The sequence below is a fragment of the Panthera tigris genome, chromosome X (assembly GCF_018350195.1).
Source record: "Panthera tigris isolate Pti1 chromosome X, P.tigris_Pti1_mat1.1, whole genome shotgun sequence".
NCBI classification, from domain to species: domain Eukaryota; kingdom Metazoa; phylum Chordata; class Mammalia; order Carnivora; family Felidae; genus Panthera; species Panthera tigris.
The window spans coordinates 10,921,837-11,187,422 of NC_056677.1; the positions used below are offsets into that span (position 1 = coordinate 10,921,837).

The 265,586-nt window shown below is 40.2% G+C and overlaps 1 protein-coding gene across 2 annotated transcripts; it reads left to right on the top strand.

Moving 5' to 3' along the window:
* The first annotated feature begins 65,074 nt into the window (after window positions 1-65,074).
* Window positions 65,075-235,267, top strand: GLRA2 (glycine receptor alpha 2). Of its 2 annotated transcripts, none has more exons than XM_007090072.3 (9): window positions 65,075-65,142; window positions 67,315-67,448; window positions 108,058-108,125; window positions 115,719-115,942; window positions 134,234-134,316; window positions 137,217-137,354; window positions 138,960-139,174; window positions 199,483-199,632; window positions 234,989-235,267. In XM_007090072.3, exons 1-9 carry the CDS (start codon window positions 65,075-65,077, stop codon window positions 235,265-235,267), a joined length of 1,359 nt encoding a protein of 452 aa, XP_007090134.1. The 2 variants fall into 2 exon arrangements, with proteins under 2 accessions (XP_007090134.1, XP_007090135.1); XM_007090073.3 differs by lacking the exon at window positions 108,058-108,125 and adding an exon at window positions 108,221-108,288.
* Window positions 235,268-265,586: the final 30,319 nt, after the last annotated feature.

Genomic DNA, 265,586 nt, shown 5'->3' on the forward strand with positions numbered 1-265,586 from the left:
TGAGGGCTACTGACCCAGAAGATCCCTTGCTCTTACTTTATAGTAAATAGGTTTCCCCCCACCAAGTCCCAGAGATTACTCAGATCCACATTCCAAGGTGGGTTGAGCCCCACAGCCCTCTAAAAATTCTGACTTGGAAATCACCCTTTCTTCCATTGTCTCTCAGCTGCCTCCTGCTTCTCCATCTTTTCCCCTTCTGCCTTCTATGTACCCTGCTGTATTCCTGTACAAGCACTCTTGCTCTGGTCTTTAAGGCACTGCTAAATAAAATTCAAGAAGTTAGCCATCTCACTATGGAGACAGACATGCGCATAATCAAAGCATGGTCAGAATGATATAAGTCCTAGTAATGATCAAGGGTGGAGATAAATGCCAGCAGAATCCAGGGGAAAGATTATTTTGTTGCAGCTGGGAGGATAGGAGAAGGTGTTACAGAAGAGATAGGACTTGATCAGAGCTTTGGAGGGTGAGAAGCATTTTAATAGAATGAGAAATGGGGGAATTAGTGTTTTGACATATACTTGAAGTGACGTGTAGAGTTGTCTGCTTAGAGGTAAAACTGCAGGTACAGCCACTGGAATTACGGCTTTTCCCAACTTGTAGCATTATCTGTTTTAGCCTGGATTCGTTCTGATTTGCTTCAGCCTCCTTTTGTCTAGAATTTTCTCTCCTCATCTCGTAAATATACTGAATTTTCTCCTTCATGGGATTAGTGTCTTATAAACTAGTTGGAGCAGGCACGTTTGTAGCTAATGGAGACAATTTGAGAGTTAATAGCCTGGGCAAAGCGTAAATAGTTAAGATCATATGGAGGCAATTTTGCCTTGGTCTTAGTCCAGTAACTCATCATGGCAGGTTTATACATCTATGGGTCTGGGTGATGACTTGAGGAGTTTGACTGGAGAGGGGAGTGGGTGGTTAAGAAACGTTTTTAATTTCCAAAAGAAGGGAAAGAGTCCAGAGGAAACACACATGCATTACTGATCTTGTTTTACTTAGATTTAGAATGTCATGATGGATTACAGTGATTCTCGAGAAGGGAAGATTTTGCCCCCAAAGGGGACCCCCAACTATATCTGAAGACATTTTTGGTTGTCACAATGGAGTGGGGGGAGCTACCGGCATCTAGTAGATAGAGGTCAGGGATGTGGCTAAACATCCTACCATGCATAGGACAGCTCTCCCCCCAACAGCAAAGAATTATCCAATCCAAAATGTCAATAGTGCTGAGGTTGAGAAGCCGTGGATTAAAAGTACATTCACCACCTATCAGATTGGCTGAAATAAAATATAGTGACACACCAAGCACTGGCAAGGACGTGGAGAAGCCAAACAGAATCACGCGTGCACTGCTGGTGGGTAGGTATAATGGTATAGCCACTCAAGAAAACAGTTTGGTAGTTTCCTATAAAACCAAACCCGCAATCACCATGACCCAGCAATTGCACTCGTGGGCATTTAATCAAGCAAAATGGAAATTTATGTTCCCACAAAAACTAGTGCACAAATATTCAAAACAGCTCTATTCATAATAACCCCAAACCGGAAACAACACAGATGTCCTTCCATGAGTGAATGAGAAAAACCAACTCTGCTACATCCATAACACAGAATATTCCTCAGCAGTAAAAACAAGAGACTACTGATACATGCAACTTGGATGAATCTCCTGAGAATTATGCTGAGTGAAAAAAGCAAACCCTGAAAGGTTACATACTGTATGATTCCATTTATGTAACATTCTTGACATGAAGGAATTATAGAAATGGAAAACAGATTAGTGGCTGCTAGGGGTTAAGGACAGGGGAGCGGGGGAGCAGGTAGGAGGTAGGTGTGCTTTTAAAAGGGCAATACAGAGGGTTTTGTGATGGAACTGTTCAGGATCTTGGCTGTAGTGGTGGATAGGCACCACGTGATGAACTTTCTCTTTCTAGTGCGTGTGCGCATGTGCTTATGTGTGTGTGCGTGCATGCACACACACACACACACAAGTACAAGTAAAACTAGGGAAATCTAAAGCTGGGTGGACTGTATCAATGTCAATATCCTCATTGTACTACACTTTTGCAAGATGTTATTATTGAATGAAATTCAGTAAAATGTACCTACACACTATCTTTGTATTATTTCCTACAAGTGCATTTGATATCATGATCTGAAAATAAAAAGTTGAACAAAGAGCTAATTTAGGTCCACAGACTTTGAGAACATTAATGGTTTATCTTGCACCATCTTTCAGTAGATCATAACTTTTTCTTTTTTGTGTGCAGGTCTATTGTGATTTTTGTCTTTCCTCCAATTGGGTATGAGGCTTCAAGGTAAGACAAAGTCTACTCACCCTTACTGATAATTTGCCAATGTCACTAGATATGAAGATTATAGTGATCCCCATCCACCTGACCACTGTCCCTCCTAACTACACATGTTTCACTAGGCTAAGAAACATAGCCTGCGCCATCAATACAACACTTGAAATAAGGCCATCCTTTAATAAACTGGAACTCATCTCCAATATACTATGATTCACAGAGCTAAGAGGAATAATTTAAAACATAAGCTCATCAGAGATTATAAATATAAAGGAGTGACATTTAAAGAATACTGACATTTTCAAAACAGCTCTTTCATTCCAAGTTTTATTTATTCAACATTCTTAATTAATATGTTTCTAATTAGAACTCCATAGATATTACCCATGTAAATGTTGAGGCTAATGTGTTTGTTCTTGTGTTAACTCGCCTGCTAAGAATCTGGCTTTGTTCCTTCTGTTCAGGATGAACAGTGATTTGCCAAACCAGTTCCATGTTGCAGCGATGCTGATAGCTTTCCTTGTAAATCAGAGCCACTATCGTATCTCTAGTACTAATGAGAATTCAGAATGACAGATCAAAGACATAAAACCTGCTTTGTAAAATGAAGGATACTGCTATTTCTGAGACTGTGGAAGGCAGAAAGCAATAGGTGAGGGTGAGGTTAGGTCTTTGAACTCCCTTCTGTTTGATTTATTTGACAAATAGAAGACAATCATAGTCTACATCTTAGGACGAGATAGAACCAGTGTCAGCATGATTTTAGAGAAATATCTGGAAAATCACATAGGACGATGATATTGTGTGCCTATAAAGAGTGAAAGAGACTTTCTGTTGAGTTACTGAGCAATATGGTAATTTAAGAAATTATCCTGCAAAAGTTTTTGAGGATAAAATCGGAATAATTAAGGCTCAAAAATGCACTGTGTGACTAAATGTGATGTCTGTTTTGGGGTGCCTGGCTGGCTTAGTCGGTGCAGCATGTGACTTCAGCTCAGGTCATGATCTCCCAGTATGTGAGTTTGAGCCCCGCGTCAGACTCTCTGCTGTCAGTGAGGAGCCCACTTCGGATCCTCTGTCTGCCCCTCTCCCACTTGTGCTGTCTCTCTCAAAAATAAATAAACCTTTATTAAAAAAATACCACACACAAAAATAAATGTGATGTCTATTTTTACCAATGTTTTTGACAACCGAATGTTTCTTACTGCCCAGGAAGATGTTGAAAAGTCATTTGATAGGAATCATTGTCTTGATTTTGTTTAAAAAAATTTTTTTTAATATTTATTTATTTTTGAGAGAGATACAGAGAGCGAGCAGGGGAGGGGCAGAGAGAGAGGGAGACACAGAATCTGAAGCAGGCTCCAGGCTCTGAGCTGTCAGCACAGAGCCCCACTTGGGGCTTGAACTCAGGAACCGCAAAATCATGACCTGAGCTGAAGTCAGACGCTTAACCGACAGAGCCACCCAGGCACCCCTGTCTTGATTATATTTTTAATGAAAATGTCTCTATTTTACTATTTAGTAAGAAGTTTGCTCTTGGTCCTTGATAAAGTTAAAGACACACTTGTTTTTTTTTTTTTTTTTGAGAGAGTGAGCGAGCGAGAGCATGTGTGTGCAAATGGGGGAGGGGCAGAGAGAGAGGGAGAGAGAAAATCCCAACTAGGCTCTGCACTGTCAGTGCAGAGCCCAATGAGGGGCTCAAACTCACGGACAGTGAGATTAAGCCAAAGTGAAGAGTCGGACACTTAAGCGACACTTGGGGCACCACGAGCCCCAAGACACACGTGTTTTCACCAGTTATTAATAGTTTTATCATGAATTTCTGTTTAATTTTAGCACAGAAACCTATTAAGAGGTTATGTGGCTTTTTCCTCTTTAATCGCGTAAATTGTTTCCTGATGTTGAGTTACGCTTGTATTTCTTATATGTGGTATATTATTCTTTTAAAATCCACTTAATATTCAGTTTGCTAATATTTGCAGTATATTCATAAGTGAGATTGGTCAATAATTTTCTTATCTAAATAGCATGTCCTTATCTGATTAGCACAGCAGAGTTAGCTTAGTCTCTCAGAACTAAGTTGGGACTTTTATCTTTTCTTTAGCTTTGGAATAGTTTAAATTGAACAGTATTATCTTTTCCTTAAAGATAGCATAGTTCTGCTACACAGAACTACAAGGTCATAATGGCTTTTGTGGGGGAAGGGAGAATTTTGACAATTAAAAAAAAATTCTTTTACAGTCTGTCTTTTTAATTCTATTTGGCTCAGATTTAATAATTTTTACTTTCTTTGAAAAATGTCCCAGTCATGTATATTTTCAAAGAAATTGGCATATAACTGTAATTCTCTTGCATGATGTTCAATGCCTCAGGCAAAGCATAATTTGAAAAGACTTAACTGTACCAGCTATCGTATCAAAAAAAAAATCTGGATTTAGGAAGACTGATATCCTGTCCTAGGTGTGGGGAAAATTAGGTCCCAGTCTCTCAAGGATCCTCTAGTTTCAATAAGGCTTGCTTTAAACATAGTGAGAACTGGCAGCTTCCTGCGTGACGTGTATCAAAGGGGGACCAAGAGCCTCTTTGTCCCCACTACTACTTCTTGGCCACAATAATGAGAAATTCCACCACTTAACTGCTTCTTTAGGTTAGACTTTGGAGGCCCCAGATAAAGCAAAAATATGCTCTATTGAAGGAGTGGCAGATTCTTCATTTTACCTGATCACAAGTTTGTGCAGCACTAACAGATCCCTGGACATCCTGCTTGGATGTCTACCCCTAGGTTTCAGATTCAAATACACGTGGACCCAAGTGCTTGCCCCTGAAAAAATATTATTAATGCTTATTGCTTGATTCCAATCTTTATATTCGAGATGTTATTCCGTGCCAGGCAACCTACACCTAATTTCTGCCTCAAATTTGCTTGCCTGTGTGATTCTGGATGTTTAATCCTGGATTGTGATCTTTGGTTAACTAAGACATCATCCCTCAGAAGGAAAAATCATAATCGGCACACTAGACGCAGACTTGAGGGTGCACGGATGTCCACTGACCACAGATGAGCAAACCAAAAGTTAATTAACAATTAAGTAATTAACAGCCAAATAACACGGCCATCAACCTGCATGGAACCAACAGCTTGGAAACTTAGTTATTCATTACCCGGGAAATCCGCATTGACTAAGATGCAACTTCAAGGCTTCTTGGCACCCATCTACTTCTTTATTATAAATGGAGAGGATGGTTAGGACTGCCTAATAGTATACCTAATGAAACTAAGAAGTTGTTGTTTCTTAATTCTAAAAATGGAGTCTGGGGATCCCACTACATAGGGTATATAGCTAAGAGTTCGTAGGCTGAAATTCAGCTCACCATGTTGCATTGTCTCCATCTGCTCTAAGATTGAGCATAATAAATATTGATCCCTTTACCTCACAGGGATTTTTTTCACGATGTAATGAGCTGCTTGTGTAAAGCTCCTTAGAGAAAGCTACTGTTAAGATACAGCACTTCAAAATGGTTGGAAAAAGAAATCGATCACGGCCTTATCAAATAAGATTAGTAGACAGTCACATACACCACCTCTTAGTAGCTTGAGGAAAATCACACTTTTTTTTTTTTTTGGTTTTGTTTAAATCAAGGAAGCATTAAAGACTTGATTCCCCTTTCCCTATTAGTCCCCAGAAGATAGCTGCAGGGAAATCACAAAGTGGAAATGCCCGGATAGAATAAAGCCAGGGACTGATTACATCTCTGCTGTGCATGCTAATGCCTCACCCAGGATGGTTCTACATGGGGAAATGAGAGGGTTGCATTTATTCCATCCACACCCCTCTATAGCTCTGATTGATGCTGAGCTGTGCTGCCCAGCTTCAGCTGTCAGTTCCTAGAGGGAAAGAAGGCTGCCTGTTAGCTTACTTTCTATCAAAGTCACATTGACTAAAATAGTCACGTGGGCTATATTTTGATGTTCTCTTTCAAGTGGTTCAGAAAGTAGCCAGGTTTGTTTCTTTTTTTTTTTTAATTTTTTTTTAACGTCTATTTATTTTTGAGACAGAGAAAGACAGAGCATGAACGGGGGAGGGTCAGAGAGAGAGGGAGACACAGAATCGGAAGCAGGCTCCAGGCTCTGAGCCATCAGCCCAGAGCCCGACGCGGGGCTCGAACTCATGGACCGTGAGATCGTGACCTGAGCTGAAGTTGGACGCTTAACCGACTGAGCCACCCAGGTGCCCCGCCAGGTTTGTTTCTATTTCACAAAATTAAAAAAAGCTCACACACCAAAGACATTAGCTTTGGTGTATATTTCAGAACAAAATAGAGTGTTTAAATGCAGAAGGAGTAGGCAAATAAATAGAATTCTTTCCAGCTTCTGCCCCACAAATTAAATCCTTGCTTCGTAACATACCCTAGACCAGTGTATTTTTTTACTTTAAAGTGCACACAACCTCATGAGGATATGTTAAAATGCAGAGTATGGGGGCATCTGGGTGGCTCAGTCCATTAAGAATCTGACTTCGGCTCAGGTCATGATCTCACGGTTTGTGAGTTCGATCCCTGCTTTGGGCTCTGTGCTGACAGCTCGGAGCCTGGAGCCTGCTTCGGATTCTGTGTCTCTGTCTCTGTCTGCCCTTCCCCCCCCCCCCCCCCGCACTCTCTCTCTCTCTCTCAAAAGTAAATATTTAAAAAATTAAAAAAAAATAAAAATAAAAAATAAATTTAAAAATGCAGAGTATGACTCAGCAGACCCTGGGTGGGACCTGAGATTCCGCATTTCTAAGCAATTATCATAGTGATGGCCAGACTGCTAGTCCACAGACCACAGTATGAGGAGTGGAACTATATTGTCACACAGAGGTGCTATTTTACCATTTTTTAAAAGTATTTATTTATTCTGAAAGAGAGAAAGAGACAGAGAGAGACAGAGGGAGAGAGAGCTGGGGAGGGGCAGAGAGAGAGGGAGAGAGAGAATCCCAAGCAGGCTCTGCGATGTCAGTGCAGAGTCTGGTGTGGGACTCGATCCCACAACTGTGAGATCATGACCTGAGCCGAGATCAACTGTCGGGCACTTAACCCGGCACCCTTATTTTTTTTAATGTCTTAGAATATAAGAAAAAAAGAAGAAATAAAGGAAAAAGAGAACGTAACCAGGCAATGAAGGAACTATGAGAAGGCCTCAATTTTCAGACAATAAGTGAACAAGCAATAATGTGCCATTAAGCAGAAGCCTTGAAATTGGAGGTGTGGTGATGTGAGGGCCCTGCGTTTTGAGTCAGTTAAGCTGTGCACTATAAAAAAAAAAACTAGGACTCATGGATATAAGCAGCAACTGTTCTGAACATGTATTCCATTTCAGTTCTCAGATGGATAGAGATTTTCACTCTCTCATGATTCCTCAGGTAATGAGAAAAAAGTCCTGAAGTGTGACATAAATGGCCATCAGGAGGCATTAGCGTTCAAAGACAAAAAAAAAAAAAATCCTTTACTTCAAGGTTATTGAAGGGGAAAGGAGCATTTCAAATTAGCAGGTATGGGAAGAGCAAACGGTGAGGCAGAATTTTCCTTCTTAAGTGGGTCAGGTGATGAACTATTCAAGTCTTTATAATCATGCAAATGTTCTAAGGCATGAGGGTGTAGCACAGTGTTCGGTGGACTTGAATCTTGCAGGAAAATGTCAGAAGGAATCTTCCCTGCTCTGCTTCCTTGAGGTGAGGAAAGGACTGGTGGATGGACTATGTGAGGAGAAATTAGCACCTCTTCGTCTTTTATTAATGGTGTTGAACTTGGGTGTAATAAAAATGAGCACTAGGCAGGGAGTCAGAATATCTGAGTTGGACCTTGGACAACAGCTCTCTGAATAAGTTTTCTTGTTGAGAGGATTAATCTAGAGTAGCATTTTCCAGAGTGTTCCAGAATGTTCATTGGAGTTATCTAGAAAATTGCTATCTGTGGTTGAAGGAGGTTGGCAGATAATGGGTTATACACACCTAAGTATCTTTCATTAGAGGCAATCTTGAGTTCTTTATGTGGAGCCTCTGAATATGGAGAGCAGTATTTTCCAAACTTACTTCATTGTGAAACCCTTTTTGCAAGAACTGTCTCAAAAGATTAATGTTCCATGGAACTTACTCTGGGAAATGTAGATGCCTTTTAAGGCTACTTTCACTTTAAGCACAGTATCATCTAAATACCAAAGTTAAATCAAGACTATCCACAAATCTACCTACTTAAAAAACTTAAAATAAAAAACAAATGAAGTTAATACTATTTTTAATTTCTTGCTCTTTTAGTTGGATAAAATGTTTTTAAAAATAAACTCTTGATCTAATTTCAAAGTCAATGCACTTTTAGTGTAGAATTTGATTTCAAAAATAGAAAAGAGCACAAAATTTACATTTATTAAGAGAGCCACAACCGTTAATATTTTCATGGAGATCCTCCTAGAATTCAAAGTATTTCCTAAATTAACTATTATTTTTATCGTTAAGTCAAATTTTTAATCTCCCATTTAGCAGGTCTCATATTCCAGTTTGCATATGGCCCATTTTTTATAAGGGCCTTCAAACATAAAATTTTTCTGATACAAGATGGAATATTGAAGCTTAAAAATATTCTAAAATGAAAGAAAGTAAATTCTGCAAAGCAGAAAATTAGCTTCATCAGTGTGGAGGTTCCTCAGAAAATTAAAAATAGACCTACCCTATGACCCAGCAATAGCACTGCTAGGAATTTATCCAAGGGATACAGGAGTACTGATGCATAGGGGCACTTGTACCCCAATGTTTATAGCAGCACTTTCAACAATAGCCAAATTATGGAAAGAGCAGAAATGTCCATCAACTGATGAATGGATAAAGAAATTGTGGTTTATATACACAATGGAATACTACGTGGCAATGAGAAAGAATGAAATCTGGCCTTTTGTAGCAACGTGGATGGAACTGGAGAGTGTGATGCTAAGTGAAATAAGCCATACAGAGAAAGACAGATACCATATGGTTTCACTCTTATGTGGATCCTGAGAAACTTAACAGGAACCCATGGGGGAGGGGAAGGAAAAAAAAAAAAAAGAGGTTAGAGTGGGAGAGAGCCAAAGCATAAGACTCTTAAAAACTGAGAACAAACTGAGGGTTGATGGGGGGTGGGAGGGAGAGGAGGGAGGGTGATGGGTATTGAGGAGGGCACCTTTTGGGATGAGCACTGGGTGTTGTATGGAAACCAATTTGACAATAAATTTCATATATTAAAAAAAAGATAATAAAAAAATAAAAAATAAATAAATAAAATTATAGTTGCAAAAAAAAAAAGAAAATTAGCTTCATTTTACAGTCAGGTAAATTATTCTTATTATAATGTTCTAAGGCTGAATTCTTGTTATTCCGGAATATTTCCCAACAGTGGCATATCATTTATTTGTATATTTATGCCCTACCTTATTATAAACATAATTTATGACGACTCTCTAAGTGTCTTTAAACTGACTCCAAGAATTAAAATCCATTGGCTCTAAGATATTGCAAACCCATAGCATCTTAAATATCTCAGGGTAGGAGATGATGACCTTCATTTCCTAGGTTCATCAGAATAGCAGAATTAATCATAATACCTGAATAATAGTTTTCACAATGCGTGCTTTTATTGAAAAGGCTAGAACAAATTCTGGGAGATTTTGTTTATAACTCTGCCTATAAAGATGAGGGATACACAAAATGACCCCTGGGGCGGCCTTCCAACTTGTTATGATTCCTTCCATTAGAAAAACAAGTTTTTCAAATAAGAAATAATGGTGATTCTTGTCCCCTTAAAATGTGTTTTTCACCCATAAAATTGTGCAGTCAGTGTTTTCTGAGGAGCTTACCTTACAAAGTCACATTATTGATATTTAAGGGGAAAATCACAGGTTTTTTTTCCGGATGGAGAGGAGTTTTATTGACTTTCTATGGTTAAGGGACAACAAGAAGGTTGTATAATGCCAGTCTTCCTTTGCCAACTGCAGGTATTTTGACTGTACACGTCAAAGTATATTTTCCCTTAGTACTCTTCAAAAAAATAACAATGAATCTAAGAATTAGAGATAGTAATAGTTCAGATGGGTTGCCATCGGCTGAGAACCCCAGATGGCTTAAGGATGAATGATCAGGCTCTCATCCTCAGAATTTTTATTTTTAATAATTGATGACGAGTATATATTCCTGCCACTGTTCTCCACTTAATTACTTTTCTTTTTGATCAAGCACATTAATGAAAAGAGACCTAATAAATCATGTGCGCAAACAGTAAAGCACTTAATTAACATGTGTTTCCCTGATTGATGGTGATAGAAAAGCACCGTAGTGCTGGGTAGGCTCACAAGGGCACCTTCAACCGATATGGTATCTTGAACAAACATGAGGCTGAGAGCATAACACATGAACTCTATTCTCATTTAAGAACTAGCCATGACAACCACAGATCACAATGTTGTTACAATCCTCTTTCTCCTGTTTGGCTGAGAGGCTCTGTGTTCCCGGCTTGGGGGCTGTAAACACTACGTGGGAAACATAAGCCGACAAATGCTAGGGTAGACTATTTCTAATACTAACAGCCAGCATTTATTGAATACTGACTGTGTTCCGGGGCCTCTGCTGTGTGTTTTAAAAGACTGTCTTACTTACCTCTTCAACAATGCGCTTGGCTAGTGATCATTACTATCTTCACTTTATAAGGAAAAACCTGATACATATACGTGGTAAGCCAAAGCGGGGCACCCGGGTGGCTCAGTCGGTTAAGCGTCCGACTTCGGCTCACGTCATGATCTGGCAGTCCGTGGGTTCGAGCCCCGTGTCCGGCTCTGTGCTGACAGCTCAGAGCCTGGTGCCTGCTTCGGACTCTGTGTCTCCCTCTCTCTCTGCCCCTCCCTCACTTGTGCCCTGTCTCTATCTTTCAAAAATAAATAAATGTTAAAAAAATTAAAAAAAAAAAAAAAGATGGTAAGCCACAGTCCAAACTGCTCAGCCAATAGGTAAGGTCATCCGGTCAGCTTTACCCCATAGCCCCATTTGATTGGCTGGAAGATGTTTTCCCATGTGTTTCTAGCTAATTTGAAATTCTGTGGGAGAACCACAAATTACTACAGGTATCTCCAGAATGGGATGGCCAGAAAACAAACAAGGCTTGAGATACTGGGTTTCATACACACACGCTGAAAAAGTAGATCATACTGCATGATTAAAACACGGTAACCTCTTAATTTCAGTTGTGTGTAATGTGGTTTTGCTGCTTTAATATGGCCTTTTGTAGCAACGCGGATGGAACTGGAGAGTATTATGCTAAGTGAAGTAAGTCCTACAGAGAAAGACAGATACCATATGTTTTCACTCTTATGTGGATCCTGAGAAACTTGACAGAAGACCATGGGGGAGGGGAAGGAAAAAAAAGTTAGGGAGGGAGCCAAATCATAAGAGACTGAAAAACTGAGACTAAACTGGGGGTTGATGGGGGGTGGGAGGGAGGGGAAAGTGGGTGATGGGCATGGTGGAGGGCACCTGTGGGGATGAGCACTGGGTGTTGTATGGAAACCAATTTGACAATCAGTTTCATAAAAAAATAAAAAAATAAAATGAGAAGCAACGGACGCCAATAAATAAATCCCTCTTCTCTCTACCTCCCTCAGGAGCGGACAGGGCCTACCTCACTTTAACCAGAGGTTTCCCCAGGATGGATGAACAAATCAGCTTCACCATTTAAACAGGTTGCCTATGTTCCCAAATCACCTTCCAGCTCTGCAATCGAGTGTGCCGATGGCTGAACAACACTTCCCATCCCCTTCTGAGGATCCCGGGCTGGCCAGTCTGTTGCCGAAAGATTTTCACGAACACCTTCATCATCCCCTGCTCCCAGATCCTTCCCCAGAATATTGGGGATGGTAGGATACAGAAACCTTTCACAATCCCGCATAGCATCTCTTATGAACGGTCGCTAGGTACATCTGGGTAAATGAGACAAGTAAGCATGGTTCTGAACTCACAGACATGCAGATGAGGAAAGGGACTGATTCATTCTCTGTGCCATCACACCTCAAACTTGAGGACCTCTGGCCACGTGCAGTGTTTGTATGTCAGGGGAGACGAAGGGAGGGTTAATATCTCAGTTCTGCTAAGTACTCACATACGAGAAGGCAGAGAGCGGAGACCCAGCAGCTGAAGTGAACCAGGGGATCACAGAGGAAACTCAGGACCCAGAACATTTCCTTTGGACCAGAGAGCATCAGGTGTTCCCTAGAGTCAGAAAAAAATAAGTTCTAATAGACGAAAGGACCAGAGAAGAAATTTTTAAAAGAATGGAGGGAAATTAGCACAGAGATTAGTGTAGAGAATTATTCCTCCCTGCCTGACCCTTTCCTTGCCAAGAGACTCCACAGCAACAATTGGAAGATTTTTTCTTCCCCATGGGAACACACATTTAATTTCATTATAAAACCAAGGAGGGGGCACCTGGGTGGCTCAGTCAGTTAAGCGTCCGACTTTGGCTCAGGTCATGATCTTGTGGTTGGTGAGTTTGAGCCCTGCGGCAGGCTCTGTGCTGACAGCTTGGAGTCTGGAGCCTGCTTCAGATTCTGTGTCCCCCTCTCTCTCTGCCCCTCCCCTGCTTGTGCTCTGTTTCTGTCTCTCAAAAATAAATAAATATTAAAAAAAAAACCGTTAAAATCAAGGGAAAGGAAAGATCGACCTTACATATGGAGTGCGAAGTACTTCTGTGTAAAGGACAGTCTGGTTTAAAAAGAAAAACAATTGAGCAACAGCTCCCCATGACTTGTTCTATAGGTATAAAGTTTCAGTTACACAAGATGAGTAAGTTCTAGAGATCTGCTGTGCAACATGGTACCTATAGTTAACACAGTGTTATGCACTTAAGAATATCTTAAGACGGTACATCTCCCATTAAGTGTTCTTACCACATATACATAGGTATACCCATATGTCCGAACTTACCAAACTGTATACGTTAAACATGTATATTTGTTTTGTGTATCAATTATACCTCAATAAAGCTCTCAAAAAAAAAAAAGAAAAGAAATCCAAGTCATCTTCTAATGAATTGAGATGCTTACAAAGTAAGATTCTATTACTTCAGTGGGTTTTTTTTTTTTTTTTTTTTTTGGAAAGGTAGTGAGGACGAAGATCCCTTTAGGAATCTGATGAAGTTTGTGAACCCTCTCCAAAGATAAAAGCACATACATTCAGACACATGAATTGTTGCATGTAATCCCGGTGCCATACATCCCAGCTGTGACCTGTCCATGGAGCCCATTAAAGAACACCAGCGCTGCCGACTGTTCTCGGTGTTGTTTCTGGTTTCTTCCCTTCCCCAATAGGTATACAAGGTGCTGCCCTTGTGCTGTGGGCATCTCTGTGTCTTGTCAGCTTCTATGTACCCAATTCATCTTTCATTCCACAGTGGTCCACTCCCGCTTCAGAATGACAAACCAGCCTGCTTGGACTTCATTTCTGCACACGGGGAGCTGTGCGGGGATACAATTTTCCTTTTTCCATGATCAGTACAGGTATCTGTTACTGTCATGAAAGGAAACTCTTTCAGATTCTAAGAGGAAAAGGAAAACTTTCCAAATGGAAGAAAATATGGAAGAGAGATTGCAATGTCTTCCGTTCACATTTGATGGCATGATAAGAAGTAGAGAGTGGGGGGAACTGGTCACTGGACCTTGTCTGGCCATTTCCTGCTGCTCTGTCACGTAGGAGCACATTTGAAGAATGGTTTTGCACAAGATCCAGATTGGTAATGGAATACTGAAAGAATTTTATCTTCTCAGTATGAATGTTTTCCTTAATAAAAATGGCCCAAAGCCATCCTTAGACCTAAGAGGCTGTGTGTGTACAATGACTACCACAATTACAACAGTCAATTGGGAATTTGGGTGATGCTATACAATTCATTATGCATTGACTACGATCTTATCATTAGATCACCCCAGCTCACCAGGGTCTTCTCAAGTCATTTCGGTCTCTCACGTATGGTCAGATAATCAAATCCACCCACTCTACAAGCCTGAGATTTGTTGGTGGCTGTAGTGTGGCCTGAGGTACATTGTACCTCATGCTGCCTTGTGTAATGGTACAGCTTGAGCCCGACAGATTGTTGGGCTTGGGGGGCTTGAGTCAACACTGAACTCCAACCAGAGAGCTTACTAAGTGTCTCATTAGCCTTCATTACATACCCAAATATGTCAAACCTTAGTGGCTTAAAACAATAACCTTTTTTTTTTTTTTTTTTTTGCTTATGATTACCATAGGCTGACAATCTGGGTTGGGCTCAGCTGGTTGGTTCTTCTAAGTTTGACTAATCTCGGCTAGCTTGCTTTTTCATCTGTGGCCAGCTGATGGGCAGGCTAGAGCTGGTTGCTTTAGGATGGCCTCAGCTGGGCTGGCTGGGATGACTGAGACACTTTACAGACTCCCATCAACTATCGGGCTAGCCCAGTCTTGTATGCATGGTAATAAAGGTTACTGAGAGCAGCATGAGGACAAACCTCAAAGTAGAAGCCCTTTCCAAATCTCTCCTTGCATCATGTTTGCTGATGTCTCATTGGCCAAATCAAGTCTTAACAACAGTCCAGAATTAGTGTGGGAGTGCAGTACAAAAGAGTACAGATAAGAGAGAAGAACTTATGGCCCTTGTGATAATCTACAACACCGAGCTATGGCGCTGGCTTGCACCTACATTAGCGTGGAGGAAGGGGCAACTATTTCTAGATGTGTCTTTAGGTTTTGTCTTTTCCTAATTCATTTGCTCAGAGTGAGCACCTCTTTTGACAATTAAAAAAGGTACCATATATGCTAGCAGAGGCTCTAGATTGCTCCAATATATGTTCTGTTTGACTAACTAGATGTACATGGCAAATAATATCCCCAGGGATATTTCACCCTTTTCCTTTTTTGCAGACTTTCCAAACCAGGCAGGCTCAATCATAAAGACTGTCTCTTAAAATTCTGTATGTCTTTCACATCTCCAAAGGCAAGGGAATTAAAAGCAAAAATGAACTATTGGGACCTCATCAAGATAAAAGCCTTCTGCACTGCAAAGGAAACAATCAACAAAACTAAAAGGCAATAGGCAGAATGGGAAAAGATATTTGCAAATGACATATTGGATAAAGGGCTAGTATCCAAAATCTATAAAGAACTCATAGGGGCGCCTGGGTGGCTCAGTTGGTTAAGCACCCGACTTCGGCTCAGGTCATGATCTCACGGTTTGTAAGTTGGAGCCCCACGTCCGGCTCTGTGCTGACAGCTCAGAGCCTGGAGCCTGCTTTGGATCTGTGTCTCCCTCTCTCTGCCCTGTTCATGCCCTGTCTGTCTCTCAAAAATAAATAAACATTAAAAAAAATTTAAAAAATAAAGAACTCACCAAATTCCACACCTGAAAAACAAATAATCCAGTGAAGAAATGGGCAGAAGACATGAATAGACACTTTTCTAAAGAAGACATCCAGATGGCCAACAGGCACATGAAAAGATGCTCAACATCACTCCTCATCAGGAAAATACAAATTAAAACCACACTGAGATACCACCTCATGCTGGTCAGAGTGGCTAAAATGAACAAATCAGGAGACTATAGATGTTGGCGAGGATGTGGAGAAACGGGAACCCTCTTCCACTTTTTGTGGGAATGCAAACTGGTGCAGCCGCTCTGGAAAGCAGTGTGGAGGTTCCTCAAAAAATTAAAAATAGATCTATCCTATGACCCAGCAATAGCACTGCTAGGAATTGACCCAAGGGACAAATGAGTGTTGATGCAAGGGGCACTTGTACCCCAATGTTTATAGCAGCACTTGCAACAATAGCCAAATTGTGGATAGAGCCTAAATGTCCATCAACTGATGAAGAAATTGTGGTTTATATACACAATGGAGTACTACGTGGCAATGAGAAAGAATGAAATCTGGCCTTTTGTAGCAACGTGGATGGAACTGGAGAGTGTGATGCTAAGTGAAATAAGCCATACAGAGAAAGACAGATACCATATGGTTTCACTCTTATGTGGATCCTGAGAAACTTAACAGAAACCCATGGGGGAGGGGAAGGAAAAAAAAAAAAAAAGAGGTTAGAGTGGGAGAGAGCCAAAGCATAAGAGACTCTTAAATACTGAGAACAAACTGAGGGTGGATGGAGGGTGGGGGAGAGGGGAAAGTGGGTGATGGGCATTGAGGAGGGCACCTGTTGGGATGAGCACTGGGTGCTGTATGGAAGCCAATTCGACAATACATTACATTTAATAAAAAATATTTTTTTGTATGTCTTTAAGGGAAGGATACATGTCCACTTCAATGTTATAAACTCCACAGTCTTTAGCTTAGCCTTAATTTGGGCTCAAAAATATTTAATCTGAATTGTGAAATTTTTAGCATTAATGTCAGTTACAATATGTGCCCTACACACGGGGTACTCAAACTGGGTCTGCCGACCACCTGCATCCGGATCACCTGCAGCACCTGTTAACATGCAGATTCCTGGGCCCCACCTCAGGAATCTCTGCTTGGGGCCTGGAAATTTGTCTTTAACACACCTGCCTACTGCCTATGTACATGAACACTTAAGAATCGCTGTCTCAGACAAGTGGAATTTACGATGTTTGACCTCTATACAAGGTAATAAATAATTTTTACATTCTAATTCCACACACACATACATTTATATACACAGAGACAGATGACTGAAAAAAAGATTTTGAGGTGAAAATACCCTAAGTACAATAGATCTTTTCTAATCTAAGTTTCCTAAATGCTGATCAGTGACTCAGATATATTTCATAACCCAATAATGTGTGATGAGCTGCCTTTTGAAAAATGCAGCTCTAGGGAATATGCCCAGAGTACATTTATTTGAACATTTTTGTTTCTTCTCCCATGTATACATAGCAAATGTATAATGCTCTTTTTCTACATTTAATAGATGCCTCTTGGGGCACCTGGGTGGCTCAGTTAAGCGGCTGACTTCAGCTCAGGTCACGATCTCACGGTTCGTGGGTTCGAGCCCCGCTGACAGCTCAGAGCCTGGAGCCTGATTTGGATTCTGTTTCCTTCTCTCTCTGCCCCTCTCCTGCTCTCTCTCTCTCTCTCTCTCTCTCTCTCTCTCTCTAAAAAATAAACATAAAAAAAAATAAATGCCTCTTAGTATCCATTCCCCTGTACCAGTGGTTCTCAAATTTGGGCATGCATCAGCATCACTTTGTGTACTCTCAAATCCCAACTTTCTGAGCCCCACCCGAAGAGTTTCCGATTCAACAAGACTTAGGAGAAGCCAAAAATGTGCATTTCTAACAACTTTCCAGACTGATCCTTCTCAAGGGACCAACTTTGAGAACCACTGCCCTATATATTCCAGTCTCTTCTATTTGCTCTGCAAACCGTTAAGAAATCCCCAAGTTTCCCGACTGATTTTTATTACCATTTTCTAACTGCACGTGCACCATTTCTTGATTGTTTTTTTTTTATTACAGCTTTCCAGCTACATTTGCTTCAGCTGCTTTCCTCTCACTCAGACTTAGCTTGCATTGGGTAATGAACATATTGAGTTCAGCTGGCATTTCCCTAAAGCCTGCCAAATGCACTCCAACCATTGTCTTGCTGGCATGTCTCCTGACCATGATTCGAAGCTGTTCTTTTCATTCCCCTGTTTCTTCAGAATGCACTAAGGTGGCTCAAGTCCCAGGCTAGTGGTGCTGTTTGTTCTGTAAAGTTAGATTACTGTTGTCTCCAAGATAGCAGATCAGCCCCTCGAGGATGTCATTCTGATGTTATTCATCATTTCTTCCTCCAAGGGCCTGCTAGGTCTCAGTCTGAGTCTACTGGCCTGTGTTTATTATTGTGCCTCATGCTATTGGAAATTCACCACCACAAGCGCAGGGTGAAACATTTTTGGAAATTTTATATGTTTGGCGGGAAGTGGACAAAACAGCAAGTTATTCGAGTGCCTTCTCTCCTCTCAGTGCATAAATGTGGCTTTTGTTCTAGCCATTCTATCGAGTTTGTTTTGGCCATGAAAAAAGAAGGGGGATGCAGACAAGTCTAGATCTCCCCCTCCCCAATTCTGTATTGCCCATGGTAAGAATGGACCAGCTTTGAATGTTTTAATATGGGGGTAGGGGACTCATTCCTCTCCAAGAACCCTGCCTTCTGACCCCACTGTAGGCAACCGTCCTCTCTTGGTATGATAAGCTGATTAACGCCCATGTCATGAATGCTTCAAGGGAAAGATATTTGGGAATCTGATGTCATCACGTGTTTTCCCTCCCTCACTTGTCACCCAGAGAGTCTTCAGGGCCAGAATGGTGCTATGGTACTAACCAGTGACCCGAACACCTCCCTGTAAAATTCCCAAGGTAAAAATTCTCTCTCCTGTATCCTGTGATCTATTTATCTGGGGAGTGGGCTTTGAGCAGATTTTAACTTCTTTTCTTAGAAAAATTTGGACCCTGTGCCCAGGTCTGTCTGAGGCCCATTTCCATTAAAGGTAGGATGACTTTGCATCTAAGTCAAAATACAAATCATGTTATTTTCCTGGATTCTGTCCTATGTGCTTCTTCCTTTAATTCTAATTTGCATCCTTTCTCTGTACTAAACCATAACAACAAGTGTAAAAAATGACAAATCATGGTCTTTAATTTTCAAAAAAGACGTCTAACCTTTCCATAGTCATCTGAAAGGAAAGGCAAATGGGTCTCATTTCATTTGACAAAATGCATACATGTCACATATGCACTGGAAAGCTTATTTTTGAAATGATATGCAGCTTTGGCCAAAATCATGCTTGGGAAGGATGTTCTAGATTGCGCACCAGTCATTCTAGGATCTCTCACTTGTAGTCTTGTGCTAAGTGATAGATCCCCTAATAGTAAGGCATTCAGGGATATCTTGGCTGCAGCAGAATCCTTCTTCAGGACCCACCCAAAAGGCAAGAGCAGTCCCTCTGGCAACCATTTTCTGTGATATGGCCTTGGCTTCCTATGCACAGTTGATTGCCCCAGACTTGAATGTGTGACCTAGACCGTACAAAATAGAGGACCTTCTCTGAACATTTGGAATTAGGACTGATATTCCAGGTTCCATCGGGACTGCTTATTTAAAAGGAAGCAATATAAACCCATGAGTGGTGGTGTGATCCTGTTTTTTTACCATGTCGATTGCAGAGCAGAGAGGCCCAGAAGGAGGAGAGAGAGACAGAAATTTAGAGAAGAAGAGAAAGAAATGAAGGCGACTTATAGAGTGACACAGAGATAGAAATGGAAGAGTGCAGTTGGGATTCTAAGCCCTCATTCTCATCTATTCACAAGGCCTTGGGGATCTATGTTAATACATCTTAATGATAAGACGTGACTTTTTTGCTTCTACTAGTTTGGGTCCCTTGAGTCCATTTCTGTTATATGCAGTCAAAGGAGTTGTAAATAGGACTAATTCTTTCTCTGAACTACTGTCTAATGTTATCTCTCAGCTTATATCAGAATCTTTACGTAAAAGACGTGTGAATGTTACTTCTGAGCACATATAATGTTACATTTTCTCCATGAAAATGTTTAACTCCTTGGAAGTCATCTGACACGTGTTTTTGAGCACCTGCTACGTGGCCAACTTCATAAGACCTGGTTGTTAACAACATGGCAATTTCTCCTATTAGGTGGTGAGAGTTTTATAATCGATAATGTTTCCCTAATTATCTTGGCTTCTAGAAAACTCCTAGCTAAATTTACATGCCAGTTATGGTGACTCTTTCATTATTTTATTACTGTTAAGCTTCTAGTCTTACTTTCTTTCTATGATTCCTGACCACAGTTCAAATTCCTCGGTTCACATGTTTGTGCATTTTTACTTTCAGTTGGCTCCAATGCTTTGGTGAGAAGGTGGGGCACAGAGTATTTGGAATTCATACGCATGAAATTTGGTTCTGTTTGGGTCGGTCCTTGGAATGGAGAGGGTATTAACTCAGGTATAGAGTCATGAGATGGCCATGTTTACTGCCATATGGATGAGGGAGGAGAGAGTACCAGTTGAGACAGAGAAAGAGAGAGAGAGAGAGAACAAGAGTGAGAGAAGACAGAAGTAGGCATGCAGGAAAACAAAGAGGCCAAGTGGAGAATGGAGAGCTAAACTGGGCTTGCGACATTCACGTTTATTCTTTCATTTATCCTCCAAAGACTTATTGGGTAAGCTTAGAAGGAAGCATGCATGCTAAGTGCTGAATTTCAGAGACAGAGTTTCATCTTTGTTTTTACATCATTACCAAGGGATCACCTTTTAAAACCTTCTTTGACTGAATCGGGTTTAATATCGCCGATCCTGGATGTTTTTTTCTTTTTCCAGACTCGTTTGCAACGGGCCTTCTGGCTTTATTTCTGATCTATATTGTAGGAATCCACTTTTCACCCAGTGGCCTAATCAATGCCCTGGTTGGCCTCTCCCAGTCTTCACTAAGCCTGAGGTATTTCCCGCACACCCCAAAGCCAGGAATAAGTCAGTATCAGGCCTGCACCCGATGGTTTATCTCACTGAGGTCAATGACGAGTCACGAGACAGAGATGAGGACTGGATATTGGCAGTGGCAATGGCATGCAAGCTAGCAATTTAGAGTGAAAATCCAGCTGCCCATCCCTCCAGCTCTTTCACATTTTAACAATGGATGTTTGCTGGCTGGGGACGTGAGGCCTGTGCAGAAAGAAAGACTGGAAGATAGAAAATCACCCAATCTCCATGACTAAAATTAGAGCTTTGTTCTCTTCACGAGATACTCTGATATGTTGATCTGGAGAGATTTTCCTTCACTGTGTGAATGTAAATGAATTCCGTGAAATGCACAAAATACACTTATTATTTCAGAGCCTGAAGAGTGATTACAATGTATAACAAAACAACAACAACAACAACAACAACACACACACACACACACACACACATACACACTCTTAGGGATGGAATTTTCTTCTAATTCAATGAAATTTGGTCCTATTTAGAAGTAATGTTTTAGCCCACTCTCACATCTAAGGATGCAACATAAATATTGCTTTGGAAAGCTGAAGGGAAAAACAATCAACTAAATGTTTCTATTTTATAGAATTGGATACAATTAAAATGCTTATATGACACATAATAGCAAACAGGACTAACCATTGGGTTTAATTATGCATTGTAGATTTTTTTAGAATGTGCTTTAACTCCTAACTGGCATTCTAAAATCTGAAAGTCAACTTCCTGTGATAGCAAATGGAAGGAATTCCAGAATTCGAAGAAGCCTTTCTTGATGTCTTATCAGTGATCACAAAGAACACAGATGCTCAGTGAACAGAATTATGCATTGATTTGGGTAAGGAATGCCTTGCAGTGTGCCTGGCTACAGTCGGCTCTGTATCGGGAGTAGGTGTATGTATAGTATGTGTAAGGAATTAGGCGAGATATTTCACTTCTAGGCAACATCATCCCACTATTTCTTTCATCTCTGGGAAAGCTCTAATCCATCCACAAGAATGTTCAGAATCACGTTCTGCAAATTCTCATGTCTGGGCCATGCAGGGTGGGGCTGCAGAGTGAGGGGTAGAGGAACTTTCATCTAAACCAAAATCCTCTCACCAAATTTGGTTCATACCAACTCTGGTCACAGCGCAATTGCCAGAAGTTTCCTTTCAAACGTTCTTGGAAACACTCAGCGGGATGGTAAAGACAATACATGGAAAAGGCAGTACTGGACCACAGAAGAGCTCATTGATAAAGGGATGTCTCTAATTATAAATATTATATTCATAAGTATAAAACCCAGAACATCTCAGCCAAGCATCCTAAAATTTAAGGTTCTAATACTGAGCATGCCAACAGCAGAGAGGGTTTTTTTTTTTTTTTTATCACCACCACCACCATCATCATCATCTCTATCATCATTCTCATCGGGCATTTTTCTTGTAACGTGCCAGGCAGAGAGTTAAGCATTTTCCTCTAATAGGTAATTTAATCCTCATACATACCCTACAAGGGAGATATATAATATTTCTCCTTTTACAGGGGAACAAACTAAGTCTTAGAGCAGCTAAATATATAGCACCAAAGTCCAAATTCTGCTATCCAGCCATTTATTTGCCAGTAGAGAGACAGCAATCCTAAGTGCTCGCGATTTGGTATTCTTTTTTAAGATCACACGTTTAAAGTCTGAAGCATGCAATAAACGTTTGCTAGACTGAAGGACGACCATCTTCCCATGTGAAGCATGAAAGAGATCTGAACGTGAGTTAAAGATCCCCTTGCCATTACCTGACTACTCAGGAAGCAGCTATTTTCATGTTATCATGACTTCTGCTTTCCAAACATGTAAAGTGGTGCACAGACACACCAGGGCACAAGAGAAAAAGCTCTCTCTTTTCACCCACGCTTTGTTACTACAGAAAGCAGCACAGCCGATTTTCCCATCTAGACATCAAAATGGCAGAACAACACGGAGGTTGTGACACAGATTCTGGAGCAGAATCTGGATTCTTCCAGATCCTGGCTGTTCCACTTGCTACCTGTGTGACTCGAGGAAGTCACTTAATGTGACTCTACCTCAATTTAATTGTCTACAAAATGGGGATAAAAATATCCTCCTTCATAGGGTTCTAGTAAAGATTAAATGTGATCCTACAGGTAACACACTCAGAACTATGCGATAAATGTTAACTTGTGTTATTACCTGACTATGGTGTTCATCACCTATTCACTACTAAACTGTCCCCTAGAGGTGATCATTGGGCTTTTGCTGTCTCTACAATGATTGGCGTCTAACTCCGTCTCCCCATGATATCAAACTCCTTAGTGGTGGGTGCCCGCTTCCAGTTGCCCAGCGCAATTGCCTTTTTACGTGTAAGAACTCCATATTGCCTTACTGCATTACAAAAGTATGGGTGACAGAAAAGACCTTTTATTTTATACCGTCGTCTATCTTTATGCTACTTTTACAAATTTCAAAAGCTGGAGTCATGACAGTATAAAAATAGCTGCTATACTTGACTAATGAAGCAGATGTTAAAGTATCTTCAAATCACATTAAAGCATCTCTTACATGGCTTGCATTACCTAAAAGGAAGGGTTTTGCTTCGGCCCAGGCAATGTTTGCTGCTGGTTTGTGCCTTGAAGTTTCTTTTTTTATCTTAGAAAGAACACCAAGTCAAGAACACTTAATGTTCCTGACCTTGTATAAGCAATTAACCCAACTGGATATATAGTCGAATTTGGGCATAAGCTTATGAGTCCTTAGGGATACGAGTGAAGTTAGGTAAGGAAGCAGAGTGGCACAGAGAGATGCAGTTTTTGGCCAAATGTTTTGATTAATCATCCATTATAAACCCAAGAAAGGAGAAAGAATAATTTCCTTAGCAACCACACAGATTAATTTGGTGTTGCTAATGTTAACCTGAAAAACAAGTGCCTGGTACTATCTTTGCGCACTGAGATGTATGGAGAGACACTGTGTCACGTTGATGATGGGGCCTGTCATCCCTGGAAGTCACATGGTCAATAAGGTCATATCAAGCCATCCATCGAAAAGGGCTGATGGAATTAAAACAGCATTTGGAAAGTATTTCACTGGTCAGCAGCAGCAGAAAATAATGGTCCTCTCGGTAAATACCTAAGCTTTCTTCCAAAGGGCTCAAAGGTTCTATTTATACTCAGATAACATAGAAATCTCAAAGCTCTCTACTGTAAACATTCACCCCCAGGCTCAAGCTAAAATAACACTTGGTCTTAAAAAAATTTGTGCTCTTGGAAGCCACATCGCTATAGCTACTCTTGTTTACTCTGATTATTCCTTAAGATGGGCAACACTGTTGGTACCTATCAGTTACCTACGAATCAAGCCTTATAGACATCGCTCTTTCTTTTTTTAAATTTTCTTTAATGTTTATTTTTGAGAGAGAGAGGCAGAGAGACAGAGCATGAGGAGGGGAGGGGCAGAGAGAGGGAGACACAGAATCCAAAGCAGGCTCCAGGCTCCAAGCTGGCAGCACAGAGCCCGACGCAGGGCTCGAACTCACGAACAGTGAGATCACGACCTGAGCCGAAGTCGGACGCTTAACTGACGGAGCCACCCAGGTGCCCCCAGACATCACTCTTTCGTCTCCACTATGTTACCAAGCAAGTATCACCCGGGGTCACCACTTGAGTATGAGGGTATCCCTAACTTTGAGGAACTATAGTATATTACAACATGAACTTGGTTGTCCTGTATATACATGCCCCATGAAGGAGAGAGAGGGACGATTTATTAAACACATAGACGTACCATGTTGCAAGCCAGTACTAAGCACTATGTATGTATGTGTACTTTACATAGATTTCACATAGGTGATATGTACATTACATACGTACTGTAAACTACATAATCTATCATTACAGTTGCTCAGTCAAAACTCTTGATGTATCATTCTTGATACCTCTTCTCTTCTGATGCCTCTCTTCTCTTACTCCTCACAATGGATTCGCAAGGAAATGTTATCAGCCTTATCTTCATAAGATACCTGCAATCTGATCACATGTCACCACCTCTACTGCCACTGCTCTGGTCCCATCTGCCACCTTCTCTCACCCGGATTGTTGCACTGGCTTTATAACTGGTCTCCCTGCTTCCACTCTTGCCTCACAAAAGCCTATTCCAATTAAGCTCCAGAGTGATCCTTTGACAACATAAGGTGGGTCAGGTTGCTCCTCTGCTGAGAACCTTCCAATAGCTTCCAGCTCACTCCATGATCTGTCCCACCTAGTACCTCTTGGACTTCATTTCCTGCTCATCTGCATGCCTCATTCTGTTTTGAGTTTTATGTAAATAGAAGCACAGATTAGTTATTTTTGTGTGTCTGCTCCTTTCTTTCAACATTACAGTATTTAAGAGATAGTGGTATTGTCCCAGAGCTAGACAAACAGACTAATAGCACAAAAGGGAAGGTCTGCAGTTGTGCCCACATGTACATGAGAGATGAAAAGATACATGAAAAAATTAAGAGATAAAGATACATGAAAAGACAGGGACCAGAATTGGCCCACATGCACAAGAGTTGGCATGGGAGATTGGTGAGTAAATAACCCACCTATTCAACAACTAACACTGGAATGAATAGTTACTGCTATGGAAAGAAATGAACTTGTATCTCCATTTTCTATCACAAACAAAATCAATTATAGGTAGATACAAGACTCAAAGGCAAAGAGAAAACTAAAACTTAAAAAAGAAAATACAGGTGAAAAGCATCACAACTTCCGGGAGGGGAGGATTTCTTTAAAAAGGTGACAAATAGGGGCGCCTGGGTGGCTCAGTCGGTTAAGCGCCTGACTTTGGCTCAGGTCATGATCTCACAGTTGGTGAGTTTGAGCCCCTCATCGGGCTCTGTGCTGACAGCTCAGAGCCTGGAGCCTGCTTCATATTCTGGGTCTCCCTCTCTCTCTGCCCCTCCCCTGCTTGCACTCTGTCTCTCCCTCTCTCTCTCAAAAATAAATTAAAAACATTAAAAAAAATTGGGGTGCCTGGGTGGCTCAGTCAGTTTTACGTGTCTCCTCCCTGCTCCTCCCCCTGTCATGTTCGCGTGCACTCTCTCTCTCAAAAATAAACGTTAAAATAATTTAAAAATTTTTTTAATTAAAAAAAATAAAAAGGTGACAAAGGCACAAGCAAAGGAAATACATGTTAAATTTAAGTACATTATAATTAAGAATTCATGTTCAATAAATAGACCATAAATGGTAAGAGACAAGCCACAACTAGGGAGAAGGGATTTGTAGTACACATGACTGGCAAGGGATTAATATCCAGAATATAAAAGAAAAGCCCACAAATCAATGAAAAAAAGAAAAAAACAAACAGGCATTTCAAAAGAAAGGATATATGAATAAAAATCTCCCTGATCCCATCAATAATCTGGGGATGCTAATTAAGAATGCAATGAGATGGTATTTTATGCCTATTAGATAAACAAAAACTAAAATATCTGACACAGATGATTATTGCTAGAATGTGAAGAACCAAACACTTCTTGAGCTATTAGTGAGTGAGTATATAAATTGGTCCCACCACTTTGGAAAACAACTTCTCATTACCTTGTAAACTAGAAATATGTGTACTCTTATTACCCAGCAGTTTGACTCCCAGGTGTGCTTCCCAGGCCTGTACTCTAGAGAGACTGTTTTTTTTAAGACTTTATTTTTAAGCAATCTCTACACCCAACATGGGACTCAAACCCACAACCCCAAGTCAAAAGTCGCACGCTCCACCATCGGAGCCATCCAGGCACCTCCTAGAGAGACTCTTTCTTATCTGACCCTAGAAATATGTGAAAAATATTCTAAGTACAGTGTAATAGCAAGAAAATAGAAACAACACTATTACCATTGACTGCAGAACGGATGAAAAAAACTATAGTATATTAATACACTGGAGCAGGGCACAAAACAACACCTATCTGTACTTCCATTTAAATAAAATGTGTTAGACTATATAAGCGATGAATCACGGGAACCTACCCCACATTGTACACGCTGTATGTGAGCCAACTTGACAAAAAAATGTATTAAAAAATAAATAATCCCTTGGGTAAATTCCTAGCAGGGCTATTGCTGGGTCATAGGGTAGATCTATTTTTAATTTTTTGAGGAACCTCCACACTGTTTTCCAGAGCGGCTGCACCAGTTTGCATTCCCACCAACAGTGCAAGAGGGTTCCCGTTTCTCCACAACCTCACCACCATCTATAGTCTCCTGATTTGTTCATTTCAGCCACTCTGACTGGCATGAGGTGATATCTCAGTGTGTACCCCAATTTTTATAGCAGCGCTTTCAACAATAACCAAATTATGGAAAAAGCCTAAATGTCCATCAATTGATGAATGGATAAATAAGTTGTAGTTTATATACACAATGGAATACTACTTGGCAATGAGAAAGAATGAAATATGGCCCTTTGTAGCAACGTGGATGGAACTGGAAAGTGTTATGCTAAGTGAAATAAGTCATATAGAGAAAGACAGATACCATATGTTTTCACTCTTATGTGGATCCTGAGAAACTTGACAGAAGACCATGGGGGAGGGGAAGGAAAAAAAAGTTAGGGAGGGAGCCAAATCATAAGAGACTGAAAAACTGAGACTAAACTGGGGGTTGATGGGGGGTGGGAGGGCGGGGAGGGTGGGTGATGGGCATTGAGGAGGGCACTTGTTGGGATGAGCACTGGGTGTTGTATGGAAACCAACTTGATAATCAGTTTCATAAAAAAATAAATAAATAAAAATAAATAAATAAAAAGTGTTAGCATATTAACAAGAGCAGTGAAAATGAAATATATGTGTCAATAATGGGTGACTGCTAAATCTAATGCTGAGTAAAAAAGCAAGCCACTGAAAAATGCACACCGTATAATTCTGCTCATAAAATGTCCCAAAACATGTGAAGTGAAATAAAATTTTGTTTAGAAATGCCTAAAATTCTGATAAAAACATATAGCCAAATAAAGGAATGATGAAGACAAAATTCAGGATAGTAGTTACCTCTGGGGAGGGTGTGCTACAAAAGGGTTGAGGCAGGGGCACTTGGGGAACTTCAGAGGTTTGGGTAATGTTCTCTTTCTTAGGAAGGGCTGGAGGGTGCATCGATTATTTGATTATTATTTAAACCATATATTCTATATACTCTTTTATGCCTATAATATATTTAATAAAAATATAGTACCCATGAGTTCTAGAACTGTGCTTTCCAATATGATAGTCCTTAGACACGTGTGACTATTTGAAATAAAATTATTTAAAATTAAATAAGATTAAACATTCAATTCCTCAGTCACACTGTCACGGTTCAAAAGCTCAATAACCATATGTGACTGCTGGCTACCATATTGGATATTGCAGATTATTGGCCAGCACTGTTCTAGAACATTTTTATCTCCTTAGTGTTAGATACTGTTTTTATCCACTTTTTATAAAATCAGGCAATTCATTGGCTTTCTGCAGAAAAAAAAAATCTCTATAATTCTGTCAATAACAGCAGTAGGAGATGAAGGAAAGATTTACTTCCTATGGATTCTGTTGAACCTCTTGGTTAAAGAAAATTCCATTAACAAATTTGTCAGACTTCATATTCCAGTTCACTTAACTCATCAAATGGCAGCATGAGCTTGATTACTATTCTGCTTCAGGAAGTCAAAGACAGTTTCCATGCAGCTTCTTGTACCAACAAGGTCGTGAGCAGAATTTCATCTGCCAAAAAATTTCATTGTGTGAAGATTTCCAAAGCCATATATCCTCCAAGATAGAATTCATAAGTGGAAAATGGTCTTCTAGAATGAGAGCCATAGGTACTATAGAGAAAAGAGATCTTTGCGTTCTTCCCACCTGTTTTCTAGAGCCTCCCCAAAGCAGGTGTTGCTAATCTGTGTGGTTCAGATTCTGGTATTCTAGTGTGTGTTTCACCCTGTGCATTAGGAGGGTCAAATACATGGGTGTATTCCTGTTTCCCTTGCCTTCGTGGGGCAGAATCTGGCCTTGGGGTCTGGGCGTCCTTCCCTTCTTTTCTATCTCCCCCACACTTGGATGTTCTAAATCCTGGCCTCAAATTCCTAATACAGTTTCTGTAAGGGTGGTAAAGTCTTGAAAGTGGGGTTTGGAATTAGGGGAGGGAAGAACACTTCCTCTGCACTTGGGTCTAAGCCATGGATTCTTATCTAGTTGCCTAGAAAGTTCTGTATTGGAGTATTAGGCACAAGCTCCCTGGGGGGGGTGGGGAGGGGAGATGCTTTTCTTCCCTTGCCATTGTCCACTGTGGGCACAGTGACTTTGGGGACTTCAAGGAGAAGGGAGGGGCCGAACCAAAATCAGATTCAGTGACACTTTATCCTTTGCTCAAAATTCCATTTAATGGCACTTGAAGCCCCAAAGTCAGCCCCAGAGATCCTAGGTGAGGATACTTGTGATTCAGAGTTGAATGCAGAGTTAGAAGAGTAGCGGTCATGAGCCTGCTAGCAGCCCACAGCCCTCCTTAAACAGGGGTTTGTCTCACCTTGGGGGTGGTCATCATCCCATCCACACCAGGTGTGCTACGGCAGGAGGCATCGAGTTTCCCTCTGTCCTCACTCAGGGCACTTAGAACGTGTCTGTCCATCCTGGCAAAGTCACATCTGAAAGCCACGGATGTTTGCCTGGTCTGCAGTCCTGAATCCCTAAAGAGAAGAGCCATCTTTAAAAACACCATTTTAACAGCTAAACATTACTTGTAAAGAAAACTCCTTTCATCTGGTTGCTCTACTAACACAGTTTGTTGACCCCAAAACAACGAGTGCCCCTAAATTCATCACAGATATTCACAGCAGTAACAAGAATTATCCCCAAACAATTCCCCTTTTACCAAAGTAATCATAATTCAGACTCAGCAAAGAGGTCGACTCCCTTCTGTTTTACTAATAAGTCTAGGTTTGTTTTCTTTCCCCCATTATTTCTTTTGTATTTATTCATTCATTTGTTTATTTGATAACATTCATTGTCTAAGTCACTGGTTTCAAATCTGTGCATTGTGGCCACTCAGGAATTCTAGGTGTTATGCGAAGGGACCCTTTGTTCCCACTGCGCACCAAGAACTGGCTGCATAATGAATACAAATAGGTCTTCCTATATATGGACTATCTTTTTTCAAATGTCTGCAGGTGTTGCCATTAACAAAATACAAAATCGTTTAAAACTGTTTCTGAAACGATAGTCATTTTTTTGGCCCTGGTATAAAACACTTTTCTCAACCAACGGATCCTAGAAACGTAGGTAAAGTTATATGATGATCTGGAGATGTTTCTGATTGTATAAAGAGGTCTTCGAACTCCCGGTGTTGGGAAATTCTGGTCTAAGTCACGCAGAGTTGCGTTCTCTGTCACTGCGAATGAACATCTGCCAACAGACTACGTCAGGATATTGCAGGAGCAGAACCTGGGACGGATACCTGGGATGTTAACAAAGGAAAATGAATAAACTCCTCTTTTTGAAACATCCTAAAATACTGCTATTCTTTCCAAACATAAGGAAATAATAGCACCGAGAGGGAGCATGGATGAAAATTCCAGGGATCCCAGGCATCTAGCCATCCAGTCTCACCCAAGCATTCCGTTGTCCTGCTCCTGTCTTTCTGGGTGTTCCTGGATGGAGGCAGTGCCCAGTTAACCCCTTAGCACCCTCACCTTTCAAACAACCCTCTGCTTCTTTTCAGGCTGTCCATCTGCCTGGGATTCAAGCTGTAGGAAGACAGGTAGCCAACGACGATTCCCGCAAGGCCCACATGCGCTATGCGCCAGGTACCTCTGCAGTTCTGGTTAAATAGCCAACGTTAGCTTCTCTTCAATCAGGTGCAGTTGGAGTCTGGGGGGCAGCGCAGGGACAAAAACCGGTGATGCACTTGGGCTCCCAGGCCCAGGCTCCACAGATACGATGTGATGACTAAGTCACTTCTGGTGAAGTTTTCCACAAATTCATTGGAAAAGTAGTTAAAAGTATTAGGTGATATGTATCTTTTGCTGAAAGTATGAACAGCAGGGACACACAATTGTCCTAAAATAAATTCCTTTTGTGTAACAATCGCCTTTAGCTCAGTTCCGTGTCCACACTTTGTACCTCGGAATTTGGCTCATCAGCTTGCAAAATGCACATTCTGGCTAATAACTGGGAGCAGAAGGGGTGAATCAGAGAATATTCATGACTGGATAAAACAAAGAGACCATGAAAAGCCTGTGCCCCTGATGCTAAATCAGTAGTATCAGCTTCCCGTGGAAAACAACATACCTCGATAAGCGGTGGGGAGACTGTAGAGAAGTGGAAGGAGAGTGTGGAGGGAAAGAATCAAACGTCATCACCGTCCATTGCCTCCATCGGTTCTGGTGGACATTTTATAAGGCCAGTTTACATGCTTCCAAATTGGCATAATGATGGCCAGCTTCAGCACAAGGCACACACTCTGCACATAATAAGTACCCGATAAATATTTATTAACAGCATCTGACCAATTGGAGACCAATTTAGAAGACTGCTTCTGTCCTCTCTGCCGGTTTTCCTCTACTTGATTTCAGCTCTCAGAATTCCTTTAATGAGGTTCGAGACCAAGATTATAGTCGGAAATACTATAAAACCTGCATGTTTTGCCCTGGTATTATGCTCAGAAAACACTATCTTTCCTGGGGGAATACACCACAAATAGCTTTGCCTGTTTCTTCCTCAGGTTTTCTGAACATTCGTTTTTAAAACATTAATTGTAAGAAAAATTAAAAACTGCCCTCATTTAAAAATTACTTTATTGCGCGCATTTCCTCTGGAGGTTCAACAATAGGGCTGTAGTTTTACCTACGGTTCATAATAATATTTTACCAGCTGTGCTTGTAAAAGGAGGGCCACACACTCTCCTGGAAGCAGGCGATCTTGTTCAGTGCTATCACTGGAGCCATTTTAGTTCTTCCTTGTTTAGGTTTGGGGAAGTTGGGTCCTAAAAGACTAATAAATCAACACTCGGTACAACTCTGAAAATATTGGGAGAGGCATCTCATTTCCTCTTCCCAACTTCTAGTATAAATTCCTAATTGGTGGTTCTTAAACTTTCGAATGCGTAAGAATCCCTTGGAAAGCGTGTTAAGGTACAGATTCCTGCGCCCACCCCCAGAGCTCTGGTTTAGACTAAGGGGTCGCCTGAGCATCGGAATTTCTAACAAGCTCCCAAGTGACTCTCAGGCTGCCGGTCTGCAGGCCACACTTTGGAGGAGCACTATTCTAATGACCTGGATGAGTTAATGAAGCCATTTAAAATGCCCAGAAATAGGATGTGTTGAGACCGGCTCCAGTTTGACAAATATGTTGTCATAGCTGATCACCATGACTCATGCCTTCCAGTTCTGTTGTTAAGGCAGCCTAAGAAGTGTGTGTATGTTAGGGGTAGCCTGGGTCTCTACTTTGGGAACTCCTGGGTCAAATGACATTTGAGGTCATTCCAGTAAACCTGTGGAAAAGGGAGAGAGTCCCCAAGCAGATCCACTTACCTTCTATGACAGTTTCAAACGCCAGAGCCCAAGGGCAATGGGTGAACCTGTCTCCTTGGGAAAGCGAAATGGGTGGACAGAAAACAAACCACACAAGTTCTTCTGCACACTTGAATTTTGTAGGAGCTTCTCATGCAGAATAGCAGGCTCTTAACAAACCAGGAGGCATGGTTCAAAGGAGAAGTGGTGTCCTTGAGTGTCGTCGAGATGCTTTCGTATCTTCTGAGGGATATACTAAAAATCAGTCCAAAGGTATTGAGTCTTCCTCTGTCTGGCTTATTTCACTTAGCATAATATCCCCTAAGTCTATCCGTGTTATCACAGATAGCAAGATTTTATTCTTTTTATGACCAAGTAACAGTCCATTATGTATCACATCTTCTTTATCCATTCATCCATCGATGGACACTTAGGCTGCTTCCATGTCTTGGCTATTATAAATAGTACTGCTATGAACATCGGGGTGCATATATCTTTCTGAATTACTGTTTTTGTTGCCTTCAGTTTTTTTGAGGAACCTCCATACTGTTTTCCACAGTGGCCGCACCAATTTACATTCCCACAAACAGTACACGAAGGTTCCCTTTTCTCCACATCCTGGTCAACACTTGTTATCTCTCGCCTTTTTGATATTAGCTATTCTGACAGGTGTGAGGTGATATCTCACCGTGATTTTGATGTGCATTTCCCTGATGATTAGAGATATCGAGCATCTTTTCATACCATATGATTTCACTTTCATGTGGAATCTAATAAACAAAATAAGCGAACAACCACAACAACAACAACAACAAAAAAGAGAGAAACAGGCTTATAAGTGCCAAGAACAAACTGGTGGTTGCCAAAGGGGAGGGTGCTGGAATACAGGCAAAATGGGTGAAGGGGATCAAGGGGTACCCACTCAGAGTTATAAAATAAATAAGTCATAAGGCTGAAAAATACAACATAGGGAATATAGTCAATAATATTGTAATACACGAATAGTGAGCAGTTTGTAATGTATAGGATGTTGAATCACTGTGTTGTACACCTGAAACTAATTTTTTTAATGTTTTTTTTATTGTTGAGAGAGAGAGACAGAGTGCGAGCAGGGCAGGGGCAGAGAGAGAGGGAGACACAGAATTCGAAACAGGGTCCAGGCTCTGAGATGTCAAAACAGAGCCCAACATGGGGCTCGAACCCATGAAACATGAGATCATGACCTGAGCCAAAGTCAGACACTTAACTGACTGAGCCACCCAGGTGCCCCTGAAACTAATTTAATATTATATGTCAATAATACTTCAATGAAAAATTTTAAATGTTGAAAAAAAAAAGGTATTGAGGACTAAACACCCTGGACACAACATGTAAAGTAACTGGACACAGCATGTAAAGTAACTGTCTAAGGTATGTCAACATCCTTAGTCGCCAGGGAAATGTAAATTAAAACTCCAATAAGATATCACCACACAGCTATGAGAACGGCTTCTACGGTAACCTGACAACACCACATGCTGGTGAGGGTGCTGAGCAAATGGAGCTCTCGTACATTCCTGATGAGAACTCAAAATGGGCCAGTCATTCTGGAAAACAGTTAAGCAGTTGAAGGTAAACAAAACACCAAATACATGAACATTCCTAAGTGATCATCCGAGAGACGTGAAAACTTAACGTTCGTACACAAAGCCATCCGTGAAGGTGTACAGAAGCCTTAGAGTGAAAAGAATGCCTTTCAGCAGGTGAAGGAATGAACCAATTGTGATCCACACGATGGAATGCTGCTAATAATGGAAAGGAATAAACTAAGTCTAAACGAACAACATAGATGAATCCCAAATACATTGTGCCAAATGAGAGAAACCTGTCCAAAAGAGGTTGCATCCTGCCTAATTGACTTGTAAGACATTTAGAGAAAGTAAAATTATGGCGTAATTAGTGGTTTGTCGGGGAAAAAGGTGGGCAACGGGTTGACCAGAAAGGAGCAGCAGGCGGGGATTTGGGGGGACTTTTGCAGTGTAATCCAGAGGGTGGTGGTGGTTACGTGACTCCGTGCATTTGTCGAAACTCACAGAACTGTACACCAAGACAAAAGGGAATTTTGCTGTATGTAAACTGAAAAACATATGAAATAAAAACAGTACCTGCTCAGGCTGCACAGACACATACTCTAAGACACACCCATTCTACTTTTTCCTTTATGTCTGAAAGAAATGCACCTGTTTGTTCACTAAAACACACGCATGAAAACGCAGGAATACTATTCTCAATAGTCCAATTCTAAAAACTACTGAAATGTCCGTCATAATAGAACGGATAAATAAAGTGTGCTATGTAAGAGACTCTTAAAAACTGAGAACAAACTGAGGGTTGATGGGGGGTGGGAGGGAGGGGAGGGTGGGTGATGGGTATTGAGGAGGGCACCTTTTGGGATGAGCACTGGGTGTTGTATGGAAACCAATTTCACAATAAATTTCATATATTGAAAAAAAAATAAAGTGTGCTATGTCAATACAATGGGATGTGCATGGGAAGTAGTAAATTGCAACTACACAGAATAATGCAGTCTCCTCTCATAAACATAATGTTTAATTTTAAGAAGCCAAATATAAAAGTGTATGCACGAGATGATTTCACTTATATGAAATTCAAAAGCAGGCAGAAACTAATTAAGGTGTTAGAAGTCAGGGTAGCATTTACCCTTGGTGGTCCGATGACTGAGAGGGGAAAGAGAGGCCCCGCTGGGGTGTTGGTAATGTTCTATTTTTGATCTGGGTGCTGTTGAGAGGGGTGTGTTCTGTTTTGGAAAATTTATTGGACTGTAACCTTATGCAACTTTAGCACGCTTTATGTATGTTATACTTCCACATGGATTTTTTTTCCTGGGGACTCAGTTTTGTAAAGGGGCTCCTGCCTCAAAAATAACTGCAACCATTGTGTTGCACAACAAAGAGCAGATCTTGAATGGCATGAGGTTGGTGGGTTGACCAGTAAACTTTTTGCTGGATTTTTTTTTTTCTAAATTGAATGGAGTCCATCTTGTTCTAGTTAAAGAAGCTGGCGGGCATGTGACATTTCCCACCCCTCGCCACATTTGAGAAAGCTGTTCTATGTTTTTCCATGACTGTATGGTTTCCCAGGACTCAGCACGCTCACTGCTAAAGCCGGGAAAGTCCTGGGCAAACCAGATCAGAAGTGGAAGAGACACCCCCCGTTCCCCATCCTGCTTCTTTTTAGAAAAGAGCAAATCTTCAGAGTCATGTGTCATTGGAGTCATTGCCCTTTGGAAATCACCTGTCCCCACAGAAGCACCCAGATGGGTTTCACGGGGAAACAGAATGGAATTTCCTACAGTTCCTATATTTGAAGAAAACGACTGCGGGTCAGGGCAGCATTTAGAAATTCCCAGTGTTCCAAGGGCGAGGGCCATCATAGCACCTGGCCTTTAATCAAACCTCTGTGTGATCCCTCCTTTCATCTTCTGTGCTCGGCGCAGGGACCTGGTTTCCCGTGTCACCTCAGCTGGCTGCAGTTTCAAGAGCGGTTTCAGGACAAGTGATTAACTGAGTTTCTTTCAAAGTCCTTGCTGGTGGATCAGCTTTAGCCAAGGCAATCATGTGTCTCCATACAGTGAGTTCCCTAGTGCCCAGACACAAGGCACAAATGGCACAGTAGCCCTGGAGAATTTTCAGTGTAAGATGGTTTCTCTCTCTAGGGTTGTAGCTTTTGATGTTTTTCTTTTATACTTGGTGAACACCACTTAAAAATATTCGGTGTAAGATAATCAAAACTTGTCCCCTTAAGAAAGGACCAAGGCATGCTTCCATTTTTTTTTTAATAGGAGGTATCTTTGCCTTATTTAATAATCATGCTTTTTGCACTTGTGATTAACAAATGGGCTCAGCATGGAGGAACAGACCAAGTGACTGGGTTCTCCAAACGCTACAGAAGCTTACAGTGCAGGCCCTTTTGCTTTTTAACGTGGTATTAATTGTCCGCCAAAGGAACACATCTACACGTCTATTTTTAGTGGATAATACAGAGTCCTACTCTAGCTTCTAGAAAAGCTACCATGATTGGTATGAGAATTAGAAAAGGGGAAGGGAGAGAGAAGAGACAGCGAGAGCGAGAGCAAGGAAATGTTATTGATAACAAGTTTATGGAACACAGAGTACTTATGAAATTTCTGATTATATATGTGTATATATATATATACACATATATAGTATATATATATATATATATATATACACACATAGAGAGAGAGACAGAGACAGAGAGACAGAGAGACAGAGAGAGAAAATGAGAGAGATGTAAATATATGACCATATATGTCTATCTGTATATTTACACCTCTATTATCCTTACAATGTATACATGATATATACATATGTGTGTACATATATCCTTATTTAATCCTCTCAACAACCTTTGAGTGTGTTATCTGCTTTATAGAGAGAATCTAAGATTGAGAGAGATGAAGCAGTTTGTCTTAAGTACGCACAGAAAACAGAAGAGAAAGGAATTGAATCTCGTTCTGCTCGAGGCCTGGTGCTACCCAGGGGCTTCATGACCACTGTTGGCCGGGGAAATAAAACAGTCTGTTTTTACAAAGGAGGACTCGAGCTGGGGGTTTTCAGGATAATTTTGTTTCAGATCACCCAAGAGAACTATGAAAAAAAACATTTTAAAGGCAGAAGTTTGTGAGCCTTTAGGTGCACAGCTATGACGAATCCCGTGTGTCTGGGGAAGAGGAAATAAAGCAGCACGAGGTAAATGCAAGGTCTGCATAGGGCAATTGTCAGGGGGAGAAATGGATGCTCAGGTTGCAGGGGAGAGAGACGTTCTTGAGCCCTAGATGAGGCATGTTGTCTCAGGTGACCCCAAATTCTACCTCAGCATCAAGGGAGGTGACTGAAACCCAAATGAAGCCATTTTTATAATCTGTTCATGGTTCCATACACCTTGTGCCCTGAGTCTCAACTCCTTGAGGTGACAGACTTCTCTAAGTAAGATGAGCCAAATTAGTGCTGAGTAAATCCCACATATGTGGATTCACCTCAGACGTCATAGCTCGGATTGTTTGTGAACACTCTGATACGTTTTTCCTCCATTTCCAATGCATTTGTCATTACTCTCTGTCCTTGAAATAATTGTATAAACACAGTTATCTCAGCTGTAAGGCAAGCAGAGAGACTGACATTACTATATTTGCTTATAATCTTGGAAATCGGTGATTTAGCCGGTCCTGCTTTCCAACATTGTCTTCATGGTAGCACCAAATTATCATTAATCCAGTGTATTTCCCATGTGCATTTATTCTGAGGAATTCAAACTGTTTTCTGGAGAGAGAGAGTAAAAACTAGGGAGAGGGGCAGAAGGGGGGGCAGAAAGGGGGAGGGAGAGAGAGAGAGAGAGATTGAGGACTTCATCCAAGGCTCCATGCTCAATGCAGAGCCCATCACGGGCCTCAGTCCCACGACCCTGAGATCATGATCTGAGCCGAAATCAAGAGTCAGACGCTTAGCTGACCGCACCCCCCAGGGCGCCCTGTTTTCTGGATTCATGATTAATCCTCACAATAAGCGCCAGAGGGATGCGCTGGCACATGTCAGGCCCATTTTACAGATAGAGGATTTGAGCGGCTTAATAAAAGACATGCCATTCACACCCTCAAAGGAATTAGACTCCAGCTCAGCCGTGACCCTGGACCTGCTGGTTCCCAGCTATTGCTTTCCTTATTAAGGAACGTGGCTTCTCTAGCTTCTACTCTGGTGCTGGTCTTCTGCTTGTTACTAGGCAACTTGACTATCACAGCCTGGGTGCAAAACACCAGAGCATCAAAGTCCTAGAAAAATGAGGCAAATCTTCTCACTGTATGCATGTGAAGTATAGCCGAGCATCACGCCATTCCAGCCAGCGTTAAACAGGGCAAAACAAAAAGCTTTGAAGGGCGACCAAACACTATGCGTCTGATGGATTGGGTTAATTTTAGGCAGATAATTATTATAGGTGTCTTAGAGCACAGAAGAGGAAAATAAAGCACAGCTGCTTGCTCTACAGAGCTCAGAGCCCAAGGCACTCAAATAAATACTTGTACCACATGGAAAGATGATGTAAGGGGGATGATGAGGGGTCAAGACAGAAGAGAGAAATCATCGGATAACCAGGGCGACTTGATCTTAGCTTCTCTGAGCTAAGTAGTAGCATGGTGATTTCAAAACAGGAAAGCAAAAAGGTGAAGGCAGAGAGGGCAAATTACCCCAGCTACTTATTTCTGAAACATACAAAAGGATTCCTCATATGAGTTAGGGAAGGAGAACGGGCTCTGTGCAGTTGTTTATAATTCCCAGGGCGCGGGTCCACGTGGGCCTGGGTATGTGCAATGGGTTCTGTTCTTGAGGACAGAGAAGGGTGTGAGATGTGGTCCCTGGCTTTGCAAACAAGAACAGAGCCGCATGCCTCCCGCACAGCCCTCAGATGGAGTGAGGGAGGCAGGCTGGGCCTCCAACTTCCAACCAGGCCTGAGATGTGTTCTGGGAGCATTTTCATTCCATTCTGTTTAATGGGGGGGGGGGGCATTTTGGCCAGACCTAAAAAGTAAGAAGTTCAAGTTTTCTTCGTTTTTAAAAGCGTCGCTACTATTACTAACAATTGTGTGGGGTCAATCGATCCCTGAGATATAGTCCACACCCTGCCCCGCATGCTCCCTTCCCTCACCTGCCATCAACCTTACAGCTAGGCAGAACTCTGTCAAAATGAGTCCCTTCAGAACCCTCTGATTCCATGTGGTTCCGCTCAGGTAGGCGGTCTTACCCAGCAATATCATCCTGATGGGCCAAGGGATTACAGGTCAAGTATAGCTCTAATGTCAACACTAGCCAACAGCTTATGCTCTCTCAGGGAAGAAGGTGCTGCTGTTTTCATTTCTTCAGAGTTGTAGCTAATGCAATAAGCCTTGAAAAGAATTTCTGTAAATATTGGAAGAAGGTCATATTATCCTGATTTGCACATGATATGATGCTTTCTTAGAAAACCTAATAGGTGCAATTAAAAAGTAAATTACTGGATCACAAGTAAAATAGTTTAGTGACGTACCAGTTACCAGGAAAAATACTTTAAAAATCCATTCATTTACTAGTAGAAACCAGACAGAAATGGAACCGTGGGGGGAAATATTAGTAATGGAGACAAAAACTACAAAATAGGAAAAAATTTAACAAAAAAGTATAAGATTTGAGAGATATACATTTTACCGAGGGACATAAAACACGACCCAAATAAATGTAGAGACATATCATGCTCCTAGATAGAAAGTCTTAATGTAATAAATATGTTAATCAATTTCAACTAAATAAATTGCACGTAATTTCCATCAGAAACACAACAGACTTTCTTTTTAAATAGAAAACAATGGCTTAAGAAAATATAAGAAAGCAGAGTATGCAAAGTTGCCAAGAATGGTTTTGAAAAGCTGGAAAATAAGGAGAGATTTATCCTCTCTGCTATTAAAATTAAAAACTATTGTGTTCCAGAATCTTCGTCGCAGCGTCTGCTTCTGGGGAACCCACTATGACACAGTTATGATCGGTCTGTCACTCAACCGCATTTTAATGGGGATGTCAGAATTCAATTACAACAGTGAGCTTTTTATACAGATAAAGGAATATAAAAAGGAAGTGGGTTTAAGGTTTTTAAAGCTGCACATTATGGCCAGTTAGGTCTCAGGTGGGCTATGGATCCAGAAAGCAGTCCTCCTGATCCCTTTCCCATTGTCTCATGCCTTTCAGGTTTGCTATTAAAACATTTGCCTTCGTGACCTGGTCCTCTTCCTTGGCTGGATCATTTGGCTTGCTTCTCATCCAGCATGACTCCTCCCTGTCTTACTTGTAATTCTGTTACTTGGCGCCCCTCCCAGTGCTTTGTTCTGGCTTGGCCACCTTTATGCTCCACTTGGCTTTGGCCCAAGATCCAGCATTTTTCTCCCTCGCTCCATCCTTGTAGGCAGTTCCAGAATTCCAGATTTAGTCACAGCCTCATTTGCAATTGTACTACTCGCTCCTTGAAGAGCACCGTATCCAGTGGACTATGAGAAGTGGCTACCCTCCGAATGATTTAGAGTCCGGGGCCAGGCATTGAGACTGTAGTTGTATTAGTTTGCGAGGGCTGCCATAACAAAGGACCACAGCCCAAGTGGCTTACACAACAGAAATCCATTTCCATACAGTTCTGAAAGCCAGAAGGCTAAGATCAAGGTGTTAGCACGGTTGGCTTCTCCTGAGGGCCTCTGTTCTCGACTTGTAGACAGTCATCTCCTTCCCGTGTCTTCACACTGTCTTTCCTTTGTGCACGTCAGTGTCCTGATCTCCTCTTCTTATAAGGACACAAGTCATTCTGGACTACGGCCAACCCTAATGATCTCATTCAACTTTAATTACCTCTTTAAAAACCCTGTCTCCAATACACTCACGTTCTGAGGTACTGTGGGGGATGACTTCACCATACGAATTTTGTGGGGGCACAATTCAGCTCACAACAATGGTCAAATACCTGGGTTCAAATATGTATTCACCTCATTGTAGCTGAGAGACTTTGAGCAACTTCTTTCACTTCTTTGGGCTTCCGTAAAATGAAGAAAGTAAGTGTCTGCCTCATAGGACTGGTGTGAGGATTAAAGAAAATAATACATGTAAAGTGCCTGATTCACAGTAAGCACTCAGTAAAAGTTAGCTGTTTTTGGTTTCTTTGAGGCCCCAACACCAACACTGAATTCAACGCAAATGCACATACAATTTTGCAGACATAAAAACATGCAAATGTGAGGTTTTTATTCAGTTGCTTATTTGCCCAACAAGTATTTGTTGAGCACATACACTGTATAGTCGATACTCATTATTTGCAGTAGGGATGTTCTATAAGGGTCACCGTGAACACTGAATTAGCGAATATTGAAACATTGCTCCTAGGGAAAACACAGGGTTAGGCTTCTGAGAGTCTCTGACCACAACATTTTTGCTAACTAACCAATACATAACTTAGTCTTATGTATATTTCGGTTTCAATGTATATTGTTGGTTCCTTAATATTGGCCTCATTGACAACCTCATTATAACTCATGCCTGAACAAAGCTTACCTAACCCATGCATTTTCTCCATAAAGCACATCGCCACCTTCTTGTATTTGGCAACACTAGACAGCGCCTCAGCATTATACTTGGAGGCCATTGTAAATTTCGAAATCACCAATGAAAAGCACAAAAAATGTAAGAAGGTGGTGCTAAGTCGGCTGGGAAATGTACGCTTGTTTATAGTGTGAGAGCTAAAAACAAGTAGGTGAAACTCTGTCTTATTTAACCTCAGCTGGAAGCATGCATGTGCTTTGGGAGACTAAAAATTTTTTGGTGCCTTTCACATGCCCACAAATGACCATGAGAGTTCTGTGGGTATTGATTTGGGGGTGACAAATCAATGTTAGTGAATTTCCAAACATGGAACCTGCAAACAATGAGGATTAACTGTAGGTCAGGCTCTGTATTAGGTTCTAGGGCACACTTCAAGAACAAGGCAGATTCTTCAGTGATACTTACGGTATAGCAGGGGACAGAATGTTAGGGTGACTCAAAGTCTTTGCAGGAATGTTCAGATTCTTTGACTCCTCTGGGAAGGAAGAGGATTCTAAGCATCTGCCTCCCGAAGGAGCTCTACCATCACTGTATTTGCTGAATGATGAGTATCTCTTCCCAGAGGGTGCCATAATCAGGGTAAGACCTTACTGAGGTCCAAGCTGAGTTATGTAGTGTGTCACCATTTCCTTGTGTGTCCTGTGTCCCCAGGAAATGCTCGTACTTGACTGACATGGGATTTACATTCTCCCTCTGACTCAAACAGTTCCTGGCTGCAACACTTTCCCTCTCCAGTGTGGCTGTGACTCACCTCCTTTTGGTGCTCTCTGCAATGCCAACAGCCCACATTCTGCAAGGAGGCAGCATGGGGGGCAGTGGACACATCTCTGATCTGGGATTCACATGGCCTTGTTCTACTCCCCACTCTGCCTCTGAGCTTTAAAACAGGGATTCTAGACTTTGGCTGTGTATGAGAATCACCTGGAGTGGGGGTTAAAAAAACATCAAAGCCAGGTTCCATCTCTGGCCAATCAGATGGGCTCTGGAGGTGGGGCACAGGGAGCCCTATTATCTAAAGCTCCCAGATGGATTTCATGTGCAGCCAAGGTGGAGAACCACTACTTTGATTGCCCTGAGCTCACTTTCCTCATCTGTAGAAAAAGGTATCAGTATCTGAAGAGTCCCAAGATAACATGCTCTGAGCTACAATCCTAAATTCTATTTCAAAATTACCAGGGTACTTCCCTGTCCAGTCCTTCTTCCACTGATGTACCTACTATAGGAAAGATGTTGACTAACAGAATTTCTTTCCCATAGCATGTTTACAACATCATTGATGTCTGTCCCCCCATTTGTAAGTTTGGAAGGAAGTAAAGTGATTTTTCCCCTCCAAACAAACCAAAACCAAAAGAGACAAAAATATAACTCACTATTTACTAAATGGAAAGAAAAGCACCATAATCTTTCACATGCTGGCTGAACTTGAATCCTCCATGGCATGAATTTCACTGCCATCTCATGTCTGTAATCACATCCCTTGAGCACTTAGGTCTGAGTGCCTTCGCTGCAGCTGGAGAGAGCAGGACATACACAGGGTTTAACCAACCCATTTTTTTTTTCTGTTTGTTTTTGAAAAAGAACATGTCTGGAACTCTGGAAAATAGTTCAGATCAGAATCTACGAAGTAAGCCTAGAATAGATTTGAGTGGGCAGATGAGCAGAGCAGAGGCCACAAGGCTCTCCCCACAGGCCAAATGCTGAGTGAAGTAACAGGAACACTTTGGCAGAGTTCTCCTCAAATGAGACACTAAAATTCCACGCTTGAGTTCCTTAACAAAACCCTCCTTGGATGATAGGCAGCAAATCTTCTGAAGGTAAAACTAAGTGGTAAGAACAATTTAGATATACTGATCAGCAGTGGTCTAAAGATACCCTTTCTAGCTGTTGGGAAAATTGAGTTTTAAAAAGTTATTCCCTGCTAATTTGATAGGTCTGGATACTCAGTTCATAGACTGCATGGAAGACAAGACATACAGTTGACCTCCACCAACCCAAAGGTGATGCTTTTCAAAACTGTCAGCAGTGAGGAGAAAAGATGACAGAAAGAAACTCTGACAAAAATCTGAATTTTGGGTCTAGGAACTTCCAGAAGTTTGGCAGGACTGAGCTGAAAAGTCGCCAGCAGTTATTACAATTCACATGGAGGGCAAGTGACACTCAGTGAAAACAACTACATGTGATCGGATCTCAGAAGGGGAAAAAGGAGGGGTAGATGGAGTGTGCTGTCCATGGTGGAAAAAAAAACCCAAACAGAAAGAATGCTTCTACGCAGGTATGAATTGGAAACCATGGCATCATCTCAAAGATCAGGCTCCAAAGGTTGAAGGACTCTGAGAATCTAAAGTGACACAGAAGGTTACTCAGGATCCCAGCAACAAAGAGTGGTTAGTAAGGAAAGATCTGGAGATTAGGGCTTCCTTATTGAGTGACCAACTGTCCTGGTTGGTGTGGGACTCTCAAAATTCTGCACCCAGGGCAACCTCTCAGACCTGGGAAAACAGAGATGGCAGGTTACCCTATGGCTATATAATCCGGAGCCAAGACCAGACATTTTTCTGAGTAAGAGGAGGCTTATACTAAAGATTACAAAAAGATACAGCTTATTGAGGGAAAATGTCAGAGAAGGGCTAGGGAATCAAGAATGCTCCTCATAGCCACCATACCTAGCCATGGGATCTTCTAAATGTCCTTTCATCACTTGAGACTTCAGTTTCTTTGTGTACGAAATGATCTGCTATTAGAGCAATGACTTTCAATCATTTTTATTTTCCCCTTTGAAAAGCAGCAGACTCCTTTCTTCAAATGAAATCTTACCCAGAAAGGAATACATACACGAGATAAAGCAGAGCCACTGGGTTGAAGGCAGGTCGGGAGACCTATAATCCTAACCACTCTGCTGTACACTCAAGCTTCCCCCACTCTGTGCCCAGGCAGCCTCTGAGGCATCTGCACCAAACCTATACAGCTCTTAAGAACAGACTTTTAAAACCACCAGCTGGATGATCTTCAAGTTCTCTCTGGGTCAGAAATCCCATGATGCCTTGGCCATCTGCAACATTATCACTGTTCTTCAGAACTGGATTAGCTGCCCCTATTTTCAGAGTCCTGGCCTCAATATCTCTCCCTCTCTCCAACACACATACTACTCAGAACACAGTGAGGGGACCAGTGTGGTTGGGCTTCGCTTATCCTCAAAGTCAAAAGGATGCAGTGGAAACATACTGAAATGATCATGCCTGGGTTGTGGGTGACTGATTTCTGGTAGTGTGTGCATGTATATGTGTTTCTATGCATTTTCTACAATTTGGATGTAATACTTACTTGATCTTGAGCCAAACCCAGGGGCTTGGACATTATTTGGCCTCGTTGACTCCATTTGACCTACCACTCCCCCTGTTCAGAGACTCTTTCTCTTGGCTCCTCCCCTTTGCCTTGCATCCCTGCTTTGACACTGCACTTTTTTCCAGTTTCTCCTATATAATTTTCCACCTTGCATTTATTCCTCCTACTTTAGCTTCCAGTGTGAATTTCTACCATTAGCTTTAATGCCTGTTGCTCCCAGGGGACAGTTGACCCAGCCCTAAGGTGCCACACTGTTTCCTGTGCATCTCCCTAGGAGCTAATTCCCTGGCTAAGTCTTCTCTCCCTGAACATAGCTTAGTAATCATCCTGTGTCCAACTCCTGGCCTTGGTGTGTGTGTGGGGGGATCTACTCCCAGTTCTGTTGACCTCACAGGATGTGCTTTCTTATGAAGAGAATGTTGTGATAAAGAGGAGACAAGTCCTTTAATTTGATGACCCTGGATGGTCTCATAGTCATTTGGTCTCCCTCAAGATAAAGACCCTCCAACTGAGCCTGAAACTATGACAAAGGATGTGTTCCTCCCTTTACCATGTATGGCAAAGCTTTATGGATAGATATTAATGACCCTATCACCTTAAAAGGATCAGGACCACTGAGTTATAGTGAGACCCAGACAGTACATCAGAAGGTGATGGAAGAATCAGGTGACTGCTGTTAATAAAGAACATCTTTGGTTGCTTTAGGAAAAAGGAATGCTTAATCAAAGCAAAACCCTTTATTCCAGTTTTTTATTGGGGTAGTTGCTTACAAGGAACACTCCATGGGGCAGCAGCCAACCCAGTTTCAACCATTCCTATCTTCAATTACCTAGTACCTGACTTGTGCCTGACCTGGTTCTCCTGGTTTTTTGCTTTCAGCATTAATTTATGACCTCGGACTATCAGATCTGATTCTTCCTGATGTCATTCTTCTGTCAATAACCTTGCACATTACAAACTATCCAACCTTGCTACTTACTGCTCCTTAAGAAAAGATGGTGGTGGATAAATGTGAGTCAGGTAGAAACATTCCACCACTGATTTATTTCGTGACTTTCAGCTGATTACCTGAACTCTCTCAACCTCATTTTTTCATCTGCAAAACAAGAAAGGATTGCCTCATAGGACTGTTGTAAAGACTAAATTATGACATTTGTAAAATATTTGGCATAATATCTCCCCCTTAAAAGGTAATGACTATTGGAACAGGGCTACTCAGAGTATGCTTCATGGCCAATGCTAATTGTTCAATACTGGTCTATGATGAAGAAAAAAAAAGGTACAGAAATTGAGAGTTACCATTTAGAAAATTTTAGACTGGTAATTTTCTTAAAACAACAACAACAACAACAACAACAACAACAACAACAACAAACTAGTCCTTTCCCAAAGATAGTTAGAGAAGCACTGCTATAAATGCAATGAGCCCTAGTTGGGAAATGTCTGATGTACAGTTTAGCATGTAAGAAATATTACACGAGCTCTCCCTTTTCTGCTGGCCAATTACCTTTGGTTTTGTTAATCCTTGAAAGTTCTCCAATCACATCATCACATTCATGAAAGACCTCCTTCCCTTTTCTGCTCATCTGTTGGTGTCTGTTAAGGAAACACAAATTAACGTTAACATTTGTTCAAAACATAACTCAGAAAATCTGTTTCAAAAGCATGCAGGACGCATTCCAAAACCAACTGGCATTTCTGATTTGTTACCCGTGCCATTTCCCAAAGCTGTCAGTGGATAATTAAAAGTCAGAGGGGAAATTTCATTCTTTTCATGTTAAGGTATAGTGGCTATAGTAGAAAGAAAACATTAACATTTTCAGGGGAGGAGGGGAAGAGCGCTTCATTAAATCGAAAGAAAACAATCAATTCTGGGCGTATGCTGTGGTCACTTTATCCATTAGCTTCAGGACAAGAGCGGCATTTGGAGCAGTCTTTTCAAGGCATTGGCACCAGGCCATTCCTGAAGCACACAGTCATTATGGAGACATTTAATTAGTGCATTTTGCATGATTGCCTATGGACACAGGAGGGGCAATGTGGCATCTAGCCCTTTTAGGGTCAATTGATGGCTGGAGAGAAGGCCAGCCTACAAAGTCATGATAAATTCTATGAGGTTAGGAAGTTCATATTACTTCCATTTTTAACATCTCACATGCCCAGAATGGGGCCTGGAACACAGTAGACACTCAAAATAATATTTGCTGAATGAATAAATGACTTCGAAGTCACCCAAATTAGAATACCTCTAGAAACCTTGCTCCATCGCTGGTTCAGTCCAGCATGCCTGGTCCCAGTAAATGATGAACCAGAATTCAAACACAGAGCTGTCCAACTCCAGAGTTCAATGCGCATTCTACTACAGCATGTTGCAGAGATGACACCAGAAACAAATGCCATGCCCTGCATAACTGGGGTGGCTCCAGAATGCCCAATCTGGGCCACCCCCTCCCCAGACTCCATGGGGTGGAGTTACCCCTCACTTCTCTCATGCTTCTCTAAAGACAGACACAGATGGTGCCTCTTAAGCTTACTACCAGGAAAATAAAATTGGACTCTTCTCCTGTGGGCAAATAAGTCCTCCCTCTCTCTATCATCATCTGCGGAATGTGTTCTGGCCATGTCTTAAAGAACCCAAGCTGGCCTTGGGGGTACAAAAAGAGACATTGCTGTAATAGACTGAAGTATAAAGCCAAAATGGAATCTGACTCTAAAAATCCATTCCAGTCTAATCTTTATCTTTCTTGAACCAACAGCCTTGGGTATTATATGACCCCTGAGCCTCCTTCACTTGATTTTTTTAATACAATAAAACAACTAACAATAGTGTTTAGTTTAAGTAAATGTGATAGCACTTTCCAAGTAAATTGACCTCCTTTCTTTCATCAGCCAAAACAATTTTAAGATGAGCTTTGTATTGTGCCCTGAAGGATGCAAAATTCATACTATTATATTCAGAGAGCAAAGAACTTTCAGACTCATAAACTCAGAGTCCTTTGATTTGTCATCAATGATCTAATTTAGTGGCTTTATACAGGAGGGCTTGGGACTTAAAGGGTTATAAGAATTGGATCCAGGAGAAATATAGGGATGAAAGCATTGGTTAAAATGGAAAGTAAATAAGGAAGGCTCAAAAGGAGGAGAAGCAAATCAAGAAATAATGAATTTAAAATTTCAAATCCAGCTCCCAGCTAAAGCCTCTTCCTAGACTAAAAGCTATGAGAAGTATGAAGAATGGATTTCCGTGTCATCTTTAGGTGAAATATGCCTTACACTTAACTAAATAATTATATGTGAATTTAACAAAGTACAAAGTCATGATAGAGCAGAGCAAATATGCACTAAAGGTGATATGGAAGAAGAGAAAATGTTCAATCACAACTTGAAAAACAGGAAGGTGAAAAATAATAGAAGAGGGGGTTAAAGGACAGAGAGGAGTTTGGACATGATCTCATGAGAAACAGTGGCTTGTATGGGAAGGGGTCCTAGGTTTGTATGGGAAGAGAGGGTGTGCTCGAATGGTTTAATTGAAGAGGGTCTACTAAAGGGACTATTCACAGAGGTCTGTGGTTAGAATTAAAGGAAGCAAACTAGGAATGGTAAAATACCCAAGAGCCAACAACAACAGGAAGCTGTTACCATCCTAGGCCTGAAGTTTCAAGAGTAGAGACATTACTGAAAACTGAGAAGAGCTGTAGCAGTAAGAGAGCACAACCTTCCAGGAACTGTGGCCTTTCTGTCTGTCTATATCCTTTAATTGATATAAGTGATACATTTTTCTTGGTTTGTATTTTTGTGTTGTAATTTCAGTTTTTAGTGTTTCTTTCCCTGTATTTTCTTTTTTTGGTGCTACGAAAGTTAAATTTGAAACATCTATCCATTTTTTAAAAATTGAGGTATAAATGACATACAACATTCTATTAGTTTCAAATGTTCAGCATAATAATCCAGTATTTGTATACATTGAGGAACGATCACCACAATAAGTCTAGTTAACATCTGTCACCATACATAGCTATAAAGAATTCCTTTCTTGTGATAAGAACTTTTAAGATCTATTCTCCTAGCAATTTTCAAATATGCAATACAGTATTATTAACTATAGTCATCATGTTGTACATTACATCATCATGACTTATTTATTTTATAATTGGCAGTTTGTACCTTTCAACTCTCTTCAACCCATTTTGCCCATTCCCCACCCCTTGCCCCTGGCAACCACCAATCTGTTCTCTGTATCTATGAGCTTTATTTTTAACTTTACATATAAGTGAGATAATACAGTAATCCTTTTCTGTTTGACTTACTTCATTAGCGTCATGCCCTTAGGGTCCATCAGTGTTGTCACAAATAGGAAGATTTTATTCTTTTTTATGGCTGAATAATAGTCCACTGAATATTTTCTATCCATTTAAAAATTGAGATACCATTCTCACATCATAAAATTCACCCTTTTCATATGTACAATTAAATAGTCTTAGTATATTTGCAAAATTTTTCAACCACCACCATCGAAGTCAAGAACATTTTTATCACCCACCAAAACCCCATATTCATTAGCAATCACTCCCCGTTTTCCTCTCCCTCAAGTCACTAAAAACCACCAATCTATTTTGTATCTCTTTGAATTTGGCTTTCAATAGAAGAACAAAACCACTACCAAATTTCTGCTTAGCTGGGAGGGAGTTGATGAAATACATACTCCAACTTCTTCCCTCCCAACCCTGGTCTCCTGCTGGTCCCTCCTACTTGGTGAAATAAACTGGAAGCCAAATGTCAATAAAGCCTCAGTTGTGCAGCCCATTGACGTCAGCCTCCAGAGGCATAAAGCAGGATGAAGGGAGGACAGGGAATCTGGAGGGACATACAGGGAAAACAGAGTGCCCAGAGGCCCTATAAATTCTTGATGAGAAGATGCTGAGAAGAGAATGTATTGACAGAACTGGAAAGTAGAGGGAGTGCACAATCCTGGTGCAAGGACCTGGGACTCCATGGTGAAAAAATACATTCCTGGGAATAATGGGTCTAATTAACATAGCAGAATCAAGGGGTCTGAAGTTCACAGTAAGATTGTTTACAATGTCCTTATGTAACAAAAGATTAATCATGGCATCCTTTCAATTTTTAAGTGGCTTCTGGAGACCCAAGAAAATGATTCATCATCCATTATTCATATTTCATTTTCATTCTTATCTGTATCATTGTGACTTTGTATACATGACATTGAGAATGGCATCCATCCCTTATGGTACCCTATAAATAAATATAAAAGCTTATTTCCTATTATATGATGGGAGCCTGTACAACTAGATTTGTCTAGTATTTACTTAAAAACTGATTTAGTTTTGCAGTATAATTTGGCCTTATCTTCAAGGCATTACAGGCCATAACAAAAATAGTTTTCCTTAAAAGGAGAAAGATGCATGTTACTCAATTGTTTCAGTCTCTTGAGTTGATTACATTTCTTGGTGCGCTGGTCAAGAAGCAAACAAAACTCGATATTTTCCAGAGTCAGTCTTACGGTTACATTAAATTGTCTTTAGCTACCTTTAAAATTTTTTCTCTGATGAGACCTTTCCTTTATGTCAACTGAATTCTCCCCCCCCTCATATTTAGCAATTTATCCAAGTCATGTGGCATGACTATTAAACATACTTTTTATTATTAAAATTAGTAACTTAATATTTGAATTAGGTTTTCTTTCCAGAAGCTCATGTGATTGCCCATCTGAAAAATAATAGGATCTTGTTTTCTTCATCCACATATATTTTGCATATATTATTCATTACCATTGAAAATTACGTTTCTCTTTTTTCTATTTTCCTAATTCAATGTGAATGCTGAATACAAATAATAATCCTCTTCTTAGAATTAAGGAAATGAGTAAGGAGGCTATTACATAAATAGTTTCATGTGATTGTGATAATGAAAGCATTTATTCAAGAATAACAACTTACATTTATTGGAGTCCTTGAAGTTTATATAGCCCTGTAACCCATGTCATTGGATCCTTGCTACAATCAGGAGTGATAGACAGGGAAGATGAAATTACCTCCCGTTTTACTGAAGGGAAAACTAAAGCTCACAGAATTAGTAATTTGCCTAAGATTGTAGAACTAGTAAGTAAGGGTGCCAGAACTTGAATATACATCTTCTAAAATTTCAAATAATATCATGTGCCACAGATGCATAAGCCTGGGGGGGGAGGGAGTAGGTTTACGACAGACCCACATGTTTTTAAAAAATATCTGTTGATGGAGATTCTACCCATTTCTTCTTTGCCTGGTCCAACAGCCAACCATCTGGCAAAAATTCCCATCATTTATATATCCTAGACCCATGGCCCCCATATGGTTGTCCTGAAAAGAAATAATGAAAGGTAATATGCTGGTTTGGCATATTTTAGAAAATGGACTTTATATTCTTGAAGGCAACAATTAAATTGTCCTTTCATGTTCTCATATAAAGTGAACTAATCCCAACATCTTGGTCTCTGAGAACCTGGAGTTGGGGGTGAGGAGAAGGAGACAGAGAGAGAATGCCTTTGATTCTCAAGTTGAAAGTATTAATTCTATTTAACTTTTTTTTTTTTTCTTTTTTTTAGCATTTAAAAACTTGTCAGGATGACCCTCTGGCCTTCTACTCCTTCTATTATTCTCTTTGCTCATCTTCACCTTCCTTGATTTTTCTTTTTGCTCTATCCTAATGTGGTATCATAGTGTAGCTTTAATCAGATTGATCTGGGTACTATTCCCGGTTCTCAGTAGTAAGATTTTATTTTTTGCCTTACAACCTACTTTTGCCTGAAATTAATATACACCATTACCTGTTCTTGTTTATCTATTTGTGTAGCAATTACTATGTTCACTTTTTCTTTCATCTTACACCTTCCTTCTGGAGTCATTTTCCTTTTTCCTGAAATAGTCTTTCACTCTAAGTTTTATTTTTCTTTTATTCCTTTCCAGATGTTTCATTGTTAGTAAACATTCTCAGTTTTGTTTGTCTGGAAATATATTAATTTCACTTTTGTTTTTTTAACAATTTGCAGATATATAATTCTATGTTGACAGTTATATTCCCTTAGAATACTGAAAAATTCATTTCATCATCTTCTTTTCCTTTTATTATTGCTAAGAATTCAGCTGTCCATCTAATTATTGTCACTTAATATTTTTTAAAATTGATTTATGACTAATCTCAAGGTCTTTTCCTTGCTCTTTAGTATCTTTAGTTTCACTTTAAGTACAATTTATTTAGGTGTGGTAATCTTTCCATGTATTTTTCTTGGATATCATCACAGTTTCTAATTCTGATGATTCAAATTTTTCAACAATTCTGAAAAATTTTAGCCATTGCCTTTTCAAAAATCACTGCTCCTAAGATCTATTATTTCTTTGAAACTCCTACTTGACATGTATTAGATCTTCATTCACTATCTTCCATGTATCTTCTCTTTCATGTTTTCAAATTCTTTGCTTCTTTGTGCTGTTTTCTAGATAACACTTTTGGCCTATCTTCCACTTCAATAGTTATCTCATAACTTAAATCTAAAAGAATATTTAAAGGGCTCATTGGCTTTTAAGTATAAATTATAATTTTCATTTCCTGATATTCTACTTTGCTCTTTTAGAGTCACTTATTTCTTACTCACTTTTTGCTTCTGTAATCGTTAAACATAATTAATACTTTTATTCTAAGTATGATAATTCTAATATCTGAAGTGTTTGAGTGTCTTACTCTATTTCTAATTGCTTCTCCTGGATCTTACTTATGCATACCTTGTTTTGTCATATGTTCTGTGATTTGTGTTTGCAAATCATATCCAGTATAACTTTAGCTGAAGGCAAACTTTAACATGTGTATTGGAATTTGTTTCCCCCAAGCAGATTAGCATTGCTTCAACCAGAGATACTTGAAGTCGCCAACTTAGAACAACTTTAAATAAATTCTTGGTTTGAGCTGTTTGGATTATAGAGTTAGGATCACAATCCTATATGATGTTTTCCCGTGGTTACAAACTCTCAGATACGTTTAAGCTCCATTTAAAGTCAAGTTTTTGATAGGCAAATGTTTCTGTGCTATCTCTCCTTTTGTATGGCTTGGACAGAGAGTCTCCAAATAGACTATCTACTTGCTGGGCTCAAGGCTTTCTATCTTAGTCTCCCTGCTTGCTCCACACCCCCCCCCCAAGCTGCCATTAGAATTGAAGCCATTAGTCTTGAGGATCAAAAGATATTCCAGAGTAGCTCCTGTCTTCAGCATTTGAATTTTATGCTCTTGTTTTGGATCTCTGAGAGTTTTTTTTAATGTTTATTTATTGAGAGAGTGAGAGAGAAAGAGAGAGAGAGAGAGAGAGAGAGAGAGCACATGCAAGCGGGGAGGGGCAGAGAGAGGGGGAGAGGAAGAGAATCCTAAGCAGGCTCCATGAAATCAGCATAGAGCCCGATGTGGGCCTAGAGCTCATGAACTGTGAGATTATGACCTGAGCTGAAATCAAGAGTTGGATGCTTAACTGACTGAGCCACCCAGGTGTCCCTCTGAGAATTTGTTGTAGTTCATGGCCAGTTCAACGTTGCCTTTAAAAACACATTTTATCCACAAACTGTAGGTGTTTTATATTGAGAAGTTTTTTAGTCTATCTAATCTTATTTATTGCTTGAATTAGAAGATAATGCAGCACTCTGCAAATATTAATACTAGTAATCCTTTGACATGGCTGTTGTAGTTAATCCTCAAAGACTATTGCCCAATGAACCATACTTTCTAGTATCTACACCCTAGAGAAGTCTCCTTCCATACGGAAATGAGCTGGCCATGTGTAAACACTAAAATGCAGCAGGAGTGACACAACATGACTTCTAAGCCTATGTCATAAGAATCCTTGCAGCAGCATCTTCCTTGTTATCTTGGAATTGGAATGCTCACTGTTGGGACATACCTTTCATAACCCAGGCACCAAAGTGGAAGAAACCCAAGCCTCAAGGAAAGGCCATGGGTAGGTCTTTTGGTTAACCATTCCAGCCGAGTTCCCATCCAGTATCCAACAGCCAGTATCAAATACCAATCATGTGAGGAAGCCATCTTGGAAGACTGACCCAACTGAGTCCTCAGACAACTTAAGCCTGAGCTTCCATATAATATCTTGAGAGATCCCAAAGAAGAATGTCCAGATGAACCCATTCAACCTATGGAAACTTGAGAGATAGTAATAAATTGTTCTTTTAATTTTTTTTAATGTTTATTTATTTTTGAGACAGAGAGAGAGAGAGAGAGAGAGAGCATGAACAGGGGAGGGTCAGAGAAAGAGGGAGACAGAATCTGAAACAGGCTCCAGGCTCTGAGCTGTCAGCACAGAGCCCGACATGGGGCTTGAACTCACGGACCGCAAGATCATGACCTGAGCCGAAGTCGGACGCTTAATCAACTGAGCCACTCAGGCACCCCAATAAATTGTTCTTTTAAACCATAAAAATTTTGGGGTAGTTTATTACAGTCATACATTACCTGAACAACAGTCAAGTTTTTTTGGATTAGAAGCCATTTTGCCTCTTTGAAGTGACTGCAAATCTATGCTCTGATATGCTATATTGATATTATAGGGCATTTTAATTTCCAAATTCTTAGAAGGGGGGCAGGTAATTCTTGTTTCCATATATGATCTACACACACCATTTAACAACTATGTGTATGACAGCCACATAGATAATTAAAATAGACAATATTTACTGTAGCTATTGGGGCGCCTGGGTGGCTCAGTCGGTTAAGCGTCTGATTTCGGCTCAGGTCATGATCTCACAGCTAGTGAGTTTGAGCCCCTCGTCGGGCTCTGTGCTGACAGCTTGGAGCCTGGAGCCTGCTTCAGATTCTGTGTCTCCCTCTCTCTCTGCCCCAACGCACTGGCATTCTGTCTCTGTCTCTCTCAAAAATAAATAAACACTAAAAAAATTTAAATGTGAAGGACATTTTAAAAGCCTTAGAAGATAATATAGGAACACATCTTCGTAATATCAATACTGATACTTACAAGACAAAGATAGCAAAAATTATAAGGGAAAAATTAATGACTTTCATCATATTGCTAACATCAAGAAAATAAAAAGGCACAAACTGGGAAAAGATATTTGTGAAACATACAACTAGCAAAGGATTGCTATATAAAATAGTTTTTACACATAAATAAGGAAAAGGAAACAGCCTAATTGAAGAGTTTTCGAAAGAAACGTATTTCACAGATAAAACACAAATGGTCAGCAAACATATTGAAATGTCACTCAAGTCATTAGTAGTTAGATAAAAGCAAACTAAAACCACAATGAGATGCTAATTAACATTCTCTGGATTGGCCAAAATTAAGAAGTCTGACAGCGTCAACTGTTAGTGAGGATATAAAGAAACTATAACTTTTCTACACTATAGTGAGAGTGTAAATTACAACACTGTAGGAAACAATTTGGCATCACCTAATGAAATTGAAGCTGTGCATACCTTAGGACTCAATAATTCTTCCTCTAAATATGCATTTTTTATGTACGGCAGAAGAAATGCATAATAATATTATGCAAGTATTATTTATCATAGCAAAAAATCTGGAAACAACCCAAAAGCCTATCAGCAGTAGAATGGATGGATACATTGTGGAATGCACACAGAATGGAGCAATGTAATGTGAAAATGAATGAATTCTTACTATGTGTAATAACATAATATTGACCAAACAAAGCAAGCCACAGAAGAATACAATCTCATTCAATTTAGGTACAGTTGAAAACATGAGAAATTAAATAATGTGTGTGTGTGCATATATGTGGGTTAGAATAATGAATCAAAGTAAGAAAATGATAACAAAATAATCAGGATAGAAGTTCACCTAAGAGATGGGATATTCCATGTATATATTTTTATAAGTATTATTCCTTAATATGCCATTTTCAAAAAGCAGTGAATATGTCAATTAGCAGTGGAATTGATCAGAAATGGAGTATAAACAAAAGAAGTCTGAGAGATAAACCAAATCCAATCCAAGGAATGAGTAATGAGAACAGCGAATATAAATATTCAGTTTCACAAATGAATATTATGAAGTTGGAGAGGGCTCCATCAGTCCATCTGAGACAGTTTCTACTCAAGGTTTTCACATTTCAACTATACAGTCAGATCCTATTTGTCTAGCTTCGTGTTTATCATGCAGCCTTCCCAGGCGGTGTGTACTCAAGAAGCTTATACACTGCTCAACCTACATGGGTTACTTGGCAGCTCGACAGCTATATTTTCATTCTGGTTTATATATCAGACTCTGGGGTATTATAGAGTTAGTATGTCACATCCCTGATTAGTAACGTATTTGGGGCACTGATGAGATTAATTTTGTGAAACTGCCAAGCTAAAAACCAGAGTTTCGACTGTGAAGAGTATATAGGTGAATGCCACACTTTGAAGCTCTTGAGTGTCAGAAAGCTGATCTCCTCAGATGATACCCTGACCTAGAGCCCCACTTCTATAATATTTATTTTTATTATCCTCACATATAGATAGATTAGAGGGCAGAAAGATGTCTTATATTACTTTACCTCATCTTCATAGAAGTATATAGTAGTTTGTATACAGTAAATGCTCAATTATTATTTGTTGACTGGATGATTGGAAGGATTGTTGATTACATATGCACTATCCCATTAATATCTATGCTATACTTGACAACAATAATAAAAATGTCATCATTGAATATAATGAACAGAACTACACTTCAACTACCAAGTGATAGTTTACCTGCAGATGTAAAACTATTACTATTGTTCAAGTTAAAATAATTCATTTTTTCAGGGCACTTGGGTGGCTTAGTTGGTTGAGTATCTGGCTCTTGATCCTGGCTCAGGTCATGATCTCACAGTTTATGAATTCAAGCCCTGTGTCAGGCTCTGTGCTGACAGAGCTTGGGATTCTCTCTTTCCCTCTCTCTCTGCCCCTCCCCTGCTCACACACAGTCTCTCTCTCAAAACAAATAAATAGGGGCGCCTGGGTAGCTCAGTCGGTTGAGCGTCTGACTTCAGCTCCGGTCACGATCTCACGGTTTGTGAGTTCGAGTCCTGTGTCAGGCCCTGTGCTGACAGCTCAGGGCCTGGAGCTTGCTTCAGACTCTATGTCTCCCTCTCTCTGCTCTTCCCTCCTGCCCCCCTGAAAAATAAACATTAAAAATTAAAAAAAAATAAATAACCTTAAAAAATAAAATAAAATAATTCACTTTTTCAAACTCAGCTTCTTTTCAGCCTTCTGTGAACCAAGAGGCATTTCATGGGGAGGGGGGATAAACATTAATAAAATCAATAACAAAAACTTTAAAATCTGAGAACTCTTCAAAAGACATTTTCAGCAAGTGTATCGTGATAATGAAGGTGATGTTGAAGCAGTCTTCGGGTCAGTTGCAAAAGCCTAGGAGATTCTAAGACAACTGATACGGTCAATCTTATTGTTATTCATTATTTTCATTTTTAGAATTGTAGCAAAGGAGGAACCTTCTAATACATTCAAGTAAGATTACATTTGATTTATCTTCCAAATTATTGTTTGCCCACTTGATGTTTATGAAAAGAGATGCCGCATTTCTCACATTAGCCAACAGAGAAGTAATCACTTGTATGAATCATCGCTGGAAATAGAAATTGTTTCAAGTGCTGGACACATTTGTGGTCTGTGAACACTGAACACTAATAAGCAGGAGAGCTCCAATCCGAAAATGATTTTTCTGATTTCGAAGTAATTTAATCCAGAAATGCTCTGGACAGACATTCAATTGTCTGCATGGAACCTGGAAGAGCAGTGATTTCACATTAAGACTTCATGGCCTTGAAGCTTGCCTCTCTGCATGCTGAGCATCTTTATTCAGTCCACAAGATAAAGAAGAGAGAAGCAAACTGGATTTCTAAAAATGAAAGAGAATAAGTGCAGAGCGAATCAGCTCTTTAGGCATCCTTGCTCTGTGGACAATACTGGCCATTGAAAACAGCTATAAATTCATTAGCCCTAGTGCTTCTGGCAGCCGGCACAAATCAACATGCGGGAACCATGCTTCGTTTCTCACCTTCCTTTTTAGATTCTTGAACTCCTAGCAACTTATTTAATCCAACAGAGTGAGCTCTATAGTGGGCCTTTCATTTCTAATGCAACGATTGCAAGGGGATAAGGGAACATACGGGCCAATGAGTGGCCATGAAAGTTGAGAGCCATTTGTTGAGCCTGCAGTGGTTACTTGGCGATCCCAGATTTAAGAGATAGACTTTCTACCTGATCCCTGAGATGTTATATATAATCAAAGAATGGAAATCACTAATCACTAATCTCACAAACCACATGATTTAACAAATACCGTAATGAACATGCATGTCAGAGGGCTTTCTCACCCAGAAATTCATTCTGATCTAGGGCACTATAGTGAGAGAAGGGTCTGTTTGAAGTAAGAAAATCTCTCTTAAAATTCATAAAGTGCATTCTATCAAGATGAAATTGACTTTATTGTTCTCTGTGAGGAAGCATCCTCAAGAAACTAAAGATTTGGTAAAACAAATTCTTGCCCTGTCTAATTTGCCTGAAATCTCTGCAGCTTGGTTGATGTCAACTGTACATTAATAAGCCCTTTCTTAATCGATACTTCATCTTTTCAAGTGGAGAAAAAAAAATGCCCATATTTGGGGAGGATCATCTCTCTGCAGCAAGACCCATAAGAGTTTACAAGATCGGATGTTGGATATTGATATATTGGACATCTTTGAACTCTTTCCCTAAGGAAAGACCTTTTAGACTCTTAATAATGGGCTTTTCATTTGTCATTGGTGGCTAACTGGATCCCAATAAAATGGAGACTAAAATGCCCTCAAGAAAGTGTCACTTACTACAATGGAATCATAAACATAGTGATTAAAAAATAGTTTAAAAATAGGTAGGTAATGGAATACTACGTGGCAATGAGAAAAAATGAAATATGGCCTTTTGTAGCAACGTGGATGGAACTGGAGAGTGTGATGCTAAGTGAAATAAGCCATACAGAGAAAGACAGATACCATATGGTTTCACTCTTATGTGGATCCTGAGAAACTTAACAGAAACCCATGGGGGAGGGGAAGGAAAAAAAAAAAAGAGGTTAGAGTGGGAGAGAGCAAAAGCATAAGGGACTGTTAAAAACTGAGAACAAACTGAGGGTTGATGGGGGGTGGGAGGGAGGGGAGGGTGGGAGATGGGTATTGAGGAGGGCACCTTTTGGGATGAGCACTGGGTGTTGTATGGAAACCAATTTGACAATAAATTTCATATATTAAAAATAAATAAATAAAAATAAAAATAAAATATCCAAAATTCCAAAAAAATAAAAAATAGAAAAAAAATAGGTAGGTAAAAATATAGTAGGTTTTCAGTGACTTGAAAAATAAGAGCAGTCATACATATGATGAGAAATAAATCTGCTCACTTGGGTAGTAAATACAGAAAGTATGACTTTGTCACTTAATAATCATGTGGATGTGGGAAAATTGATCAACTTACATGAACTTTAGATTCCTCATTGGAAAAAAATGGTGATTAATCATTGTTCTGCCTATCACATAGTATGAGTATTTTGAAAAGTGTAAAGCATTGTATATGTTAGAGGTTTATCAACATTAGTAAATGATACTTCTGTTCAAACCATACTGATGTTTATAACACATCTCTATTTGTTTATATCTATATAGAAATTTTTAATATGTAGCATCATAGAGACCAAACATTGTATACTGATGTTTATGACATTATGGGATGAGTCAGAATCTTCTCTTTTCTCTGATAAGAAGAGTACAAAATGAAGGTGCCACATGCCTAGTTGTAATTTAGTGATTTAGAAGCATAAGCACATTCAACTTCAGGATTCCACTGCATTGCAAATAAAACCTTTTCTAAGCTCCTGAGACTTACTGTGCTTGAAAGTGGAACTGTCCAAGGGATAAAGTCAAAACATGAATTTTAGCAGTCCATAGATGCTATGAACTGAGATTAAGAGCCTAAAACACATCCTTAGCTATGGTTTTATATGACTTTCAAGAATATTCCATGTAGAAGTATTTTATATAGCAATATTGTCATCTATGTTTTTACATATTATGAAAAAGAGGTTCAGTGGGATTAAACGGCATGCCCAAGGTCACATAATTGATCAGTGTTAGAGTTGGAACCTGAATCAAGGACATCAGATTCCTAGGCTCTTATGTGTATTTTCATCTCGAGCTATAGACTCATGAGCCACTGAGCTTGGTTTCCTTTCAAATAATCATAGTTCTTCATTTTTTAATTCCCTGGCAAGTAATTTTTGACAGAACTATACATATTTAAGTATATCATTTTCTTTAAGCAGTACTTCTGGGTGCATTTAAAAAATTATATCCTAATCATCATCAAAACCATTGTGATTATTGTCATCAGTGAATGGATGAGGATACAACGATAGCCTAAAACAGATGCTGTCCCTGTCCATTACAAGGCTCGTTATTTAGGCAATTAGTCTTAGATATGTATACATGCAATGGTGATAAACTCTTTGAATCAGAGTTGCTGAGTACTAAGGAAGACTGTAATAGGAAGAGTTGATAGGTCAGGGAAAGCCTCCTTGAAGAAATAACATTTGAGCAGAGATTTGAAAAATAAGTTGATATTAACAAGACAAAGTGCGAGGCATAGGCATTCCTTGGGATTAAGCAATACGGCAAGCATGAGGGACTAAAAAGATGCCAATATGGTTATAGGGGAAGAAATGAGATGAGTAGAGGAGGAGATGAAGGACAATGTAGGCATGGGCCAGACCATGTGGAACTTTTAGGTAATGTTAAGTAGTTTTTTTGTTCTACCCAAAGACCAACGGAAAGTCATAGTGTTAATCAGGGTGTGTGATATAATCAGATTTTTATTTTTAAACAACCACTCTGGCTAGAGTGTATAGAATGAGGTGGTGGGAGGATCAGCTGTTTGTCCAGATAGACTAGTAAGGTAACTATTGCTACAATGCAAAGAAGACATAAAGAATGCTCAACTGGGGTTGTGGATGTTGAGATGGAGAGAAGTGGACAATTTGGGAAACATTTGAGAGATTAAATCAATAGGGTTTGATAAAGAACTAAATATGGTGGGTGATGGAGACGGAGTCTTAGAGATTATGCATTGGCTTTTGGTTGGCAACAGTGAAACAGGCACAGTAGAATAGGCATGAATTTGGAGAAAGTATTAAAAGTTTGTTTTTGACATGAAGAGTTTGAGAAGCCTTTGAGACATCCAGTAGGAATTGTTTAGGAAGCAGTTGGATATACAGGTCTGGACAGAAATATATATTTGCATGTCATCTGTATAAAAGGATCATGGAAGGTATGGATGTGCATAATATTGTCTAAAAGAGTGTAGTATGAGAAGAAAGAACCTAGAATATAGTATTTAGGAATTGTAACTTTTATAAGCCAGGCAAAGTAGGATATGCCTGCCAAAAAGACAGAATAGGAGACAAGCTAGGAGTGCACTGTATCCAAAAGTCAAGGGAGGAAGGTATTTCAAGAGAGCAGAATGGTGGTTGCTAGTGACAGAGGAAAAGGGGATATAGGTAGCTGCTAATCAATGGGTATAAAGCTTCAGTGATGCAAGATGAGTAAGTTCTAGAGATCCAGTGTAAAATATTTTGCCTAGAGTTAACAGTATTGTATTGCATACTTAAAAATCTGTTGAGAGAATACATCTTACGTTATACGTTGTTACCACAATTAAATAAAAATAATTTTAAAGAAAGAAGGGAAAAGAGACCAGTAATGTTAAGGGCCATGGAAATGTCAAGATGACAACAGAAAAATATCCTTTCAGCCTTAGTTACAAGGACCTCATTGGAAGACTTAGTGAGAGCTGTTTCTGTGGATTGACAGAGACGGAATCCAAATTGAAAAGAGTGGAAAAGTAAAACGAGGAGGCTAGACTAGATTTTCTTTAAAGTCCCTTCCAACTTTAAAATAGTAAATGCTGTGATTTCATGCTGCTGGCCAGAGCCTCTCTTTGCCACATGTTTCCCTACTCACCCTACTCCTGGTTAATAAAAAAGACTCTGCTGTTGAAAGAAATGATTTGCAAAGACTGTATTACTTTAAGCATCATTACAACCTCAAACAAACTTGGGACAAATCATTCTATTCTACTTGGACATATATATTTTTTCTTTTGAAAGAATCTTGAGCACAAAAATTCTTACATGATTTTTCCATAGCATCAATTCAAGAGATATATTTCCAAGAGCTGGTTTTATTTTTCGGGTCAGGACTGCAGGGATGAAATCAAGCTAGAGTTTCCATGTGGATGAATTTGGAAGTGAACAGATTCAAAGCTGCAGTCCAGGGATGTCTCACACTACACTATACTATTTTCCTTTTAAATTGAATCACCTTTTCTGGGCTTTGGGAGCTAAAAGAACACATCCAAAGAATTGATTTTGTATGTAAGCAGAATGCTTGGGCACTGCTGCTTTTCATCTAAAGAGGAGTTCCTATATTCTCACTGTCTTGGTAGGACGGAAATCTGATAAACGGTTGCATAGACCATTGCTACTCAAAGTGGGGTCAGTGGACCAGCGGCATCAACCTCAGCTAGGAATTTGTTAGAAATGCAGAATTTCGGGCACCACCTCAGACCTACTGGATTAGGATATGCAGTTTAACAGGATCCTCAGGTGATTTATATTAACATTAAAAGGTGAAAAGAACTTGTAATTTTTTTCTCAGAATCTACTTTTTAAAAATAGAGAATCCTTTGCTATTCTGCTATGATATTTAAATTGATCCAAGGGAAGATTAGTCATTTATGGACTGAAAACTAATCATATTATTTTGTTTTAAAATTAAGACCTGCACTCGAGTGCCAAGGTGACTCATAAGGTATATTTTACAGGCAAAAAGGAGGTTACTCACCCAACTCATGGCAGAACATGTATTTTTCATTTCCCCTTGCCAGAAGCTGCTAATTACTTGCACTGAACTATTTACCCCTCTTCTTTTATTAATAATATTTGTGGGGCACCTGGGTGGCTCAGTCACTTAAGCATCCCACTCTTGATTTGGGCTCAGATTATGATCTCATGGGTTCATGGTATTGAGCCCTCCATGGATTTCTGTGCTGACAGCGTTTAGCCTGCTTGGGATTCTCTCTCTCCCTCTCCCTCAGCCCCTCCCCTACTCTCTCTCTCTCTCTCTCTCTCTCTCAAAATAAATAAACATTAAAAAATAATATTTGTGTCCATCAACTGATGAATGGATAAAGAAATTGTGGTTTATATACACAATGGAATACTACGTGGCAATGAGAAAAAATGAAATATGGCCTTTTGTAGCAACATGGATGGAACTGGAGACTGTGATGCTAAGTGAAATAAGCCATACAGAGAAAGACAGATACCATATGGTTTCACTCTTATGTGGATCCTGAGAAACGTAACAGAAACCCATGGGGGAGGGGAAGGAAAGAAAAAAAAAAAAAAAAAAAGAGGTTAGAGTGGGAGAGAGCCAAAGCATAAGAGACTGTTAAAAACTGAGAACAAACTGAGGGTTGATGGGGGGTGGGAGGGAGGGCAGGGTGGGTGATGGGTATTGAGGAGGGCACCTTTTGGGATGAGCACTGGGTGTTGTATGGAAACCAATTTGACAATAAATTTCATATATTAAAAAAAATAATAATAATAATATTTGTAAAATTACTTTGAAATAGCATACCTGTCATGCTTTTTGTACAGGATTTATAAACTTTCATCATTTTCTCTTTAGCTAGTTTAGGAGAACACCTACACTTTCTTGTATGGCCCTTCCTGGTGATTAACATCTGGAATGGACATATGAAAACTCAACCCTCAGTCTCTCCCTTCCTTCCTCCGTTTCTTACCTGAAGCCTTACTCTAACCTTTAATCAGGACAGAAAAAAGATTGCTACTGCCCCCTGCTGGCCTATTGTATTTTTCCTCCTCTTCAAATCGTCTTGAACAGGATGCCCAAGGATTTTGAGCCACGGAAGAAAGCTCAGCGGAAGGGGCTTTCCCTAGTAGAGATGTAGAGATCCTTTGGGAACAGGCGGCTAAAATCAAACGAAAACACTCAGGGGGCGAGGAAAGCATAAAAGGCTTCTAAATTAAATTATCGATCCTCACGAACCTTTTTCTGCACATAGACTTCTCAATGCCAAGGAAATGTCCCCTCCTCTTCAGCACAGGACTCCTCTTTTGCCTCTAGGTTCCACTGACAAGGAATGAACTACCACTCCCCTATTATAATTTAAGTACTCCAGATTCTGTTTTCTGTCTTCCCCAATTTCCTTTTCCCACAGCTAGACCGTATTCCCTTTTCTTTTCTGCTTCAAACTCCCGTCCCACCCACCCACCTACAGACTCGCATTTCCAGGGGGTCAGACCCTAACCTCCTTGACCCTCCCCGTCTACCCTGACCTCTGTTCGCCCGATTGTCGTCGCACCACCCCCCCCCCCCTTTAGCACCCTTTCGCTGAACAGCGACTCACTCTTTGCCTTTGAACATCTGGCTTGTCCCCTCTTGAATGCCTCTCCCCGACCCCCGCCCCAAGCGACTGAAAAACGAAACATGCGCACTTCAGAGCTAGGAGCTGTCCGAGTGCTGAAATTTATAGGCTGGGTAAGATCACGTCTCCGTCTCTTTCTGTAGCTCTCATTCCAGCACAGGATCTCAGCAATTTTGCCCTCTTCCCCCCTGCCCATTCCAGCGCGCAGAGTCCTTTCTTCTCTCTCATTTACAACTTCTTTTAAAAAGAGAACATTTTCTAGAGAAAAGAGATTTGCTAAACAGAAAGGACATAAAACAAAAGCCACAGCAACCCGACTTCCAGCATGGCATTGTCACCAGCCCCCTTTGCATGGTGATGCGATTAAGGTAGCGGCATTTTTATTATTCGGAAAAGCAGCTGGGGAATCCATCAGTTCTAAGGCTTTGTCTTTCCTTGGTTAACTGATGGTCCTGAGCCCCGATTTGACCTGACCATGATGCCTAGGACTGGCACTTTTTGTTTTTCCTCAGCAAACTGTACAAGCCCAAATCTCTTTTTGATTTCCAAGGAAACTAGATTCCTGCCAGATTTCGAATCTGGACAATAAATAGATACTTTGTCCTAGCTTCTTTCTGGAATCTTTTCGGGAATATTTTCCACAAGCATCACAGAAACAGGAATGAACCGGCAGCTAGTGAACATTTTGACAGCCTTGTTTGCATTTTTCTTAGAGACAAACCACTTCAGGTAGGTGAAACGACTTTGCATGCTGATATTTTCCCCATGAAAACTGTTTTAAAGAGAATGTGTCATACAATTTTTATCTATTTTTCTATGCCCTGGACCATATTATTTTAATTTTATAGAGGAGAATTAGATTTCTTTTGTTCTTTTAAAAGGCGTAATTATGGGGGGAGGGTAGTAAATTTTCACAAAGGCAAGTTTTCTGATGCATAACCCCACTCTATGCATTTCAACACGTTTTCACAGCCAATGTGATATTAAGGCAGTCTAATGAGTTGCATGCTCTTTACATTTCTATATAATAATGATTTTTTTTTTTGCTGTCAAATTCTTCTTAAAATCATTTAAAATGATTATTGGATGCAATGCTTTTCATGTGGTGGAAGTGATTGGATTAATTTGCCAGGAGCATGCTCATTTTATATAAAATATAAAAGAACCCTAATTCTTAGTCAACTTGAAACTTGTATTTCAGCAACTAGATGCATACTACGAGAACTACAATTCAGGAAATTTCTTGAAACATCAAAAATATTTAAAATCTCATTTTACCACTATATTCCACTGTTTGGTATATTTGGAAGTTGAATGCCTACCAAAATTGAATTAGTATCACATCTTTGTATTTATCTATACATGAGAAATGGACTATGCATAATTAAAACAAGTGGGAAATTATTATTTGCATGCTTGCATTTTCTACCTAATTTATAAATTACCAAATCAATTGATACTTCAAAATATCAGATAATTATCAGTAAGTGAAAGAGCCATCCTAATGGCAGAGGTTCTAAGACAGCGTAGAGATTAGAGATGTTCATACAACAGTGTAGGTGTCTTCATTTATTTTCACCGAATTTTATGGTATTTTTTCACAGAACCAAGAGAAATGGAACATATAGTAATAATTCTATGAGTACTGGGAAAACCCACTATGTTCTTTTCAGGTTCACACCTACTATGATTAAGAAAAATTGTATGCTGGGTTTCATTAGAATCATCATCACCACCATCATCATCATCATCACCTTCATTACCACCACTATCACCATCGTAATCAAATAATATTTGATTAATCAGATGAATCTGCATATGGGAATGTGAGTATTTTTAGATGACTCTATCAATTTTAACTCCTGCTAAATGTTTAAATCCTCCTTGCATTTAATACTTTGTATTTAATACTACTTCTTTGAAAAAGTGGCAAAAATGTGTTTTCTCAGTGATAGAATTAGATTATTTGTTAAACTATTAATACAGAGCTTGTAGAATATTATGCTTTAGGGAAGAAATAGACATTCAGTCAGCCACTATGTAATGTGAAAGAATTCATTTCACTACGAACCAAATAGGTTCTTTTTATAAGCCCTTTAAGGAAATTAAAAACATGAGAAATTTTCCAATCAACATTTAGTGTTTTTGATAATGCAGAAGACAAAATGATTTAGAAGTTCTTTTTCATGAATACTTTACTGGAGAGTCAACAATTTAAACACTAATATATAAATAACACCTGATAAAATAATAGAAGTACAGACACACTTATTGTTGACCTATTTTAGAATGAAGATAAATGTCCAAGTGAAGCTTTTCTTTTAGACAATGCATAGAAAATTATTAGTAGTTGATAGCTGGAATAGAATCCAGCAGGTGAGAAAATAAGCAACGGAATAATTAGTTCACTGTCTACTTTGTTCTACTCATATTATTATATACTTCTAATAAAAAGTAGAAGACTTATATTAAGGGCTGAAATGCTGGAAGAATTGTTTGAAAGTCATGGAATGATTTTAAGACAATCACATTTTAGAAATTACCATCTTCATTTCATTATCATCATCTTTATTTCTCTGATGACTCTAGAAAGAAATAGCTTTAATATATGTCCATGAAATCTACAACATAAGCTATGCATGTTATATCATCTTAAACATCTTTATAGCTACAGTTTGGACATCTGGGAGATAGGAGTCAGGATTTATAACTCTCATCATTTAAAGTTAACTTTACAGAATGTACAAGTTCAGAAGCTGACCAAAGAGTCTATAATTCTCTTTTTCTTCTTACAAACATATCAAATACATTAACAAAACATGATGTCAAACATTCTGTGAGCATTAGTTCTCAGGCGATGGTAGTGGAATTGTTGCTAAAACAAATTAATGATGTGTTTAGGACGGTTTTCTGCAAAGACCATGACTCCAGGTCTGGAAAACAACCTTCACAGACCCTATCGCCTTCAGATTTCTTGGACAAATTAATGGGAAGGACATCAGGATATGATGCAAGAATCAGGCCCAATTTTAAAGGTAGGTTCCATTTAAATTTACGTTAAGCCTGTGGGAAATCTAGATGTTTAAATAATATGAAATAAGTATTAAGGACTTTTTATTATAAAATGGAAACAAGTATAGTAGTCGTTTCTCTTTGGCATTCTTTTGACCTAGCCAACATTTAATACCTTAAATTTTACAGGTTGTTTGCCACCTTTGAAAACTTCCCTCATTTTTATTCCATTCCACAAAGAAAACTGATGTCAGAGATTATTGCTACATTCCCTATTTTAAGTGGGAGTGTGAGTGGAAATGAATACAAGAGCAAATGATGGATTTGACTTGTATGAATGTCTACCAGGATTCATACAAGATTCAAGGATTGTTCAGGATCTTTGGTTTTTATTTTGAATACCTACTCCCAAAGTGAAATTTAAATCTCAATATAAAACATGCCATTTTACACACTGTCAGGCCTCTCTCATTTTTCAACATTGTAACAAGAGGCTCTAATTGAATACATCAGAAATTTTTGGTTTCCTCTTGTTTAAACATTTTAACTGTTTATTTGAAATTGTTTATCTGAAATTAACAAAAATCATAGAATTGTAAAGTGCACATGTCAAAGATGGTGGATCCTTTCTTTGTTTAATTAGAAACAAACCAAAAAGTTTGATGTTTTTATTTGTTCAACATTATAAACATGTAATTAATCATCTGTAGAAATTACTTCTTATCTGTTTATTTTTATTCTAAATAAGAACCAGTTATAATAAATGAATTATTCCTGATGCTTTAACTTTCAAATATATATTTTAAGAGTCTCTTGTGTTTTGTCCCCCTCCCTGTTTTTATATTATTTTTGTTTCCCTTCCCTTTAAATGACAATTGAATTTTATCTTGTAATTTAACATAATGCATTGTGGAGTGTTTATATTTTATAAAAGAAGAATCTTATAATATTCATGCATTGTTTTCGTTTTGCTTATTAGCAGTTTAATTAGATTGCTTTCCTTGAGTTTTGATTAATTTTATTATTGGCAAATATGAGCATGAAAACTAAATTCTAAATCATTTCTTCTTTAAATGCTACACCTCTGAATATACCCAGCTGAGTGCACATTTCATAAACAGATATGTCAGAATTTTGACAAAACAAATGTTTCTGATTTTTAGAGTATTTCCAAAAGCAAAAACAGAACTAAGTTCAAAGCTTGATTCTGCTAAAAACAATTTTCATGCTCATCCCATTTCATGCTAATTTTGTGGTCATTGCTTTGCAAGTCAATATTTGAAATAAAATCCTCTGAGTAACAAGTTGAGAATGAGCTTTCAATGGGACTGCTCATTCATAAATTTATTCATTTAGTCATTCAATAACTTTTGAGTCTGAACTATATGGGAAATATTAACTACTGCATGCTTTGAAAAGTTGAGAGACGAAACAGGTTTGGGAGCTACTGTCAAAAATTTTAGAGGGGAGGGCAGATGTTACATGAATAGTTAAATACAAGAGTATATAATATTAGACAGAAATAGTCAAGGAGTTAATAGTTAAGTAACATTAGGAAGTACAGATAAAATGCTACAGGATTCCAACAAATGAAAACATGATTTCCTATTAAGCTACTCATGAAAAGGTTCATAGAGAAGGTCCAGAGATAGAAAATTGTTTCAAGTTTATGAGCATCATGCTTAATAGCAGCACTTATTCATTATTTTCTAAAAGTAACTTTCCAAAAGGGGAGAGAAGTGAAGAGAGTAATAAAACAAATGCCCATGTTGCCATTGCTACTTCAAATGACCATATAGAATGAGCAATCACTTTCACACAGCTTTTTTTCTAGTCCTTCTGGGGATGTTACTCTTTGGAAATGATATTTCTCATGATTCTCAAGGATAAATAAATGGAGAGAATATCAAGTATAGCAAATCATGGCCATGTTTTTGAGATCTTTCCACTACTTAAAGATCTGAGCACAGGATGTTTTAAAGACTTATAAAAGGGAAATGGGGTAGATATCCTTTAAGACTCTTAACATTAATGGACTTCATGGAGTTTTGCCTCCCTCTCCCTTTAACTCTTCACCTCAAGGAACCCTGATCCTCTTTCATAAATTTTATTTACATGAACCATTTATATCAGATTAATTACCTAACAGCTCCCACAATTCTATTTACTCTGAGAATCTTGGCTCTTCCTGGATGTAAAACATTCCCCATTATTTTAGACTAAAATAATTTTCACTCCTTGTGTTCCCATGAAAGTTTATATGTCTAATATGGTTCTTTGCATATTTATGTTTTATCAACCCACCCCACAATGCATCTGAGAGGGCAAGAATGTACTATATACAACACACACACACACACACACACACACACACACACACACCGCATAGGGAAAAGGAGTCATCCTTTTCTCCAGAATGAGAAAATAAGGACTGATAAAGAAAGGAAAATATAGATCAATTATGAAGATTAGTGATTACAATTAGATGCAGTAGAAGCTGAGGGTGGAAACTTTTGAGGGACCAACCAGGGGTCACAATGGCTAGTAAAGATGATCTTAGCTGAGCTGAGGAGAAAGACATAAAGAGATAATAGGGAACTTGTTAAATGAGGAGGCTAGGAAGAACATTATAGTACTTACTGTAACTTACTGTAGTTGATTAGCAATGTACGAATGAGAAATGTTCTATAGTAGGTAGAAATGAAGGGTAATTAGGAAATGTGACTGTATCTAGAATAGTGACAGGCACCCTGTAAATGCTAAAAAATAAATTGGCTATGATAACAATAAACATGATGATGAACATGATGTTGAAAACAACAATAGTAATTAATAAGATGACAGAAGGGCAAGATTTGACCATAAAAATAAAAACAAGAGCAAAATGGGTTTTTGAGGTAAAGGGAATGGCTTTTCTAGATGTCCTATTAAATATTAGCTCTTCTCTGTTTTCCTTGCTGCCATACATTGGCAAGGGAAAAGGAAATGCATATGCATAATTTTTCTTATTGGATGGAATTTTTCCTGCATGCTTTTAAGTCAATAAAATATTTCATGTCTATTCCATATCCTTGATGGGCTCTGAAAGATGTCCTAATGGGCATATACACAAGAAGGAAAATGGACGTAAGCTAGAAAAGGGGACCAGAAATGAATCAGACTTAGGCTCTATAATTGAGAGCCATTCTTAGAAACTATGGGGGGCAATAGCTTTTCTGATGTGTTGAAGCACAAGTGTATAAACAAAGTCATGAGTCAGTGTTGCCAATTGCATTCCATCTATAAAATCCATAGAGACCTGGGTCAGATCTTGTCAAAACATAAATTTTCAAAATCTTCAGTTCAGATGAAAACACAAGCTATATTCATTCACAATTACCTGGTTCTGAAACCATGGTAAATATTGATTCTATGTCAACAGAGGGGCCACTTTCCCCACTTGGGTGATTTGTCTCATTGTCAGTTGATTTATCATGGTGTTATTCCATCATCCTATCAGATATTCCTTTGTCAGTATTATTGTATCTTGAAAATGCCACTTTAAACATTAAGCTTTTAAGGAATCCAAATAAAATGCTCAAGCCTGGGCAAAATGCATTAGTTCTGATTCTGTCTCTTTGAAACAAAGCTTTTATCTATTTTAATGAAATTTTCTTTGAAAATAAAATTAACTTAGAGTTATATCCTAAGTTGCATCCCAATGTAAATAAATAACATTTCACTATAGCATTCATTTTGGGAGAAGTTCTGGGATAGATAATGCCAGGAGATAATTATTCACTCCACTTCTTTGTGCATGCCATGCACACTAATTTTTTTCTAAGTCTGGGAGACCTAAATTTGAAAGTGTGATGTGTGACATTAAAACCTACATTTACATGCAATATGGTTTCCTTCATTTTCTAAGGAGTTATCAGCTCAAGAGGTGTTTGGATACAAGTAGAAATAGATCCACTTCCAAAAAATTAGAGGTTCAGGTTTCTCCCCTTGGAAATTCTATTGTATGTAGCCAAGTGGAGCTCAAGCTCAAATGTGCTTACCAATCCCTGTAGGGGGTAGCTTGAGCACAAATGTCCAGCAGGGACATTTGGAAAGGGTGATTCTCTCAGTTAGTGAGAATGCAGTCCCAGTGTGATCGTTTCTTTGATCACCCTGGTAGATGTGGGGTATCAGATGTTACTGTGGATTCTGAGAAAAAGATTAGAATTCTTGCAAGTATCAGAAGTATGTGACTCGAGTGCAAGAAGTTGCAGAAGCCTTCAGGCACCTGAAAGGGTACAGCCATTTTAGAACAAGACAATAGGAGATAAAAGGGAAAAGGGATTATTGAAATGAAAGGCTGCAGATAACAATGGGAAATTTACATATGACAGTTTTGTTCAGAAATGATGCTGATGAAGATTCTGTAAAAAAAATTAATGTTTATTTTTGAGAGAGACAGAGTGCTAGCAGGGTAGGGGCAGAGAGAGAGGGAGACACAGAATGCGAAGTAGGCTCCAGGCTCCACATTGTCATTACAGAGCCCGATGCGGGGCTTGAACTCAACGAGCTGTGAGATCATGACCTGAGCTGAAGTCGGTCACTCAACCGACTGAGCCACCCAGGTGCCCCAAGATTTTTGAACATCTGAAATCCATTGACTGCCTCACAATTTAGCTTTTCTGGACTGTATGGAGACCAACCAACACTTTTGTATATACTATACTGCTACAATGGGCCTACAAGGTGCTTGCCAGGATTTGAGGTGACATCAGGAAGGAGGCATGTAGAACACTCTAATAGATTCTGGAAAAGTATATGTTTTCCTTTCCATGGTGACAGAGTAGTATGGTGGAGAGAGTCCTAGACTTGGATCCAGAAAATTCACATTCATGTCCTTTTTGAGAAAAGGTGTCTTCACTTCTCCATGCCTCAGGTTTTCTTCTGCCTTTGCCCATCTCATTTGAGTCCTTCTGAGCATCATATGAGATCATGCATCTGAATGATTTGTCTTTAACTATTATGTTTATTGAAAACAATTTGAATTATTATTACTAGTCCCTCATTTCTCTTTTGTAACTGACACTGATGCTGTATCACCAAAGCTAACCCTTTATGGCTGTTGGGGCCTTATTGTTACTTGATTTTTGTTAATGGACACACACAAAAAAGTCAGAGAAGTTCTAGTACCTTAGAGTGCTACTGCACTAATCAGAGCATAGATGTCATGAGTCTCAGTTGGCTCTCCTTTTATTATATTGGTGGGAAGATTTCCAACTTGGAAGGGCTAGTTCACATTCCTAAATATGAAACAAAGAGGGAGCCATTTGTGGGAAGGAATTATCTTTATACATTCAAATCCCATCCCTGATTATTTTCTTGGACTCATTTTTTTACAAGAACCAAGTAAAAGAAAGAACCAACTTTACTTGGCCCTAGAAAGAAGGACCCTGGGTTTAACTGGAGATATATGACTGTCATTTCTTATGTATTTTCTTGTCCACTTACTGTAGTTGCAAGGGTCACTGCACAAGCATGCAGAATTGATTTCTTATTTTAGAATGAGTATTTTAAAGAGAACATTTGGTCTCTACAACATGGCAGGTTAAGAGCACTGGAAATGGAAGCCCATAATTTAGTTGTTGAGAATGTACTGTATTGCTCCTTGGTTGATTCTGGGTAACTTCATATCCTTAATTTTCATTATTGAAAGAGCCTAAGCATGTTATCCTGAATTATATAGTGCTTGCTGTCCATCTTGAAGGACAATTCAGTCTGTTTTGCTGTTAACCCGAGACTTCATTTTTTAAAAAAAGATAACAGCATAGATATCAGGGTATCTTGGTCCTTAATAATTAGACATTAAAGTGTGTCCAGTTAGGGGCACCTGGGTGGCTCAGTCGGTTGAGCGTCCGACTTCAGTTCAGGTCATGATGTCACAGTCTGTGAGTTCAAGCCCCGTGTCGGGCTCTGTGCTGACAGCTCAGAGCCTGGAGCCTGCTTCGGATTCTGTGTCCCTCCCTCTCTCTGCCCCTCCCCGGCTCATGCTCTGTCTCTCTCTGTCTCAAAAATAAATAAAAACATTAAAAAAAAATAAAGTGTGTCCAGTTAGGGCTATCAGGTTTAGAGTGAGGAAAAAATAATCATTCGTTTGTTCCTGGTGGTGCTGAATATGTTTCGTGGTGTGGGATCAGACATGTTTAGAATAGGGTCTTAAAAATGGAAATATAGTTGATCAATCCTCATAACACCAAGGTCTTCGGAAATGTTTTGGGTACTCTTTGTGGTTAACACCTAAGAGGCTGTCCTGACTGGGGCATGCAGCATTTGCTCATTGACTTATTTCTTGAGAGGGCTACTTTGGACACTTGTGACTGACTGCAGACATTGTTTGTCACATGAAATGCACTGAAGGAAGGACCTGCACAAAGGAATAGGTCTCTAAGTGGTATTCTTAAGTGAGAAAGACATTTAAAAATGAAGCCACTGGGGGTTGCCTGGGTGGCTCAGTCGGTTGAGTGTCTGACTTCGGCTCAGGTCATGATCTCGCGGTCTGTGGGTTTGAGCCCCGTGTCGGGCTCTGTGCTGACAGCTCAGAGCCTGGAGCCGGCTTCCGATCCTGTGTCTCCCTCTCTCTCTGCCCCTCCTCCACTCTTACTTTGTTTCACTCTGTCTCTCAAAAATAAATAAATGTAAAAAAAATTTAAAAAAAATGAAGCCACTGGGTTACCCTCTTGGAGTCTGGTCTAGCTGGCCAAACAAGTGTGGTCATGGGGCAAGTACATGTAATGGTTTTACATCTTTATACTGGAGTCTAAACACACAGTTCATTTCTTTGTTCCTATAATACATAGTGAGTAATTACTCTGAGCCAGGTGCCACATTACTTGCTAAGTATAAGATGGTAAACCAAAATCCAATTTTTAAGTGTCAGTCCTCACTTTACTAAAAACTGGAATATAATTTGTAAACTCAATGCTGCAGGACCTTTGTAGGAAAGAAATGGCACACTCCAATGGGGGTTGAGAAGGTTTGGAAAACCAGTCCTGAAAGGAGACTGTAGTACTCTGGGACTATCAACAACAGACCTGAAGAGGCAAGGGAGGGAGTGGTTACCAGAACCTAGACAACGTGGCTATATAGACAGGCCACTTAATGAGATCTGTAGAGCAATGTAGTCACTCTATGCTGTCCTAGCAGGGAGAAAGCTACAGAATAAATATTCTGATCTTACTTTCCTCCTGTATTCTATTTTCTTGTTGGAGCCTCTCATTGGCCAAATCCAACTAGAAGTTAGAGGGCAAGGGAGCTCAAAGATGCATACCTTAAAGGTCAGCTTCCCAAGGTACAGAGAAGAACAGAAAAGAGAAGACAGTGTCTCTGGAAAGAAATGGAAGATAATCAGCACAAAGCCAATGTGCAAGCAAAGTCATCCCTCAACCTTCCAGTGGTGGAGCAGATATCTCCAAAACCGATAATCAGTTCAGAAAGTCTGCCCTGATCAGTCTTGGGAAAGAAGGGAATTGAGAAAGGGATGTCATTTGGATATATTATCCCAAGAGTAAATACCTCTAAAAGCACAGAAGAGAGAGGAAGATAATGTAAACTGATAGTTCTGTCTCCTAAACTGACAACTGAAAGAGGCACATTGTGCGTGTGTGTGTGTGTGCACGGCGCGCGCGTGCACGGGGGCGGGGGTGCCGAGAGGGGGGCGGAGAGAGAAAGCTTTCTGTGGAGTATATGAATATAATCAATATGGCTTCCCGTCTATCTAATATGTTTATATGTTTGCCAATACTACATTGTTGTGCTTTGCCCCATGGTCATCCCTTCCAGGCTCCTCATACCGGGATGTGTTGCGGGCTTAGATTTGAGCATAAGACTTAATGCCGAGTCTCTTTGGGCTAGCATTTCTGAGACACTTTCTTTCCAGCCATGCTCTTGTGTCCTGCATAGAGCCGAAGAGTGGTAGATGAAGAAAAGATTGGGTGGAGGCTAGAAGAGTGTGAAGACCAGGAGTAGGGTAGTGTGTGTTTCAAGGAAATGGTGAGGCCTGTTTCCCACTCCTTGGCTGGTTTGATTACCGCACCTGAAACACAGTTATCACGGCAATTTTGCTACTTTAGGAAAACCTCAGAACCACTTTACCACATAATTTTTCTTTCATTTTTAAAACCCAAGTGTATAGAGAAGATAATATAATCTATCTTTTTCTGATTTATTTACATTTAAATACTGCAAGATGTTGATTTCTAAGAACCACTTCATGTCTAACAAGGCAGTTGAGATTTCTTTTATCAGGCTTTCTCCTACAAAAAGCATTCTATGCCCCAAAAATATATTCAGAAAACAAGGAGTCTGTTTATTCAGCTTTGAACCTCAAACTCTCTGAAAATTGAATGATACACACATTTGGCAAACGGCACTATAGCAACTCAAGCTAAATGATGTGATTCAGAATAATTTATAAATATAATGTGCAATGCTCACAGTGGAATTCTTACAGTCTACTTTTTCCTTTGAGTTAACTCTGGTTTTAGTACTTGAACGTTGCATAAAGTATGTGAAGCCAAAGGATTGAGGATTTAGTACTAAACCAAATGAGCAACCAACCAGATGTGTTTCTCTAACCACGAGTTTCAGAACACCTGCCTCAGGGTCACCTGAGAGTCCTGTTAAAAGGGCACATACCTGGCCCCACGCTTCTCCAGGCTTACCTCTTCAGAACTGCTGAGTGATGGGATCTTAAAATATTCACTTGAACAAATTCATAACACCTTGCAGCTTATAGGGCTAGAATGAGAAAATTTTGCCCCTGTATCTGAAGGATAATACCTTCCTTGTATTGTCCCCAAGATACCACGTGCCAGGAATTGCCTTACCAAATAAAGGGGGGGGGGTGGAATCCCACAAGAGAAAAAAAAAATCTAAACAGAGACTCATGAGACCCGATTTTTTCACCTAACCTTTCTGGGATTCATTTTTGTCATCTCCGAAAATAAAGGATTTGGACCAAGATGTCTATGTCACTTCCAACTTTGATAGTCCCTTGTCTTTATATTCTAAATTAAAACTCTAGGGTATGTCACTTTATAAATTATTAATTCACCCACAGAAGAGCTTGGATACATCCACTTTTCCTAGAGAACACGTCTTTCTGCTGAGAAATAGTAATTATGTCCAGATATTTTTTGCAGTTGTCCCTGTCTCATTTTAACTCCCAATATTTCAAGGATGGCCATTATCCTATGGGAAGACTCTGGAAACTTATGAGGGGATTACTGAAGAAATCAGGCATTTATGATTTTGTCTTGCTTTTGGTCTGGAGGTGGCAAATTCATGCACAGAGGCTGCTTCTGGGAAAAGTACCACCATGTTTCTTTAGTTCAGCATCTGGCCAAAGATGTTTCTCAAAACACTAGTCCCATGAAATATTCTCAGATAAGAGGTTTAAAATGTAAAATAAGAATGGGATAGTCTACAAAACATCCTCTGAGAGAGCCCCAATAGTCATTAGCATATTAAAAAGTTTCAAGAAAACCTGAAGTAAAAATACACAAATAAATGTTTTTAAAACTTTTTTTTTCACAGGGGCTTATCCTATGCTTATTTGATCATGAATTTCTTAAATGAGTAACATTCTGAGGGACTGGTGTTTCATAGAATACACTTTGGAAAATGTGGTCTTGGTAAAATCCATAGTTTAAAAAATTTTTTTATATTTACTTATTTTTGAGAAAGAGAATGAACACAGGAGGGGGAGGGGCAGAGAGAGGGGGACAGAGAATCTGAAGTGGGCTCCATGCTGGCAGCACAGAGCCCGAGTTGGAGCTCGAACTCATGAACTATGAGATCATGACTGAACCAAAGTTGGATGCTTAACCAACTGAGCCACCCAGGTGCCCCTAAATTCCATAAATCTAAATGAAATCTCTTGCCATGAAAATAGATGATGATGATGATGGAAAACCTATGATGCTCTGATAGATAATATCCATAAGAGTGAGAAGGCTCCTGCATTCAGTAAACTTGGCTTTCATTTTGATACATGGTCAACATGAGCATCCTGATGCCACAAGAGAATTACTCTAAAAGTTAAAATATTATTGCAGGCTATTTATCTCCTGTTTCATTTACATGAATAAATGAGCAAACAGTGGTGTTTTGAAAAAACAAACATTGAAGACAAAAGAAAAGACATTAGTCAATACAGCAAAATACTTCAATCAGATGATCATCTTCTATTTTAGTCTTTATGTTTCCTGAATGCTGAATGACAAATACACATCCAAACAAGTGACCTTTAACCTTGAACTAAAGACATTTCTCCAGCAGGCTAGGACAAAGTTTCAGGCCCGTATGAAGAGTTTCCTCTTGGATTGCCATTGTCTCTTTCAGGCAGTTTTCCAAGATGGATAAATTTTATGGTTGTACGATTTCCATTCAGCTGGTGGTTTAGAATTTTTTTCCCATCACGTCCTTGAAATGAAATTTTTCAAATTTGAATCCATTCTTAAAAACCCCACATTTAAAAACATTGAAATTATACAATATTTATCCTAGATAACTTGTGTAGGTTTAAGAGTAAGGTCTTCATTTATTAGCACTAAAATATATTCTAAGTGGGTCTTCTCAAAATTAATTATGTTTCATACTTAGATATATAAATTCCCAGGAAAAACTATTGAAAATTGTTTTCAATAAAGGTGGATGTGGGGAGAAATGTATTTGACATAATTACTAAATGTCTTGGGAAAAATATATATGTGTGTGTGTGTGTGTGTATCTTTAATCTTATTATATAATATAATAAAGATTATATACATATAATCTTATATATATATTATCTTTATTACTAGTTATTCTCCCATGCTTTCTCTGAGAGAGTTTGTCAAATAACCAAGTATGATTTTTTTCTTTCTGTTTCTTACTCCAGGATCTTAGGGAAATATGAGAACAAAGTAGAGAGTGAGGAAATATTAAAACTACCTTAGATTTAATCAATGACTTCTGATCCATGCCATTGATTTCATACAGTAGATGAAGATACATTGATGACAGAGCAACTACACATTCTGTATGAGACTAGTCCTTTATATGAAACATTGCTTCAAGGTATCCACACTGATGGCATCAGTGTAACTGACATTTCACTGTACGACCCACAGATAATGGAATACCAATTTTTAAGCTTTTCTGGTGATTGAGGGCTGGCAGCCTTAGACATACTGGACCTCAAGGAGGAAGTGAGTGAAGATTAACTATAATGAAGTTACTTAGCATATACACTGTTTGCTTACTCTGTCTTCAAATTTTGTTTTATATAGCCTGATGCCTGACTCAAATTCCTTGTTATCATTTGCTTCTGATGTCACTGCTGATTCTCCATTTCTAGGAGGTGGACAGTGGCATTAGGGGACTAGGGACTAGGGGGACTAGGGACCATTAGGGGACAAGGAGATGGCTTTGCTGAATCCTTAGCTATAGAAGTCAGGGAATACAAACAAGAAGATAACATTTTCTCCAGAATTTTGAGATTTGCTTTCAAAACGAAGTACATAATATCTTCCCAAAATATAAAAATTTAAGAAGAGATCATGGCTCTTTGAAAGGAAGTGTCACATAGGCCCAATGCCATGTCTTGTGAGTAGGAAAACTGGCACCAAAATTTCCATGTTTTTCAGGAGGAGTTTTGATAGATAAAATGCCACTCTGCTTCCTCTCTCTAAAATTTGAGATCATAGCTTCTTATCAGCAAAGTTGCTATACTATTCAGTATTTATTTTCTCTGGAATATCCTGTTTCATTTTCTGGGGTTGGTGACCACTCTGTGACCAGTAGCATACTTGACCTAATGCTTACCAAATGAATCCTATATTATCAGGCTGATTTTCTCCAGCTCTCCAAAAATAGGAGGAATTACCCACAGTCTGGGATATGTGTTACATTTATTTCCCCCAAGCACCTACCTACATTTCCAATATTCATATTTGTTTATTGGGCACATATGCCTCATTTAACTTCATCCTTTATTCAAATCTTCTGAACAAATATTCCCACTTAAAACCCAGCAGGTGGCTTCCTGTTCCATAGATCTCCTGATGCCAACCAAGTTTCTAAAATGCTGGGCTTTCAGCAAAGTGTATGAATTTGTGACTTGGGGCATATATCCTAACTCCCCTTAAAAAAAGGATTTCCTCAGCAAGAGAACACACTTAAGGAAAAAATTCCACATTTCTACTTGTCAAACAGACTCTGCAAATAGCATAATTACACGCAGATTTTTTTATTTCCTGCCTACTTTTGAAACTGGGTTTGCATAGGGCCCTTGGGTGAAGAGTCTTCCATAGCACCCACTCACCCCAACTGAATTCTTTGAAGAGGCGTCAATGTATAGTTAACAGCAATATAGCTTGGGTGAAGGAATGTTTGTGGAGCTCAGTGAAAATAGATCGACGCACGACGTTTCCATGACTGAATTATGAGTCCTTTGTCATGAGACCTTTCTCATTCCTCTGTACATGAAAAGAACATAGATATTCTATAAGAATCTGGAACCAGGTGCTAACAATATGTGCCACAATAAACTGTGCATATGTAAAGTCTCAAGTGAGTAGCTATCCCTCAGTGTCGAACTATTCATATAAATGTCAGAATAAATTATCTGCTTCAGCGATAGAGCAAAACAGTTGAGGGTATTAACAAAAAGTGCCCATCGGTGACATCGCACAATATGCCATATAAATTGCAGAATGACACCTTTGAAAAAAATTTGTTTACTGCCGAGGGGTAATGTGGCAGGTGCAAAGAAGGCAAAGAAATATAGAATGGATAATAAATAGATTCTAAAGGCAAGCTAAGATCAGAAATAAACTCCTATACTTTTTTTAGAAAACTCATAGTGCAGCTGCTCTGGGGTGTCTGATTGGCGATATCTTTATCTGAATGCACAGGAAAAGCAAGCTGAGCTGTCACCCAAGAGAGTGCAGAGCTCAAAATACTAGTATCCTCGATGTTCTAGGCCTCTCATGACTCTAGAAATTCTCCTGGGACTTATCACTTCCTTATACACCTGCACATGGCTTACAAGGATCTTTGTGGTTAGATTTTTTACTACATCTATCTGAGGTTAGATTTCTGAGAGGCAGACCCTGTGTGCGAGTAATTTACTAAGGACAAGTGAGCAGGAGAGACATATAAGAGGGTGATATGAAAATCAGGAAGGAATGGAGGAGAAACCCAGTATGGGCGTGATCTCAGGCAAAGTTCAATAGAAGGTGGGTTCGACCTGATCGCCAGAGTTTCAGGGGAAACTCTTCAGTGTAAGCTGTACCCCAGTGTTTTCCTGAGTAGAGGCAAGAGAGCTGGGTTTTCATACTCCCCTCTGTCAATTATTGAGTAAAGACTGCCCTCAGGGTGTATGTAAGTGAGTGGAGAGAGTAAATTTCCCAGATGTTTCTATGGATCTCTTTTCATGTGGGCAAAAGGACCTCCAGTAGCCCCAGAACAGTCCTCTGTGAAAGGCCACATGTTCTGACTACTGGAAGCAAAAGCACACTGAGGTGAGAGGCCGAAAATGATAAATGGGATCCAAGGAACCTGGGGGAGAATCAATACTGTCCATTTCAATGTGACCATTCCACATCTCCAGCCATGCCCTCCCACTCTGTTCCAGCCTCAGTGCCCTAGTTCCTGTTCCTCAAACCTTTTATTTGTGGTGTTTTGCCACTTTAATTTCCCTTCACTGTGCCTGCCTTTCCAGCTGCCTAATACCTACTCATCCTACAGACCTCAGCGTCAATATCATGTCCTCCAGTCTCTTGTGATTGGCTGCTTCTCTGTCTCTTTCCCTCTAAACTAGTTCAAGGAGGCCAGAGATTGGGCTTATGTCATTCCCCACTGTACCTCCAACATCTGACAGTAGGTGGGTAGCCAATAAACATTTATCAAATGGATAGAAAAACTTACAATACCAATCTTATTCCTAGAAAAAAAAAGCTTTATTCTTAGAATCTATACTAAAACAAAGTTGGACATGAACAACTGAATTAAAATAAAAAATTACTATCTGGTAATATTTGTGATTCTTTAAAAATGCACAAGGGGCACCTGGGTGGCTCAGTGGGTTGAGCATCCGACTTCGGCTCAGGTCATGATCTCACTGAGTTTGAGCCCCGCATCGGTCTCTGTGCTGACAGCTCGGAGCCTGGAGCCTGCTTGGGATTCTGTGTCACCCTCTCTCTCTGCCCCTCCCCTGCTCACACTCTGTCTCTGTCTTTGTCTCTCTCCAAAATAAACATTAAAAAATGCATGAAGTTTCCCCACACGTGTTATCTCATTTGACTCCTTATGTATTCCTCAGAATCAAAAACAGCTGGAATTTTGTTTACCATTCTTATTATTTAGGGGGAAGAAAATGTCATTTTGCTGTCAGACAGGACTTAGGCCAACACTACCTTCCCAGATACATAAAACCTAGGATGGAGAAGAATGTAGGTCATGATTTAAAGAGTGAAGACAAAAACCCTCGATCTGCAATCCTTCATTGAATGTATTTTTAATATAACTGCCCCCCTTTCTATTACGGGGTGAGTCTAATTTAGCTTTGAACTCCCAGATTTTTGTGCTCTTTGTAGGAGCTTAATAAATGTTCAATGTTGAGTGAGGAGATTTATTCACATATAGATACATATCAAACATTTGTTGTGCATATGGCACTGTGCTAGGCACCAAGTAGAGGAGAATTAAAAGGGAAATTGTTAATTTACCAGCATTCTAACCTCCAACTTTCCTATCCCACCTCCTTCTACTTTACCACTATTCCAGGGCTAACATCCTATGTATAAAAAGCTGTATTTTCCATGCCCAGTTCTGCACAGGGATGTATGGTAGCAGCAAATGTACCCAAATAGGATTCACTGGCCTGAGGCAACTTTCCTACTCAGTGCCTGCAGTGTTTAGTAAATAAAACCAATGTGCCCAAATGATACTCATTGTGAATACTGGTTATACCTGAATTACCAGTAAGTTCCAACTGCTAAAGCAATATCAGATTCCCTTCATGGTTATAGCCCTTAACCCCTTCGAACCAGTGAGCCTGTGATTGATTCTCCTCTAAAATTCTCCTTTTGAGCCTCATCTTCCAGCTTCATCCAAAATAGAAGAGTGGCTTTCAAGGTATAGGATTCTCCCAGATTATGAGGCAACGGACAAAAACTTTTCATAGAGCCTGAGAAGCCCAACTTAGGCACTTACTACTAATGATGATCTTTATATTTCTTTGGAGAGCCCTTTATATGCTAGAGGTCAAACTACAGAGGAGAAACAAAAAGTAGCTCTAGGCTCCATAAAAGAGGTGATTGTTTGAATTGGGTCTTATGAGATGAGTAGGTACTCTATGAATGAAAAAGAGAATTTCAGTTAGGGAAGTTTCTATGTCTGGGGAGAAAATGGCTAGCTTGGGGGATAACAAAAGATGAGTGTACCTAGAGGAAGTAAAAGGAGGTGAGTCATAGAAGATGAGGCTAGAAAATAAAGTTAGGGCCAGAGTGTTAAGGAGATTATTAACACGTTGAAATTTAACCATAGGTAACAGGAAGGCAATGAAGCTTTTTAAGCAGAGAAGGGGCATAACTAAATGTGGTTTCTAGGAAGATAACTCAAAATACCTTTCAAATGATATGCTAGAATGGTGGAGAATCAGGGTGCCATGACAATCACCCACAAGAGAGAAATAGTGAAGCTTTAGGCTTAGACAGTGGCAATGGGATTAGAGAGCAGGAGCCAGATTAACAAGATAAATTTAAGGCTAAATTGCATTAGACAAGATGTGGAGGGTACAACAGAAAGAGTAGTGTTTGATGCAAGGTTCCAGTTCAGGCAATGAGCAGTTGGTGATTTTGTTTACCCAAAGAGGAGATATAAGGGGAAGAAGATGCTGAGGGAGGAAGATAATAAGCTCAGCTTTGGGCACGTGTTTGAGATGACCACTACAAATCCACGCAGACATGTCTAACCTGCAATTGAAAATGTTAATTTGAAGCCAAAAAGATATGTCAGGGCTACAAATGTAAGAATGGGATTCATCAGAATGTGATAGTATCAACTAAGATCACTCAGTGCAGAAGTGTAGAAAGAGTAGTGAAGAGGACTAAGAATAGGACGTCCATGTACATGAACATTGAGGGAGTAGGGGGAAGGGAAGGAGGACTCAACAAAGAGTACTGAGAAGGAGTGGTCAGAAAATCTGGCAAAGAACCAGGAAAAGGTGTATGTAGTCACTGATGTTAAAGGAAGAGAGAGTTTCGTGGATGAGGAAATCAATCATGCCAAGTGCAGCAGGAACGTTGAGTAGAAAGAGGCAAGGAAGGAGACCACTGGATTTTGTCAGTGGGACATTTTTGACCTTAGCAGGGGCAATCTCTCTAAAACAGGGTGACAAAAGCTTAGATTGTATTTGGTTGTAGAGTAAATGAAATTTTACAAAGTAGAAAAAAGTGAATGTGTAAACTTTTCATTTAAAGGAGTAATGCCAGGGATGGGGCATCTGGGTGGCTCAGTCGGTTAAGCATCTGACTTGATTTTGGCCCAGGTCATAATCTCATGGTTCATGGGTTTGACATGTGGCTCGTGCTGACAGTGCAGAGCCTGCTTGGGATTCTCTCTCTCCCTCTCTCCCCCCCTCTCTCTCTGCCCCTCCCCTGCTCATGCTTGTGCATGCTCTCTCTCTCTCAAAAATAAATTTAAAAAACTTTTAAAAAATTCATACAAAAATAAAAGATAAAAGACTAATGCCAGGAAGAAAAAGGGAGTTCACATATTAGCTTACAGAGTTTGAGAGAAGGAAGGCTTTTGTTTTGTTTTGTTTTGAGATTAAGATGAAAAGAATGCATTTATGAAATAAGGGAAAGGTAGATTGAAAATACAAGAGAGATAGAAGGTAACTGATGAAGCAGAGATTACCCTTGCACTCAAGGAGAAATATCACTTCCTTACTCCGATAGTAAGTTTTACTGGTGGCCAGGATGGTAGTCAGGGTAAGTTCACATCCAAAGGCCTCTATTTTCTTGGTGAAGTCATACTCTATCACCTCACACAGAGGGGTCACTGCCATCAGCATGGGCTGGTCCTGAGTATAGTCACCAATAAGCTGGAAAAGAGCACCAGACTCTTGATGCTTTGACTGATGGCCCTCTTTACTATCAGGACAGGCCACCCAGACATTCAGGAAGCATTTTTAAAATTTAAATAAATCATAAAAACAGATTTTTCTACTAAAAGTACACTTGTTAGTAGGATTAATGAGTAGGGAGATTTTATATATGTATAAAGTAAAGAGAGAGAGTGCATACATAAACAGGGGATGGGCAGAGGGGGAGGGGAGGGAGAATCTAAGGCAGGTTCCATGCTTAGTGTGAACCGAACACAAAGTTCAGTCCCACGACCGTGGGATCACGACCTGAGCCAAAATCAAGAGTCAGATGCTCAACAGACTGAGCCACCTAGGTGCCCCCCAAATCTGTTTTAAACATAAGACCCAGAAGGTAATATGTGCAATACTCAGACAAAAAATGAAGGAACTAAAGAGGTTCAGTGTCCAAGATATCCATCATTTGCCTTGGCCAACCCTTTATCCCTCACTGCATCTATCTATATATTTCACACTATTTTCATTGTAGAGGCCCAGAAAGAGTTAATAATAAAGGTAGTAGTTGACGTTACCTGAGTCCTTACCATGTGTCAAGCATTCCTGTAAGCACTTTGCATATTCATTCATTTAATCCTTCCAATACCCTTATAGACAAGTATATACATGGTATTATTAGCCCTATTTTACAGATAAGGAAACTGAAAAGCAGAGCATGGTAGGACACAGAGCTAACTTTCAATCACATGTAGTGTGGCATGAGTCTACCCTATTCCCATTAGTGGGATAGTAAAGGCCTAGAAGATTGGTGTTGTTGTACACCAAGTTCATGAGTTAGACCTGTATCCATTTCTTAATTGTAGAGCCACGCTTGGGCCTGTGAGTCTGGAAGGCTGCAGGAGATTTGCCTCAGAATGTGTTTATTATTCAACTTTGTATCTTCAGATTCGAGCACATTAATCCTTCATAAATATTTGAGGAATAATTAAATGAATGAGCAAAGTTGATCTCTCTCCAATCAACCAACAGCTTTCTGCTCGGAATACGTTGGAACTGGCCTGCAGCTTGTGGGGGTGGGGAGGCAGTTAGTGGGTGAGGGAAGGAGAAGAGATTCAGTCACGGCTTCTTCACAGGTTACACGCTCTGTGATTTGGTGCCTGACTAATGGCATTTTGTAGTCATGTTTTTACATCTTCTTTCAGTGCAAATTTGTGATGTGTTTCAATATATCACAGAAAAATGCTGACTATGACATACCACAAGCATCTGGCATTTTCTGTAGTCTGAGAGTCTACTTTCTAGTGCAGTTTACTCTCTGGGCTCTGAGAATGTTTTCATTTAATAATCTCAATCATTTGGACACAGTGGGAACAAATGCTAAGTCTGGGACCTGAAGTCTGCAATTTGATTCTCTTTATCATAACTTTCCAACATAGATGATGAGCCCAAGCTTGCAAAGATAACAGGGGAAGGAAGGTTTTAAGTACCGCTTGCTGGAGTAGTGTTCTTTAAGACCTAAGGAGACTGCTCTCTGAAATAACGTATGTGGTCTCTTCTTACACAGAAGGGGCACTGACTGCTTAAGTACAAAGTCAACTTTACTTTGAGGCCAGGTAAAAATCAATCATAACATACTCTGGAGAAACACTTATGATGTGCCTAACTTATAGGTAATCTGAGGACTTATTGAAAGCAGTAATAGGACAGTAACGGTCCTTCAGAAAATGTGTCATCTTGGTGAACAAATGAAATAAAGAGACATAAAACAAGTCTGAGCTACAGAAGCCAATTCTTCTCTATATAAACATGCAGCTACGTGTGGAATTACATCATGGCAACTCGGAGTTCTGAATAAGGGAGTTCATGATGGCTGAAGTATAAGGAAGAGGTAGAAAATGAGGGAGGACTTGAACTATAGGCGGGGTTTGCAGAGACAATGTGTGCCTCATGGTGTGTCAGGCAACATGTTAAATGTGTCGCATGCAGGATCTCGTTGATTCCCTACAAAATGGATAAACACTACTGTTACCAATTCCCTTTTGCCAGATCCAGAAGCTAACGTTCAGAATCCTTACAGCTGGCACAGCTGTGAGAGGCAGAACAGCTGGTTACGTTCAGGCTGTGGAGCGTTGGAGCCCACAGACCTACCCACGGCCCCGTTCTTATGGTAGCCTAAGCAGACTGCCAGGGTCTGTGTTTGCAAATGAACAACACATCTGACTGGAAGGGAGCTTTGGAAGGGTGTGCGTGAACGCAGGGTAATCCCCAGAATGAAGACTCTCTTAGGAAGATTCTAGCTTTTTAACTTGAGGGACTTTCTACCTCCATTACCTGAGAGTTTGGGAATGGGGTCATTTCTCATCAGAGGATTCTTTTCTACAGCACTGCTATCCTGTGTTTGGCACAACACACAAAATTAGAGCCCATTAAAAGCTTCAACAAATCTTGTCTCTAGTGTGCACGGATTAGGAGTACAAACTCCACTGTATTTCTTTAGCAAATCATCCAGACACTCATGTCTTCAAATTCTAACCATCTCAAGGTCCCAAAGTGATTTTCCTGCTTGCTGTCATGAGCTGACATATGTCTAATGGGAGAATGACATCCTCCAATTCAAGTGTGAACTTCATTGTGGTGCATAAGAGGAGGCCACTTAACTTCTTCATTCGTGGAGGGGCAGCTCCACTTGGCTTAGTATTAGAGATCCTATCACAGTGAGATGGAGGTGGAAATATATGATATGATAAAATCCAGACATAGGACAGTTTCTCTACAACTTTAAAAAATCTCAAACAATGCAAAATTTGGAGGCCTTTGAATTTCAAGAGCAATAATGCAGGGTCCATCTTCGATTTCTGATTATGTGTTGGCTAATAATATGTACATTTATAAAACAGAGCCATATCTTTCCCATCCTGTATGTAAAGAAATAGATCAGCCTCCCTACAAAGAATCTCTCCTTTCCTTTCCTTTTCTCCTTCCCCATGCACGATTCATTGTCTCTTCTTTGACATTCCCTTACAATGTTAGTCTTACCATCACATTATATTACAGTTAGTCTGATTTACATGTTTTTTAAAAAAAATTTTACGGTTTATTTATTTTTGAGAGAGAAAGTGAAGGGCGGGGAGGGGCAGAGAGAGAGGGAGACACAGAATCAGAAGCAGGCTCCAGGCTCTGAGCCGTCAGCACAGAGCCTGATGTGGGGCTTGAACTCACGAACTGTCAGATCATGACCTGAGCCGAAGTTGGATGCTTAACTAAATGAGCCACCCAGGCATCCATTCATCTTTGTGCCATGACAGATTGACTTAATTGGATGCAAGGATAGAGTGCATTTTGGTATTCCCAGCAACTTATAGGCACCACTGTAAGCACCCAGCCCATATCACCAATCCCTGATCTCTTCAATGCACCATCTGACTTCCAACTGCCAACACTTGGATTTCTTTGCTTGAAGGCTTTCTCTGACCTAAGCCACTTTGCCCACCCTGTGGCAGACCAGAAGTGCAGATGAATTAATGCCCCCTGAGAATACTCTCATTCAATGACTGATGGGAGTTGATGTAAAATACCCCAGTTCCTTCTTCCCCTGGGAAGTATAGCTCAGAAGAATGTGCCTTCCAGAGTTGTTCATGGAATAAAGCTTCATTTGCCCTCAAAGAATAATGGACTTGCTAAAGTACCTTTTCTTAGTTTCTTTCCCTACCCTGTCTCTCTTCTCCACCTCCCAACTGGTGTATCATTCACCTCTTTAATAAACTACTTTCACCTGAGTCCTTGACTCAAGGATAACCCAAATGAAGTAATCACCCAATATACAGAAGTCTAATGAATGTCCTTTTAATGAAACTTAATTACAAAGATACAGAGTGTAGCATGACATTAGAGGTATAAAAGCACGATGCTACATAAGTGCTAGGGGCCTATTAGTCAAATTTGAGCACATGTAAACACAACAAACATCATGATTTCAGGGTTTCCCTCTGCAGTAGTGAAGCGGCTGTCCTAGTTGTTAGTAGAGAAGAGTGCATGTCAGGAACTCTGGCTTCTATTTTTAGATCTCTTGCTGACATAGAAAACCTCTGTTTCCTAATAGTACAATGGTGACCTTCCTACCCTTGGAGAAATGGTGCAGAATGCCTAATGAGAAAACAGTCCCTTATTTGTGGAAGCCACAGGGGAAAAGAGGAGGGAAATGAAAACTTAGGTACTATATATTGGCAGGCATGGTGCTCTAAGACTTCCTTTGGCAGCCAAACAGCAAGAGCTGGGTTGCCCAGCAGTGCAATGGCCTTGAACGGAATTTAGGTCTCCAAGCTTCCAAAGCCCGGTTCTGAGTCTAACATTTCCAAAGGGTAATCATTTCTTCTTTTTTTAAGCCTTGCATTAAAAAATAATTTTTTTAAATGTAAAATCATGACTCTCATGCAGATACAAAATGAATACATGTTAAAGATTTTATTTGACTCATTAATCAATGAGGGAACCAGACCAGACAGGTGTATAAGCAGCTCAAAAGAAAATCCAAAGAACAGACACATTAATAGATCAAGAACATTGAAATGAATGTGCAAATAGTGGCAAAACTACCCTCTTCCACACTGGGGGAGGGCAATCACTTGAACTTCTACAGGACAGAACAGGAAAGAATTTATGTGTCTCTAAGCAAAATATATGTTGCTATCAGTTATACAATTTATAGAATTGTAAAATAGCTCCTGCAGAATCAGAATCAGATAACATGAAAGGGTGTACTATTGGCAATGCATAGTTCCCACTGAAACACATTTCCCCTTGCCCCCAACTCATGATTCTCCAATTTCTTAGTACCTGTTTATACTGTTAAAATCCAGGTCTTTTTCTTAATACTGTGAGTAGGGATGAGCAATTAAATGCAGAACAGAGATGGGGTGCCTGGGTGGCTCAGTTGTTGAGCGTCCGACTTTGGCTCAGGTCATGATCTCATGGCTCATGAGTTCAAGCCCCACATCAGGCTCTGTGCTGATGGCTCAGAGCCTGGAGCCTGCTTCGGATTCTGTGTCTCCCTGTCTCTCTGCCCCTCCCCACTCACACTATATCTGTCTCTCTCTCAAAATGAGTAAACATTAAAAAAAATTTAAATGTAGAACAGAGATATGGTGCTTGAGAAGAGCACATCTAGTTTTAAAATAAAGGGAAAAAACTTAAGGTTTAGGCGGAAGATCCTTCCTTGATAGGGGAAGGAGGTGGTGAGAGAAAAGAAATAGGTGGCATTGCCCACACACAGTCACATTCAATCCCCGCAATGGACCCAAAAGCTAGGTGAAGATATTTCTTCTTTTATAGATGAGGAGCCCAGAGTGATTCAATAGCTTACAGAGGGTTACATAAATAGTACATAGCAGAGCCAGGATTTAAATGCCTTTCTTCTAGCTCTGAAGTTTATGATTTTCCCTGCATTATTTCAGGCTGCCCTGGTGAGAGATGATGTCAGGAGGGAGGGAAACAGTCAAGAAGTTTCCCCACTCCCACCTCAGACAGGGCAGCTCATCAGGCCAGTTTACAGTGCTGCTCATTGGTGTCTATCAAGTTTTTGTCATAATTTTCTCATTCTGCTGAGTGTTCTGGAAACATAGCAAACAGGATTCACTTCTGAGTTCACAGAGTGAGGTGAGGCAATTGATTTAAATGAACAACCTTTTGAATGAACTACCCTTTGAAGCTGAATGGATGGAGGCCAACTGATGGGGTTAAAATGCCTCAGATTGAAAGCTGTTCTGAAATGAAATGGAAACACACAGATTTCTTGGGACACCATTGGCATTTCCTTGCACTAAAAGGCTTATCAATAACATTCATTGAGCATTTGTGGAATGCTTACTATGTGCTCACTACTATACTAAATGCTTTGGAAAACATTACAGTGAATCAGACCTGAACCACATCCTTTCCAGAGCATACTAGAAATAATTAGACACACGTGACAAATTGATGATAATACAACATGGTAAGGGTTATGGGGCTATGGAAATGCCAAGAAAGATGATATTCAAGTGGGGAGAATCATGGAGAAATTCACTGAGTATGTATCATTTGAACTAGACCTTGAAGCACGAGAAGATTTGAACATGGGAACATGTATGTATATGTGGGTAGACTGCACCTACTAATTCCATTATTATAAACCTAAAGGCAGCATAATTCCTTCTTTAAAAATTATTAATGAAAAAAAAATCTATCTTCAACTTGTCAGGACCTAACAATTTGATCAACCTGCTATTCACTTTGCAAAGTACTAAAGGATCCAATTAACATGAGAGAAAGTTGTCTTTAATTCTATTTTTGTTACTTCCTAAAATCAATGGAAGTTATCATTTGGGTTCATGAGAAATTCTCAGGTCTCTTCATTTCAAAGCTAATTCCAAATGGCATTTAAAATTGTCTTCTTCTAAAGCTAAATAGGCCTTTATTTATTATCCACCCTAATCCCAAGGTAGCAAGAATCTCATATTTTTCAGCAATTCTCCATCTGATGACATTTTATTATAGCATAAATAGAAATATATGTAGATTACACTTACAAATTACTCCCAAAAGAAGGTCTATATCCAGTCTCTGCAATCTTTAAAATAGTAAACGAACCTTGTCACCATAGGCAAAGGGCCCTAAATCTTCCAGAACAAGAACTGTTCACTTTAAGGTCACTATAGTCCTACAATGAACAAAAACGCAGCAGTTCACTTGGATTAGAAAGAGGTTTAACAAAAATGCCCTCTGTGTGATGTTTGCTTAGGCGCACACTTTTTGTTCCACCTGACATTTCTTGCAGGATGACTCAAGGGCTTTTCAGCAAATAGTTTCTGACTTGTCCTTAATGCCTGATTTTCTTATATTTAGTCCCACAGTTCACCATCTAATAGTAAATGATAATTAGAAAAAGACCAAATATATGCCAGGTACATACGGGTATGCAATAAATGTTTGCTGATTTAATGCATGACTGAAGATTTATAGGATGGAAATGCACAGAATTCAGTAAATTCCTGCAAGGAGGCACCAAATTTAATTTCCTGAACCCAACAAAGGCGTAAAAGTTTCATGACCATGCTTATGAGAAAGTCACATGACCAAAAATATTTTAATATGACCCTAACATATGTTTGGCTAAGCAAAATAATCTGAAGCTCATTTCATTACATTATTATAAATAAACATATAATCCTTATTGAAAAACCTTTCCACTCATCCTGCCGTTAAAAAAATGTTTATTTATTTTTGAGAGAGAGAGAAAGAGAGACAGAGAGCGTGTGCATGAGCGGGGGAAAGGGCCAAGAGAGAGGGGGACAGAGAATCTGAAGCCGGCTCTGAGCTGTCAGCACAGAGCCCAGTTTGGGGCTGGAATCAAGGAACTGTGAGATTAGGACCTAAGCCGAAGTCAGAAACTCAAGTGACTGAGTCACCCAGGCACCCCGCATCCTGCCGTTTTTGCCATCTTTTTATAATTTACTGGTTCTCGGGGTACCTGGGTGGCTTAGTCGGTTAAGCGTCCAACTTTAGCTCAGGTCATGAGCTCGCAGTTCGTGAGTTCGAGCCCCACATGGGGCTCAGTGCGGACAGCTTAGAGCCTGGAGCCTGCTTCTGATTCTGTGTCTCCCTCTCTTTCTGCCCCTTTCCGGGTCTCTCTCTGCCTCTTAAGAATAAATAAACGTAACAAAAAAAATAACTTACTGGTTCTCAACCGGGGGTGATTTTTTTCTCCCAGGGGATATTTGGCAGTTCATGGACATGTTTTTTGGTTGTTACAATAGGGACCATGAAGGTTGGGAAGCTACTGGCATCTAATAAGCACGGACCAAGCGTGCTGCTCAACATCCCACGATACACAGGACAAGCTCCCACAACACAGAACAATCTGGCCCCAAGTGCCAATAATCCCAAGGTGGAGAAACCCTAATTTAAATAAAGAAGCTGGCAGCAATGATCTCAAAGCCACAGTGCTATGTGGTTGTCCAAACAAAAAGATTGTTTATGCATAACTCCTGGAAAAAAGAGTTATAAAAGATGGTTGGATCCTGCTAAAAAGTTCTATAGAGCTGAGAAAAAAACAGAGCTTACAGAGAGAAGAGAAAGAAAATTGGACTAGGTGGACATTATTTCAGTAAAGATGAGCCCAGAAAACTTTGGGAGATCTAAGTTGCAGTCTCAACATTTCAGTTTACTCTATATTGAAATGGGTCTAATGACACGCCTCCTGCATAGGCATATTTTGACAATCCAATGAACTTGTAATAATGATACTGATGATAACTGATTGAGCAACTATTACGCGTTTTCCATACATTAGCACTAATTCTCACAATTAACATCATGGCAAGTATCATTATTCCCATTCCATAGAATATATAACAGACTCAAAGAGTTTCTGTACTGTTTAAAGTTCACAGGTAGTAATAGGTAGAGCTAGTGGTAAAAACAAGATAGACTGGGAGTCACCACACTTCAAAAATATCTGCGTAGTATGACCCAAAGTCCAGGTTTCCACAGGACATTCCTGGTTTATGCTGGGTGTTTCTGTATAGTTATCAACAGCACCTACTTTCTGTTTAAAAATTAATCATCCTATATCAGATAATGGCTCCTGCCTTATCCCTTGTCTTTAAATCACAGAGATACCACAGCGTGCAAAAATAGAAACTTGCCGACATTCTCAAAGCCCTCTGACATGGATCTGAGCTACGTGCACATCTTTCTATTCACTCATCCTTGTGCGACAGTGGTTGACAACTGGTAGCCATTAGTGGGAAGGACTCACAGAAGTTGCCATTTGGTTCCCTATATTTAAGCTACTTTAGGTGCTAATTAATTGCTTTGTCTGGCAATTTCATCATTTTATCAACATGGCTGGCCCAAAGCAAAGGGTTTGCTGGACTGTCTCATAAGCTGCAGCAGTCAGTAAATGGCCAACTTTTTTATTTCTCTAAATATGTTGCCCTTAGCACAGACCTGGATGTCAGCAACCAAACTAAATATAGCAGGACTGGTAAAACCATTTTGACCATGTGCTGAACGGAAGAATCAATGGTATATGATTTATTCGTGGTGAATTATCAAGGTGAAAATAACGCAATGGGTTACTTAGTTTACGTGGTCATTTATAATTACAATCATGACATTTAAAAAAGCCTTCTCCATTCTTTCAGTTTAGATGCCTCAGATCACCCCTCATAAAGGGAGTACTGCCATGAAAAGCCATTCCTTCCCCTTACAATCCTCCCATCCTCCAAGGCTCTCTCTTTCATGAGCATCAAAGTACCATGCAACACAGGAAGCCATCGTAAGGAACACTGCTTCTCCATGTTTGAATAGCGAGGCTCTGACCCTTAACTATACATCTTCTTGCTTCCTCTGTGTGCTTTTTATTTTCTCTTTTTATCTCTTGAACCAACGGCATGAATCTTTCTGCTAGACAAAAATCTTATTCCGAAGTAAACTTCATTTCTGTATAAATCAAGCACATATATTTAATATTCCATTCCCATCCAAGGGTCCTACACTAAAGTACTGTGGTACTTAATGACACATTAAATTATTTACTAGGAATAAAATGCAAAATGAAAATGCCATTCTTGCCTATTTGTGACAAGAGAGAAAAAAGTAACATTTTCATCTTGGAACTCAAAGGCTGCCTGCCCTCTGCTCTTAAATCTCTCTCCTTAAAATGATGTTGGAAAATAACATACTTGGGGCAAACCTAACGAATAGTGACTCTTGTTTTGGTATTATACCAAATCTCCTATTCTTTCCTACCATTTATTTTTAAGACCTTTGCTGCAGCCTTTGTTTAAATTTTTTTCCAACTTGAGATATAAGACACATATAACATTGTGTAAGTTTAAGGTGTACAATGTGTTGATGTATACATTTAAATATTGCAAAATAATTATTGTTGTAGTGTTAATATTACAAGATGATTACATAACTACCATTTCTTTTCTGTGGTGAGAACATTTAAGAGCTACTCACTTAGCAACTTTCAAATATATAATACAGTATTGTTAACTATAGTTACCATGCTGTGCATTATATCCTTAGAATTTATTCATCCTATGACTGGAAGTTTCTATCTTTTGACCAACATCTCCCCATTTCTCTTACCCACAGCCCCTGGTAACTATCACTCTACTCTCTGCTCCTGCGAGTTTGGCTTTTTTAGTTTCTACAAATAAGTGATATTATATAATATTTGTCTCTACTGTTTATTTTTTAAATAGAATCCATCATGAAGCTTTTTTTTTTGTTTATTTATTTATCTATTTAGAGAGAGGCAGAAATAGAAAGCACATGTGGGAGTGGCAGAGAGAGAGGGAGAGAAAGAGAATCCCAAGCAGGCTCCACAGTGGCAGCACAGAGCCTGACGTGGGGCTCTAATTCACAAACCATGAGATCATGACCTGAGCCAAAACCACAAGTTGGATCTTAACTGACTGAGCCACCCTGGTGCCCCCATCATGAAGCTTTAAAAAATATATGTATGCTTAACTTAGAAAGCTTTGGTCAATATGGAGATTATCTATCTATCTATCTATCTATCTATAGGTTTGTATTAATATAGTCACTACGAATAATAGGTAAAATTTTCATTACCATGGTAGAAGTTATAAAAATTGGTTCTAGGTTTTAAATATGCAAGATACAGAATATATTAAATATAATGACTGAGTCAAATACACTAAGTATTTGTTGTCCATATTATCTGGCCTAGTCCTATATTACTTCCATACTGCCTCCTAGCTCTTAGAATAACATAGTAGTCTAACTCAAACTTAATGGTTTAGTTAGTGCAGCTGGCCCAAAGGACATCATTATGGAAAGATCATGGAATTCCAGAACAATTTCTGTTGTTCACTAACCTCCTCCTCTGAAAATAGAGCAGGGCTCAGCAAACGTGGCCCTTGCATGGAACAAATCTAATCCCCTACTTGTTTTGTAAATAAAGTTTTACTGGAACACAACCACACCCATTTGTTTACATACTGTCTATGGCTACTTGCACTACAAAGACAGAATGGAGTCTGTGTGACAGAGACTTTGTGGCCCACAGAGCCTAAAATATTTACCATCTGGCCCTTTACAAAAAGAACGTTGCTGACCCATAAGAGAACTCATCCAGGAATTAATACATTTATCAAATCTGATTACAAGCAGGGTTTTTCACTTGTATCCCTGAGTTATCTCTCTAGACTACAGTATCATTCCATACATTTAATCTTAGACAGGGGCTCCTGGGTGGCTCAGTCAACTGAGCATTCTACTTGGGCTCAGGTCATGATCTCATAGTTCATGGGTTCGAGCCCTGCATCTGGCTTTCTGCTGCCAGGGCAGAGTCCGCTTCGGATCCTCTGGCCCCCTTTATCCTTGCACCTCCACCACTCGTTCCCTCTCTCAAAAATAAATAAACATTTGAAAAAAAATTTAGTCTTAGACAAGTAGCCAAGAAAGATTCAGCTGATCTTTACTGACTCTTTGTTGCTCCTCCATTACCTCTCTATCCCAGGCACTTATCTTGCAGCCCCCAATAAAACATTCCCTCCTTGGCAGGAGCACAGAATTTTATTATAGCCCCACAATTGCCTTTAGTTTTAGTCATAGTTTTATTATTACCATATAACATATTTATTGTTCAACAAGAAATTGTTAATGGAATTATTAAAAGAAAAATGTGGATCAGCGTTTCCGGAACTATGTTTTGCAGAATGCTTGCCATTTTTGAAATATGCTTCATTAAAAGGATAGTCTATTTAAAAAAACAAAAAAATCTCCCACGGTCAAATAAATTTGGAAAACAACAACACACATTATGCTCTCCTTCAGGGGCACCATAATCCACAAGAGTTTATTAAAGTTTTGGGGAGGAGGAGGCTGGCGGTAACAAAACAGTAGAGTAGGCATCTCCAAGCTCTTGTCCCCCCACAGAAACAGCAAAAAGTAAGTAGAAACTGTCAGAACTAACTTTGTCAGAGTTAACTCTAGAAAACAGTCAAAAGCTTTCAGTAACCAAGAGACTGCTGAAGTAAGAAAAAGCCAACTTCAAATGGTAGGAAAGTTTTGTGGTGTTTTTTTTGCCTTTGCCCCATTCTCTCCCCAGCACTGGTTTTGGCTTTGAATTAGTGGCAACCTGCATTCTCAGCATGGAACCCTGGTCCTTAGTTCTGGAGGGGGCAGAACAAGAATTATTCACAAATTATTTTGTCTGTCTATTCTAACCAATGTGTGCTACCAGATGGACTAATACAAAGCTCTTGCATTAGTTTGCTAGGGTTGCCACAACAAAATAGCAGAGATTTGCTTTCTCACGGTTCTGGAGGCAATAAGTCTAAGACTGGGTGTCAGCAGGATTGGTCTCCCGAGGACTATCTTCCTGGCTTGCAGATGGCCACCTTCTTACCCATCCTCACAGAGGTCTTTCCTCTATGCACACACATCTCTGGCGTCTCTCTTCTCTTTTCACAAGGACACAATTTATATTAGATTAGGACCTACCCTCACGACCTTATTTAACCTTAATTACCTCTTTAAAGATCTTTCCAAATACAGTTGTGTTCTGAGGTACTGGGGGTTAGCGCTTCAACATATGATTTGGGGAAGGGGGCAGACACAATTCAACCCATAACAGTTCCTATCCCTGTTCCACCTAACTTAGAACTCAGGATGGAAAAAACAGCAAGTATTGATCAAAAACACTACAAAAAACCCACTAAAAACCTGCAGATGCCTGGGGCAAAAGATGACAGCTGAAACATACAATGAGCCACCTAAGGCTGAGAGCAAAAGCTGAGGAAATTTTCTTAGGGAAATTAGGAAATTCAAATCAGCCATGTATGCCGGGGAATTTTGAAAGCAACATGCATTCTCAGGGCAAGATGCATCCTCAGAAAAGACCTGAGAAGATCCTAAATTTCACATTGGGCTGATGTGTAGATTCAGTTCAAGTCTGGCTAGGTATTGAAGGAATGTCCGAACACAGAAAAAATCTGCAGTGTGGGAAAGGTGTGTTTCATCTGTTTGTTTCATAGGTTGCTGATTTGTTAGCTCTTGGTATTCAAGGAAATCTCTGTCAAAACCCTCACTGAACACAAGTTGAGGAACAGAGACTACAATGGCCACACATGAGAAGGAATATACTCTTTGCAAAAAAAGTTTGGGAAACTCAATAAACAGATGACCTACTGTATCCTTCAACAATCAAAACATTCAGCAAACTCTGAGGAAGGGAAAGAATCTGATCTCCAGAACAATCACATTATAATATTCAAGCATCCAATTATCAACAAAAAATTACAAAGCATATAAAGTAACAGGAAAGTATGTTCCATTCAAAGGAACAAAATAAATTAACAGAAATTGTCACTGAGCAAGTCCAGACATTAATAGACAAAGCCTTTAAAATAGCTGTCTTAATATGCTTAAAGGCCTAAAGGAAAACAAAATCAAAGAGTGAAACGAAATCAGAAAAGTGATATAGGAATAAAATGAGACTATCAATAAAGAGATAGAAATTATAAAAAGGAACCAAACAAATTCTGAAGCTGAAAAGTATAGTAACAGAAATGGAGAATTCACTAGAGAATTTCAAAATTAGATTTAAGCAGGAAGAAGAAAGAATCAGTAAACTTGAAGATGGGGCAATTGAATTACCAAGTCTGAGGAGCATAAAGAAAAAAGAATGAAGAAAACTGAACTGATGCTCCACCCAACAACAGCAGAATATACATTTTTCTCAAGTGCATCAATGGGATACCAAAACTGGACCGCCATATACATTATGGGGGTTCAAGAAGGAGAAGAGAGGGGCACTCAGTCGGTTGAGTATCTGACTTGGGCTCAGGTCGTAATCTCACAGTTTGTGGGCTTGAGCCCTGTGTTGGGCTCTGTGCTGACAGCTCAGAGCCTGGAGCCTGCTTCAAATTCTGTGTCTCTCCTTCTCTCTGCCCCTCCCCTGTTCACACTTGGTATCTCTCTCTCTCTCTCTCTCTCAAAAATAAATAAAACTAAAAAAAAAAAAGAAGAGAAAAAGGAAAAGGTGGGAAGAATATTTGAAAAGAATATTTAAAGAAATAATGGGTCCTCAAATTTGATGAAAACATAGATCTACAAATCCAAAAACCTCAATGAACTCCAAGTAGGAAACCCAAAGAGACCCACACTGAGAACATTTATAATCAAACTGTTGAAAGCCAAAGACAATGAGAGGATTTTTAAAACAGCACGAGAAAACCCATTACTTATATGGGATTCCCCAATAAGAATATCAACTTATTTCTCAGTGAAACCTTGGAGTCTAGAAGGCAATGGAATGATATATTTTATGTGTTGGGAGGAAAAAAAAATCAATGTAAATGAGAGCTTGGGAGCTTTTATCCAGCAAAATTGTCTTTCACAAATGAAGAAGAAATAAAGACATTTTCAGATGAACAAAAGCTATGAGAGTTCATTACAACCAGACCTACCTTCCAAGAAATGATAAATGGAGTCCTTTATGAAATGAAATGAAAGAACACTAGACAGTAACTCAAAACCTAATGAAGAAATAAAAATTGCTGGTAAAGGTAAATACATGGACAAATATAAAACAGTATTATGGTAGTTTGGGTTTGTAACTCCACTTCTTAATTCCTCCAGGATTTAAGAGACAAATGCATTTAAAAGTTGTTAATCTATGCTATTGGGCACATAATGAATAAAGATGTAATTTGTGACAACCGCACATAAAGGGAGGAAGATATATCTGTATAGGAGTAGAGTTTCTGTACGTTATTGAAGTTAAGTTGGTATCAATTCAAACTAAATTGCTATAAATTTACAGTGTTAAATGTTATCCCCATGGTAACCACAAAGAAAATATTTAAAAAGTATACAAAAAAAGAAATAAAAGAGAATCAAAAAAATTCACTGCAAAAAAGTTAACCGAACACAAAAGAGGGTAGTAATAGAGGAAATGAAAGACAAAAAAGCTGTAAGATACATAGATATCAAATACCAAATGGCAGATGTAAGTCATTCTTTATCAGTAATTACTTTTAATGCAAATTTTTTTAATGTTTTTTTTTTAATTTATTTTTGAGACAGAGAGAGACAGAGCATGAGCGGGGAAGGGGCAGAGAGAGAGGGAGACACAGAATCTGAAGCAGGCTCCAGGCTCTGAGCTGTCAGCACAGAGCCTGATGCGGGGCTCGAACTCACAGACTGTGAAATCGTGACCTGAGTGAAGTCGGACGCTTAACTGACTGAGCCACCCAGGCGCCCCACTTTTAATGCAAATTAACTAAACTCCCCAACCAAAAGACATAGACGGTAAGAATGGATAAAATATGATGTAACTATATGCTATCTACAAGAGACTCACTTTAGATCCAAAGACACAAGTCAGAAGGTAGAAAAAGATTATTTTATGCAAACAGTAACAAAAAGAGAACTGAGGTGGCTATACTAACATCAGACAAAATACAATATTACTAAAAATCTCTTAAAACAAAGAATTGCAGTATATATTGATAAAAGGATCAAATCATCAAGATGATATAACAATTCTAAAAGTATATGCACCAAATACCAGAGCCCCAAAATACATGAAGCAAACATTGACAGAAACAATGGGAGAAATAACACTTCTACAATAACATTTGGAGACTTTAATACACCATTTTCAATAATGGATAGAGCATCTATACAGAGCTCAGTACGGAAAATAAGGATGTGAACAACACTATAAATCAACTAGATCTAACAAACATATATAGAGTGCCCCACCCAACAACAGTAGACTATACATTCTTCTCAAGTGCACATGGAACATTCTCCAGGATAGAGCATATATTGAACCACAAAATAATTCTTAATGAATTTTAAAAGATTAAAATCATGAAAAGTATCTCTTCCAACCACAGTAGAATGAAGCTAAAAATCAATAATAAAAGGAAACCCAGAAAATTCACAAATATTTGGAAATTAACACACTCTTATACAACCAATGGGTCAAAGAAGAAATCACAAGGGAAATTAGAAATGAATGAAAACAAACTTATGGGATGCAGTGAAGACAGTACTCAGAGGGAAATTTATAAAACAAGTGCCTGCATCAAAAAAGAAGAAAGATCTTTTTAAAAAAATTTCTTAATGTTTACTTACTTTTTTGAGAGAGAGAGAGTGTGAGCAGGGGAGGGGCAGAGAGAGAGGGAGACACAGAATCTGAAGCAGGCTCCAGGCTCTGAGCTGTCAGCACAGAGCCCAACACGGGGCTCGAACCCATGAACCATGAGATCATGACCTGAGCTGAAGTCGGACACTTAACTGACTGAGCCACTCAGGCACCCCAAAAAGCAGAAAGATCTTAAATAAATAACATAATATTATATTCTGAAGAACTAGAAAAAGAAGAGAAAAACTAAACCTAACACTCTCCAAAAAAGTAAATAATAAAGATTAGAATCAGGAAAAAAAAATAGAAAAGTCTTTAGAGAATCAACAAAACCAAAAGTTGGTTCTTTTAAAAGATCAACAAAAATTACAGACCTTTATGTAGACTGACAAGGAAAAAAGAGAGAAAACTCCAATAACTAAAATCAGAAATAAAAGTGGGGGCATTACAACTGACCTTTCAGAAATAAAAAAAAATTATAAGATTATTAACAAATCAGATAACCTAGATGAAATGGACAAATACTTAGAAACACAAAAATTACCTAAGATGACTGAAGATGAAAAAGAAAATCTCAACAGACCTATCACAAGTAAAGAGATTGAACGAATAATCAAAAATCTTCCAACAAAGAAAACTTCAGGACCAGATGGGTTCACTGGTGAATTCTTCCAAACATTTAAAGAAAAATTAACATCAATACTTCTCAAATTCTTCCAAGAAATAAAAAAGAACACATTCAAACTCATTCTATGAGGTCAACATTACCCTGATATCAAAGCCAGACAGAGACACCACAAGAAAATCACAGACCAATTTCCTTTATGAATACAGATGCAGAAATCCTCAAAAAAATATTAGCAAAACAAATTCAACAGTTTGTATTGAAGAGTCGGGTGTTAATTTGTTCTGTTCTTTTTAGATTCCACATACAAGTGAAATCATATGGTATTTGTCTTTCTCTGCCCTATTTCACTTAGCATAATACACAACTAGATTTCCACAATGCAAAAGGATGAAGTTGGACCTCTATCTCACACCATATACAAAAATTATCACAAAATGAATCAACAGCCTAAATATAAGCGCTGAAACCATTAAACTTTTAAAAGAAAACATAGGGGCAAACCTTCATGACCATGGATTTGGTCATTGATCTTTTTTGATGACACTAAAACATAAGCAACAAAAGAAAAAAAATAGGTAAACTGGATTTCATCAAAACCAAAAACTGTTGTGCATCAAAGTACATTATCAAAGAAGAGTAAACCTACTAAGAGAAACTATTTGCAAATCATATATCTGATCGGGTTTAATATCCACAATATATAAAGAACTCTTATAATTCAACAATAGAAAGACAACCTACCCAATACAAAAATGGGCAAAGGACCTGAATAGACTTTTCTCCAAAATGATAGCCAATAATCACAAGAAAAAATGTTCAATGTCATTAGTCATTAGGGAAATGAAAATCAAAACCACAATAAGATACCCCCTCATACCTACTAGAATGACTACAGTCAAAACATGGAAAATATGTATTGGTGAAGATGTGGAGAAATTGGAATACTCAAAAATTACTTGTGGCAATTTAAAATAGTGTAGCCACTGTAGAAAACAGTATGGCAGTTCCTTAAAAAGTTAAACACAGAATTAGCATGTGACCCCTAATTCCACTCCTGGGTATACATCCACGAGGGTTGAAAGTAGGAACTCAAACATTTCATTGCAGCATTACTCCCAACAGCCAAAGGGTGAAAAAATCCAAGTGTCTATTAACAGATGAATAAACAAAATGTAGTATATATATACAATGATTATTTAGTCATAAAAAAGAAAGAAGTTCTGATACATGCTACAACATGGATGAACATTGAAAACATTATGCTAAGTGAAAGAAGCCAGATACAAAGGATAAATATTGTATGATTCCACTTATATGAAATACCTTGAGTAAACAAATTCATAGAGACAGAAAGTAGATTAGAAGTTACCAGGGGCTTGAGGGAGAGGAGAATGGGGAGTTACTGCTTAATGGTTACAAAGTTTCTGTTTGAAGTGATGGAAAAACTTTGGAAATAGATAGTGGTCAGTGGTTGCACAACTTTGGAGAAACTTCTACTAAAGAAACTTGCCTAATTGATTCGACAGTGTTTTCCAAACTTGTCCTAACTTTAGTGGTTTTATTAATGGACTACAGTTGACATTTCAAGGGACATTCTTGAAAGACTGAAACAAAGTACAAGTGATTATAATTTTGAAAGGGAGACAGAATTATCTGAAGGAACAAATCTCTCTTGTTAAAGTGAAAACTGCCTCCTCAGGACCCAAATGGGCCTGGAGAGTCTGCGTTTCTAACGAGCTCCCAGGTGGTGCTGATTTTGCCGAGCTTCCAACTGCAGTCTGAGTAGCTGCCCTCTTACAGCCAATTTGGTCAACTGATCCAAAAGTGAAGATGCTAATAGGTGATAATTGTAGCATAATTGTAGTTTTACTTGGGTTACCAAGACAAATGCCTTACTGCAAAGAAGATAATCCGAGAGAGAGCAGTATATAGCAACAAAGGGGACCCGTATAGGATGGGGCTTGTCATCTTTGTGCCGGGGATCAGGGAAGGGAGCCTTTCTTCCAAATACATTTAAAGTATTTGAAATCTATTTACCATATAAAAATCTACCTCCATTTATATGTGAATTACATACTAAAGTTATGGCAAGATCAGTCTCTCATAAGAATAAGGCAAAACAATTCAATGCAATCCCTATGAAAATGCCAACAACATTTTTCACAAAACTGGAACAAATAATACGGAAATTGGTATGGAGCCACAAAAGACCCCAAATAGCCAAAGCAATCTTGAAAAAGAAAAACAAAGCTACAGGTATCACAATCCCACATTACAAGGTAATCTGGGATTACAAAACTGTGGTCATCAAAACAGCATGGTACTGCCACAAAAAAGAGATACTTAGATCAATGGAACAGAATAGAGCCCAGAAATAAACACACACTTACATGGTCAATTAATATATGACAAGGGAGGCAAGAACATACAATGAGGAAAAGATGGTTTCTTCAATAAATAGTGCTGGGCAAACCAGACAGCTACATGCAAAATAATGAAACTGGACCACTTTCTAATACCATATACAAAAATAGACTCAAAATGGGTTAAAGACCTGTGAGAGCCGAAATCATAAAAATCCTAGAAGAGGACACACAGGTAGTAATTTCTCTGACATTAGCTGTAGCAACATTTTCCTAGATATGTCTCTTAAGGCAATGCAAACAAAAGCAAAAATAAACTATTGGGACCACATCAAAATAAAAAGCTTTTGCACAATGAAGGAAACCATTGATAAAACAAGAAGGCAACCTACTGAATGGGAGAAGATATTTGAGAATGATATGTCCAATAAGGGGTTAATATCCATAATATATAAATAATTTATGCAACTCAACACCATAAAAACAAACAGCCCAATTAAAAAATGGGCAGAGGACCTGAACAGACGTTTGTCCAAAGAAGACATCCAGACAACCAACAGACACACGAAACGGTGCTCAACGTCGCTAATTATCAGAGAAATGTATATCAAAACCACAATGAAATATTACCTTCCATCTGTGAGAATGACTAAAATCAAAAAGACAAGAAATAACAAGTGTTGGTGAAGATGTGGAAAAAAAGGAACCCTCACATGCCATTGGCAGGAAAGCAAATTGATACAGTCACTGTACCAAGGCTCCTCAAAAACTTAAAAACAGAATTACCATAAGATCCAATAATTCCACTACTGAATATTTACCCAAAGAAAACAAAAAACATTAATTTGAAAGGATATATGCACTCCTATGTTTATGGCAGCATTATTTACAATAGCCAAGATACAGGAGCAACTTAAGAGTCCATCAATAGATGAATGGATAAGGAAGATGTTGTACACACACACACACACACACACACACACAGAAATATCATGCAAAATAAAAAGATGAAACTGTGCAGTTTGCCACAACATGGATGGACCTAGAGGGTATTATACTCAGTGAAATAAGTCAGACTGAGAAAGACAAATACTACATGATTTCACTTATATGTAGAATCTAAAAAAAAAATGAATAAACAAAGAAAAAACAGAATCATTCTTGTAAACACAGAGAACAAACTGACGGCTGCCAGAGGGGGTGGGGGGATAGGCAAAACTTCCAGTTATGAAATGCATAAGCCATGGGAATAAGAGGCACAGCATAAGGAATATAGTCAATGATACTGTAATAACAATGTAGGCTGATGGATGGTAGCTGCACTTGTGGTAAGCATAGCATCATGTTTAAACTTGTCAAATCACTATGTTGCACTCCTGAAACTAATATAACATTGTGTGTCAGCTACACTCAAATAATAATAAAAAAAAAAAAGAATAAGGCAAAAAAGAAAGAAAAGAGTGAGACAGAAAGGGAAGCAGGGAGGGAGAGAGGGGAGATGGGAGAGAGGAGACGATGTTTGGAAAGAAGGAAGGGATAACAGTGATATGAGAGATTAGGTGTCTACATAATTCTTTTTCCTATTGAATTCTCATCCAATTCACATTGGAATATCGTAAGTTTGCTGATAAAACCAATTACATGTGGTTAACTAGTGTTAACTATTTCTTTCTACAGTTCACAGAATAATCATTCACTTATGATCACATCTAAGGATGTGTCCTTGTTAATTAGAACACCTTAGTGGATTATTGGGCTAAAATACAGATGAAAGGTTGTATGGACACATATCAGGATAACAAAATGAAAAACAATTCTAACATCTAACCCAAAGAATTTTCAGGCCATAGTCCTAGTAGCTTTTATCAGAAAGATAATTTCAGGGGCCTCAGGCATTTTACTCCTGCAGTTAAGAAAAGTGTCCATAAGTTAGGCAACTTCTGCCTCTTACAAACTCTGTGACCTTGGGAAAATTAATTAATTACCTCTGTGTCTCAGCTTCCTCATCTATAAAGTGGGGGACATGGTAACACCTAATGACTGAAGAATGAAATAAGGCACTCACTGGCGCACAGCAGGGTTTTAATATGTATCAACTCTTATTACATGCATGTACTAACCCTGCATCCAAAAAAATTGCTTTTTCTTCTTTCCAAAATTTTATATCCGGATGCAAATGAAACTTGAGAAAATACCCAAGATTGAAGAGGTCAGAAGTAAAGGATCAAATTGTCCCAGAAATATCCCACAAACCAGTGGCAAACACCATGGTTGGCAGGTCAGGAGGAAGCGAGGTTATTGTGTAAGGAATGCGGTGCAGCAAAGGGGCTGAACGTTTAGGTGTTTGGGATGAGAATGATAAGGCATGGAGTGTCAGCCTTTCTACTTACTGTGGCATGACTTTAAGCAAGTTGCTTAATCTCTCTAACCCCCAGTTTCCTCATCTGAAACCATTTACTGGCGCAGTAAAACAATTCCTCTTTTGAGAGGATTAAACTAGATAATTTTTAAAATGTGCTTGGTACAGCTTGTTAATATGTGGTAGCTTAAAAAATATTTTGAGTTCTAGCAATACACTCACACCGCCATTTACTTGGAAGGATAAAAATAAGTGTATGATGGTATGACCCAGCATCCTAAATGCCTGTAAGCCAACTGGGGAGGCCAATTGGGGAGGCCAGGATAATGTACAGTAGAAGACATGTCTCTTTCCTGTTTCTTTACCCCCCCATCATTCATTTTCTTATCTATCTTGCATATAAAAATTCATGAAAGCTTCCCATCCTGAATTGGGCTATTTACAATGAAATATTTTATTGTGAAGAGAAGAAAAAAAGTGAACATATACAATGTCTCACAACTTGCCTCTACCTTGTCTAAATGTATTTCTTATTAGCAGAATAGTATATTTGCTATGGAATAGAACTTTATCATCAAGGAAGAGACTCATTTTTGTTCTGTTTTCAGTAACCAAATGAGAAACAAAGTCAAATAGAGTAGAAAGTGACCCTGGGGAAGAAGTCATCTTGGCAGATGTTGAAATAAGAGGGAGAAGGGATGAATTAAAAGACTTGGAATATCTCAAAGATGCAGGCTGAAAAATATTTTGATAATATGATGGTGCCTGTGATTCCATACCTACAAACATTTAAAAAAATAAACACAATCGTTTTCCATTAAGAACAGAAAAGTTAGTTATGTTAAAGAAAAAAACTTAACACATCTCTTTTACCAAAAGTTCTTGCCTGGAGACTTAAGTTCGCTGTTTAACCTAAGTTTCCTTTCCTCAAAGGAAAGGGCTGGAGAACCCTCTGACTTGTCGAGTTTAAACACACGGTACCCAAGCGCCACCATGGCTGAGTTTTACCACCACCCTTAGAGGGAGGCCTCAGTCACTTAGATCCTCATGGCATGTTGGGTATAGAGCCAACCAGGGTGTAGCCTGAACTAGGTTACATAGACCTTGTTAAGTAAAGAGAGAGAATTTTCTAGCGATAGAAGGCTCATGGCAGTGTATTCTTAACCCAGAATTAAGGGGTAACTATGTGAGGGCAATAAACATATCTCCCAGAAAAACATGAAACTGGAAATAATTAGACAGTGATATCTATCATCGAAGGGCAAAGAATCTGTGGCCATACCCCCCTGAACATATCTGTTGTCATCTGATCTCAGATGCTAAGCAGAAAAGGGCCTGAGTAGGGCTTGGGTTGGGGAGACCAAGGGCGAGATCAAGAAAGCTAGCCTCTGGGTCTCTGGAGAAAAAAGTGGACTCTCTTTTGAAAGCATATCTAGGATTAATAGCCCTTGCTTTACAATCCAGACATTAAGTGACATTTCTGTGTTTATTTCTTAAAATCAGCCAATTTTCTTTATTTTTGTATTTTTGTACATCATTTTTCATTGGGGATCAGAGGATATACAGAATGAATGGGCTAAATTCAAAGGTGTCAAGAGAATCAAATTAGACGCACTGATTTAAAGGGTGTCCTGGAAAAGGAGGTGGATGGATAAAGGCCATCCACCCAAAAGGCTATTTTGATAGCAACTAGTGACAATGAATTCAGTTTAATAGTCTCCAGCTTATATTTTCTAAATCCCAAACTCTGCTGGGTAAGTTATCATTGCTTAACTGTCCTTATTCGAAACACTAGTGGGAATGTTATCACTCTGAACCTCTGGGTACAACATTTTTGATTTTGGTTTTTGGCTTTTTTTTTTTTTTTTTTTGCAATCTCACCATCATTTTTAGTTTACATTTCTAGTCATTTGCACAGATGTTGACGGAGCTGTATTCTTGCTTCAATGTCTATTGCAATATTCTTATTGCATTCTGCAGGTCCTCCAGTAAACGTTACTTGCAATATTTTTATCAACAGTTTTGGATCGGTCACAGAAACTACCATGGTAAGTGCCACAATGCCACTGGCAAGAGACAAACGTGACTTGATTATGCCATGAACACAACCTGTCAAATTTTCTATTTATTGTTCAACTTGCAGGGCCTCCTGTAAATGTTACCTGCAACATATTTATCAACAGCTTTGGGTCAATAGCAGAAACTACAATGGTGAGTGGGACTGAGCATTGAAGCCATCGTGTGAAGGAATGGGATACAGGATCGAAGAAGCACTGTTTTATATGTGTGAGACACTTACTGAATGCCAATTTCCAAGTTCACTCACCTCTAGAAAGCGATTATTTGTACACTGTCACTTTAGAAAGTCATTAGTCAAGTGTTCAATACTTAAAACTCAATAATATTTTATCTATCATGCCAGAGAAATTTTTAAAACACTTGATGTTTGGCTCGACTTAGGTACAATTATCAGTAATAAGCATGATGTATCATTAAAGATATTTAAATATTTATATCTCTAATGTTTCAGAAATACAAATTTCAAAGTTTAGGGGGTATTTTTTTTATAGCCAGTCTTTTTCATATAATGGAAGTTTTTAACATAGTCAAGCCTTGGATATGCAACATTAAAGATACATGCCAAGGGGCTGACCTTACACTAAATACACACATGTGTGCGCACACACATGGTCTTGTTGCAAAAGAAAGTAGCCCCGAGTCCATAGCAAACGCATCATATGCGTGGCTCCCCCTCAAAAAAAAAAAAACCCAATAAACATAAAACTAATTATAAGCTCATCATCATGTATGTACAAGTATGTTCCATGTACGTGAAAAAGATTTCAGATACTACAAAATCCACCAATATTTCTTATAAATTTCATGGTGATGGTGTTGCTGTGACACAGCCTATGAGATCAAGAGCCTTACAGTGCTAGGTGATAGTGTGGAAATTGACTTTTGGGTGAAATTTTTTCTTGGTCCTCACACAGTTTATTTTAAGTCCTCAATCAATTGGCAGGTTCTAATTTTCATGACTACGTAAAGTAGCCATATTACCGGATGAAGTCAAAATAAAATATGGTTGAACTTGACTAAGTACTTTGATGGCTGATGTCCTAGAAACACTCAAGTGAAATAATGAGCATAATGCCATTGGGAAGTAAAAAATAGTGTTCTCTTGTCTTTATGAATTTTCTCTTTCAGGCTACTAGGATTGTGTTTAACATATTACTGTACTTTTTGGTGTCCTCAATGCTAGAAAAAAGTAATTTACCTTCTAGCATTCCTTCTCACTGGCAAAATTAGACATAATGCAACTCCACTACCCATTTTAACATTACTGACACAGCACTGTCCAGAAATGAGCCTTCTGGTGCTTTGACAGGAGGTAGCACATTAAGAATTTTACTCAATATAGTTTTGATAGGGTTATTAAATGACTCACAAGAAAATGTAAACATGGAAGGACTAAGCCAAGCTCTAGGCTTGGCATTCAGTTTTTGTCTCTCCCCTCTTGGTTTTATCCTGATAACAGAGGGGCAAATCTTCCAGCAGCCCAAATCACTGTCACCAGCTTTACACGATGGCATTCAATGACGATATTTGCACGACCTAATGCTGATTGCATTAATTAGAATCCTAAGTTGCTTTGATTAAACTCCTCATTGCATTTACCCTCAATCAAAAATGTAAATGTGCACCTTTCCAATGTTTATTAATGCAAGAAAAAGCTAAACATTTAAGGAGATAAAAACGGAAACTATGGATATCCTTGTTTTCCTGTGTGTTTAATAGTTACTGAAGGTGTTTAATAAATGGGCTGCTTAGGTGTTTCCTGGCCACTTATTAAGGTGTCCTTTGTCATGTTTCCTGTGAGAAACGTTGGAAATCATTGCTCAAGTGTAAAATGAACAGCCTTCCTATCTTGCCGTATCATATAGACTGTATCGCATGGTCAGAAGAGTAGTGGATATTGTGTTTCTTTTATTTCTTAGCTTTTGATGTAATGACCAACTTCATTTGGCTTTGAAAAGGGATCTTTTATTTTCTTCAATTAAAGATTTTGTGTGAAACTAAAATGAATACTTTTTTTGAAACTCTACTGTTCTTAATAAATCCTCATGCCATGTAGGGTAGGAACTGGGAAACTTTTTTCTGTAGAAGACCAGACAGTAAATACTTAAGACTCTGAGGGTCTGACAGTCTCTGTCACAACTACTCCATTCTGCCCTTTTGGCATGAAAGCAACCATAAACAATAGTAAGCAAATGGGTGTGGCTGTACGCCAAAAAACTTTACTTACAGAAACAGGCTCCACCTTGAAAGAAAGGGTCTATCCTCCCAGACCCCTCGGGTCCTACCTGGGAATCTACCTGACGCACGTGGAATATCATGGCAGCCCAAGCTTCCCTTGCAAAAACCTTGAGATTCTATCACCCATAAATTTACCCACACTTTCACAAAGTTTGACTAAAAGAAAATTGGACAAAAAAAAAATGAAACAGAACCAGATTTTTCTCTGAACTGTCTTTAGTAGGAGTCAGAATACCAGACCCTTAGTCTTTATGCACAATAACGTGTGTGGTCACTGAAGACACTGCTTAGAGCTATATGGAAGCAAAAATCATTTTTGCTTTACTTATGTTTTCTGGGATGAATTTTTCCAAGAATGCCTCAGAATTTCGAGTTTCTAAACATGTTGATTTTCCTCTCTTCCCTCATGCCCCACTCTCACTCCATAACCCTGGTCGCATTACTGAAGGATTTAGTTGAGTATTTGATTTGTTTCTAAATAAGAGGCGATGTCATCTCATTAAACTATTGTTGGCACTACCTGCCCACAAAGTATAGGCTCCCTTATAGACCCAATACTGCCTCTCATCCCTTTGATATGTTAGTGTTGAAGATGCAGTTGTGTTATTCTAAGGAATGCTTTTTTATGAATCATTATGATGATATACATTATTCCAAAATACACATTTTTCTTCGTTAAGAGTCATAGGGATCTGTGGCTGGTCATTGCCCACCAACCTTGCGCTAAAAGAATTCAGTGGAACGATTTTTTTGTGGTTCCGAGAAAGGTTATATTTTGTCTTGAGAATGTCAGTTTACCATTTCCTTTTCTTCCTTTCCCCCTTTTCTTTAGCTGCTGATGGCAAGAGAATTTAGAGGAGAGGGAATACATTTGCAACGCCTGCTTTCCTCATATAAAGACATACTTTAGGAATATCAGTAATGTCAGTAAAGGTCACAAGTATTTGCGCGCCACAGGCATGCAGCTCGCCCCAAGACTGGCCATAAGAAAATGAAGAGAGAGTCTCCTCAAAGGATGTGATTTGGACCTGTGTGTGCTGGAACACTACCCATGCCACAGTAGCAGATCCTGACTCCCTCCTCATTTAACACTTGAGGTGGGGGAGAAAGAGCTGGAAGGGCCTAAAATGTGTTCACTCAGACAGTATCTCCAGAATAGGAGTCCAGCTCCCCCAAACTTGGCCCCAAGAGAGAAGTTCCACATGCTCTGCCGGTGACTGCTGCAGGGTGAAGAGTTGTTTTATCTCAGATCTGAGATCATGTTCCTGAGGAACTGGATGAGTGGTAGACAGCCCCTTAGGAGGATGCCCGCTGTGCTGTAACTGCTGAAATGACACCGTGGGTTCCCTTTCATTCTGTAGCTGCATACGCAATTCAGGAGGAGATGCTAACGTATCAGGAATAGCGGGTAGCTACGTTTCTTATTTCTGACTTAAGGAAGCACCAAGAGTCTACCCCAAGCCTGGCATTTTGTTAAACTGAGATACAAGGTGACCTTGGCCTCTCACACTGCAACGTTAAAGCCTGAATCCATCATAAAACAACTGCACCCACCCCCATAATTTCCAATTCAAGGCTAACTTCCCGTATCAAAGCTAGCACAGACTGAGGAGGATGAAACTTTACTGCAGTGTAGCCACAGGTTAAAACCAAAGTGCCACAGAGGCACTGTGGGGAGTCAACAAAGCATAGCCTTCTTGTTGATAACTTTATAATGTAACTAGATTGAAAAATGTGTATGTATGCAAATAAAAGAGAGCAAGAGTAAGGTTTAATAAGAGTGTATATAAGACATAGTGGTAATCTCTGTGTACAAATGCTAGACCAAATATAATAGTACCAAAATAATTCAATTTAAGGAAACCATCTGTGGCATAAGCATAGCATTAGAAGGTATTAGGAAAAGTGAAACTTTAGAAATACTAAACTTGATGTGAGATAATAGTATGGAATGTAGGTACTTGTATTTGTGTTAAGAATATAATAAAGATTATATGACTTACATGCAGCATTTGAAAAAAAAATATGTATTTACTCTTATATATATTTTTTTATTTGAATGTTTCCATGACCTAATCTAATACCCAGTCAGTCATAGGAAAACAAATTTTAATACAAGGAAATATGACATTTATTTGACATAGAATAGGTCTCTGGAGAAAGAAGGCAGGAAAAGAAAATTCAGTCTGCATTTAAGCATGTCTCTCAATATTTATTCCCCCTTTAATATTTCATTAAACCTAGAAGCAGACATAAAGACAAAGACAAACTACAGAAGAATATAACTATCTCCTGTGGTTTAGAATATCATGAGAAAATAAACTTAGCTCTACATAACCAGAGATGATGCATGGATAAATCACGTGTCAAGTTTCTACCCTGCATCGAAAATCATAGTAAAGTGAAAGAGTTACAGAGGTCAAAGCCTCAGAAAATCTTTTCTTCGGATACCTATGTCTCTAGTTCCTTGAGCATCCTTTTCTATTCTTAAAGGTTTTAAGGGCAGCTGTTTATTTTAAAATAGTGTATATCATCATAAATAAAATAATCGAAAATTTAAATTCCCATACATTTATATAAACAACAAATACTTCCAAAAGACCTAATAAAAGTCTTATTTCATATAATTCCTGTCATTGTGGCACACACTGTATTTTTCCTCTAAGTTTTCTACTTGTCCTTGCTTACAAATAGGAGGATTCGTTTATTTTAAATGAACTGTTAGACATTTAATGGTTCTATCATGATGTGATAGATTTAGTACTCTCTTTCAAGTTCTGACATTGGGTGAATATGTTTTATTATTTTCTATATATAAAATTCAAAGTAGGAAACCAGGAAATACTGGAGAAGAATACTCATGGGAAAGACTTTAAAAAAAGATGTACATTAGCTGTGAAAATTTATACTGAATTTTTTTAAAGGTCAATGTTTTCATATTGTATGTCACTAATGTAATATTCTCTAGAGTCTCTCGATACACAGCTTTAAATCATTCTCAGGCTCAAGGGAGGATTGCAGTGATGTTCTCTTGGTGATTTTTCTGCCCAATACTGTCTACCTGGCTTCTCATGGCCTTGCCCATCCCAAGATTGCTTTCTGAGGGGCCCTAATTGTCTTCCCTATGGTCCAAGATATTTAACCCATTCACCTCTATTATTTCTAGCTGTCATTACTTCTCTTATTAGAGTTTCTCTACCTCCAGAGCTGTCTGAGGGAAGAGATTCTCTTCTCTCCTACTTCCTACTGAAACACACTCACAGACACCTGCTCCGCTCCCCAAATCTGTTAAGGATAACTGGCTCTCACTATAAGGGATATAACAGGGGTGGATGTCAAACACTGGAGAAGCTGCATTTTCCCCCCTCAGGAAACCTTAATGAGAGCTCACAGTTGATGTATCTAGTGTATACTTTATATGTAAGTTGGATTATTGTATTTTCAATAGCCCCATTTTTGATTCTCCACATATCACACATTCCCACTCTTTATTCACACAAAATTCCAAAGCTTCTGGCAACTCCTGTTGCCAATGAAACACTGAACTGGTAATCTCTTTCCAGTTACAATCCTCTGGTCCCTTTGAACAATTCCAAAAATATGTGATGGGGACAACTTTGAGGTGCTGCCATTCTCTTGATTCAAGCACAGGAGGAGTCAGTGAGCAAACAGGACGGGATGGAAGCCTGACTGGGCCCACAACAGTGCCCTTTTAGGTTTGAGAATTTGCCATGCATGCTTGGTAAAATCCCAAATAAAAGTCAGCTGATAAAATTTTCCAAGTTAGAAAGTTTGTATGTTGTATAGTGGAGAACCTTAAGGTTATTCCTTCTAATATTTCAGCCTTTCCAAATAAGCTGGGTTTTGATGACTGATTTTCAGAAATTAGTAACTATTTGATTACTAGCATTCTTTAAGCCTATGCTGGGCACTATTTCCGAGACCTGCCGCCTCCAAAATACTGTATCAGCCTGATAATTAAGATGGCTGTATTTGAAAAAATATCATAGGAATTTGGATAGCTTAGTAATAGGTAGAAGGAACTGGATTGAAGCTCTTTTCCATATACCGTAATCTTTACAACTTAGTATGTTTTTCTTCTTTTGGCCCTAATGGAATAAACCAAAACTGACCATCCTGAGGTGGTATCCACTGTACCTGGTAGAGTAACCAACTATCCCAGTTTTGTCTGGGACTGAGTAGATCTCATGAATGTGGTACTTTGGGGAATAAAACTGGGAGGTTCTCAGGCAAACTGGGACAAGTTGGTTACCATTAGAGTAAAATAAACAATGACCAAAAATCCAAGCACCAAAGATGTGGAGATGGAGCAAATGGCGAAAAAAGGAAAAGGAAAGAGAGCAAGAAGGAATGAGTATATATCATCTTAAATGACCCTAAGTGTCAAGAGTGGACAACTATTAGCTCTGAATCATAGTCCCACATGGCTATGGAACACCATTAAAGCCTCTTTTGGGGTCTGCTCTACCAAGCAAAGCAACCATTTCCATGAACCAAAAGATCTTTGAGTAGAAATTCCCAGGAGAGAAGTCACTGCCCCAAGCTGATTTACTGGCAAGGAAGTATACTCCTGGATCAAGTGGGAATGACAGGGTGTACCTGAGTCTCTCACAGGGAGGAGCACCTTTGTCAGAAGGTGTTCAGACTAGGAAAAATGAAAAAGATCTCTGTATTGATGAAGTTTCAAGTCAACTACTGTAGCTACAACCCATTCAGAGAAATGAGAAAATATTTAAGAATTTTAAAAGTAAGTAGCATGATGGAATTATCTTGTCAACACGAAGCATCTCAATATTTATATAGATGGATGTAAAAATATTGTCCCATCATGTCAAAGTTTTATGATAAGATTTCCACTACCAAAAGTACAGAGTGGGTTTCCTTCTGCCCAGAGCATCTGAGCAGAATGAGAATAGAGATCATGTCGTTTCTGATTTGGAAAAGGAATCAGTTTTGACAATCTGCCATCACTGACTTCTGTACTCATGGTTACCTTTCTCTGTGGAAAAATCAGCTTGAGTTAGTATTATTTCCTCTCAGAATGAATAATTTAAACATGAAAAAATTCAACGAAGTCAACCTATTCCATTAGTGTTCTGGTTTGGTTGGGTCTTCTTCTTTTCTCCCCTCTGTTTCCCCTCCTAATAGAACTGAGTAGTTTATTTTGACCAAGATATACACAGCCTGGTTCATATAGACACCAATACTGCACAAAATTGGGGGGAGGAATGAGGGGGAAGTGTAGATGGACCTCTTATGCAAGACTGGGTGATAAGTAACTCTTATACATGGGGTTTCTATAGGACTACCGAGTGAATATTTTTCTGAGACAACAGTGGAATGATTCACGGCTGGCATATAGCGAGTATCCTGATGATTCCCTGGACTTGGACCCATCCATGCTGGACTCCATTTGGAAACCAGATTTATTCTTTGCCAATGAGAAGGGTGCCAACTTCCATGATGTCACCACTGACAACAAATTGCTTCGAATTTCAAAAAATGGCAAAGTACTCTACAGTATCAGGTAAGCTTCCGTTGGCTGCACCTATCTACTTCTCCATTTTCCTTCTGGCCTAGAGCTGTCTGATTCTGGAGGGCAACATGCATATAAATATTTGACTTTTGTGGTCAATTGGTTATCATCTGAATCTTAAAACTGGTGAGAATGCCAGAGATTCCTATGGTCTCAGAAGTGTGATTCTCCACAACAAAAATATATTTGGTAGGATGGTGGGTAGATATCATGTAAATACCTGTATATGTGTATTTTTGATTGCTTCAATAAAAGGAGTACAAGCCTTTAGTTCAATTAATCATTGAGAATAATGTACAAATTCTCCACTTCAAGTAGTTTTGCCATTCTATAACATGTAACCACACATACAAAAACATTCAATGGCTCAGCATGGTCAGTGACAGTATACTTTGGGCTGGGTGAGTGAAAAACTGGTCCTAATCTCAGATCTGCCTCTAACTAATCACATGACCTTGATCTCTTAACTTCTCTTGGGCTTGAGCTTGGGAGTAGCAAATTCTGAGATTCATTTTTGCTTTTACATTCAAATACAATCTTCTCCAGAATCTTTATCACCCCAAACTCAAAATAGTATCTTTCTTTTCTGAACACTAGTAACAGTTTCTCTGTGAATCTGTAAGGCTCTTATTTCTTCCTACCTCATGCTTTGGCTATTTTTGTGTATGAATTTAGAATAAGAATAGATCTTTTGAATCATACAATCTAGAATCAAATACAAATTTTGCCACTTACTAAGCTACATAACCTGTAACCCTCAGTTACCTAATTATAAAACGGGAAACACTAAATTTATCTCTAAGTATTCTTGTAAGAATGAATGATGTAGAGGAGAGGTCAGCAAATATTTCCTGTAAGGGTCTAGACAGTAAGTATTTCAGTTTGTAGACCAGACTGTCTCAACTCTGTCACAACCACTCAACTCTACCATTGTAGCACAAAAGCAGCCAGAGACAATACTCAAACAATTGAGTATTCCTGTGTTTCAATAAAATTTTATTTATAAAAACAGATGGTGGACTAGATTCGGCCCTCTGGTTGTAATTTGCCAATCCCTGATATATTGTATATAAAAATACTTGACACAGTACCTGACACAGAGTATGTGCTCAATAAATGCAATGGTGGCTGCCTGTATTTTAAAGTTAACATTCTTTCTAAATAGTAAGCTCTTTAAAGCCAAGATATTTGGATTTTGCGCCTTTTGTAACTCCTCCCAAAGGTCCAAGATGGTGTATTGTATATGAGAGATATTTAATACATTAAACAAGCAGTGATGTTTTAAAGATCCTTTATAGAATTCCCCCTTTCTCTCCAATCTTATTATAAAGAAAATGGGCAGCTATCCTTGCAAATAATTTTCAAAAGTCTGTAGACTTACCACCATCAAAAAACTCATTTCACAACTCTATATACAATTTAAGTCTGTACTGTATATTCCATTCTTAACCTAGTAATTTCACAGTTTGCTAATGGCTGACAAACCCAATGTCTTGTGGAATGAAAGAGGGTGCTCATTTGTAACAACTGGCAAAGTCACTGCTTACATGAAGAACCAGGAAACATCCTCTGCTTTATTTTGAAGGAACTTTACTTTTATTTTTATTTTTCTAAAGATTTTAAGGAAACACACAATATTTTACATGGTGATGTGTTTGGTGTAAGATGCAGTATTGGGCACAACCTAAGTCGATGTGACCTGATGAAATGGGACATATGTAGAGCGTGGTGCTATGGAGGAGAGTTATAAAAAGCAGCACAGGGTATCAGCTGCTCCAGCTAACCCTCTGGGCCTTGAGTGGCATGTGCTCTAGTAAATACCTGGCATCATGCAATACAGAAATAAAACTAGGGTTTTTTTTTTCTGTTCTGTGAAGACCTTTCCATTCTAGAACCATGAAGAAGATGTTTCCCAGACCTAGATCCAGAGGCAATTCTTCTATCTTTCGTTCCCAGCGTAGCATATTACAAGCTCTGAAATATCCTCACAATTGTTTTGGATTGGGTAGCGTCTGTCCTGTGGCAGGCTGGCTTAGACTTTTCCTTCATTGTGGGTGTTCTATGAAATCAGAGGAAAGATCCTTGGTGTAGAACTGGGCATGTCATTTTAGAGAAACACGGCTCTTGGCAGATTTGAACTACAGGAATCTAATTATTTGCCTGGAAGGATTTTCAATGAGCCAGACACTGTGCTGGGCCTAGAGATCCAGAGCTGAATAAGATATGATCCCTGCCCTGGAAGGGCTCCAGTCTAACAAGGCAGGCAGATAGAAGATAAATTAAGTAATAGGAATAAATGAGGAACAAGGAAAAGAAAAATGGCTCTAACTTTGCAAATGAATGTCATTCAAATATTGTTAGAATTTGGGGACTGACACCTATACACTTGTTTACTTGAGTCACTGGACTCGATTTAACTAGAGGTCCAACTCAAGTTTAAGGCCCTGCGGGTGACAGTTTCTGATGTTTTAAAGGTGCTGGAAAGATCCCTGCTGATGTTTCATCAGGAAGGATTTTCCCTCTACTCAGGCTTACAATGCAAATACCCCTGGAAGAGGGAATCCATTGACCTAAATTCACACTAACCTGTAAGGAGATGATAGGAAATTTTCTTCCTGATAGTACATTTAATGTCTATGAAGAATAATGAGAATGAGAAAATTGGATGCCTGACATGAGAAATCAGGATGAAGAGAGTTAAGAAAGATACAAGGAAGGGATACAACGGAAGTACCAAAAATAACATGAATTGTCTCTACCCTACACATTTAAATAATTACTTAAACATTGGTTCACATTAAAAAAATAATGTTCTGTGGTGATGCTTTACATTTGCATTTTCTGAAACCTAAAACAAATTGATGATAGCATTTCATCTATGAACAATCCCATGCTTCCTTAGCTTTGTAGCTTCCCACATGGAAACCAAAGTCTAAGTTTTTTGTTTTTTTTTTTTAAATTTTTTTTTTCAACGTTTTTTATTTATTTTTGGGACAGAGAGAGACAGAGCATGAACGGGAGAGGGGCAGAGAGAGAGGGAGACACAGAATCGGAAACAGGCTCCAGGCTCCGAGCCATCAGCCCAGAGCCTGACGCGGGGCTCGAACTCACAGACCGCGAGATCGTGACCTGGCTGAAGTCGGACGCTTAACCGACTGCGCCACCCAGGCGCCCCCAAAGTCTAAGTTTTTGATAGCCAAACAAAACCCAAAGAGAACTATGCAGTCCATTGATGCCATAACGAGCAAGATCACACTTCCCAAGAAGTTTCCCAAAAGGCAGCAGTTTAAAAAAGAGGGGATAGTAGACCAGAACTCCACAAGTGTCCTGCAGATTCAAACACTTGAAGTTTTTTGGTAAGAATCAAGTGAATCTTGTATATACTTATTTTTATTTTAATGTTTATTTGTTTATTCTTGGGGTGGGGGAGGAGAGAGGAGAGGGGAGGGAGGGAGGGAGGGAGAGAGAGAGGGAGAGGGAGAGAGAGAGATTGATTGAGAGAAAGAATCCCAAGCAGGCTCTACGCTGTCAGCACAGATCCCAACGCAGGGCTCGATCTCATGATCCATGAGATCATGACCTGAGCTGAAGTCAAGTTGGATACCTAACCAACTGAGCCAACCAGGGGTTCCACAAACAAATTTTTTAAATAGGAACTAAAAGTCTTAGTTCCTTGTTAGAAAATTTCTATTCAGTGTTGCAAGACACAGTCTTTACTGGTGAAAAAGTGTCAAATCTATTTTTGTATGCTTCTCTTCTGATTTTTTCTTTAATATTCACTTCCCTAATATGTTTGATCTTACTCCGTTTTCTTTTTAAGTCTTTTTGTTGACCCACTCCATTATGTATTGATCATCCCTGACCAAAGTGTAAACAAAGATACACATCCTGCTTTGTACATTCTTTTCAGAGATAGTCAAATTCTAAATTCATGTTACTTAAAAAGGCCTGAATCCATAGTGGAATAGTGAGGTGAGCCTTGAGTATTGTATATATTATTGCTCAAACAATATCTGTTGAATTGAATGTAATGAATTGCAGTAGAAGTCAGGGCACCATGGCAATAGGGTATGCAATATGAAAGAAAAAAGGAGAGGGTGAGTATTTTTGGAGAAGAGCATCTTGTCTCACTTGTCCACAATGTCTTTGCTAATATTTATTTTCTTCCTTTACTTCCCGTTGCTTCTGAAAATTTTCTGCCAGCATTCTGACTTTTATAGCACCATAGGCGTATTTTTTTTTAATTTGAAGGAATTATATTGCAAAATATCTAATCCAACACCTTGTTTTACCAATGAGGAAGTGAATTCTTCCAGCAAGTTAGGTGAGGTAAAATAATGGAGCCCATAAATAGGAAAGCTAGGACAAGAATCAAAGCTCTTCAGTTTTATATAGCATATGTAGCTTATATAGCATATCTACTTTCTGAAAAATTTTGCTATCCCAGGGACCAAAGGGCTGAATAGACCCATTAAAGTCATTAAGTCAACTTCCCTACCTTCAGGCAACCTGTTGAGAACTCATTCTCATTTTAAAGACCTTTAGAAAAGGAGACTTCATATTCTCTCTTTGGATCCTATAATAAGTTAGTCTAGCATTGTACAGAAACTCTTCCTTATATAACTTAAATCACAGTTGTTACATCTTAAATCAGTAGCTTTTCCCTACATTTGTTAACATTATAAACAAACGGCTACCATTTTTGGAAGAATGGAGGGAATTGCCTCACTGTTTTTACTTTCATACATTTTTGTCCCACTAGAGTTAGTAGACATCTGCTTGGTCACCAACACTATGTTGCTGATTTGATTTTACAGTATGTTCCACTCTAGCCCCAAGATGTTCTTCATCTCCCAGTTTTCATTTTGCTGTGTTCTGAAACTTATGATGTTGAATGCTGTCTTGGCTATTTCTGATACTATAGTAGACAAGGGTTTTAGAGTAAAACACCCCTGGGCTTGAGTCTCTGGCCTCAGAACCTGCTGTATGACCTAGGGAGATTTGTTACTCTCTGAACTTCTATTTTTTTCAGCTTTGAAAAAGATGATTTTGGTTAAGAACGTTAGTAGAATACAATATATATTATATGGATACAGGTCAAAAGTGGCATTGCCATATACTCTAGGGCTCTTGGTATTTTCTTATAATTAATGATAGTGTTTTTTGTTCCAGCCTCTAAGACAAAGAGTTAAATGATCAAGCTAACTCCCTACAAATTCCAGACAAGGATGGGATGGACCTCCTCCTGGAATGTGACCCTATAGAGTAGGGTTCTTAACCTGAGGGCTAGGTGAAAACTCCAGGGGGTCCCTGAATCTCCCTAAAGTGTATGCATGTTTCATGTATTGGGGTATTCAGCTTTTTTGTTTGTTTCTTTAGAGGAAATGGTCCTTATCGTTCTTAAGGAAGCTACCATCTTCCAACTGTTATTTTTGCTTTTATATTTATTGCATGCCTCCAGAATTGGTATATCTGAGGCAAAGTTGGTAAGGAAATATTGTTTGCCTTCAGGGTCTTCTTATTTGACTGACCAGGTACCTATGGGCTTTATACTACCCTCCAGAGACTCCTCCAAACCATAAATAATTATGGGATTGCTCCTCCACAACAGTACCCCTTATCACCAAGATATCTGTTCCCCTCATCGTCAAATGTTATCTGACCTGAAACTCATTCTTTTATGGCACTGGAGGTGATTTGCTTGTTAGTCAAATGTTATCTGACCTGAAACTCATTCTTTTATGGCACTGGAGGTGATTTGCTTGTTAATCTCTCTTGATTTGATTCATAATTCTAGGTGTGAATGATTCAGTGTTCCACCTTCCCAGTAGTACTTGAGTTGTAATAGAGAACTCTTGGCGATTGACATGCCTCTCCCTCTGATGATAAAGGCACCACTGAGAGTAGGTGGAGTGTAGATTTCTAGACAGACATCCAACGGTGTTCTGCAAATAATCCTATCTAATGACCAACTCTACCCACACATATAAAAGGCCAACTTTTCTCACATAACCTCCTATCCTTGACTCAGCCTGCAGCTTGATGCAAGAACTTCAGAAGATTCTAACTTTAGTTACAGGATGATTTTTATGGCATAGGAAAAAAGAAAATTCTCTATTTAGATGTCAGAGCTGGAAATAAAATGCAGTGAACTAAGACCTGCCTAAATGTTACCAATGGATACTTTTATTATCTTACTCTCAATTTTGATGAGGCACATAAGCCCATATTTCCTGTTAGAAGACAGCTATGAAAGCTGTGATTTCTTTGTGCATATGTGGACCGTGTTTATCTTTATATCCTATAATCCAGGCAAAATTACATTCTCATTTTCCAATTCTGTGCCCAAATCCTCATTACTTTTGTGACTTGACTTAATGCAGTAATTAATGACTGTAACATAAGCGCCCACATCAGAATTAAGCAGCAAGTTTTTAGAGAAGTGCTGGTAAATGCCATGGAAACCACAAGGATTCCATTCTTCCTAGAGGCAAGCTAGGTTGGGAGGTTGGGAAGCAGTGGCATACACAAACACTGGTTGATTCATCAGGAGCTAAGCAATAAAAAGAAGGTATTTCTGGAGAGTGGCTCTCGAAAAAGGCAACATTGAGGGTAGAAGTATTAGAGTCTAGAAAGTGTGTTCTGTATATGACAGACTCTCTTAAAGTGCTGGAAAGCTCTGTCAAGCTCCTGACTGGGTTCAGAAATACACATATACTTAAGGGCATAATATTGGTTCAAACGCAACAGAGTAAGGATTCTACCCTTGTTTGAAGGAAAAGAGGGGGTTGTGCAATGAAATACAAGGCAACCAGTAGATCTTCCTCCTCTTGGAGGTAACTTTCCACTTCATTAACATTCATCAGAGTTTGCTCTGAAGGTGATGGTGCAAAGAACAGAATACTGAGAAGGTAGCTCAGGGCATCAGGAACTCCACACTTCTTTGCATCATTTACTGTATCCTCCAGGCTCATGGAACTGCCTCTCTAACCCCATCAGTCATTCGGAGTCTTAGTTTCCTTGTCCATAACATGAGATTGAACTAGAAAAGATTAGATAAAATCTGAGGCTCCTTGGAGCTCTAGCATACATCTATAACTCAAAATGATCTCCTTCCCAAACCACAAAATTCCTTCAGGATGAAGAAATAAGAGTGAGTCCTTTGTGTCCCTTGGGGCTTGGGAGTAAGCAAAAGAGGATTCTGAAGTTTAAGGTGCCTCTCTCAAACTACTTTTGGATCTTTGGATCTTTCTCTCACAAACTGAATATTCAACTCCTGAGAAGAGGAACCTGATTTTGGAGTGAGGCAGGGAAGAATGGACTACGTGTAGTTTAAGAGGCAGCCTTATATGCAGTATGTAGTTTACACAATGACAAATACTCAATACCAAACTCCCTATTGAGAAATTTCACGATTGCAAATTAGATCATTTATACCCTCTGATTCACTCAGCAGGAGTATCCATGAGATATTATTTTAGAATGTATTCAAGAATTATGGGTTTATATACTTTTAGACAATTATACAAAGATGGTAGGCTGGGACAATTATTAACTAGATATGTAGGCTAAAGGAAATTACCCGGTATATTTGAGCCAGTGGAGTTGAAGGGTAGATCTGCTATTACTCATTACCTGAATTATCTTGTGGCAGGAAGCCAAAGGAAATTCAGAGGTCCTAGTGAGTCTGTTCAACTTATGTTGACGTGGGCTCCTGCCTGGTCCATAGTGCTGTCTTTGAAAGCCTCCCTGGATGGCATTAATCCCAAAATAAATACATATAATATCACCAGGGCTCCTATGAGACATATGAATTACTCGAGCACATTCTCAAAGCACATAATCCAAAGGAAAGGCAGGCCAATTTAAAATGGGAAAAAAATTATACATCCTCAAAGTTCAGTAGTCTCTCCAACAAGTCTATCCTTGCTTGTGGCATTTAAAATTACAAACTAATGTCCGTACTGAAGAAGATACAACATTTATCACTGGACAGTCATTGAAAGACAGTTAAGGATGTATTGAATTATAAAGTTCTACACATGACATACACTCGGAGCAAGGCCATCCCATATCTGATTGATCATTTCTTCCAAAGGACAGTAAAACAAATGCTTTATTTGATGTTTCATTTTAGTAGGGATTACACACAGAATGCTATGGGGGTGGGGAAGACATCAGTTCTGAGATTTAGGAAGACTTGGATTCAAACTCAATCTTACTAGGTGACCAGGAGAAGTCATTTAACCTTTCTTTGATCTGCAATTTTTCTCAGTTCCAGATTCATACTAAATGTGCAATGGATATCATAATAACCCCAAGTTGGCTATGGGATAAAGGGGAAGAATAGGGGGGAGACAGCTCTCCCCATTCTCCCTAACCCACACCCATGGACATTTCCTTATTCAGTGCCCATTAACACTCAGGCTCCACTCACCTTCCATACTTAGTTTCAAGCAGATGGATCCCCTCCCTGCCTTGGGTTTCCTCCTGTTGGGAGACCTTTAGCTCATGACAGAAGGGATAGTTGCATTTTCTTTCAGATAAGGCTCAGGTCTCCTCTTTATCTGCCAGTTAAAAGTAAATTGAGGAATTGTGCTGGATTTCAAAGTGTTACCTGGTCAACGATGGAGCATCCTACCATCTGACCAGGGCTCCGTTCTCTCTCCAACCTTTCCCACCAGAAACAGCAGCCAGTACTCTCTACCACTGATCACAATAGAACTCTTAATGAAGTAAAATACCAACAAAGTAGCACAATTTTTCTCTCAGATGTTAGCAGATACAAAGCAACTTTGGTTATCTTCAAACCATATCTGCAGTTCACAAGCATTTGTTCTCTTTTGCCAAAAGTAAAATAATCCCAAACAAAATGTTAAGAAAATTACTATACAGTACTTTTAGATATATAGTAACCATGGACATGTCAGTTCTCGTTATTCTCATGTGCAGACCTAATAACATTTTGTCTTCATGAATATTTGGGTATATAAATAAATTCTAGATATGAAATGGTTTTGAAATTTAACACATAACTAAAATGTGAACAGTATTAGTTGAGTCTTCGATACTTTGAGTTCTTCTTTCCGGTGGTGTCCAATTTAGCCTTCTCCTATTCAACACCTTCAAAACATTTTTGTTCAGGAAATATCAAAGCATTTGGAAAAGTTTTAGCCACAGATTTATCAGCTGCTCTCCAAGTTGAATCCAATCCATATTTGGACTTAATTAACATGGGCTAACCATATGTGTGCACATTTTCTGAAAGGACCAGGCACAGATGGGAACAGATATTGTATTTCTGTCCTTCTCAGCTAGTATTGCTCAATGCATATGGGTATTTTCTGATGCCTTTATAATGTTTGGTAAACATGGACCTTCCTAGTCAGCCACTGGCATTTTCGTTAGGGGAAAGGAGAACTGCTGATGAACCAGCAGTGATGCAATTTATCTCCTCCAAACCCCAAGGTCAACGGGGAAAAACAGGTCCTCTTCTTCTTTTTTTTTTTTTTGAAATTGACTAAGAGGATAGAGTCTAATTGTACTGCTTAGAACCAATATGGGGTTTACGTTCTGCCCTAACAATATTGAAAAACGATTGATCTCTGGTGCCCTAGCCACACTATTCTGAGCCGTGTTTTCCATCCAGTTTCATCCTTCCATTTAATAGTCTCAGTATCAAAGTCTGCTCTAGGGGATATCGGTAGGGAATGTAAGAATCCATCAGCTAAAATATGTAAAAGAGGAAATGACTAACGGTCCTTAAAACATCATTCTTTCACCAGGATTGCATCTTAATAGTCATGGGAGCCTCTCACTAAATGTCTATTATATGTAACAGCTAAGAGAAGGTAGCAGCTAAGAGCAAGGATATGCATTGGGAACTTTCTTGAACTCCTAATAATTTACACACCACGAATTTGCAATCCTTACTTATGTGGAAGGCCTTCCTCCATACAGCCACACCTGTGCTTGCCCACAGATTAGGTGAATAATAGCTCAGGGCTGGAGTGAGCAGGACCCTCGCCTACACTTTTTATGATGAGTGAGTTCAAAGCAGCCATTTAATTACAAAGCTTTCAAAAGATGAGTTTAAAAATTTCATTCCTTGCCTGCCTTGCCAAAGTTGGACCAATTATTTTTGTTCTCCATAGATCAAGATCCTTTTGTGGGTACCACGGGTTTTGATTCAGGAGCATCAAATGATTACTACAAATCCTACTTCTCTTATACACCCAAAGGGCCCGCTCAGGATCTAGGTCTGTAAGGGTATGTCATCTGTTCTAACCAATCAGTGTGAGCACTTATCTAGGCCCCGAGGGAGTAATTAAAAGACTTCTGCTTAATTCAGTTAAGGTATGTCTCACTGACATAGTCTGGAAAGATTCTTTAAATGGATGTTTGGAAACAATTTTAAAAAGTTGAAGAATAAATGCAAACTCTTGGGATATATTCCATTAAAAGAATATATATATAGAAATAACAAATTGATAATATTAAACTAAAAATCTCCTTCAAGAGAGAAACTGTTATTTCAAGTGTCTGATATGCACAGTGCCCAATAAACACTTGTCAAAAACTGCTGAATGGATGTGCTAGATTACAACCCAGGTGGAATTCTGTAACACTAATTCCTTCTCCCTATGGACCTGGTGCTTGTCCTCCTCTGTGCTGTCCTCCTTCCTGACAAGTACCATGAGCTTCTCAAAATTTATAGCAGAGGTTCATCCAATGCATGTTACAGCCACCTCCCCAACTTCCTTTGAAATTTCTCAGTGGCTCATTTTCTAGTCCAGAGACTAGGGACAGTGGTGCCCCGACACACTGCCACTGCCCTGACTACCTTTGCATGTTCATGTGTTTTAATAGGCATGGATTTGGTTTCCTCTCTGCTGCACATGGAAACTGTCCTCATACCCTGCTTGGCATCTATCCCAGTTTCCTGGACACACCCACCATATTCTTGGTTGCCAGAGGACTAAGCTTGGTTTCACTGTCTTGGCTTGACCAGCATGCCTCTCTATTGTGACTGAGGATCACAATTCACACCTCTTGTCTCACAGCCCCTGGTACAGTCACACAGAACCCTACTTGAGCCTAATTGTCCTGCCCTGGTATCAAGTAGAAAGTAGTATTTCCCAAAAAGACTGTTAGCATTACTGAAAAATTGAAGACCCCTTTCTCAATCATTTCCCTTTCAAAAATTTTCTCCTTTTAATCTATCATGGTGACAGTAATTAGAGTCATCCGTTGGGACATACTAAAGTGGTGCTTCTTAAAATTTGCTCCAGGACACCAGCATCAGTATTATGTGGGGTGCTTATCAAGAGGGCCAGAGAACTTGCATTCATATGCCCTTCAGATGACACTTAATGCCCACCAGGGTTTAAAACCCACAATGATAAAGGTTTCTTGGTCAGACAACCAGCCTGGCAGTGTCTTTAAATCCACTAACTCCCTAACTCTTCCCTTCCCCTCTCCATCTGTGGGTTGTATTAATGATGCACTTTTAACTTGACTTCTAACTTGCCCCCAGGCTAATTTCACTTAAGGTCTAGGTGGCTGAAGATGACACACTTGTTTGATACTTGATGTATCCTATCAAATCTCCCTGGCATTAGAATGTCACATGGTTCAGATATTTCAAAGTACAACTCAGAGGAGAGATTCAACAAACCTACATTATATCGTAAGGCTGTTCTTATGTTCTTGGGGGAAAGAGTGGATTGTGTTCTAGGATGTTGGATGACAAAGTCCAATGGGGGGAGTAAATATCTCACCTATATACCTGGATTTCCAGAAAGTTCCTATTTTAAGTAGCATTATTACTTGCATTGAAAGTTTTCACTATATTCAAGAGTGTAGGGGCACCTGAGTGGCTCAGTAGGTTAGGTGTCCAACTCTTGATCTCAGCTCAGGTCTTGATCTCAGGGTCATGAGTTCAAGCCCCACAGTTGGTCCGAGCTGGGTGTGAAGCCTATTTAAAAACAAAAAAGGGTGCAAATTGGCCTATAAGAGGAAATCCTGTAAGTTGGTCACCTTCACTTACAGTTTAGAATCATAAAAATTTTGAGCAGGATAGGGCTGTGGGTAGGTGGAGAATGAGGCCAGAAACTTAGTCAAGGTCAGATAGCTCTTTATGGGTAAACTACGTCTACCACCCAGGTCCCTTCTACACTGTGAGGCTTCTACTCTGTGAGGCTACCACGGGAGGCTAGAGGAGTTCTTAAAAGAACAAGTCATGAGAAGTCTGGATTTCTGAAGAAAAATGGAAGAGGTATTCCTGCTTTCCTTAGAAAGCAACTAAAGTGTCTATAATCCACTCTCCTGACTTCACAGACAAAAGAGGATGAGAAATTAGTAAGAATTTTTCCTGAGGAGAAAATGTAGTAGAGTGGAAAATAATAAATGGATCTGACACCAGTTAAAGTTTGGTTCAAATCTAACTTGGGTCACTTAAATAAAGGTTTTGTGGCTTTGGGAAAATGGCTTAATCTCTAAGCTTCACTCTGGCTGGCTCAAAAACAGAGAGAATGCTGTCTGCCTTGCGTGAGAGTATTCCATGACTGTAAACCAATAAGAGTGCTTGGCCTACAGCAGGCGCTCAGAGAATTATGATTGTTAAGAGCATCACTGTCCTCACTAGATTTCTTTAAATGTTGTTAACTTACTTTGAGAGAGAGTGAGAGAAAGAGAGCATGAGTGAGCAGGGTAGAGGCAGAGAGAGAGGGAGACAGAATTCCAAGTAGGCTCCATGCTGCCAGCACAAAGCCCAAAGCGGGCTCGAACACATGAACTTTGAGATCATACCCTGAGCTGAAATCAGGAGTTGGACTCTCAACCAACTGATCCACCCAGGCACCCTGTCATCACTAAATTTTTATTTTTCCTTATTAAGTATTTTAATGCAAAAAAAAAAACCCCACCGCAGGTCTTACCCCTCTGCTGGGTTTTGTGGTGTGCTACATAGAGGGTGCTCAACGTAGTCCCTAACAGAGGAATGATAGCAATATACCAGAGACTCCCTTGCTTATCCTGAAAAACACAAAGCATCCCCTTGTCCATCCTCTCCAAGAAAGACATATGACTGTAACCATTAGAATCAACTCTACCAAAATAGTACATTGGTAATCTTTGCTTCAGGTAAGCGGATCACTCATTAAAATTTGTATTTCTACCTGAAAACTCGTTTCCTCTTCAAATGGCTTTTTTTTCCCCTCAAGAATCTCTCCCTAGGAATGAACTCCCAAGTCTGACACCGAGTTTCTTATGAACCAGTAGTTGCTTCATGAATCAAGGAGCTTTCCAATGGAAAGTTAAGTGATTAATTTGCATCTGTCTAGCAATGTGAGAAAAGTCTGCCGTGGACCCAGCTATCTGTCCAAGGCTCAAGGACAGGTGGCCTGAGCTTCCTAATTTTCCCTCAGCTTGATTTGCCTTATTTCTACTGAGAACCTGCTAGCAACTTACAGAAGGGGCAAGCAAGCTTTGCCAGCTTCCTCTATCTTTTAATTTGGCAATACTCTCTGGGCTCTGATGACTGGGTTCCTCTCTTCTAAATCCGTAGTCCTTTCCCATTTCCACAGAAAAGCCTGGATTTCTCCCATAGGACTTTAGGATGCCGACTCATCCATTTGGTCAACAAATATTTATTGAATGTCTGCCCCATGCCAGGCATCATTTTACATGGTAAATAACACAGTCCCAGGCTCTGTGGATCATGCACTGTAATACGGGAGAAATACATGGAAAGCTAGCTGAAACACTTTACAAGGTCTGCACCTGTTAGTCATTTAAACTTTGAGTAAGGTGTAAACCCAAGAGCTAGTCTTATGGGCAAAGTGAACTAAACAGGAGAGGGAAGGGAAATGAGGTTTTTGGGAGACTCACTTCCTGTGTTTCATTTTACTTATTTTTTTGCCTTTAAAATGAAAATGTTTGCTCAGCCTTCTTACGCTCAGGAAAGTAACCGGGCCCCTGCTAAAGGAACTTTACTCTCTACCTTGTGCAAACAGGAGCATGGGTGCCCTGAAAGCATGTATGTCAACCACAGTGACAGTGGGGGAACGTGTGATAATGCTTCAGGAAATGAGTTCTTCAACAAAAATCAAATGGAAGATGGGTGGCCTCAGCTCAGTGCCTTCAGGTGCAACAGCCTTAATATTTCACATCATGGAGAAGAGGCGAGCATATCTGATATGCTGTAGGTAGTGTCTGCCAGCAAAAAGTCTGAGTTTCAATTAAAATATTTAATTCTGTAAGACCCACCAAAAACAGATGGAGAGCCAGAGTAAAGAAGATAAAAATTGTTCACGTTTCAGGATAATGTTGTATGTGTCAGTCTTATTTGGTGCCATTTCTACAATTCAGTAGAGATGAACAGAATAATATCAAGCTCATCCCCCCTCCCACAAAACTCACATTTTTAAAAATAAAAAATAGCTTAAAAATAAATGTAGTGGTAGTTCCTTTTGAAGGTTCTTGACAGGGAAGAGAACACAGGGAATGTTCTGGGGTGATGGATATATGCTAAATCTGGATCTGGGTGGTTTTTAAAGAGGTGGATAGAGATGTAAAAAGTCATCATGCTGTAACTTAGGATTTGTAGGTTTCCACTGTGTTTTAACGTATACTTCAATGAAAAAGAAAAAAATAAGTAAAGGGCAAGTCTGAATTTTAGGCTTGCAGATGTGTGGTAAATGAGACATCATAAATTATGGGCTCTGTGACCCATGAAGGGATTGATTACGTCTTTACAAAGGCTTCCCATTTGCTCAGCTAATGACACGATTTAGCAAACTATTAGCCGTTAACTTTTCTCCTTGTATTGGTGCCCATTGGGTTCCAATACAAAACCTATCTGGAAAGGAAATTAGAAAAACAAATGAGGAAGAAGAAGAATACCTGCTGAGTCCTCAGCTGAGGCAAAGCTCACAGACAGTTTCAGGTTTGTTGGGAATTTCTTAGTGGGGTTCTCCACAGTTTTGACCCTAAGAATTCTGGGTCCCTGTAGGATTGTGAGATCTTCCGCAAAGGCAAAAATCATCGTGTGTGAGGCCACTTCTCCCTAAATGTAAAAAGTTCACTTCACAATAAAAACATTTTCAGCAAGCCTATGATTAAAAATATTATATAATTTCACCCATATGTGGAATTGAAGAAGCAAAACAGATGAACATAGGGGAAGGGAGGGAAAAATAAGATAAAAATAGAGAGGGAGGCAAACCATAAGACTCTTGTTTTTACTGTTTATTTTTGAGAGAGAGAGAGAGAGAGAGAGAGAGAGAGAAAGCAAGGGAGGGGCAGAGAGAGAGGAAGACACAGAATCTTAAGCAGGCTCCAGGTTCCCAGCTGTCAGCACAGAGCCCGATGCGGGGCTCAAACTTGTGAACCACGTGATGTGTATTTATTTTTGAGAGAGAGAGAGAGTGCACGTGTGTGCACACATGCACAAGGAAGGGAGGGGCAGAAAGAGAAGGAGACAAGAGAATCGGAACCAGGCTCCAGGCTCTGTGCTGTCAGCAGGAGCCCAATGTGGGGCTCAAACCCACCAACCAGGAGATCATGACCTGAGCTGAAGTCAGACTAAAGACTGAGCCACCCAGGCTCTTAAATACAGGGAACAAACTGAGAGTTGCTGGAGGGGAGAAGGGTGGGGTGATGGGCTAAATTGGTGATGGGCATTAAGGAGGGAGCTTGCTGGGATGAGCACTGGGTGTTATGTGTAAGTGATGAATCACTAAATTCCACTCCTGAAACCATTATTACACTACATGTTACCTAACTTGGATTTAAATAAAATTTGTAGGGGCGTCTGGGTGGCTCAGTCGGTTAAGCGTCTGACTTTGGCTCATGTCATGATCTCACAGTTGGTGGGTTCAAGCCCCACATGGGGCTCTATACTGACAGTTTGGAGCCTGGAGCCTGCTTCAGATTCTGTGTCTCCCTCTCTCTCTGTCCCTCCCCCACTAGCACTCTGTCTCTCAAAACTAAATCGAAATGGTAAAAAATTTAAAAAAATAAAATAATAAAAAAAGCATTTTTATGTATTAAAATAAATAAACTTAAAAAAAGAATATTAAAATTGAGTTGTTTCCAATAGCAGATGAAATACAGTTGAATTGCATGCTGCATATTTTGTAAAGCTGTATTCATTTCCACTATTATTATTTTTTAATTTCTCAAAAGTAAACTTTTCAAAATCGTGATGAAATTTCCAAAGTTTCTGGTTTTGATTCACTTAAATTATGCACATGCCCCCTCATTATTTCTGTATGATGAACCTATTTTTGTTTGACAAAAATATTCCAGTTTAAAAAGTAGGAGAAAATAAATAGATTCTCATCGTGTTAGTAACAAAACCTGTATCTGTAGATCCTGTTGAGGTCTTTTCCCCCTTAATAAAGGGTCAGATTTTAAACAGTTTTTGATTACTAGAAATTTTCATTTTGATTCTTTTACTCTGCCCTTAAACAGTTTACATCATTAATCTCAATAATATTGTGTTTTCCAAAAATAAAGTCTTCATGACATGAAAAAATCTAAATATCTGTATTTACATTTATATCTATATCTCTAAATGAACTCCATGATTGACAAAACTTATTTTTCTTGTATAAAATGTTATTTTTAAGTCCTTTGTTTACAACTCAAAACAATTCTTTTTTCCCTTAGAAACACAGTTTTTGTGTTCTCAGAATAGCCCACAGAAGCTAGGTAATTTGTTTAGCAATGAAGGTGAAATACTGTATGTTTATGGCAAAAGTTTAATAAGAATACAACAAATCAAGGGATCACTGGATAAAACAGAATTTTATAATTTTGCCTTCCTGCTATTGTTTGAAAACAGGCATGTTTAATTATACTTGTCAACACAGATAATGCAGAATAAAGAGTAAAAACAAAATATGAATCATCCCACCAAACACAAATACTTTTTAAGACAGCGTCGTGTTTCTTCCCCAAATTGAAAATATTTTTACATAATTGGGATTACAATACACTCCATGGTGTCTTGCTTTTCCCAATCATTGTAGCATTTTAACAATTTTGAAGACTGTCAGCACTTAATCTCACTTCGAATCCCAGACATTTTCTTGCTTTAACATAAGCATGCCATTACTTTTTGCTCTGTGTTGGCTTGCATGGAATGGACAAAATGAAGCAGAGAAAGGAAAGAGAAGAGAACCAGAAAAGGAGAGCAAGCATGAGCATGACAGTTGAGGAGAGTTCAGGTAATAGGGCACGCATCAGAGGGTTCTATGCATATAAAAGATATTTGGGAGAAAATGAACAGAACTTGGAGCACTGAAGTTTAGAATAACAGGCACACTAATATTAGAGCTAAATGGGAATAAGCATCATTTTACCCTACCCCATCGATTGATAAGGAGATGAATGTTTCAGTTTAAGGTCTTGCTTAGGGGACAGAGATAGTTTGAGGCAATACTGGGAAGGGAACCCAGATCTGCTGATTCTCAATCTTAATCTCCTTCCTTACACTTCTGAGGTACCGAAAAATTGAAGAGCTACAGGTGTGCACCATCTCCTTGAGGACTAAACAAGGAAATGGTGGAAAAGAGAGAGCAGCTCAATCAACACCTTGATACAAGGCATGGTCAGAGCTGGCCAGAGCTCTGAAAAGTTAAGGGAAGAGGAAAGGAGGAGCAGAGTAGCCTTTCTTGGGTGCAGAGAGGTGAAGACCACCATCCTTAAATGGTTTTTTCAGCTCAAGCATTATTGGCTCCAGATTTGTCAAAATTTTAGAATAAGTACGACAATATATTGTTAACCTATCCAAGGGCATTAGCAAAAGAAGAGGTAAGCATGTGCCCGTTTGATGGAAGGAGAGCCAATGCTTATCACAACCAATTATGTTTATCACATCATTGATTGTCCTTGGAGCAAAGTCCACGTGTCCAAAGTATAACTCTAAAATAGTATGAACTTTAGGTCTATTGGACATCAGTGTGACCAAGAGCCCATTGTTCTCATTACATTATTCCTCAGGTGCTCTTATTGATTCTAGAATACACTTGAGATCACTGAGGTGGGAAGATGGGAAATAGAGAGTAAGGGGTTATGATGAAATTCTACAATATTCTCAAAATTTACCAATGACTACTTGTTCATTTGAAAAACAGAAAGCATTGCTCTGAGAGCTTAGATTTCATTCTTTAGATCAGTGTCACTTTGCTTAATGCGAAATGTATTTTTGGTTTGTTCCTCAAGAATCAGACCTCACTGATCTAAAACTTGTTTTTAATTTTTTTCTTTGCTAAGACTCACCTTGACCCTATCCTGTCCCATGGACTTGAAGAATTTTCCAATGGATGTCCAGACGTGTACAATGCAGCTGGAGAGTTGTAAGTCCCTACTGTTGAAATGACTGCCTGCTTGTTTTAACCAATGACCTGGTTCTTTTAATGTGTCATTAAGAAGAAAGGACCCATGAGACTCATTCTCTACCCATTACCAACTCCCAAGGCCCTAATGGAAGGAGAAGCAAGTGTGTGTGCAAGTCTCATACACGGACATTCTTTCAAAATAAAAGGCCAAATAACTTACCCTTCCTCAAAAAACAAACCTGATTTAGTAACTTTTATTTGAAATAAAAATGTGTCCTGGGAAAATTAAGATTATTAGTCATTCATTCTCTAAAATGAATCACTCTCTAATCAGAAAATTGTTTCTTTCTATCTTATGCTCATGAAGACCATCACCCCAAAGGACCTGTGGCAGGAAGGGATACCTGATTTGAGGGCAAGATACAGGGACCTTCACCAGAGGAGGGTAGAAGAACGGGGGGCTAAAGATGATATGGAAGAAATGGCATTTCCCTTAGATGGGCAGTGGATTCACAAAGGCATGGGGAAGGAAACAGAGAAATGCTATCTACTTTGTCCCCTTTATGCCCTACCCTGATGTCACTGAAATTTTTGACATGTGCCATAAGTCGCTGATGCCTCCAAGGTAATAAGATCTTTAGGCAAGAGACATGAAATGTTTTTATGGCTTGCTCTGTCACTTTCTCTGTTTGTAAAATGCAGAGAATAACAAGTGCTACTGACCTACAGGGATGTTAGGAGATTTAATGAGGCAAGGGCAAGGAAATACTTTTAACTTCTTGGTGTAGACAAATGATAAAGATAAAAAGACGTGTCAACTATTATTAAAAAAAGAGGCAGTCACAGGGTTTCCTCCTGATCACTTCAAATCACTGTAGATTTCCCTTGAAATTCCCTACAGAAATAAACAAAATAATGAAATGTCTTTGTTTTAAGAAGTTAGCAGGGATAAAATGAGATTTTTTTTTTTAAATGAGAATTTTTGATTTACAGTAGGCTTTATGTATTTATTTTTTTCCCTATTGTCCCTTCTCCTGAGAAGAAAGTTGAGAAAAACATTTTCTTATATAATGGTTCCTTTCTTGTGTCTTCTCTACTGGTCCAAACTCTCCCCTGCCTCACCCCAACACTTATTTTCTCTGTAAAACAGCAACCATAGCTGTCATCTGAGGCTCCTCCAAGATTTAAAAAGCTCCAATTAGTAAATATGTTTGGTTCTTGCAGGCCCTGGAAGTAACGAAATCAAAGAAGCAGCGGTGTGTTTACCTCTGACTTTGAATGTATAGGGTGGGAATTATTCCTCACTTTTTTGCCCTCATGTTACTTCCTCCCTCCTTCCCCCTCTCTTTGACTCCTCTTTCTGTCCCAGTGTGGGACTTCAGGATGGCTGACAACAATTATTATTGTGGTGGCCAGTAAGAAGCTTGCCAGATAAAGATGTGGGGCTACAAGGATACAGGGCTATAAGCTTCTTGCAGTTGTTGGAGACACCCAAGAAGCACTCTTACAGGGTAGCAGTGCAAGAGACAGGGTTGGCCATTCTCTTAATGGAACATCAATGCTTGCACAGGGTTCTCTTTGTAATTCCTTGACGTCCATGCTTTCCTTTTTGGCTTTGAATAGAAAAGGTGGTCCAAAGAAAGAGGAAAGTAGATTCCAGTTAACTTTGCCATTGATTTCTGGGTGGCTTTGGTGAGTCACTATCTTACAGTCAACAAGAATAAGAATCTATAAACTTAATAAATATGCTGAAGCTATTGGCTAGCCAAGACCTCATATAACATCTCTTGTGCTACTCACTCTCATTTTAGAATTCAAGTATCACAAACAAAGTGGGAAGGGAGAGAAATGATACCTGAAGGTATAGCAGCCTTCATTTCTGAGGTGTGAAAAGGTCCAGGAGCACTTAACAGATAGTGACCTAGTTAGCAGGAGCTTAGAAACTAAGAACTAACTTTGGTTTAATAAACTGATAACAATCTTACTGTGGCTGGTTCAAAAGTCACATAACAATAGGACCTTACATAGTGGAGAATCTGTTTTACTTCCTATGAATCATTGTGATGAGTGGGCCCATTTAGCAAGATACTAGCACACATGGATATTCTTGATTTGCATTATTCTACAGCATTCCCCACTTGGTAAAATAACATAAGATTGAACATAAAGACTTTAAGATACGCTTTCTGAAAATAAAGCTAATATACCCTAGAAGAGGGGCCACACTTGCAATGGGAGTGTTTTAGGCAGCCCTGTAATGAATTCATTCTCATCTAAAAAAAAAAAAAAGAAGAAGAATGCTTTTCATTTAAAATACTAAGCCTGGTGCCAAGAATTGGATTGTCTTACTGGGTTGTCAGCTCTTTCAAGTAAAGACAATCTTCAAAGGATTTTTATGTTTATTTACTGGTTTGTTCTTCAGAAAGATTTAGTAAATAAAGAGGGTAGAAGAAAATGGACTTCATAGATTCCATCCTCCCATTACACAGAAAAAAATCATCCAGAAATAGTTTGCTCTCTTCAATATCTTTGGGTCCAATGACATGTAGTTGTCATGATTATAGCTCTTTTATTAAAAATGCTCTTGGGGTGCCTGGGTGGCTCAGTCAGTTGAATGTCCAACTGTGGCTCAGGTAATGATCTCACAGTTCATGATTTCAAGCCCCACATTGGGCTCGATGCTGTCCGTACAGAGCCTGCTTCAGATCCTCTGTCCCCATCTCTCTTTCTGCCCCTCCCCTGCTCATGTGCTCTCTCTCTCAAAAATGAATAAACATTTATCTTTTAAAAAATGCTCTTGAATTGACTGAGCATGTGTCGGCTTTAGATGGCTTCCTTGCTTGTTTCTTTACATAGCTAGACTTTCGAGCTTTCTTGAAAGATGCATTCAGTTTTTCACTATGATTTGTTTACTCCAGTTGGGTACACGATGAATGACCTGATATTTGAGTGGTTAAGCGATGGTCCAGTTCAAGTTGCTGAAGGACTGACCCTGCCTCAGTTTATTTTGAAAGAAGAGAAGGAACTTGGCTACTGCACAAAGCACTACAACACTGGTAAGTTTCCTTTCAGCTGCTAAACCCAAGCGGACTCTATCTGTAGCATGGAAGATCCATCATATCACCTTAATTGCTAGCTCTTTAGCAAGAAAGTGGAGGTACAAGGCACAGACCTGGGCTTGGCTCAAAACCCCCTCTAGAGATAGATGCTTATACCCTCTGGAATAAGTCAGTGGGAAAAATAGGTAAGTCCTCCAAAATGGAGACAGAAGGAAACAGATTTGGGAATCTTTTGCTGTTCTCTTACTGACCATTTGCTGTCAAATGAATCTGAGGAAATGTGTACAAGACCTTGTGCGTAGTGCAAGAAAAGCATAAATTCTGGCCCATCCCTGGCATCCACTCTTGACATTGGATCCTCAAGTCAGTTTGTACTCTTTGACTTAGTGGGAGAGGACTAACCACCTAGGTCTCTGTAAACTCAGGAATACGGTTGCTGTGCTCTCCAGTCCTGGATAGGAATAGGAATTTGGATGAAAATCAGCTGGCAGGAATTCAGCTGGCTCTAAGGTCATGCACTGTCAGTAGTGTTGATAGACACACAGGGCCAGGGGAGAATGGGAGATCATGCCTGCCCAGTAAAGCTGATGGCTTTTCCTATGGATGTCCCAGTCTTTGGTTCTACACAGGCTGATCATGGAGAGACAAGCTAGACAGGATGGTTTGTTCAGTGACGGCCCCAGGTCTCTTGCTGAATAGAATGTTCGTGAACACTTATTCCTGTAGTCAATGGTGCTTCTAATGAAGTGACCAAAATCTGATTCCAAAGTGTTTTTCCTGACCAAGAGGAATCCAACCCTATCTCCTGTAATTTGTGTGGACTAAGCCAAATTACCTTCCGAGGTTCTGACTCCAAACCAATTAAAGAAGAAGAAAAGTGGCGAGGGGCAGGAGCTTCTGTCTCTTAATAGTATGTCCAAAGTTTTAAAACCTTTGTATGCACCCTTTTTTATAAGTAATATACCACTGTAAACAGATTGTAGGAATATTCTAAATGTCCTCAAGCAATTACCCAGAAAGCTAGGAAACTGTTACAATGAGTAGATTATATGCACGGCATATACAAATGTACATTTTTCTCTTACTATGGCTAGCACAAAGACAGATACACAGTTATCCAAATACTTTGAGAGCTCCATGTGAACTTTACCATTTTCAACTGTTACATATTATATGCTATACATTTTATGCCATACATATATACTGTAGGTTATATGCTATATATTTTATGCCATGCATATATACTGCAGGTTATATATTATATATTATAACTTCACAAAACGTGAGTATTTCTTCTGGTCAGTTTCTGAAAGTCTTGCAAATTCTGAAACTCTAAATAATCAAGCTATAACAAGCACAGAGTTAGAAAGTTAAATATGCCACATGGTCTGGGTCCAATGACTCTTTAGATCACTCATTCTCCCCACTGTTACTTCATTACTGGTTGATTTGAAAAAGAGTTGAATTGGTTATGCACGGTGGGCATTTTATGCAATCTTCTAAATCTACCTGTAATACTCTTAAAAAGAAAGCAACAGTGGGAGGCTGGAATGGGAAAGATAAATTCGAATTGGATTTTAAATAATTATTTCCTGCTTCCAGGAAAGTTTACCTGCATCGAGGTTAAATTTCACCTGGAACGCCAGATGGGGTATTATTTGATCCAGATGTACATCCCCAGTCTGTTGATAGTCATTTTGTCCTGGGTCTCCTTTTGGATAAACATGGATGCAGCCCCTGCTAGGGTCGCACTGGGCATCACCACCGTCTTGACGATGACCACCCAGAGTTCAGGTTCCAGGGCATCTCTGCCAAAGGTAAGAGATCTCCTCACTTGACAAGAGACCAGGGGTGGGAGGGCAGGTGTCAAAGGTCTTGTGGGCTGGCAGATTTTGTGAGGACAGAAATGTTTGCCATCCTGTGGTATTATGGGAGGTGTAACACAATAAGAGAACGGAGAGCTGAGTTTGAGAGAATTAGAGCTCTGAGGACCTAGGGGAAATTCCTATTCAGATCAGTTAGGGGAGATGGGGAATAAGGGTTGACAGAGAAGAGGAATGAGTGGAGGCAGAAACATGGCTCAGGAATTATGTCTAAGAAGCCTTTGAGTGATTGTGACCTCATGCTGTTCATGAGCCATGAAGCTTGCAGGAATCAGCAAGACTGAGGCAACTTATGCTGTATTGTCCAGTATTTACTGGTGAGGCTATGGTGATTCATATGCTCAGTGAAGTCATGTACAGTAATAAACGTTTGAATGAAGCTCCTGGAAATTTACATAGAAACGCCATACTAATGAGTATATATGAGAAATAAATGTAAATATTAGAGTGCAGCAGATCAGATACGTGAATCTATACAGCCATTATGGATTGTTACCTGAAGTGCCACAAAATGTCTATGTAACAATCTATAATGGCTGTATAATTTATTTTTATATAAGGGCAGGCCCTCTATATTTGTAAATATTCCTTAAGCAAGTGAGGATAAATATCCTGTTTGTGAAACGTCCCAGCACCCCAGAAGTGTGCCTATGTGGGTTTCCTTTTCACTGACTACATTGAGCCGCGGTCTTCAATTTTCTAGGAGTGTGAGTTCAATTTAGTATTCACTGTACACTGTCTTATACTGGTTGAGCCGTCTCTCCAAAACCTAGTTCCAGAAAATAATTGAGATATAATTGCCTGTCTTTGCTGACTTGAGCTTAAGTTCAGCTGTGCTGCATTTGACATGAGATATGTTAGATCATGTTCCGCATTATCTCCTGCGTTGGAAGACAAGATAGCATGTGCAAGAGGTGGGGCTGTAACGGAGATGGACTGAATACTGGGGAAACGGTCATAGCAACTTTCCAAGTTCTATGCCTCCAAAGACAAATATAGGATTTGCATGCTAATGGAGAGAGGGATAGATCTCTCTCTAGTACTGTTTAATTGTCTAGAATGACAAATAGTACAAAATACTTGTGTTGTATTTCTATTGAAATACAGATATCAGAAACACTAACAGCTTCTTTTGCAGCTATGTAATCGCAAATCAATTTTACCTAACAAAAATTCTAATCCACTGCGTGCCCCATCCCAAACAGGTTCATTTGCTTGTTCCTTGTTAGCTGTTAGTTATAGCCATCACTGCATAACATGCCATTGAACCCCAGGATGCACACAACATGTAGTTTAGAATTTAATAGATAGCTAAAGTACTGGTGACAAATTGTAAGCAGATAATGTCAAAATGTAAGACATTTATTGCCTCCAAATTATCACTGCTGTGAAAAAGAACTAGTCCTTTATTTCCAGAATGGGAGCATGAATTTTTATAAATTTGTTACTCATTCTTATTAGCTATTATGATTCTACATCAATGGTCAAAACTATTGCTAAGCAAATGGCCACTGATTAGTGATCTTTGTATGTAGAGGCAATTAGGAACTCAGATAAACCAGAAGATGGTATAATCCAAAATCATTTTCTACACGGCTCTGAACTTGTAGCGGTTCTCCCTTTGCCATAAGCAGGTTCATCTTCCTACGCGTATTTTTCTTAGGCTATTATTAAACATGGTTGGATCACAACTGACTGTGGCGAGATGTGACTCATATAGATGACAGACAGTGAGAAAGGAAAATGGGATAAAAAGTAAGTTCTGGAAAATAAAGAATTGACCATATACTTATTTATACACACACACACACACACACACACACACACACACACACACACACTCATTTTGATTTATAAACACTGCAGTCCCCAAGCAGATGTCCCACTATGTTGACTGCTGACTGTACATTGCCTAAAGCAATGCCCTTTACACACTAGGCATAAACCTTGCACTTTAAAAGACATGCTTATTATAAAAAAACATAGAAAATATCATCCAGTAAATAACTGTTGTTAAGACTTTGGCATATTTCCCTTTAGCCTTTTTTCTACAGACATTTGTAGACAAACCCACACTCATGCACACACCGAAAACTGGATCAAACTTTTAAGACAGTTATATATCATCTGCTATTTCCATAGCATTAAAAATCTATCATGAACTTAATTTGCCATGACTTAATAGTCTATCTGGCATATTCATCATACTTATTTTACTATCTTGGATATTGAGGATTCTATTGCTGGCTTTTCTAAGTGTGATCATGATAAATATATTTGTTTATGAAGGCTTGTGTCTATGTTCTTGAAGACATGGGCATACATTTTTAAATTTTATTTTGCAATGGAAAAAAGAAGAAGAAATTGAAGATGATTAGAGCAAAGGAGGTACAATCTGTAGGAAGATGCCCAATATCTTCTATTCAGGCAAAAACTTTGTCTTGTTCATCATGTTAACTTCAGCACCTAGAACAGTGTTAGGGTTCTTACAATAGTGACTTACAATAGATGAACGATAAATCCTCATTGAGTAGATAAAGAAATTACTGAACAGCCATGTTCCCCCATATACAACCATGCAGAAGACAGACTAAAAACAGAACCTATGAGTAAACTTTTTGTTTACAGAAAATATTAGAGTCCTAATATATGGCTGTACAATGTACAGTCAATTGTACAATGTACAATCTCCTAAAATATGACATACACTATAGAGGAATGACTATGTCTTCCTTTCCAGAAGTTCTCAAGTAGACTTTGGGAAGAATAATATCCACAAATACATATTTTGAAATACAGACAGGCCTCCTGGATCTAAATCTTAAAGCCTTCATTTCACTCGACCTGTCTAAGCCTGTTTCCTCATTTCTAAAGTGAGAATAACCTTATCTACCCCTTTCAAAAACTGAACTAGGATGAGATGAGGCATTATTTATAGAAATTGTTTAGCCCAGTTTTTGTACATGGTAGGCACTCAAATCATTCTGCTCATCGTTATTGCTTCCAGTCCATAATATAATAGAAAAGACTGCTCCATGGGATGGGAGGATATATTAGAAGACTCATAAAGGGCCTTATGAGTAGAAGATACTATGTTCTTTGGATGGCCCATTATTTGGTTATAATCATGCTGCCAATGAGATGAGCCGAAGTTTGTTATATGTGTGTGTGTGTGTGTGTATACACCCATGGATGTGTTTTTCATAGGTAGGCAATTTATTAAATGGGTTAAGCTCTAGAGGGTCTGAATAAGCAATGGCTTTGTTTTTCTACAATCACTGCCATTAAACATCCTCAGTTGGTTCTGTTTTCCCTGTCCCTGGAGGACTTCAGAAAGATCCCATAGATTCTCGGTAATTACATGCCATGCCATTAGACCCAGAATGAACAAACATGTGTTTTACAATTTAATAGACAGCTGAAGTATTGGTGATAAATACTTGAGCACAGTCCATTACCCGATTTTTAAACAATCAGCTAGTTTGAATAAAACTTCAGTCTCACAACCAATTCAATGCTCTTTCCCTCCCTTGTCCCCAGCCCAGGCCTCACCTTTGGCTTGAAGATGTGCAGCGAGGTGGGAATGTTGCTTGCTTCTCCACTGTTGAGGGCTGAGGGAAAGAATGGATGGAAGAAAGTTATACGTGATTGACACTATTTGGTTCTAACTCTTGCCTTCTCTAGTGGCAAGCCTCCAAATGCTGGCTTTCTTGTCAGGTGAACTTGAGTTCCTTGGTAATTCCAGGGGCACTTGCACACTACACCATTCCTAGATGAATAATGCAATTTCTGACTGGTGTCATAATCTCCTCTTATCTATCACCTCCTAGCAGCTTATCCCATAAAACATCTTACTCTCAGGGTTTCCTTACTCACAAAGATAGCCCTCCTGTTTGACATGTTTTCAAGATGGTTCACATCTATCTTCCACGCCATGTATTTGGCCCACCAAGAACGTGTGTTTGTTGCCTTGCTAAATAGTGGAAATGTAATTTAACTATTGACCATTCCACTTCCACCCCACCATTTTGGGGATTCCAGCCCACTGCCTTCAGAATTTATCCAGGTAAGAAACAAGTAGTGATGCTCCTGTTTGCATACAAACCCCAAACTACTGAGGACACATGACAGGTTCTCCTAATGACACTTTTACTCTCTGATCCAGGAGCAACCTGTTGGAATTTCATCAGCTCAGCAGATACAAGACACGTGCAGGAGATGCCTGTCTCTTCCCTTGCAGGGGTGGGGGTGAGCCACATTCTCCCCATTTTTAGGAGAATAGAGAAAATGCCGCAGCCCTGTCAATACCCATGAATTCCAATACTTCAATTAATTCTTTTCAAATGTCTAGTCTTCTGTAATAATCCAGGATGTTGGGTGCAATGGTCTCTAGATAGCATTTGCTTTGTTCTAGCAAGTCCTGTATCCTTCATGCACATGTGTAGTCTCCCTTCAGAATAAGGATTTAGTCAAAATTCTGAGACAATATCTCATTCCTATACTGTCACACTTATATATAAACATACTTAATTTTAGAGCTTTATACCTATGAGGGCAAGGACTTCATTGATGTTGTCCTCATTAACATACCTAACACTTAGCACAACGTCTCGCTCAGTAAAGTAGTAGTAGGCGCTCAGTAAAGAGTGGGTTAGTGAATGAATAAACATTATTAATAAGACTTATGGTCAAGTGGTATTCCAGCCGTTATTTAATTGGTGATTCATCGTCCATTCATTTATTCAACTGACATTTATTGAATGTTTTCAATGTGCCACCTATTGTGCTAGGAGCTAGGTAAATCAAAGATAAATAAAACATAGGCCCTGCCCCAGGGGGTTGTCATCTAGTATGCCAGAGACATACTAGAAACTTGAAATGGTGACTATTAAACGATGTGGAATATAGGGACATCCAGGGGGATGCCAAACCTATTAAATGAAGGAGGGAGAAGTAGAGGGGGAGGGAAAGGTTGGAGGAGGAGAGCCAGAGAAGGAGGGAGAGAAGGAGTAGTGTTGGGAAAATGGCCTGAAGGAGGGAGCCTGAGCTGAATCTATGTAGCATATTAAATAGGTAAAGTAGGAGGTGGTAAAGGTTATTCCAGGCAATGAGGACTTCCTACTCATAATATTTGGGCTACACTCATAACATAAGCTTTTCTAGAAGACGCTCTGGGCAGGTTTCCAACATGTTTCACAAATTTTAAACACATTTCAAGTAAGAAACTTGTGTTTATTGATTCCAAGTTAATTTCCTGCTTTCCTGCCAACCAAAGCTTTTTGTGGTTTTTGTTTTGTTTGGTCTGGTTTTGTTTGGTTTGATTTGGTTTTCAAAAGTTCAGTCTCTTCCCTAAATACAGGAAAATGAAATACCAGCATGATATCTGTTTCATAGGTGCCTTCCCATTTGAAGCTGTAAAATTGTTGTTTTTTTAAAATATACATCTCTGCCAACCTCCAAGAAGCTGTTCTGCTGGTAATGTTCTATTTGGAGCACAAAACCCCTAATGGTAGACTAAAGGCTGGGTGTATTGTTGTCTTTCCAGCCCACGGGAAAATATCAGGATAAAGTGAATAGAAGCCTGTGGGACATCAGGCAGGCTTTGAGCGTGGCCAAACAGGGTTAAACAATTATTTTCCTTTACTCTGTGTTTTCTATTATTTCTGAATGATTTGCTGCCACTCCTTAAGTGTGTCTTGAGTCCCCATTTGTAGCTGCAGCCCAGAGACTGTAGAGGGGAGAGCTAGCATTGGTAGGGGACAGTTGGGATGATGCAGTGTGCAGGTGACTCTGACAGATCGATAACCATCTCCTTTAAAGCAGGGATCCAGAGGTATTATCTTTGGCCATCATTAACTGAGATGCCCTATTTCCTATATAAGCAAATTTCCCCCTTACTTTTTGGCCATCTGGTCAACTAAGACCAGCTGGACCATTTCAAGCAGCTGCCAAACCCGGGACAGCTTGGAATTTAAAACAAAAGAGGCTTACTATGTTTGGTCTTGCTTTATTTCCCATGAGAATGTTTCTAGCTAGAGGCTTCAGTAAGAGAAACTATGAAAGCAGTAAGGCTGATACCTACAGAAGTTTTGAAATAAGAATTTATCTGAATGTCTGTTTTAACTCTAAAAATCAAAGATGATTGCTCCTTGAATCGAGTACATCCACAGCTAATTGGAATGAATTTGCTAGGTCAGATTGGTATTTCTGGAAGACGGTGGGAATAATTTTGTCTTGTAAAATCCGGATTTTATTTACTTTTTGGATAAAAGGTTGAAAAGTAAGAAAGCCAAGCTTTGGCAAATTGATCTGCAGGCCTGCTTGCTTTAGCCAGATGTCTGCATGTATGGGAGACTTTATAAACTTTCCCTGTTGATATTCCCCAAGCCACAGCAAACTGAAGAGTTGTTGATGTAGTGAGTGTGTGATAAAAATATGCCGAGAGATGACGTATGTGAATTCTCTTGGGACAGAGCTGCAGCACCACTGGCACTCTAGTTCCAGAATGTTGTTGGCAGCCTTTATGGGGAAGCTGATGGTGGGAGAAGCTACCCAGGCTGTGCTTCTGCTCAAGTCCTGGTGAGACTCATAAATCTTTTTGGGATAGCATCTTGAGGTTCAGGATTATAGTTTTTTTAATTTTAATTCCAGCATAGTTAACATACAGTCTTATATTAGTTTCAAGTGTGCACTATAGTGATTCAACACTATAGTGATTCAACCATTGTTCATCACAGGTGCACTCCTTAATCCCCAATCACCTACTTCACCCAGCCCCCAACCCACCTCCCCTCTGGGACCCATCAGGTTGTTCTCTATAGTTAAGAGTCTGTTTCTTGCTTTGTCTCTTTCTTTCCTTTGCTCACTTGTTTTGTGTATTAAATTCCACATGAGTGAAATCATATGGTATTTGTCTTTCTCTGACTGACTTATTTTGCTTAGCATTATACTGTCTAGCTCTATCCATGTTCTCTCAAATGGCAAGATTTCCTTCTTTTTATGGCTGAATAATATTCCATTGTGTATATATACCACAACCTCTTTATCCATTCATCTACCGATGGACACCTGGGCTTCTTCCATATCTTGACTATTGTAAATAATGCTGCAATAAACATAGGGGTAAATGTATCCCTTTGAATTACTGTTTTTGTATTTTTCGGGTAAATACCCAGTAGCATGATTACTGGATCATAGGGTAGTTCTATTTTTAACTTTTTTGAGATCTCTCAAAAAGTTAAATACAGGATTATTTTGAACTCTCTCTTTCCATTTCACTAAAATGGGTAACTATCTGGGTCATATAGCCTAAATGTCTTTGGTTCTTAGAAATGCCACACAGTGAGGTAAAAATGAACTATTATGGAATATGTACTACAAAAAGAAAGAGAACTTTTAAGAAGACTGACGTATCCATAAAATAGATTACAACTCAGTAAAGTAAAGCAATGAGGTATAGTTTTTACAAAAATGGCTGTAATGATTCTCCTCTCTCTATCCATATGCTTTGGGTAGTAGCCCCTTCCCACATTAGCTGTCAACTTGACTATGTGACTTGCCTTGGCCTATGGGACAATGGCAAATGTGACACAAGCAGAGACTTTAAAAGTGCTTGCATATTGTAGCTAGCTTTCTCTTGCTACTCTTGGGATCCTATAAATACTACCAAGGGAACAAAGCCGGGCTACCCTATTGAATGACGAGAGACACATGGCCTGGTTATCTCAATTACCAAGATGACAGCCAGCTGACCACCACTTCCTTGCTCACTGGTCTAGGTACACTGGCCTCCTGCAGCTTCTTGAACATGCCAGGGACATGCTGTCATCTTTGGACCTTTGCAATGACTCTTCTCTGGGCTTGGAATGCTCTGACCCCAGATATTTACCTGATACGCTTTTCCAAGTCTTTATTCAAATCCTGCCTTCTCAATAAAGCCTGTTCTGGCCTTTATCATCTCACCCATGCCCTCATCAATACCTTGACCCAACTCTTCAGTTTGTTTTTTGTTTTCTCACCATACTTTTATTACCTTATAGCAACACTCTTACCTATATCAAACTCGATTATGAATTAAACTTATTGTACATTGCCTGTTTCCCTTCGCTGGGCTATGAACTCCCTGAAGGCAAAGATCTTTATCTGGCTTGCTCCCTAAAACAGCACCTAGCCTATAGTATATGCTCAGTAAATGTTTGTTGACTGAATGAATGAACGAATATATACCTCTCTAAAGTCTAGTCGTTGTGAAAGATCCATCAAAACTTTCTCTAGGATATAGAACAAATAAAAGGAGCCCACATAGCCAGGGGCCCATCTTTCCTTAACTGGCTGGCTGTTCATTACCACAGAGAATCCTGGCTGCCTACATTATGTTACTGTCACATAATTACATTATTATAAAGTTTCACTTCTCTGTACCAAATAGCATTATGTTCCTTTTTCGTTGATAGCTATTTCTTATAGAGAAATCTAACCAAAGAAATAATAATAAAACAGCAATGGTTTAGATGACGAGAGAGCACCCAGACAGGCGATTTTTATCTAAGTTTTGCTTCCTCAGCACTGTCACAACTAATTTGGAAGTTTCTCGGCATGCCGATGAGAGTGTCCATCTCCCCTTCTTGCTCCTTCAGTTTGTTCGGATGCAAGCATATTCTCTGAATTCTCATGGAGGCATCTAGGGCTCCGTTCTTCTGCCATAGGAGCCCAGTCAGCAGGAAATACTCCCCTTTCCTTACCTAATGAAAACCAAGTGGATCTGTGTTTTTCTCTGATTTTAATGTCATCAAAGACTATTTGCGCATTGAAACCTCAGGACTGCTGTGGACTGCGTCGAGGACTTGAGAGGCCATGAGCTCCAATCTGAAGCAAACTGCATATGCCTAACGCAAATCATGTTCCATCCCTGCCCCCCAAAAAAGGGCAACTGCAGTTGCTTTCCAAAAACGACTATGCCTTAATGAAGTCAGAATATCAAAATATTTTCCAAACTACACATGAATTGATCTTCTAAAATCTTAAACGTTAGTGTTGTTAGAAGAAAGGGCCTCAGCAGTCCTATTAGGGATATGAAAACTGAGGACTATGAAGGTGAATTCACTTCTCATTTTTTAAGATCTGCTTGAAGTGGATGCCACTTCTTACACGAAGCCCTCATGGGTCTCCATAAAATGTTAATGGCCTGTTTTCCTTGCCTCTATGGAACTTTGTGCTTTATAGCAATCACTGCATTTTGGGCTACTGGCTTAGTGACCAGGGCCCGTGTGTACTTGCCCTAAGATCTTGTAAACCCCTAGTATTGTTCAACTCTGCGCAACTCAGGTGACTTACAAAGAACCCCTCAGTAGTTAGAGCTGAAGCACTGTACGAAGACTGTGTTCAACAATTCCTGGTGTTCGGGGATCACAGTGTGAATGACTGCTGGAGCTTAACTGGCCTGAGAAGAAAGCATCACTAAAGTAGGGGATCTCAGACTGTGCTGCACTTTAGAATCAGCTGAGGAGATTCTCAAGCTCTCCCAGACTTCACCACAGACAAATTAAACCAAACTATCTGTCGGTAGGATCGAGGCATCAGGATCGAAAAAAAAATTTTTTTAATGTGTAGCCAGGGCTGAGGCTGTGGCTCCGAATTTTAGTGTCTGGGGAAATGTTTTCAGTGTTGATCATGAACCAGAATATATATTCACTTAACCGTCACAACAACACTCTGGATTGGCTATTATCATCCTCATTTTGGAGAGGATGGTACTAAGGCACAGAGGAGTTAAATAGCTGGCTCAAGTTCACACAGAGCTAGACCTTGAACCCAGGCAGTCTGACCCTGAGGTGGTAGGACGAATCACTATGCCACAGCATCTGGCCTCATTCTTGAGTTCCTTCTTTACGCCTGCTGCCGGGCTAAACCCTCTACGTACGTTCTCACTGCAAACAGATGATGCGAGTGCTACTTTGCATCATCACTTAACAGGTAGGGAAACTGAAACGTGATGTGGTTGAGCAATTTGTCCACAGTCATTTTTCTAACGAGTGAAGAAACAAGATTCAAACCTCAGGTCGGTTCAAATCCTCCTACAGGAAGAACTAAGAATTTTAAGTTCCATCACGCTGTCCGTACTATGCTAATTACAGGTGGAAGCTTTTGAGTGGGAGATAAGTTATTTTCCAGCCTCTGAAATCCCTCTATTTGGCTGTGCATATTGTATTCACTGTATATTATGTGCAGTTGGCATCTCTGTTCATCATTCTGATGAAGAGACAATGCTTGTCTGATTGCCCTCTTTCATATTATGAAGAACTTATAATGGTTCCTGAGACTTCCATTACACGTTCCTCCTCAGCAGACTTTCCAACTGAACTCAGTTGCTGCTTATAGCTTCTATCGGCTGTAGCCATTTTAACCATCATTTTCATCAGCTCACATGAATGATTACGTTAAAAGCCCAACCAGGTATGAGCCATTATCTATCATTTAATGTCGACTAAAAAGTTGAGCAAAAGCAGATCGGATGATCATCAACAATAAAATGGTTAAGTTGATGGTGGCCTATTCATACAATGAAATGACAGATACGGAAATGTAAGAACTGTAGTCACACATAAAAACAGAGATGGATATCTCAGGTTCAAGGTTGAAAAAACAAGTTAACAAGCATACCCACAAAAAATTCACAGGCGAAACGAATCTATGGTGTTTGAACTAGAGTTATGGTTGCATTTGGGAGGTAGAGAGGAATTAGAGACGGGGAGGGACCACGAGGATTGAGCTCCAGGGGTCAAGCAATGTTCTACTTCTTGACCAGGGTGGTTACATGGGCATGTGCATTTCATGGTGATTCACTGAACTGTACAGTCGTGATCCTGGTACTTTTTTGTTTCCAATATAAATGGCACACTTTGTTGATAAAAAGATGAATAAAGGTGGTTTGGTAAAGCAAAGAAATACAGGTTCCCCAAATGAGCTTACAAGAACATTTTGGCACAGAGCCATTCTTTTTCTTGTTTTTAATTTTCTTTTTGGTCCTGGTAGTTTTAAAGATTTTTGTAACAAAATTTTTAAAAACCCAGATTGCACCAATAACGAATAAACAATAGAGAATATTCATACACGTTAGGCAGCTTCCTCTTTCTTTTTCAGAATAAAAATAACAAAAGCTGATATTTTTTGACTCTGGGTCCCAAACTTGTGATTGAGTGCTTTTCCTTCATTTATTATTTAAACCTCTTCACAATCCTATAAGCTACATATTATGGGTCCCATTTTCTAGATAAATACATAAAAACTCAAGGTTATACAAGTAATAAGTGCCAAAGGCAGAATTGAAACTTAATTGGATCCTAAATATTCCTTTCTTACTATGCCACTTTCCTCATTTTATAGTCACTAATATCCCTTCAGCCTTTAGAATGGATGTCCTTTACGGCTGTGTGGTTCATGTGCTTGATGGTCGATTGATGAGTCTCAAAGGATTCGGTAACCTAGAGATTCCTTCCATATTCTTAACATAAGGTGCACAGTGTTGAGTGATCGTAGTGAATTTTTCATCCAGCTCTGACTTGCCCCTGCCACAGGCTCACCCTTCCTCTTGCTTTCCACCGCTGTTTCCTGCCCATTTGCCAAACAATCCTTTCTTACGGAAAGGGAAATTAACAGCTTCCTGTCACTGGAGAAAATCTGAAGATCCAAGACATTATACAAATTGATACCTAATAATGTTTCTTGCGCTATGTAACCTTAATTAAAAGATTATTAAAAAAAAAGGAAAGAACATGTTTGTAATTGGCTCATATAGAAGACCATTTCCCTTTACCCATAAATTTGTTGGTTCCAAACCATATGCACGGGTTTCTCTTTTTGTGGGACTCTAGAGAAAGTATGGTCTGCAAATACGGAAATATGTTATAGGACTAGTCTTTAGTCATTCCTTTTTTTTTTAAATATTCATAGTATATCCTATATTCTAAGACACACACTTTTTCCTATTTTCACAGCTCTGAGTTTGAGTTGCCACTTAAAAGTGAAGGCAAATCAGAGTTTAATCAGAGAGGTTTTTCTTTCTTAGTGGTATGTAAAATCAGGGCACATCTTACAATTACTGGCATCTTGGATTTAGTGAACTATTATACAGAACTTCTTCTAGAGCCAGCCACTATGCTTGGCACTGGGCATATGGAAGTGACTAAAACATACATGCACTCAGCCTTCAGAGAGCTTGCGTTGCACTGGAGTGCCAAATATTGAGCATATGATTAGCTGATGATACTGCAATAGGCCTATGGATGATCAGGTTTTCTAATTTGGTTGTGGGAAGTCAGCCCTGTTGCGAACTCCAAATACTCTTTCCTCTAGTCCTTTCTGGCTGTCCTTTCTCTGGCCTCAGTTACTTTCCTCACAGGTAGGCACTTATTAGTACTTTGCTGACTGCTCCAGAGGAACCTTCTTCAGACCTCTAGAATCTCCCCCTCTGTCTCTCTCAGTAATTGTCTCCATGCTGGCATTCTCTCCCGTGAACTCTAGGCTCTGTGGACACTATGTCTTCATGCCCTCCATGCCTCTATGCCCTTCAGCTCCATGTCTCTTGGCATCATGACCTGAAAACTCTCTCAAAACTAAACTGAAGCAATAGCGGGACTGACTGCATTTCTCTTCTATCTTCCAGGGATCCTTGTCCTTTTTTGCTTAATGTCTAAGTGCCTGGAAATCCATTTTTTCCCCATGTTTTGTGCAGATTTTTTAGTGATTCAGGACGGAAGGTAAATCTGGTTCCTGTTATTCCCTCTTGATGTTAAGTGGAAGTCAATGCTATGGTTTTGAGTCCTTGGTTTAGTTTTAAAACCTGACATGGGATGTAAATAAACTGCGACCATTTAGGCAATTGAAATAATTACCAGAAGCGGCAGTAGCTTGTAATGCTAAGAGTAGAGTTGTTCTAATCAATGAAGACTGCCTTTATTAAACACATGGTCTATGAACTCTAAGACCGAGAACAAATGTTTTGTAAAGAAATTAATCATTGGTATGTATGGGCATGAATATTAATATCCTAATGGGAAAATTGGTTTTGCTCTACAAAATGTTTCATCAAAAGATGTGCTTCAAAGTGGTATATTCCAACATATGTAGGCTTATAGTGGACTGATTATCCTTAACTTTTTTTATAACACACTCTGGACTTCTTTGGGAAGAAGGGACCTTACCTCCCGTTCGGCAACTCCTCTCCACGAGTCAGTTTCTCTTAATGGTTCCCGTTTGCCCCCATGGAAGCAGTCACTTATTTACTTCATTTAGGTTTAATGCAATTCACTAAATATTCAAGGTACACCTGCTATGTTAGGCATTAAGTAGGTCAAAGAGATGGTAAGATAGTCCCTGCCCTTGAGGAATTTATGATCTAGTACAAGAGTCAGCAAATATTGTCTGCAAAGGGACAGTCACAGACCATATGTAAACAAATGTGTAGGTATGTTCCAATAAAACCCCTGACCTAATAGGAAGAGGCAGAGAAGTACACAGAACAATACATATATATATATGTACATATATATATACAATATACAATACATATATATATACAATATACATATATATACACAATATACATATATATACATGTATATACAATATATATACAATATACAATATATATGTATATATGTACATATATATATACAATATACAATACATATATATATACAATATACATATATACACAATATACATATATATACATGTATATACAATATATATACAATATACAATATATATGTATATATGTACATATATATATATAACAAAGATGACCAAAACCAAGTGCTATGGGATGTCAAAGAAGGGAGACTCATATCTTACTACCAGGTTTATAAAAACAGTGAGGGATTTCATGGAGACAGCAATATTTGAGCTGATGTATTAAGATTAGACAGAATCATCATAAGCAGAAATGACAGGAGACCTGAAATCAGTGCTAGAGATGAGTAAGCCCTGAAGATTTGGGGGGCAAAAGAAGTCCTATGTAGCTAGAATGTTGATCGTACTCAGGAGTGAGGTAGAGAAAGAAGGAAATGTAAGGCCTTTGGGTACCCCCCCCCCACCCCGCCCCCGCCAGAAATAGCTTCCTCTTCCGGACCGGCTAAGCTCCTGACCTTGGGCCTTTATCTCATTCTGCCTTATAGCATGGTTATGTTTGCACTTCTCTTTATTCCTCTGCGAGACAATCTTCACCTTTAGGGCAATGATTACACATCGCTCCTCTTTGAATCTCCACTGTTTCGAGCCAGAGATGAGACCCAGCAGCAGGGCAAAGAAATCTGTGGGATTAATAAATGAAAACATCTACTTCAGCCCACACCATTTGGGTTTACTAACTAGACGCTGAGGCCCCGCAGAACCATTTTAAAGACGAGCTGACTCCCAGGGAGTAGAAATGTTCGCCCGTTACAACAGTGGCACCTTTATTTTTCAACACGAGTTTTGGTTAAGAGACCATGCAGGGGTGCATAGGTTAATTCCCTTCATTCCTCCACCACGGACATGTGACTGTAATTAGCAGCCACTTGAAATACAGCTTCCAGGTTGCAATTCGCCACATTCTATTTCAAGGGGGAAAATCCATATAGATAAGTACTGGGGTTTTATTTTTTAATCAAAAGGTTAATTAAGTGAATTAATCTTTATGTTTGAATACATTTTTCTGTGAAATTTGGAATAAATAATTTAAATGGGTTAAAATCAAGTCAGTGTAGTATTAAGATGAATAATAAAGCTTAGGAAATGAATATAAATCTTATGTGTCCCATTAATTATGCATCAGCAGACAAAATTGCCTCCTGCAATTGCTACGGCGTCTCCGTAGCAGTTATTTGGTAAAATGCACAGTGTTTCACAAAGACGTAGTTTTCGAGCAGTTCTTTAAAGAAAAACACCAAGCAGTTAGCATTGAAATGAACCTTCTGAATTGCGATGTGAGTAAATAACTGTAGAATTATAAATCGGCTTTATCATGTCCATGGAGAAAATGAAGAAAGACAGCAAAAATGGAATCTGACTACACACATGGGGTTGAGAGAAGAGGCCCGGGTCCATTTAATGAAGATTTCCTAGGAGCAAATGGTGACACTATCCGTCAGCAGGATCTGTTTACGTAACACCTGTGTGTCTGAGACTACTTAGGTGGTAGCTTCTGAGGGGGAACCTTCTTTTGCTAGTAAATATCACCAAATAAGCAAAGAAGAGAAATAGGAGGGCCGAAATCTGTGTCACTATTCGGAAGAAAACGACTGTATAATAAGGATATAATGTACACATCAAAATATGAGAACGCAAGGCAATTTCTGTCATGGTCTTTGAAGGCCTCCAGAGAAGTGTTAATCTGTTCTTAATGTGAAATTAATTAGGTCATGTGAGATGGGTGTCTCATGTTATCTCTATTAGAAACAACTCCTAAGGAATTCTGAGTATATGTCTCCCAGCCCCAAATCATAGGGTTCAAATGTATTGCAGTTGGTACTGAGAGCAAAGAGATACTCCCCCTTGTGCCCAGGTAGAATCACTGCTCCTGGTATTCCCTGGCCATACTGAAATTGGGCAGGCGGGGGGGGGGGGGGGGGGGGGGGGGGGTCAGATGGACATGGGGACACACACACACACACACACACTCATGATAGGGATATGTCAAAAGGATATAGGAGCCAAATGATTGAGTTCCCAGTGGCCAAAGCTGAAACAATTTAAACAAAATGAAATAGTACTAGATTATAACTCATATTATACAATAAATATCCATGAGTCCACACTGACGTAAATAAATGAATAGAAATAGTTGTGGGATAGTAGATAAATCTCCCATGCAGAAGGATTCCAAATAATTTATGGAAATATTCTGCTGTCAAGGAGATAGAGCATAATCCCCCCACTTTTATTTATTGATTTCTTGTTCTTTTTTTAAAAAAAAAAAGTTTATTTACTTGGAGAGAAAAAGCATGAGTTGGGAAGGGGCAGAGAGAGAGAATCCCAAGCAGGCTCTGCTCTGTCAGCACAGAGCCTGACATGGGGCTCTAACCCACAAACCACGAGATCATGCCATGAGCTGTGAAGTCGGATGCCTAACTGACTGAGCCACGCAGGCGTCCCATTAATTCCCCACTCCTTAACTGTAGGGTGTGTACAGTGACATTATTCCCAACTGGACATCCAAACTGGACTGGAGAGAGGGAAAGAACTAGGGGAATCCTCTTTCTCTGTCTCTAAATAAGAGACCTAGTTTGTTCTATTCTCACTCTCTCACTCTTGTCTCTTATCCACACAAGGTAGCAAGCCTGGCTATGGACAGTGCCAGAATGTTCATGTTGCACGCCACGTGCCTGAAGAGGAACTGTTCTCTTTCTGGCCCAATGCCAAATTCCCAGAGGAAAGGATTGTCTGCTCTGGGACAGGAGTTCACCTCTATTTCCATCAACTGTCATAGGCAGGGTCGAGGAAAGGACTCCGATTAGCCTACTTAGGTTGCCTTGTTCGCCCTGGACAAATCAGTCGCCATCAAGGGAACAGTGATATGTGTGAACATGGCTGCCCAGAGACCCTCTTCTGGAGGGGGGAAGAGGAGGAGCAGGAGGGGGAGGAGGAAGAGAGTTTTTCTCAGGGTGGAGAGGACAAGGTAGCTCCTGTCCAATAAAGCGAGGTCTAATAAAGCTCCTAAGATTGAGGGGGAAAGATCAGACTTAATATAAAACATAAATACTTAGCACTTCTGAAAACATACAAGTCCAAAATCCCTTATCTATACTTCTGAAATCCCCGAAGCTCTGAAAACCAAAAGATTTTCCATAGCTCATTTGGCAGCAAACCTGTCCTGAACTGACGGGAGGCTAATTATACGTCCTACATATCCCATTTAGTGTGAATATTCATACCGTTTGCCAAAGAAATATTAATGTGTTTGATTACAGGGCCTTCCCCAAGCCCCAGGAGTAAGTAATATGTAATCAATTGTACATGTTACAGTATCACGTTAATAAAATCTGAAATACTCTGAATTACAGGGCTTAAATGTCCCCATGGGCTTCATATAAAGGATACATACATAATGGTACATATATTGAAGAACATGAATGTCAATTTCTATGTAGCTCTGAAAATAAGAGCCTCAAAAATAAAAACCATACAAAAGAACAAATTTAAAAACTTGAACACAGTGAGAGAAAAAAAATACACAATATCTTTGCTAGTTTTGGAGAATAACCTCTAATAATAATAATATCGCGTTTTTACATAATATTTAGTTTTCAAATCCCTCTTCTGTTATTTTGTTAATCACCAAAACAAGTCTTTGACATAAGCAGGGTAAATACTATTATTGCCTTTTATGGATAAGATAGGGGCAGCTAGAGAAGATTTTACTAGAGAAAGGGCAGGGTCTCAGTTACATGTCTCCTAACTACTAATCCAATGACCTTGAACTCTGGCACTTTGTGTCTCAAATGGAAAGGGGTTATTGAATTGGAATTTTGAGCATGTAGGTAAAAGCATACCAAAGCTACTTAATATGTGCTTTCTTTGATGTTCTGAGGACTATGAAAAGGAAAGTTTGCCAAGGATCCTGGGGAAGGTGGAAGTGAGACAGCTCCCTGCAGGATAAAACATCCAGGATTCATATTCCTTGGACTTGAATCCCTTATCAGCTGTAAGTGCCCTTGGTCAAACCAGCTTTTATAATTAGCTACCTCTTAAGGCTGCTGTGGGGTCTTACATGACACATTCCACAAGTAAATTCTTGCATTGTGTATTCCATAAAAGGTAGTTCTCTTCTCTTCTCCTTCAAACTCCTGCCTGTCTTTCTTAGGAAGTCACCCAAACTTTGTTTCCCAGGTGACTCTAAATGGGAATCACATCCCCAGGGCTGAGAAATAGGACACTGCAGACATGCAGAAATATAACATACACCTCATGAAGGCAGAGACCCATTGTGTACCCAGCACGGCACAGAGCTTGGTATGAAGTAGGTGCTCGATATACATTTATGGAATGAATAACTAAAAGAAGATTAGGAATTTTCCATTGGAGAAAATCCCACATCAGAAGGAAGGAAATCCTCAACATTTCATTAGTTAAATGAGGCGATTTAACACTCTCAGAAGAAATTCCCTCCTGTGTTGGAATTATTTATGGTTTTCTCTATTCAATGACAATGCTTTTCTATTCCAGTGTCAGTATGGGAACCCCAGGGACAGTCGTTAAAGCCAGCTCTTCCGTTCTGGGCCCTGTGCCTCTGTTTTCTACTCGTCAAAAGCTGCCCATCATTAGCAATTCGGACCTATGTTGCCTTTGTAAGATTCTAAATTCCTAAAAAATGCCTGAAAACCCCACAAAAAGAACTGAAATCCAACTAAACTTGAGAGTTTAATATATTTAAATAGCTCCCCATTTGTTTGTTTGCTATATTTGCTCTTTTTATTATTTTTGCTTGGAAGGTGCCTACAATTATATGATAAAATCCTCATTGAAAAAAAATAATCAACAAGTATATTGTTTGCACCATAAGGAAAGGAATATCATGCAAGTGAAAAAGAAAGGGAAAAAAGCCAAAATGTTCTGTTCAATAAAACTTTCCCAGGCACAAATCTTTTCATTAGAGTAAAAAAATACACACATTAAAATGCACAAAATGCCCTAATGTTAAGGGTGCATCCCCCCAAATTTTTACGTGTATGGTATATATATCTCAGATCAAGATATAGAATGTTTCTAGTACTCCCAGAAAGTTTATTTATTTGAGAGAGAGACAGAGAGAGAGCGAGCGCGCACACAGGAGGGGCTGAGAGAGAGGGGGAGACAGAGAATCCCAAGCAGGCTCCGCACCACCAGTGCAAAGCCCGATGCGAGGCTCGAACTCATGCTGTGAGATTGTGACCTGAGCCAAAGTTGGATGCTTAACCAACTGAGTCACCCAGGCACCTTCAGTACCCCCAGAAAGCTTATTTCTCCATCACAGTCAACACCTACCCCCAGAGAAAACCATTGTTCTGATGTATTAAACTGTTGACTAGTTTTGCCTCTTCTTGTATTTCATATAAATGGAATTTTATAATATGTATCTTATGACTAGCTTCTTCCACAGAACTGGATGTCTGTGGGATGTATCCATGTTGTTTGTATAGCTATAATTCGTGCCTTTTTGTTGAGCATTCTCCTGTTGATGGGTATTGCTTCTAGGTTTTAGTCTACTATGTGTTAAACCTGCTGTGAACATGGGACACATAACTTTGGATGAACCTATACGCTCATTTGAGAATCTATCTATGAGAGGAATTGCTGGGCCCCAGGGTATGAATATGCTTGGCTCCAGTATATATTGGCAGTTTTCCCAAGGGGATGAAAAGCTTACACTTCCCTACCAATGTATGAGGGTTCCAGTGGCTCCATATCTGTGTCAACAATGTCAGTCTGTTTCATTTTGGCCATTCAGATGGTACTTAGAGGTAGCTCATTACAGTTTTAACTTGCATGCCCCTAATAAGCAATGATGATGAACATCTTTTCCTAAATTTAGTAGTGGCCATTTAGTTCTCTTCTTTTGTGGAGTGTTTGTTCCAAGTTTTTGCCCATTATGTTATTACCCAAGCGCAATTTTTTATTTGAACTCTATTATCTGAATACTGTATGTTGAGTTCTACATAATTTCAGTAAATCAATCTAATGAGGTTTTTCAGGGGCAATAATTTTTGCCTGTTTAGAAGTTCTCTGTCATGCTTTCCAAAACAGTTGATTTCAAAATAATTTTTTTTCAAGTGCAAAATTCTATATGAGAGGATTCCTATCCTGCATATATGACCAGAAGTGAGATACCATCCCACAGTTTAGTGGTTCAAAGCATAGACTCTGAGGCCAACATATGTGGGTTCAAGCCACATGATGTTGGTGATATGTACATGCCTCTGATACCTGATCTGTGTAATGGGGATCATGACAGGACTTGCCTGCCTCATAGTCCTGTGGAGAGCACTGGGATTAACCTACATAAAACTCTTAGAGTGATGTGTAGCATAGAGCAATCCCTCAAGAAGTAATGTTTATTGATAACATTACTTAGGGTGCCAGATTAGGCCCTCATTGTGTCTGTCCAATCAAGAGAAGATTAGAACATTACCCAGTAAATTGGGGAAGCATTCACACGTGGATCTGGACCACTCAAACAACAAACCGGGGGATTGGGTGTGAATCTTCAGAACTGGCTGTTTGAAATGATCATGTAAGCCTGTTGAAAATGTTCTTTCTGATCCATTTGGTTTTGAGGACCTCGCGTATGCCTAATAGCTCCACCGGGGCCTGAGTTAGGAGGGCCCAGGCCCAATTATACATATTTATGACTTGTAAATTGTTCAGTCCAGTTCTGAACAGGAACTAAAAGATGTAGGGAAAAAAAATAGCAGCTCCCCTTCTAGGCAGCCCAAGACAGAGGAACACTTTAATTAAAATGGGAACTTGGGTTTCATAAGAATCATTTTGTAAAATCTATAATGCACTCATATAAAGGTTATATATTCAAGGACATCCAAGTGGCCAGAAAGCACAAGTCAAATGTGGCAGGGGAGAAACTGCCTAAGTAAGAGCACTGACTCTTCCATCAGTAACTTAAAGGGGGGCATGGGCTTTTCCTCTCATTAAGTCCATCTGCCTAGGCTAGGTGCTTGGCAGTTCTTCTACTAATGAGATTCTGTTCTTCCTAATACTGGAAAAAATAAGTCTTCACCTCTATCCTTTTACATGTGCCAGCGTCATGTCAGAAACAATTTTTCAGGGAAGAGACCTTCCAAGGCACAACCAGGTATGATCATTCAGTCACCCAGCTCCTCTAGTCATTTGATGCAATGAGGACAGAGGACAGTGCTGACTATCCTTCTTCCACTGAATCATTACATTCAGAAAGGAATCACACCCTTGCTTATCTGATGCCATCAGGATGCTAGCTTCCCAAACATGCTCATGTAAGCATGTTCAATGATTTGCACTTGGTCATTTTTTTTTTTTTTTGCACAATTCGTCAAGTTACAGCTACATGGCTTTCTTGCTATTAATATGTCCAACAAGCAGCTATTTTCATTTTGCTTGTTGTTTTTAAACTATTTCATGGATTTTAAGAAAATGATTCTTGAGAATTATTTGGCTCAGAGGAAAGGCAGTCCTGGATCCTTTTAATATGTTTATTGTGGGATGCCTGGGTGGCTCTGTAGGCTAGGTATCCGGCTCTTGATTTCAGCTCAGGTTCAGATCTTAAGGTTCATGAATTCAAGCCCCACATCAGGCTCTGTGCTGACAGTGCAGAGCCTGCTTGGGGTTCTCTCTCTCCTTTTTTCTCTGCCTCCCGTTCCCCGCATCAAGCTTTCTCTCAAAATAAATACACTTTAAACTACAAAAAAATGTTTATTGACCTGGTGTGGTAGGCAGAATGCTAAAAATGCCCTTTTCCCCCAGAATCTTTGAATGTGATGAGATATCACTGCTGTGTTTGTGTTATGTTGTATGGCATAATTGACCTTTACGTAGGGAGATGATCTGGGTGCGACAGATCTAATCACATGAGTCCTTAAAAGCAGAAAGATTTCTCTGACTGGTTGCAGAAGGGGAAGTTAGAGAGATTTGGAGCACAAGGGAGATTCTACTCGAGCTTGAAGACAGAGGAGGCTACAAGATTGTAAGTAGCCTTAAGGAGCTGAGAGAGGTCTCTGGCTGACAGTGATCAAGGAAATAGGTATTTAAGCCTATAACTACAAGGAACTGAATTCTGCTTCTAATAAAAATGAGCTTGAAAGAGGATTCCAGGCTCCAGATGAGAACACACCTGGCTGAAATCTTGACTAGAGCTTTGTGAGATTCTATGCACAGAACACAACTATTCTGAGCCAGACTTTGAACCTGTAGAAATGAGCTAATAAATGGGTGTTTTATTAGATTAAAAAAAATTTTTTTTTAAATTTATTCTTGAGAGAGAGAGAGAACAGAGCATGAGTGGGGAAGGGGCAGAGAGGGAGACACAGAATCTGAAGCAGGCTCCAGGTTCTGAGCTGTCAGCACAGAGCCCAACGCAGGACTAGAACTCATGAACCTTGAAATCATGATCTGAGCTGAAGTTGGTTGCTTAACCGACTGAGCCACCAAGGTGCCCCGAAATGGGTGTTGTTTTAAGCCACTAAAGTTATGGTCATATGTTACACGAAAGAAAACCAACCCACTTGGTTTCTGCTCTTTGCATTCTTTTAAATGGCCAAGCAACAGATGAGGATTGAATAGAGAAAATTAAAAGGCTTGTGAAATACCCAGGGATTAACTCAGATTATTAGACATTATGGGGTCACTTCAAGAAGAAAAGGCTCCAATTGACCCCATCTGATAGTAATTGCCACAATATAATTGGGGTAAGGAAAAGAATATTACGCAAGAGAGTTGACCAGGTGCTGGGTTTGACAATCATTTTTCCTCCAATTTGAATCATACTAGGACTGTCATTTTGTTTTTTGTGCTTCCCTTTCCTCTCTGACTTAGAAGGACTCATTCTCATTCCTGTAGCAATACGGCCAAGGTCTGGAATGCCACGACAGCTCCATGAATGAAATAGGAAAATGCTGACATTATCATTATCACAAAATCCATTATTAAAGCATACACAGCATAGGTGTGACAAGGTGTTAGAAAAGTGGAAGGTGCCAAGTGGTAATAAAAATAATTGCCAAAATTATAAGAAAGTATGATATGTTGATTCAGGAATCTTGGAAAAGAAAGAAGATAGGAGTATGGGTCCTGTGTGTACCTAACACAGAGCTAAAGTAAGAAGCTATTTCCAGTTCTTATGAGATTTTTTTCAGAAAGATTCCCCATGATACTGTCCAAACGACATTCCTCTTTCTGAATCCAGAGTCCTCTCCTCACCACAGCTCACATCCCTTGCTCTGATAGAAAACAAGTTTGGAAAGACTAGATAATCAAATAAAAAAATGAAGTAGAATTTTCTTAGGAATAGAGAAATTGAGAGTCATGGATTTTAATAAACTAATGGGGCAATCTAGATATTTGGAAAATCCTTCTTTCAAATAATAGTCCAAGCTTTCTAAAAACTAGAGAATTAATTGTAGAAAGAAACAGATTCAAAGCCTGCTAGTTTAAGCCAGGAAAAGAAGTATGCTATTCCCTACAGCCAAAATCTCAAAAGGAAAAGCCCAGGGCATCAAATCTGGGTAATTTATTTTATTATCCTAACTTACAGTGTTTCTTTTGCTGATAGGATTTGAGAAGATGGATTTATCTTTTTAATTAGTATGCTTTAAAAAAAAACTAGAAGTCTCCTTGGTCTGCCAAACAATAAATTTTATTTCCTGCCTAAGTGAGTGATTCTAAACTGCTTAAAGTATTGCTCTATCCTTAAACATTCCTACTCGTCAAATTAAATGCTGATTTGATGGAAAGGAATGAACAGGAGAGGATAATTCAGTTCAGTATTGGCTCTCGGCTTTATAGTTTCATAAAAGCAATTCCTTTCTTGTTTATCCTATACCTTTCTAGTGCTAACCTCTGGTACCAATCATAGCACTTCAGTGAGCACTGTAAATACTGTTCATTGTACAATCTTCAAAACGTATTCATGCTTCAGCTTTCATCTTCAAGTGAAGTAGAATTTTGGTGGTGGCATAAATAAAAATGGCCTGAACAACTTTCATATATGGCATTAATGAGACATACTGATTTTATGTAACTGATATCACTTTCCTGATCCATAGTAATGACATAGGTATGTAAAGGTGAATGGCAAATTCTATGCTCACTTTGCTCATGGTTTGATTACTTGGCTTGGGTAGATGAAAGATAATTGCAAGGTGGATAATGTACATTTTCCTTGATTTGAGCCACAGACCCTCTTTACCTACAGATCAAAGTGTCTAATAAATAGTCTCCCTTTCCTTGCGCTAATGAAGGTGAATAGTAAATTGATGCCTTCATTTTTCTCTTCTTCATTCCTAATGGCCAGATGTGCTTCTTATTCTTATTGGGTTATATTTTCCAGTCTCTTCCTCAGGGATGGGAATTAAATTATACTTTTACCAAGAGAAAACTAAAAAAAAATATGGAGAAATGACTGTAAACTCTATTTTTTGGTCTTTTCTTCTTTGAATCCATAATTAGATACTCTGCACAAATACATGTGCAAATAGCAGAGTCATTTTTCAAAGCAAAATACTTTGAACATATATCCAAACAGAACACAGCTCTCAATCCATTATCTTGCCTCTTTGTAATTAACCTACAAGAAAGACTAGAACAAGAACTCATCACAGATTTTGGAGCAAAGTCCACCTGGGGCTTGCCAGACCTGGTGCAATGTTAGATGGCTGGTCTTCCCACAGAGTGAGAGAGATGTGCTTTGAAAAGTAATTAAAGGGCTTTAATTTCTTGGGTGAATTAAAACTGCCCCTTTGCTTGCCTGTTCCGTTGTTTGTATTCCTTGTACAATAACTCCACTGATCCTCTGTGAGTTGAAAAGTACCACAAATCTAGTCTATGCAAAAATAGCTTCTCCATCTTCCAAACCAAATTTAAGACTATATACTATTAAAGCCATCCCTCTGGCATGAGTGGAGACAAATGGAGAGTGATCCAGAAGACCATGATTAAATAATTAGAGAGGAGAATTCCAGTAACCTAAGAAATAAAAATAGCCAATGAGTTGCATGCTTATTATGCATCAAGCACTGCACTAAAAGTGATTTATACACACCCTATATGGTGATACAACCCTATATACAACCCTATATGTATACAACCCCATATGGTGAAGTTACTGTTATTATATGTAGATGAAGAAACTCAGGCTACCAACTTAGATTATGTGGCCAGTCAGTGGCAGAGACAAGATTAGTGCCTGGACAGTTAAGTCTGAAGCCATGTGTTTTATGGCTCTGTTCTAGGTTCCCTCAGTTCACTTAATTGGCATTCTGGACTTACATTGACTGCTTAGTTGGTACTGGGCACTGTAATGAATTCTTTATGTGATTAACTGATTTAATCAAATAACAAATGAGGTAGAGACTCTCAGTAGCCCATTTTACATTTTTATAAACTGAGGCAAGAGAAGTTCAATAGCATGCAATCATTAGAAAGGAAGTAAGGTAGAGCGCTGGAATTTGAATTCAGAAAATCTTGTACCCGAGACTGTGCTTTTAACTGTGGCCTCTTATGTCCCTAAATAACTAACTTGAACATTCCCCATGAGAGAGAGTTGGGCAAGTAAACTTAATCTGGAGAGTCTGACTCTGTCTCAGACCAAAGGCCTTGGAAGAAGATGATTGGGATGTGCAGGTGGTCACGTGACAGAGAAGACTGAGAGTGACGTAGTCCAGAGGGGAAGGTTTAGCAAAGGTGGGGAGGGCCCATCAGCAGAGGAAGGTGGTAAGCTGTTTCGCCTAGGGAGGCAAGACCCTTTGATGGTGTTGAACACAGGAAGTGATTGTTTACTCTGGGCTTCAGCTTTCATATCCTGCTATCTGTATCCCTGAGACCTCATAAAATACAGTGATGGCCACTTTTCGGCCAGGTTTTCACAACTGCAAAAACCTAAGTAAATCAAGCAAAATAAGTCATTGCAACTCTTCACATCAGCTATAGAAAGCCCGACATGAGGAAGTATGAACAGATGTGGGCAATGAACAGGGCGATCCAAAAGCATAGAATTTAACAAAACAAAACGCAGTGAGCAACAAGAAGGTTGTTTTCTGGGCTTACCCTGGCCACAGGGAGACTTAGGAGTCAAGGACCATCTTGAGGAAATACCAAAAATACACCTCAATCATTTCTCCCAAACACATTGGTCTTCAACTGTGAGGCTGAACAATGCATGGATTCAAGCTAAAGGTTGATTTCAATAATGACTATAATCGTTTATATTTGCATAGTGTGTTAAATTTACAAGTGATTTTCCCATTATTAAGTTTCCAGAGCAGCCTTCAAACGTAGGCAGTATTAGATCTCCTTTGCAAAGGAGATAGTTAAGGGCCAATCCCCACTGTCAGTGCCTGACAGAACTAGAGTTGAAATCCAGATTTCATAACTCCTGGTCTGAGGATATAGGAGGCTGAAAAGACCAATTTGGAGAGATGAGCAACAGAGGAGCAAGGGGAACCTACTAACAGAGGAGAGCATGCCATAGCCAGAAGACAGATGTTAAGAGAAAAATGGTATAAATTTAAGGACAAACACCAGTTATTTTACGGTAAGATGGATGGAGGTTGTGGTTATATACAGGAAGGAGCACTCATATCCAACTGGTCACGTATCTGGTCAGATTATGGGAGGTACACAGAAGTGTTGGTTTTTGAGATGGGTAGGATATTCTGAAGCAGAAATGGGGCGGAGAGAATGGTCAGGTGGAAGAGACAAGTTGAATGAATGTAAAAAAGCAGAAATCAATGGCATAAATGAGGAACAATGAACCGCCCTGTTCAGGTGCTGCACTGGCTATGTGAAAGGGTTTTGCAGAAAACAAAGCCGTGGGGAGGGATGGATAACACCATGGCCACTTCTGAATGCCAAGCTACAGTTTGATCTTAATTCTTAACTACCATCATAGGCTTTGGAGAAGCAATAATAATTTATAAACATCGAGGTAACACACTGCCAGCCTCATGGGTTTCTTGTGAGATTTTCTTTTTTTAAGTATATTCTCTTATTTTTGAGAGGGAGGGAGGGAGAAAGAGAGAGAGAGAGAGACAGCGCGAGCGAACACATGCACCTGAGTACACGCAAGAGCACGCGAGTGGGGGAGGGGCAGAGAGAGAGGGAGAGAACCCCAAGCAGGCTCTGATGACATGGGGCTCAATCCCAGGAGCCATAAGGTCATGAACTGAGCCAAAATCAAGAGTCCAATGCTTAATTGACTGAGCCACCCAGGCTCCCCCTTGTGAGATTTTAATGACATGTTGATGCAAAAGTGCTCTGTAAAAATATATTTAAGTATTATTATATGATTGCATTCACTCATTCATTCATTTCACAAGTATTATTTGAGGGCCTTTTACATATCAGGCATGGTCTAAGCATTTGGTGTTCATAAATGAAGACTCATCACTATGCACTGAAGCTCACAGTCTAGCAGGGAAAGTGAACATTTTTTTTTTAATTTTTTTTTAATGTTTATTTATTTTTGAGACAGAGACAGAGCATGAATGGGGGAGGGTCAGAGAGAGAGGGAGACACAGAATCTGAAGCAGGCTCCAGGCTCTGAGCTGTCAGCACAGAGCCCGATGCGGGGCTCGAACTCACGGACTGCGAGATCATGACCTGAGCCGAAGTCGGACACTTAACCGACTGAGCCACCCAGGCGCCCCGGAAAGTGAACATTTTAATAAATAATTACAATTAAGTACATATGGTACTGTGAAAGTACGGAAGGAAGATTTGATGAACTCTTCCTGGAAGAGTCACAGGGGAAATGAATCCTGGACAACTGAATACTGAATAACCACAAATCTAAATGTAGGCGCTGAGATTATTAAATGAGAAGCCATAGGAGAAAATCTCCGAGATACCGGAGTAGACAAAGTTTTCTCAAATCACAAAAAGCACAAACCATAAAAGAAAAACAAAATGCTAACGGGGACCTTATTAAATGTGAAATGACATTTAAGTAAATGAAAAAGCAAGCCATAAACTGGGAGACAAATATTTGCAAGACATATAACTGAACAGAAAGCTTATATCCAAAATATAAAAAAGGCTCTTATAGGTCAATAATAACAAGAGAAACAACCTAATAAAACAATGGGCCAAAAAGTCTCAACAGATACTACAAACAAGATCTATAAATGGCCAGTAAAGACAAGACAGCATCATTAGTCATTAAGGTAATGCAAAATAGAATCACAACAAGACAATATTATACACCCAATGGAATGGTTAGGTTAAAAAGACTGATCATACTTAATTTTGGTGAGAATGTGGAGCATTTGAAATCCTCTGTATTGCTGGTAGGAATCCAAAATGTCAAAGCACATTTTAAGATAGCACGGCAGCGTCTTATAAAATTAAAGAGACGCTTACCACAAAACACAACAATCCCACTCCGAGGTGTTTACCCAGAAGAAATTAAAACATATGTCCACACAGACTTGTATATAAATGTTCATAGTATTATTCACAATATTCTAAAACTGAACACAACCCAAATGTTCATCAATAGCTGAACGAATAAGCACACTGTAGTGTATCTGTGCCATGAACTTTTGGAGTAGAAGAAGTGCTGGTCTTTATTTATCTGTAGAACTAAAATGAAATTAAGGCTATCAAGAAGAAAGCACAGTACCTAATGGCTGTACGCTTTGGCAACGCGGATAAAGCACAGCTAGCAAAAATTAGAGAACAATGAGAATCGGCTCACTCCTAATAATTTAAAAATATTGAGACAAACTTAGGGATGCCTGGGTGACTCAGTCAGTTAAGCATTTGACTCTTGATCTCGGCTTGGGTCATGTCAAGGTTCACGGGATCGAGCCCAGCATCGGGCTCCGCGCTGTCAGCAGAGCCTGCTTCGGGTCCTCTCTCCTCTCTGCCCCTCCCTGGCTCGCGCGCTTTCTCTCTCTCTCAAAATAAATAAACTTAAAAAATATTTAGGCAACCTTAAGTCAACTTTATTTATGTATGCTTGGAGATTAACTTTTAAAGTAAATCAAGTCCAAGATGCAATATGTCATCTTTCTCCCTAATTTAAGTTTTCTCTGACCTGCCTAATCTGATTCCCCAGATTTCCTCCCATCTACTTCCCTCATCAGGAATATGTGGATTTTGATCACTTACATGAAAAAGAAGAGGTAAAAAATGTTAGATGGAAAAAGTGATTTCCTAGAAGTAGATCTTTAAAACTTCATTGTTATGAGTTAGGTTAGTTGACAAATATATAATGATTGTTCAACACGAGAATCTAGGGAAGCCAAATAAAACACCAACTTACAGGTTCATGTACAACATAATATTCCAACCCAGTAGTACTGTATTGCATAAATTAAAGCATAATAGGAATATTTTAGTTTCTGATTATCACAGGACTATTGCACTAATCACCTTCAAGAACTAATAAAACATTGATGCAAGGAAAACAAAATCCAAACACACCATAATGACTACAGGAAAATCTCTGATGATATATTATTATATATAATAAATGACAATTTTGAAAGCTTTTTCAAACTGGGTTTTAATCATGTTTGTCTCCATTAAGCCTCTAAGTTAATTAAATAGGCAAACCAACTTGAGACAAGGAAATTGATTTTCTGCATAGAACACTCTCAACAGAGTAGCAGACATAAGAAGAGGTTCAATTTTTCTTCCTGGTGTGCAAATTAAGCTTCGTTAAAAAAAAAAAAAATTAACAAAATCCCTGTTCCCTTGTTCCCTTCTGTTCTTTTGTTCTTTAGTGACATGTTAATCGAGTAAATATGGCAGGAAGGGAAAATACATCTGAATGTTCCTTGTACCTTTCACCTCTGGGAAAACAAAGAAGTCTCCTGTCTCATTAGAGAGGGCCTCCAACCACTCCTGCCAGCCTCCTCCTGAAGGAGCCTGGGCACTGAGACCCAAAGAGTGGATCCCAACTCTGTTCTACCCACCAAGGAATTCTAGTAGCAATCTGTTCAGCGTGGACCCAGAAAGGAAAACATAGCTTGTGCGTCACTTTTTTTTTATTACTATAATAAAGACAGCCTACTCCTTTGCTTTCCATTGCATCGCAATCTCACCTCCACCCCAAAGGCCTCAAGTGCACAAGGGTCTCATCTGCATTTGCATCTCCAAAAGAGAAATCCGGAGGACCAACATTTGCCTGTGTTTGTAAGGCGAGAGGGAGCTTATCTGTGTCATCCCAGGGTTGAGTCTTTGACATGGTATTTTACTTAGTGACTTCATCAATGTCTATTTATAATCTGTAATAAGTAAATGGAGGGCTCTCTGCTCTATTGCTTAACTAATAATCAAAAGAAGATCCTTTCGGGTCACCTGGGTGGCTCAGTTGGTTGAGCATCTGACTTTGGCTCAGGTCATGATCTCACGGTTCATGAGTTTGAGCCCTGCATCGGGCTCTGTGCTGACAGCTCAGAGCCTGGAGCCTGCTTCAGATTCTGTGTCTCCCTCTCTCTCTGCCCCTCCCCTGTTTACACTCTGTCTCTCTCTCAAAAAGTCAATAAATATTAAAAAAAAAAAAAAGAAGAAGAAGAAGAAGAAGATCCTCCTGTGGAACGTGGATGCTGAGAGGTGCATTCTCGGATGGAAGGTAGAATTTTTCCTATACTCTTTTGCTCATTATCTATATAATGATATCAGTAACACTATATTCCGGGAGACATGTGTCAACAGTTCAACTATGATAGCACAGCATTCACTGTAGGGCATGCCTTCTCTGAAGTCATCGCAGGCGAATATGAATATATTCTTTATTCTTCTGTTGAATTTGAAGAATAGCAAGACCTTAATCATTTCTGAAAGTGGTATTACTGTTTCATGAGGGGGGAATTGGCTACTAAATGAAGTTCAAGCAAGAGCTTTTAAATAATTCCAGAGAACTGTTTTTCCCACATTTTGTAATTCTAAACCAGTGGATAGGGTGCAATGTGCTTTCTTACACGTAAGGATCCGAGTGTTGGGAGATTTCAAAGTAAAACGATGCCTGATGTTGTAATATAAATTCTATTATAATATTCAAAAATATGCAGCATATTAAAATATAAATTTGTTTTATATTATAATATCTATGACCCAATTATAGCTTAACTCCATGTTTCTGTATTCAGACATCCCACAGTAAAATTGGGTGTACTGAAATATAAAGCTCCAAAAAAACCAACCTAACTTGGAACTCAGGGACTAACTTTACTTAGAGCACTTTCTCAAGGCTGTCACTTAGGCATGGCTTCGCTTGCCTGAGCAGAAATCGAGCCAGGGATTACTGGACATAAATGAGAACAGAGAGTCATCCTGATGTCCTGGAGGTAGGAGAGAAACACTGCTCTCTTCTCCCTCTGAGTTTTCTTTCCACACATAGACAGCATGTGGGCGTTTCTATCCCTGAAGCATTTTTAGTCCTGGAAATCAGCACCCATCTCTGGTGAACTTCCACTTGAACTCAGGGCTATAAGGATGCAGTACCCTGGATTATCCAGGTACTCCAAAATGGAGGAGAGGGAGGGCTGTCTGGATGGAAACAAGTAAGCCGGGCAGGTCTGATCCCCACACGGAGCGGGGGCTCTCTGCACACTGGGGATCCTCTAGAGAAGAAAGCAAGTGCTTCCTTGGGTAAATCCCAGCATCCTGAGGTTTCATTGCAGAAATAGGAGAAACTGGGTAAAAACAAACCAGGTGAGATGAGAGCCAATCTGGGTTGTGTGGAGCAGCTGTGGGGCAGGGAGCTGAGGGACTGCCAAGGTTATCTATTACTCTCGCAGCGGTGGGTTCCCCTTCTTCCTCCTGTAATCTAGGCAACGACACCTGGACTGGGCCTCACTCACCTTTTTCTGGCCACCCCTGATTTACATCCTGCTGTCGACCTGGAAAGGTGATGACCAGATCAGATTCTCATGAGAAATCTGTTATTCTTGGTGAAAATAATCCGAACCGAAGGTTCCTGTCTAAAACTGCTCCTGACTCTTCGACCGCCACTCTTCCCTAGAGGAATCTGAAGTAGGCTTCTGTAGCTGCACATTTGAATCCGTTCCATTCTCAGAATCAGTCCAGAAGGAGGTTTCTGTGGCTTAGTATTTATTTTCAGTTCTTAGGATATGTTCTTAATTGCCTCCCTCGGCATCTTCCCAGTTCTCGTTGGCTGTATTTTATACTGGGCTCAGCTGCTTGCGTTTCTACATTGTTGTTTTTCAATTTTTCCCCACATATAATGGAACCTCACTATGAAATGTGGGCTCCATGCCATGGATCCATCTGCGTTACAACATGGCACTCGGCACGTTTATTTCATAACTATATATAGACTATTTTCTAACACCGATCACTTGTGTACCTGGGAACCTGCATACTGTAGTCGAGGACCGGCTGTGTCAGTGTCATCCGGAGCTTGTTAGAAATGTAAACTCTCAGGCCCTGCCCCAAACCTACTGCATTACAATCTGCCATCTAACAAGACCTCTAGGTGATTCACGTGCACATTGTAATTTGAGACACACTGGACGACAGCAGTGGTTTTTGAAGCAAGGGCTGTACATTAGTCACATGGAGAACTTAAAACAACCCAAGTTAGGTCCGACTCCTAGACATTCTAATTGGTTTGATATGGGGCCCCGATAAGGGTATTACTTTTAGCTTTCACATTTATTTTAAAGAGCAACCGCAGATCAGAGACGCTACTTCTCTAGAATGAGCAATATTAGGTAAAATGTGGATCTTTTTAGCTGTACGGGTTGTATATTCAGTGTTAGGCTGGAAGATCCTTGAAGGCCAAATCCATCTCTTGTATTTTTTGTGTCCTCCAAATTGCCCTTTGAACGGTACTTAGCATATGGTGGTTACTCACATGTTCATGGGTGATAGGGAACATAAGCAGGAGAGAGAAGACTAGGGTTCACGTCCTAGTTCTACAAGACATGATGTCTTTGACCTTGAGCAGACCACTGAACTCATTAGGAAGCCCATTTCTTTGTCAGTCAAATGTGAATGACTTCCTATTCTAGTAGTTAGCCATTCATTCAACAAATATTTAGGAGCATCTATTCTGTGCCAGGTACTGTTCCAAGCACTGACGATGCAACAGTAAATAACCAAGACAGGAAAAGTCTTGTCCTCATAGAACTTGTATTGTAATGTGCCATCAATAACAAACAGGCAAATAGAAATACAGAGAGTAGAGACACAGGTAGTAATCAGTACTAAGAAGAAAAACAGCACAGTAAAGTGATGGACAGTGGTAAATTATGTAAGGAGAGCAACATAGCTGGGTGATCAGAGAAGAGGTCTGTGAGAGGGGACATCTGAACAGAGACTTGAATGATGGAAGAAGCAAGCCAGGTGAACTCAGGCAGAGAACCTGCAAGAATAAGATCCCTGAGGCAGAAACAAGCTAGGAGTAGTCAGGGTAGACATAGGCAACGATTCTTTGTAGATGTTGCTAGTCTATGGCTTAAAGGATCAGCTAGATTTATGTCAGTCTTGGAACTATCAAAGCGTTAGTGCATTTGGGGGAAACATAAATTACCTGAAGGTAAAAATATCTAATATTTGGGGCAGCAGAAAAATAACAAAAACCAGAGCATTACCATCACTGGCTTCTTCATTTCTCAATATACTAGTACTTTACTTGAGAATCTGCCGGACTGTGCTCCCAAACACAAGCACAGATAATATTTACCATTCTAGACAGCGCCTCGAGTTCCGGGGATTTACTCCTGGCTCTCTTGTGTGATGAAAAGGTCCAGCTGGGCACACTCCTGCTTCTGTCTCTTCTTCTCAGAGCTCTAGTGAACTGCTCAGAAAACCATGATCAGGAGAAAGCCAGGCCTCTGGCGCTGGCTTCCAGAGTGCTGGAGCTTAGCTCTGGTTCCAGACTGTGAGAGTCTCTGGTTCCAGATAAGCAGATCATCATTATTTTGTTGCTGTCTTGCTTCTTGAACCACCTTTTTTTTTTTTCACCAGATGTCATGGTTTTATTTCTACTGTTCAACCACCAAAGTCCATCTAGGGTTCAGAGATCTGTGTTCCGACTTTCAGAGTCTTCACTGAAGATCTTGAAGTTGGAATAAAAGCCCCCAAGGAAACAACTCTTGATGATGATGATTGGTGATAATGATGATTAATATATTCCTGAGAGGTCTCCTCTTTTTCACATGATATTTAGCTCTAGTAAGTGCAGATTAAATATTCATAATAAGAATATTGACTAGCACAAGATAATTTGATTTACTCTGTCTTCAAGTACATTACATGTGTTATCAAATTTGATCCCCATGATCTCCTTATGCACTAGTTATCGTCAAGTTCATTCCCAGGAACCTGAGCCACATAGAGATTAAGCAACTTGTCCAAAGGCATACAAAAAGTGACCAAAACAGGCTTCAAACTCCAGATTTTCTGGTTCCACAGCATGAGCTCATATAGCTTACCTGCTGGACAAGCAGCTACTTATCTTACGAAAGAGTCTACTGTCTACGTAGCTTTCACTTATCTCCCCATCATCGGGTATAAATACTATAGCAAAAACTCTAGCATTACAATGTTAAGTTCTTATTCTGTGTCAGGCTCTGTGTTTAGTGCTGTACTTATGTAACCCTTATAAAATTAGGCTGCCTCCTGGCCAGGCAGTAAAATGGTTTTATTCCAAGCCCTACACTGTAAAATTAAATTGTAGTTTTAGTCTTAATTGTATTCTAAAATTTCCAGAAGGAGAATTACATTCATAACACAGAGTAATACTTCTTAGAATCCTTCTCTCCCCCTCCCTCACCAGTTCTCTAGCTTACAAAGCAGTGCATGAAGGCTGCCTCCAATCCCATTTCTTCCAAACTTCTGAAACTCTCTCCCTAAAACCCATCCTGGCATAGGCTTTCTTCCCTCTCTCCCTCCCTCCCTCCCTCCCAACTCCCCCTTCTTTCCAAATCCACTTTTTTCTCTCTCTAGACAAGCTCTGTATCTTTTCTAGTATAAATCAGTCTACTATGTTTTAGGCTTCTTCCACCTTGGCTTCAATTCTCCATGGCCAATAGGATGGGTGCTCAATCAACTGACCTCACTGTAGAGGTAGCGGCCTTAGCAGCAAAGGAACCTTTTTATTACGAGGAAAAAAGAGAAGGCAATGGCCATCCATGTGTTTATATTTTGCCCTTGTCATACACACTTCCTCAATTTACTATCACTCTAAGATGGGTTTAAATCTTTGCCATTTTTCCATCCCTTCACTTTCAGTCTGTGTCTTTTTTTTAAAAAAATGTTTAGTTTAGAGAATTAGAGTGAGTGGGGTAGGGGCAGAGAGAGAGGGAGACAGACAATCTGAAGCAGGATCCGTGCTGTCACCACATAGACCAACCCTGGGCTTGAACCCACAAACTGTGAGATCATGACTTGAGCTGAAGTCACATGCTCAACCGACTGAGCCACCCAGGCACCCCTTGGTCTGTGTCTTTAGGTCTTAAGTGAGTCTTTGGTAGGCAGCATATAGCTGGGTCTTGTTTTTTTGTTTTTTGTTTTTTTGTCTATCCAGTCACCCTATGTCTTTTTTTTTTCTTTTGTCTTAGTATAGTTGACACACAATGTTACATTAGTTTTAGGTGTACAACTTAGTGATTTGACAAGTTTATACATTATGCTATGTTTGTCACCAGTACAGCTATCATCTGTCCCATTACATCACTATTACGACGCCACTGACTGTATTCCTTAGGCTCTGCTTTTCATTCCCGTGAACTACTCATCCCATAACTGGAGGCCTATATCTCCCTCTCCCCTTCGCCCCTCTTGCCCAACCACCAGGTCCCTACCCTGGTAACCATCAGTTTGCTCTCAGTATTTACAGTTCTGATTCTGCTTTTTGTTTACTCATTTTTTAGGATTCCATTTATGAGTGAATTATATGGTATTTGTTTTTCTTAGTCTGACTTATTTCACTTAGCATAATATCCTCAAGGTCCATCCATGTTGTCTCAAATGGCACAATCTCATCCTTTTTGTGGGTATGTAATGTTCCAGTGTTGTGTGTGCATGTGTGTATGTATAAAACACATCTTCCTTACCCATTCATCTATTGATGGACACTTAGGTTGCTTCCATGTCTTGCCTATTGTAAATAATGCTGCAATAAACACAGGGGTGCATATATATTTTTGAGTTAGTGTTTTCATTTTCCCTGAGTAAACACCCAATAGTGGAATTATTGGATCATATGGTACATATATTTTTAATTTTTTGAGGAGTCTCCATACTGTTTTCCACAGTGGCTGCACCAGTTTGTACCAATTTACATTCCCACCAACAGTGCACAAGGGTTCCTTTTTCTTGCATCCTTGCCAATGCTTGTTTCTTGTCTTCTTGATTTTAGCCATTCTAACAGGCATGAGTTGGTATCTTACTGTGGTTTTGATTTGCATTTCCCTGATGATTAATAATGCTGAGCATCTTTTCATGTGTCTATGGCCAACTGCAGGTCTTCTTTGGGAAAATGTCTATTCAGGTCCTCTGCCCATTTTTTAGTCAGATTTTTTTGGGGGTGGGATGTTGAGTTGTAGGAGTTTTTATGCATTTTTTATATTAACCCCTTACCAGACATATCATTTGCAAATATCTTCTCCCATTTGGTAGGCTTTCTGTTTTGTTGATGGTTTCCTTCTCTGTGTACAAGCTTTTTATTTTGATATAGTTCCAATAATTTTTGCTTTTGTTTCCCTTCCCTTATGAGACATCTATAGAAAAATGTTGTTATGGCCAATGTCAGAGAAATTACTATGTTCTCTTCCAGGAGTTTTATGGTTTCGGGTCTCACATTTAGGTTTGTAGTCCATTTTGAGTTTATTTTTGTGAATGGTGTTAGAAAGTAGTCCAGTTTTCCCAGCACCAGTCATTGAAAAGTCTTTTCCTTGCGGTGCCTGGGTGGCTCAGTCATTTAAGCATCCTTTGGCTCTGGTCGGGCCATGGTCTCACATTTGGTGGTTCCAGCCCCACATCACAGAGCCTGCTTTGGATCCTCTGTTTCCCTCTCTCTCTGCACCTCCCCTGCTCACACACACACTCTCTTTCTCTCCCCCTCTCTCAAAAATAAACATTTAAAAAAAGGAAAAAAAGTCTCTTCCTCATTGTATATATTCTTTCCTCCCTTGTTGATTAGTTGACCATATATATGTGGGTTTCTTTCTGAGCTCTCTATCCTGTTCCATTGATATGTGTCTATTTTTGTCCCAGTACCATACTGTTTTGATTACTACAGGTTTGTAGCAGATCTTGAAATCTGGTATTGTGATTTATTTAGCTTTCTTCTTCTTTCTCAGGATTGCTTTAGCTATTCAGGGTCTTTTGTGGTTCCATACACATTTTGGTATTATTTGTTCTAGTTCTGTGTGAAATGCCATTGGTATTTTGATAGGGACTGCAATGAATCGTTACATTTCTCTGGGTGATATGGACACTTTAACAATATTTATTCTTCCGATCCATGAGCATGGAGTATCTTTCCATTTGTTTGTGTCGTCTTCAATTTCTTTCATCAGTGTTTTACAGTTTTCAGAGCAGGACTTTCACTGCTTTGGTTAAGTTTATTCCTAGGTATTTTATTACTTTTGATGCGAATGTAGATGCTGTTTTTTTTAAATTTCTCTTTCTGCAATTTCATTGTTAGTGTATAGAAATGCTACCAAATGCTGGGTATTAATTTTGTATCCTATCACTTTATCGAATTCATTTATTACTACTATTCTAGTAGTTTTTTGGTGGAATCTTTAGAATTTTCTATATATAGTATCATATTGTCTGCAAATAATGACAGTTTTTGCCACTTTAAGATGGAAAAAAGGAGGTGTAATTCATTCACCCAATCTGATAGCGTAAATAAATACAGATCCAGAATTTGAATCCCGTCTGAATAGATAAAAGCCCCGAAGCTTAGCCAGACCAGACACTGGGTACATGGCCTAAGCCCTTCAATCTCCCTTAAGGGCTCCAGTGGCCTCTAAAACAGAGGTCAGCAAGTTGTGGCCTATGGGCCAAATCCAGCTATCTGTTTTTATAAATAAAGTTCTATTGGAATGTAGGCACTGTCATTCATTTACATAGTTTCTACAGCTGATTTTGCACTACAAAGGCAGAATTGAGTAGCTGTGACAGAGAATGCAAAATCTAAAATAATTACTAACTATATGACCCTTTGCAGAAAATGTTTGCTGACCCCTGCTCTAAAAGAACACCTTATAGCACATCTAACAGTTAGCTGGAGATAGGCCAATTCACCACAAATACTTTTAAGGTAATTTGATAACTTGATAAATTTGTTAAATATGGTAAATTGGTCATTCAATGAATTTATTTGTTGCAAATTGGGTTCTGGCCAATGTTTTCACTCGGTAAATTCATTCAAGAAGTATTTATGGAGTATCTACTATATGCCAGATTCTCTTGGGATTTATTAGTGAACAAGACTGCCCCCCCCATGCTTTTATACATTACATTGCAGCAAGAGGAGACAGATAATAAATAACATAGATAATAAGTAAGTAAATTATACAGTATTTTAGAAGGAGAGATATTCTGTGGGATTTAAAAAAAGCTGATGGGAGACTGAGTGTACAAATGGAAGGATACAATTTTAAATAGTGTTGGCAGAGTAGACTTTTCCTCAACACTTCTCCTCATTGAGAAGAGGATATTGAGCAAAGACTGAATGAAATGAGGAGAAAGGCACATAGGAATCTAGGAAAGAGCATTCCAGGCACAGGGACCAGTCAGTGTGAAGACTCTCAGGTGAGAACAAAGAGGACAGTGTGTCTGAAGTAGAGAATAAAGGGGAAATTAGTAGATGCGGTCAAAGTAACTATGATGGATGGTACCATGTAGGTCCTTGCTAAACCACTGCAAGCATTTCAGCTGACGTTCTAAGTGAAATATGGGCAATGGAACTTTTTAAACCGGGAAGAAATGTGATACGATTCATGTTTTCAAAAGTTTACTGCAGCTACTTTGTTGATGAGAGATTCTGGGAGAACAAGGGAGCAGGAATACTACTAGTTGGGAGGCTACTGTAGTCATTCAAATGAGAGATGGTGGAGAGTGAGACCAGTGGCTTGCAGTGGAGACAAGAAATGGCTGCATTCTGCTAGATGTATATTGAAACAGAGCTAACAGAACTTCCTGATGGATTGGATATGGGATTTAAATGGGAAAAAAAGTAGTTAAATTTTTTAGCATAGCAACTAGGATGGAGTTACCAAGTAATATGGCCATGGGAAAGATTTCAGAGCAGGTTAGTATAGATGTCCATTACACATCAAAGTAGAGTTACTGAGTTAACATTACATACTCAAGTGTGGAGTTAATAGAAGGTTCTAGCTAGAGATGCAAATTTCATTGATTATATATAGTATAGATTAACATGCTAGACTATATATTCTTTGATGGCAGGACCCTTTCTCATTCATCTTTTTATCTCTAGCCCTTAATACGGTACCAGGAGCACAAGGGATAACACTGCATTTTACTGATATTCAAAGATGCTACGTGAATGAATGAATAAGTAAATGGACAAATACTTTAATGAGACCAACTTATACACTTTGAGAAAGGAATATTTTCCTTCTGTGGAAAAGGGAAGACCTCAAATTATTTTCTTTACCTTTAATAGTATCTAGGAAGCAATGCTCAAGTGGGTATCACAGTAAAAGATCACATATGACCTTCAAACTTGGCAGTATGCAGTCATTACCATCATTTTACTTGTATGAAGACAATAAATGCATTGGAAGTCCTAATTCTTGTTATTTTTGATATGAAAGAATGACTCGGTTGATCAAAGAAGAGTTGTTAATTTCTGAACAAGCTGGATGATCAGAGAAATTGAATTCCAAAGAAAAAGGGCAGGAAAATTCATCCATCTGGGAAAAATTCTGTAGTTGAAAACTATGCCAAGAGAAATATAATAAACTCTAGAAAGTAGAAAATTTTGCTAAAACTAAATTAAAAAATTTTTTTATTTATTTAAATTCAAGTTAGCTAACATATAATGTAGTATTGGTTTCAGGAGCAGAATTTAGTGATTTATCACTTACATATAACACCAGTGTTCATCTCCACAAGTGCCCTCCTTAATGCCCATCACCTGCTTAGCCCATACCCCCATCCACCTCCCCTCCAGCAGCCCTCGGTTTGTTCTTTAAGAGTCCCAGGGGAGCCTGGGTGGGTCAGTCGGTTAAGGGTTAAGCGGCTGACTTCGGCTCAGGTCATGATCTCGCGGTTTGTGAGTTCGAGCCCCGCATCGGGCTCTGTGCTGTCAGTGTGGAGCCCGCTTCCCATCCTCTGTCTCCCTCTCTCTCTGCCCCACCTCAGCTCATGCTCCCTATCTCAAAAATAAACACTAAAAAAAAAAGCCCCTTATATAAGATAAAAACAGAGAGGGAAGCTAAAGCTTAATTTTAAAATAGATTTGTCAATACCATCCAGTCTAAGAATTCAGTATATTTTCACAAATCACCTAATTTTTTATCTGAAAAAGATCTCAAGCCTATGATTTATTAAAACTTGCAACTCTATCTAGATAAATGTGATACTAATATGAATATTTTATCACTTTTAATTTCCAGATTATATTTGACAAAGGGGGTGGAATAGTTATGTGGATAGAACTGAAATGCGAGGACATCTGGGATTTATTATTTCTCTGAATACTCCCTAGTTTGTCACTATAATTCTTTTTGTTGACTTGTGATAAATGAAGATGAATTACACATTCTAAGATCTGTCTCTTTAAAATTCATGAAGAACAAAACACACACTCATGTATACACCACACACACACACACACACACACACACACACACACACACACACAAAGACTTATTAATGAAAACTCATGATCAATAAGACAGTTTTACTTAAAGGGGTAGGTATGACTTGATTGCATATTTTTCACATTAACTTCAGGTTCTATATTACTACACAGAAAGATGAGCAACACAATTCACTTAAGCTAACTCAGTTTCAAAAACTGTGTTTCAGATATAAATGATAAAAAAATAGAGAAATGATCCTGGTAAGAATTCCAGGGCCGAAACAAAATGTATATGAATGTTCAGGCTTTAGAGGTTTAGTTGCACGTGATCTATAAAAATGTTTATTTCATTTTATGAACAGGCAATACATTTACATAAATGCCCATATAAGGGACTAAAAATAAGTCTTCCCTGACGACATCTTCCACAGGCCCACTTCCTAGGTTTGTATCCCTCTCAACAAGTAAACATTTCACATATTTCTCAGGAACATTTTACAGTTAAAAATTTAATCTATAAAAGATTAAAACTGAAATGGTATCGAGCCTTCTGATGCAAGTACATGGAATGTCTTTTGATTACTAAATTAACTTTTGTGTTCCTGCCTATTTCCTAAGTGTATTTATAGACATCTATTCTTTTTCTATTGCTATGGTGAATAAGTTATTTTATTACACCCTTATATGAATAAGAGGTTTTGATTCCTATATATTAATTTTGTACTTTACTACCTTAGTGAATGCTTTTACCACTTGTAGACTTTTCAGTTCATTCTCTTGGGTTTTCCAGGTAGATTGTTATATCATTCACAAGTAGTTTATTACCATCTCCTTTCTAATTTTTATACCCCTAGTGAAGTTCTTTTGCCTAATTGCCTTAATGTCTACTTCTAGTACAATATCGCATGATAATGGTAATGTGGGCACCCCTGCTTTGTTCCTGACACTAGTTGTAATTCTACTAGTGTCTCCCCCGTTAAACATAGTTCTGGCTTTTGCATACATAGTTTCCAAATTAATATTATTGACTATTTTATCAAGAATGTATGTTGAATTGTACAAATATCTGTTTAGCATATCAGAAGATGACCTTATAATTTCTCACGTTAGATTCCAGGCCCAGATGGCTTCCTACAGGATTTCTGATATACCTTGAAAGAGAATAATTCTAATCTGTTTTGTCTACTCCAGAACCTCATGTATGAAAAAGAAACTTCTAAGTCATAAAGCAAACAGTGATACAAAATTCTCCAATTCCACACACACACATACACACACACATACACACACACATACACACACACGCAACAACTATAGACAAGACTTACTTAGAAAAATGGATGTAATAAGTCCATGGGAAAACAATTCAGCAAGGCATTAAAAAATAAGTTATAACCAAATGGGATTTATTAAAGAATGTACTGATAAGTTGCTATAAGAAAATCTATTGCTAAAGTACTTCATATTAATTTATGTAAGGAGAGAAATCATGTTATCTATATGCTGAAAAAAGGAGCCCTTGAACAAATGTCTCTATTTCTTCTAGGAAAATAGTCTACTTAGATTTTTATTTTTATTTTATTTTTTAGACAGGCGGGGGGTGGTGAGGGGCAGAGGGAGAGAGAATCTTAAGCAGTTTCCATGCGCAGCACAGAGCTTGATGCGGGGCTTGATCTCACAATCATGAGATCAGGACCTGAGCTGAAATCAAGAGTCAATCACTTAACCAACTGAGCCACCCAGGTGCCCCAGGTCTACTTAGATTTTTAAAATATTTCTTCTGGAATCAGTTTCAGTAAATCATATTTTTCTACTAATCATCCATTTCATCCAGGTTTCAAAATATGTTTAAGTTGAATAAAGTAGTCTTCTTAGTGGTCTTAATTTTCTTTTTCAGTTTTTTTGCTGTTATAACCAAATAAAATAAGAAATTCTATTTTCTCTTTCTTGATTGGTCTAGCAAGCAGTTTATCTTGTTTTAGTATTTAAAAAGCTGGTTTTTCATTGTAATTATTTTTCAAATAATTTCCTTTTCCTCATTAATTCCTGCTTATCAAAGACAACTTGTAATTACTTCCTTCTACTTTCCTTTAGTCTATTTTGTTTACTGATACAATATTAAACATAAATATCATTCTGAGTACTGCCCTAGATAAGCCTTATAAATTACAATACATATTTTCTTACTATTTTCTAGACACTATGCAGTTTCAATTTATATTTCCTCCATGGTTTAAGGATTAAGAGAAATACATTTTACCCCAAAAAGAAAGGTCTTCTTATTTTCTGGATTTCATTGTTCTTGTTTTTGTTGCTTATTTCTAGTTTTGCCATATTATGAAAAAATGCTTGCTGTACTATTTGAATTTCTGAAATTTGTCAAGATTGTCTTTGCAGTCTAGTACATGACTGATTTTTGTGAACATTCTATGGGAAAGAAGGCATATTCTTTATTTAGAGAGTTCAGAAAACGTCAGATCTTCCTCATTAATTATGTTATTAGGTCTTCCATTCGTGCTTGCTTCGACTCACCAGACATTTCCTCTGACACGGGTTTTCAAACCATGCACACCCTAAGCCCAGATGGGCTTCTTACTTTTCTGTTCATCTAGCACCTATACTTCTAGCTATTTTCACAATTCTTACCCTGTATCATAACCGCTTATTTACTCATCAACACATCTAAGGTCCTCAAACACAGGAAGCGTGTGTTGTACACTGTTATATCCTCAAGACCTGACAGCCCTTGGTTCCTAGAAGATCCTCAGGATCATTTGTTGAATGAACGGATGAGTATCTCCATAGCTTTCCCGTTAGAATTCTCTTAGAGAAGATGACTAGGGAGAGGGAGCGAGATACTGGGAAGAAAATATTAAGGATAGACTGAAGGTGTCTGGCAAGTAGGTAACACTCTAAACAAGTCCTATGATTCCCAATCAGACATTAGCAGCCTCCACTATTGGTACACAGATGTGGTCAGTAGCACGCTATCAGCCCAACTACATCAGAAAAAATGGCACAGTGGCCAGTGTTCATCACCGGCATTTTCTATTCGTATTCTTTAGTCAGCCTTGATGAAGTCACTAATCTCATATGACTGATCTAGTTCCAACATTCTGAAACCTCCTCAGTCCTTTTTTCCCTTCTGCAATGTAAATTCCAGCCAATTAGGCCAGTCTCAGTTAAGTACTGATTTTATTAAAGTAATCGGCAATGAGTTGTAATTGACTCTATAACTTAGTTTTTCAGGACATATGTTCATCCCCAAATGGGAGCCTGCTAATCCAAGTACATCTTGAGTTAGTTGCTGTTTATCTCTTCTGAATGACACCTCCACATCCATGCATAATTATGCTTTCAGAATGCATGGAATCAGCATAGTTTAAAGCAGGCAGCCATACACAATCTTGCCCTTTTCATTTCCTCTTCTCATCTGAAAAATGAGGGAATTCAGTGAGCTCATCTAGAAAGTTGTCTCAGCTCTAAAATTCTATGATTGGTGTTCTGTCATCTAATCTTGGCAAATTACTCTAAATAACCTCAGTCACCACTGGAGAATTAGTAAGGACAAGCAAGGCAAATATTGAACTTGATAAATCCTCAAATTGGGGGAGGGGGTAGTACAGTTAGTCCCTGACTATCCACATGACTGGGGCATGGTACGAATATCTGAACAGTGAATAACACAAAAATCTGTTTGTTATCAGTGAGCAAAGACAAAAGAATAAGGAAGAGTCTAAGACACCATTTGGGCCAAACCCTTTCCATTTAGGCATAAATCCCCTGGAAAAGGGTATTGTAGGAAGCATTCTGATTAATCAAATATTTCAATTAAGTGTTAGAAAGACTTAGAGTACAATAAAAATATTCCAAGTGTTAAAACTAGGATGAGTATGTGATGTCGCAGTGGAAATAAGACGGGACCAAGAATCATGCTCCAGGCCTGGCTTTGCTCTTGACTGGCTCTTTGATATCAGGGAGATCTCTCAAGTTCTCTGACCTCAGTATCTGTACAACTATGGTAGGAGGAGATAGAATAAATTATATATTGAAGTATTTTTGAAAGATCAATGTATGCTATTTAAATACATAATAATAATTGTTCATGGTGATAATATGCTTCAGAATATTAGAGAAAACTGGGCAAAATTACATGAATTTAGTACTTTCATAATATTGCTCTGAAATGCCTGCAATATTACCATGAGTCATAATATTGGAAGAAGCTCAACAAAAGCTTATGGAAAAGATCAAATTCAATTATGAATTATAGGAGCATCAATGAATCTCTAAAGAGCATTTGAGCAAGTATACAGTTTGCATCCTGTTTATCTAAATTCCACGAGAATAATTTTGCCTGGTTTTCTAAAAATAAACAGTTGGGGATTTAAAGGTAAAACTGAGCCATTTCAGGCCAAAGGGTAATTCTAAAACAAGAATAGTGGCAGGAAAATTAGCCACTCACATGGATTTCAAGATCCAGCTGTTGACCAAAATCTCACAAGTACTTCCATCCGGGAAGAAGTCACACGAGACGGACTCCCACATTTAATTTTAATGAAGATCCTAAATTGGATGAAACTATTAATTAATCTAACTAATTTGCAGTACTCAAGGCGTTGACTCTGATGGCAGGATGGGAGTACAAGAGGTCAGCTCCACCGTGATGATCAGAGTTAACATGTTTGAGCGTTTACAAAGTACCAGGCCCCAGTGTAAGCACTACTCCCTTATTTCGTGTATATCTCAATTGTTATAGCAAACCTAAGAGATCAGCTTCATTCTTGTCTCCATTTTTCAGCTGAGATATCTGAGGCACAGAGTGATTAAGTACCTTATGCAAAGTATACAGGTAGAAAGATGCAAGGCCTGATTTAGACCCTCAAAGTCAAACACTGGCGCAAATGGGTTTTACCACCATGCCAACAAAGCACTGATAGAATGCATGGCCATCATCTACTGAACAGTTTAGAAGGATTTGTTGACTGACTGCCAAAAATGTGCAGCTCATTTTGGGACCCTATATCTGTATACACAATACCAACAAGAAGTTGAGATGAGAATTGAAGTGATCCCGGAAAAAAAAAAAACAACAACCCTTAACATGGAATGTTTGAGTATGAATTATCTAGTTTTGCTTTCTATGTTGATCAAGACACAGAGAACATTTATTAACTCAGACTACCCTGGATAGTGTTTAGCTTGAATTACAATATATGATTAGATCAGGAATTCATGACAAAATTCTTTTCTGTTAAGGGCTACATAGTAAATATATTGGACATTCTGAGCTATAAGAGCTGTTGCAACCACTCAACTCTACCATTATAAGTAGTAACTCGAGACCCACACACAGTATGCAAATGAATGGATATGGCTGCATTCTAATTAAACTTTATTTACAAAGGAAAACAGCAGAACAGATTTAACCCATGGGCAGTAGTCTGCTGACCCTTGGACTTCAGCAAAGGCAAATTGATTCTGAATAGCTATTTTATATATGTTCAAGCAGGGAGCCTATTTGAATGAATAGATTTAAAATGAATGTATTCACTTCTTGTTCTCTTACACTGATTAATTATATCCTTCCAGATACCCTGGGTATTATTTTTAACTAAACTTTCCTCTTTAAAAAGTCCAAAACTAAACAATAAAATCTTACCAAATTCTGCCTTTGTGAGGCCCAAAGTAAATAACTTATCTCTCTCCCTTTCCTTCTCTCTTTTCCTTCCTGCTCTTTCCTAAAGACACCATGTATTAGGTAACTACCACTACGTAACAGATTACTCCCCCTACCCTCCACACTTAGCAGCTTAAACAACATTTTAATCTTTACTTTCTATGGATCAGGAATCCAGGCAAAACTTAGCTGGGACATCTGTTTCAGGGTCTCTCAGGAGGCTAAAATCAAGGTGTCAACTAGGACTGCAGTCTCACATGAAGGCCCAACTAGAGAAGGATCCAATTCCAAGACAACTCACGTGGTTGGTGGCAGGAGTCAGTTCCTCCTGGGCTGTTGGACAGAGGCCTCAGTTCCTCACTGACTGTTGGCTGACTGCCACCTTCAGTTCCTTGCCAGGGAGCCCTCTCCACCAAGGCAAGCACATGAAAAGAGCCAGAGAGAGCATGCCAGCAAGAAAGAAAGTTCAAGCAACATGGAAGTCTTTTATAACCTAATTGTGAAAGTGACATCCCATCACTTTTGCCATATTTGTTAGAAGCAAGTTTCTAGGTCCAGCCCATAGTCAAGAGGAAGCGTTATAATACCAGGAGGCAAGAATCATTTTAGAAGGATGCCTACACACTATTAAAACTAAGTCTCCACTGTTTTTTTTTACCGTAATGTTAGCATTTTAAAATTGATGTCCTGTCAACAGGAGTAATCTGTACCTTTATAATATGCACATCCTTATAGGCTCAAAATATAGCTGTGACTCAGTCTCCCTAACAAACATCATACCTAGCATGGAACAGACTGTTTCTACAAATAAGGTGCTCTCATGATTTCCCTAACCCCAAGAGCGTTGGTATATGCCAAATAACTCTTGCATGTTATTAGGTAGAAAATATTAGTTTCTGTTATAGATACACAATTCTGATTTGATCAGTTCAAAACTAGCTGTGTAGAACGAAAAGGGAAGTGATAGGTGTTAAATGATATGGGTAATATAGATCCAAAATTGATTTGATACTCTCCAGATTGGTCTTTGAACCACGCTGACACCCCACTCTTATTGATGATGAGAAAACCAGCTAGATATTGGGCTTTTGTCAATAAGAAAGGAATTTTCAGGAGGAGGTGTGGTTCATTTGCCATCCTGGTTCTAAATGGTGCCTGATATGGCAGGCATTGTATTTGTGCCAGGTTTCCCTGATCTAATTTTAGGTTGGGGCCATTTGTTTCAGTAAACTGTGGACCTTGTAACAAGTATTTGGATGCAGAGAGTTCATTTGGGAGGTGGTCTCAGGAAGGACAAGTGAGGAGTAGGGAGCATAAACAAGGAAAGGAGAAAAGACAATAAAGCATATTACTGAGTTGGTTACCCATGGAGAGCAACGGGGGTTCAGCCCTGGTGGGGGTCCTCTGAAAAACCACACAGAGTTTTCACTGGACTTGTCCCACCAATAATGGGAAATCTGGGGTCTTCATCTACCAACTCAACACCCATTCCTCCGTGGTTGAGGGCTACCCCTGAGGAATGTTCTACGCTTCCTTGTATGCAAGTAGAAGTTATTTAAGGGCCAGAAAAATCTCTCAGGCAGAAAAGCACAGAGGTTCAGGGGCTTGAGGTAAGTTGCTGACCATTTACAGGAGACGTTCCCACTGAATTTGGAGGTGAATTCAGTGCATCTGCTCCACACGTCTTACACATGTAAATATTGTCCATCACCGCAATCTGTTTCTAAGCAAGGGATTCACCATTTTAGGCAAGTTCTGCATGGCACAAAAGAGCTCAACGAGTATGCATGATTGGATGACACTGAAGGTGGTAAGAGCAGAGCAGAGGGTCGGTACCTTGAGACTGGAAACCCATCCTCCTATTGACTTGGTTTTCTCTCTCCTCACTTTCTCTTTCCTGTGGGCCACAGAATTATAGAATAGCAGAAACTGTAAAGATGATCCTCTAAGCCTTTTCTATTTCCAAGAAGGAATCTGAGGCCCAGGAAGGTGAAATGATATGGTCAAAGCCAGACAGTGGCAAAGCCAAAACGCACATACCCGGCAGCTTCTCACTGCTCTCTCCATCACAGCCCCGCTGCCTCCTCTTTTTTTTATATATAATCCTACAGGATTGATTTCCACCAAGGGACTGAGATTGATCATAACTCTCTGAAGCAGATATATACAACTGATATATTACAAACTGGTGTGCTCAATGAGTTCTACCAAAATCTTTTCACATTTACAATTTATTGTTTTTACTAGTCTGTACATTTCCATATTGAAATATAATAATAATGCTCCCTGATGGCAGGGACTTTTATTTCTTCAAAGAGCTTGCATATCTATTTTTGTCATTTTATTCAAGAGGCTGTAGGATTTCTTTTTAATTACCAACAGACTCCTGCAGGCTAGTATCTATTGCAAATAAGTATCTAATTATTAGCGGTGATTTGTGCTTCTGGCTTTTGTGGTGAGGAGAAAGGCATGGAGCTGACTTGCATCGAAATGCTGCGAAGCTACAGGAAATAGATACAGTGGAGGCCAGCTCTTTGGTAATTTACAGAAACAAAAAGTGAGATCACTAGCCCAGCCAGTAGCTTTTGTATAGTTAATTCTCAACCTCTCCTTGACCTGGAGCTCCTTTTCTTGTTTTCTCCTCCCCACATGTAAGCTGGAAGTTGACAGGGGCCTGGAATTTTTCCATTTCAGTTTTACATCGAATGGCATGAAACACTAGGTAGCTGATTGGCTTCAGGAGCTTTAGATGAGCACGCACAAGGCACTCATGTGCCCAGAGTCTCAAGCCAAGAAGGGAAGGTTTCTGTCAAGGTTCTATCATGGAGACATCCTCACTGGCCTGCTGCCTCCACTGTGAGCTCACATTCAAGTACAAAGCCAACGCTAAAGCAGGCCAGAAGTCAGGAGTTGGGTGGTGAACTTCTCACCTAGCACCGACTCTGCCATTCAGTTATCATCTCACACTATGTCCTCACCTGTGAAACAGTTTTTGTCCCTCCAGCAAAAGGACACTTGTTCTTATTCCCAGGACGTAGCATCCCAGTGCTCAAAGGATTTAAGTGGGCAAGCCCAGCACAGGGAGAAGTCTCTTTGTACCCTGAAGTCATCAAAAGATTCTAGGCTTCTCTATAATAGCAGGTTGAACCGGGCCCCTCAGACCGCCACCATTTTGTAGCCCAGAATCACCCATTCCCCAGCTATCTTACTTACAGATCATCTCAGAAGTTGGCCTCAGTCAGGGGTATACCATCATGATTGCGGTGGGAGGGTGAAAAAGCCTGCACACATTCAGCGCCGGCCTACCCACTCACTCCAAGGTTCTAAGTTTCAGAAATGGTCAGCCTGAGAATTTTGGCCAATGCTGCCTTTCTAATCTGACCTCCTCATCCTACTCTAGGGAGCACTGCCAACTTGGAAATCATAAGCCACCAAGCCCAGTCTAGGAGGTTGGGATGCCTCAGCTTTTCCATACTCCTTCCCCCATCAAGCCTCCTCCCTGGGAAACAAGATAGAAAGCAGGAGAAAATCTTTATCATCACTATAAGTCACAGCCATCATTTCAAGGCCTTTCACTCAGCCTTAGTCCAAAGGACAAGAATGGACAGGGTTTTCTTTGTTTTAAATTTTTATTTTGTGGCAGAGGGAGAGGGAGAGAGAGAGAGAGAATCTGTTGGCACAGAGCCTGATGTGGGGCTCGAACTCATGAACCGCGAGATCATGAGCAGAAACCAAGAGTCAGACAGTTACCCGACTGAGCCACACAGGTGCCCCAAGGACTGTTTTATTTAACTGCTCCTCCTTCTCCTTCCTTGCTCACAAGTATGAAATTTGAAGCTGGGTGGGGTGGGTAAGGGAATAAATAAAGAAGTGGAAACAGCACTAACTGCTGACTGAGAAAGCAAATCACAACCAGGGTGGTTAGCTTTCATCTTTAAACATTTATTTTCATAGTATCTCTGCGGCTGCGGGCGTGACTGTGCTGCCATTTCTTACTCGCCCGGCCCACTGTGGGCACTTTTTCAGCTCTCTTCCACATCAGATGTTGTCATCCGGTGAAATCATCATCCGGGAGTAATTCTCCTGATTTACTCCCCAGAGAGGGAGGCTCCCACAGGGGTCAGTGAGCATGGAGTCAAGCCAGGTGGAGGTGAGGCGCAGTCCAAGCACACTTCCGCTGCGTGATCCCGGCAGTTGATGAGTAAACTCAAGTTTTCTTATATTTAGAGTTGAGGGAACTCCTGGAGTCCTGGTGTTGCAAGCTCTTTGTTGATGGTGGCAGGGGTTTGTTGTTTGTAACAGCATCTATCAGCTCTCTTGACCTCCGTCACGACACATCCGTTGTGCTCGCTGCCATGACGTTCCGTTTCATGTGAGCTTAGCTGATGTGAATTTGAAATAGGGCCATGTAAAAATACTAATAAAGTCTTCATGCACGCACGGAACATGAAATACAACAAATTCTCCTTTACATTCATTCCTCCAGGGAAAATTGCCTTGAATTATGCAAGTTTTGAATTACATGATGTCTTCAGGAGCTCATCCCTGGCAAACCAATGTGACTGAGGGTCTGCAATCTGCCAAATGAGCGTTAAGATTTACATAAAGTGTCTCATTCAATCCTTCAGTGATCCCATGACAGTGGAATCCTTGAGCCCTTACTTCAATAGGAGGAAACTGAGGTCTTTCGTTTTTTATTTAAAAAAAATTTTAAATATCTTTGAGTGAGAGAACGAGAGAGACAGCGTGCAAACGAGTGGGGGAGCAGCAAAAAGAGAAGTAGACACAGAATCCGAAGCAGGCTCCAGGCTCTGAGCTGTCAGCACAGGGCCCGATGCGGGGCCCGAGTCCATGACCCGTGAGATCATGACCTGAGCCAAAGTCGGACACTCAACCAACTGAGCCACCCAGGCGCCCCAAGGAAACTGAGGTTTTAAAAGGTTAAGTAATTCCCCCAAGTTCATTGGCTGTTCAGCAAGAATTCAAATCCTGAATTGGCCTGGCTGTTTCTTTTCTTTCTTTCTTTTCCATCTTCATATTCTCCCCCAATCTCTCTCTCTCTCCCTACCCCCCCCCACAGTGACCACACAAATATCTGTTAAGTGGAGGATCATCTCATTATCCCCCCAAAAGCTGGTGGTTGTCTTTCTTATACTGAGATAATCCAATTGGCTCTTTTCTTCATTGGGGTTGTTTTTTACACTATTGGGCAATTTGCTCCTGACTCCCACTCCCTTCTCATTTCTGCCCTTCTTTGAGAATATACTGCACTTGTTTCATCACTGAGGGTGCGGCTGCAGAAAACTGACTCTGGGAGAAATGAGTATTTCTGCCCTTGAGCTGATAATGTAAGGAGGCAAGTGCAAACGCAAGCACAGGGAAGACGACACCCCCTCCCCTGGCTTCCTCCCCTTCCTCCAGATGCCACTCCCTCCTCACCTTGGCATCCTCCCCAGATGCCTACATTTGCAGAAGGCTGAGAGACTCGGGGGTGCCTTCCTGCAGGGTGTCCCTTTGGTGCCTCTAACAGTGGATATCATCTAATACTCCTTGTATATTCTGGGGCTTCCATGTCTACCCTTCTCCCAGCCTCTCCATCCACAACAGCTTATGCAGGAAGTTGGCCTGCTTTGGCCAGCTACTTTGAACTGTTTCTCTGAGCACCATAAGGGAGAGAAACTGACTCACCTTTGGGCACGATATCAGCTCTCTAGGCCTGTGTGCCACCCAACGCGCTAACTGGTCCCTGAAGGTTGTTCAGGTCCTGTCCTTAGGAAAGTTTGGTGATTTAAGGAGTACCATTTGTAACTAGTTGCCTCCTGCGGATACCAGGCTTGGAGGCACTGCCACCCAATGGCTGTTTCTACAAACAGCACATTCACAAGAGTTTACTCCATATTTTACCCAGAACCCAACAAGAGCATGAGACATGGAGAGAAAATGGGGTGGGGTGGTGACGCTGGGATGAGCCAGGTGCTCAATGCTGCCACCATCCCTCTCTGCCAAGGAAATCTGATTTTCCTGGCATTCAACGGCAGAGGTGAGCTCTTTAATCGGGCCATAAAAATGGCAACTTGGCAGCGAAGTTATAAAGATAAAATTGTATAACACCATGAATCTTTGGTACTAGGATTAATTTGAATGCCTATATTTTTTTCTGATGATATTTTTATATGACTGAATATAGGTAAGAGTCAAGACAGAATATCAAAGCCAAAATTCTCATTTCCACTATTGTTGATCACTAGCTGTATCAGATGTGGACACGCATTTAATAAAATTATTTTCTCCCCCATAAAATGGGGACGGAGAGAGTGGTGGTATACTTCACGGCACTGAATAAAAGACAAGTTCATTGGCGTTACCAAAGGCTTCTCTTCCATGTAATGAAAGCACAAGTCAGGCTACTGTGACCAACAGGTAGCCTCCATTTCAACAGCTGCATTAACCAGGGTTAATTAAAAATCTGCTTTCTAAATTAGATAAGAAGAAACTGTACTGTACAGAGCAGAAAAGCTTCTTTTCTGGTTTAGCAACAGTTTGTATGTACAGTTTGCGAATAAACATCGACTCAAGCAGGTGGCTGTGGGAGACCATTCCACTTAAAGAAAGAAAAATATCTTAGTATTTTGAGATTGCTCTAGGAGTCCATTTTGTCTCTTTTCTATTAAAGAAATACTACTTGGCTGATCGTAGTCATCTTTTCTCTCCTGTAGAGAGCTTCTTTCCTCCATATGTGTTCATAACTAGCCCTCCTTGGTTGTCTGCCGGAGAAATGTCACAGCTTTCTGAGGTCAGCCCAGAAGCTGAGAATGTGGATATGTTTTTGTTGACAAATTGTCAGATGAGCGTGACTTGCCCACAGAGGATGGAGAGGGCATCCAAGCTGTAAGGACAGCAAGGCAATCCTCATACAATGATGATTCACTCCTCTGTGCTGAGGCTAAACCCTGGGTAGAAAATGGCCCAACTCCTAAACAGCCAGCCTCATGACAGGGAATATGGTGATGTTTTTGAAAATGAACAAAACAAAGTATGGGACTAAAGTAAATGAGTTCATGGCTTGATTTTGCATTTTGAAACTGATCTGAGGATATAATAAAAAAATTAACTCAAAAAATTCCAAGACAGTGTTGAAAAGAACATTGAGGCAAAATACATCAAAGAAAGGTCAATGCGATGCCAAAACAAGTGAGCAATCAGGTAAACTCCACCATCTAACTGATGTGTTCAAATGTCAGATAAACGTTTACTTAGTGCCATGAAAACCTAACCTACTTGACTGGCTCTATCTTTTCACCAGATAGATTTGCCAACTACATAAATTGTGAAGTCATGAGAATAATACATATTCTTCTTTCCCTTAGTGCAAATAAAGAGTAATCTGCATATCATCACCTATAAAGACCAAAGCTAATTTTTTTTCAGTTTGTGTTGTCCTTGTTTTATTCTGGTAGCTGATCCTTCATATAAAGCATGGATTGTGAAAGGAATTTGAATTTATATACAGCTTGGATAACTCATCCATCAACAGAAACTATGGGGCACTTACTACATGCTCAAAGGCTTGTCCTGGGTGGCGTAGATACAAAAGACATTACTGGGTCTTTATCCTCCAGTATCATATACTTTAGTTGGGTGGATAAAACATGCATACATGAAGCAAAGACTAAACCGTATGATCTTATTAACCTTAAGTGTATAACAAAAATTCTAAAGATGGGCAAGACCACTGTTGACTACAATAGGCAGAAAAAGAATCACCCTGGAGATGGAATTTGAGCTACTCCTTGAGGAATTATCTGGAAATAAACAAGTAGAGGAATAGCAGGAAGAATTTCTATGCTGGGAGAAATATATAGACTAGGTGTTCTCAACCTTAACACTATTAACATTGGGGGCTGCATAATTCTTGGTTATGGGGATGGCCTTTGGTTTAAGTTTATTTATTTACTTTTTAGAGGGACGGTGTGTGAGCAGGGGGGAGGGGCAGAAAGAGAGAGAGAGACAGAGAGAGACAGAGAGAGACAGAGAATCCCAAGGAGGCTCTCAACTGTCAGCGCAAAGCCCGATACGGGGCTCGAACTCACGCGGCGAGATCATGACCTGAGCAGAAATCAAGAGTCAGATGCTTAACCGACTGAGCCACCCAGGTGCCCCATGGAGATGGTCCTATGCATTGCTGGGCATTTACAGCAGTTTTCTGGGCCTCTGTCCACTAGAAGCCAGTGGCAAAACCGCACTCTCCAGTGGGGAGAACGAAAAACATCTTTGGACATTGCCAAATGTCTTCTCAGAACAACATCACCCCCAGTTGAGAACCACTGGACTAGATATAAATACCTGGGTTTGGGGAGTTTTTGCTTTCTCCATCGCAGAGTTTATCAGCTTCAGAGTAATCGACATTTTGTGTTGGATAATTCTTCATTGTGGGGGTTACCCTGTACATTCTAGGACATCTAGCAGCATTTCTGACCTCAACCTTCGAGACACCAGTAGCACCTCCCCCTGGTTGTGACAACCCAAAATATCTCCAGACATTGCCACATGCCCCCCTGGGGTGCAAAATCACACCCATTTATGAACCACTGGGATTCTCAGTAGGAATGGACTTGGCTCCCTCAGGTGTAAGCAGAATTGCTTAAACAAAGTACAAGGTTCACGTTAGGAAAGAGTGGAATAAGATTGATTAACTAGGGTGGACACATGCTGTGCGAGATCTTGGATACTAGAGCCTGTAATAGGCAGCCTCGGCAGTTCTTAAGCAGATGTGTTGCAAAATGAAATTGGCGTTTTAAATTTAATCTTGCAGAAGCAAAAGGATAAAGTGCCATGGGGAAGAACTGAATACAGGGAGGGGGGCTCCGTCAGCAAGTTATAATAACCAGGTTTAAGTGTTGATGGCCAGGGTTGTAGTGACATCTTTAAAACAGAGAGAAAAGGGTAAACCCAAGGGTGCTTTGCAGAAAGAAATGGTGACCTTTTACAACAGATTGAATACTAGAGATTAAGGCAAGGAAAGAACCAATGGTGAAACTCTGTAAGCCAGTGGGAAGAAAGATTCGAATGAGATGAAAGGGAAGGAGGGGCATTTAATGAGTTTGATTTTGCAAACACTAACTGCAGGCATTTTAGAATTAGCACAGGAACGAGAGGTGAGAGGTCAGGACTGAAAGATGGATTTGGGAGTGTTGGAAAAACAAAACCCTTAAATCTCTGTGGCGCAATACAATGAAAGTTTATTTCTCAAACTATGCTCCACTGTAGAATGGGTGGCCCTGGGTCTCCTAGAGGCCCCAAAGTGGCATATATCACTCCTGCCCACTTTCCACTGGGGATCCTACTGGACTGGCAAATCTTATCTTACTGGTGTCCCAAGAAAAGGAAATGGAATTCATAAGAACTTGGCATGTGGTGGGCCAGATTTGATCCATAGGCCATAATTTGCTGTTCCCTGACATATGGGAATGATGCTTCCTGGCGCAGTGTGAACAGGGTCCTCTAAAGTGTAATTTGGGAAGTATCAATATACACCTTAATTATCCTTGGATCTTCTTCCCCACCTCCCACCAGCACCTATAACAGAGCCTTCCACGTAGTAGGCCCTCAATGTTTATTTTTCTGAATTAAATATGCTTGGAAAGATACCAACTCAGTGAGTCATAATAGCATTTTGAGAACTTAATTACCTTTGAAAACTATTTCTTGCAAGATTGTACTAAAGTAGCTCAGGAAGCAATCATGTAAGCCCAAGAATCATAAAAAGAATGTGACAGGGGAAGATGTGAGCTAACAACATCTAGAGATGAGCAGCCAAAGAGAGAGAATCTGACATCAGAGCTGGGTAAAAGCAACAAAAAGGCATTTCAATCCTCAGAGGTCAGCACCGAGGGACATCACATCATATGTAATAGATGTCTCACAACACCTTCTAAATCCGTGTGAATAATGCATTTATTTAATGCCGGCACTTCAATGTTGGAAAGATGTTCATGATTTGGAGGAGACTCAGAGGCTAACCAAAATGATTAAGAGACTGAAAGGACTCATTTATGAGCAGCTATAAAAGAAGCCAAATACGTGCTTGGCCTTCTGGTGGCCGGAACGAGACGGGAAAAAGGTTTACAAATTACTAAATGCTATAAACACCAGGAAGGGGAGGAATGATGGTCAGCTCTATTGGACTTAGCTCTTGGTACGGACATATCTCAGGCACTGACAAATTCCTCTCATTATTGGGTCTTAAAACATTTACGGGCCTTCTGAATAATATATAACTGGGGAATGCTGTGATTGGTAATGTTCTATTATTACAAGGGAACAGGATTGCTCCAGAAGAGAAAATGCAAGACAAATGACTGCTTATTAAGGGAAGAAACATTCCAGGCATGCTAAGTGTGCTGAGAGAATTAAAATGCACTAACAGTCCACTCCTAGAAATATCCAATACATGCAACTATGGGTAATGTTATACAGCACAAAACTGCTGAAATTTAATACAAAGATGGAAAGATGGCCAGATAATTTCTCCATTCCTTTTGTCATTCATTGATTTCTCCATCCATCCCATGTATCTAATGCTTACTCATTATTTGCCAGGTCCTGTGCTGGTGATACAAAGATTAATAATACACAGAGCCTGTCCAAAAAAAAAGTTTATGGTCCAGTGGTGGGGTCGGAAGTTCATGGAGTGAGAAGGAACAGACAGGCTCAATAGAGGATGATGAGAGAGCAAAGAAAAGTGGCTCCTAACCCAGATGGGAGAAAGTAGGAAGGTTGGGGAGGCTTCCCAGGTAAGCCGGCATCTTAGTCAAGTCCTGAAGGAATCTGAGGAGTCTGTAAATCAGAAAGAATGGGAATAGGCATCCTAGGTGGGAAGGGTTATAGATTCAAATCACTAGAGATGACAAAGCGCTGGACCATTTTGTCACACTGTATGTGGGACTGACCAGTAGTTCAGGTTGACGGAGACAAATAGTGTAAAGCAGGCGGTAACCTTAAAATCATCATTGGAGGGGCGCCTGGGTGGCTCAGTCGGTTAAGTGTCAGACTCTTGATTTTGGCTCAGGTCATGATCTCACAGTTGTGAGACTGAGCCCAGTGTCAGACTGGGGTGTAGCCTGCTTGGGATTCTCTTTCTCCTGCTCCCTCTGCCCCTCCCCCACTAGCATGCACATGTACGCCATCTCAAAAAAATTATAATAATAATTGGAATATATTAGAATTATGGGTGATTTTTATTTTCCTTGATTTTTCTGTCTCTTCCAAAATTGCTCCGTTAACAAAGTCACACCTTTATGTAGACAGATAATTGTAAACATTTATATAGCACTTCTTCTGTGCCAGATACTATTCTAAGCACTTTGCATATATTAAGTGATTTTATCCACATAACTCTGAGATAACTATTATTGTCCCTATTATACCGACGAGGACAGGAGGCAGAAAGAGGTTAAACAATTTGACAAAGTTATAAAGCCTCTGTTTTTACATAGGCTGTGTTGCTACTAACTTTAAGTTAGAAGTCTATTTTCATATCATTTACTTCCATAATCCCACTTTAAAAATTGATCTGATAAAGAATCAGAGATACAGCCAAATATTTTGGGAGAAGAATGTTCATAGCCTCAAAATTTACCATAGCAAAAAAATAGAACTATAAATCACCTATATGTCCTATAATACAGAATGATTAATCATGGTATGAACTATTATGCAAGCACACTTTAGAAGAAAGTTAAATGAACTATCAACAATAGCCAAAGTATGGAAAGAGCCCAAATGTCCATTGATGGATGAATGGATAAAGAGATGTGGTGTGTATATATATATATATATATATATATATATATATATATGTATATGGAGTATTCCTCGGCAATCAAAAAGAATGAAATCTTGCCATTTGCAACTACATGGATGGAACTGGAGGGTATTATGCTAAGTGAAATTAGTCAGTCAGAGAAAGACAAAAATCATAGGACTTCACTCGTATGAGGACTTTAAGAGACAAAACAGATGAACATAAGGTAAGGGAAACAAAAATAATATAAAAACAGGGAAGAGGACAAAACAGAAGAGACTCATAAATATGGAGAACAAACTGAGGGTTACTGGAGAGGGTGTGGGAGGGGGGATTGGCTAAATGGGTAAGGGGCATTAAGGAACCTACTCCTGAAATCATTGTTTCACTATATGCTAACTAATTTGGATGTAAATTTTTAAAAATAAAAAATAAAAGTAAAAAAAAAGAAGAAAGTTAAATGATGTAAGAAATGCTCACTAAAAAGGACAAAGAGAAATGTAAGACACAAACTGCACTGGCATAATCCTAGTAGTGTGTTTGTGTGTGTGTGGAAAGGAAATCCACTAGTCATACTGGGATTCAATTCCAATCTTTTTTCTTTTTTTAAAGTTTATTTCTTTTGAGAGAAACAGAGACTGCAGGAGTGGGGGAGGGGCAGAGAGAGGGAGAGAGAGAGAATCCCACACAGGCTCCATACTGCCAGTGCAGAGCCTGATGCAGGGCTCAAACTCATGAAACCATGAGATCATGACTGGAGCGGAAACCAAGAGTCAGACACTTAACTGACTGAACCACCCAGGCGTACCTCCAATTCCAATCTTAGTTCTTTCCTTTAATTCACTTTGCGACCGTGGGTAATAATTTAACCTCTCTGTATTCCAGTTTCCTCATCAGAAAATGGGGGTAAGGGGTGCCTGGGTGGCTCAGTTGGTTAAGGTCCGACTTCGGCTCAAGTCATGATCTCACTCACTGCTTGTGAGTTCAAGCCCCGCGTCGGGCTCTGTGCTGACAGCTCAGAGCCTGGATGGAGCCTGCTTTGGATTCTGTGTCTCCCTCTCTCTCTGTCTTTCCCCAGCTCACACTGTGACTCTCTCAAAAGTAAACATAAAAAAAAAAAAAGGAAACGGGGGTAATATAGTTGTTGTAGTGGCTACAAAATTAATACAGGGAAAATGCTTACAATACAGGCTGGTAAACACTCAGTGTCCGTATCAAAAAAATTGGAAACCCTATTTAAAAACTAGAGCTACACATTCAATGGTACACGTTCAGCTAGCAGTTTGATAAGACTTTGTAGTCTGGGGTCTAATAGGTTACAACACCATCTAGTTATCTTTAAAAAATAATTGGAAGTGAGATAAAGGGCACTTTCCATTCCAAGTAAAAACTATTTGCTTTCAGAACCTGCTTTCTCAAATTTTAAGATATACTAAACACCCGACCAACCAATGAAGTGTTTTAAAGTTTCCTTTTTAACCAGATACTGTCCTAAGACTAGAGCCCTGATATTTTATTTGGGTCGAATATTCTTGAATTGTGACAGTTTTAACTATTTAGAAATGTGCTTTCATGTCAGGATCAATCGAGGGATGGAAATTACAAACTGGTTTTTGAAGGGCCCAAAGCCATACATAGCCTATTTCTCATCAAGGTTTTGGAATTACCTTAATTATACTAGTTTTTAAATATTAAGAAAAAAATAGAAGGAAATAAGCAATTTCAAAAGTTTGTTTTTTCTTTTTTTTTCATTAAGCAAATTCTTGTGGTGCTCTTCAGAGCTGGTCTCAGGGATGAGGTGACCGAAGCAGATGGGCTATACTGAGAGCGAAGGAACAAGGGCCTGGGGCCAGGGGCATGTCACTTTCACTGCTTGGCCCAGAATCTGCAAAGTGGAATGGAAAATGCTTAAGCACTCTCTTTAAAACAATTTTTTTTAATGTTTATTTTTGAGAGAGAGAGAGACAGAGACAGAGAAACAGAGACAGTAAGCAAGTAGGGGAAGGGCAGAGAGAGAGGGAAACATAGAATCCAAAGCAGGCTCCAGGCTCTGAGCTGTCAGCACAGTCTGACGTGGGGCCTGAACCCACGAACCGTGAGATCATGACCTGAGCTGAAGTCGGACTTGAGCCACTCAGGCGCCCCTTAAGCACTCTGTTAAGGAAAGGACAGAAAATCCTTGATGAAGGAAAATGAGGTATTCTGCCTCTCACAACATTAGGAACTTGATTTCCCCACAAGTTTTCACGGTGGCCCCCCTCCTCTCTCTCTTTCAGGTCTCCTATGTCAAAGCGATTGACATCTGGATGGCGGTGTGCCTTCTGTTTGTGTTTGCTGCCTTATTGGAATATGCAGCAGTGAACTTTGTCTCCAGGCAACACAAGGAGTTCCTGCGGCTCCGGAGAAGACAGAAGAGGCAGAATAAGGTACAGTTGACCCTTGGTGCAGACAAAGTCAGGTAGAGCTTGAGGTAGTTAGCCAGGCAGTGTCATTCAGAAAATAGAATACATAATGAGCAAGAAGCTAAGGTTAATTTTTGTCCTGATTTGCCCTACTCTACTGAATTACTGCTCCGGTGAGTCCTTTAAAATGAGGGCAGGGTTGTCACATTTAGCAAATAAAAACACAGGACATGCAGTTAAACCTGAATTTTAGATAAACAAATAGCATTTGGTATATATATGCCCCAAATACTACATCAGAGATACTTGTATTAATAAACTGTTTATCTGCATTTAAGATTTCACTGGGGGCCCTGTGTTTGATCTGGCAACTCTAATTGGAGATGCTCAATTTGACAAAATTGCTTTAAAATCCTGTTGTTTTAAATATTAATAATTTGTGCGTATGTGACTTTGGGGACATAGCTGCCTTGACTTTTTCTTCAATTGCTCTGGTTTCATGTAAATAAGGCCCCGACCCATGTTGGGCACATCTTGATAAATCCAATCAAACTGACCTCGTTGTCTCGACTTAAATTTTAACGCATGAACCCAAATTTTACACTTTATCCAGAGGTTTGCGGTTTCAAATATATGGCTCAAAATCATTAGCTCTAGTGGTTCCCAAAGTTGCTGGTACAGTAGAGGTGTAGTAGAGGGACATGAGAATAGCCTGGAGGGGAGGGGGTCTTTCAAAAATCCCAAACCGTGGTCACACCCCATACCAATTAAATCCCAGTCTTGGGATGGGGCACAGGAGTCAGGATTTGTGAAACTCCCCCCAGGTCATTTCAGTGTGTGGAAACGTTGGAGAAGCGTCACTCTGGTTTATAATCTAATTTCATACAGGACACCAGAAGGCTCGTGCTTATTTTGTGTGTCACATTCTGGGAGAGAAACATGCCCCTTGCTATGGAGAATGCTAGTGCCCATATAATCTTCGCTAGAGAACTGAATTTTAACTGGAGTTAAAATTTTACATACAGGAAATGAGAGAGAGTTTTCAAAACCTGTTCCCCTCAGATTTGAGAAATTAAACCTGCTATTAAACCAAAAACGTTTCAGTGTCAATCTTAAGGCTTCCAAATACCCAGATTCAAAGCTAAACATTTGTTGTAACTTAGATGTTGGTCACGTTGAGGAGTTTGTATGTGTACGAGCTCAGAGAATCCTGACCTCATCTACCAAAACCTTTCCTCCATATACTCTGGACTGGTATCTGGCTGGTTGCCCCATTTCTCTTCTTTACCTCTTAGGAATAGTTTGTCCTACCACAGCCCAGGGAAACACACACACATATGCTCTTGCTCTACGTTGTTGAACACCAAGCCTTTCTCAATTTTCTCCTCCTCACCTCCGTGTGGATGATAACCATTTCTTCAACCTCACCTACAGGAGTCTAGCACAAAGTGGCACTTGCGCCACCCAGGAAATTACTGGAATGTGAGGATTCAGCCCGTAAACTGTATTCCCAGAATTCCCTGGCTTAGCATAGTAGATGGCCGCTGACAGCATAGTCTCCTAGAGCAGAGATGGAAAATGGGTTTCATCATGCTTCCCAATTCTGAATAATTGGTAGGACCGCCTTGGAACGCCATGTGGAAGATTCTTAGGCTGTATCTGTAGCTTCCCTCATCATCAGAATCACGTGGAACACTTGTTAAAAGTACAAGTTCTTGCACAGATTCCCAAACCTATGAATCACAGTCTGCAAGGGGAGGTCACTACAAATTAGGACTTTTCACAAGAGGCCCAAGTGAGTCGTATTACGAGAAGTCTGCAGAAACCTGGGCAGTACAAGAGCAGGTAGGAGAAAATCAGAACGATGAAGTAGTAGAAAACGTAGTTGGAGGACTGGGTGATTTCAGATTCATATAGGACTTTGCAGGCCGGTCATAAAGGAATGGATTTTATTCGAACTGACTGCAATGCGGGAATTAGTTTCAACATAGCAAATGTCCGTCTATCAAGTGGATAGTCCATGGGGTCAAGAGTAGCAGCTGCAGATCAGTTAGGAGGCTATTAGGGAAATCTTCCAATCCATGAGCATAGAAGGTCTTCCCATTTCTTTGCGTCATCTTTAATTTCTTTCATCAGCGTTTCACAGTTTTCAGAGTACAGACCTTCCACCTCTTTGGTGAGGTATATTACTCGGTATCTTATTATTTTGGGTGTAGCTGTAAATGGGATCATTGGCTTAATTTCTCTTCCTGCTGCTCCATTATTGGTGTATAGGAATGCAACAGATTTCGGTACATGGATTACGTATCCTGCGACTTTACTGAATTCATTTAACACTTCTAACAATTTTTTTGATGGAGTCTTTTGGGGTTTCTATATATAGTATCCTGTCATCTGCAAATAGTGTAAGTTTTACTTCTTCCTTACCCATTGGGATGCCTTTTATTTCTTTTTATTGTCTGAGTGTTGTGGCTAGGACTTCCAGTAGTGTGCTAAATAAAAGTGGTAAGAGTGGACATCCTTGTCTTGCTCCTGAACTTAGGGGGAAAGCTCTCAGTTCTTCCTCACTGAGGATGATGTTTGCTGGGGGTTTTCAGAGATGGCATTTATTATGTTGTAGCATGTTCCCTCTAAAACTACTTTGTTGAGGGTTTTTTTTATCACGAAATGCAAGTTGTACTTTGTCAAATGCTTTTTCTGCGTCTATTGAAATGATCATATGGGTCTTATCTTTTCTCTTATTGATGTATCATGCTGATCTACTTGCAAATATTGAACCACACTTGCATCCCCAAATTAATTCCCATTTGACTGTGGTGAATGATTTTTTTTTAATGAATTCTGTTTGCTAGTATTTTGTTGAGAAGTTTTACATCCATGTTCATCAGGGATATTGGCCTGTAGTTCTCTTTTTTAGTGGTGTCTATCTGCTTTTGGTAACAAGGTAATGCTGGCCTCATAGAGTGAATTTGGAAGTTTTGCTTTCTTTTCTAGTTTTTGGAATATTTGAGAAGAATAGGTATTCAACAATGTAAGAAACAATAGGTGTTTCAAGGCTGTTGAGAAAAAGGAACACTTGTGCGCTGTTGGTGGGACTGCAAACTGGTGCAGCCACTGTGGAAAACAGTATGGAGTTTCCTCAAAAAGTCAAAAATAGGGGCACCTGAGTGGCTCAGTCGGTTGAGCATCTGACTTCAGCTCAGGTCATGATCTCGCGGTTCCTGGGTTCGAGCCCCGCGTCTGGCTCTGGGCTGACAGCTCACAGCCTGGAGCCTGTTTCAGATCCTGTGTCTCCCTCTATCTCTCGGCCCCTCCCCTGCTCTGGCAGTTTCTCTCTCTCTCTCTCTCTCTCTCTGAAAAATAAACAAAAATTAAAAAAGAGAAAGGAAGACAGCAAGATAGTATGGGCACTGCAAAAAGGAGCAAGAAGGACATCTGAAATGGCTGATAGTGGTGGGCATTAAGGAAGACTCCTTAGAGATGCCAGCTGGCATTGGTTTTCACTGCTTTGTCTTAAAAAAATTGAGAAATCCAAGTTTATGTGTTTTGCCTGGAGATGTTGACTTTGACTATGTATCTCAAAATGGCCATTCAAAATACAAAGCTTAATGAACAAACTTAAGATTTTAGAGGGAGGTGGGGGACAAAACAGATCATGTTTGGACCTTTGCAGTCAAGGCTCTGATTTTCATTGACAATTAAATTTGGGGGGGGGGGAGGGGGAAAGAGGAGACATTTCCAATTATGTATCCCTTAGGAAATGGCATCTTTTTCTCTAAGGCAGCACTTTAAGTCTTTTAAATCTAAACCATGGTAAGAAAAAAGTGGTAACAAGAGCTACCACTGATTGAGGGCTTACTATATACCAGGCACTGTTTTAGGCACTTTTCCATATAGTAATTGATTTAATCCCCACAACAGCTAGGGGACTGGTGTGCTCATACAGCCCAGCTTACGGTGCAAAGTCCTGGTTTTGCCTGGTTTCCTGATAGTAACTTAGCATTTGTTATGGATTATTCATTTTAAACAATTTATTAATAGTTGCATTAAAATAAATTGAAATGGGTTTGGTTGACTTCCACTTTATACAGCCGGTTTCTGTCATGGTGTAATCTTCTGGGGGGGGGCGGGGGAGGGCGATATACGTGTTCAGTGGACAACTTCTCACTTTAACATGTAGTAAAATCTTAAAAATAGCCATCACTATTCCTGGCTTCTGTTTTTGACCCTTACCAGAAGCAATGTCATATCACTTTCTTTCCAGGATAGCTCAAAGGGAGCTTGCTGTTATCAAAATGAAGTGCCTGGGACACAAGAGACTGGAGATAAAGGGTTCTTTCTTTTGGCCTCTGTCAGTACTGGGACACTGCCATCCTGCCGGCCACTTGGGGTGCCAGCCTTGGTCCGTAACATGGCACAAAAAATCCGTGACACTAGTAGGCCACCGCTTGGTGGGAACACACGGTTTGATGGACAAAAAACAAAAAAGACGCGGAGCAGTCTTGCTGTTGGGCTTCTGAATATTCACAATTGAACGCTTTGGTCATTTTTTGCAGGATAACTTTATTGTTTGATAATGCATTTTTGTTTTGTAATACTTCACGTTACAGGCTGAATTGTTTGTTAGTGCTATCTTCCACTCTCCAAATTGTCCTTGTTTGGATAAATTACATGGTCATGCTGTCAAAGATGAAGGCAGTATTCTTATCTTCATCTTACAGATGAGAAAACTAAAGCAAAGGGAGTTTCGGGAAAATGCCCAAAGCTACACACACAGGCAGTCCGGCTCCAGAGTCCCTGACCTCAACCGCTGTTGCCAAATTCACATTTTATATCTTACATTATGATCCAGCATCTTTGAGACACACACATACTTGAAACAAACAACTCTAATGCACTCTAATAGTCTATTCTGCTTTAAAAAAATTTGTTTAATGTTTATTTTTGAGAGAGACAGAACGTGAGTAGGAGGGGCAGAGAGAGAAGGAGACACGGAACCTGAAGGAGGCTCCGAGCTGTCAGCACAGAGCCTGACGCAGGGCTCAAACTCACAGACCGTGAGATCATGACCAGAGCCAAAGTTGGATGCTTAACCGGCTGAGCCACCCAGGCGCCCCTGTCCTGTTTTTGAAATGCAGACGTGGTTAGGGTAAGGCGAGTGGGGTGAGCACACCAGTGTAGGGTCAGATCCTGTTATTTAAAATGTTGATGTATTGTTCACCTTGGATTTTTTGCATTAACAATGAATTTTTTTTAATACTGCATGAAAATATTGATTGGGAGAACTGAGGTTCTGGCACACCTTACATTTTGCACCTGAGGCCTTACCTTGCCCTAGTTCTGGACCAGGTAGTCCTGAACTACTCAATTTTCACAGACCCTAATAGGTTGTGGCCTGAGTTAAAACAAAAACACCATTTTTAAATGTTCAATATTCCCAATGAAAAAAGTCAGCTCTTTAATTTCCCAGTGGGTACCCTACCTCTCCAACATAATACAGGTTATTTAGAACATATAAGAAAAACAAGAGTGAATCACTTTCCAAAGTGACATTAGCATTAAGATTTATTCCAGGAACGTATGTATTGAGAGAACCATGAGATGACATTTACTCGCATGGGAAGAATACCTGGTGTTTACTAAATGATCCAGTTTTAAAATGGGGTCACTTTCAAGGAGGAGCCAGGTACTTTGTGACTAGGTGTGTTTGCTTAGATTATCTTTTCTCCATCTTGAAAAGCAGTCAATTTTATCAAAGCAGAGTTTCCTGGAAACAATCGAGCCCAGATCGTCAAGGGACACAACTTGCAAATCCTTATGCTGGGGCCACCCCGGGTCTATTAGAAGCTGACGCCCCAGGTCTACCGGCTAAAATCCTATCGTTATGTTACCTCCTGAGCTCCAGTAAGTTTTCATGACATGTGATGTTTCTAACAACTTCCCCACAAGAACTTTAAAGCCTCACCTGACTTTCTCCCTTCCACCTCTCTTTCTTTTTCATATCTGGCCACACCATGCCTGACTTTTGGCATCAGGCCTGATTTCAGTTATTTCCAGTTGCCCACAGAGCCCTGATTTATTTTATTATAGTTTCAGAGACCAAACAGAAATGGTGGCTGCGTGAGAACATCGGTATGGTTTTTAGGCCACCTAATAAGCGGCCTTTGTTTTTAAAGTTTTTATTTTAATTCCAGTTAGCCAACATAGAATTATATTAGTTTCAGGTGTACAATATAGTGATTCAACACTTCCATAATACACCCGGTGCTCATCATGATAAGCTGCCTTTTAAAAGGAATGTTAACACACTATTTAGACTTCAACCTCCCAGGAAGAAAATATGGGGCTTCAACCTGATTAGACAACAGGGTGAAATGTGAGGGCCTGATCAAAAGGTCTCAGATGACAGTAAGTTGGCAAAGTAAAAATTCAGTACTCATTTTGTTGTGATTCTCTCCCTCCTCCTTATCTATCCTTTAACTCTTAGCTACACTGCTAATTCCTCAAAAGATCATGTCCTGATCCTATAGGGCTGATATCATCCCACTATTCCAAGTACATATAGTACCCAATTTGTTCCTTTTCATAACAGGTGTCACTTTCTACCCACTGTTGTCCATGTTTTATAGAAGATTGGAAAGATATTGGGAGATATTACTTATGACACCTTACCTAGAAATACCTGAATCTTGCTCTCAACCAATCATCTTCTCCTTGACTTACTGAGTGGAAATAAACCTACAAGGGCAATAAACTATTTTTATCCGGGCTTTAGCCTCAAATCTGAATGCAATGCCCCCAGGAGGGAAACAATGTAGCTGAAGCCCTTGTCCCTTCACTCAGTAGGTCCAGAAACCCTGCACTATTTCCTCCCCACTGTTCCAAAGGCCTGAGATTTTCCCATTCCAATGGGACACGAGGCCCCCACTGGTGAAGGCCAGAAGACAAGGACCCAGAGCAAATGGTCACCTTGGAGTGGCTTATCTAAAACCCATGGGGTCTTCAAATGGCCACGGTGACACTCTTCCTCATTAGGGGTAAAAATCTCCTTCCTCTCCTCCTGGAGACATCCCTTCAAACACTTAAGGATGGTGAGTTGGCAGGTCTTCTCAAATCTTCTGAGCTAAACAGACCTAGTCCTTCCTGTAATGTGGCTTAAAGCCCCTCAGCACACTGATCACCCTTTTCTGGTTTGCTAGTGAGCACCTTGAAGTAGGAGTCACAGAATCTGAAAGAGAGCCAGGGCGGGACCAGCACGTAACACAAAGGAGCAGTAATGTCCCCTCTTTAGCTGCAGTTTTCAATAGAGTATTAAATTACAATAGTGCTTTTAAGTAGTCTATTCTATTACTGGCTCAGTTTGACCTAATGCTAATGCTTCTTAATTTCCCAAGTCTTTTTTTCCCCTATTGTTAATATGAATAGCTATCAAGTTATCTCCCCTTAAGTGCTTGCCTTTTTCTTTTTTTTAAATTTTTTTTAAGTGTATTTACTTTTGAGAAAGAGAGAGACAGAGTGCAAGCAGGGGAGGAGCAGAGAGAGAAGGAGACACAGAATCCGAAGCAGGCGCCAGGCTCTGAGCTGTCAGCACACAGCCTGATACGGGGCTCGAACCCACCAACCGCAAGATCATGACCTGAGCCGAAGTCGGACACTTAACCGACTGAGCCACCCAAGCGCCCCTTGACTTTTTTTTCTAATGTAAACAAACAACTTCAGATTTATTGCTATAAATTTCACTTCATTGAATTTGGCCCATTTTCTAGATGATATTCATCTTTTTGATACTGATTTAATCATCTGGAAAATTAGCTACCACTTTTAGCTTTGTAACATTGACAAGTAGTGTCAACACTCTTCAGCCAAAGGCCACAAGAAAGAAGGCTGTAGTTAAACAAGGTGGGTTTACTCAGCAGTGAGGGAACACACACACCAGGGGAAGCAGGGGGTGAGGGGTCCTCTGTAAATGGGGCGATTTGGGAGGAAAGTCTAAGGGAGTAGGGATTTGCTCTAGATTGGATACTGTCAGAAAACAGGGGAAATTCTATAATTCAGTGGGGATATCAATAACTTCTACCTGTAGAAGGGCAGACTCATGTGAGGATAAAACTGGTAAAGACACAGCAGTCACTCAATTCAACCAAGAGCGGGACGATTAGTATTTTGTGGGGAGCATAGGGGCCTTGTTTTTGTTTGTGCTTAGACCAAGTGAGGAAGTGGTCTTGTTTTGTCTGATTTTGTCATGGTCACAGAGTAGCCTCGTCCGAGGTGGGTATCCTAGGAGATGGATTCAAGTTTTGGAGTTGCGGATTTCACCTCCTAAGATGGCCTCAGCTGCCAACATTCAAATGGAGGCACTGTAATTTACCAGTCCTGTGACCTTGGCAGGTTACTTAAACACAAAAACTTCTCTGTGGCTCAGTTTTCTCATCTGTAAAATAGAGTTAATAGTGTTCACCTCATAGGACTGTGGTGAGAATAAAGGGGGTTCCCGCGAGTAAAGCTCATAAAATAAAAACGCTGGCATGTGGTAAATTCTATGTTTAGTGATCATTCTGATAGCCACTTTCTCCACCACGACGTACCAGACTCTGGGTCATAAAGTTTTTGTTCAATTTACTGGGGAACATGTTCTACAGATCAAAATCCAGCATCTTCAAGTAGCCACAATAGGCTGCCTACATTTTCCGTCCCCCATTTTCATCCCTCTTGTCTTTCTTCCACAACGGAAAGTTCGATTGTACAGCAGATGTGATCTCCGTACAGCTATTTTTATAATCAGAGTATTGAAATAATGAGTTAGTGCTTCTTCTAACAAGAGAAGTGGAAAGAATTAGGAGCAAGCTGAATTCTTCCATTTTATCTCAAACTGATACAGGTTGTAGCTAAACTCCCTCCTAAGTGCAAGGGCACTTTTTCCAAAGGTAGAGAACCCATTAAGAACCTTCTAACCAGGGTGCCTGGGTGGTTAAGTTGATTAAGCATCCAACTCTTGATTTCGGCTCAGGTCATGATCTCAGGTAATGATCTCCTGGTAAGTGAGTTTCTTCTGAGCAACCCCCCCCCACCTCAAAATAAACTTAAAAAAAAAAAAAAGCCTTCTAACCCAGTAAGAATGTAAATAGGAGTTTGAAAGGCCACTATTGAAATGCAGATGTTTATACCACTAAACCTAATCAAATACACAAATCTAAGCAAATGAGTCCGCTGACCTATATAAGTAGAATAGGATCCACCTTTGAGAATCTTGCTCAAGGTCTGTCATCTTTTTCTCTTCCCCCCCAAAGGCTGAGTAGTGGTTCTCAGCCTGAGCAATTTTGCCCCCCAAGGGGCAGTAGAGGCCAGGATGCTGTTAAACATCCTTACAGTGTACAAGATAGCCCCCCCCCACCACCAGAAAATGAAAAATTATCTAGCCCCGAATGTTGATAGTGCCATGGTAGAGGAAACCCTGGTTTAGAACATTGCTAAGACTGGTTTCGTATCGAGAAGTATATCCTAATTTTTTGTTTCTTATTTCCAAGGGAGACACGGTTTACATACATCTGCCCACTCAGTCAGGGGAGTACTTTCGGTTCTGCTAACCTCAGAGTCCATTCCTCCATGGTTCGTATGTAGGCAGGGCTCACTGGGCGATGGCCAATGCTTTCCCCTACATTAGAAAAAGGCAAATTCTATCCAGCAGCCTACCATTGAAATTTTGATTTATTCAAATACCCCACAGAGTATGAAAGAAAACACCATCTGATTGGCTACATTAAAACATAAATCACATGGATCCACACAGCCTAGGATGCTACGCATGGCTTCATACAGGAAGTGAGACAGGGCCCTTATCTGGGAAATATTAGGTTCACACCCTGAATATCCAAATTCTGGGCGATGAAGATGCTTGCATGTGGGCAGGAAAAAATTAAGTTCTTTATCACACCTATTTAGAGAATGCTCAGTGGTGTGAACAGTCACGATGAAAGCTTATTTTTGAGATTACCGGACCAACAGGCACACACAATGATGTTGAGTGTTAGGGAGCGCAGTAGGTGTTAAAGAGACCAACAATTTCAACCATTCTAGAAAGAATCTACGAGGAACTCGTAAACTGGCTCAGTTACTAAAACCGTGAGTAGGCATAAAAGAATCCTCACCACTTGGACCAGCGATAGGCACAGGGATTGAGACCAACCAGTAACCAACACACTCGCCCGCCTGCAGACGGGACCGAGTAGTTCGCAGCCTGCCGCTGGAGTATGGGCTACCTGCTGATCTGCTCTAGATCAGTCCCGCTTGAACTCTGGTTTGCGTGAGGATCCCCTGCCGGCCTAGGTAAAACAGAGGCTCCTGGAAGCCAGCCCCAAGCTGGACTGAGCCGGTCAGAGCTTGGGACATTTCTAACACGGCGTTCAGTAATGAAGATGCTGGGATCACTTCACACCCTTGTTACTAGTGTGTCCATAGTCACGTCAAAGACACTAACCCCAGTGATTCCCTGTTGAAAAACTAGCCCTTAAAAGATTGACAGGAAATATTTCATGAAGACATTTTAGCCTGGAAATCCCTACAGGTCTCCCTTTTCCTTGTCCTTGAGAAGGAAACTCCAGGGTCTTAGCTTTTAGCTTTTTTTCTTTTTCTTTCAAGAATACAGGGGAGCAGTACATGTGCTCTTTTGTCCTTTAACATTTGCCCCGATATTGTGCCACGTGTTTGTACAAGGTGTTTAAAGAGGATTTTGTAGATCATTAATTAAGGTAACAACTGCTTCCTTAGCAAGCAGGATGTTGAAGAGGTTGTAACTGCTTCCCCAGGGAGCTAGAACGCGCGTTCGTTCTTTGTCTTAAAGGTTGAGGAGTTTAGATGAAGCTTTAACAGGCCTGTGTGGATTCGGAGTTCGGACTTAATTGTGAAAGCCAGCAAGAATAAATAAATGTCACGGTAGTTTGCAATTCCCATACACCACCAGGCTAGAGAGCTGGTACTTGTCAGGGACACAGAGGCCTGAAATGTTTTTGAGGTGTTTTTCTTCCACGCTTGTTCCATTTTGCTAGGTATTATGACAGACTTATTTTAAGGCTTGCAATATGGAATTCTCCTTCGCAAGATGCAAAAAGTGATGTGCAGAAGCAGCCTTACAAATGAAATGCCTATCTTTTTAGTATCTCCAATTCTTTTTTTTCCATCTCAGACTATTTACCGTTATCTCCATTTTCTTTACGTTCCTTCCTACTATGTCCTGTTTCTCTGTCTTGGATTTTCTTCGTCATTTTCTTTCCCTCACGCTCAACGTCATCTCTTCAGACTATCTCATTTTATTCATTCATTCACTCACTCGGTGTAAACGTGTCACACGCCTACTACAAGCCATCCACAGAGTCCAGCAGATTCTGCCCTGGGGATGCTCACAGCCCAGGGAGAGCTAGACTGATAAGCAGACACACCTTCCGTGTACATATGACAGGTATTGTGATAGAGGCCAGAGGACTGCTATGGGAACACACTGGGGGTGGCTCTGTGGTAAACACTGTCAGTGCTCCACCCATTTTTCCCATGGCACTCCTGCTTTCTATATACAATGATGGCTTCCTACTATAAGCTCCACTCTATCATGGCGTGGAGAAGACGGGTCTTTGGCCCCAGAAGCATGCTCAACTTCTGCAGGGCATGCTGGAAATACTGAGACCTTACTCCAGGAACAACTCTCTGCCAACAACAGTTGGGGGCTGGAGATAAATATCCCACCTTCCTTGTCCCTCTGAGGTAAGTTCTATACTGGCTCCCAGTGGGATTGAGCCCATCACCCACACTCTAACCTGACTACCAATGCCCCTTAAATTGATATGGTTTCTCTCCCTGCCTCACTTTCCCACTCCCTACTGGTGCCTCTTGAGATCACCTCCCAAATATACTACATGCACTCAAATCCTGGTCTCAGGGCCTTCTAGAAAAAGCCAGCTAAGACAAGCACCAAACCGACGCCTGTGCTCCCTCAGAGATAAGTAACAAGACAAGAGCCTGGAGAGCTGAGCAGGTCCTAGGCAAGGAAAGACTCTGCACCATGCTAAGAAGGCTGGGCTTCCTCCTCAAGGCAATGGGGAGGCAAAAATACGGCTCCTGTGAAGGTCCAAGAGGGGGTAGCAACGGCTATATAACATAAAAAGGAGATGAGTAAGAATGAAAGGACACTTTATATATAAATGAAAATGTGACCAATACAGGAGTTACCACTTTTTTTTTTGCAATAAAAGTTACCTCAGGTCTGTAAACATCAATTATACTTTATATTTCTAGAATCATCAAACTTAGCTGCAGCTCCAGTTTTGCAGATGGACCCTTTTGAGAGATTTGCTACACAAAATTTTAAAAGGGAATTCAATGTTAAAATGAGAAGAAAAACTTGTATCGACTAGTCTCCTTTTTTTGTTGTTTTCTTTTTGAGAGAGAGAGGAGGAGGGAGGGAGCACGCATATGTGAAGAGGAGGGGCAGAGGGAAAGAGACAATCCCAAGCAGGCTCCATGCCCAGAGAGGAGCCCAAATGGGGGCTCAGTCTCACAACTGTGAGATCATGATGTGAGCTGAAATCAAGAGTCAGATGCTTAGCCAACCAAGCCACCCAGGTGCCCCAACTAGTCTCCCTTTTGCCTTGTCTGTGTTTTGTTGGCTAGGATGGACAGACCCGCAGACAAATGGTTTCAATACAGAATGCTATGTGCTACAGGCAAGGTTCAAGTGCAAGATTCGGTGAGGACCAAGGATACAGCAGGTCCTCCACTTCGTAGTACCTGGGAAGTGACTGCTCGTTTGGGTCCTGATGTAGGAGTAGGAGTTGGACAGGCGAAAAGGGGCTAAAGAGGATGTTCCGGCTGAGGGAACAGTTATGCGAAGGTCACCATAAAGAGACGGACCCAGCAGAATGCTGGGGACATGGGGCCTGTGAGAGAGGAAGACTTCAGCTGCTCCGGACGTGGCAACACCACCATCTGTTTTACAGATGCAGTAATCAGATTGGGCTGTAGAAATCGCACTCCCCATAAAAGCATCAGATCGGAACGAGGCACAAGATCAGGAAAATATTTACTTTGGCATTTCTATTTAAACATGCTTTTAACTGTATAATTAGTCCACACCTACCTGAAAGCCCCTCCCTAGATGCATAGATTATGAATACACAGGAGTTAATCCTTTTGTAATTTTGCTGGAATTACTTTTCCAAATCTAGGATACATACTATAACCTTAGCAAAGCTCTCCTTCAACAAGTATAAATATGGAAAGGTCTTTGTGGTTTGAATTATTTGCATTAAGAAATGCTTCTCGTTGTTGCTGTCTTATCACCACAAACTTAGTGGCTTAAACCAAGACAAACTTAGGATCTACAATTCCGGAGGTCACAAGTCCAGTATGGGCCTCACTGGGCAAAAGCAGAAGGTATTGGCAAAGCTGCATTGCTTCTGGAGGCTTGTGGGGGGTTTTGCGATCTGGAAGGCGATCAAGGAAAAAGACATGGCCGCGCGAGGAAGTACCACACGACAAGGTGTATGGGCTGAGCTCGGCGGGGTGGCATCGGAGCAGGGGAAAGTCACTTACCGCATGAGATGGTCCGGTGGCTTATAGCAAGGAGCTGTCACCCAGAAGGGAAGAGGGCAAAGGGACTCCCAAGGGAGAGATGGCTTATCAGTATAGGTGATGTCATTCAGCAGCGCTCGGAAGTGTCCTTGTCAGAGAGCTTCAAAAGGCAGCGGCAGCTGAGGGTCTTAAAATCACAAGGCTCTATGTTATCACTGGCCAGCAGACGCTGAACATGGTTTCATGAGTTATGCAAACCAGGCAGGCTTTAGGTGGCTAAAAATCTGCTTGTTTGGGCCACTTTAAAGGGTTGCCTGGGTGGCTCAGTCAGTTAAGCATCCAACTTCGGCTCAGGTCATGATCCCACATATGGCAGGTTTGAGCCCCGCGTCGGGCTCTGTACCGTCAGCTCAGAGCCTGAAGTCTGCTTCAGATTCTGTGTGTCCCTCTCTCTCTGCCCCTCCCCAGCTCATGCTCTGTCTCTCTCTCTCTCTCAAAAATAAATATTAAAAAAAATTTTTTAAGTTATTCAATGTGTAACATGTGAGATGTCAGCAGGCTTTTGAGCTAACAGGTCCCAGCTCGCAGTGAAGAAATAAACAACCCAGGGGCCGATACATCGTGGCCCACTTTGTCTCAATTATATAACACAGTTCTAGGGAAGAATCAGATTCTTGCCTTTTCCAACTTCTAAAGGCCACCCACGTTCCTTGACTTACAACCCCCTTTCTTCAAAGCTAACAATGTTGTCTCTTTCTAACCTTTCCTCCACACTCCCATCTCCCTCTGACCACAGCTGAGAAAGGTCCGCCACTTTTAAGAGCCATGTGATTAGATTAAGTTCACCTGGATAACCTAAGGCTTTCCCTCCATGTCTAATGCCTTCACTTAATCACACCTGCAAGCTCCCTCTGTCCTCTAAAGTAACATATTTCCAGTTCCAGGGATGGGGACACAGACATCTTTGGTAGCCATCATTCTGACCACCACACAGAGCAATGGTTTCCCAGGACTGTCTGAGCGTGTCCGCAGGCCACTCTGGTATATTCCATCCATGCTCGAGGCAGTTTGGAAGTGCCAGGAGGTGAATGCCCCAGGAGTGGCGCTGAACCAGTGAGAGCTGGGGCTTGGTGGCTCAATACCGAGCCTCCTCCCTCCTTGGTAGGTTCAAGTCTGAGTCACTCAGAGGTTTGAACTCATTTGCCAACAGTAATGCGCTGAAGATTCACTCGGCCTTCCTTGGCTTTCCTCGTTTCTGTGTCCCGCTTCCCTCCTCCCTCACCTCACTTCGGGTACCACCTCGCAAATAAACTGCTTGCCCACAAATCCTTGTGTCAGTGTTGTATTGGATATTGGAGGCCACAAAAGCAAAGTACGGTGCAGTGCCTTTTGGGCCAGGAGCCCGGCGACAATTACAGTCTCCTTTAACTGCACCCTCTGCCTCCTCACCAAATGCCAAACAGACCCTAGAATACATTTTGTGCCCAAGGTGTGGAAACAGAGGGCTAGGGATCTAGAAGGAGCAGCGAATGGCATCCCTGAAACCAGAAGAGTAGTTTCTCCAAGTTACAGAAAAACAGTTGCATTGCATCTGTCATCCTTGGCAGTTGGCATTGAGATAATATTTGGTGCTACTGGGTTTTCCAAGTAACCTGACAGGTGTCATAATACAATTCTCTCTCTTTGTGTCCCCGAAATGAAGCCTGTGCCTTCAGCTCTACTGTTATCTCACAAAGGCTGTGATGGCAGGGATCCTCATATCCAGCTCTTAGTCGCTGTGAAATCCTCCTTGGGGATGCAAGCCAAAGGTACCTCACCATCACTGGGCTCTTGTAAGGAGATCAAACAGAACGAGAGAGAAGTCTGGTGCTTCCCTAATCACAGTTTTGTCTTCCATCAATTATTATTCTTATTTGTAACAAGCTCATTTGGGGACAAAACACCGAAGCTGGAGTTCTTTCCCACCTGACTGAAGAATGATCAGAAGCAGGTGTGGCCATTTAGAAAATAAATGCTCCGGCCTCTGTGCAGAAGCGGGCATATGGAAATCGGTCTCGTTTTCGCTGTCTGCGCCCTGCACCGCTGGACAAACCCTACACTTCGTTTATTCAACAGATATTTTTTAGACTGCTTGCTTTGTACAGAGTTCTGTTGTAGATCAGGGGAAGTGAGGAGATGAAAACTGCCTGAAACCTGTTTCCGTGCAGCTTTCGAGATCCATAGGAAGAAAAATGAAGTGCAAATTTGTTCTACTATGGGGCGGAGAATGCGAAGAACCATACTAGAGTTCCAGTTGGAGCGGTGGCAATCCCTAGGAAGGGAAACACTTCCAGGTGACGAGCAGGGGCTAATCTCCAGGAGGACCTGGCGTCCAAGGCACTTCATTGCGTCTTGGAATGTTAACCGTCAATTATTCTAACCTCATCTGGTTATTGCCAGATAAATAAAACAGAATGAACTGATTAAACGGGCAATGAAAATTCTGCTCTATGAGGTGGCAATCAAGGCTCCCGGGAACACGGCCTCGGCCTCCCTTGGCGATCTTGCCCCAGGGGACACTTGGCAATGTCCGCAGGCATTCTTGGGTCTTCACGACTTGGGGGCGGGGAGGAGGGAGATTGTGTGAGCTCCTGGCGGTGAGTGGGTAGAGGCCGCCGATGCTGCTAAACGTCCTACAGGGTACAGGACACGGCACCCACAGCAAACAATGATCCGGCACAAATGGCAACAGTATCAAGGCTGAGAAACCCTGATCAAAGGGACAGAGGCACGCTGTACTCACAGAGGACTGTGGTTTTCAGAGAGAGAGAAAAAAAAAAGTTTAGCTTCAGGACTGCAACGCGGTTATGAACAATGCTATCACTCCTGTCAGCAGTAATTAGGCTAGCATAACCCAAAAGATTATACAGCCAGAGAAACCTTTCAATTAGGAATTTCCTCTTTAGTAAGTTAGCTCTTTATGTAAGCTTCTTTTATGTACACCAGATAGTAAAAAACAGATGCAAGATATGGTTCTTTGCCCTGGGAAGAGGGGTATGAGTTTTTGGAGGCATATAATTTAATTGCTTCTGAAGATGCTGACGTGGGTGTGAACACTAGAAGGTTAAGTTACCAAATGTTCCCACTTGATTTCACTCTGCTGCTGGATGTATTCAAGAGCAACAAAAGTCACACCAGAAATGAGCCCTCCTATTTTCTAGAGACAAGGTAATCCACTGGAGCAAACTTCACAAGCCTGGCCAGACATGATCGTCACCCGGGAGCTTTTTAAGCTCTCCAGGCCCAGACCAGTTAAGTTAGTGCCTTTGGGGAGTGGAAAACAAATGAATCCATCTTGAATTTTTAAAGACTTCTCAGGTGATTTCAATGTGCAGCCAGGTTTGAGAACCAGTGCTCTAGAGCTTTGCTTTTTAGGGTGTCACCCACTGACCACCAGCACCAGCGTCCCCTGGAGCTTGTTAGAGATGCAGACTCTTGGGCTCTACCTGAGACCTACCAGAATCAGAATCTGCATCATAACAGGATCCCCGGGATTGGAGGGGGGGAGGGCCAACAGCACACTGAAACTTGAGAAGTGCTGCTCTAGAACATACTGCAAATAGTCAATTTGAAACATGTACACATATTGCGGGGGACCGGGGTGGCTCAGTCAGTTGAGTGTCCGACTTCGGCTCAGGTCATGATCTTGCGGTTCCTGAGTTCGAGCCCTGCGTCGGGCTCACTGCTATCAGCCTGTCAGCGCAGAGTTTGCTTCAGATCCTCTGTCTCCCTCTTCCTGCCCCCCAAAATATACAGATATTTTAATACATACAATCTAAAACAAGGCACACTATGAAGGCATGGGACAGTGCCCCAAAGCTCTAAATAAAACTAATTTTCACTTGATGAGAAATGTTAAATTCATCACTATGGCTGCTTAGGTTTTTCAGAAAATCTTATCTATTTTAATTATGAAAGATCGTAATCATATAGAATAATCACATGTTGTGCTTTTTTTTACATGCGTATCTTCTTAAGAGTAGCACTAGCTGTCCAGTGGCCTGAGATTATCATTCTGGTATTGGGAACCAAATGAGAACCCCACACAACACCTTTTCCTATAACTGAAAAGGTGCCCTCTCAGCTCTATGTTCATATACACAAGGAGGAGACAAGATGAAATGCCATCCAATAGAATCCATGCCAAGCTAAAGCGTTTCACCTTAGTTAACAACACTGACCTGTGCTCACACATATCATGGTAAAACAGTTGTTCTAAATAGTCATATGACTTTATTCCAGGAAGCACAAAATGCTTCAAATTAAAGTCTGGCGGTGATATTTTCGTAGAGAGTTTAGGAGACTTGTTAAAAGTTGGACAGCCAACTCCTGGCTGCCAGACCCTAGATGTCGTAATTCATCATTGAATCGTCAAATGCTCTTTCACACTTCCTGTCTTTTAGGACAGATTGATAAAAGGGACAAAAAAAACTTGTAAAAATCCCTGTCATAAAGCCAGCTTTCTTCATCCTAGCCAAATATCCTGTCAACATGTTTCATTAGAGCACCCTTTTCTGGAATAATTCTGCCATGTGAATTTCTGTCCTCTTAAAATATATATATATATATATATATATATATATATATATATATATATATATACCTTTTTTGCTTCAAATCATACAGAGAAAGAGGTGAGAGAGAAGCGGGTGTAGTAAAATGAGCTGCTGTTAGGAGTCCTGCTGGCTGAATTCAGATCCTGGCTGGTACTATATTTGCTGTGTGATTTGGAGTGAGCCATGGTCAAATCACTCTGGGTCTTAGTTTCCTCGTCCGTAAAAAGGGTCTAATAAAGCCCTTTGTCATGGAATTACTATTAGAAGTAAACAAGAGTATGCATGTAAACGACAGTGCCTTGCATACAGCCAGCAGTCACCAAATATTTCCTTTCTCTTCCCTTCACCTGTTTTCTTTTTTTTTTTTTTTAAAAAAAAAAAACCCTCAGGAAGGGGCGCCTGGGCGGCTCCGTCGGTTAAGCGTCCGACTTCGGCTCAGGTCATGATCTCGTGGTCTGTGAGTTCGAGCCCCGCATCGGGCTCTGTGCTGACAGCTCAGAGCCTGGAGCCTGCTTCGGATTCTGTGTCTCCTCTCTCTGCTCCTTCCCATTCTCATGCTCTGTCTCTCAATAATAAATAAACATTAAAAAAAATAAAAACCCTCAGGAAAATGTCATCAGAAATCTAAACATCAGGGGCTGTTCATTATTCATCTTTTAATCCAATGAGCCTGTCATGTTGTCCCATAGACAGTACGTTACACACTGTAAACTTAGATAGCTACGTCTTCTTAAGAATCCAGGCCACTGGCCTCTAACTTCTAGCCCAACTCACAAATCTGTGGGAAAAGGGACAGACAGCTACCTGGAATAGAATGAGCTCTTTATGTAAACTTATCTTCTCCTTTTCATGGAAAATGTCCTCTGACTCTTTAAAATGATCCTATGTATTATTTTGATTAATTGCCTACTGTTTAGTGCACAAAAGACTCACAACTGTATTATTAAAAGCCAACTTCGGGGCGCCTGAGTGGCTCAGTCGGTTGAGCGTCCGACTTCGGCTCAGGTCATGATCTCACAGCTCGTGAGTTCGAGCCCCGCGTCGGGGTCTGTGCTGACAGCTCAGAGCCTGGAGCCTGCTTCAGATTCTGTGTCTCCCTCTCTCTCTGTCCCTCCCCCACTCCTGCTCTGTCTCTCTCCTTCAAAAATAAATAAACATTAAAAAAAAATTAAAAAGCCAACCTAATAAAAGCAAGCATTTAGGACAGAATACAAAAAAAAAAAAACGTGTGGCTACTGCTAAACAGGTGAAAAAGCAGGAGGAAAGAGCCTCCTGCAGAGAGCTAGAATTGGAGCTAAGGATGGAAGTTTGAACTGTAATTCAGCAGGCAGACAAAAGTCAAAGAAAACCACTGGACAGAAAGAAGAGGACATGGAAAGGCCCAGAGATGTGGAAAAGCTTGGGCCACTGAGGGAACAGAGAGTTTCCCAAGTACAGGATATGGAATGAGAAATGATGGAAAGTGAAAGTCGAGGGGCATCTGGGTGGCTCAGACCGTTAAGCGTCTGACTTCAGCTCAGGTCATGATCTCGTGGTTCCTGAGTTTGAGCCCCGCGTGGGGAGGCAGGGGATGGGGGGGCTGACAGTGCAGAGCCTGCTTCGAATCCTCTGTCTCCCTCCCTCTCTGCTCCTGCCCTCTCAAAAATAAATAAACATTAAAAAAGAAACAGAAAACGAAACTCAAACTCCATCGGGGCCTGATTATAAAGGGCCTGGCAATCTCTGCCAACAGGGTCTGCATCTCTATCCTGGAGGAAAGCAACTTGGATAAGCACACAAGTGAATTCAGAAACCTTGAACACTGGATCTCATGCCTCATAACAGAGGGGTTCTTCTCCCGAGAAGCTCCGAGAGGCTCCCGAAGACCTGAAGCATTACTGCTACCTTATTGCAAAAATCAACCAAAAGCCGGGTACACATAGAGCCTAGGACTCAGCAGGAAGTCTCAGGGCCAAGCACAACACCTGCTACATAGCAGGCCACCTCTCAGATTTCCTGTGAAGTCCCAGCACCTTCTTAAGCATGACGGATTATGGCTGCAATGAGTTTCAACGGAACAGCTGACTCTTTGTCAAGACTCTCCTAGGTATTTACTTAGAAGTCTCTCTCTTAGATTTCCCCATGCCTACCACAGGCCTATCATATGTTAGACGCTCAGTAAATATTTGACGAATGAGAACTGACAGTGAAGAAGCCAATTAAGACCATTAAATGCAGTACTTTTCAAACCGTGGGGTATGATGGACTCGTGGGTCGTGAAGCCAGTTCAGTAGCTCAACAGCAGCTTTTTTGAAAAATAAACACTGGGAGAAAATTAGAAAATATCGGCATGCATCCCGTTTTGGGAAAGCAAATACGACTTTGTGAAACTTTGGTTTCCGTTAGATAAACTAACGTGTGTGGGAGTCTCTGTGTGCGTGTCCCGGATGTCATTGGAAAATATGTGTCCTACTTTGGGTCATGGCAATAAGGTGCTTCCAGCCTGTCTCAGGCCAAGCGGACAAGTTCACCAGAACTTCTGTGGTGCAAACCTTCACAGGTACACAGAGGAATCCATCACAGGCCCAGCAGCTGGGGTCTGACGGCAGGGACAGGAGGTGGCCCTTGCACTAACTACCGCACCGCACCCAAACTCCCAGAGCCCCCTGTGCCTGTCTTACCAGCCCACACCTACGCCCTACCTGAGGACTGGGATGCCCATGACCCTGTGGGCTCATCATGCGGTAACCTGTGCCTGCAGCTTGAGAGCTGAGTCCTCCTCAGTTGGGTGTGACATCTGCCTTAGAAGGAGGCCCAAGCTGAGGGGAGAAAAGGTGCCTACCCAGAACTTAAGTCTATTTTCCATGAAAATATATCTTCTTATAACCACACAAGGTTTACTCTTTGCCTTTGATTAGGACTTTTGTACTGACATCTTTGAAAAGGAAAGGGACAAGGACGCAGATTCGACATAGCTTCAACCACTTTATTAACCGGAAACTCAACTGGTTAACAATTAGATCAACAGAGAGCGATATTATTTTCAAATTGGGCCCAATCTCTGTCTTCTGTGTTTGTTGCAATCAATCTTCCCTCCGGGCCTACAGACAAGTTTCTGTCTGAAATCTTAAATCTGGTAACCATAGTAATGAAGCAGAGGGAAGGGGAGATCATGGAGATACACTACAGATACTCCAGCGGGGGGGGGGGGGCACCTCATTTTACCTATTATTTTCCATTTTTCTTTCTTCTATTTTTTTTTTTTTTTGTAAGAGTTGCTTGCCAGAAGCTAGAGTCAAAGTGCTAGTGAGCAAACAGTTGCAGGGAAGGGAGAAGAGAGCTAGGGCAGAGATGATCTGCAAAACTAAATAATAATCCAGAATAATGGAGCAGAGATTGTGTTTCTGGTTCACTTCCCTGCTTTGCATGTCCTTGGGAGAAGCGCCACGCAAGTGCCTCCTGACGGTTTACGGTGCTCACATGCTTCGGGAACTGCTAATTTTACAATAGAACCTACGGTCCATATTCATTTGAGAAGACCCAGCTTATCGGGATCATTCAAATTCAGAAGGGAATCATGACTGGCCAGAGAAAGCAGGTTTATAGTTTTGCAGAAAATAGGTCTGTTCTGCAGCTGTGGAAAATGAAGTGCTGTCCCACCGAGGTGTCTTTCCTCAGGCTAGGCCTCACTGCCCCTCTGTCAAAAGCGCCTAATGCTTCTCCAGGTCACACCTGGGTGATTTCATCATGACGTCTCTTCAAAGTTGAGAGGAAGGGATCAAGGGCAAGACCAAACATAGAACCAATCCTATTGATTGAGCCCTCAGCTCTGGAGTTTTACTTAGCTCCCTGCAGCGACAACCAGCTCACCAAACCTTGACGCCCAATAGCACTGACTCCTCTCCCTCTGAGCTCCTTTCAGCAGAAATTGAGCACAGGGTGGGAAGAGAAGAAGGAAAGAGGTGGCTACTTGGAAGGCTGATATTACTGCTTGCAGCCTCTAGGTGGTCAAAAGGGAATAAAGGTAGGACTCCAGGAACATGGTGTGTTGACCTCCAAAAATACATCCATTCAGTGCCTAATTCTTTATGTAATGTGAGGTTATACGTTACTATTTGGGAGCTTATTTTATATTCTGTTTTACATACGCTATATTAGAATCTTCAAAATTCTAATTTTGAATTAGAAGGGGCTTGCTGCTTAAATGAAACCCTTAGAAATAATAAAATAAAATATTTTGCAAGTCAAAGATAACTGAAAGAGAAAATACACCCGAAACAAACCGTTCCTGTGGGGTTGATTATAATAGAGAAGCGTTTCTCAAAATGGATCAGAATGACTAGAAACTTCCAGGAGATCAAGGACGGTCATAGCAGGGCACAGCCTATTGAATATATCTTAACTGCACATGGGTCAGCATCTTCAATGTGTCTTCCTCTTCTAGGCTTCTTATAAGCCTCAGCAATTTTCATACACGATCACAGACTACCACAGTTAGTACGTACATAAATGGTCACCTAGTTGCTTAACCCACACGTTACCTCTATACCCAACATCTCCAACAAATGATTAAACACTTGAATACCTTTAGCAACAAGGAAGTCACTACCTTCCAAGTTGTTGTGCTCCACGTTCAGTCACACAGTTGTTGAAAGTGAGTTTTAACTTCCTTCCACAAATGAGTTGAATTCTGTCCCCTGTAATGTCAACCAGTTGTCTCTAATTAGCAATCTTGGCGCTATTAACATAAGCCAGACTCATCTGTTTCTAAGGTCAGCCTCTCTCTGTTCCTTCTATGGTTCCTCAAGTGGTGTGCTTTCAGGGACATCAGCGCCTTGCACCTTACCCTGCCCTCAAGGCTATCTTGTTTGTATGTCTTACCCCTTTTCCTATCCAAGGACCCAAGGACAACAGTCCATAAGCTGGGGTATCAATGAAATTCTCTTTCTTTTTTTTTTTTTTAACGTTTATTTATTTTTTGAGACAGGGAGAGACAGAGCATGAACGGGGGAGGGTCAGAGAGAGAGGGAGACACAGAATCTGAAACAGGCTCCAGGCTCTGAGCTGTCAGCACAGAGCCCGACGCGGGGCTCGAAGTCACGGACTGCGAGATCATGACCTGAGCCGAAGTCGGACGTTTAACCGACTGAGCCACCCAGGCGTCCCTGAAATTCTCTCTTTCAAGAATTTGAATGAAGAGTACTCTGATTAGATGATAGTAAGGACTTGAGTTGGCAAGGTTCCCACAGGGTTGAGGCTGGGTTGGCCCAGCTGAAACATGCATAAGTAATGGAAGCTGAAAAGAGAAAAGCAGAAATGGGAGAGAATAGCCATGCGAGTTTGGGAATAATCGCATTTCCTGACTTGCTCACTGGAGTTCCTGGGCTGGGGAGCCCTGCTCACACCATCGTCAATATCCTCATCATGACTCTCATCTATTGAATAGTTTTGTATACCAGGCACTGCTATAAGCCCTTAACGTGCACTATCACACTGAATCCTTTCTAAAACCCTGTAAGGAAGATGTCATTATTTCTCTTTTACTGCAGAGGAGACTGAGGCATGTAGAGGACTGAGTGACTTACCCAGCTCCCACACTGGTTAGAGGCAGAGCCAAAATTTGAAATCAGGAGTTCTGGATCCAGAAGTCAGGCTTCTTACCTTTACGGGGCACTGCTTCCCTGTCCTTGGAGATTCATGAGATTTTCTTACAATATTTTGTATAGTAATTTCTTAAAGAAATTCCCCATTTATTTAAGCAACTGCGAAGCAGCTTTCTGTCTTTTTTAACAAATCCTCCCCGATTAAAATACAGGAAGATTAAAAGATACTAACTCCTGGCCAAATGGCACAGACAGGTGCCTTTGAGCTGCTCTGTAGTTGCACTAGAAAGCAGGCTCAGTTAACAAAATGAGGCTGCCTTTACATCAATCGCTTTTCTTTAACATATCTGTAATACTCTTATGTATCTTCCAGAGGCAGTGCGTTTCAAGGTGCTATTAGACAAACAATGCCATCTAACTTCCCTTTAGTTATTCCAGCCTAACATTACCCCTTCCACAGTATGCTATTGGTCTGTACCTTCCTTTACCACAGCAGATATCACATTATATTGGAATCATTTGTGTGTATCAGTGTTTCCCAACCTCGGCACTACGGAAATCTGAAGCTAGATAATTCATGCTTTGCTGTGGGGGAGTGTCCTGTGCATTGTAGGATGTTCAGCAGTATCCTGGCCTCTACCCTCTAGATGCCAATAGCATCGTCTCCCCCATTATGACAACTAAAAAATGTCTACAGACATTGCCCATATCCCCTAGTGGGTGGAATCACTCTTGGTTGAGAACCACTGGTCCACATGTTCTAACACTGCCCCACCCCAAACAATCCCACACTGACTTCAAGGGCAGGACTCGGTCTCTTTTATCCTTACTTCTTTTCAATGTTTGGTGCATCATAATGCTTAATAAATCTTAATTGAATAAAACTATAGTAACTTGCATTCAAATGCTGTTTTGTACTTATAAGCCTGGAGTCCCTGTATATCTGTATCTGGATTTGGTCAGGAAAACAGAGACACTAATACACTACCAGAACAAGGGGTTTAATATAGATATTAGGGTTTATATGAATATGAGAGTAACTACAGGAATGAAGGTCTAGAAGGCTATAGCCAGAAAAAAAGGACTTGAACCTGAAGCTCTGGGTCGAAAAGAAGGTATTCACAGGGAAATCTGAGAAGCCACCATATCCAGCCTGGAAAGTGAGATCATAAAATGCGGGCCCACAGAAACATCTGTTATTCCACAACGTCTAACAAAGCAGCCTCATCTGACATCCTCAGACTTCCAAAAATAATAGCCTCTGCCTCCCTTCCACTTTTGAAATTTCTCAGATTCCTCTCACGGAGAAACCTTAACCTGGAGCCAATCAAGAAGGGAATTCTGGGAAGTGTAGTTTTCACCAGCTTTAGGCAGGCTCTTGTACAGGAATAGCAGTGGCAGGTAAAAAAAGATAATCCCATAGAGTAATCGTTTTTTGACACTAAGTGTATATATGGAGAGAAAGGGGGAAAGAGAGAGAGAGAGAGAGAGAGAGAGAGAGGACAGGAGGGAGGGAGAGAGGGACTGGAGCACATAAACGGTCTGGAGAATTTGGCAGAGTCACAATCATCCAAGTGAGAAAGCAAGTAAATGCTTGATGGGATTTTGTGGCTGCTGCTGTTCTTGTTTTTCGTTTGGCAGAGGGCTCGTCCTCTGATCACCCGTCCCTTTCAGGCTGTGCTCTGTAGACAGTTCCAATGTTCACTTTGCACCCTGAACAGATGGCAAACTATGTTAATAATCGAACAGCTCATACTCCAGATGGAGGATGTTCCCCTTCATGCTTCTTTGATTTTAGGGTGTCTTCTGAGCATTCTAGCTAGACCAGAATTGACAGAGACGACGAGGAAAGAATTTCCAGACACAAGGCACGGCCTTGCTCTTGAGGAATCGAAACATCACCAGCATGTTATCGATTTCTGAACCACTCTCTAGGACTACAGCTGACATTAAGTAAAAATATTTCTGCTTTATAGATATTGACCCAAAAATCAAACAATTACTTTTAAATAATGGACTTCCAGTCCATTAAAAGTATGGTGCTGTAGGTGAGGTGTGGTCCAAAGTAGAGTGAAGTATGTATTGCACTTTAGAAAATTAGATTCAAAATATACATCGAAAAGACGTATACTTCAGAGACTGTATGGCCCATGGAGTCTCAACCTTTTCACAGAAAAGGTCTGCTGACACCTGGGCTAGAAGACGAGCAGCAGGAGTTAAGGTCTGAGAGGTAACGGGGACATTGCAAGGACTTGTCTTTTACTGAGTGAGGTGAGACCCACTGGAGAGTTTTGAACTGATGAAGATCTGACTTGACTCACATTTTCACAGGATCCCTCTAGTTGCTGCACTGAGAATAGACATTATTGTTGGGAGAGAGGGTCTGGAAGCCAGGGGACCAGGAAGAAGACTATTAAAATAATTCTGGTGGGAACAGTTCTGATGAGCCACCATTGGGTGGCTCAGACCAGAATGTAGCATTGTGGGGAGTAAAAGGTGACTACATTCTGGTTTGGAGATTGGGCTGACTGGGCTTGCTGGTCCTAGGTGTGTTGCAATAGCCCCCTGCAGGTGCAAGGGAGGCTAGAAAATGCAGTCTCCCCATGTGCGCATGTGTGGCCGGCTAAAACAGGGTCTCTTAAGTTGGGGTGATTTTGCAGTGTGTGGCGATGTCCAGGGACATTTTTTCATCGTCACAACTTGGAAGGAAGGGTGCTACTTGCATCTCGTGGGTAGCAGCCAGGGCTGCTGCTAAATATCCTAAAATACACAACACAGCTCCCTACCACAAGTAATTACCTGGTCCTAAGTGTCAATAGTGCTGCAGTTAAAAAGTCCTGAGGTAAAGAGGATCCACCACTGGAAATCTTAGAAAAATGGGTTTTTGGGGATAACTGGGAGTCTTAGCCCAATGCCATCCCTGGGTCCCAACCCCTGGCAAGGCATTTGTAGGCTGTGGCAACATCAGTTCTGGAATCCCAGCTCATAGCACAGCTGAGTTCCGTTTGTCCTCCTTGCCCACTATTTCTCCGTTGTTACTGGAGGTGAGCTTTGTCCTGAATAAGAGGCCCAGGGGGCTTTTGTTTTCATATGGAGACTTGTAAACCAAGTCATGTGACCGAGGCAATGAAGGAGACTTTGTGTAATGGTGGCTAAGTGATACACAGGACCACAGTGCAGGTGGTGATTTAAGAGATCTGTGAAAAAAATGTTCCATTAATTAGAATTTCATAAGATAAAACCGATGTTTGGGGAGGACAACAGATCTACAGGAATTTCATTCTCTTCACCAACCCAAATGGATGGCATGTCAGTTCAAATACCCTTAATATTATGCAAATACTTCTTAGTCTTTTGCTATGGGAAATAACTGATAAGGTCTAATTTATTTGATGAAATATTTGCATATATCTAATATATACTGTCTTTTCATTTGCCTAGCATTATTATTTTGACTTCCAAATAGATGGATAAATGAAAAATGTTTCTTTGTATTTTGGCATGTTTGTCTATGCCATTTATTTTCTTTGCAAATAAGTATACAGTTTTTGCTAAGATTGTTCATGAGTTTGATCTAAATTTATGTATTTTCACACTATCTGGGCTGCTCACTAGTTTAATGGTGGGCCAAAAAAATGGACAGTGTTTCAAATATAGACCACAAATACCTCTGTTTTATTTATTTATTTATTTATTTGCGAAGGAGAAAGCACAAGGGGGGGGTGAGGGGTAGAGGGAGAGAGAGAGAGAGAGAGAGAGAGAGAGAGAGAGAGAGAGAATCTTAAGAATCTGAAGCTCCACGCTCAGCCTGGAGCCCAACACGGGGCTTGATCCCACGACCCTGGGATCATGACCTGAGCCAAAATCAAGAGTCGGCCACAAGGCTATCGAGTCTGTAGTGAGAGGGATAGGGATGAAAGTTCTTTGAGGAATATCGACCCAGAGGCTGCAGAAAGGACTGCGACTGGCAAAGAGAGGGAGATCAACTAAGAGACGATCACTAGCCCCTTCTCTCCCCGGGGAACATATCCTTTCTGAACCTTTACTCAGAATCAAGAGGATCACCGCAAGCACAGTTACTGAATAACTGTCACAGGACTAGCACTGTACCGGGGGATGGGGTTACAGAGGTGACTTTGCATACTCTCAGGAGTTCACCTTCTGGTGACTGAAGACAATAGTAGAAATCAGCTATCAAAATCCAGAGTTCCTGACTACCTATTCTTTAACATAATTGGGAAGCAAAAATTTTTAAATAATAAAAAGGAAAATTGGAAATGTATTCTAAAAAGCAATAGGTAGCTAAACAGTCTTTTCCAGATTAGGGCAATCATAGATGATTTGCACATTGCCTTGTATATGTCAGCTACATTACCATGGATACCCTCACCAATTCTGGAGACTTGAGGCACATCTGACCACCAATAAATCTTTGTATGTATCTCAAGCATATGTCTTATATTATTCTCTATACCCCCCACAAAAAAACCCAAAAAACAAACAAACAAAAAAAACAAACCAAGGTCTTATTCATCTTTTGGTTCCCATGGTTCTCAAAATAAAGCCCCAAACAGGCAGTGTGGTTTGCAAGGCCCTACATGACCCAGCCCCTGGTCACTTGTGACACCTTGTGTCACTCCACTTTGCCCCTGCATTCCAGGAGCCTTCCTACCCCCTCTCCATTGCAGCAAACCCTCCCATGTGAGACATCTCTCAACTCTGCCTTCACGTCTTTAATGCCTTTGATTTTTCAAGTCTCTAACAAAATGTCACTTTCTCAGGGAATTCTTCTCCTATCTGCCAGATTAGGTCAGGTCCCCCATTAATAAGCTCGCATAGTACCCTGTACCTATCCTTCAGAGTCCTTATCATAGTTTCTAATTATGTATTCCTGTGACTATTTTATTTACATTTGTCTACATCAAGATTGTAAGCTCCTTGAAGAAAAGAATTTGATCTGTTTTGCTTACCACTGGGTCCCTCGCAAATGACACAGTGCCTGGCATCTCCTTAGGCATTTTCTGTCTGACTACTCAATCTAAAACATCCTCTCTGCCACTCATCTCTCCTAAGTCTCTTACCTTGATTGTTTTTCTTCAAAACATCCATCATATATCCGTGTGTGTGTGTGTGTGTGTGTGTGTGTGTGTGTGTGTGTGTCTGGGAATATCTTGTATGTGTGTACACATATATGTATATATGTATATGTGGGAGAATGTGTTTGTGGGTGTGCATACATCATTTCTTTCCTTGTTACTGCCTGTTTTCCCCAATAGAATGTAAACTCCAAAAAACCCGAAACTTCACCTTCTTGTTTACTGCTCTAGCCCCACCACATACCCAGCACATAATAGGTCCTCAATGAATATTTGTTGGAAATACAAATTCACGAATGGCAAGTGCTCAAAAAATGAATACCGGAAGGTTCCTTGTGCAAAAATTAATATAGCAATATGATGCACTGAAAAGAGATGCTCCAATGATAAGTTTTCTTCTGGAAAAATTGCTATGGACTGTCTGCCAGAAGGACACTTTGACAGTTTTCATTCATTTTACCACAACTCATTAATCAACAAAGGGTCATATTTGGTTTACTTTACTTTAAATTTGTTGTTCTGCCAAGTTCAGTCAGAGTCTTCATCCATAATCTTAAATGAAGCTATTTGGGGTTTGATAGGGAAAAATTCATAAAACTCAAAGACTTCCAGAGTCTTTGGAATCAGACAGTTAGGGGATCAGAAAGACTTGGATTTGAACCTCAGCTTCAACATTAGTAATATAATTTGGGGAAGTCACATGACTTTCCCCAGTCTCGGTTTCTCCTGAAAGCATGTGATTTCCATGGTCAGTTTGGTGATAGGACTGACTGTGGTTTTAAGTGCTTAGTACATAGTTATAATCAATAAATTATACTTATTTATTATTCGTATTGATCCCCAAGCCCCTGTGACACAAAGGAGGAAATTGAGGCTGCAAGACTTGAGAATTTCTCAAGGCCATCCCTGCCACCCAAGTCCAGGTAATAGAAATCAGCAGGCCTTACAGCTAAACATTATCCAACCTTCATTTGCTCAGGGGACTTTTTTGGTGAACACCTGCTGGGTTTTGGACTCACAGTGTTTTCTAAGGAGGGCCAGAGCCTCCATTATGTCCCCGTATTGATCGAGGCTTACTACATACAGCCTTCAGTTCCAGCTGAGCCCTTTCCTGTTCCAACAGAAGAGAGCCTCGGTCCAATCAAAGAATCTGGGTGAGAAATGTGATGGAAAGAACTTTCCCCTACACCAGTTTTTAGGAATCCTTTTCTTTCCTCCTTTCTAGGGTATAAGAGAAAAATTGGAACCATGAGCTCCACTAAAATCTTTCATTTTATAAATGCCATGTCCTTTAATTATATCGAAATCATTCGCTTCTGACGAACAATTCGCTACATTGCAATTCTGGTGAGCTTTAGGTCCAATTTCACATCTAGACAGGAGGTATTACAGACACAGAAATGAGTAAACTTTACAGTAAGTAAAAGTGAGGCCTGAATTAAATAAAATAATAAATCTCAAATGAGTTGCATGGTGCCATGGCAGTGCTTCATGCGGCAGGACAGGACTTAAGGAGATTTTCTAGGAGTGGGATATAGAAATTGAACATATTGAAGCTTGGGATGATTCATTTTCTGTGGGAATTTAATCAGGGCATAACCAAAGAGAGTGAGCTAGAAGTATTTACTGTTCAAAGTTACTGAAGATGGTGGGTCAGCAGCAATACTTAACTAATCGGTTTCCCGGCTAATTAGAAGAAGTGGAGACTATCTGAGTAAGATTCTTTCCTTACTGGGAAGATCTGATTCTCCCTGTGAATATGTTCAACTGAGCTGTGCCTACAGATTGCTCTTTATTTTAGCGTCAGCTTATCCCTGACTCAAGCTCATCTCCTTCTTACCCTCATTATAGGAATCCTGCCATATTACCATAACATTTTATGCTGAACCTGTTATAAAGGCAATTAGTCATTCATTACAACACAGAAACTCAAATTGTTGCAATTATGTTTTCTGAATCAAAACCATACCGTTTGATGTGGAGAATTTAAGGTTCTGTATTTAAAATGCGTCGGATGAGTCATAACGGTGAATAAGAAGACCCTTAAACTAGCATTCGTATCTCCTGCATATGAAAAATTAAATGGATAACTCCTACCTACGACAAATTTATCTTTTGCGATGGAGGATTTTAAAGAATGGATTTAATTAGCTGTAACTATGCTCACAAGCATACTTGGAAGTACCGCTGAATGAATGAGGAAAGTATTTTTAAGAGCAGAAAAAAACCCTCTTAAAATTCCCTTTTGTTCATTACGCAACAAACGTTTATTGAGCACCCACGGTTTGTTGGGTACCGGACAACATAATGAGAACCCAAGCTGGCATCATTCTACTCTAGCTCTGGTCTTTCCTCGGATGAGTTCATCTCTTCAGCTGTCCATTCACAGTATGTGAGGCAAGACTATAGAAACTAAATGAATGAGTCAGTCTGAAAAGAAACATGGATGTGGGTATTTAGGTTTCCTTTTGTTCTGCGTGCTAAAGCAGTTTACTAGCTAACCACCTTTCCTGTTGCTTCAGGGATCCAGGAATTTAAAAAGAATCTTATCTCATGTAGGCAGTGAACTATATGCTTAATCGTGAGTTTCTAAATGTTTATAGAGGTGAGGACAGCAATTTGCAAGATTCTACAGATATGGAAAGGAAAAACAGCACAGTAAATTTAGGCAGATAAGGGGAAATGTACTTTGAGGAATAGTTTCCATTATGAAAAGTAATTTTAGACTTAATAATATAGAATAGTTTCCGCATTTTAGAGCTGGACCTTAGAGCTCATCGAGGCCACTGGTTTCCAACCTTCTGCATCAGGGTCACTGGATTTTAAATCGCCCTAGAGATTCTAATTCATTTGATCTGGAAGGAGTTAGGAGGCGAGGCAGGCATGCATATACTTGTAAAAGTTCCCCAACGGTCAAAGCTAAGGCCCATAAATCTAGTCCAGCCTTGATATTTTTGGTATGAGATCCCTGAGGCCTTTAAAAAATAAAGAGCTTGCTTAAGATCAACAGCAGCTTACAACCCTTGGAGCCTGAGCTAGAACCCAAATATCCAAATTCCTAGTCTGTATCTCTCTTTACTAAACCAACTGACACAGTTTCTACTTCTCTCACTCAGTAGTTGAGATCTAATTACCAGTTGGTAATAGAAAGTCAAGACCGCCTATAACCCATGTGACTCCTAAGTCCCCTCCCTCTAATGACCTGTGTGCTTCCTTTCTTGCTAAGGACTGAATAAGTCTTCTGATAGCACTGCAATGCTTAATATATCTATTTATTTCATATTTAAAAATACCTTTTTAAATACTTCATTTAGAACTTCATTCTTTATTTTTTTATGTTTATTTATTTGTTTTGAGGGGAGGGGCAGGGAGAAAGGAAGAGAGAGAATCCCAAGCAGGCTCTGCACTAAGAGCGGGAACTCTATCCCACAAACTGTGAGATCGCGACCTGAGCCAAAATCAAGAGTTAGACGCTCAACCGACTGAGCCACCCAGGCGCCTCTACCATTCACATTTTAAGGCAAAGAAAACAGATTCAATATTTGAATCTGAGTCCAATTAAAGTCTTCATTATTGAGCTTATATAGATAGCTGGGCACATGAAAGTACTCTAATGTCAGGCTCAGTTTTCTTAGCCAGTTACCTTATATGATAACGCCTTGAGGTTGAACACTTCCAGTGGGTTCTGAAAGTTCCATGCAAGTAGGGCTCTTACCCAACTTCATCAACTGTTTCTGAGTGCCTAGCAAAATGCCCGCCATAGACTCAACACTCAATAATTCATTGTTGCATGAGAAATTCCTTAATACATTTTGTTAAGAAATAAGACAGAGTATCTTGAACCAACTTGTATAGGACAATCCCATATAAATAAAAGTACTGAGATGATTTTATAAAGGTAGTTTTACAGTTACTTTATTCTAAGAGCTCTAGTCTGATTTTCCTGATAAAAATTTGTCCTTGCTGTACCACTTGAATTACAGTTGGGCTCTCATTCATATCATGTTAAAAGTACTTCACTCAGGGGCCGTCTGAGTAGCTCAGTCGGTTAAGCATCTGACTCTTGGTTTCAGTTCAGGTCATGATCTCACGGTTTGTGAGTTCAAGCCCCACGTAGGGCTCTGCACTGACAGTGTGGAGCCTGCTTGGGATTCTCTCCTTCCTTCCTCTCCTTCCTTCTCTCTCTCTGTCTCTCTCTCAAAATAAATAAATAAACATTCAGTATATCTTTTATATGTGGCTTAAGACACAACTGATGTGCAATAAAAACTCATGAAATAAAATTAATACCAAGTTCTCTTGTGTTTTGGGAAACATAACCATTGTTATTATCTGGCAAAATAAAAAGTGCAGTGCCTTTGGTGATTCCCAGGGGTTGTACAGCATTGTGGAAGGCAGTGAACTAGTTTCCAAAGAAGATTCAATCGATGGTTATTTAGAACTAAACTTTTATTAAGTAGGTCATTTCAGTTCCACTCTTTCGACTCCACCATTTTGACCCAACCACACACCAAGATTCCATATGTTTGACTCTACTAAGGCTATCTGCACTTTACCCTGAGGTTATACTTTTTCAGTCTTTTATCTAATTCACGTTGAAATAATCAACACAAAATACCACTGACATCTGCTAAAATGACCCATGTTTAAATATGGTAGAGATAACTAACAAAAGAATCAATGATAAAAATTCACACTAGAAAACAAGTGTTGGTGAGGATATGGAGAAAAGGGAACCCTCAGGCACTGTTGGTGGGAATGCAAACTGGTGTAGCCGCTCTAGAAAACAGTATGGAAGTTCCTCAAAAAGTTAAAAATAGAACTACCCTATAATCCAGCAATCACACTACGATGTACCCAAAGAATACAAAAACACTAATTCTTAGGGATACATTCACCTCTATATTTATGGCAGCATTATTTACAATAGCTAAATTACGGAAGCAGCCCAAGTGTCCATCGATTGATGAATGAATAAAGAAGATGTTGTGTACACACACACACAATGGAGTATTACTCAGCCATAAAAAAGAACGAAAGCTTGCCATTTGCAACGACCTGGATGGAGCTAGAAAGTACAATGCTAAGTGAAAAAGTCAGTCAGAGAAAGACAAATACCATATAATTTCACTCATATGTGGAATTTAAGAAACAAAACAAATGAGCAAAGGGAAGACAGACAGAGAGAGAGAATCAGATCAAGAAACAGACTCTTAACTGTAGAGAACAAACTGATGGTTCCCAGAGGAGGTATGAGGGGGATAGGTGAAATAGGTGATACAGATTAAGGAGTATGCTTATCGTGATGAGCAATGAATAATGTATAGAATTGCTGAATCACTGTATTGCACACCTGAAACTAATATTGTATTCTAACAATATTAGAAAATAAAACAATTTTAAAAATTGGATCACCTAAAAAAAATCGACACCAGAAAAATCAGTCATGGTCAAAATATTCAACACCACATAGTGGATGTTTAATCTCTGATATATAACTGAGATCAACTAGAAGACCAGAGGGGAAACAGGTATGCATATAAGGGGTTAATATTAGATCTAATATTAACCTTAAAGCCAATGTTAATGGAAGGAACTAGGCTGTGAATGGGCCACAAAACTAGAAGTTCCTAGCTTAGGGCCAGGTACACAGCAGGGATTCAGTAAATGATTTTTTGAATGAGTGAATGAAGCGTGAATGAGTAAATGAACAAATGGTGCTCTACATGGAGTATAAAATTGGGATTTGGAGACTTGGCTTTAAAATAGTTCATTCAGGGGGCGCCTGGGTGGCTCAGTCGGTTAAGCGGCCGACTTCGGCTCAGGTCATGATCTCACGGTCTGTGAGTTAGAGCCCCGCGTCGGGCTCTGTGCTGACAGCTCAGAGCCTGGAGCCTGTTTCAGATTCTGTGTCTCCCTCTCTCTGACCCTCCCCTGTTCATGCTCTGTCTCTCCCTGTCTCAAAAAATAAATAAACGTTAAAAAAATTAAAAAAAAAAATAGTTCATTCAGGGGCGCCTGGGTGGCTCAGTCGGTTAAGCGTCCAACTTCGGCTCAGGACATGATCTCACTGTTTGTGAGTTCGAGCCCCGTGTTGGACTCTGTGCTGACGGCTCAGAGCCTGGAGCCTGCTTCGGATTCTGTGTCTCCCTCTCTTTCTCTGCCCCTCCCCCACTTGTGTTCTGTCTCTCTCTGTCTCTCAAAAATGAATAAATGTAAAAAAAAAATTAAATAGTTCATTCAAAGTTATGGATTAATAAACCAGATTTGGGGAAAGTCAGTGCTGAATATAATGTGTTTCTGTTTGTTAATTAATTAAAATGACCACAAAGTCATGATTCTTACTCTTAATCTCTCAGCCTGAAATTTAATGAACTGTATCTGTTCCATGAATAATTGAGTTGAACTTGAAAGAGAATTCCACATTCCCAAAGCCTCCCACACTACCAGTTAACTGTGATTTATCCTTTTACTTCTGAAGAATTTTAAGCATCTTCCATCTGATTTGACTGACAACCAATCTGTGCTTCCTCTGTCTTTATTCTCCCAGGAAGAAGATGTTACTCGTGAAAGTCGTTTTAATTTCAGTGGTTATGGGATGGGTCACTGCCTCCAAGTGAAAGATGGAACAGCTGTCAAGGCCACACCTGCCAACCCGCTCCCACAACCCCCAAAAGATGCAGATGCCATCAAGAAGAAGTTTGTGGACCGGGCAAAAAGGATTGACACGATATCTCGAGCTGCCTTCCCATTGGCCTTCCTCATTTTCAACATCTTTTACTGGATCACATACAAGATCATTCGGCATGAAGATGTCCACAAGAAATAGATGTGCCCTTCGGACCCTGGACTTTCTTGCCTAATTGTTGCGCTTGTAAATACACAGTGAAATTGTCTTTCTATCACTTTGACAGAGGAGATGACTAAGGGAGGGGGGGGGGGGAAGATCATGAGGGCAGGTTTCCTGGCACGTACATGAATAAAGATAAGTTATCTGGGCAATGATGGAAAATGTTTGCACAAAATTAAGGTGTTGCAGAATCACGTGAGCATAATTCCCTTCATAGTCTTTAGCATTGTTATTTCAGGTGATGTATTAATTAGACAGGATATGCAAGGTCAAGTGCTTGAGAGCTATTTGGTTTGGTTTTGACTAATTCTGGTACTGAAAAGTTAGCTTAAAACACACACACACACACACACACACACACACACACACACACACACACAGAAGGAAAATGCTTACCATCTGACCATAGTGACTAGCCTATAGTGAGTTGAGGACCAAACTTTTTCAGGAAAATGCTGCCTCGTTTTTAAAACAAGTACCCTGAGCTACGTTCTTTATGGTGTCTGTAATTAGTGTTTCACCCGAGAAATCCTTTTGTGGGTTGTAAATTATTTCTATTTATTGAGAAAACAACAACAAAAAATAAGCACCAACCACAAAGAACAGATTTCTACTTTACTGTCCGTGTAGGTGTGCAATTTAATATTATTTTTTGTTCCTCAGTGTAATTTGGGGGTTTAAACTGTGTATTGTGTAATTGATTTGATAGTATACCCTCTTAAAAATAGATGCCCATCTTATTTTAGATCCCAATCAGCACACTGTATTTTTTTTGCTTTGACTATATTGACATGCGACTTTAACTGCTCAAGTGTCACTTAGCCATTGCAGCCTCTCGGCCACAGTATTTATGGAGATGGTATGTCCTGAACGGTGTAGCTCATATTAGCTTGAACTTTCCATTTCTGCTCTCATTGTAGGTGTAACTACTAGTCCTAATGTCAAATGACCATGATTTCTACTGTCAATCCAAGTGAATATCGTTTTAAATATCCTTAATTAACTTACAGAATTTTAAAATTGTACTGTGATTTTCATAACCCGTTGCCTTTTTGGTACCAGAGCTACGTGGTTTGAATCCTGGCTACATGTTTTAAGTAAGAAAACAAATAAAAGACGTATTTTTGCTTACTCAGATAAAAGACAACCTGTAAAAATATAATGAGAAACTTAAATTTTACATGTGCTGTAAAAGGGATTATTAAAAAATATTTGTTCAATTTCAATAAAGCTAAGTGTGCCACAAAACTTCCCTAAGAGTCTTTCAATTTTTGCACTACAATGTGAATAATTTACATGACAATGGTCACCTGCATTTTTGTTTCTGGTCTTCCTTGTGAGCTTAAAGCACTTATAGCCATTACACTATGTTCTAATTTAATCGGAGCTTATAGTGTCCCCAAGAAGAAAGAAAAAAGAAGTCATTCTCATTGTAGAAACAGAGAAATGGGGATGTGGAACTATTGGTAGTCACTGTGAGCAGAATCTAGTATTGGATACTTCATACGAGACATGAGAAAGTTCCAAAGAGCACTGAGGAATCATGAAATCTCAAAGTGGAAAGAAATTTAAAAGAACAACCTGTGCACTTAGCCATTCTGATTTTGTCAGGAATGGAGTTCCATGATGAAAAAACAATTCTGAAAACCTCAGTGAAGTCCAGGTAATTCACCTTGACCCTTGCAGACTTTCCTTAACCAAAGATATCCATCAGAATACTTTCAAGAAGTAGATTCATAAGTAGGTGTTTATGGCCTTTTAAACCTCTTCAAATATTGAACCATTTCCACAGAGAGGAATATTGCAGAATGGCTAACAGGAGGAATTCGGGAGATAGGGAGACTAGCTTGGCCACCTATCAACAGTGTGATCTTGGGTAGGTTGACCTGACTTTTCTGAGTAGCTCCTGTTTCATAGAGTTTTAAGAGGAAAAACTGAGAAAAATACAAGTAAAGCCATTATCTCAGTGTCTAACACAGTAAATCCTCAATAACTTAGAGGTAACAATAATTATTATTGTCATGAATAGTATTACTTGTCCACTGAGCAAGAAGCTTCACAATTCCTCACTTTGGCAAGGTTAATGCTATGTTTTTTGTATCATTCCTAAAACATTATTTCTGTCTTATTGTTCATTCCTTTACAAACAAGGCAAAGTCTTTGATGGGTCTCATTTCTCTTCCTCCCACTGAAAATAGTAAATTGAGGCTAAAATGCTTCCCAAACATGGGCCTGACTCCATAAGAATTCTAGGAAGAGCCCTGATATTGCATATGGAGCGATGAGGAGGCACCTTGGGAGATAATCCTAAGCTAAATGATCATGTCTAATCTATGTATGTACCATATAATTTTGGGGGGGTGGTTCCCCACATCAGACAATTTTAAAAAGACTCACCTCTAAACATATCTGCCACCCATTCAAGCAGGCAAAAACATACTGGATGGCAAGAGGGATTCTTGACTCTTCTCTGATTCTAGTCTATGTTCAGTGGAAAGAATTCTTTGGTGAACTGATTTGAGTTATAGAAATAAGATAAAATCTCAGAGAAAAGATTTTGAGAGCTGCATACTCTGGCAAAATAGATAATTCCCCTGTAATGTTATTGGAGATTTTATTTAGGACATTTTTTTTTCACAATGGTATTTGAAGGAAAATAGTTCAAGAATAAAATCATGGTGGGGTGCCTGGGTGGCTCAGTCAGTTAAGCATCCAACTCTTGGTTTCAGCTCAGGTCATGATCTCACAGTTCATGAGTTCAAGTCCCCCACCAGGCTCTGTGCTGACAGTGTGGAAGGGCAGAGAGAGAGAATCCCAAGCAGACTCCGCACTGTCAGTTTTCCCCAAACCGAAGGTAGTGTGTATGTGAAGCTTTTAGACCATGAGCCAGCATTTAGAGAGCACGTTATCGCCTTGGCACAAATGGTTCGTAAATAGGTGAATGTGTCTTCAAAGAGGAGAGCAAAGCTCCAGAGTGCTCTTTTGAAGTATGTACCATACTGGCCTTCTTCTGGTAGGACCCAGGGCTGGTCATGGAATGGACAGCTTGGTAAGTCCTCATGTAGACTGAAGCCTCATGAGAAGCTCCAGGTCCCTAAAAATAACAGAATCAAGAGCTAGGAGACCCTTCATCTGCAAGGATCAGAACTAACAAGACATCATCAAATTCAGTGGATAATCATTTCCTGAGCAACCCCTGCTTTCTGAGAAAGACAGAGAGGCAGGAGAGTGAGAAAGGGAAAAGAATCAAAGGAAGATAGTAGTCAGAAAGTTCCTTTGAAGGCATGAATCAGATCACGACCCTGTGATTTAAGTCTCCAATGGCTTTCCATCTTAGAGAATAAGCCAGAATCTTCATTGTGGCCACGTGATCTGACCTTCCTACCTCTCCCATCACCCTCTCCTATCCCCTCTCCCTCCAGGCATACTAACCAGTGCTTAAACATGTCAACCACACTTCTACTTCAGAGCTTTGCATTTACTCTTCCCTCTGCCTGGCCACCCTCTTTCCTTAGACCAGGAGTTGCTGAAGTTTTTAAGGCCAGATAGTCAATCATTCAGGTTTTGGAAACCATACAATCTCTGCTGCTACTATTCAACTCTGCTATTGTGGTATGAAAGCAGTCATAGACAATATGTAAACAAATGAGTGTTGCTGTGTTCCAATAAAACTTTATTTACAAAAGCAAGTGGTAGGGCAGATTTGCCCCATGGGCAGTAACTTACAACACTTGCTCTAGATACATACATACATACTTACTCCCTCATTTAATTCAGGCCTCAGCTCAAATATCTTCTTATCAGAGAAGCCTTCTTTGACCACCCTATATAAACTAGTACTCTCCAACCATTTTACTCTATTTCTTATTCATGCCTTATGTTTTGCATACCATTTGTCACTTCCCAATCGATGTTTTCATGTGTTTATTGGCATGTGCACACATAGACGCACACACATACATACTTGAAGGACAGCTAGCTTCATGTGAGAAAGTAGAAACATAGGTTCATTGTTATATTCTCAGATTCTAGATCTGTGCCTGGCACTTAGTAGGTGTTCAATCAATACAGTATTTATTTGATGAATATTGAAAAGTTAATACTTATAAGAAGTTAATTAAATGTTTGCATGGCAGGCTTGGAGATAGAAGTAAGCAACCTACTACTAGCCAGTTAGAGAAAAATTGTTGTCAAAACTCAAGCAGGTTTGGGGTTTATAACAATGAAGAAATTACATTAGATTAGCATTTTCCAATGTGTATTCTGAAAAACCCTATTTCTACAGATACTTAAGGGTCTGGGACATTAGACATCCTGCCTGGATTGAGTTTTTAGTTTCCCATTGACTTTTATCAGAAGATGTGGGCCTTGTAAGACATGGGGTTTCTTAGAGGTACCCCGGGGGATTGAAGGCATTTCAAACGTATTTCCCTTTACCTCCATTATGTAGTAATAACGCAATTTCCCCTTGATAGTCAGGATCAGTCACCCCAGCTAGTATAGTAGTCCCCTTCTTTGTCTGCTGGCTCCCTGGCAGGAGGAACACAAAGTGCTAGGTAGCAGCCTCAACTTCCAGTTCCATTGTTGTGTCACGTAGAGGAAGCAGAGAGGCACAGATTCCAGAAAACGTTGTAGATTCGAAGCTTTGTATCTAAATATTCTTAAAGCATAGTTTTCAAAAAGATAAAATCATGACTCTCAGGCAAATATAAAGTTAACATGCCGAATATTATATTTAACGTGTGAATTGATTAAAAAATGGTAAAATGTTAAACCCAAGGCAAAGGGCATTTGAGAATGAAGTTTTTATGAGCACTGTGAGAAGTTTCCAGAGTTAGAAACAAAACTGTTTGATGTCCAACAGGGCTATAGCCAGTAACCATTGGGATTATTTCTTCTTTAGACAGAAATTATTTGCACTTCTACTGGACAAAATTCTACAAATTCACTTGTGCCACTACAGAGTGGTAAAATAGACCAGACGAGACAATGTCAAGCCCAGAACTGTACTGAAAGAGCACCTGTGACCTCTTTTTGCCTATTTCAAGTTTCAGATCATTTTTTGGACAGACGATCACAATTCAGATTTAATGCTTAACTGTTATTAGACTATGAATATCATATTTTAACAGGACCAGGACCCAGAGTGTAAAAGTGACATGCTCTGTATCCCACAGCATGCCAGTGTAACTTGGGGCTCAGAAACCCAAATCTCGTGAATTCTATCCTGGCTCCTTTCTAAGTACTCCCATGAGCTCTTTTCCATGTATCCCTGGTAGAGAAAGTTAGAAAGGGCAGTTTCTCTCCTTCATATTACTCTACTTCCATGTGATTATTTGCCTATTCTTCTAGAAGGCAGGTGGCATGGTTGTTAAGGCATAGTTTGTAGAATCAGATCTGAGTTCAAATGAAAGGTGTCCTTGGGCAAAGCTTTAATGCCCGACAAAGAAAGATACTGTAAAATAGAACATAATGATATCTACCTCATACAATTGTAGGTAAGCATTAAATTGAATGAGTTATCTGCCACTTGATGGGTAATACATAAGTGTTAGTTCTCATTTCCTCTCCTGCCCATTTAATTCATGTTTTATTTCACTAATGATGCCATTCAGAACCCGTCACCTACAAACGGAGTCTATTCTTGTATGATCTACTGTGACTATTGTAATTTTAAATTATCATCTAAACATCAAAAGGTCTAAAAGTGAAAAGTAAATACAAGAGGACCGGATCGAGAGCCAGTCTGAACAAACTTCTTTGTTAGAAACAAAGGGACAATAAAGTTTTCATTGTTTTACTTTGACCTAATACAGAAAGGAAAACATTTTCTTGATTTAAGCGTTGAAAAACTTTAAGTTGGCATGACCAGAGCCAGTGGGAGGAAGTGATTAGGAGGACTTTTACTGTATATAACTAACATTTGTGCAGGACCAGTACAGTTTACAAATTGCTTGCACATAAATTCTGCCAGATTATCCTGTGGTCATAGGAATTGTGGCCTTGGGCAAGTTTCTCTCATAGCCTCAGTTCATTCTCCTGTAACATAATGGGGAGGGATAATGGTTTCCCATTAGAAAGCCTGGCAAGGAGTACGCTGTCAGTGCACGATAATCATCACCACACTGTCATCATCATTTTATGGATAAGGAAACTGAAACTTAGCACAGCTAAGGGATTGGTTACTGTCACAGAGGGAAATCCAGCCATCAGGTACTAGGCTATGTGACTCCAGGCAAGGTCTACAGAATGAAGATAATGATATTTGCTCCACCACCTACCCACCTTTCAAGGCTACTGTAAAAATAAAATAAAACCACAAATAAAACTATTTTATCAAAGAGGAAAGTGGGGCACAGAGAGGTAAAGTAACTTGAAGAGGACACATAGCTTATAAAATTTCACAGTCAAGATTCAAACTCAGGCAGTCTTTCTGCGCAATCCATGCTCTTAGTCGCCACAGTATATTGCTTATTCAATACAAAATATTATCATGATGGATATACATTTATATATAATTATATATATACAACTATGATATTACATATATAAAATACACATTTGGTACGTTTACTTTTAGTAGATTTTATCATATCATTTAAATTATTCATTTCCTGGGGCACCTGGGTGTCTCAGTCCGTTAAGCATCTGACTTCAGCTCAGGTCATGATCTCACGGTCTGTGAGCTCGAGCCCCACGTCGGGCTCTATGCTGACAGCTCGGAGCCTGGAGCCTGCTTCGGATTCTGTGTCTCCCTCTCTCTCTGCCCCTCTCCCGCTCATGCTCTGTCTCTCTCTCTCTCAAAAATAAATGAACATTTAAAAAAATTTAATTGTTCATTTCCTTATCCATATCCCCTCCAAGATCTTCAAGGGCACGATATTAGTTTCCTAGGGCCATTGTCACAAATAATCACAAACTGGTGGCTTAAAACAACAGAAGTGTATTCTCTCACAGTTCTGGTGGCTGGGAACATGAAATCAAGGTGTCAACAGGGCCACGCTTCCTCTTAAAGCCCTAGGGAAGCATTTGCCTCTTCCTGGCTTCTGGTGGTGGCTGGCAGTCCTGGGCTTTCCTTGGCTTCTAGCGCCACCACTCCAATCTCTGCCTCCATCTATCTCTCTATGACCTTCTTCCTTCTGTGTGTCCCTCTCAAAAATCTCCCTCTCCTTACAAGGACACTTTTTAAGACCAATCGTCGTCCGGTATGACCTCATCTTCACTAATAATATCTGTAAAGATCCTAATTCCAAGTAAGGTCACATTCTGAGGTTCCAAGTGGACACGAATTTGGGGGGAACCATAGTCAACACAGTAAAGGCACCAATCGCGTCTAATTTGTTAAAGCCTCCCAGGCCCCTGGCTCAGTGTAAGGTACCTACAGATTCAGCTAAATACAGCTTAGTGGTTGGCCATGCAGGTGCTGTGATGAGATTGCCTGGGATCAAATCTTAGTTCTGCCTTTACTAGCAGTGAGCTTTTGGGCAAAGGTTCCAAACTCTCCATGCACTGAAGTCTTAATGTGGAAATAGTACCTGTTTTACGAAGTTCTAATGAGATTTAAATTAGTCAGTTCACGTCAGGTGCTTAGAACAATCATTAGCCCATAATAAGTGTTCAACAAATACTATTAGCATCATTTTGGGACAACACAATTAATGACTGTTAAATAAAATAATGAAAGCAAGAAGTGTCAGAAAGCACTGAAAACAGCTTACATTCAAGCTGTTAATATTAGGAAATATTTTTCACATCAGCCCTTTTTCTGTGCAGTCTTCTCAGAGCATCAGTGAACATTCCATTTAAAAGAGAAGGGCTGCGGAAGCAAAGGTAAAAAGGAAAAGCTTGCCTTTCCTTCTCCCTCGGGGGAAAAATTTTCAAAAGAACCGTGGAGAAGTAGTGTTATTTCTAAGAGACCATGTTAGGGAAATGGAATTGCTTTTCTGAAAGAAAGTAGAAGATTAATACCTGGAGGGTCTCAAATGTAATTATGGGATTGATCTCAGGAAAGCCTCGGATGGATCTAATTTCTTTTCTTTTTTGCTCACGAGTATCATTAAAATGGGCTCATGCGTAAGGGCCTGCAGACTGCAAATATCTGAACATCACACATCAAAACAGGCAAAAAGGTCCTGTGAATGGATCCTGGGAGGCATCAAGGTAACATTCAACATGTGCTCTCATTAGTCCCCTCTTTCAGAAATTTTCTTCATGGCTCTGGGCACTGACTGAGCAAGCCGTTAATGAAGTGGCAAGGCAACACTCGGGGTGCAAATCAACTCAGAAGTACTCCATGCAGTCTGTGGGTTGACGGAGGGGGCAAGAGGACCCCAAACCCCAGACTAAAAACGAATTGAGGCTGATTTTATGTTTCTCCCGGCCTCGTGAGGAGACGACTTTTTTTTGATTCCCGCTGTTTTACCTGCTCAGCTCCTTTCCCTTCCAAGCTGTTCAGAATCCTGCAACAACACTGCCCTTTCCCTGGTGGCTGGACGAACACACAACCCACTGTTTGGCTGAAAGCCCCTGAATGCCTCCAAACGCAATAAAAGCTTTGAGACTTATGACTGGGGACTCTGGATTTTTAAGAAACAGTCTTAACAACAACTCATATTAGAGCTACTTCAGGGCAGTTGAGGGGGAGCAAGCTGGAGATGTGTTTGAGACCTTTGGGGCATCTCCGATTTTATGGTTATGTTTTTACGAAATCATTCAGTCAAAAATCTTACCATTTCACATCCTCCTTCACAGAGAAACTACACCAGCTGCAGATAGTTTAAAATGGGTGGTTCTTATTCTGGAATGGGAATGAGAAAAGAGGCTGGAAAGAAAAGCGGGGATGAAAAGATAAATTCACACGCTTGCTTTAAGGATCTTGGGATTTCTCCTGTAAGTAATGATATACCATTACAAGCTTTCAAGCAGGGGAGAGACAGAATTGATTCTGCATTTCAGAACATAATTCCAGCTACGGAGCATAGAGGAGATAGGAGGGGGATGAAAGAGGGGTGATCTCTAAAGTTTGGAAATTAAATATTCCTGTTGAAACCTGACAAGATCCGTGTATGCTGAACATAACTTAAGCAAAGGAGAACTTCTGGTCTGAACAAAGACAGAAGGAAAATGGACCCTAGAAATGTGGATGAAAATTTTTACCAGTTAAAAGTCATCAAAAATTCACCATGTTACCAGCCTAAAATTTCAGTAACGTTCCGTTTCTGGTTACAATCAAGAGTTAAGTTGACACACCTGGGGGGCTCAGTCAAGCGTCTGACACTTGATTTCGGCTCAGGTCATGATATCATGGTTGGTGAGATTGAGCCCCACATCAGGCTCTGTGCTGACAGCATGGAACCTGCTTGGGATTCATTCTCTCTCTCTCTCTCTCTCTCTCTCTCTCTCTCTCTCTCTCTGCCCTTGCCCTGTGCACGCTCCCATGCTCGCTCACTCTCTCTTTCTCTCTCTCTCTCCCTCTCTCTCAAATAAACATTTAAAAAGCTAAGCAAAATGGTAAGGTATTATCACTCTGGTTAAAAACACAGGGTTTAGCACCAGATAGGCCTGGGTTCAAGTCTCAAATGTGTCACTTTCTGTCCCTGTTTCTTTGATGTGTTGGTTAACCTCTCAAATTCTCTGTTTCCCCACCTATAATGGCAATAATGACAGCAGCATCTGACTGGCAATGCCCTTGTGAGATTCATGCATGTAAATTGTTAGAACCTACGATACAGGGTTTGTTTCCCAAACTTGGTGGTTTCTTTACTTGTGGAGGGCCCTCACTAGTAAAGTGAGCCCTTCTGGCCCCTCTCTGCCCCTCCCGGGACAGGAAAAGCAACTGGATCTGATTGTGGAGTTTGAAGGTATTTTCCTGCTCCCACCTCCCCTTTCCTTTCTCTTGGGGGATGGCCAATCCTTCAAAATTGCATGTTGTGCTCTGGTCTTGCCATATGTTTTCAACATAATGGAAATGTTGTCCATGGAGGAAATGTTTTCAACATTTCCCTTCAGGGAAAGCCCACGGTTCTCCAGCACGATCTATGACTCAACAGATAAGTCTGACTAATTCTAGAGCACAGACTTTTAGAGCCTGCTCGCCCACAGATATAAATCTCATTTTCCAATATTGGCACTATTTACAATAAAAGCGACACACGTATCCCACACAGAATGTGTCTCTGCTTAATGTTTTCTCAGGAAAATGCCTCTTGCCTTTTAATGTCCAAACTTCACCTAAGTACTTTCCAGGGGAATGAGGGTTGTATTACAAAATTACATTTATGCCTTAAAAAATCAATGTGACCTTTTTAACAAAAGAATGTACGGGAAACATCTCAAGCTTCACTCCTAATACAATTGGCATTTAGAACAGATCAAGTTTAGATGGACCAGAAGCACGCGTAGGTATTCTGAAGAGCTCCGGCGTGTCAACGGAGGGGATGTGTGGCTGGAGCGCTGCTGGCACTCACGAAGACATGGCTGGAGACAAAGCAGCTGCTTATTCACAACCACATTCATTATTTGGTGTCAACAAAGCAATGTTTTAAGTATTTTGCCTTATGATAGGACAGTTTGTCCTTTATACATGGGGATTTGGATGCGTTTGGGTTGCTTGCGGGTTTGGGGTTGATTTGTAATGCATAGTCATTTTTCCCATTTAAAATAACTGGAAAAGGGTTCCTTTAACATTTTGTGCAGAACATCTGATTTCATGAACAGAAAATCTATGTTAAGCAAGAGAGGTCGGCATTTTCGCCCCCCCATCTGCCTCACCTCTCTTTCTGGTTTTTCAACTGGCTCACAATTCAATGGAGAGCAGACGGCTATTTGTTGGCCTCCACTAATAAAGAGAATATGGCAAAAGTGACAGGATGTCACTCTCAAGGTCAGGCCACAAAAGACTGCGACTTCTGTCTTGCTCTTTCTGGGTCTTATCATTTGCTTGCTCTGAAGAAGCCAGCTGCCCTGTTTTGAAATGCGCGACGGAGAGGTACATGGGGCAAGGAGCTGAGGGAGTACTCCGGCCGGCAACCAGCAGGGAACCGAGGTCCGCAGGCCTACGAGGCCTGTGAAGAATGGAATCCTGCCAACAACCACATAGATGAGCTTGGAAACAAATCCTCCACCAGTTGAGCCTTGAGTTGACTGCAGTCCTGGCCAACACTTTGATTTCATCCTTGTAAGAGACTCCGAGCCAGGGGACCCAGCTAAGCCACGCACAGGCTCCCGACCCACAGAAACGGCAGGAATAAATGTTTGTTGTATTAAGCTGCTGAGTTTGAAGGCAATTTCTTCTGCAGCAATAGATAACTAATACAATCAGTAAACATATGCTGATGAAGGAGTAAACGCATGGCTTAATTAGTCCCCTCAAAGCTCAGCTGATTTGGATCCTTAGGTACTTACTTCCAGGAAACAGACCAAGACTTTCTGAATATGCTTGTGTTTATAGGGTGTGTGCCCAAAACTTGGTTGGATCCCATCAATTTAAATCTAGCATAAATTTAAAGAACTGCTGTCTGGAAAGGAGTTTTGAGGTCATTAGCCGAACACCTTCACTTTATAGAAATGAAAACTGAGATGCAGAGAGCTAAGTGACTTGCCCGGGGGCCACAGGATCCATGCGAGTGTCACGATAGAACCCAGGGCTTCTGATTCCCACCACAGAACCCTCCCACAACATTCTGTGATAATGTTTAGAGGACAGGGATATCAGAAGGGCTGGAGGAACCCAGAATGTAGAAAGTCAGGCTCAAGAAGGGCTTAGGAGAGTGGGGAGAATTAGGGAAGGCATTCCACACGTGGGGTCCATGACAAACAGTGATGGGACTGCACCTCACAGGAGGGGTATGAAGAATCACGATCTCCGTAGTTTGGTCAAGCATCTTGAAGCTCATATGAAAGGTAAGGACAGGGGGGCGCCTGGGTGGCTCAGTCGGTTAAGCGGCCGACTTCGGCTCAGGTCGTGATCTTACGGTCCGTGAGTTCGAGCCCCGCGTCGGGCTCTGTGCTGACAGCTCAGAGCCCGGAGCCTGTTTCAGATTCTGTGTCTCCCTCTCTCTGACCCTACCCCGTTCATGCTTTGTCTTTCTCTGTCTCAAAAATAAATAAACGTTAAAAAAAATTAAAAAAAAGAAAAGAAAAGAAAGGTAAGGACAGGGAGGCCTTGGAAAGAAAGGGTGCCCACAAAGAGAAGTCAGCAGAGAAAGGAGGACCAATCTTGGTGGAGAGGCAAACCGAGGAACATTTGCATCAGACTTTATGGGAAGCAGCCAGAGTGGATGTGGAAATAAGAAAAATGGGTGGGCAGGAAGAGACGGTGGGCATCAGAATTTGGGAAACTTGCTAGTTTCATAGTCTTGAAGCAGAAAGAGGAAGTGTTTACACCCAAAGATACAGAACTCATATCTGTGCACAGAATGTGCCAAAACCCTTACCTGACTGAATCCTGTGGCGTTTGTATCACCCGTTGTATGCCCATCTGAGCTGCCAGATATGGTTGTGTCATGTTCAATGTCCACAGCTGTACATCACAGCCCTGTGATAGGCCAATAAAGCTTTGGGAGCTGACATTAAATTTAGCCCGCAAGATGCCAACTTTAAAGAACATTCTTGAAAAATTATTGATTTCTTTAAATGACTGACTCTCCAGACCTAGACTGAAGAATCCCAAATGTGATAGCCTGTCATAATGTGGTTTGGTGGATTCTGTGCTAATTCCTTGACTCTTGACACAGACTCCTGTCACAGACACTGGGGCGTCAGAGAGGAGCCAAAAGGACAGTGAACCGGAGTCACAAGTCTGGTTTCTCGGCCGGCATGACTGAACCTCCCTGCACTTCATTTTCTTCAACTGCCCAATGGAGATAACAAAAGCTGTCTGTCCTATGTCACAAAGCTCTGTGTGGGTTGGAGTTTGAAAAGCATAAAAGAGTCGTACAAATACACGGTTATGTATAAAATAAAAAGAGGTTCCACTAAATTTTCCACTGTTGCCATGAAAAGGCCTTTTTTTTCCTCTCTAATGACTTCCTTCACTAAGAGCAATGAGGTTCAAAGGCTAAATTACATAAAATTACACGACATTGTCACAGTGCATGAAATAAATAATAGGACTGAAGATGATTCACAAAGATAATCGGATCAAGGCCCTGCAAAGCAGAGCATTTAATTCCTATGATCCTAGCCAGTAAGGAGAGGGAGGGATCAGTCTTCAAGGTTTCAATCGTGGCAGAAATACCAGAATCCAAATGATGAAAGCAGAAGTTAGGGGTGGGATGAACGTGGAGACTTCTCTGACATATTAATTAAGGGAACATTAGATGTTATAACAAATAGGCCCCCGAATCTCAGAGGCTTAACACAATAAAAGTTTATCGATACTCATGCAAAGTCCAAATGGGCATTTCTGATGGACAGGCAGCTCTCCTGTCTGTCAAGCCGTGATTTGGGACCCAGCCTCTCTTGATGGCTCCGGCATCACCATGGGCTCAAGGGCCCATACTGAATCCTCTGTATCTGTCTGTTGTGCGGAAAAAGATAGAGAAGAAGGAACACCTGCTTTCAACTACTCATCCCTGGAGATGACGCACATCACTGTCATTCACGTTTCTGCGGTGAGAACCTGTCACGTGGTCCCACTAGATACAAGAAAGATACGAAACATAGTTCCTGGTTTGCCAGCAATGACTCCACATCATGGTAAAGGAGCTCAAATCTCTGGGGAACAGGTAGTCATCTCTTCCTCACTACGGAACAGAGAGAGCACAGATTTCTAACATTTCGCATCCTTTCCTTTTGCCAGCGTTTGTACACAATACACACGGCAAACGTTTCTCTAGCTAGAAATGTTACCAATAGAACAGCGTTTCTTGGAAGGCCACTGCCATTTATCCTTAAATCATATGCAAATAGTGCTGCATGGTTCTAAATCAGAGATCCGAAGCTTATGGGGGAGCATCATAAAAAAAGGCTTTGAAGCCAAGCAGGCTGGATTCTAATCTCTGCTCCAGCCCAAACACTGGTGGACGTTGCACAATTTACTTAACCCTCCTAAACCTCAGTGTCTTCGGCAGCGGCATAAGCTCCATAATAAGAGCCTGAGAGGATTTTGTCAAGACGTATAGCGAGTGTACGGCAAGTTCTTGGCCCATAAAAGGCACTTGCAAAATAATGCCCTCACGGCATCTACAGAGGTTGAGCACACACTCACTCACATGCCCTATGGCCCAGCAATTCCACTGCCAGATATATGCCCACTGCATAGCCATATTTACCCAAAGTTAAATACCAGGATGATCAAAGAAGTACTATTCACAATAGCTAAAGTACAAAAAGGTTACACATGAACGGACAGATACACTATAGTGTATCTTACAGGTAATACCGCATGAACAAACTACAGCTACGTGCAACAGTATGAATGAATGTCACACATATTGAGCAACAGATACGAGAGAATACCTACTGTGAGATTCCATTCGTATAAAGTTCCAAGCAGACAAATTTAATCTATCCTGTTAGGAGTCAGAATGACGGCTATCCTGGAGGAAGCTACTGAATGGGAAGAGATGTGAGAATGGCTCGTGGGAGGCAGGTGACGTTCCCTTTTGGAAGGAGGGAGGTGCTGGTTACAGAGCACATTCAGTTTGTGAAAATTCATTAAGCTGTACACTTACAACAATAAAAAACATTTTCAAAAATAGCCTCCTTCCCCTGAGAGACTTCCAACATGCTTAAATATTCCTTGTGAATGCCACCAGCCTTCGGAAGGGGAGAAACAGTTAAAAGGAACAGGAGGGGAGAAATGTGAAAGTAAGCCGTACAGAGAGAGGAGAGATGGTGCGGATGCAGAGTAAGGCTGGAGGGTACCAAGAGCCAGAGAGATCTACCACTTTTCTTAAAAATGCCATTTTGTGTTATACGCCCCAAATCCCCGACAATAACAAAAGGGTGCAGGACATTTCCCCACAGTGTCACTGGCCTTATTTGGGCTAAGTTTTAGTGCTGCTAAAAATACAAGTCTTCCCTATGGGCAATCAACTACATGTCTTCCAGATTATAATGTGTCTTTCTATTCCATATGCTACCCTGTCATTTCTGTCATTGTGATTCTTCTTTCCTGTGTCATCTTGGGGAAACTATGGTTACGTGTACGTGTGTGTATGGGGAAGGAGTGGATCCTTATCAATCCCAATCCTTACAACCTGTATCACCAATGGAGGCTTCCAACATTGTGACCATGCAAAAATCTTTCTCTGCTAATATCACCCCAGACAGCCTAGCTTCTACAGGGGCAACCACATAATGACTCAAGCCTGTGCTCCCTGTACATCGATATATTTAACGACACACCCATCTATAACCATAAATACATATTGTGTGTAGTTATCACATAATAACGAAGAGTCACTAAGTTGACTACACTAGAAGTCACTGATCAACACATGTGGTTTTGTTTTGTGGGTATTTTATAAATGTTAGCACCAAGAGGAACCTTGAGAAATTACGTTTCCCGTTAATGTAGGATAGTTGTAGCAGAACCAAGACAAAAATCCAGATCCTCTTTTCCCTATCTAGCATCCTTTTTACTGCCCAATATTTTTAAAGGGCTTCTGTTTATCTCCTCATGTATTGGTCATAAAATGAACATGACTCCAGCATTCTCCATGTCCAATTTCAGTCATAAGCCCCAAGGTTTGATATCTACATAAATAAGTATCTTGGCTTCTGCCTAAAACACACTATTCTCAATACATTGATTGAGATAATGTTGTCAGCAAGTTTCTGAAGGAAGCTATAGCAGTTAATTTTTTACTTCCTCAATCATTGAGTTTTCCTTTTCATGTCTTTTGAAACACTTTAAAACTTAAAGATACAAAATAGTATAAGGAACTCCCATATAACTTTACCCAGACTGATCAATTTTTGACATTTACTACAGTTTGCTTTATAATTCTGACTTCCTCCCACCTTCCCCCTCCTCCTCCATCTTTTTCCTCCTTCCCCCCCCCCACATTATGATTAGTAGCATTATTATTATTATCTATCCTGTCAGAGAGAGTATCATTATCAGTATTTTCCTCTTTGGAGGTTAGATAAACCACACCACATTATTGCATCACACCTTAATGTGTACTTTCTAAGGGCAAGGATGTTTTCTTATACAACCACAATATAATTATCAAATTCAAGACAATACTATTATCTATTTCACAGTCCACATTCCAATTTTTTCAATTGTTCCAGTGATGTCTTTTAAAGCATTTTCCCCACAGAGTCCAAGATCCAATCCAGTATGATTTACTATTACATTGGATTTTCACGCTTCTTTGCTATCCTCCAATCTGGAACAGTTCTTTGGTCTTTTTGTTTTTCTTTCATAATATTGACATTTTTGGAAAATGCAGGTCTTTTCTGGTAATAGCATGTTCTTTAATTTACATTGTACTTGTTAGTTTTTGCTATGTGGTAAACCACCCCGAAACTCAGCAGCTTAAACCAAAAATTTATTACAACATAAATTTATCATTTCTCACAACTTGGTGGGTCACCTAAATGATTCTTTTGGTTTGGGCCCTCCTGACTGGGACCGAATGCTCTAGGACGTGCTCTCTCACATGTCTAGCAGTTGGATATGAGCCAGGGGGCTAAGGGCGACTTAGCCAAGTATCTTTCATCATTTGCATTAGTGAGCTAACCTGGGCTCACACACACACGGTGGTGGTGGTCATAGTCCTGGAGCTCAGCAGAGGAGCAAGCCCCAGCGCATAAACGTTTTGCAAGCCTTTGCTTGCATCGTGTTTGTTCACGTCCCGTTGGCCAAAGGAAGTCTCAAGGCTCGGAGTCAGTGTGGGAGAACACTCGCATGGATCACGGGTAGAAAAAGCAGCATAATTTGTGAGCATTTTTATAATCTACCACAGCAGCTAAACACAAGGGATGACGTTTGTTTAAGGAAGAAAATACGCTATTGATGGAAGAAACCGGGAGAAAAGACAAAAGCCTCCAAAACAGTGAGGTATGAACACTTAAATTTATAACCTTGAAAGAATATGAAATCCAAGATGCCACACTACTGTGGGAAAAGGGCTTGTAACACAAGGGGCCTCATAAAGGGTCTGTTACCCTGCTTTTTTTGTTGGTCCAGGGGACAAATTTAAAAGCCTGTAAAGGAATTGTAATGGTCACTCTCTGAAGCCACAATGCAGTGAACAAAAATGCTAAATGATGGAGAATTATGTGTAGAGGAATAGGTCCCTGTTGTAAGATAAATGAGAGAGGTGACGAAGAGTCACTGAGGATCTTTCTACCTCTTGGGGCAGGGACAGGGAGGACCGAGACCGTGAGAAAGATGGGGGCCTACGCCCACTTTATAAGCAGCAGCACCAGCTCCTCCATTACTGCTGAGTGCTGCCAGGCAGCGGTGGAGGCCCTGGAACACCAAATTCACCGTCTTTTCCTCCCAAGAAAATATGGAGACCTAGACTTAGATGTGAAATTGCCAGACTCTCTAAATGTTGGTTTAAGTATTTTTAAGAGCACATGCACATGCTAAATTAGGCTCAAGAACATGAGTTTGAAAACTCAACTTTTGTTTGTTTGTTTGTTTGTTTATTTACTTAGAGAGAGAGAGAGAGAGAGAAAGCATGAGCGGGGGAGGGAGAGGGGGAGAGGAAGAGAGAGAGAATCCCAAGCAGGCTCCTGGCTGTCAGTGCAGAGCCTGACACGGGGCTCAACCTCACAAACCATGAGATCACGACCTGAGCCAAAATCAAGAGTCAGACGCTTAACCGACTGAGCTACCCAGGCACCCTGAAATCTCAGCTTTTCTAACCTATAATAAAAAAAAAAATCAAACTTCAAGAACAGAAAGATTTTAAATTTTGGATAAATGAAATTCTTATCCAATCCCCTTAGGCACAGTATCTCTCTTAACCTGTGACTATGTAAAATGTAACTTTATTCATGCTCAATAACTACAAGACTTACGATCATATATATAGCATGGATACACCTTTATGCTCAATAACTATCATCTTCAGCATGAAATATCACATACAGCATAGATGATTGAACATTGTAATACTGGCATATGCAGACATTCGAGAGGTAATGGAAAACTGACAAAGAATAAAACCATGGCACACTTTCTGAAATCAAAGGCCTGAATTTATTTCTTACTTAAGTAAGAGAGTTTCACTGGTCAGGCAGCTTTGCTCCCTGAGCAAAACAAGAAGCTGATTTAGGGGATGGGTCTGTTTTGAGGTTACATTGTCAGAGAGGAGAGTAGTCAGTCTTAGAAACAAGTTCAAAGTCAGCAGCTTCCCATTACATGAAGGTAAAAGTGTGAGACTGACACCGATTGGCTGGCTTTCAGAAAGAGAAGATAAGGCAGATAGGACAGCTTTATTTCTGGTTCTGGGGTTGGACTGTTACCATGGCTAGAGAAGGGGCTATCTTTCCCTAAGAGTATGAGGGCTCTTTGTGAATTATTGGAATTAATTGTATAGAACTAACGTGGGACACTGCAAAGGTTACATTGGCGGCATGGCCTCACATGGCCACAGATGCTATTGCACAATGGGCTATGAGCTTATTACCACAAGGGGCATGGCTCCTCTGTGAGGTCAAGGCTGCCCAAGTAGAAAGTCAGGGCCACTTCTCATGGCAACCTAAGAAGAGCTCTGTCAATGTACACAGGGGGGGATCTTGCTTCTCTGAAAAGTGATGTTCCTACCTTCATGAACTACAAAACCATTAAGTGCAAAAAATGGTATTTCTTTGAAAGCATAGTCTCTCTGATTGCCCCAATACCAAGATAAAAGGGGATAATAAGAGAAAGCATGGGATGCTGAAGAGGAACAGAAGGGGAAAGAAAAAAAAGAAACCAAAGTAAAGGTGGTCTTGTGTCTTATTACAACTACATTTGGAATCAGAGAACAGATTAAAATTCAAGCAGCTGAATAGTGCTCATTTTTTGTATACTTCTATGAAAGACTTTAACTCCCATGATGACTTTTTTCCCCTTATTAATAGTATATCCCTAGCTTCAAATAAATTGGGTTATCCCTTTATAAATATGAAGCCTACATTAGATCTTAAATGAGACTCCCCTGTCCTGGCTTCTCATGTAAAGAGGGTGGCAGGAGCCTTAGAGAATTGGAAGGTCTCCAAAAAGGGCCATAGGGGGTAGGTAAGACAAGAAGAACCTTACTGGGTGTTCAGTGCCAAATGACAATGCCATGTATTTCAGTCAGTCTTACATCGGTCTGACCCTTGCAGTAGGAAATCTGTCCCTCCTTTCCACAAAACTTATGGGTGCCAGGAATGCCTTTAAAGCTATGTAACAAGAAAATGTGTTGTTTCCCATAACTGCTCATTCATCCATCCATTCCACAGACATTGATCAGTTTTCAAGCCATAGGCTTCAGAGTAAAATAAAATTCATCCCTGTGCTCAAAGCACCACAATCTTAAAAGGAAAGAAAGACACAGATACATTTATACACCAGGTGAGATAGGATCAGCACCTGAAGGAGGGAGGTATTTGAATAAGTAACACTCCTCCTGTGGGTATGGGGAATTCACTGAGGTGATATGTGAACTGGATCTAGAAGGAAGGGAAAAGGTTTCAAGGGATTTATTAGACATTCATTCTGGGTAAACCATGGGATAAAGGTTCATGGTGGGAAATGGAAATTTAAAAGTTAGTCTGGCCATGGATCTGTCAATAAATTCTTAGTTATGGCACCAAAAGCACAAGCAACAAAAGTAAGAATAGGTTCATTGGACTTCATCAAAATTAAAACTTTTATGCATGAAAGGGCACTATCATTAAAGTAAAAAGACAACTTGCAGAATGGGGGAAAATACTTGCAAATCATACAGTAAAACCTTGGTTTGCGAGCATAATTTGTTCCGGAAACATGCTTCTAATTCAAAGCACTTGTATATCAAAGCAAATTTCCCCATATGAAATCATGGAAACTCAGATGATTCGTTCCACGACCCCAAAATATTCATATAAAAATGATCACAACACTGTCATATAATACAAAATAATACATAAAATACAAAATAGAAAGAAAAATAAATTAACCTGCACTTACCTTTGAAAACCTTCGTGGCTGGTGTGAGGGAGACAAGAGAGAGGAGGGTTACTGTGTAGGATGACTTTCACTCTCACTAACGGAATCACTGCTATCTATTGGCTCAATGGAATCTTTTTCTTTTTGTGCAACTTTAACAAAGAACTTATCCAATGACGCTTGCTTTTGCCTCCTTTTGAGGATTTCTCAGAAATGTGACAATGCATTGTTGTGAAAGAGATTCCTCGCTCGCACTGCTGCAGCCTTATTCGGGTGGTGCTTTTCTACACAATTTCGCACTGCTTCCCACATTTCACACATCTCCCTAATCTCGCTTGAAGTGAGGGATTCCTCCGCCTTTTTCCCCTCCTCCTCTGCAGACGAGATCTCCTCCGTAACCTCTTGCTGTAGCTCTCGATGCAGATCCGTCAGTTCGTCAGTGGTCAGCTCCTGGCCATGTTCCTCCACCAGCTCCTGAAGGTCGTCCTTGTTCACCTCCGGGCCCCTGGCCTTCCCCAAGGACACACTTTTAGTGACAACTGGCAGCTCCTGTTCATGAGCAAGCCCCTCTACGTCATGCCCAAGAACACATTCAGGCCAGTTTTCTCTGAGCAGAATTGAGGGTTCTCTTGGTGACCCATCCCTGGCTTTATCCATGATCTGAGGCAGTTCGCGATGTCAAAATGATCTTTCCGAAACTCTTGGAGGGGAAGATTCGTTCCTTGAGGCGTTCCTTTGGTTGCCTCAAAGCATTGCTGAAATAGTGCTTTGGGGTAAAGCTTTTTAAAGTTCAAAATGACCTGCTGATCCATGGACTGAAGGACTGGAGTGGTGTTGGGAAGAAGGAACTTGACCTTAAAAACTCGAATTCCTCCAGGAAGTGGTCCTCAAAGCCTGGATGATAAACAGGAGCATTATCCATAAGCAGCAAGGCTTTGAGTGGCAGACTCTTTCCTAAAAGGGATTTCTTCACTGCAGGACCGAAGGCCTCGTTGATCCACTCAACGAACAAGATACGAGTCACCCAAGCCTTGCTGTTGGACCTCCACATAACGTTTAACTGGCTCTTCTGCACCTTGCATTTCTTGAAGGCCCGTGGATTCTCGGAATGATAGACAAGCGGGGGCTTCACTTTAAAATCCCCGCTTACATTAGCACAAAACAGGAAGGTGAGATGGTCTTTCATGGGCTTGTGACGGGGCACTGCTTTCTCTTCTTCTGTAATGTAGGTCCTCTTTGGCATCTTTTTCCAAAAAAGCCCCGTCTTGTTGCAGTTAAACACTTGCTCCAGCAGGTACCGCTCGGAAACCAAGAGCCTCTGGAACTTGGGAGTGAACACCTCTGCTGCCTTAGTGTCTAAACTCGGAACCTTTCCCTGCCTCACAACACTATGGATGATACTTCCCTCTTAAAGTTATCAAACCACCCCCTACTTGCCTGGAAGCCTTCTTTGTTTTCTCTTGACATACCTGGCAGTTTACTTATGAGGTTGGCATACAAGGCCTTTGCCTTCTCACACATAAAGTTCTCAGTCACAGCATCACCTGCTAGTTGCTTGTCATTTATCCAAACCAGAAGCAACTTTCTACATCTTCTAGAACATGTGGCCATTGCTTTGATATTCTCATGACTCCTTTTGCTGCATCTAGTCCACTTTTTTCGTCTTTCTTCTTTAATGTTGTACAAATGGTTGACGTAGACTTCTTATGAAATCTTGCAATTTTGGCCACTTGCATACCTTATTTGTACTTCTCGATGAATTCCTTCTTAACTTTCATTGTAATCATCTTCTTCTTCTTACCACCTTTCTTTTCAACCTTTTTCTGTATGGGGGCCATTGTATATGCCTGCACAGATGTTGACTCCAGTACATTAATAAACTCTTGTCACAGGCTGTATTTAATGTAACTGGCAATAAGGCAGCAGAGGAAAGGGTCTGTATCTGCAGGCAGCCTGACCTAGAATGAAGCAGAGCATTCCTAAGCTTACTCTTGTCTGGAAAAGCAAAGGACTGTCCATAGGTGCTTTGAAGGGACAGAAAATACACCAGTGCCAGTTGTGGGCACCTTCCAATGTTCTGAAAAATCACTGATTTCTGCCAAACACCGTGGCCTAACACCGTGGCCTGACCTGACACCAAGTGTGGCAGAGGATCTTCCACAATCCCGCAGTGAGACAGAGAGAGAAGAACCACTGGCTCAGTTGTGATCATGTGACATTCGGCATCATATACTACTCGGATTGCAAGACATCACTCATTTATCAAGTTACAATTTATTCGAAATGTTTGCTCATTCTGCATAACACTCACACAAGTTACTCACAATCCAAGGTTTTACTGTACCTAAAAACAGCCTTATGTCCAGAACGTAATTAGAACTCTTAGAACATAATACAAAAAGAGGATCCTAAGGGCAAATGAGCAAAAGGCTTGAATAGACATTTCCCCACAAAAGATACACAAATGGCCCATAAGCACATGAAAAGGTGCTTAATATCAATGGTCATTAAGGAATTGCAAGTCAAAACCACAAGGAGATACCACTTCACATGCACTAGGACGGCTATAATAAAAAAAACCAGAAAATAACAAGTGTTGGCAAGGATGTGGAGATATCGGAACCCTCATATGTTGCTGGTGGGAATGTAAAATGGTGTAGCCCCTATGTAAAACAGTGTGGTAACTCCTCAGAAAGTTACAAATAGAGTTACCATATGACCCAGCAATTCCAATCCTAGGTATCTACCCAAAAGAATTGAAAGCAGGTATTCAAATAAAAACTTGTGCGTCAATATTTATAGCAGCACTATTCATGATCACCAAAAGCTAGAAACAACTGAAAGGTTCATTCACTGATAAATGGATAAACCATATGTAGTACATTATACAATGGAATATTATTAAATAGCCACAAAATATATACCCTTACAGAGGTAATCTTAGGAAGTTTTTAAGAGTAACATAGCAGTTCAGTATGTGAGAAAGAGTCTGGGTAATTGTAAATTACTGAAGGAGGAATGGTGACAGGGAGGTCAGATGCAAATGATTCAAGAGATGATGAGGGTTTGAATTAAGGCATGGCAGAAGAGGTGGAGAAAAGAGGCTGGCATGAGATAAGCTTTTTTTTAAGGTTTATTTTTTGAGAGAGGGAAAGTCGGGGAGAGAGAGAGGGAGAGAGGGGGGGAGAGGGAGAGAACGTGAGCAGGGGAGGGGCAGAGAGAGAAGAAGAGAGAGAATCCCAAGCAGACCGCCCCATCAGCACAGAGTCCGACGTGGGGCTTGATCCCATGAACTGTGAGATCATGACCTTAGCCAAAACCAAGAGTTGGATGCTCAACCAACTGAGCATCCAGGTGCCCCAAGATAAACTTTTGAAACAGAATGGGCAGAAGTTCATGATTGGCTATAATGGTGAGAGATTATAAGGAGTTGGGGACACAGTGCTGGTAGAAGGAGATGGTAGTATTACGAACACTTAGTGATATATCATGCACACAGGTGTGAGGGGAGTCCTAATCCTTAAGCATCTGCACAATGGGGGAAGGTGTGCAGACAATGGATTAGAAGCATGATTGTGAGATCTGGGCAAAGACTGAGCATATATATATATATATGTGTGTGTGTGTGTGTGTGTGTGTGTGTGTGTGTGTGTACACACACACATATATATATAATTTTTCTTTCTTTCTTTCTTTCTTTCTTTCTTTCTTTCTCTCTCTCTCTCTCTCTCTCTCTCTCTCTCTCTCTCTCTCTTTCTTGCTTTCTTAGACTGAGCTTTTAGAAGGCTAAGAAACAATTGCCTCTTTTGGCCAGTCCCAAGGAAAGGGAGTCCATTCTGGGCCTATGCATCTCATCACTTTCCAGGTCAGTGATCATAAGTTTTTTCGAATGAACAGCAACAGTCTCAGAAGCTCTAAGAGTGAACCCTAACTGTGGCTACAGCTGGAAGAATAGTGCCAAAAAGATAATAATTTCTGGACATATAGAAAAAGTGAAGCAGGCTGGGGAGAATGAGCAAGGCGTCACTTGGGGTCATTCAGTTGGGGTCATTCAAGAGATGCAGAGTGCCTTAAACAGGGCTAGAAAGTCGGCAGGAGGTGCGGAAAGAAAACAACTGGTCATAAGTGGGTTTTCTGAGGTCAAACAGATGGGATTTAGTGAACAGATGTAGAGTGGTGAGAAAGATCATGAAAGGCCGGGCCAAACAAGTGGAGGGTGGAAGGCAGATTGTGGATACATGGGGAACAGACATGAAACAGGTCTCAAGCAGGCACAATCCTTGCTGGAGAAGATGAGCATATACTGATATAGAGAGTTAGCTTTCTATAAAGAGAGTGAACAAGTGTAGATGTGATGGTTAAACCTCGGTGGGGACGATTAAAGAGAGCAAGATGGGGGAACCCTAGCCATGACGTGGGGAAAGGGCCATTCTGGCTAGAAGCGTCTCGGTGTGTAGAGGACGGTGGGTTGACCACACATGTCTACCAGAGAGAATCAAGGATGCCCTCCTGGCCCAAGCATTAGTCTGCATTTCTATCACTAAAGTATTGGAGTCATGCTTTCTTCCACAGCCAGCAATGTTCTATGGTCAAAGGCCCCATTAGGACAGTGGCACTCAGGCTTTTCTTGTTTTCTTTACAGGAGCATTTGCAGAGTGCACGACTACTACGGGACAGCATGTCAGCCAACAAAAGCGAACCACAGCAGCTCCACCGGCCGCCCCATTTCTTTGGTGAAAAATGCCAGTTAAGTCCTCTGGCTGAGCCAGGAGAAAACAATGATTCAACGCAAGGCCCTTCACTTCAGAAAACATCGATACCAGACTCAATAAACCCTTATAAGATCAAACATTTTTGTGGTTCACAAGCACTGAAAGAGCAGTCCATCTGTCTCCACACGCCAGGCCTGGCTCCTTTCAATTCATTCTTCAAACTGTAGCCAGAAGATGTGAACTCCGTTTTGTTATTTTTGGTGTTATTGCAGTGTCTAGCATTGTGTTTAGTAATAATTAGAGGTAAATAAATGTTTAAGTATTGAAAAAAATCAATTTTGATCTTTTACTCACTTTAACCCTTTAATGGCTCCTCAGGACAAAGTCCAAATTGAATGTGGTTTGCAGGGCAGTGAATAATCTAGAACTGGCCTACCTTCCTGGAATCTGTTGAGACCACTCTCTTGTATTTCAGAGAGTGGTCTAAACCAAGCTTGCAAAGGCAGACTGGCATTAGACTGCTTGGTTTCCTATAAGCCACATTCGATGCCTCACTCCCTGATTTCAAAAGTCCAATGCCTCATACCATAACCCAATTCCACTCCTAGGAATCTCCTCAACATATGTTGTTGTTCACTAGAGCCACGCACAACGATGTTCACAGCAGCACTGTGTACCATCATTCCAAATGGGAAACAACCCAGATCATCCACATGAACATGAATAAATGTGGGATCCCCTTAAAGGGCAATACTGTGCAGCCATGAGACAAAAGTAACTATAGCTATATGCGACAACATGAATGAGTCCCACAAACATAACACCGGGAAGGAAAGCAGGTATAGAAGGCCAGGTGCTATCTTAGTCCAAGTATATAAAGTATAAAAATAGTCAAAAACGAAACTATGATGTTACAAGTTTGGACAGGGTTACCCTTCTGGAGAAGAAGGGCAGGTCCCTCTCCGGAATGGGACACAGGGAGGCTTCTAAGGGACAGGTAACACTGTTTCTTGATCCCAGCGAAAGTTGCATGGGTGTTTACTTTGTGAAAATGTGTCAATCTGCACACTTAGGATTTACGCACTTTTTCTGTCATACCACAATAGTTCACCCTTTTTAAAACCTCTCTGCCTTCATACTCTGCATCTCTCCTTTTGTCTAAGGAAATCTTTCTCTTCCAACTTTCAATATCACTTTCTCCAGAAGCCCTTTCCTGAATCCCTAGACTATTTTAGCTCATCCTGCTGTGTATTCAACGTCCCCTGTTGTTCACCTATCTTAACAACTCTCCACATTTAATTATAGCTACTTGTTTGATCAAGTTTTGCAAATTGGCTTTATATATCTTTTCAGGCACATTGTGAAAGTGCGCGAATTTTAATAGAGGGCATGAGAAGGGAGTGAGATTTAATAATACTCTCCCAAGGGTGGAATATCAGCCCAATACAGTGTGAAAGATAGAAGGGGGAACCAGTTATCTATTGCTTTGTAACAAATCCCCACAAACTCAGCAGCTTAAAACAACACACACTTACTCTCTCACAGTTTCTGTGCATCACAACCCCGGTTACAGACTAGTTGGGTCCTCTACTTCAGGGTCTCACAAAGGTACAATCAAGGTGCTTCCAGGGCTGTATTCCTTTTGGGAGTCATAGGTCCTCTCCCAAGCTCACATGATCAGTGGCTGAATTTAGTTCTGCGCCACTGTAGAACTGAGACCCCCCCCCCCCAGTTTCTCGTTGACCGTCAGGTGAGGGCCACTCTCTACTCTGAGAGTCCACCCATCTTGTCATACACTGACCGTCTGGCAGGCCTCTCAACAGGGAAGCTCCCTCAAGGCCAGCAAGGAAGAGTCTCTTGCTCTAGTAGGCTGAAGGGGACTCATATAAAAGAATTATGAAAATGAAACCCTAGTATCTTTGCCATATAATATCACCTAATCAAGAGAGTGACATCTCATCACCTTGGTCTTATTATGTTGGCTAGAAGCAAGTCCCAGGCTCTGCCTGCATTTAAGGAGGAGGTATTTTATATGGGTATAACTCCTTAGGGGCACCTTAGAATTCTGCCTTGCACAAACAGATAATATTTGGAGACTGAGGGAGATCTTACCAACCATCCCTCAAGTCCCAGAATATAGACGTGGGAATCAGCCTCCAAGATGGCACCCCATGATCAGACCCTTGTGTAATTCCCTCCTACAGTGAATGAGAATTGGTCTATGTGACCAACAGAAGTTGGTAGACATGATGACATGTGACTTTTGAGACTATATCATAAAAGACAATGCAGTTTCCACCTCTCTGTCACCTATTCTCAGAGAAGCTGGCCACCATGCCATAAGGACACTAAAACAGCCCTTTGGAGAGACCCACATGGCAAAGAACAAAGACCTACTGCCAATAAGGTTGTTGGATTGAAAACAAGAATGCCAATTCAACTTGAATTTCTGATAAACAATGAATAAGAGTGTAAGTATGTCCCAAATGTTGCAGACATTTGCAAAATTAGTTGTTGTTTAACTGAAATTCACATTTAACTAGGCACCCTGGGGTGTTTCTGTGTTTGTTTGTTTTCTAAGACCGAGCTAGCCCTACCTGCCAGCAGCCATGTGAGTGAAATGGATTCCCCAGCCCAGTTTCAATCAAAACTTCATCTGGCTGCAGCCACAGCTGACCTCTTGATTTCAAGCTTGGGAGAGACCCTGAACCAGAACCTCCTAGCTAAGCTACTTCTGAATTCCTGACCCACAGAAACTGAGATCATATATGCTTGTTATTTTTTTATATATTTTTAACTTTTTGAGAGAGAGACAACAAGACAGAGAGGGACAGAGCGTGAGAGGGGGAGGGGCAGAGAGAGAGGGAGACACAGATTGTGAAGCAGGCTGCAGGCTCCGAGCTGTCAGCACAGAGCCCGATGCAGGGCTCGAACCCACAGACCACCAGATAATGACCTGAGCCAAAGTTGGACACTGAACCAACTGAGCCACCCAGGAGCCTCCTATATGCTTATTATTTACTTTTTTTTTTTAATTTTTTTTAATGTTTATTTATTTTTGAGACAGAGAGAGAGTGCAAGTGGGGGAGGGGCAGAGAGAGAGGGAGACACAGAATCTGAAACAGGCTCCAGGCTCTGAGCTGTCAGCACAGAGCCTGAGGCAGGGCTCAAACCCACGAACCGTGAGATCATGTCCTGAGCTGAAGTCGGACGCTTAACCGACTGAGCCACCCAGGTGCCCCATGTATATGCTTATTATTTAAAGCCACTAAGTTTGGGGAGTAATTTGTTACACACTAGGTGATGACTAATATAATAGGTAACTGTCTACCTGCTATCTCGGCCAATCGGCCTGTCTTTTATGAGACACAATAATGAGGAATGGTTCCATCGTCTAAGAAACAAAACCCCTTCTTCAGTCGAACTGTAAGAAGACAGTTCAGAAATGACAGCTAAGTTCATCATCTATTAATGAAAGGCCCCAGTACCTATGTGAATTAAATCTGTCAAACAGGACTTATCTATTAGGGAAGTCAGAAGGCATTTTTTGTTGTTCTTGCTTACTGAAGTTGGCAACAGTGGCTTCACTATGACAAAGCCTGACAGCTAGATTCAGCCTGAAAATGCTGATGATAGACAAGTGATGTCTGTTAGAAATACAAGTTCCTGCAGTTCCTCAAGCCAGGATGGGAACGACAAAAGTGTATTAGACTACTGAGATCTGCCAGGGTCCACTCTGCCGCTGGAGGAACAGAAAGATGTTTAAAAATGATTTACACATTATTAAACATGTAGCTGGAGAGAAGGGAGAAAATGAAGCAAAGGATCTTAAGAGCTGTGTTTCTCCACTACAGCAATTTTGTCACCGCCCCCCACTCCCAGCAGACACTTGGCAAAGGCTGGAGACATTTTTGGTTGTCAAAATGGGGTGGCAGAAGCTACCAGAATCTAGTAGACCAGGGATGCTGCTAAGCATCCTACAATGCACACGACAGCCGTGGGGTCAGCAAAGAATTATCTGACCCAAAATTCTTCAGGCTGAAGCTGAGAGAGAAATCCTGCTTCATAAGAGAAATATCCAATCGGACAGAATGAGGGATGCAGCAGGGGCAGGCTGGAGCTGCTGCCATGGCCATGACCCATGGTGCCCAGAGTGAGCTCGCCCACCAGAAGAATGTGAGAAAGCAGAGTGACTCAGTTAAGGGGAAGCGCCAACACGACGGGCTTTCTGTGGCCACTCTCAAGTACAGTGCCCCAGCCCTCTGCCCGCGCCAGGCACAGCGCCCCATCCTCTCTACCCCCAAGGACTCGGAGATCATGTGGAAGCATAAAAAAGAAGGAGGAGGCCGCCAAGGAGCTTTGTGGTTTCGTGTCTAACCCTCTTGCCCTTGGCCTGTGTGTCGGGAGCCAGTTCTAGCTCGCTCGTGGCTCCTCCTGTTGCGCTCCCAGCCCCCAGAACCGGTGGTGTTCCCTTTGCTCGAGTTTCAGTGGGTCCCCTTCATGCTTCCTTCCTTCAGGCGGCCACTCTCCCACTGGGCCGCTCCTGGGGGGAGGGGTGGTGAAGGGCTTACCTCTTCCCAGACTTGTTTTTCCTGTGGGGCTCACTCCAAAGCATTAAAAGTAGCTTTGTAATAAAAAAAAAGAGAGAGAGAAATATATGATCTTCAAATTACAACATGGTTACATCTTGATAGACCCATCCTAAGGTGAAAATATCGTAAGTAGAAAATGCATTTAATACACCTAACCTACTGAACATCGTGGCTTAGCCCAGCCTACATTAAACGTGCTCAGAACACTTACGTTAGCCTACAGTCAGGCAAACTCATCTAACGCAAGGCCTCTTTCATTATAAAGTATCGACCATCTCACGTAATTCACTGAATACTGTGCCGAAAGTGACAAAGAGAATGGCTCTCTGGGGACAGAATGGCTGTCAGTGTATCGGTTGTTTGCCCTCATGGTCACATGGCTGGCTGGGAGCTGCGGCTCCCAGCCCTGCCCAGCATCACACAAGAGACTTGTACTGCATGTCCCCAGCCTGGGAAAATATCCAAATTCAAAATTCCGAGTACAGTTTGTATATCACTTCCACACCAACGCAAACTCACAAAGTTGCAAGCCAAACGATCATAAGTCGGAGACCGTCTGTAAATGATTTTTTTGTTACACTGACAAGTCAGGTTGCTTTATTTTTTGTAATGTTTATTTATTTTTGAGAGACACAGAGACAGAATGCAAGTGGGTTAGGGGCAGAGAGAGAGAGGGAGGCACAGAATCTGAAGCAGGCTCCAGGCTCCGAGCCATCAGCACAGAGCCCGATGAGAGGCTTGAACTCACAGAGCTGTGAGATCATGACCTGAGCCGAAGTCAGACGCTCAACTGACTGAGCCACCCAGGCGCCCCCAGGTTGCTTTAATGCTCTGGTATTCAGACCATTTCTACTTTGAAAACATGTAGTTCATTGATCCATTCTACACTTTGATTTATTCATTCCCTA

Excerpts from the sequence above, each read along its gene's own strand:
- GLRA2 (XM_007090072.3), top strand. The coding sequence starts at position 65,075 with ATGAACCGGCAGCTAGTGAACATTTTGACAGCCTTGTTTGCATTTTTC. Across the intron at positions 108,126-115,718 it reads CGGTCACAGAAACTACCATG|GACTACCGAGTGAATATTTT; the intron begins GTAAGTGCCACA and ends GGGTTTCTATAG. Across the intron at positions 134,317-137,216 it reads TACAATGCAGCTGGAGAGTT|TTGGGTACACGATGAATGAC; the intron begins GTAAGTCCCTAC and ends TGTTTACTCCAG.